At 44.0% G+C, this 243,793-nt stretch overlaps 2 protein-coding genes, 1 long non-coding RNA gene, 1 other non-coding gene and 2 pseudogenes across 16 annotated transcripts; 4 read left to right on the forward strand and 2 right to left on the reverse strand.

Annotated features, from left to right (window-relative positions):
- The first annotated feature begins 30,230 nt into the window (after positions 1-30,230).
- LOC145541604 (metallothionein-2 pseudogene) lies at positions 30,231-30,638 on the forward strand (annotated as a pseudogene).
- A 30,450-nt stretch (positions 30,639-61,088) lies between these two features.
- MYH10 (myosin heavy chain 10) lies at positions 61,089-184,732 on the forward strand. 5 transcript variants are annotated; one of them, XM_081578374.1, is made up of 42 exons: positions 61,089-61,536; positions 68,512-68,887; positions 82,284-82,440; positions 93,536-93,563; positions 104,305-104,407; positions 111,227-111,319; positions 124,422-124,485; positions 126,327-126,425; positions 128,060-128,203; positions 128,453-128,548; positions 131,942-132,060; positions 132,691-132,843; positions 140,092-140,265; positions 142,857-143,030; positions 143,519-143,633; positions 147,676-147,738; positions 155,282-155,475; positions 155,564-155,685; positions 157,391-157,460; positions 157,549-157,709; positions 158,680-158,788; positions 158,882-159,013; positions 159,918-160,124; positions 162,501-162,638; positions 163,119-163,242; positions 164,405-164,576; positions 165,508-165,720; positions 166,060-166,204; positions 166,712-166,918; positions 167,329-167,433; positions 168,192-168,344; positions 168,715-168,963; positions 169,234-169,446; positions 170,974-171,186; positions 172,422-172,583; positions 177,795-177,923; positions 178,276-178,364; positions 179,115-179,238; positions 179,313-179,521; positions 180,923-181,031; positions 182,204-182,376; positions 183,050-184,732. In XM_081578374.1, exons 2-42 carry the CDS (start codon positions 68,543-68,545, stop codon positions 183,192-183,194), a joined length of 5,994 nt encoding a protein of 1,997 aa, XP_081434500.1. In that variant the 5' UTR covers positions 61,089-61,536; positions 68,512-68,542; the 3' UTR covers positions 183,195-184,732. The 5 variants fall into 5 exon arrangements, with proteins under 5 accessions (XP_081434500.1, XP_081434502.1, XP_081434501.1 ...); XM_081578376.1 differs by lacking the exon at positions 147,676-147,738; XM_081578375.1 differs by lacking the exons at positions 61,089-61,536; positions 147,676-147,738 and adding an exon at positions 61,736-61,803.
- LOC145544040 (small nucleolar RNA SNORA79) lies at positions 72,196-72,336 on the forward strand. Its single transcript, XR_014081264.1, has one exon. It is a non-coding gene; the product is annotated as a small nucleolar RNA SNORA79 (small nucleolar RNA).
- On the reverse strand, positions 143,971-146,719 carry LOC145541605 (uncharacterized). The gene is made up of 2 exons (XR_014079146.1): positions 146,323-146,719; positions 143,971-144,650 (listed from the first exon to the last, which is right to left on the reverse strand). It is a non-coding gene; the product is annotated as an uncharacterized LOC145541605 (long non-coding RNA).
- NDEL1 (nudE neurodevelopment protein 1 like 1) lies at positions 168,601-238,054 on the reverse strand. Of its 9 annotated transcripts, XR_014079145.1 has the most exons (11): positions 222,896-223,037; positions 215,447-215,544; positions 214,171-214,324; positions 213,123-213,271; positions 211,054-211,190; positions 207,777-207,950; positions 205,016-205,107; positions 199,378-199,529; positions 184,765-185,136; positions 179,298-179,538; positions 176,963-179,175 (listed from the first exon to the last, which is right to left on the reverse strand). XR_014079145.1 is itself a non-coding variant. In XM_081578398.1 (10 exons), the coding sequence occupies exons 2-10, from the start codon at positions 215,530-215,532 to the stop codon at positions 193,169-193,171; spliced, it is 987 nt and encodes a 328-aa protein (XP_081434524.1). In that variant the 5' UTR covers positions 215,533-215,544; positions 237,966-238,054; the 3' UTR covers positions 191,946-193,168. The 9 variants fall into 9 exon arrangements, 8 of the variants coding, with proteins under 8 accessions (XP_081434525.1, XP_081434526.1, XP_081434519.1 ...); XM_081578398.1 differs by lacking the exons at positions 176,963-179,175; positions 179,298-179,538; positions 184,765-185,136; positions 222,896-223,037 and adding exons at positions 191,946-193,176; positions 196,213-196,247; positions 237,966-238,054; XM_081578392.1 differs by lacking the exons at positions 176,963-179,175; positions 179,298-179,538; positions 184,765-185,136 and adding an exon at positions 191,946-193,176 and having other exon boundaries at positions 222,896-222,950; positions 222,983-223,037.
- A 1,404-nt stretch (positions 238,055-239,458) lies between these two features.
- On the forward strand, positions 239,459-239,855 carry LOC145541603 (ubiquitin-conjugating enzyme E2 B pseudogene; annotated as a pseudogene).
- Positions 239,856-243,793: the final 3,938 nt, after the last annotated feature.

The following is a 243,793-nucleotide window of genomic DNA, read 5'->3' on the forward strand; positions in this document are numbered from 1 at the left end:
ACAATGGGCCTGTCCCCTGGTGGTCCAGTGGCTCAGACTCCACACTCCCAATGCAGGGGGCCTGGGTTCAATCCCTGGTCTGGGAACTAGGTCCCGCCATGCTGCAACTAAGAGTTCTAAAGTTTCAACTTAAGATCCTGCATGCCACAACTAAAGTTCCTGTGTGCCTCAACTAAGACCTAGCGCAGCCAAAATAAAAGAGTTCAGAAGGAATTCCCTGGAAGTCTGGTAAGTGCTAGGACTCCACGCTTCCACTGCCAGGGGCCCAGGCTGGTTGGAGAACTAAGATAGTGCCAGATGCTGGGCAAGGCCAAGAACAAAAAAAATAAAGAGTTAAATAAACTAGGACTTCTCTGGTGGTACAGTGGATAAGATAGAAATCCGCCTGCCAATGCTGGGCACACAGGTTTGATCCTTCTGGTCCGGGAAGATTCCCCATGCAGTGGAGCAACTAAGCCGGTGCGCCACAACTGTTGAAGCCTGAGTGCCTAGAGCCGGTACTCCCCAACAAGAGAAGTCAGAGCAATGAGAAGGCCACACACTGCAACACAGAGTAGCCCCTGTTTGCGGCAACTAGAGAAAGCCCACGGGCTGCAGCGGAGACCTGGCAGAACCAAAAGTAAAATATAAGTAAATATGTAAATAAAAGAAGCTGTGATAAACAACAACAACAAAAATACATAATGAACTAATCATTGCTGGCCTGTCATGTTGAAAGCTTACCATGCACCAGTCATGGTGCCAAATCCTTTAAACCCAGTGTCTCATTTAATCCTCTCAACAATCCTACAAGGCACATATTACCATAAATCTTATTTTCTAGACAAAGATGATTCAGAGGTTTCACTGACTTTTAAAATTAATAATTTGATTTATTGGAATTCACAAACCCTGGTTCTTCCTTAAGCTTCAGCTTACAAATCTTACTCTATTTGTGTTCAATGTATTCTCACAATCACTTTTATAAAGATTTGGAATGTTTGATTCCAGTTATGAAATTAAACTCTCTTAAACATTTTAAATTGCATTTAAACATTTATTGTGTTCAGTTTCCTTTTATGTACTTCAGCGGTCTGACTTAACAGACAGAACCTTTCCAAGTATTTAAATTTAAATTATTCTTCCAATAAATTCAACTTGTAAATATGGTGAACTTTGAGTTCTCTTAAATGTTGCCATACTATAAGTTCAAGGAGTTCTCAGTTTAAAATTGTAAATCTGAATCAATTCCATTCTTACTGAGTTTTCATTGGAATTTCAATATTTTTACTCTAAATAGGCCAAGTGCTGTTGAGTTGTAAGTCCATGAATATCAAATGTGCACAGATTCTTTTACATAAAAACATTAATACCATTATTTGGCTTCCTTAAAGGTCTATACGTTTACATCTATAAAGATGCCCATTCACCAAGGGAACTATAATCATATTAATTTCACATGGGTTGGGGGGTTGCCTTCTTGACTCTTCTGAGATTACAGAACATCTTTTCTGCCCTGTCATTGCTGTGTCCCTGACCCCATCATTCAAAGGAGGTGCCACCTGGCCTAGGACACCTAGTTTTAAGTGATACGTTACACACCTGCCAGGAAAGTCTACTGCCTGGTTTGATTTTGCATCTTTGGCTTTTATGGTTAGTCAGGCCATTTTCTATCTAAAGCATAAGAGGTTCAAACCAGATGGAATCCTGCATTCTTTCATGTTCTGTTATCTCTTTGGACCATGCAAATCTTGTGCTGTGCTAAGTCGCTTTAGTCATGTCCAACTCTTTGCAACCCCATGGACTGTAGCTTGCTAGCTCCTCTGTCCGTGGGGTTCTCCAGACAAGAATACTGGAGTGGGTGGCCATGCCCTCCTCCAGGGGATCTTCTCAACCCAGCAATCAAATCCACGTCCCTCACGTCTCCTGCATTGGCAGATGGGTTCTTTACCACTAGCACCAGCTGGGAAGCCAAAATCTTAAGATTTGGGATACAAATCTTAAGAGATATTAAACTGATGCCTGATTGAATTATGGCTTAAGAATCAGCTATTTTCCATCTAAAAGTGGAACTCCAGGCTTCCGTCAACAATGGGAATGAACTCGAAAGGTCATCAGTTCCTTCCCAGGTCTGCGACATCATACCCTTCACTTCCACACCTGCAAGAGCAGCTGGCGATCAGGGCAGGAAACAGGGAGGCTTCCTCCAGGAGCCCTATGTTGGGTTCTCTCCTGCCATAAAGGTTAAAGTTCACACAGATGGCAGCAGAAGACAGCAGCAGCAGCACTGCAGCTAGACACACTCCTCTGGCAGAAGCTCTGAGGTGCCTGAGTCCTTCTCTACTCATCTCTCTATAAATTCTAGTAAGCCTGGGTAGGCTACTAAGGCAGGCAGCATTCTTCCCATTCCTCATTCGTTCGTTGAACAATTTATTGCTCTTGTATTATGGGCAAGGTCTCTATAAGGGAGACCACCAGTCAGAGCTCAGGGCTTAACAGAATTTACAGTGTGGGAAGTGCAGTGGGGCTCAGGGGAGGGAGGATAATATCCCTCGGGCAGAAGGCCATCACAGAAGGTTTATGACAGAGAGGGCATTTGACATTCATCTGTGCTTACTGGGTAACCGCTGTATGCCAGGCACCATTGTGGGAGGGGTTTGCTGATGAGCAAGGAAAAAGTCTGTCTAGTCAAAGCTATGGTTTTTCCAGTAGTCATGCACGGAAGTGAGAATTGGACCATAAAGAAGGCTGAGTGCCAAAAAACTGATGCTTTCGAATTGTGGTGCTGGAGAAGACTCTTGAGAGTCCATTGGATGGCAAGGAGATCAAACCAGTTAATCCTAAAGGAAATCAATCCTGAATATTCATTGAAAGGACTGATGCTGAAGCTACGATACTATGGCCACCTGATGCGAACAGCCAGCTCATTGGAAAAGACCCTGAAGCTGGGAAAGATTGAAGGTAGGCAGAGAAGGGGATGACAGAGAATGAGATGGTTGGATGGCATCATCGACCCAATGGACATGAGTTTGAGCAAATTCTAGGAGACTGTGAAGGACAGGGAAGCCAAAGAGTCAGCCACAACTTAGCGACAGAATAACAAAGAAAAAAGTAAACGAGGTAATTTCAGGTTGTGGGGAACTGTCATTTGTTGAGTGCTTACAACGTGCTGACACTGAGTGCTTTATACAGATTGACTTGTTTAATTTCCCTGACCCTTCGGTGAGGCAGGAAGCCACCAATATCCCTGTTTGATGAGGAGACTGATTTCTCTATGGCTGCATAGCAATCCGTCCCCAAGTGCAGTGGCTTCAGAGAGCTGTTGTCTTCCTGGGTCACAGGCCTGAGGGTCAGGAGTCCAGGCAGGGATCAGCAGGGGCAGCTCGCTCCTCTCTGCCCCACAGTGTTATTAGCCGGGCTCGTGGCTGCTGCTGGAGGACCCAGATGGCCTTGTCCCGTGAGCGGGGCCTCAGACTGGCCGTTAGCTGTGGCGCTCCAGTGGTCCTCTGTGTGATCCCTCTGTCTGGCAGGGTGGCCGGGACTTCTTTACTCTTCTTCCCAGAGTGCAAACACAGGAGCTGCAAGTGACATTGCATCACACCCACCATGTTCAGTTTGTTCACAGATGTCACAGAGCCAGCCCAGGTTCAAATGGAAGGGGAACTGACATGAGTGGAGTGGCAGAGTCACATTGCAAAGGGCGTGCAGGATGGAAGGACTCGCTATGGCTGTCTTTGGAAACAATCTGACACCGACAGAGGATTTAAATAACTTGCTGAGGGTCATATAGCTAACAAGCTGTGAGGGTTCAGTAGGGTAAAGGTCAGACAGGAGAATGTGGAGGACATTTCAGATAAAATGGGCAAAAGAATAAAAGGAGGGTGGGGTCCTGGTCTTTGGACCTTCATCCATTCGAGCACAGTAGGAGAGTCCGTGGTGCATACCAGAGAAGTTGGGGCTCTGGTGGCTTCTCCTGTGGGGCACGCTGGCATCAGCAACGGATGGGTTGTCGATCGGATGAATTTTCCATTGAGGAGATGATTGAGTTGAGCCAACAGAAAGAGCCCACCCTGGTGGGGGACTCACCCTCTTCCCAGGGCCAGGAGCCCACTCACAGGGAGCGAGGCCTGGGGTCAGATGGGGCTGGTGTGGATGGGGAAATGGGGGCCTGAATTGCCATCTCCGTACACACCATGAGTTGCTTTGAGTGTCTTTTTCTAAGACTATTTTTTTTTTTTTTTTGCCGTGGACAATTTTTTAAAAACTCCTTATTGAATTTATTACAAGATTGCTTGTTTTATGTTGTGGTTTTTTGGCCATAACACATGTGGGATCTTAGCTCCCAGAGTAGGGATTGAACCTGCATCCCCTGCCTTGAAAGGTGAAATGTTAACCACTGGACCACCAGGGAAGCCCCGCTTTGAGGGGCTTTCTGAGTAATACTTTTTAAAAAGAAAAGCAGCAAGATTAGAGAGAAGAGGGGATGCAATATGCAGTTCTTTCAAAGCTCTTAGTTTGAAAAGACAGTGAGGTATTTATATTTTAAAAAAGAGCCTGGTTGATCTCATTCTTAGCGTCTCTGGCTGAAAAGGGGGAGGGTCCTGCCCCCTCTGTGCTAGCTGCTCCCTGGGAGTTGTATCTTTTCTTCTGACACATTTCATGCAGGGAGAACTCATTTTGGCTTCCTCAGAAATTGGACGCTAAATTTAGAACTGGCCTCAAAACTTCTGATCTTTGAGCTCAACTTGTCTGGCTCGGCTGGGCCTGCCACCGCCACCTCTTATCATCCTCATGTTCCTGTTTGGTTCTCCAGTTGTCCTAGAAACGTGAATTGGTATGATCAGTCATGGCCAGGAGATGGAAGCCAGAGCCCACCAGCCTGCCCTGGTGGGACCCTGACTCTGCTCTTCTCTCGTAAACAACGTTCTCTCGGAGCAGAGAATGCTTCCCCCCTATTTTCCAAGAGCCGGGCCCCTTGGGCCCACTCCAAATTCCTCTGGTCTCCCTTCCATCTGTTGCAAGTTCCTTCCCGGCCTTCTCATCCCTGGAACCACCAGAAAGGGGAGGAAGCAGACCTTCGTCTGTGCCTGGGCCCAGCTGCTTGCCATCTGGACTCACGCCTATTAACCCCTGACCTTCAGCCATCATCCCTCCCCTCACATCCTTCATAAATCCACGTTGGGAGAAGGAGCTGAGGGCCGAGGGACCTCCCAGTCCCCACCACATGGCCCTTCACTCACCCAGTTCTATCCAAGGAGACGTCATCTCCCATGGACCCCAGCGGCTGGTCCTGAGCTCTGCCCCTCGCTTCCGTGTGACCTTGGACAAGTCACTTGGCTTCCTCGCCAAGCCTGTTTTCCCATCTACAAAATGAAGAGCGGAATGAGTGGGCCTCTAACCTTAGTGAAGTGTTAGTTGCTCAGTCATGTCCAGCTCTTTGTGACCCCATGGTCTATCCATGGGATTCTCCAGGCAAGAATACTGGAGTGGGTTACCATTCCCTTCTCCAGGGGAATCTTACTGATCCAGGAATTGAACCCAGGTCTCCTGCATTGCAGGCAGATTCTTTACCATCTGAGCTACCAGGGAAGCCCTAAGTGCGACTCAGTTTAAAACATGCCATGCCTCTATGACCATGATGGATTCCTACCAGAGAAAGGGTCCTTTTAGCATTAAAGAGAGGAGCGTCACACAAGGTCACCCACAGCATACCACAGAGCATCCATCTGGAAGGCACTCAAGAATTACAGCATCTCTCGCTGAAGTCCAGACCTGAGCCCCCACAACTCAACTCAGAATGATGCTGCAGGAGGCCACTGCCAGCCAGATGTCCTCTGTGACAGTTCAGAAGTTCCGCAGCAATCTGAAGAGAAAAGCTGAATTCTCTAGAGCAGTGTCCCTTGAACTGCCTTCCGTGGAACACTGGGATCCCACGTGGGCCTGGGCTTTGCCATCCTGTGATCCAATAAATCTGGGGAAAGCTGGGTTTCTTTACCGCAGAGTTTCTCAGAGCCTTGATCTCAGAGCCATCACTGTGGACATTCTGCTTATTCTTGAGAACAGCCTCTGTTTTGCCCTTTTTGCCATTTCCACTTCACAGATGAGGAGGCTCAGAGAGGTTAAGTGATTTGCCCAGAGTCCTGCAGCTTGGATGGTTGGGACCTGAGTCCATAGCTGTGCTCCTAACACGAGGCTGTATTTTCATCCCATGTTATGGACCCTGAGAGGCTGCTCTTGTCTGAGCTGAAGCCCCTCAGAGGAATCAGAGTGAAGGGCAGCTTTCTGCGGCAGGAAATGGGACAGTGAGGGGGTGTGTTGTGAGTATTCGTCCGGTGTATGGACTCATAACTGTTTCCTAGGGACAGTTCCACTGGGGGTAAGGGGTGGGGAGTCGCAGATATCTGTGCTGCTCTTCACAGCTGTGACTGCCTCTGGAGTAAGTCAGTCGAAGGAGCGTCGTGCCCTTCACAAGAAGGATTCATGGGCACTTGTGGCCGTTCAGACCTGCTGGTTTTAGAAGTATTTTTTTTTTTGAATTTTTTCTTTATGTAATTTTTTTGGCTGTGCTGGGTCTTCGTGCCATGCGTGGGCTTTCTCTAGTTGTGGCGGGTGGGATCTACTCTCTAGTTGCTGTGTGTGGGCTTCTCATTGCGGTGGCTTCTCGTTTTGTGAAGCACATGCCCTAGAGCTTGCGATTCAGTAGTTGTGGTGCATGGGCTTAGTTGCTCTGTGGCCAGGAGCAACTTCCAGACCAGGGATCAAATAGGTGTCCCCTGCACTGCAAGGTGGATTCTTAACCACTGGACCACCAGGGAAGCCCTAGAAGTATCCCTTGTTGCAGGCCAATTAGAACCACACAGCTCGCTCGCCCTCATGGCTGATTTCACGCGGGCAGCAGCCGCCCCTAGGTGGGCTGCCTGCTGCCAGGGGGTTCTGAGAAGCTGAGTTAGTTACTAGTCACCCATTCTTTCTTTCCTTTCTCTAACGAGCGCTTACTGAGCACACTGCTGTGTGTGGGAGACGCAGTGGTGAACAAGTTCTGTGTTCCTGCCCTCCAGGGGAGACAGACCTTATGCATGAATAAAGTTTCCAAGGGGTGTAGTTACAACCGAAAGTGAGATCTCCAAAGGGAAGGAACGATGTTCTGTGACAGTAGGTATCAGGGGAGGGTGACCTAGTTCAGGGAGGTGTATGTGGCCATGGAGGGGCACCACTCACAGGTCCCTTCAAGACACCCTCTTCTGAGGAAGGTGGTTGGCTGACAGCCTCCAGCTGCTGCACCTTCAGGTGTTCACACCAAGGCTAGTCCCTCCCCACGCAGCTCGCAGCCAATGGCAGCGCAGCGGGGACACCACAGCTGGGCCATCGCTGCTGACCCAGCCCCATGCTCCTGCAGTGTCCAGAGCTCCTTCTTCCCTCTCCCCTTTCACAGGTCACACCTGAACCCTCTTGCCACCTGTTCCTGCTCCCTTCTTCCCCTTCATGCCATTCTGGCATCTGCTTCTGGTTAAAAAAGCATAACTCAATTGAGTACATTTTAAAGACCTTGTTGGCTTTACTGACTGATTCATGGATCGGGCAGCATCCAATCCAGCTGATAGAAAGGAACTCCGAGGAGCTGTACAAAATGAGAGGCTTTAACAGGCAGAGAGGAGCAGCAGGACCAAGGAAGTCAGACTTGGCACAAAAGCGCGTTGGTTATTGCAAGATCATTTTCCTGGTGGGGGGAGGGGGGTTGTCTGACAGGCAGGTTATCTAACTAATGTCTCTCTGGTGATGCCAGACTGGCTGGTTTAACGTATCATTCCTGGGAGAGCTGAAACTGCAAGTCTCAGTTTGATGACATGGGGCATAGCAACTCCATTTTGGGCCTGTTGCCTTGTTTTTAGTACAGAGAACATTAGAAATTAAATATTTTGAGCTGAATGATCAATGAAAATATAATCTATCAAAATTTGTAATATGCAGGTAGAGGGCTACTTAACAGAAAATATTTAGCTTGTTAGAAAAGAAGAAAGATATAAAATCAACGATCTTAAGATTCCACTTCAAAAACTAGAACAAGAAGAACCAGGTAAACCCAAAGTAAGGAGAAGGAAAGAAGTATTAAGAGCAAATATTTGTGGCATAGAAAACAGACAAACAGAAAATCGACAAAGCCAAAAGTCAGTTCATTGAAAATATAGACAAAATTGGTAAATTCCTAGCTAGATTGATCAAGGAGAGAAATGAAGAAAATGAATTATGAATATAAAGAATAAAAAAGACAGTATCACCACAGAGCCTTCAGATATGAAAAAAATAAGAAAAATAATAAATATTGAAACAAAAGAATAATAAGAAAGTATTATAAACTTCATGCCAATCAGTTTTACAACACAGATGAAATGGACAAACTGCTTGACAGATTACAGTTGACCAAAATGCACACACGATGAAAGTGAAAAGCCAAAGAATTTTATCTATTAAAGAATTTGAATTCATTATCAAAACCTTTCCCAAGGAAATGTCAAGCCCAGATAGTTTCACTGGTGAATTCTATCAAACGTTTAAGGAAGAAATAACACCAAACTCACATTTTCAGAAAATAGAGCAGGAAGCAATTCATTTTATGAGGTCAGCAGTACCCTGATACCAAAACAACAAAGACATTGTAAGTAGATTGAATCCAGATCTCAGCACCGTAATTAACAAGATTTATTTCTTACTAGGCCACAAATCCAAAATGGGTCATCAGGAAGACTGTGCTTGTCACAGGCACTCAGGGACCCAGCTGATGAAACTTCTGTCTCAAAAGAAGCTTCCACTACTATTGAGGCCGAGAAAGGAGATGCAGCGAATTGCATATTGATTCTTAAAGCTCCTGCCCTAAAGTAACATGTGTCACTTAGGCTCATGTCCGTGGCCATGTCCCAAGGGGATGGGGGGTGTCCTAACATGTTTTTGAGAGGAGCGGAAAGTGGAAAGTGATCTTCTCAGGAGTCATAGATGCATATACAGTAACAGTTCAGTTCAGTCGCTCAGTCGTGTCCGACCCTTTGTAACCCCATGGACTCCCTGTCCATCACCAACTCGCAGAGTTTACTCAAACTCATGTCCATTGAGTTGGTGATGCCATCCAACCATCTTATCCTCTGTTGTCCCCTTCTCCTCCCACCTTTAATCTTTCCCAGCATCAGGGTCTTTTCAAATGAGTCAGTTCTTCACATCAGGTGGCCAAAGTATTGGAGTTTCAGCTTCAGCATCAGTCCTTCCAATGCATATTCAGGACTGATTTCCTTTAGGATGGACTGGATGGGTCTCCTTGCTGTCCAAGGGACTCTCAAGAGTCTTCTCCAACACCACAGTTCAAAAGCATCAATTCTTCAGCACTCAGCTGTCTTTATAGTCCAACTCTCACTTCCATACATGACTACTGGAAAAACCATAGCTTTGACTAGATGGACCTTTGTTGGCAAAGTAATGTCTCTGATTTTTAATATGCTGTCTAGGTTGGTCATAACTTTTCTTCCAAGGAGCAAGCGTCTTTTAATTTCATGGCTGAAATCGCCATCTGCAGTGATTTTGGAGCCCCCCAAAATAAAGTCTGTCACTGTTTCCACTCTTTCCCCATCTAGTAACTGGAGAGCCCAAACAACTAACATGAATGACCTGCCCACTGAGAGAGCACAGAGTGGATCAGAGGGCCCTGGGATGTGGCTGTTGCAAATGCCACCAGCCAGAGAGAAGGGGAGAGCCTGCCTGGGAGGTTGAGATGGAACAACCAGAGAGAGGGGAGAAACCAGGTGAGTTCCATGAAGGGACCGGAGAATGGTGTCTCATGTGACTGAGGGATTGCATAAAAGGATTCAGGCAACTAGGATGTCACTGGTACCCAGGCGAGGTGATGTCAATGGAGTGATGGTGGTAGAAGCCAGAATGAAACGAGTAAGAACTGAGTGTGGGGTGAAGGAAAGCAGAATGTGGACACATTTTTAAGAAGTCAGTGGTGAAGGAAGGAAGGCAGTCAGTGGAGGAGGATGTGTTAAGAGAGGATTTGTTTGTTATTTCAGTGGGAGAGCCCAGAGGATTCTTAAATTGTTGATGGGAACAATCTAGTTTAGGAAAAGTGGGGAAATAGGTAAGAGAAGGGAGTCAGGGACAATAAAGTTCCTGGAAGGTGGGACTCAAATGTCGGTGGTGAAAGGCTGTAAGGTGGAGCTGGGGGGCTGTGGCTGAGCTGGTGGGAGAGGAACCAGGCAGCGGGGAAGCCAGAGGCAGAGAAAGGCGAGCGGAGCAAGCACACAGTGAGACCGAGAGGGGGTGGGAAAGGCCTGCAGCAGAGTCCTGATGATCCTTTTACTTTTTCTTTTCTCTTTTTTAAATTGAATTGCAGTTGATTTACAATGTTGTATTAGTTTCTGGTGTACAGCAAAGTGATTCAGTTATACACACACACATATATACATATGTATATATATATATTTTTTTTATCAGATTCTCTTCCCGTATAATTTATTGCAAAATACTGAATATGGTTCCTTGTGCTATACAATAGGTCCTTGTTGGTTATCTGTTTTATACATAATAGTGTGTGTATGTTAATCCCAAACTCCTAAATTACACCTCCCTCCAATTTCTTTTTGGTAACTGTAAGTTTGTTTTTTATGTCTGTTGGTCTATTTCTGTTTCATAAATAACTTCATTTGTATCCTTTTAAAATTTTTAATTTATTTATTTTTGGCTGTGCTGGGTCTTCGTTGCTATGAAGGCTTTTCTCTAGTTGTGGTGAGAGGGGGCTACTCTCTAGTTGCAGTGCGAGGGCTTCTCATTGGGGTTGCTTCTCTTGTTGCAGAGCACAGGCTCTAGGCATGCGGGCTTCAGTAGTTGCAGCTCCTGGACTCCACAGCACAGGCTCAGTAGTTGTGGCACACGGGCTTAGTTGCTCCAGTGCTGTATCATTCTTTTTAGATTCCACATATAAGCAATATCATGTGATATTTTTCTTTCTGTCTGACTTAACTTCACTTAGTATGATAATCTTTAGGTCCATTCATGTTACTGCAAATGGCATTATTTCATTCTTTTTTATGACTGAGTAGTATTCCATTGTATATATGTACTACATCATCTTTATCTATTCATCTGTTGATGGAGCTGGTACTTTTTCTTGAAAAGATTTCATTCATTCAATAAATATTTATGGAGCAACCTCCTATGTGCCAAGCTAAGTTCTGAGCACAGTCAACAGAAGCCATCCTCAGCTTCAGAATCTATCCCTGCCTCCAAAGAAACCAAGTGGCAGTAGCCTCTTTGGCCAGGAAGGTGCCCTCCATTTGGACCGATTTCTTGAATAGCAGCAGATAGATGCAACAGACGTGGCGGTCAAAGGAAAACAGATTTCCTATAATAGGAAGGGGCTTGGATAAGCCTTGTCCTCTGGAAAGTCTTAGGGACTTTGGAGAAGGGAGGTGTATGTGTCCGGGTATGTCTTTGGGGCAGCTTGATGCAGAGAACCCCTCTGAATATGTTGGATGTGGTTGTGGTCAACTCGACTCTCTACGTGTTTGAAGCAAAAGAGCCAGACCATCTGAGTGGCATCCTTCTAGGAAGCTTGCCCATTCTGGTTCTTTGTTGTTGCTTTTTACCCTTTTGTTAGAGAAATTAGGGCTTCCCAGGTGGCGCCAGTGGTAAAGAATCAGCCCGCCAATGCAGGAGACAGAAGAGACTTGAGTTTGATCCCTGGGTTGGGAAGATTCCCCTGGGGAAGGAAATGGAAGCCCACTCCAGTATTCTTGCCTGGGAAATCCCATGTACAGAGGTGCCTGGTGAGCTACAGTCCATGGGGTCACAAAGAGTTGGACATGATTAAGCATGTATGTGCACCTGCATACGAAAATGGAGAAAATAGTGCAGTGAACTTCCATGGCCCATCCTTCTCACCACCACTGACCTTTCCTCCTCTAAACACCTCTGACTTGTCCATGCCTCCCACTTGGCAATTAGTCCTGTACTTTCTCATGATATCTTAGTTTCTGTTCCTGCTGAAACCAGCACTATTTCTGGGCTTTTCTGTTATGTGAACCAATACATTTCTTTCTAGACTTCATTTTTAAAATTTATTTACTTATTTATTTTTGGCTGCACTGGACCTTCTTTGCAGTGCACAGGCTTTCTGTAGTTGCAACAAGTGGAGGTTACTCTTTAGTTGTGGTGGTCAGGCTTCTCATGCAGTGGCTTCTCTTGTTGCAGAGCATGAGCTTTAGGTGTGCAGACTTCAACAGCTGCAGCTTGAGAGCTTAGTTCCACGGCATGTGGGATCTTCCTGGACCAGGGGCTGGCAGATTCTTAACCACTGGACCACCAGGGAAGTTCTCCAGACTTTAGACTTCATTTTGACATGATTTTTTTTTCCTTTTGAAAAGAATCCTATCTAATCTAGAGACCCAACCTTATTTGCCTGGTTCTGTGGGCCCATGTCCCTTTCAAGGGCATCCAATGCTGTATTAGTTATCCATGGTTGTGTAACAAATGACCCCACATTTAGTGAGTATGGCCCAACCTCTAAGAAGGCCCCTAAAGATCCCCGCCTCCTGGTATTTGTGCTCCGTGCGCTCTCCTCCCATATTCTATCCAGGTTACCCTAATAGACAAGCAGAGTGTAACAGAAGTGACTAGACTGCCCGTCTAGGTCATAAGAGACGTTGAACTTGGCACTTGCTTCCACGGGGAGCATCCCACTGCATTGTGATGTCTGAGTGGGCACGCAGGAGGGTCCCTGGCCTAGTCCTGGGGAGTCATCGAGGGCTTCCTAGTGGAAGCAGTGGCGAACTGCATCCTAAAACCTCATCTCCCCTCTGAATGCTCAGTGGACACAGGCCTCTGAAGGCACGTTCAAGGATGACCTCATCCCTTCAGGACAGGCTCTCACGCTGCCTCCCAGGACCTCCAGGGACACATCTGGTCCATATGTGCATGCTGGAGGGAAGAAAGCCAGACAGGGCCCCCAGACCCTATTTCCTAGCCAGGCCACACAGGAGCACTCACTCAGGGACCTCTGCGGGTCCTGTATGCCAGTGCCCCAGGCTCTGTGGTCAGTGCAGCGAAAGGGAAGCCACAATCCCCACCGTCCAGGAGTAGCAGGTGGTGGAGGTGGGAGTCAGAGAGGAGTTATTGACCCCTGTAGACACACAGAGACGCTCGTCCTGAGCTCAAGTGGCTACCAGCTGGTCCTTGGGAGGCCCCCACCCCCTCTACTGACTGCCATCTTCATCCTGGCCTGTGCCCTTCCCCGGGGGCTCCTGGAGCAGACCAGGACACCCCTCCCCTCCACCAGCAGCTCCCTTGTCCCGCCCACGCATTTCCCAGCCCACGAATTTCCCACTCCCAGGAGCCCCTTCCTGGCAGAGTGCCTTGGGCCAGGCCTGTCTGCTCTTCCTTCTTCCAGTCTGTCCTTCATTGTTCTTTGTCTCTTTCCTTTTGCTAAATGTCCTTGCTTACCTGACCTGGCTCTGGGTGGGCATGAGCATGGGTGTGTGTGTGTGTGTGTGTGTGTGTGAGAGAGAGAGAGAGAGAGAGAGCATGTTCACGACTGGATATTGGGTATAAGCCTCACGTGGCACCAGGGAATGTACACATGCTGGGGGTCCCAGGCTCAGATGTGGAGGAGTGGGGAGTCAGGCAGAAGTCGAGATTCTTTAGCACCTCCTGGAAGAGACCCCCACCCCCACTGCCCTGGCCCCTGCCCACCTCTCAGCCTCAGAGCTCACCACTCCCCATGGAACTCACCCAGCCCTTGCCCCCTCTCTCTCCTCAGCCTAGGGTTTCTGTTCCCAATCCCCATCCACTATTGGGCAAACTACTGCTTGTCCTTTAAGGCTCTGCTCAAGTGTCCCCTCCTCCCAGGAGCCTCCAAGAGCCCCTGGGTCTGGGCTGGATGCCCCTACAGCTATGGCCACTGCCTCTTTTCTGCCCAGGGCAGCTCCTAGAAGCCAAGATCTTGCCTGTGCTGGTCACCTTCCCCCAGCATCCTGCCTCCTACCAGGCATCATGTGGGAACTCCCTGCAGAGGGATGGATGAAAATGATAAATATATATATCAAGCCATAGCCATAGAGTGAGAGAGAGAGAAATGTTTTTCACCCAGCTAAGCAATCTAGACTGAACTTTTGTTCTGGTGGCTTAAGTGATGTTCAAGGGAATTGTAGGGGGTGCTGGCGAATGTGGGTTCATTTTATCCTTGGAAATGAGGGTGCCTCTCCGCCCTGCTACCCACACACACACCGGTACCACACCAGGCTGCTTTTCCGAAGAGTATGTTATCACTCAACTTCTAATCTCTCTGGTTTAAGGCCAGGGTCAAACTCCCTAAGTCATCATCCTCCCCACCCCGAAACAAACTTTGAAGTCAGTCTGCGCTTTCGTGGGGGCGGAAGGCTTCTAAGGGAGAGGGCCCCGCCCCCCCCCCGCGCCCCCAGCCAATCACGGAGCCGGAGCAAGGGTTGGGGGCGGGAGGCAGGGAGCGAGCGGGGCTGGAAGGGGTTTCGAGCCCGGCGGGCTGCATGCTCCGGGGGCTGACGCAACTGGAGAATTTGGCTTCTTTTTATCACATATATCATTTTGCCATATATGGTCACCGAGAGCTACTGGCAGCGAGGCTCGGACCCAGATGGTGGGCTCCCAGAGTGAAGTGAGCTACATACCAGCCCAGAACAAACAGACCATCGCTCACCCGCCGGACAGGTGGGTGGGCCAAGAGAGGGGTTATATATAGTTCTGCTCACATTCCTTCACTAATGCGTGTTGGCCCCCAAATGCGCAAACAATCTCCATTTCTGGTTCTTTTTTTACTGAATTTGCTAATTGCTATTCTTCTATAACCAGGGGAACGACAAAAATGCCAGGAGGAATGTGGGGGAAGAGATCTGCAGGGGCCATTTCCCTTCCTTCATCCTCTGACCCTCCCCTTCCCCCTCCCTTCCCCCAGAGGGCCTCCTTTATTGACTTGCCTTGTTTCTCCCCTTACCAGAGTCCCCTCCTTCCCTGCAGCCTTCCAGCCCAGGTGAGGCTGGCCAGGTGCAGATGAGCCCCTGAGGCTGTCGGGAATTCAGAGTAGTGTGGAGTGACAACAGACATGGCTTCCCAGCTCCCAGGACCCGTCTTTTGCCAGATGCTGGAGTTTCGCTCTCCCCAGATGGCCTAACCCAAGCAGGAGACGCTGCCCCTGCCTTCCCAGGGACCCTAAATGGCAGCACAGAACGCCAACCCCTGAGAGTCTACTAAACCCACATAAACACTGGTGATCCCCCAAAGCTGCTGTCTGGACCTCACTTTATACCTCCAGCCTGAGGCAGTCAGATTTCCAAGGTTTAGAGGAATTCCCTGGTGGTCCAGTGTTTTGGACTGCACGCTCTCACTGCTGAAGGGTTCAATCCCTGATCAGGGAATTACAATCCCACAAGCTGCTGCAGCCCAGCCAAAAAAAAAAAAAAAGATTTCCAAGGTTTATACCTTTAGCCCAGAGCTTCAGAATCACAGCTCAGAGGCGGTACTGTCACCCACGGGTGGAGGCTCAGTCCTAAAGCAAAGACGGATGGAGAGAAGTTAGACAGGGCGTGCAGGCTTGAGGGTGTTCATAGGAGCAGCTGCACCTCTGACATCATGGGTGAGGAGGGCAGGTGGCAGCCTCTCTCCCATGGTGTCCAGCAGCATCCTTAGAGAATACACCGGGGGAAATTCGGTTTTGGTGATTCTGTCTTCTAATTCACTCCAAATAACAGGGTCTGGTTCTTCCAGCAGTGCAGCCCTGTGCCTCCAGCACAAGTTGGGAGCTCAAACCTGTTACACACTAGAAACAAGCTACTGGTGTCTGGGCCCGGAACCTTCTGACCTAATGGTCTGGGGTAGGTCTTGGGCATGTGATGTGTTGACCGATCTATTCTCCTTGGCTTCCCTGGTGATCTGATGTGTGCACAGCTGCAGACAGGCTCGCTCTTCCTGGGGTATCTGACCTGAGGCCCCCAGCTCCTGTTCCCCGCGTCTAGGGCAGCCTTGGGTCCCCCAGGCAAAGCCCCTGTCCAGGGAGCTGAGTGGTCCAGCTGGCTGGTGAGGATGAGCCTGGGCCTGGATGTCAGAAGCTGACTCCCACATGGCTCTGCCCTAAATTACCAGAGCTCCCTACTCAGTGCTCTGAATTTCTTTAAATCCCAGTTCCTTCCGCCATAAGATCAGGAGGTAGAGAAGTTCTAGAAGGACCAGTAAGATACTACTAAGAGCCAACTGATGCAGAGAGGCGACTCAGTGGAAAAGGCTCCTGATTGAAGGCAGGAGGAGAAGGGGACAACAGAGGATGAGATGGTTGGATGGCATCACTAAGTTGATGGACATGAGTTTGAGCAAACTCAGGGAGATAGTAAAGGACAAGGCAGCCTGGTGTGCTGCAGGCCATGGGGTTGCAAAGAGTCAGACACGACTGAGTGACTAAACAACAGCAATGCTATTAAACAATTACTGTGTACCCACAACATGCTGGGTGCTGAAGACAGGGTCCTACTACTCTGCCGACTTTTTCTTTAATTATTTATTTATGTATTTGGCTGCGCCAGGTCTTAGTTGTGGCATGTGAACTCTTAGTTGTGACATGTGGGGTCTAGTTCTCTGACCAGGGATCAAACCTGGGCCCCCTGCATTGAGAGTGTGAAGTCTTAGCCACTGGACTGCCAGGGAAGCCCCCAGGCCACTTTTAAGATGAGAGAATTTGAGGCTCAGAGAGGTCGAATCACCTGGCCAAGGTCCCACCACCACTAACGTGTGGGGGAGCTAGAACATGACTCCACAGCCTGCAGGCCTAAGAACCACCACTGGTTTACACACCCAGTGGGTATGGAGGGACTGGTCACTTGCTGTCTCTTCCAGAATGTCAAGGCTAAATCTGGTAAGAAGACTGTGCGGAGACACTTCGGGTTGTGCAGAGAAATGCCCATGGCCAGCTCCCTGATTCTGGCACAAGCAACGTGATACTTCTCCTGCCCTCCATAGTGGCCGCCAAGGGGTGGGGTTTCAAAGCCAGCCTCTTCATTGACTAAAAGCATAAAATAGCAGTTGGCCCAAAGATGCGGTGTTATCAGTCAGCTGAGAGAGAATAGCACCCCCTCTCAGCCCATCAGGAAGGAAAGAAAAAACAAAACAGGAGGAGAGGGACTGAGGGAACAGTGAGCCTGTCTGCAGAAACGTGTAGATTCAGCTGTCTTCCATCCCTCCTCCACCTTCCATCTTCTTTGAGCAGAATCAGAAGGAAGAAGGATTTGAGTTTAAAAGAAGTTTAAAGATGAGGGTAGCGTCATGACAGGTGAAGGCAGAAGCAGCCTGAATCAGGAAACTGGGCTGTGGTGACTGGAACTGGCAAGTCTAGGAAAAGCCAAGTGGCCAAGCGAGAGAGGTCAGAGCAGTGGTTTTGCCCTTGTGTGGTCTTGGTCAACATAACAGAAGTTGGACTTGAGACCCTCGAGTTCAAGAGGTGGTTGACTGCCTCAGAGGTTCTTTGCCTGCTACCGGTGGGACTTTGGTCAAGGTGTTTGAGTCGTGTGAGGGTAGTTAGAGCGAGGGTAGCTAGAGCGAGGGTAGCGGTGCTATTAGCCTCCTTTCCCTCTCATCGTTTTTATTAAAGACACACACATACAACTCTTAAGGTAAAAATCAAGAAAACCAAGTTTGAAGAATAACTTTATAGGACAAAATAAAGAGAAATCTGTTTCCAGGTGCTTCTCAAACTAAGGCTGGACTCCATGGTTCTGGCTTTTCTTCTCAGATGATTTCGGTGAGAAAACCTGGCCTTTTTGTTTCTCTTGCTTGATTGGGTGCCACACACCCCATCCCCTGAGAGGTGTTTGGGGCTCAGCAATGCAGCTGTATCCAGGGCTCTTCCTGCCTCAGGGCTACATAGGCCAGGTTTGAAGGTGGGAGAGGGAAGCCGCCCCCCTGGAGCTCTGATGATGAAACTTCCTGCTCCAGTGCTGATGATAGAAATTGTGGAGTGTCAGAGCATCCCTCCGGATCTAATTTTCCACTTTGCTACGAGGCAGAAGCTACAGGTAAGGGAAACTTGAGGAGAGCTGGGATAATGCTTCTTGTTCCAATCAGGTACATCCAGAGAAAGTCAATTACCAAAGGGAGATGCTCGGGATTCCCAGGGGGTGCAGTGGTAAAGAATCCTCCTACCAATGCAGGAGACCTGGGTTCTATCCCCTGTGGGGAAGATCCCCTGGAGGAGGAGATGGCAACCCACTCGAGTCTTCTTGCATGGAGAATCCCATGGACAGAGGAGCCTGGTGAGCTACAGTCCATGGGGTCACAGAGTCAGACACCACTGAGCAGGCACACACAAAGGGAGATGCTGACAAGGCCCAGGTGAGGCTGTGTCAGGAAAACCAGACTTGGGAGGAGCCCAGGTCTTCAAATCCTCATGGATGGTGTCATTCTTTCAAAGTGTTTGTCTTATCGAAATTCTCACACACATACCAGGGGAGAGCAGATAGTACAAAAAACCCCCTCGTACCCGTCTCCCAGTCCCAACAGTTGGCAACACTCTGCCATTCTTGCTTCATCATTCCCTCCATTTTTTTTCTGGAACGTTTAAAAGCAAATTTCAGATATATTATGTCACCCCAAATAAATCAGTATTTTTATCTCTAACAGTTAAGGACTTGGTTCTTTTTTTTAACACAACCATCATAACAGTATTACATCCAACAAAACTAATAATTACTCCTTAATGTAAAATAATCTGTGTTTCATTTTCTTTAATTGTCTCAGAAATGCCTCTTTTTAGTTTGTTCACATTGGGGATCCGAACAAGGTCGACGCATTGCATTTGGATGACATGTTTCGAGTCTTTTCGTTGATAACACTTTCCACTCTCTCGCTCAGTTTTTCATGTCATTTATTTGTCAAAGAAACTGGGTCATTTGTCCTTTAGAATTAGTCATATTGGCTGACAGAATTCTCTTCGGGTGGTTTAACTGTTCTTTAAGGAGAAAGTCGTATGTTAAGATTCAAGACCTGGGTATTCTCAACCCTGGCCTCACATCAGTATCACCTGGGGAGATCTTAAATGGTTCAGAATTCCTGGCCCCACCCCTGGTGATTCTGATTCAGTGGAATCTAGGGTAGAGCCCAGGAGTCTATTTTTTTTAAGCTGCTTGAGTAACTCTGCTGTGCACCCCCTAGTTGAGAACCACTGACCTGGTAGTTGGTCTTTCCTCAAAAGGGTTACTGATTATCCATGAGGAGGGGAGAGAGGAGGAGGAGGAGTTGTTGACAAATACTTATTGAGTCCCATACTCTTAACTTAAATTGGAGTGGCATTGAAGGAGAAAGAAAAGAGGTTCCACGTACTGGTTTAAAAGTGTAGGCCAAGAGCACATCCCCCGTGGTCCAGTGGTTACAACTCCACGCCTCCCCTGCAGGGGGCAAGGGTTTGATCCCTGGTTGGGGAACTAAGATATATAACATATTTATTGTAGACTAAAAAGATAATATAAACAAAGTCAAAAGCAACAGATTAGGAGAAATAATGGTCATGTGTTTAACAGTTTTCTTTCCCCCAAATAAGCTGACTCATTTGAAAAGACCCTGATGCTGGAAAGATTGAGGGCAGGAGAAGAAGGGGACGACAGAGGATGAGATGGTTGGATGGCATCACCGACTCAATGGACATGGGTTTGGGTGGACTCCGGCAGTTGGTGATGGACAGGGAGGCCTGGCGTGCTGCGTTCATGGGGTCGCAAAGAGTCGGACACGACTGAGTGACTGAACTGACTGAATAGGGAAACATAAGTAACTGTGTATTGATGTGGTAAGTTCTCTAAGACATACATTTGCAAAGTAAAAATAGAACCAAAAAACCCACAAAACCTTGCAATTCAGTATGTAGAATTTAATCCCATTTCTGTAAAAATAAAAGTACCAAATTATACAGAGGTACCTGTATATGTGGAAATGAAAAGGTCTAGAAGATAACGTGGGGCTTTCCTGGTGGGTCAGTCCGTCAAGAATCTGCCTGTGATTCAGGGGACCTGGCTTTGATCCCTGGGTTGGAAAGATGCGCTGGAGAAGGGAATGGCAGCCCATTCCAGTATTCTTGCCTGGAGAATCCCATGGACAGAGGAGCCTGGTGGGCTACACTCCATGGGGTCACAACCACTTCTAGGTAGCAGATTAGGATTTAAGGGAGAGTCAGAGGGAATTTTTGCATTTTCTGTATGGTTTGAATTTTTTACAGTGAGAATGTTTTTCTAAATGCCTCACATATTAAGAGCAACAAAATAACTGTTAACAGAATGTAGAAGATGGAAAGCTTCCCAATTCAATTTATAGAACTGGCATAACCCTGATACTAAAGCCTGACTGTGTTAGCACAAATCAGGAGGACTAGAGATCAATGTCACTTATGAATATGGATGGAAAATTCCAAGGTGGAACATTAGCAAATGGAATCCAGCAGTATATATTAAAAAAACATGACTCAGCAGGGTTTATTCCAGAATCACAAGGATGGATGAATATCAGGAAATCTATAATACAATTTATCAAGACAATCAGTACTGCCCTTGGACCTGGGCAATGGGGCCACCTACCTTGGCCCACCTTCAGCCTGGCTTCTCCCAAAGGATGAAGGGATACCTCTGGGCCAAGAAGGCTTGTCCTGTCTTCCTCCTCCGCATTAGACCACACTGTCAGTACCAGGACTCTCAAATTGCTGCTCAAATAGCCTCAAGTCCATTTCCAGGGCCTACACTGGCCTCTCCCCCGGCTCTAGCCCCTCAAGGGTGGTGGGCTGCAGCCTAGGTAGGGGTTGGTGAGACTGTCTTAAGCTTTCACATTTTAGTGTGATATTCCAAGGAGTGTGAGTATTCTAAATTCAGATCTGGCCTGCCAGGTTGTTTTGAAGGTAAATGTCAAGGTAGGAAACAAGAACATATTTTATTTAACAATTTGACATTTTGGTTTGTAGTTTCTAAATATTTAGAAGTATATCAGGCCAGGCCTCCATCTGTACTCCTGGCCCAGGCCCCACAGTTGTTACGGGCAGCCCAACAATAATAGAACCCGGAAGAAAAAAGCGTGATACCCAAAATAGAAAAGACTGTGGAAAGGTGACTTAGGAGGAAGAGACAGAGTCGAGGGAAGATGGAAATGGAGACAGTCTGAAACTCAACCTCTCGGTCCTTAATATGTGCCTTCCTCTGCTAGGTAGTATAAGGAGTGAAGAAGAGACCCTAGAACCATAAGAGAATATGGTTCATTCTGACTCCTAGAACCATAAGAGAAAAAGAGTATGTGGTTTTAAGCCACTAATTTTTTTTTAAAAAAGAAAACACATTTTTCAACCAAGACCCAATTTTCTAAATACTATCATCAGCATTTCATACCAGTAAATGGGATCTTATTTACTAACAGCTTAACAAAAATATACAAGAAGCTATTATTATGGTATGAAAGGGTATTTCCAAAACGATTAATTCCTGGAAAATATGGAGATGAAATGTATTCCCTACACAGACATAATTGAGGCAAGGCGGTGGGGGGCGGACATTCATATTGTCGAAACTTTGAGGCGGGGTGAGAGAGGGGACTATAATTTAAAAGTTGGGAACAATTTTCTGTCACTAAAGATGGAGTTTTATATTTATCTTTAAGGCCAACTGATTGTTGTTGTTGTTCTAGTTGTTTTGGTTTTTTCTGGCCATGGCAAGTGGGATCTTAGTTCCCCAACCAGGGATCAAAACCACGTCCCCTGCATTGAAAGTGTGGAATCTTAACCACTGGACCACCAGGGAATCCCTAAGGCCAGCTGTTTTTTTTATTGTTGTTTGTTTTGGCAAAGTACACTAGAATTATTGCACAGATATAAATTATTGCACAATAACTCTTTATTGCACAGATATAAAGCTGGTGTCCATCGATTGTTTTTAAACAAACTGTGAAGTCAACACAACCCAAATACTTGCGTTAACTGTAACCATTTCCTCAGGCCAGTTTCAGTGTCCACTGTCTCAGAGTGTATAAGAATATGCCACGACTCCGGCTTTTTCTGTGGAGAGGTAGGTTTTGTGGTTCTTTATTTGTTGTTTGGCTATGCTGGGTCTCTGTGGCAGCCCACAAGTGTTCTCCAGTTGCGGCGTGTGGGGGCTTCTCTTGAGTTGCAGTGCACGGGTCTCCCTTGTTGCAGAGCTCTGGCACGTGGAGGCTTCAGTGGTTGTGGCACGGAGGCTTAGTTGCCTCCATGGCACATGTGACCTTAGTTCTCTCACCAGGGATGGAGTCCGAGTCCCCTGCCATACCCTTGCCAATGTTTGGTATTTATAGACTTTGTAATCATGCAGGCCAATAATCTTACAGAATATCTTTCAGTTCAGGTTTGTCTGATGTTTCCTTGTTTATATTCAGGTTATGAATCGTGAGCGACATATCATAGAAGTGATATATATTTTCACTGCAGTCTATCAGGTAGCACACGATTTTGATTTGTCCCCTTACTGATGACATTAACTTTGATCACTTTTTTTAAGGTAATGTCTGCCAGAATGCTCTCCTGTAAAGTTCTCTTTTCCCCTTTGTCATGAATGAGGACTTTGTACTTTGAGACTATGTATATGCCCTGGGCTGTCTCAAATTTTTTAATGTATTCATTTTTAAATTGGTAGACTCATAGTTTCCTATTTTATTACTACTTCCCTTTATGTGCTTTACTTTTTTTGAAACGATGTGAATGGATATTAAAAACTAATTTTTAAAACTATTTAAAAAACTAATTTTTAAAAAGAAAGAACCTGAAGTCTAAAACCTCCACCGATCACGAACCTTGACTGAAATTCATCATTATCCCTTGACCAAGCTCAGGACATGTACACCTAATTTGCCTGGGGTGTGTGCAATGGAGATAGAGGGGGTGATAGCAACCCCAGTGGAACTCAGAAGTGAGTAGGCAGAGAGCTTCCCCCCACATGGAGGATGGAGAAGCAGGAAGAACGGAAACTGGACAGCAAGGACAGTTGTTCAGTCACTAAGTTGTGTCTGATTCTTTGCAACCCCATGGACTGCAACACACCAGACTCCCCTGTCCTTTACCATCTCCTGGAGTTTGCTCAAATTCATGTCCATTGAGTTGGTGATGCTGTCTAACCATCTCATCCTCTGCCGCCTCCTTCTCCTTATGTCCTCAATCTTTCTCCGTATCAGGGTCTTTTCCCATGAATCAACTCTTTGCATCAGGTGGCCAAAGTACTGGAGCTTCAGCTTTAGCAAAGACGATAGTGGATGTAAAAACAACAAAACTCGGAAAAAAGACTGACTAGAGGGCCTTGGAGTCTTGAGTTGGGAAATAGGGCATGTGTGAGAATGGGAATGGGTACCAACAAGTGAAGGAACAAGGGCCAAGGCCAGAGGGTGATCACAAAGAAATGATGCCCCTGCTCCCTGGCATTGCGAGTTGGAAGCCAGGACACTTTCTGTGAACTTGGGACCCAAGTAGGAAAAATTGGTGGCACCTAAGTGGGGGGTGGGGGGCTATTCAGGACAGAGAATCAGCTCCTAGAAAGGCCTGATGGCGTCTCCAGAAACAGAATGTGTCTTGGTAGGAGGCTTTATATGAAAAAACAGTCCCAGGAATTTGCTAGTTGTTCTTCCCGGAGGCCGACTTGAGCCCAGCATTTGAACTTTGGCAGTGATACCAGGATGGAGAAAGTTGTCGGCAGTCACTGAACTCTTTGTAGACTGACTGTCTTTCGACACAGGAAGGATCCGCCACATTACATGAATGCTTAAGGCCATCATTCTGTGCCTCTCAGCCAGACTTTTCTCTCTCCACCTCTCAGCCACAAACCCATGGAGTCTGCTTATCACTCCTGCATTCACAGGATATTTTAGGAATCTGTTCCTATATTGGCAGCTGTCCTTGGCTTGACCAGAGCACACCTCCGCAGACAGACATATTCTGAAGATTTCTAACAAAGCAAATATGTTGATTCTGGCATAGTTTAGGCCCAATGTATCAGACTAGATCGCTTGGCCGACTAGGAAAAAATATCTAGGGAAAACACATTTTATGATTTTAATTGTTATTATAGGTGCTGTCGAAAAATAATCTGTGACCTGCCATATATTTCAGTGAAAGAGCTCACATATGGTTCCGATTAGCTCTGGAGTCTGTTGGCTGACTTAGCACGGGAGCCTTTTCTGGAAGTCAACTCTGTGTCTCAGGGATTTTTGTTTTCACCCAGAGAGACACAGTGGAGACCTTGTTCCAGCACAAAGGCATTAACTGTTAGCGTGACCCCTCACACACACGGCAACGCTCTCCAAAGCCCTCAGAGTCCCGTCCTGGAGGGCTGGAGGTGGACGAGGCTGAGGCTGAGGGCGAATGGATGGAGAGAGAGCTCCAGGCGAGCTCGACAGACCAGGCTTTAGGTGTTGCCATTTTCACCTCCATTCATAGGGAGGACCAGTAGAAGCTCTGATAAAGGTAGTGTCAACCCTCACTCTTGTTCTGGGAAAGAGGAAAGAATCATAATAATAAATGCTACATATGCTGTGTTCACTGTTATGATGAACGAGACGGTAAAATCTGTAACAGACATCCTGGGATAGTTCACTTTCTCCTTTCAAGATACAAGAGCTATGATCAGCACACATCTCACGCTCTCTATGGGCACGATGACAGAATGAATGGTAAAAATGGGTGGCATGAAGCCAACACAGCCAATAGCTGCACTTGGTCCATAGGAGTCAAGGTGTCCACTGAGCAATGTCAAGGATGAGATGCCTTTGACCTGAACCCATGTGATTTTTTTTTTTTTGGCTGTGCCACATGGCGTGCGGGATCTTAGTCCCCTATCCAGGGGTTGAAACCCCCCCACCCCTTCAGCAGTGGAAGCTTCGAATCTTAACTACTGGATGGCCAGGGGATTCCATGAACCCTGGTGATTTTAAAATCTGAAGGCAGTAGCAGATTGTGGCTCACAGGGTGTCAGAACTCCTCCTGCATCCTTCTCCGTGGGTAGGAAGAACAAGATCGCTTCCACCTCTGATTCCTCCCTCTCCACTCACGTTGTGTCCACGGATGATAGGAGTCACGTGGGAAAATACAGCATCCTGCCCTGGTCCTGGGACACGAGTGCATCTCACTTGGGGTGACCTCCCCTCACTCTCCATCCACATGGTCCTCCCGCCCAATCACACCCTACGCACACCAAGAACTTTTGGCCTCGCTACATGTACACTGCCTCTCAGAGGAAACAGACCAGTTGTTACCAGTTATAGCCATGAGTGGAGAGAGGTAATGATAGCCTTGAACAAACCTGACTTAATGGGAGGAGAGTTTCTTTCCCCAGTGCATACCTGTATCCACGTAATAGACTTTATTCTTCAAAAAGCCTTTGCTGAGTTGCCCCATGTAAGTAAGTTTTCACGAGTCATTGGGTGACTGGTCGCTTTTGTCACAAGGAGGGAGCTACCTTAAGTGCAGGGATAAATGGGTGCTTCTCTGTGTGGAAATGTATTAAGTACTCATCTTCTATATAGCCAATAATTACTAAGCAGTTGCTCTAAGCACATTTGGTGGTTCAGCTGGTAAAGAATCTGCCTGCAATGCAGGAGACCTGGGTTCAATCTCTGGGTTGGGAAGATCCCCCAGAGAAGGGAAAGGCTACCCACTCCAGTATTCTGGCCTAGAGAATTCCACGGACTGTATAGTACGTGGGGTTGCAAAGAGTTGGACACGACTGACTGAGTGACTTTCACATACATACTAAGCACATGCTAAGTATTAACACATGTAATTCTCAGCATGGCCTTCTAAAGGAGGTACCATAACAATATCTATTGTACAGGCAAGGAAACAGTTATAGGGAGGTGTTTGTTTGTTTGGGGTTTTTTGGCTGCTCTGGGTCTTTATTGTGGTACACAGGCTTAGTTGCCCTGTGGCATGTAAGAACTCAGTTTCCAGAGTAGGGATTGTACCCATGTCCCCTGCCTTGGAAGGTGGATTCTTAATTCACTGAACCACCAGGGAGGTCCCAGGTTAAGGGTCTTGACTGAGGCAACTCAGCTAGTGATAGAAAAATCATTGGTTAGATTATAATAATTCATTTCAACTTTATAGTAAATCTCATTATGTCGATGAATGACACAAAACACTTAAGGGTATTGAAAATCCAGCGAGACTAAATTGCAGAAAGATAATGTTAGTTTTAGCTCTGTCTGCCGTCAGTCTCCTGACAGTTCTGACCCTGCGTCATCCTGCTACAATGTCCCGTTCTTTCCAAGCCCCAGTCACCACCCTTACTCAACGCTTTCCTCTGTCTGCCTTGAACTTTATAATGGCCTCTTAACTAGTCTCCTGGCTTTTTGCTGCTTCCCGACTCCAATGCAGTTATCGCTCACTGCCAGATTAAACCAACACAGTACACCTCTGTCTCAGCCCCAGCGAGCTCCAAGCCCATACAGTCTTCCATGGCACGTCATGACCAACTCTACCAACGGTCCTTGAGTTATGCTCTCTGACTCAAGACATGTCTGCTCAGCCTTAAGCCAAAGTACTGTGCTAGGTTGTGGGAATTCAGAGTGGAAAGGTGATAGTCTTTGTCCTCAAATTGTTTTCCATGGTGAGAAGACAGACTTGTAAACAAACGCCAAGTCATAAGTTAGTTGTTCCAAGGTAAGAGTGTACAAAGTACAGAAGGAGAAGAAGCACCTCCATCCGCCCCGGGGGCATCCCCGGATGCCTGTGAGTTGAGAGAGCAAACCAAAGTCCCGAGGGGACCAGAGGAGTGAGATCCAGGAGGAGGACACAGACCATAGGCACGCCGTGGAAGGGCAAGCAGCTGAGGCCAGCGGTGAAACAGAGTTCGATGGGAAGTCGAGGAAGTTGAGAAAACGTGACCAGATAAAGGCTGTTCATGAGCTGAGTTATTGTATAGATATAAATTCAACTCCAAACTGAAAAATGATTTTATAGGAAAAAATAAGTGTGAGAATTGCCAGGATTTTTTAAAAAAGAATAATGAGGAAAGAAAAAAACTATTGCTGTACTAAGTATTGAAATATAAGATCACAGTGGTAGGAACTGTGTGGTCCTGGTGGGGGTTAGAAAGATAAGGAATACAACAGGCAATACAGAAATGGATCCAGGTATATATTACTAGACTTATAAACATATTTTTTTAAATTTTACTTTTTGGCCAGCCTTGCAACATGTGGGAATCTTAGTTCCCTGACCAAGGATCAAACCCCAACCCCTTGCATTGGAAGCATGGAGTCTTAAGTCTCCAGACTTGTAAATATTTTAAATGTGACATGTCAAATTAAGATAAAAAAAAAAAAAAAAAATGGATTATCCAAAAGATGTTTCTGTAACAACTACCTGAACTATTTTGAAAAAAAAGTTGGGTTCCCTACATTTCCCCGTCATTCACAAAATAAATTATAGACCAGTGCTCTCCAACAGAATTCTCTTTGATGATGGACATATCCTATATCTGTACTGTTCAACATGAGAGCCACTGGCCACAAGTGGCTACTGAGCACTTGAAATAGGGCTACTGCATTGAGAAACTGAATTTTTTATTTTAATTGAAATGTAAATAGCTATTTGTGACTGGTGACTGCCATATTGAACAGCACTGTTCTAGAGGGACTAAAGGTAAAATATAGGAAAATCTTGGTGGTAAATAATGTCTTCATTGTCATATCAAAAGCAGAAATTAGAAAAGATGGCTTTTACTACCTAAAAAATGTTAAACTTCAAATACATGGAAACAATACAATAAAAGACAAATTTAGACATTTATATTTTTTATAGGAAATGACTTATAAGTTAATGCATAAGTTGTAAGTTAATACCATAATATAATTAAAAACAAGCCTTAGGAGAAGAAACAAAGAACATGAATAGGAAAAATCACAAAATAAGAAATACAAGTGTCCAATAAATATGAAAAAAACTTCAACCTCACTTATAATCACAGATTCACCAATCAGGACAACCATGAGACAGTTTGTCAATCTGACGATGCCTTAAAATAATGTCGCTATAGGAACTTCCCTGGCAGTCCCCTGGTTAAGCCTCCTTGCTTCCGCTTCGAGAGGCACCACTTCCATCCCTGATCAGGGAACTAAGATCCAGCATGCCGGCCAAAAACAAAAAAAGTGTTGCTGTAGGCATTGTTGAGGAGAGGGTAGCGAAATCGGCATTTTCCTAGGTTGTGTGAGGAGGTGTAAACTGATGCAACCTTCTGGAAAGCAGTTTAGCAAAACAGATCAAATTACGTATTCTTGAGTCAAATTTCAGGTATTCTTATATCCTCTATTTTTATTTTACATGAAAACCCACCACCCAGCCCACCACCCCCACCATATCCATTATTATTATTTTTTTTGTTTGTGTGTGGGGTAAATTTTTATTTAACTGAATCAGTGATTTCTGGATGGCCATTATTTGCTGTATGATGGCTGCAGTCCGGCATAAAGGATACCCATATCCTGTGCTTGCTGGCATCCTTTAGGGCAAAGGGGCACTGTGGAGAGGAGAACCGGTATTGCCAGAGCTCAGGAAATGACTATCACTGCTGTTCACTGAGCGTTCAGTTCTCAGTGAGCCGCACTTGACCTGCAGCCTCTCACCACTACCTGGTGACATAGATACCTAGATACGATCATACACATTTTACAGATAGGGAAATAGTCCCAGAGTGGTTCAGCGTCACGCTGCCAGAAAGCCAGGGTTTGAAGTTGGGTATGTGACTCCAAGCCATGCTCTTGTGACTGGCAAGGACTGTGGGACCACATGGACATTGAGGCCCTTTTGGGGTGAGGCCAAGGTGGGTAAGACCCCTGCACACTGAGACGCCACGACCCCAGGCCTCTAGACGGGGGGCTTCACCAGTGAAGCCAGATGTGTTCCCCAGCATCCCCGGTGATCTCTCCATCTCTTAGTTACCCTCCTCCTGGGACCTGAAGTAAGAAAATTGGTGTCTATGTGGGTGGTGAGGAGCTGGGTTTTAACTCGTTTTGAAAAGAGTCTAACTTGTGGAGGTTGGGACAGGGTAGAGCTCTCAGAAAAGGAATTTGGGGAATGGAGTGTCCTCTGACTTTTCCATCTGCTCTGACAAGGCCCTGCCAGTGACGCCGGAATGCTGTGTGTGTGCCCAGCCTGGTCGCGGCTCATCCATCTCCCGCAACTGATGGGGTGGGGGGCCTCAGGTTCTGCAACAGAGGTGGTGGGTGGGGGTGGGGTGGACTGGGGTGGAGCAGGAGGGGAGTGGGGGCTCTCAGGGAGGGAGAGCCTGGCGGCTGCCAGCTCCCTCTCACAGCATAGCTCAAGCCTGAGATAGTGGTGTGCTCACACGGAAGTGGGTTGAGGGAGCAGAGCCAAACACCATTTGGTCTCCATGCCTGGAGAATTCCATGGACAGAGGAGCCTGGCAGGCTGCAGTCCATGGGGTTGCAGAGTCGGACACGACTGAGCTACTGACACACAGCACACACTGCTCAGAAAGCAACTTGGGTCAAGGCTGCGGGCGGAGTTGGGTCTGTCACAGGGAGCTGGTGGCCGGGACCATTTCCTGGTGGCTGGACCTCTCCAAAGGAAGCAGAGAAGGGTGGTCTCCACTGGGCAGGAAAGGATGGATGGTCAGGTTTGCACGAATGATCCATTTTGATTTAAAAACAAACCAAGGGACGTCTTTCCTGGAGGATTTTGCTTTTGTGTCTGTTTTTAAATGGTTAGAGGTGTAGCTGTGTGAAGTTGGACAATCGGTTGAGTCTCAGCTACAGTATCTGTGGAACAGGGGACCTAGACCAGCAGATGTTCTGTTAAGGTCCCTTTTAGTGTGAAGGTCAAAGATACTCAAGACATTCCTGAGTTCTGCCCCGGACCTACTGAGTTAGAATCTCCCAGGGAGGGAACCTGGACACCTCTGTTTTATTTTATATTTACTTGTCTTTTTAATAGATGAGGAGACTTTTTGGACTTTTTTTCAGATTTATTGAGATATAATTAACATACCACACTGTGTAAGTTCAAGGTGTACAGCGTAATGACTTGATATATATATACACTTGTGATACCACAGTGAAGTTAGTTACCATCTATCACCATGTGTAATTACAAAAATTTTTTCCTTTTGATGAAAACTTTCAGGATCTATTCTCTTAGCAGCTTTTGATTATACCAATACCAATACAGTATTTTTAAATATAATGTTATATCACGCCCCTTCGACATTCTCGCCATCCTTTGCGCAGCCGTCTCCGGATCCCAACCTCTGCTTCAGTTCACCATGGATCCCAACTGCTCCTGCACCGCGGGTGAATCCTGCACGTGTGCCGGCTCCTGCAAATGCAAAGATTGCAAGTGTGCCTCCTGCAAGAAGAGCTGCTGCTCCTGCTGCCCCGTGGGCTGTGCCAAGGTGTGTCCAGGGCTGCGTCTGCAAAAGGGCCTTGGACAAGTGCAGCTGCTGCGCCTGAAGGTGGGGAGAGCCTGCTCCCTGGTGCAAATAGAACAACGTGTACAAACCTGCATTTTTTTTTTTAAATAACAACCTGACCCGTTTGTTACATCCTCTTTTTCTTTTTTTTTGTCCTATAAAATACAAGAATGGTAATAAAAGTGGTTGGCTTTAAAATATATATATATAATGTTACATAGCACATCCCCAGGACTTCTGTATCTTATAACTGGAAGTTTGTACCTTCACCCCATTCCCGCACCCCTAGTCCCTGCCTCTGGCAATCTTAAATCTGATTTTGTTTCCTATGAGTTTGTTTTGCTGTGTTTTTGATTCCTTATACAAGTGAGATCATACCTGTCTTTCTCTGTCCGACTTATTTCATTTGAGTCTGTATTTTAGTGGTACCTAGATGAGTCTTCAAGGGCTTCCCTGGTGGCTCAGCTGGCAAAGAATTCGCCTGCAATCCAGGAGACCTGGGTTTGATCCCTGGGCTCGGAAGATCCCCTGGAGAAGGGACTGGCTGGCTACCCACTCCAGTATTCTGGCCTGGAGAATTCCATGGACTGTATAGTACATGGGGTTGCAAAGAGTTGGACACAACTGCGCGACTTTCACTTACTCACCCAGATGAGTCTTCAAGGGCTTCCCGGGGGCACAAGTGGTAAAGAATCTGCCTGCCAATGCAGGAGACACAGGTTCGATCCCTAGGTTGGGAAGATTCCCTGGAGAAGAAAGTGGCAGCCCACTCCAGTACTCTTGCCTGGGAAATCCTGTGGACAGAGGAGCCTGGTGGACTACAGTCCCTGGAGTCAGAAAAAGTCAGACATGACTGGGTGACTGAGCACGCATGCAGGCAGATGAGTCTTACATCAGGGAAAATCGGGAATTGCTTTAGGGACACCTCTAAACACTCCCAGTCTTATTTTTGAGAAAGGAATAGAGAAGGGAGATGGAAGCTGGGACTCTGTGTGGTCATTAGGTACCCTGTGATGTCAGGAATTAGAGCCTGAATCCCTGAGTCCTTCTGCCCACCTTGGTGTCCCCGCCTGCTGTCTAGGAACCCTGGGGCTCTGAATTTGTAAGGTGAATGTGCTCATACACTGGCACCGAGGAGGGGCAGCAGGAGATCAGCACAGGGTTGGAGGACCCATTCCTGACCATGGAACTGGATGAGGGGGAGCAGGGCATGCGTCTGCCTTCACTCTGCCACTGGTCTTGGCAGAGTAACTCTGTGAGGCCTTGAGCCAGGGTTTGACTTTTCTGGGCCCCAGTTTCTTCATCAGTGCACCAGAGACAATTAATAAGCTCATTGATTGTCCAATAGTTAATAAATCTTACTGAGATCTCACTGTCAGGGACTATCTTTAGGCTGCTGGCTGCATCCAGTGAGGAACTGATAGAAGTGCTTTGAGAGGCACGAAGCTCTTTATCAGCATTTCCCGAGGGTGCACCAAAGATGTGGGCTATTAATAGCGCTCCAGGAAAATAAAAAGGGTCTGTATTCAGTTGAGGAAACGCTTGACTAAATCAAATTAAACCGTCTTTGATTTAGGACTTCTCTGAGTCTTTTATTGAATGTGCACTGACTTGCCGGGGCTGAGGCTGTCTGTGAGTGGGGCTGGAAGGGGCAGAATTCAGACTTCAGTGATAGCACTCATTAGTGGAGCATCTCGTGTGTGTGTGTGTGTGTGTGTGTGTGTGTGTGTGTGTGTGTGTTTTGGTGGTGAAATATGCATACCACAAAATTTACCATGCAGTAGTGGTAAGTTGGTTCACACTGCTGTGCAACCGTCCATCCTAGAACCTTGCCATCTGCTCTCAAATAACTCTGCACCTATTAACCAGTAACTCCCCATTCCCCCCAGCCCCTACCAGCCCCTGGCAACCACCACTCTCCTTTCTGTCTCTGTGAATTTGACGCTCTAGAGACCTTGTATAAATGCAGGCACACAGTATTTGTCCTTTTGTGACTGGCTTAGTCCTTTTGTGACTGACTTGGCGGATGTCCCCCAAGGTTCATCTGTGTTGTAGCAGGTGTCAGAATCTCTGTCCTTTTTTTAAAAAAAATAATTTGTTTGTTTATTTGGCTGTGCCTCACAGGATCTTCATTGTGGCATGTGGGATCTAGTTCCCTGACCAGGGGTCGAACCTGGGCCCCTTGCATTCAGAGCTCAGAGTCTTAAGCCACAGGGCCACCAGGGAGGTGCCAATGTCCCTTTCAAGATGAATAATATTTCGTTGTGTATATTAACTGCCTTTTGTTTTTCCATTCATACATCGGTGGACGCTGGGGTTGAAACAGCATTTGGCTGTCGTGAATGGTGATGCTGTGAACAGGGCTGTGCAAATATCTCTTTGAGTCCTGCTTTCAGTTCTTTGGGGTAGATACCCAGATGTGGAATTGCCAGAGTATCTCTTGGGCTAGTGTTCTCTGGAACACACTTTGGGAACATTAGTCTTTATAGCTCTCAGGGAGCTGTTAAGTGAGAAAATTCCCTAATTTTCCAGGGATATTCCTGCCGTGGCTGATGCGATGGTAAAACCTCCGGAGTTAGGAGTTTGAACTCACATTCCTCCCTGAGGACCTCCGTGGCTCTTAGTTTCTGCGGCGGTTAACTGAGTATGGTGAACTGGGCGAGCTCTTGAAATCTCAGATTCTCTGATCTGACTCGGTCCGCCTCCCACGTGATCTGGGACCAGGCTGGAGGCAGAAGCTGGTGGGGGTTGGGGGAGCGATCCGGAAAAGAAAGAGCCTGCGTCGAGGAACAGTGTCATGTCTTTGTCCTTCAATCTTTGTCCTTCCATTAAAAAATTTTAATTTTTTTAAAAAACCTATTTCCTTTTGTGGAGGAAAAAGATGTTTAGCTCTTTCCTCACCTTCTTGCTTCAGGGTCTCTGTCTCCGACTTGCCCTTTAGTCTCTGGAGCTGGTGACCTTCCTGTGCTCTTTTTCTCTCCTCCTCCATCAGCCAAACTGCTCCAAGGGAAGAGAGGGCTGCCTGTGTGTTCTCCTCACTTTCCTATGGGAAGAGCAGCTTTCCTTTTCTCCTCCCATTAGAAACACAAAAGAGAGAAGGGTCACAGAAGCCTGTCTCTAGGCTTCAATTGATGAGCTTCAGAAGCCTCCCTGTCCCACAAGAGAGGAGCGATTTTCCACTTTCTTTTTCAAAGGCAGAGTCTTTCCTCTCCCATTAGGAATCTCTGGCTGCTCCTTGAATTTTAAATATAATAACCAGGTTTATACATTAAGCAAGCTTTGCCTGGTTCCCTTAGCAACAGCTCTAACTTTTATAGCTCATCCTAAAGGAACTTGCAGATTTCATGATAATAACACCTCACTGATCCAGAAGGGAAGAAATCTTAACCTTTTGGAATGATAAAAATCTAAAATTAATCCACAAAGCAAAATAAACCCCCCACCCCCACCCAGAGCCCCTGGAATAACCTTCACAAAGTCCCACACTAGAGACAAGAGCTCTATTTGTAAGAATAAGAGTCTTTAGACCCGGAAATTCTATTCACTCTTTTTTAGCACATCCTCCTCAACAGCGAGTCAAGACCGGGGAGGGAGCCGCTGCAGACAGACTGTGTTAGCAACAGTGTTAAACCATCTGGTAGCCCGAGGACAAAGGAGACGGAAAACTAAAAAAAGCAGACATAGAACTGTGCTGTGACATTTTTGACAGATTCCAATCAAAACACCTAAAGTCAACAAAGTACTGACTTTCGGAAAGATAAGCTTCAGTTATCTGGAAAACTCATTGGTTTTTTTAAGAATTTGGTGCCAGCAGAGCTACGTAATTGAAGCATCACTGTATTTTTGAACCAAAAAAATAAAAAAAAACTAGCAAGGCATTCAAAGTTTTTTTTAATCTATCTGTTGAATGAGTCACTAGTGGTATGTAGGGAGCTGGGGGAGCTGGTGAGGTCTTGGCTAAGACTGGACTCCTAGATTCTATGAAAGTTTGGTGGTTCTATGGAGGAAAAACCAACATTTAAAATACACAAGCTGTCTTCTTGTTTAAATTGAGGCTGGGATTTTGGCCTTGATTTAGGGGAAAACTTTTAATAGGCTTTCAATGCTATAAAGGTGAAGTAGCCAAGTTATTCTGTTCTGGATGCAGAGGTTCGCTTCTCTGTTGTTGTTTAGTGGCTCAGTCGTGTCCAACTCTTTTGAGACCCCATGGGCTGTAGCCCACCAGGCTCCTCTGTTCCTGGATTTCCCAGGCAAGAATACTGGAGTGGGTTGCCATTTCCTCCTCCAGGGCATCTTCCCTGCCCAGGGATCAAACGCACCTCTCCTGCATTGCAGGCAGATTCTTTACTGTCTGAGCCACGAGGGAAGCCCTTCACTTCTCTGAGTGATAGTGTTAATGCATGTCTTCCCGTGGGCAGAGCCACATCATGGATGTTTCCAGAATGACTGTTTCTTCTGAGAAAGTGTGTGATGTGTCTTGTCCAGGACTGGGAGCTGTTATCAGAACATCCAGGAAAGTGGCCTGAAGCCTTATCTTCACTGAAGGCTGACTGAGGCCCCTAAAGGCAGCTAGATGGCCGGTCCAGGCCTCAGGCAACCTGAACTCTCTCACAGATGTCCTTCCAGGCCGGGTTATTCTAGAACAGCCACGCAACCTAAGACCTTAGGAAATGTCCTGATTCCAGAATATTGTTCTGATGCCCTTTGGGGGCCAAAGGGCAAGAGCGCATTCTTCTGGGAGTGGGTGGGGTTTCCCTTGCCAGGAGTGGTTGTTCTCCTGATCAGTTATCCTGGGACCTAAAATCGGGACTTGGAAGGAACTCTCGACTCTCCTAGGAGAAAACTGCTTCTATTGCTTTAAGCCTCAAGGAAGGAAAAGCCTGGACTCCTGGACTCCCTGGAAAGGAGGGTTTATTTAGGATATCCACACTGTGGGAGGTAACATGTCAAGGGCAACTGAAAGGCATCAGAAGGGGGTGGGGTCTCCAGATAAGATGCTGGACGCCAAAAAAAAAAAGGCTGGATGCCCACTTAAATTTACATTTCAGATAGACAACAAATAATATTTTAGCATAAATATGTTCCGACTGTTGCATGGTTCCTAATATTGCCCAAAACGTAGTGACACTAAAAAATGGTTTGTCTGAAATTCAGTTTAAACTGGGCAACCTAGATTTTTATTTGATAAATTGACAACTCTAAGAAGGGAACCTCTGTGAAGACCCTCCATGCTATCTTCTCTGTTTCCTCCAAGTTTCCTGTATTAAATATGAAATAAGTCAGGCTCAGCGTTGCTGGGGGCACTTGAAGAAGGGGTCTGTGCCCTGCTGGGGTGAGCCATACTGGCTCAGAGAGCTCCCCAAGGCCAGAGGAGTCAGGTTGTAGGTGGAGGAGGGGGTCCTTGGGGAGAGAAGAGTGGTGGAGTCACTCAGGATCTCAGGGCTGATGGTGAAAGTGGAATCAGGACAGATGTCTGGTGGGCATTTCATCTAGAGTTCTAGAAAACTTGCAGAGGATCCTGGTAAAAGTGTGTGGTCAATGCAGCTGGGGCCCTGGCTACTATGATTGTGACAGAGTGACCTCATAAGCTGATGACGTGTGGGATACTCGGGTTACAAATTCAATTTTCAGCCTCAGAGTTGAAGACTGTGATGTTGTGACTCATAATAAAAAATATGTATTTGATCTTTGACCCCATTTCTGGCACGGAGCTCCAAAAACCCTTGGAATTGCCTGGAAATAGCTTGATAAGGTATCTTTCGTTAGGTTAGTGAGGAGACTCTTGGAAAACTCCTATGGCTGGGGCTGGTTGCTGGGAGAACCAAACCATGTGATTAGAGAGTTAGACCATTCAGTCCCCCCCACCTTCCCCCATCCCTGACCTCCAGAGAAGGGTTATTGTTGTTTAGTTGCTAAGTCATGTCCGACTCTTTGTGACCCCATGGCCTGAAGCCCGCTAGACTCCTCTGCCCATGGAATTTTCCAGGCAAGAATACTGGAGTGGTTTGCCATTTCATTCTCCAGAGGGGCTGGTGAATCCATCACCAGTAGCTGGTGATTTAATCAATTGAACTTCTGCAGTGAGGCCTCCAAAAACCCCAAAGGAGGGGCTTTCAGGTTGGTGAATGTATGGAGGGCCTGGGACACTGATGCCTGGATGGGGCGCAGAAGCTCCACCCCCTTCCCACACACCTTGCCTTCTGCATCCTTTCCATCTGGCTGTTCCTGAGTTGTGTCAACTGAAAAAAAGAAAAAGTACAGCCTAAAAGCTGAGAAGTATGTTTTATTCAGCAAACTTCCTGAGAATTTAAGCCAAGGAGTCAGTCTCTCAGATAGCTGTGAGGGACTGCTCCGGAGAGGCAAGGTGTGGGGTGCCAGGATATAGAGGAGTTTTTGCAGCAAAACCCCAAGTAGTTGGAACATCAAAAGATTACTGTTAATTAAAGAAAAGCAGACACCAAGTTAATGCTTTTGGTGCTTTTCTATGCATGGGATGATGCAAGAGTCTGGGCTCCTAGAAATCAGTCCTGTGATAGGCACCTGAACTAGCTAGGGTCAGTACTCTTATAGGGGCATTTCTGTGCATGGTGTCCTCTGACAACCTGTGATTGCACCGGTATTAACATGTAATTTTTTCTGTTGTCTCTGTTTGCTCTGAGGCCCCCACGTTGAGAACAGAGGATGTGAGGGGCCCACATATTCTCCAGAAAGGCTCCAGACCATCTGTGCAGAACTCACTAAAGTCATGCCCCCAAACCTAACAGGGGACTTTCTGAGCATCAGCCACTGGAGGCTGTGCAGGGGGAGCACAAGTGTCCACAACAATATTGGACAGGTTTCCCCGGAATCATCAGGATGGGGTGCCCTTCCCTTTCTCAAGTCCAGGTGGCCTGGCCTGTGTCCCCCTGGAGTGGCCTCACCCTGGAACCTGCCACACCTGGAAAATGAAGGCGGAGCCGCTCGAGGTGGATTCTTGGGATCAGGCCGTCCTCGGGTTCTGTTTCAGGACATGGGTGAGTGGCCTTTCCTATGGGCCTTGTGCACCTGTGGAAGGAGGCCAGGCTTCAGTCCTCTGGAAGAGGAACTCTGTGATGAACCTAAAAAGAATGATGCTGGTTGAGAGCAGCCCAACCAAAAAGAAAAAGAGTACATACGGTATGATGCCATTTATATAAAATTCTAAGAAGTGAAGTGAAGTGAAAGTCGCTCAGTCATGTCTGACTCTTTGAGACCCGTGGACTACACAGTCCACGGAATTCTCCAGGCCAGAATACTAGAGTGGGTAGCCTTTCCCTTCTCCAGGGAAAGGCAAGTTTATCTCTAGTGCCAGAAAGCAGATGAATGGTGCCCGGGGGTTGGGGTGGGTGGGTGGGGTAGGGACAGGAGAGAGGATCACTGAAGGCCCAGAGGAAACTTGTGGGAATGATGGACTGTTTATTTTCTTGATTCTTGGTTCAGTGAGCCTCTTCTAAAGTCAAAACTTATCAGTAGTACACTTTGTGTAAGAATGTATAGGTTATTATAAACCAACTATATCTCAGTAAAGCCATATTCCATGTAAGTGGATCTTCTGCCCCCAGCAGAAAGAGGTTGGATGCAGAAACTGGTCCTAAGTGATCAGCCAGGTAGTATATTACCTTGGTCAGAAAGTGGCGCCGTGGGAGATTGGAGTTTCGGTAAAAAATTTGATCTCAGTTTTTAAATCTCTTATGACGAAATTGTTTGTTAATTCCTGAAAGAGAATGGTATGGAACAAGGTTGCTTCCTGCTTTGCATACCAATGAGTCCAGCTCACTCGGTAACCAGTTATGTTTTATTGTACGTCTGTCTACCTGGTCTCTTCCACCTATTGGGGTCAAATGATCTGCTGCTTATTCTTAATTGCCTTCCTGGAAAATGAAGAAAAACATCACCCATAGTGATGCTGTGTGACAGCAGAGGCAGAGGTTGGAGTGATGGGCCTACAAGCCAAGGAGTGCCGATACTGATTGCAGCCACCAGAAGCTAGGAAGAAGCAAGGAAGCACCCTCCCCTAGAGCCTTCAGAGGGAGCCAGACTGTGCTGCCCTGATGTCAGACGTGTAGCCTCCAGAAATGGAGAGAAGAAACTTCTGTCAGTTTAAGCCACCCCATTTGCAGTAATTTATTATGACAGCCCTAGAAACCAATATAATGGGTAGGACTTTGAAGTGGAGGAAAGGACTTTGTATAGACAGAGTCACTATGAGTGAATGTAACAACTGTGGAAAGCATAAGATGTCCTTGTGGAATAACCAGTAATTTGATTGGCTGGGGCCAAGGAGGTAGAGGAGAAGAGGGAGCCAAATACAGTAGGAGCTGATGGGAATACAGGCTGGCACCTTGAGTGCCTGGCTAAGGAGTCTGGCCCTTGTCTTGGATGGGATGAGAAGCCATTAGCATTTTTGATCAGACCCTGAACTATGCAGAGAACAGATTGGTGGTTGGGAGAGGGGGAGGAAAGAAAAAAAAAAGCAATGTTGGGCATAGTTCGATGGATTTACCACTAAACTTTGCTTTCCATAGTTGATGGGCATGCAATATTTGCTGAATGAATTGAGTGAATTAGCTAATCAATTCTTGGTTTAAAAATAACAACAAACAAAACAAAATAAAAAACCCTTTATTATATACTTTCTATTAAACATGGGGAGTGAGATTGAATGATGCAAAAGTAACATTAAAAAGCTTTTTTTTTTTTTTTTTTTAAGAACAGGGTCTAATTTACCTTGGCATCCTTAGTAGCTAGAATAGGTAACACGTGTTATTCAGGACTTTAGCTGTAAGTAACACTTTTGCTTAAGCAACCAGGGAATTCTTTGGCTCACAAAACAGGACAAAAATGAGAAAGCATATTAGTTTCCTAGGGCTACTGTGATATTGTGATTTATAATAAGAAGTATATATTTGGTCTCCATCCCAGTTCCTGGCACAGAGCTCCTAAAACCCTTGGAATTTCCTAAGTGATGAGAGCCATCAAGGGTGTCTTGTTACATTAATGAGGTGACTTTTGGAAAACCCCCAAGTCATCTGAGGATGAGGCTGGTTGCCGGGGGAACCAACTGTGTGACTAGAAGGTTGGAACTTACAGTCCCACTCTTGGTCTCCAAGGAGGGGACAGGACTGGAGATTGCATTCAAGGATCACAGTGACTTGTGATGTAATCACTCGTGCTTGCGTCGTGAAGCCGCCATAAAGCCCCAGCTTTTGGGTTGGTTATCATGCGAAGATTCTGTTAGTGGGGCTGCTTAGAGAGGGCATGGGAGCTCTGAGCCTTTTACCCTCTTGCCCTCTGCATCTCTTGCATCTGGTTGTTCCTGAGTTGTGTCTTTTTATAATAAACCAGTGATCCACTGAGTAAAATATTGAGTTCTGTGAGCCTTTGTAGCCAGTGAATCCAACTTGAGGAGGGAAGCATTGGAACCTCTGGCCTATAGCCAGTTGGTTAGAAGCTCAGGTGACAGTCTGGACTTGAAATTGGTATCAGAAGTCAGGGTGAGGACAGTCTTAGAGGATTGAGCCTTTAATCTATGGAATCTGATAATTTCTCCAGATAGACAGTGTCAGAACTGAGTTGTGGGACACCCGGTTGGGCTCAGAGGGTGGCTTGGTGTGGGGGAACCCTCACCCATCTGGGTCAGAAGTATCAAGAAGGCTTCCCTGGTAGCTCAGTAGTACTGAGCAGCAGTACTACTGAGCAGCAGGCTCAGTCTGTCTGCTGATACAGGAGACATGGGTTCCATCCCTGGTCTAGGAGGAGCCCACATGCTGAAGGGCAGCTAAGCCTGTGTGCCGCCACTAATGAGTCTATGCTCTAGAGCCCAGAACCACAACTACTGAACCCACACACAGCAACTACTGAAGCCTGAGTGCCTGGAGCCCACGCTCTGCAACAAGAGAAACCACCACAATGAGAAGCCAGAGCCCTGCAACTAGCAAGCAGCCCCTGCTCATTGCAACTACAGAAAAGGCCCAAGCAGCAATGAAGATCCAGCACAGCCAAAAATGAATAAGGAAAATTATGTATTAAATATAGAAGTATCATGAGTTTGGCAGAATTGTGAGAGTAAAGGAGAAATACAGGAATAGCATAACTTTCCTTCTCATCTGCCCTAAGAAATCATCACAAAGTGGGTGGCATAAAACCAGAGAGACATTCCCTCACCCTGCTGGAGGTTAGAAGTCTGAAGTCAAGTTATCAGCAAGGTAGTTCCTTCTGGAAGCTTTCTTCCTCTCTGGAATCTCCAGGGGAGATCTTTCCCATGCTTTTCTCAACTTTGGGTGTCGCCAGCAGTCCTTGGCTTGGAGACACATCTCTCCCATCTCTGCTCCATCATCATATGCCACCCTCCCTACATGTTTGCCTCTGTGTCTCTTATCTTCTTCTTGTAAGGCTCCCACCTTCTGATACAGACACCTGTACAACCTCATCTGAACTTGATTGTATCTGCAAAGACCCTGTGTCCAAATACAGTCACGTTCACAGATGCCATGGGTTGGGACTTCAGCATTTCATTTTGGAGGACACCATTCAACCCACAGCAGTGCTAGCTTCAGGTACGGCTGGCTTCAGGAGCCCAAGCCGTATCATCAGGGCTCTGTCTTCCTGTTGCTCAGATTGGCTTTTCTGTCTGATGGCCAATAGCAGACTAAGGATATAAATACGTGGTGGTGGTACAGGTAGGGTTGGGCAGGGAAGTGGCATTAAACAGCTCTTATATTTTATGCACATGGATGCTAAGGGGGATAGTGAGCCAGGAAAGAGGACATCGGTAAGAAAGGGCAAATCAGAGACAAATGAAAGGTGGTTTGGATAAAGAGCAGAGATGAGGGAAGGGCAGAGCTATCATGGGCCCTGGATACCCTGTTTGGATACCTGGATGGCATAAATCTATTTATTTATTTGCCACACCACACAGCTTGCAGGATCTTAGTTCCCTGACTAGGATTCAAACCCAGTTCCCTGGCAGTGGAGGCAGAGAGTCCTAACACTGGACTGCCAGGGACTTTGCTTTTTTATATAGTCAGGCATATCTTTAAAAAAAAAAAAAATTATTTGGCTGTGTCGGGTCTTAGTTGCAACACACAGGATCTTCTGTTGTGGCATGTGGGCTCCCTAGTTGCGGCCAGTGGATCCAGTGAACCCAGGACCCCATACCCTGTGGCATGGAGGATCTTAGTTCCCTGACCAGGGATCGTTGGATTCTTAACCACTGGACCACCAGGGAATTCCCGGCACAGTTCTCTTTAAAGGGGCCAGTAAAGAGCAGGTACCTAACACTAAGCTTGAGGAAAAGCAGTGTTTTTCTGTAGAGTTCGGTCTCTCCTCCCAGGATGGGTGGGGTGGAATCTGTGGTGTTTCCTATCCAACCTCCATTCCACACTCCTGGTTAACAGCCCATCTTTTTCCATTGGGACAATTCCCTCCACCACCAGCTCCAGCTCCCTTGTTGTTTAGTCACAGAGTCCTGTCCGACTCTTTGCGGCCCCATGGACTGTAGCCGGCCAGGCTCCTTGGTCCATGGGATTTCCCCAGGCAAGGATACTGGAGCAGGTTGCCATTTTCTTCTTCAGGGAATCTTCCCGACCAGGAATCGAACCTGCATCTCCTGCATTGGCAGGCAGATTCTTTACCACTGAGCCACCTGGGAAGCCCATGCGTCCCCTGGAAACTCAGGACTAGACACTCAGGGAAGTCCATTCCTTCACTAGAGTCACAGAGTGATTGGCTCAGGGAAAGGCCTCCTGTGTGTCTAGTGAGTCCTCATTCTTAGACTTTTTCTGAAACTATTGGGAAAAAAGAGGCACCCTTTTTGACCAGGGTGGGGTGGGGGGTGGTGCTAAACTGGTAGAGTGTAAGCGAAAAGCTGCAAGAGACCATCTGTGCTACCACCTGGCAGAGCCTGCCTCTGAAAGAAACCAAGACAGAAGAAAACAGAGCTGAGAAGCGGAGAGAGTCCCCAAGGCCTGGCAGTGTAGTTCCAGCAAATTTGTCTGACCCATTCGCCCTGTTTATCCTGCTGTCAGTCCAGCAAATATTTATTAAGGACCTACCAAGGTCTGGGTTCTTTGCTAGTTTTGGTAATAAGTAAATAAGATGTGAACCCCACCTTCTAGGATTCTCTGGTCTATTAGGAAGTTAGAGACATGGTTTTGTTTTTGTTTTGTTTTGTTTTTTTGCCACACAGCACAGCATGTGGAACTTCCCTGTTCAGGGATCAAACCCATGTCCCCTGCTTTGGACCACCCTATAAGTCCTAAAAACACAGTTTTAAAGTATAATGTTAACAAGGCAGAAAAGGGTACATTTTATGAGAATCTCAGATCAAATGATGTGGAAATTCAGGAGAGAGGGTTTATTTCCATGAGGGAAATTGACATTCTCAGATGTCTTTAGAAGGCAAGCAGGACATGGACATACGCAGATAAGATGAAGGGCATTCCAGAAGGAGGAACTTTATGAACAAAATAAAAATTATAGGGTGCCAAGGGAGTGAACCAAAGATTAAACTTGGCTGGAACATAGGAGAAAATAGGAGAACTTGGAAAGCTGAGTTCAAAGAGTGATCTTAGCAACTTCCCTCGTGGCCCAGTGGCTAAGACTCTGTGCCCCCAATGCAAGGGGCCCATGTGCCATCCCTGGCCAGGGAACTAGATCGCACATGCCACAACTAAGAGTTTGCATGCCACAACTAAAAATTCTGCATGTTGGAACTAAACATCCCGCATGTCGGAACTAAACATCCCGCATGTCACAAAGATCAAAGATCCCACGTGCTGCAACTAACACCTGGCACAGTCAAATAAAAAAATATAAATATATATATATATATATATTTTTTAAAGAGCAATCTTGGAAGGCCAGATGGACCCGGTTAAAGAGATCAGGCTGTATTCTCTTGAAAATACTTTTTTTTTTTTTCCTAAACAGGACTCCCACAACTTTTTCAAGAAAAGGAACTGAGCAGTGTAGAGCGTGGTTGGAATGGCCGGGGGCTAAATGTAGGAGTCAGTTCTCCAGGTAAGAAGTTGTAAGGTCCCAAGCAGGGTAGTGTTTGGTAATTTATTGCTGCATTAACAAATCACCCCAAAACTTAATGGCTTCAAATGACAACAATTTTATTACCTCTTCATCGTGGAGATTGAGAACTTGGATTCAGCTGCAGCTGTGTGGATCAGCCCCAGGTTCAGCTGAATGATTCTTCTGTTCAACAAAACATGCAACTAGAGTCACTCAGTGGTGTTCAGCTGGTAGGTTGAGATGGTCTGGAGAGTCCAAGAGAGCATCACTCTTGTGTCCAGTCCTTGGCTGGAAAGCTGGTCTCGGTCCTTTCTGTCTCTGCATGTTGTCTCTCAGGACCTGCCCAGCTGCCCAGAGCTGGAAGTGTGAGAGTTTGGAGAGACAGGAAGTAGAACTTGCTCGTCTCTCAAATTTTGGGCCTGGAGAGTGGCATTCACTCACTTCTGCCATGTTCTGTAGGTTCAAATAATCACAGAATCCACCCAGCGTCAAGAGTTGGGGACATAGACCCCACATGTCAATGGGAACATTGTCAAGAAATAGTGACTCTCTTTAACAGAGGATTATAGATCAGAGCTAAATTATAGAGGGAGAAGTCACAGGACTTGGCAACTGTTAGATTGATTCACTCCTGACTTATTTATTGAGTATCTACTATGTGTCAGGCAGTGTTACAGACAGGACATGGCAGTGAACAAAACAGAGGAAGATCTCTGCCCCCTTGGAGCTCATATGCTAGGGGTTTGGAGAGTGAGAGTTGGTTTCCAATGTCTGGACCTGGCAGCATGGGGGTGCCATGATCAGACAGAGGGAGCCCAGGAGGCCAGTTTGAATTCAAGTTTGATAATATAATTGAAAAACTAAAAGCTCAATTTCCCCACACTTCAGCTGTAGTCAGAATTGCAGTAACAGCCCTCTGACTCCAAGCTGTAGAGGAAATCCAGGATTTTGCTTCTAACCACAGGCAGCGCCTACGAGATTACAAAGAGAAAGACAGGCCCTTCAACAACCTCAGAGATTTCCTTCCTTCCTTGGGCAGGAAAACCCTCGGAATCGTGCAAATCCACTGCCAATTATCCTCTGGTAACAAGAAAGGCGGTAATGTTGGAATTCACACCCTGACCCACTCAGCTTACTTCCTGCATGAGTTTTTGCTGGAGAACTTTCTCCACTGTCCCATATTTTAAAGAAACAGATATTTCTGGCTTCAGGAAATTATTTGGGGGGCCTTTGCAAACTCATATTGGTTTTATTTTAGAGTAGACTCAAATGCCCACAATACGTTGAGTTAAAAAAAAAAGCAAATTGAATATAATAATATGTATATTTGGAGGAAAACTGTTTTATTGATGCACAGCAAAAAGACTCAGAAGGATATGGTATTCTTCAGGACAGGTGAGGGGTGTGTCCCAGTGATAAATGACTAAAAATCTCAGTGTCTGCCACGACAATGGTTTACTTGTCATGTACACAGGGTGTCGTGGGCAGGTTATGGCTCTGTTGTCTTCACTCTGGGATTGAACTTCATGGAATGTGGTGACAGACAAGAGAACCATATTCTGGTTCTTAAAGAGTCTCTGATCTTTGGTCCAGTGAGTCCCATGACTAAGCCTGAGCACCCAGAGTTGGGGGAATATATCCTCCCCTTAGAGTAGCCTAGTGACAGTGTCTGAGCAGTAACACAACACCTTACCACAGAACTTACCTGGTGGTCCAGTGGCTAAGACTCCATACTCCCCATGCAGGGGGCCTGGGTTCAATCCCTGGTCAGGGAACTAGATCCCATAAGCTGCAACGAAGAACTCATGGACCACAACTGAAGATCCCATGTGCCACTACTAAGACCCAGTGCAGTTAAATAAATAAATAAAAACACATTAAAAAAAAAATCTACTGAACCATTTGTAGTGATTACTACTGAGATCAAGTGTCAAGCATTAAGGGGATTTTACCTTTCACTTTCTATTCTCCTTTATTAATATTTTTCAAGAAAGCATGCACTATTTTTATATAATCTTTCAATCTTATTTACTTTTAACTTTTTATTATGGAAAATTCAAAACTAAGCCAAAGAGAGAATGGTTTGAGGATCATCCCCACCATGACCTGTCACTCAGCTTCCAATAGTTCTTCACTCATAGACAGTCTTGTTTCAATGATAATGTTACCCACTCCTTCTTCTAGATTATTTTGAATAACTCCCAGCATCATTTTGTTTTAAATATGTCGGCATGTACCTCTAGATAGGAAATCTTTTTTAAAAGATAGCTGCAGTATCACTATCACAACAAAAAAATTAACACTGATTACTTTATATTACCAAATATCTAATGAATATTCAAATCCCCCCATTGTTTTACATATATATATATATATATATTTTTTTTACTTTTTCTTTTATTTTTGGCTGCACTGGGTCTTCGTTGCTGTTCAGGCTTTCTCCAGTTGTAGTGAGCAGGGACCGCTTTCTAGTTGCAGTACATGGGCTTCTCATTGCAATGGCTTCTCTTGCTGCAGAGCATGGGCTCTAGGAAGTGCGGGCTCAGTAGTTGTGGCTCACAGGCTTAGTTGCCCCATGGCATGTGGGATCTTCCTGGACCAGGGATCAAACTCATGACCCCTGCATTGGCAGGCAGTTTCTTTATCACTGCGCCATCTGGGAAGCCCCAGTAATTGCAGTGCTTCTATAAAGAGAAAAACTTTTCCCTCATCAGTTCTTTGGTTATCCTGAAGATACAGTTTATATAGGGAAGGCAAGATAAATGCTTGATTTTTTTAAACATCTGTTTACTTGTTTGTGGGATTCCCATGTAGCTCAGTTGATAAAGAATCTACCTGCAATACAGGAGACCCAGGTTCAATTCCTGGATTGGGAAGATCCCCCTTGGGGAAGGAAATGGCAATCCACTCCAATATTCTTGCCTGGGAAATCCCAAAGACAGAGGAACCTGGTGGTCCAAGAGTGGTGGTCTATGGGGTCCAAAGAGTCGGACATGACTGAGCAACTAAGCCCATTACATACTTGTTTTTAAAATCATGAGATTGCTCCCTTGCTTTCTTCAGAGGTAGCCCATGAATTCGATTTTTTGTTTTAATTATTATGAACTCTTGTATTATTTAACATGTTTCAATTCATTGCCATTGTTATATCATTTTGATACTCAAGCTATGCCTCCCATCTTTGACCAGAGGGAACCTCATCAAGTTTGCTCCTGTGTGTTCTTTTGTCACAACTTAGTAGTTTTTGATATTTTGTTTCCTTGCTTTCTGTTATGATAAGATATTTCAGGCTCATCTCATATTTCCTGTCTGGGACCTGGACTCTGCCATTTCCCCAAGGATGATGGCATTTGTAGACCACAATAGGAGTGCTCATTGCTCTAGGGGTGCCCACTGCTTCTAGGCCTTTTCCGTGGGCAGAGCTAGGAAATGCTTTTTTTTTTTTTTTTAGATTTTATGTTTATTTATTTATTTTTGTCTACACTGGGTCTTCATTGCTGCATGTGGGCTACTCTTTGTTGCGGTGCACAGGCTTCTCATTGCAGTGGCTTCTCTTGTTGTGGAGCACAGGCTCTAGGGTGTATGGGCTAAGTAGTTGCAGATGGCAGGCTCGAGAGCACAGGCTCAGTATTTGTGACACATGGCCTTAGTTGTTCCAAGGCCTGTGGGATCTTCTCAGACTATGGATAGAAACCATGTCCCCTGCATTGGCAGGCAGGTTCTTCACCACTTGCACCACCTGGGAAGCCCCAGGACCCTGGATCCTGCTCCAGAATCCGTGTTTTAGAGGGCTCCACATATCACAGACGCAAACAATACACTTACCAAAGGACCCATGGGTGCCTTGGACACTGGTCCACCAGTACTTAGCACTGGTACACTGTGATGCAGGGCCCTAAAGACCCTCTGTCATAACTAACACCATTCAGGCGCCAGGGAAATACTTCTTGTCTCTTGCCCTCTGGCTTTGAGACAACGATGACTGTGTCCAATGCCATGAATGTGTGCAGGTCATGCTGTTGCCAACACTGGAGATGTTTGTCTGTGTCAACCCTGAACACAGCTTTGAAGGATAGGGAGGATTTGAGCATGGAAAGTGTTCTGCTGCTGCTGCTGCTAAGTCGCTTCAGTCGTGTCCGATTCTGTGCGACCCCATAGACGGCAGCCCACCAGGCTCCGCCATCCCTGGGATTCTCCAGGCAAGAATAATGGGGTGGATTGCCATTTCCTTCTCCAGTGCATGAAAGGGAAAAGTGAAAGTGAAGTCGCTCAGTCGTGTCCGACTCTTAGCGACCCCATGGACTGTAGCCTACCAGGCTCCTCCGTCCATGGGATTTTCCAGGCAAGAGTACTGGAGTGGGGTGCCATTGCCTTCTCTGGAAAGTGTTCAGGTTAGAGCAAAGACAAATAAACTGCCTCATCAAATTCTTCCTCCCCATGTACATGCGATAGACTCTTACGTAACGAAGTATGGTTCCCTGGTCACATGGTGTGTGCCTGTTTCTTGCCAAGAGTGTGTTGTAAAACTTTGAGTTTGGGCCAATCTGATAGGTTGGAAATTACATATGTGAGCTTTCATTTTTATCGTCCTTGTTTTGAGCGAGTTTGAGCATTTTTCCATGCAATTAAGAACTGTTTTCATTTCTTTTTCTGTGAATTATCTATTCATATCTCTAGCTGGCTTCCCTGTGGTGTTACTGGTTGTTTTCTTCTCCATTTTTAGAAGCTCCTAATATACCAGGGATGTGTATCTTTTGTCTGTGAACAATCACAATCCTTCTCTGTAGTAGACTCTAGATTAGATTTGGTGGTGTGGTGGGGTGTTCAACAAGATATAAAGCATCATCTATGCCCCCAGAGGAGCTTGAAAGTGATAGTGAAAGTTGTTCAGTCATGTCTGACTCTTTGTGACCCCATGGACTGCACAGGCCATGGAATTCCCCAGGCCAGAATACTGGAGGGGGTAGCCTTTCCCTTCTCCAGGGGATCTTCCCAACCCAGGGATCAAACCCACGTCTCCCACATTGCAGGCGGATTCTTTACCAGCTGAGCCACCAGGGAGGCCCTAAGAAGATTAAATAACAACAAGGGATATAAGTAATTTTATGAAACAGTAAGAAAAGAGTGCTTTCAAAGGAATACAGAGTTCATCGTCAGCTGTAATGGCCCTAGAAGTCCAGAGATAGGGAATGATCAGGCAGTGGTGCCCAAAAGGCTTTATTAAAGTGTAGTTGGATCTAAGCTGGGTCTTGTGGAATAGACTGGAAACAGATGAGAGAAACCTGGAAGGTGAAAATCCAACTCCTAGGGCAGAGAGAGACTTGAAAGCCGGGCTGAGGAGTACAGTCTTCTTGGGGAAGTGGTTGGAGGAGGAGAATGGTGTGCCCAGAGGTCAAATGAGAGGACATGGGGCATTCCTCAGAGACCAGAGGAAAGTAAATCAGCAACTTCCAAACTTACCCTCAACCACAGGATGGAGTGAGTCATATACCCTTCTCCACACACCCCAACACAATTAGGAAGGAAGATGGAGGGAAAGAGAAAGAAAGAGCTGCAGCAGGAACTGGGGAAGCAGGTGGTCTGAGAGACTGAGCATTACCTAAAAGGACTATTTAAATAATCAGATCAGAGGACTTCCCCTGGTGGTCCAGGGTCTCGCACTTCCAATACAGGGGCAGTGAGTTCGATCCCCAGTTGGGAACTAAGATCTCACATGACACAGTGGCATGGCCAAATTAATAATAATAATGAGATCAGATAGAGATTTCAATTGGATGAGCCATTTAGTTCATTCCACCCCTATCACATGTGAGTAGAAGGGGCAGGAGACTCAGAAAGAAGTCCCGCTTCATTATAGCCAACCTTTTACATTTTTCCATACATCTCACTTGTTGTTGACCTACTTGCTCTATAGTAATACTTATTTTATAGGAGTGTTGGAAGGATGACTCGAGATGACACATATCAAGGCACCTGGCACAGTGTCTGGAAGACAATAATTACGGAACAGTTGTTTGCTATTATTATGAGGTGATCATAAAATAGTTGCCGAGGGAGTAGGGGATAACTGAATCAAGGACAAGTGATGACCAATTGGCCGCAGTCCCAGGCAGTAATGACAGACGCCGTGAGGGTCAGAAGAGCCTGGTGCCCTGTGTTCTCCCGATCAACACCGTGAGCATCCCCTGCCCGGACCCACACTTCTCGCAGCAGGAACTGGCGCTGGTCTGGCACACAGATTCCTTGGCTCTGTTTCTTTGACAGTTATAACTGAGGAATTCAGCTTATTTTGGGTGAAATCCCTGGAAGTCCAAGTTCAGATCTCAGTCTGGGCAAGGCAGCCACATTTTCCAATGAGTAACTCCTTCCGATATAACTCCTGGCAGACGACGCTATCAGTCTCTGAGGGAATGTGCCGTCATGCGTGGTAAATAGTAAGACCACTGTGTGGGGCTTGACTCATCTGTCAGAGAAGGGGTATTTTGAAACCTTGACCTCATTTGCAAACATGTGTTTGCACATACCTTTCGTCAGATGCAAATTTTCCATTCCCAATTTAGCTCTTCCAGATTTCCCCCGAAATGAAAGATGTGGCCATGAAGAGAGAAAACCTTTGACTAGGTCTCGACTCCAGGTATGTTCCGGGGAGCTCTCTTGTCTCTAGGCCAACTTCCTGTTGACTCAGCAGCCAGGAGGAGGGAGACCAAGGAGCAAAGGACCAGAATAACAGCTGCCATCTTCTAAGCGGTCACCTGTGTGCCAGGCACCATGCTTATCACTCTGTGTGCAGCGGCTCCAGAACTCAGGTCATGCCTGCCACAAGGAGGGAGGAGAGGGAGACCTGGAGAGCTTCAGTGACTTGTCCAAGATTAAGTCACCACTGAGCCGGGATTTGGACTCAGGCTGTGTCTCCAAAGCATCTCTGTATGATCATCCTGCTGCATATTCCCTGCTGATATCCATGTTATCTAGATAGTACCTGCTTTAGCTTGAGCCTGGAGCCTCTGGCCCTTCATCTGGGGACATGGAAAGAGTTTTAGGTGTTTTCACAGGCTGACAGGCATTGCGGGGTAGAGAAAGTAACTGGATGTCTCCATGACTCGTGAATGGGTGCTTTGGGGGAGGAAAGGCACACCTTTAGTTAAATCTTGCTCAGGTTTCTAGCTTTGTCTCCCCATTATCTTATTTATTTATGTGGCTGGTCTTAGTCACAGTGCACGGATCTTCAGTCTTTATTGTGGGATCTTTAGCTTCAGCATTCAGAATCTTTTAGTTGCAGCTCGTGAACTCTCAGTTCTGTGTGGCATGTGGGATCTAGTTCCCTGACTAGGGATCGAACCTGGGCCCCCTGCCTTGGGAGCATGGAGTCTTAGCCACTGGACCACCAGGGAAGTCCCTGTTATCTTGATGCCCTGGGCCATTCCCTCCCTGCTTCTGTCCAAGCTCAGAATCAGCCTATCTCCATGAGTTCTTTCCCACTCCTCCCCAACCTGTCCCCCTCGCCCCACTAAACATAGTAGCATCTTCTGAATTCCACAACCCTTCCTGAGATGCTCTGTGTTCTTTTCTGCTGCACACAGTAGGTGCACCACAAAATGGCCATGGCTGACAACGATGACACACACAAAGTCCTGGATGGAGCGTGGGCAGGTGACGGAGAGCTGAGTCCTGGCTCTGCACTGATTGGCTCCGTGCTACTGGGCAAGTCCCTGACTCCATATGTCATCTGTGAAACGATGACTGGGTGGCTTCTACAGCCTCTTCATGTGGCCGTGAAGAGAGAGAAATCAGACAAGTGCCAGTTCGTGCCGGGAAAAGTGGGGGTCCGAGCAGAGGATGCTCACTGTGTTGAGCAGAACACAGGGCGCTGGGCTCTTCTGATCCTCGAGGTCTAGATTCTGTGATTCCCACACATCCACCTGAAGGGCATATGCAGGCTCTGGAGCTCCTTTGAGGAAGCGGGCTTCCTGGGTGGTCCTCTGTTTCCTGCCAGCCGACTTTCATATACCTGGTGTGGAGAATGGTGTTATTATCAGCGGGCTCACACCCATCAGTGCTTTCAATAGAAGGAAATTGGGAAATCTCCTCTCATAAGAACATCTAAAGGCAGAGCAGGAACCACCCTTTCTGAATGTGCCAAAAACTGCACGACTGTGAAACTTGAGTCTAAAATTGAAGAGAACGAGGGCCTTTGCTTGAGTTGCTCAGTGGTGTTTCTCACACTGAAGAGCTTCAACAGGGCTCCCTTCCTGGGAGGATTTGTCCAGGGGGATTTGTGGAGAAAGGGCTGTCCAACAGAAAATAGCATAAGCAAAAGGGAGAAGATGGCCAGAAAAAAAAAAAGGCAGATGGAGAAGGCCCAGGAGAGGTGATTATTAGGAGAAACAGCTGTGATGAGGCAGGCAACATGAATTTAAGAAGGTTGGTTGAGATCAGATTATGCAGGATTGTGAAAATCAAAGCCAAATAATTTTTTATTTTCCTCCAGGATCTCATTTCCTTTCCTTAGAATCTAGCCCTTTCAGTAGAAATCATCAACAAAAATAATATTTGAATTTTATGTTGTGGAGAATTTCAAAGATATGCAAAAGTAGAGAGTCTAGTAATGCAATGGAATGAATACACATCTAGAGAAAATAATGGAACACTATAAACATTCTCTGAAAGGCTGTGTATAAGTCTTGTCAAAAGGGTAATGATAGTGCTAATGAATAGCATGATAATAATAAAGAGTAATAGGCTTCCCAGATGGCTCAGTGGGTAAAGAATCCACCGGTAATACAGGAGACACAGGAGACTCAGGTTCAAGGCCTGGGTTGGAAAGATCCCCTGGAGGAGGGCATGGCAACACACTCCAGTATTCTTGCCTGGAGAATCCCATGGACAGAGGAGCCTGGTGGGTTACAGTCCATAGGGTTGCAAAGAGTTGGACATAACTGAAGTGACTGTGCACTCACGCACAATAAAGAGTTAACACTACTGAGGTGTAATTTGTGCCAAAACCTTTACCAGTGTTACCTCACTGTATCTAAGCCTTGTAGCTACCCTACTAAGTAGGTATTGTTTTTCCTGTTTTGCACAAGAGTAAATCAAGGCTTAGAGAGATTAAGGACGTACCCAGTATCAGGCAGGATTTTTTTTTTTTTTGCTGCCCCTCTAGGTTAGTGGGTTCTTAGTTCCCCAACCAGGGATTGAACCAGATTCTCCTGGAGTGGAAATGTAGAGTCTTAACCACTGGACCGCTGTGGAAGTACCCGGTCCTGTGATTTGGATTTTTAAAACAACCTCCGATGAGATGCCCACATGCTTTTTTTTTTTTACCACTAAGAATCATATCCGTTTTCAGCAAATCCAGGGCAATTTCTTGATTTTTCTCTTCACCTGGTAAGTAGGACCAATGCAAACCAGGCCTGGCTGCTTAAGGCAGAGGTGGCAATGATTCTGTGTCATCTAATAGCAATCAGGCTTGATTTCTTATTTATTTACTCATGATGCTGCTGGTTCTTCATTGCTTCTGGGGCTTTTCTCTAGTTGTGGTGAGCAGGGGCTACTCACTAGTTGTGGTGTGCGGGTTTCTCAATGCAGGGGCTTCTCATTTTGGTGGCTTCTCTTGTTGCAGAGCATGGGCTCTAGGGCTCACAGGCTTCAGTAGCTGTGGTCACATGGGCTCAACAGTTGCAGCTCCAGGGCTCTAGAGCACAGGCTCAATAGTTGTGGCGCATGGGCTTAGTAGCTCTGCAGCATGTGGGATCTTCCTGAACCAGGGATCAAACCCGTGTCTCCTGCATTAGCAGGCAGATTCTTTACCAGTGAGCCACGAGGGAAGCCCTGAGGCTTGATTTCAAACTGAGGTTCTCTGTACCAACATGTAACTCCCTCACCTTCCCACCAGGGACCACAGATATTCTTGAGACCAGTGATCCTTTTTTCATCTCTAACCACTCACCAGACTTCAGACTTCTCCAGCTGTTTGCAAACACTCCAGTAACCTGTTCCTCTTTCCATGGAGACAACCTGGATCCTTTAAGAAATTTGCCTATTGTTTGTGATTTGCCAGCGTTCACACCAGCAGTCGTTATCACTTTGCTCTCTCTTCCCTTTCTTTTTCGTTTCCTTGTCTCTTTCCTGCTACCCTGTCCTCTTCCCTCTCTTTTCATTTGCCCCTTAAATATTTACTGATGGAAATTACACTGGCAGCTTGGGAATCCCCAGATGTGTATAGGTTCCAGTGTCAGCTTCCAGGAACCTTCAGGATCACTCCTCACCTTCTTTTCTGCAGCAAGTATTCTGTACTTTAGTCGAATGCTGTTACTTCCCACTGTTTCCTGGTATCACTTTTCCTTGTCCGTGCTTTGGTTCCTTGCATCCTTGCCCTTGCAGTCAGTCCACTATCCTCTACTGTTGCAATCCTGATTGGGATTCAAGTGAAGTGAAGTGAAAGTTGCCCAGTTGTGTCCAACTCTTTGCGGCCCCATTGACTTATACAGTCCATGGAATTCTCCAGGCCAGAATACTGGAGTGGGTAGCCCTTCCCTTTTCCAGGGGATCTTCCCAACCCAGGGATTGAACCCAGGTCTCCCTCATTGCAGGCAGATTCTTTACCAGCTGAGCCAGCTGAGCCACCAGGGAAGCCCTGGGAAGGTGATTGGGATTCAGGCTCAGCTCAAATGACATCTGAAAAGCTGGAAAGGATCTCCCCATTCATCCATCCATCTTTCTATTCAACAAGCATTTACTAAGCATCTGCTCCGTATCAATCACTGAGCTAGTTCCTGGGGATACAGCTGAAAACATCGACCTTGGCTGCAAGTTTACAGTCTATCCCTGGAGGGTCCTCTATGGAAGCCACCAGCCATATGTAGCTCTCCAGCACTTAAAATGTAGTGTTAATCGCTCAGTCGTGTCTGACTCTTTTGCAACCCCATGGACTGTAGCCCTCAGGCTTCTCTGTCCACTGGATTCTCCAGGCAAGATACTGAAGTAAGTTGCCATTTCCTTGTGGCCAGCCTGAAATGAGATGTGCTGTTTGTCCACAAGAGACATCAGATTTTAAGCACTTAGCACAAGAAAAAAAAAGTGCAATATCCTATTAGTGATTTCTTAATCGACATGTTGAAATGTAATATTCTTTCTGTATTGGGTTAATATGTTATTAAAACTAATCAGTTATTTTGCTTTACCTTTAAAATGTAGCCCCTAGAAAGTTTAAACTTATATATGTGCCTTGCACTGGTGGCTCCCATTCTACTTGTGCTGGACAGCACTGGTTTCGAAGGGGGATACAGGGATAGAGATGAAAACATGCAAGAAGGTTTATATAGGTGTTTTTATAAGTGTGTGTACAGGATGCAGTGAGGGCTTGTTTTTAATTCAGGGGGCCATGAGAAAATGGAGGAAGGGAATGAGTTCAAGTGCTAGGCACTTGAATCTCAGTCAATAAAGAATCTGCCTGCAGTGCAGGAGTGAAGTCGCTCAGTCGTGTTCGACTCTTTGCGACCCCATGGACAGTAGCCTACCAGACTCTGCTGTCCATGGGATTTTCCAGGCAAGAATGCTGGAGTGGGCTGCCATTTTCTTCTCCAGGGGATCTTCCCAACCTAGGGATCGAACCCGGGTCTCCTGCATTGCAGACAGACGCTTTGCCGTCTGAGCCACCAGGGAAGCCCGCACGCAGTGCAGGAGACCTGGGTTCAATCCTTGGGTCAGGAAGATCTCCTGGAGAAGGAAATGGCAACCCACTCCAGGATTCTTGCCTGGAAAATCCCATGGACAGAGGAGCCTGGTGGGCCACAGTCCATGGGGTCACAAGAGTTGGACAGGACTGAATGACTAAACCATCACCAGGCACTTGAAGATATCCTCACACACGTTAAAGCACTTTTATATCTTCATGTGTTGGTTTGGCACTTGAAATATCTCCCTTAACCTTTGCAAGAGCAATCACTGTAATCTGACCACATCTTTCCAGGCTGCTTCCACCAAGTCACCATCATCTCTCGGCTGGACTGTTTGTGGCAGCAGCCTCTTAATCGCCACCCCCCCCGCCCCCCACTTTGATCCATTCTCTATGTTATAACCGAAGGAATCCTGGAAGAAACACAAGCTTGGTCATTTTACCCGTCAGATGTAAACTCTCCCGTAGTTCCCCACTGTCCTCCGGATAAAATCTAAATTCCATTTCCTGGTCTACACCTCCCATCTGGCCCCTGCCTACCTCCTCAGCCCTGTATTTCACACTCCTTCACACTTGTTTGCTTTGCTTGTAGCACTACTCTGCTGTGAGCTTTTTTCTGAGCTTGGAAAGCCCTGTACTGTCTCTTCTCTGTGCTATTTTTCTCTGAAAGCATTATCCTCCTCTGTTGGTCTGGTTAGCACCGCCTTCTTCAGATTATAATTTCAAAATTACTGCCTCTAAGAAGACTTTCTGGAACTTCCCTGATGCCCACCCCTGCCACCATTCTGGGTTGAGTGTGCCTCTTATGTGTCCCTAGATCTCACTATACTTGATGTAGTAATTAATTCTATATTGCATTCTTGCAAACTTTTTGGATCAGAGTGTTCTATGAGAATCTACTAAAAACTGTTCATCTTCTCCCTGAGAGGGTGGTGGGGGGAGAACACAATACATTTTCCATGTAATTTTAGAGATTTTATAAAACCCCTAAAACTCTTTAGGTTTCCATGCACTCCAGATAAAAAACCCCTGCTCTCTTACAATCATTTACCAATTTGCTTTATTTCCAGCTGGACTGTGTGCCCCTTCAGGATAGGGACCCTGCCTGTCGATATGGACGTCTCCATAGCACTGGGCATCACCCCCAGACGCAAAAATCATTTGTTACAGGTATGATTGTTCCAAGACATTAGGATGCAAGGACTATCATGCCTTTGTTTTTCTAAAATCAAATGTGAATTAGCCCTATCCTGCGTGGTTGGTGAGATGTCTTAAATTAGTCATTTTCAGCAGACTCTTCTGTTTTTTCCCTCCCCCCAAAACTCCAGCACTTAAGGGGCCCAAGAAAATTCTGGAAAGTTCCTTGTTTCCCAACTTATTAGAGATTTTTTGTTTGTTTGTTTTTAACTATTCCTCCTTCTGTTTCAAGATGCCATAGTTGAGCACCCATCCTTCTTATAAGTCAGGAATTATTGCCCTGAGTGGGCTGTGAGGTGGTCAGTGGAGTAACCTCTGCCTGGAAGTCCTACCTCTTCTAGGAAGCATGTTAAAAGGTGGCCCCTTCTCATGGACGCCACAAATCTCCTATGCCTTCACCTCTTGCAGGGGAACAGCTCTTCAACTCAAAAATACCACCTTTCCTCTTATCTCTCTGGAATAATCTGACATGAAATCCCTTGACAGGCATGATAGGAGCTGAAAACACATAGACACCTAAAAAGACCAAGCAAAGAATGTCAGTGAATAAGGCAGGTCGGCTTTAAGAGACTAGAGGGAGTGGTGGCGGCTGAGGCATGCTCTGGAACACAGGCTTTGTTTCAAAATGAGCAGCAACTCAGGCACCAGCCAATGGGTGCTGAATTTCCAGTTCTTCCATGTTTTCAAGGGAAGCCAGAAATCTGAATTTTCATGAGAGAACTCTTTTTTTCTTAAAACATTACCTGTTAAGGTATATTCTTCAAATCATGTAATTTACAGTATAAAATTCAGTGTGTGCACGTGCTAAGTCATGTCCAACTCTTTGCAACCCCCTGGACTGTAGCCCACCAGGCTCCTCTGTCCATAGAACTTTCCAGGCAGGAGTACTGGCGTGGGTCGCCATTTCCTTTTCCAGGAGATCTTCCTGACCCAGGGACAGAACCTGTGTCTCCTTCGTCTCCTGCATTGGCAGGCAGATTCTTTACCACTGAGCCACTTGGGAATCCCATAAAAGAGACTTTTTGGTAAATTTATCCAGTTGTGTAACCATCACCATAAATCAATTTTATAACACTTTCATCATCACAATAAGATCCCACGTGTATATTTACTGTTAATCCCTGTGCTGTCTTCCCTTCTCCTCACCCCAGCCCTCACCCCGGGCAGCTAATGTTCTACTTTTTGTCTCTAGAGCTTTACCTTTGGGGGACATTTCAATAATCATACAGTATGTGGTTTCCCTGTCTGACTTGTTTCACTGAACATGTTTTCAAGGTTCATCCCTGTTGCTGCATGAATCTGCAGTTTATTCCTTTTTATTGCTGAATAGTATTCCATTGTGTGGGTGTACAACATTTTGTCAACCCATTTACCAGTTGATGGACATTCCATTTTTTTTTTTGCTATCATGGATAATGCTGCTATGAACATTTATGTACAAGTTTTTGTGTCCATATATATTTACTTTTGTTTTTGGTTTTTTTGGTAGATATCTAAGGATAGAATTGTGAGTTACATGGTACATTTCTGTTTTTTTGTTTTGTTTTGTTTTTTGTTATTTATTTATTTTTGGCCGCACTGCTGCCTGCAGGCTTTCTCTAGTTGCAGTGCACGGGCTTCTCATAGTGGTGGCTTCTAGTGCTGCAGAGCATGGGCTCTAGGGTGGATGGGCTTCAGTACTTGTAGTGCACAGACTTAGTTGCCCCTCAGCATGTGGAATCTTCCTGGACCAGGAATTGAACCTGTATCCCCTGCATTGGCAGGTGGATTCTTTACCAGTGAAGTGGTAGTACAGGAAGGAAGTCCAGTACATTCATGTTTAACCTAAAAGAAATTGGCAAACTGTTTTCCAGAGTAGCTACACCATTTTACATTCCTGCCAGAAATCGCAGAGAGTTCCTGTTTCTCTGCATCCTCACCAACATTTGTTATTGTCTACCTTTTTGATTACAGTCATTTCAGTGGGTGTGAAGTGGTATCTCATTGTGGTTTTGATTTGCATTTCCCAAATGGCTAATGATGTTGGATAGCTCTTGATTATTAAGTGTTGGGATTCACTCAAATTTATTTTAAAAATGCTTCATATCAACCTTGTACAGATGGAACAAAACAGCTTAGAACAAACCAGGTTCAGGGGCCGGAACTGTCATCAGTGAATGAGTTTGGACTTGTGGCTTGGACTCTGCAAAACAATGGCCTGTGACCTTTTTCTTTTGGGGGTAAAAGCAGCCTAGACTGCCAGCAAAAATTATTATGTAGAGAGGACAGAGATTTCTCACTCTTTTGTAATGAACTTGTAGACTAGGGGGGAAAAAAGACCATTTTCTTCGATATGTTCATAACACCGTGCTTTTTTCCCCAGTAAATCAACCTGTTACATATGCATTGAATGAGTCCTTTAGGTATATTTGTAGCCTCTTTTGAGAGATGAGGTTAAGGAATTTGTCAAAGATTAAAACTCTGGTAGGGCTTCCCAGGTGGCTCAGTGTCAAAGAATCTGACAGCCAAGCAGAAGACGTAGGTTCCATTCCTGAGTTGGGAAGATGCCCTGGGGAAGGAATTGACAACTCACTCCAGTATGCTTGCCTGGAGAATCCCAAGGACAGAGGAGCCTTGTGGGCTACAGTCCACGGGGTCACAAAAAGTTGGATACAGCTGAGCGACTAAACAACAAGTGGCAGAGACAGATTTAAAGCCAGGTGTATGTGGTCCTAAATCCTGTGTTTTCCTGCTCAAAACAGCAACAGATTCTGGGATGGAGCTACTGGAGTGGGGTGAGACTGGAGTCTGAAGACCCTGGCTGGGTGGATGATCGAGGTGGAGGGGAACACAGTGTGGGAGCAAGGGAGGGGAAAGAATCAAAATGGTTTCAAGGTTGGTTGTATTGAAAGACAAAGGGAAGTTGAGAAGAAAACGAATTTGGGTAAGATGAAGTAGATGTGGAAAGAAGATAAGTTTGGGACTTCCTGCTTTTGCAGTTGTCCTCCAATCCAGGTAGGGACACCTAGCAGACAGTTGAAAATGTAAGGCCCCAAGGCTGGAGAGATGCCATGGCTAGAGATGCTTTTGTGTGCACGAGTGTGTGCTAAGTCACGTCTGACTCTTTGTGACCCTATGGACTATAGCCCACCAGGCTCCTCTGTCCATGGAATTCTCCGGGCAAGAATACTGGAGTGGGCTGCCATTTCCTGCGCTGGGGGATCTTCCTGACCCAGGGATCAAACCTGTGTCTCCTACATTGGCAGGCCGATTCTTTACCAAAGTGCCACCTGGGAAACCCAGAGACAGATTAGGGGACACTGTTTTTGTTTTGGGCTGAGCCATGTAACTTACAGGATCTTAGTTACCTGACTAGGGATCGAACCTGAGCTCTGGCAGTGAATACTCCCAAGTCCTAACCACTGGACTGCCAGGGAATTTCTGGAGACAGTCTTTTTATTATTGATTTCTCATTGAGACTGACATCTTTGTGATGTTGAATTCTGTTGAGCTGAGCTTCCTGGCCTCCTCTTCTGATGGTCCACTGACTTTGTTTTATAATTATGGGAAATCACAGACTTGGTGGCTGATGGGGCGGTTTGTGTGTGAATGCAATGTGCACTTAGAAATGACTTCAGTGGCTGACAAAGCTGAGACTCAGGCATTAGAAATGGAGAGTTTGGTCTTCTGTAAAAAGTTTATTTTTTAATTCAGAAGAGGAATATTTGTCACATACTACGTAGAGTTAACTTGTACTCCATGTGCAGGCTGCATTAAGGACAGACTTCATGGAGCCAAGTCACAAGACACCTGGACAAGGGGCAGCTTACTCCAGCAGGCAGGTGGGGGTGGGGGACCAGATGCACTAGGACAAAGGACAATACAGGACCCGATTCTGACTTCCCCAGGAAGGACTCTACATTCAGCTGCCTTGAAATTGTCTCTGAATTCCACCAACCCCTCCTCATCATTTCCTGCCTTGTTTTTCTGCTTTATTCACCTTTTACCAGATTGGAAGTTTCCTAGGGTTAGCCACTTCCATACATAATGTCGTAAATATTAAAATGCATCCTTATTGAACATGAAAATCTTGCTATAAAAATTTTTTGGAAAAGATTTTGCAAATTTCAATTCTTTTAAGACTAAATCGTTTTATTCTTGTGACTTACCTAAAACTTTATTATATTTATGTATAATTAGGGTCGTGTCGCAGTTGATTAGATATTGCAGACATTTCATTAAATATTAACTCGAATTTTTCTAATTGCCTTTCCTTATTTTGGAACCTTTTTTTATTTTTTTCTTCAGGTCTCAAACGTTTTTTACAAGGCCTTTGAAAAGTTAATAGGCCCTGAGGGATAAGAGAGTCCAGCAGAACGTCCTCATAGCCCCTCTCATGTAGGGAGCTGTATACTAAAAGAAAGAAGGAAGTAACGAAGGAATGAATGACGTGAAGTCCTTTTCCCAAGGTGGGTTCCCTTCTCAATATTCTGGAATCTCAGCCCAGCCAGGCGTCTGGGTAGGGAGGCCCCTCCCCTCGCAAACCCGGCGGCCGGCGCTCAGCGGACCTAGGCAGGGTCAGCCCGGGCCCGAGGTCGCGACAGGGGCCTAAGTGCGGACCGCCGACGGCAGGCGAGGTCTGCCTTCCCCCTGCCCGACTCCCCCAGCTGGTGCGCATGGGCAGAGCCGCAGCCCGAGCCCTGGCTCCCCTCCCCCACTGCAGGTGAGCCGCAGAGCCGTGGCCCTCACTCCCCGCAGCCCCGGGGGTGACGTCAGGCCTCTGGACCGCGCTCCGGCCCCGCCCCTGCAGGCAGCGCCGGGGGCCCGCGACTCGGTGGTGGAAGCCTGTCCCACTGCGGGACACGCCGGCTGCGACAGGCAGAGGGGGCGGCGAGGCTCCGGACTGGGCTGCTGCGGCGGCCCGACGCCAGGGCGTGGAGCGTCCAGGCGGAGCTCGGGGCTCTGGCCGCGGCCCACCTGCCCCGCCGTCCACACAGCCAAAGCCGCTGCGGGGTCCGCACCCACAGCCCCGCGGGATCGCGGGACGCCCTGCCAGTCTCAGCTGTCTATCTCCGCCCTAGCCAGCCAATCACCCACGACTGCCCTGGCCGCACCTCCCGGAATCTCTGATGGACGTGCGGCTCAGCCTATAATATGGGAGCCTCAGCCGCTTTGGCTGGGAGCGGGAGCCAATGAGCATCGTTTCAGGTGGGTGGAGGGAGCGGACCTCGGGAAGGTAGCTTCGTTCGGGTTGCTAACGTCTTCCCTTGGAGATGGGCGCGCAAACGGACCAGTGGGTCTGGGGGCGGTGGTGACGGGCGTGGAGCTGGCCCAATGAGGGTGGGAGTGGGTGGGGCAGCCCGGAGTAGCAGTGCTAAAGGAGCCCGGCGGAGGCAGCGGTGGGTTTGGGACTGAGGCGCCGGTTCTGTGGTCGCGGCTGGGGACGTGCGCCGGCGCCACCATCTTCGGCTGAAGGTGAGAGGTGCAGTTGGCCGGGTCCGAGACCGGCGACCGGAGATTGGGGACGGCTTGTGGTGGGGGGAGGGATCCTCGGCGGCTCTGGAAGGCGAGAACGGAGCCGAAGCGGGAGCTGGGGAAGACAGAAGGGACTCTGGGCGGAGGGTTTGTGCTGCGGGGGCCGTAGATTCCTGCGAGGAAGGACATTGAGGGGTGGTGGCGGGGAACGGGACCCCAGTGGGTGAAGAGACCCCTGGAGGGGCGGGGAATGATGTCCTTGAGAGTGAGAGACTCCTGCGGGCATGAGGGCCTGGGGGTGCCGGAGAACTGCCCCTGGGGGGCTGGGGATGGAGATCTGCGGGTGGGCATGTCGGACCTGGTACTAGGCGTTCGGGATCCGTGCGGCGCGTGGTTGGGGGGATCTCGTGCGCTAGTGGGGGTCCCCGGGGATCCCACGGTCTTTGCCTGTTTCTCAGGAGAGGAGGGAGTCTTGGGGCGGGCTGGAAAGCGCAATCCCGATTGGGGGTGGGGGGAGCGCTGGACGGGAAGGGCCCTTGGGTGGGCTGCTGGGTGGCTTAGGCCGGCTCCGGCACCCAGAGTGCGGTGCGGAGTTCGCCGAGGGGTCGGAAGGCGGGCGGCGCGCCTGGACCTGCGGGGTGGAGGGACGCGAGGGCAGGGCTGCGCACGGCCGGGGCAGCGCGCGGCGGGTGAAGGTCTGATCAGCCGGCCGCGGGCTTGGGGAGGGTCGGGCTCCGCTGGTCCCGGGGGAGCAGGGCGGGAGGGGGGCGTCAGACCAGGCGCTGTGGGGGCAGCGGGGGCTGGGGGTGGACGTCCGGCCAGGCCTTGGCGGCTTGGGGGGGCGAGGCGGGAAATGTGGCGGGGGCGCGCTGCAGCAGGGCGGCTGGGGGGGAGGGTCAGCCCTTGCTTCGGGATCCCTTTATTGTGTAAGAGATCTGGGCATGGCTCGCCGCGGAGTCTCTTCCTGGCCTTCTGCAGTAGGGAGGTCCAACCTTGATCCCATAAAATCGGCCTGGAACGAGGTCGGAGGGAAGTTGAAGGCGCCGAGTCCCGGCGTCCGCGCGGGCTTTGTGGGCCTGCGGTGGGCGGATGCGGCCCGGGGACCGGCGAGGCCCCCATCCCGGCCTGCCTGGGAACCGGGGCCTTGGGAAGGAGGCTGGCGACCTGGCAGGTCTGAGCTCGGCTGGTGAGTTTTGGCTAACGTGGCCTCTGCCTATGACCGTTATCTCCGTTCCTTAGGGCCTCTGCAAGATCACTGCGGTTGATGGAAGGGGGTGGGGTGGGGTGGGGTGGGTAGGGGAAAGCAGGCGGGTAGATCCCTAGTGCAAATGAAACAAAGACGGCTGTTTTCGCTGAATAATATAATAACAAATTTAATACTTCAGTTTTGCCGAGATTTTTGTTTTTTAACATTGAAACTGAGGATTCTTTGAGTCAGGCTTCATTATTCTTGATAGTATCTCACTCTGGAAAACTTTAATCTATTTATTGTTTAATTTCCTTCATCTATCGGCCCTCATTAATTACCCTTTTAGTCCCATGCTTTTGATGTTAAAGTATGCCCTGTCTGTCACGGATCCTGGAAAAGTGGCCATTTTATGCATCTCCTTACTTCTGCATCTTAAATTCAGTTCCTCCCCGCCCTTATCTGGAGAAAGCATATGGTGTAATTGGGCGATATAACACCAGGTTTTGCAGCAAAGAGATGTGACCCAAGAGCTTGCCTTTTTACTTGGGCCCCTTAGGGAAATCATTTCAAGGAAGACAGGCTGGATGGAAGGTGAGACAGGAAATTTTCAAGGGCACGTTGTATGGTGAAAGACTGTAGTCTTCAGCGGTTTCTGTACCTTCTTGTCATGTAGGAAGAATAAAAATTCCTAGTGTCAGTCTCCCCGCTTCAGAAACATTTAACAGTGTAAAGATATTCACAGAGGTGGCTTGGGCCATGAAGAGCGTTAGTGTCCTTTTGAACTTGATTTGCATTTCTGCTCATTTTTGGTTAAACATGATTTTGATAAATGAACAGACTTGCAGGTCTCTGTAACATGAGTGACCTCAGTGGTAGCTTTACACAAATTGTAGACGATTCTGTTTCAGTTTATCTATCGCAGAGAGATGTGCTATCATGGATCATTTATCCATCATTTTTGTTTGGATTTTGGTATGCAAGATAGTCATAAAACTGTTTCCCTGTGCCTCTACCTACCGTAGGTGCTGGGAGGCAGTTGAGAAGCTTAGTGGGTGGTGTTTCTTTGGGAGTAAAAGATGGCCTTGGGGATGGACCCCCAGGGTATGTGTGTGTGTCTAAAAATCAATGAAGGTGATGGGCTTTGACTCTGGGGTGAGGGGTGGCTAATTTGTGCCCTGATAAATGATTTAAGTATAATTAAGCAGTTACTTCAGAGGACACCAAGAACTTTCAGATTCTGTCTGTTACAAAGAAGTTCCTATTTATTCCTTTTTGTTCTAATATAGGGTTTTTTTGTTTTTGTTTTTTTTTATGAAATGTAAAGCTTTTGGCAGATTGTGCTAATGTGTTCATTGGCTGAGCCTGTCCTCATTTTTCTTTTTTTTTTTGGCCACACCATGCAGCTTGTGGGATCTTAGTTCCCCAACCAAGGATCAAACTTGGGCCCCCAGCAGTGGAAGTGCAGAGTCCCAACCATTGGACTGCCAGGGAATTCCCTGAGCATGTACTCTTGAAACCATAATTGATCATTGATCAACAGGCAGTATGTAGTATACTACATGTCAAAATTTTCCCCTGCTCACCTTCCATCCTTGTAGCACTTGTTCTGGAGCTGAACTCTGGGTTTCCTCCCAGCTCTGTTCTTTGTTAGCTCTGTGACTTTGGGCCGGTTTTTGGCTTTCTCTGAACCTTGGGTTCCTCACCTGTAAAATGGAGATATTAAAAGCACCTACCTGGTGAGCCTGTTGTGAGGATTAAGAGTTGATATATATACACATAAACCACTTAAGAATAGTGCCTGGACATCATTAGTGGTATATAACAACAGTATTTGCTGTTTTCAAAATTCTAATGTTACCCTTCCTACAAGGCAAAGCATTTGGAAGTGGTTTCCCTATTAAATACCAGCATTATCAAGACAAGTTGCCAAATGTACAATGGAATGAGAAAAATACAACATATTTGGCAACCGCAAGTGAACAGTTAAAATGAACAAAACATCTTCCCTGGCCTCAGGGACTCTACCATCTAAACAAGGATTTGAGCACCTACTACCTGCTGAGTCCTCTGGTACAAAGACAAGAAGGGTGCCAGAAGAGCAGTACAAAATGTTAGAAGGATAAGGATTAAATTGCCAGGTTGACCTGAAAAGAACTTGTGAAAGGATGGCATTTGGGTCAGGATTTAAAGGAATGGTAGGTTTTTGGTGGTGGAGAAGCCGAAGCTTACTCTTGAGGGTCAGGACCGTTCATGTAATGTTGATAAGTAGGTACATAAATGCCCTCCTGTGGACCAGGGAGTCAGCTCACCATATAGCAAGGACAAAACCATCCTTGCAGCGTTTAGTTAGTTATAGAAAACTCTGGAAAAGTAAAAGGTAAAAGAAGTTTGTAATCCCACTACCCAGTGAAGATCCAGTGACTATTTGTTTCCTTTGAAACAAAAAAAGACGTTTATATGTAATTTTTCCCCACAGAATTGGGAGCGTATTATAATCACACTTTTGTGATCTAGTTTTTTCTTATGTTATATTACAGGTGTTTCCCCACCTAGCAATAGTACATACTAATAAATTTAAAATGTGTTGATTTGATCAAATAATTTTGTAAATCCATCATTTACTTTAAAAAAAAAAAGACCTGCCCTAGAAATGACCTGTTAAGTTATTCTAATTTATAGTCACTTGCTAAATCTCAGCAGATAATTTACATGCCTGTTGTAAAAGGAAAGAAATGCACGCATTTTTCTGAAGTATTGTATCGGGTATACAGTTTATACCTAATATGGATAATGAGAGTAACTTGTTATCCTATTTTGTTCTAGTTGGACATTTTCTCTAAGAGGCTGTTCTTCCTAAGGCAGAATGTGTCCTATTGTCTGTATCCAGACTTATCCAGGGTGATTCCCACTTCAGAGCTATCTTCTTCCTAGCAGTGGGTATTGTATAGGTTGGGAAGACAGAAGACTTGTTATTAATCTTATTAGTGCAGTCTGGAGAGGTGATGTGTTTTTGAAACCATGCTTCAGAATGTACATGTATGCATAAATATTTTTTCTATTGCCTTCTCCCACGTGGATGCCTTTTAGTTAGAAAGCATATTAGTAAATCTGTTGGTAGAAGTCTTAATGTTACGTGTTTTGTGCTTTTTGTTTTATCCGATTGTATACTCCTAAAACTAGTAAGCATATCCTCTAATTCCGTTTATGAATTAGTCTGAAACATTGGTTTTCAACCTTTTTTGCCTCCCCAGCATACCTGGTAGTAGCAGTGGTTCACTATGGCAACCAGCGAACTGTGGAGTGATGGTTCTCAAAGTGTGCTCCCAGGACCAGCATTATCAGCAGCATCTGGGAATTTGTTAGAAATGCAAATGACCAAGGGTCTCCACCCCAGACCTACTGAGAATAAGGCCTGGCAGTCTGTATTTTAATAAACCCTTCAGGTGTTGCTGATGTAAGAGCCAAAGTTTGAGAACCCTGCTCCAGGCCATGAGTGTTGGTAATCCTTTACATTGTAACAACCAGTTTCTGAAGAATCTTAGCTATTTGATTCTAGTACATTCTTACTGGGCCTGAAAGGGCTAGTATTTTGTTTCCTCTATCAGTATTTAATCTTTTAGGACAAAGATAGCTAGATCCCTTTAAGAATCTGAAGAAAGTTATGAGTGTTCTCTTCAGAAAAGCACAGGTCTACAAAAAATTGTACAGTGTATTTAGACCCATTTCAGTGCCTTCATGAAGCCTGAACTTTGTCTATGCACTGGAGGTTAAGAACCTCTTGATGGGACTTCCTTGGCGGTCCATTGGTTAGGACTCCACGCTTCCACTGCAGGGGGCCCAGGTTTGATCCCTGGTTGGGGAACTATGGCCCCAAATACCATGTGTCATGGCCAAAAAAAACAAAGAACCTCTTCACAACCTGGGGTGATTTTGATTTCCCTTGCAGCCTTCCATCTAAGAGGTGGGTAGGTAGGTAGGTAGGCAGGCAAGAGCTTACCAAGAATCCCGCTCATTTGGGGCAGAGGGAGAAGTTGGGAAAGTTGGATGGAGGAGCAAGAACAGCTGCTTCCTTGCCTTTTCACGTTGATCTGAGTGAGGTTTGTGATAACCTGGAATTTGGCTGGAAAACGACTTACTACTCTAAGTTGTAAGGGAAGTGTTTAATGATGGTGTTGGATTCCAGAAAGACATTTGTCAGGCAGGAATGATGAGTCACATCAGAAAGGTGAGTGACGAATGTAAAATCCTGTCACTTGATCTGCAAAGTCAGTCCCACAAGCGTGAGAGGAGAAGTAGCTTCAAGGACGGTTCGTCGGGCTTTGGCTGACAGCTCCATGTTAGCCAGCAGTCAGTGAGCACTCAATAAACCACTGAGGTCTTAGATACATTCATTGTAGAAGTCCCAGAAACACGCTTTGCTTTCCCTGCCAGGGCTGAGGCTGTGAACAGTTCCTTTCTCTTCTGCACCAGTCACACCACGTCTGGAATATTCTGTTTGCTTCCGGCCCCTCTAAAGGGGCATAAACACATGGAGTCTGTTTCAAGGCGAGAGACCAGAGTGGGGGAGTGAGTCCTAGTGCAGGACGGAATGCAGAAGAGGAGCCGGAGGGGAGCAGCTGCAGGCCTGGGAGTGGAGACCTGGACAGCCACCATCACATACTTGAAAGGCTGGGTGTGACACCAAATCGTGCACTCACCCTCTGTGGCCTCATATGATCACACCGAGATCACGTGGGCAGTGGAGAAGTTGCAGGGGGCTGGCTTAGGGGAATTGAAAGAGCATTGAGTCTGTTGTCTGAAGGGCATCTTCCCAGGTGGTGCAGTGGTAAAGAATTTGCCTGCCAACGCAGGAAACAAAGAGACACAGGTTCGATCCCTGGGTTGGGAAGATGCCCTGGAGTAGGAAATGGCAACCCACTCCAGTATTCTTACCTGGAAAATTCCATGGACAGAGGAGCCTGGTGGGCTGCAATCCATGCGGTCACAAAGAGTGGACACGACTGAGTGTGCACACACACACATAGGATGGGAGGAACGTTCTAGACCTAAGGTTCGCTCCACTCATAGTCACCATGCATTTCTGTAGCAACATCCAGGTGGTCACAGTCATTCCAGCACCACTCCCTGGGTCTTTTATCTTGAATCTCTGTTTTCGTTTTCTTAGTTTTCCTTTCCCTTCTTAACTCCCTGTTTAATTTGTAGCGAGGATGAAATAGGAGATGAAGAGAAAAACAGAGTCCAACTGCAACTTTGCTGTTTGCTCCCACTTGTTTTTCAGTCCTCGGTGACTGAGGTACATCTTGAGTGGTCCTCAGAGAACCAGAGTCATCATTTATGGTCACCCCTGAAATTTACCTTGGAAGCCAGTTATTGTGGCCCTGGAGGGGGCTACACCAGCTTCGTCACTCCAAGTTCATGCATTCTGTTTATCAGAGCTTTTGGTTTTAAGTTTATTAGAAGAGTTGTGAAGCACAACTTATTTCTAAATATCTGACTTTGTTTTCCTCCTCTTCTCATAGAGGCGATCGCTCTTGGAGCTTCCTGTTTACAATGGCACAGAGAACTGGACTCGAAGATCCAGAGAGGTATCTCTTTGTAGACAGGGCAGTCATCTACAACCCTGCCACTCAGGCTGATTGGACGGCCAAAAAGCTAGTGTGGATCCCGTCGGAACGCCATGGTTTTGAGGCAGCTAGTATCAAAGAAGAACGAGGAGATGAAGTTATGGTGGAGTTGGCAGAGAATGGAAAGAAAGCAATGGTCAACAAAGATGATATTCAGAAGATGAACCCACCTAAGTTTTCCAAGGTGGAGGATATGGCAGAATTGACATGCTTGAACGAAGCTTCTGTTTTACATAATCTGAAGGATCGTTACTATTCAGGACTTATCTATGTAAGTATGCCCTCTAAATAATCATGTGAATTGGTGCCTGGGAATTCATGAAAATCATACATGCTGCCCTAATCAATGTGGAATACTCTCTCTCTCTGTTTAACATGACTGTTTGTACTAAAGATGGGAAGATTGTCCCAAGTCTTACTTTGCTTTAAATCTTAATTTTAAATAATCCAATCTGGATTAAATACACTAAAACGGCTTTGAGACTTTTGTGTAGGGGTGCTCTGGAGCCTAATAAGATGGAGGAGAGCATGTGGCAGAAAGATCAGGGAGCTTAATATGGTAATGAGAGTTGCATTCACGGTAGGATATACACTGGATTTCTAGTGTATACCCAGGGGTGTAAAGAGGCGGGGCTGCAAGTTTAGAGGTTTCAGTAAAGAGCGAGACCAAGGTCATTGGGTACAGGGAAGTGGGAAAGCTGAATGCTGAGGTTTTTAAGAGGAAACAGTTCAGGGTCAGATTGAAGCTGGGGCTGTCCTGTGGTTAGTAGTTGACACATGTCACAGTCACTGACAATGTTGCTAAGCATATAGAAGTTCCCGAAAATAATAAAGGGTAAGGTTGAGAAGAAATATGCAAGCCAGATACTGAAAGACTCTAGAACACCAAAATATGCTTGAAGGGATGGTAGACACCGGTGGTGGCGTTGATTTAAAGAAGGCAGGGTAGTTAGCAGCAATGTGGGTGGACCTAGAGATGATCATACTAAATGAAGTAAGTCAGATGGAGAAAGACAAACACCATGTGATACCACTCATACATGGAATCTAAAATATGACACGAACATATCTATGAAACAGAAACAGACTCGCAGACCTAGAGAACAGACTTGTGGTTGCCATGGGGGGGGGGGGAGAGGTGGAGGAGGGATGGTTTGGGAGTTTGAGATTAGTAGATGCGAGCTATCATATAGAGAATGGAAGAACAACACATTCCTACTGTATAGCACAGGGAACTGTATTCAGTATCCTTTGATAAACCGTAATGGAAAAGAATATGAAAAAGAGTGTGTGTATGTACACACTGTTGCAAATTCTTTTACATATACATATATGTATATGTGAATCACTTTGCTGTACAGTAGAAATTAACGTATTTTAAAAACTATTCTTTAATAAAATAAATTTAAAAGAATAAAGAAGGCATGGTAGATAGAAGGTAGATTTAGAAAGAAGAGATGTTGAGAGAAAGGTTTGACATTGTAATGGTCTGAATTTGGGAAACCACTTGAATTTTAGGCAGAGGTAGCATTTGTACTACTAATGTTCAGGCATAATTCAGAACTTCAGCAACTCAGAGGTAGTTTTCCCATAGAATTAGTTTATTTAGTGGATATGTACTGAGCACCTACTATGTTCTACCCCAAATATTCACTGGAAGGACATGCTGAAGGCCTAATACTTTGGTCACCTGATGTGAAGAGCTGACTCATTGGAAAAGACCCTGATGCTGGGAAAGATTGAGAGCAAGAGGAGACGGGGGTGGCACAGGATGAGATGGTTGGATGACTGAATGAACATGAGTTTGAGCAAACTCTGGGAAATAGTAAAGGACAGGGAAGCCTGGCGTGCTGCAGTTCATGGAGTCATAAAGAGTCAGACACGGCTTAGCGACTGAACAACAACTGTGTTCCAGGTGCTGGAGAGAGTACAGGGAACAGGCCAGGCCAATCCCTGCCTTCGTGATACTTCCTTATAAGGAAATGAAACAGGACTATGGGGATGGCTTTCCGCCATGAGTATGGGAAGGATTCTGAGAAGGTAGCATTTGAGCTGGAATCTGGCTGGTAGGAAGGAGTTTGCCATGGGAGCATCTGAGAAGGAGTAGTTCATTCATGACTATTGCCAGAGTGGTTTGACTCAAGCCTGATGGTCTCTTTTAATTTATTTTTTCTCTGAGTTAGGATGCAAAGTAAGAGTAAGAGGCACCAGAGTTGGGTAAGTGGCTTGAGGAGAATGGGGATGCCTTGGAAAAGGGAGGAAGCAAAGGATAAGAAAACAGTTGGAGAGCAGCGTTGGGAATCCAGTGGAGACTGAGCAGCAGAGTATGTTTTTGTCTGGAGAGAGGGAGTGAGAAAACTGTGATATGCAGGGACTGTGGTCAGATCATAATGTTGAGACCATTTTGGATGATCCCCTGTGCAGTGAATTGTGAAGGGCTAGAAATGCAGGGACACAACCAAAAAGGTGTGGAGCACTGCCCTGAGAACAGGAGTCTGTCTTCATCTTGACTCCCCCTGGCCCCTGTGGGCGTCTGTACTGAGGACAGAGGAGGGAAACAGAGGGGCAGGAGGCTGTGGGTAAAAATGAAGGATGAAGGGAAAGACAGTTTAGTTTATTGTAGCTATTCCTCATGACAATTCTAAGACTTCGCAAGTATCTTTTATTGAGTTTGATTTATTTCCAGCATTGGGACGACATGAGTGAATTATCTTCAATTTCTTCTCAAAGCGTGGCCCCATGATCTTTACAAAAGGAGAATCTGAGTTTTTTAAGAAGTTCTAGGGTGTCAAGAGAGGTGAGGGTTTGGGAGGATCATACCTTCAGTTAGTGGGGTGGAGAAAAGGTTCCTACGGAAAATTCAGATTAGAGCACTTGACTCTGTAAAGAAACCTGCTAAGGAATGGGGCTGTGGGTGGCCATGATTGCTAAGCATTGAGTGAAAGGTGTGTTGGTCTTTGAAATTTACCAGGCAGTTGAAATTGATCAGTTGAGGTACCATGATACAGACACTATAATAGCTTGGCTGGGACCTTTGGGATATATTTCTATAGATAAGATACAGTGTAAAATTACTTAGGTTACTAACAGGTTTGGTTCTGTTACTTCCTTATATCTTTAGATTAATCTCCCCAACATCCAACTATTCTGGTCATTAATTTTCATTTTCTTTCCTAATAAAATTATTTAAAAACTGCAAATGTCATCTCTAGTGACTTTTTAGCTTTGTTGTTGTTCAGTCGCCAAGTCGTGTCCAACTCTTTTGCAACCCTTTGGACACATGCCTGTCACAGATTTTGATGTGTAGTATTTTTATTGTTCAATTCTAAATATTTTCTAACTTCTCTCTTCTTCAACCTGTGAACCATTTAAAAGCATACTTAAAAGTGTACCTAAGCGTTAGTTTTTAAGTTATCTTTTTTTTGTTACTGATTTTTAAGTTAATTTCATTTTAGTCAAAGTATGTAGTCCACATAGTATTTATCATTCCTTGCTTTTGTTGAGACTTGCTACCTGTAGCACACTGTCAGTTACATTTATAAGTGTTCTATAAGTTTGTAAAGAACGTATATTCTCTTTTGATGGCTGTTCTTCTCATTGTGTGGAGCCTTAAGTAGTGGGATTTTAGTCCATCATATATCTAAACTGACTTGTCTTCACTAGGGCACCATGGGTTAGCTGTCTGTTAGTGCCCTTTGATTTTTGCAGACTCAAACAATTGGAAAAAAAAAAAGAATGTGTATTCTGTTACTGTTGGGTGTGGAGTTCCATATGTGGCCATTAGACTAAGCTTTTTAACTGTGTAAACTTTACTAATTGTTTTTCTTCTTGGTCTATGTGTTATTGAGAAGTGTCTTAAAAACTCACAGTATGTTTGATCAAACTTATGTACATATTCCTTAAAAATATAGTTTAGTTTTGCCTCTTGATGAATTTTTATATGAATGAATGTCTTAATATATTACTTTTTGTGTCTGTTTTTTTTTTTCTTTTGCTCAGCATTATATTTTTCAGATTCACTCATGTTACTTTGTGTTAATGTAACTCAGTAGTTCTCAAAGGGTGCTCTATAGACTCCTAGGGGCTTGTTTAAGACCCTTTTATGACATCCTGGAGGTCAAAACTATTTTCATGATTATCAAAGGCTTTATTTGCCCCTTCACTGTTGACACTGATACTGATGGTGCAAAAGCCATGGTGAGGAAAACTGCTGACACCTTATCACGGATGAAGGCAGTAGCCCCATACTGTCCTGGTAGTTGTGCTGATCTAGTTTTGTTCAAGAACGTCCTCGATAAAGCAGGAGAAATGATGGGTTTTATTAAATCTCAACTCTTGGGAAGGCGTCTTTTAATGTTCTTTGTGATTAAATGATAAGTGTGCATAAAACACTTCTGCATATTGAACTAGGATGGTTGCTTTGAAGAAAAGCACGTATGTAGCGCTATATGAGTTGCAAGCTAAACTTGCCATTTTTTTTTAATAGAATGCCATTTTTATTTGATAGAATGACTGGTAGATAAGCTTTGGTTAATTGACACCAGGGTACTTGGCCAGACATTTTCTTGAAAATGAAGAGGGACTTCCTAGGTGGTCCAGTGGTTAAGACCACCTCAAGTTCAGGGGATGCGGGTTCCAACCCTGAACTTGGGTTGGGAAGCTAAGGTCCCACACACTGTACATGGTGGGGTGAAAAGAAGAAAAGAAAATGAAGAGTGAGCCTGATACTTCAAAGAAAACAATTGAATATATTTGTCAATAATGGTAAAATTTGAGTTTCCACATGAAAATTAAAAGTTGCATTTGCCACTGAACTTAATACCTTGTCAATACATAAAACCTTTCTGATGAGGTAGATGGCAATGTTAATGAATGTGGTTTTTTTTATAATGTCATATAGTGTGAGATGTTATCATTTGGAAGACTTGTATAATTCATTGAGCCAAAGTTTTCCAAATGATGTGTACATGATGTTACAGAATCACGCCTGGGTAAAAGATTCGTTCAGCATACAAGTTCAGCCAGTGACTTTGATGTGACAGAGTATGGAAAGTTCACTGACAGGCTGTCAGATGTTACGTTGCATCTCACTTTTGAGAAATTCTCACTTGTCGAGTTTTGGTGTAGTATCAAATAGAAATATCTATAACTACATGAAAAGACTGCTAAACTACTCCTCCCTTTTCAAATTAAATATCAGTATAAGACTAATTTCATGTATTTCAGTCAAAACAACATCACAAATAGATTGAATGCCTAAACAGAATGTTGAATGTTTTCAATTAAGAAAATTGAGTGTTTTCTATTAAGCCAGACAACAAAAGATTTGCAAATAAAAAACAGTGCCACTCTTCTTGCTTTTGTTTTGGAAAACAAAAGGTTATTTTTTCCTAAAAATATTATTTTTAAATGAATGAATACACATTTAAAAACCCAGTTTATTGGTATTTGTATATTTATATAAAAATATATAATACAGAAGATTTGGGGGATCTTTAACAGTTTCTAAGAGTCGTCAAGTGCCCTGAACTATAAAAGTTCAAGTATTTTGTTCATTTTTGTGGAATGTAATGTTCCAGTGTAAGATTTTTGTCCCAATTTATTTATCCTCTAAACTGATTTTGAACATTCCCCCCGTCTCCCCCCCAGTTTGGGGCTATTGCAAACATTGCTTCAATGAACAGCTTTGGTCATGTCCTGGTGCATATAAGCATGGCTTTCTATAAGGTATATAACCAGGAGCGGAATTTCTGGGTGACACAAGACATGCATATCCTTAACTCATATCTTGAGCATTTCTGCTGCTGCTGCTGCTGCTAAGTCGCTTCAGTTGTGTCCGACTCTGTGCGACCCCCTAGACGGCAGCTCACCAGGCTCCCCCATCCCTGGGATTCTCCAGGCAAGAATACTGGAGTGGGTTGCCATTTCCTTCTCCAATGCATGAGAGTGAAAAGTGAAAGCGAAGTCGCTCAGTCGTCTCCGACTCTGTGCGACCCCATGGACTGCAGCCTACCAGGCTCCTCTGTCCATGGGATTTTCCAGGCAAGAGTACTGGAGTGGGGTGCCATCGCCCTCTCCATGAGCATTTCTAGATAATACCTAAGTTAGATTCCATCAGGAAACACGTGGCCCTCTAAGTAGGTATTCAGCACATTTAATAAGGGGAGGATTTACAAACGTGAATAAAGTTGAGAAAACAGATGCAGAAATGTTGCAGTATCCTGCCACTAGTGATGGCTGAGAGCCCTGGACCCATCTTGATCTTTAAAGAAACAAAGAGCTGGTACCTCGATTAGGAGAGAGGATGCTTTGTGGAGAGGGCTTCCTGGTGGAAATTGTGACCGCCTTCAGAGGGAACCTGACCCACTGGCCTGGGGGGTAAACATCCTGGCTTCATTCTCCCCCTACTGTCAGTCTCAGTTCTATTTGGAAGTGAATTTAGTGTATGGTACAAGGTAGGGGCAAGGTTAATTTTTTTCCCCCAAATGTCTATTCAGTTAGTCCAGTGTCATTTATTGAAACACAACTCTCTCTCCACTGCCCTGAAGTGTCACCTTTATCATAAATCAGGTGCTCACAAATGTGTGCTTGACTTCCTGTTCTGTTTCATGGGCCTAACTGCCCATCCTTGGGCTGATGTCACATTATCTTGATTATTACAGCTTTATACTATGTCTTATGGGCTTCCCAGATGGTGCTAGCGGTAAAAAACCCACCAGCCAATGCAGGAGACATAAGAGATGTGTGTTCGATCCCTAGGTGGGGAAGATCCCCTGGAGGAGGGCATGGCAGCCCACTCCGATACTCTTGCCTATAGAATCCCATGGACAGAGGAGCCTGGCAGGCTACAGTGCATAGGGTCACAAAGAGTCAGACTGAAGCGACTTTGCACACACACAATATGTCTTGGTATCCAGTATGGTAAACCCTCATTTTTGTTCTTTGAGATTGTTTTGGTTGTTAGGTCCTTTGCATTTCAGTATAATTTTAGAACCCTCTTGTCAGTTTTTTCGTACACACAAAACCTGATTGGAATTTTGATTGTATTTTTGCTGATTCTGTAGATCAGCTTAGAGGAGAAATGAGATCTCTATAGTATCTGTTTCTCTAGTTCTTAATCTTTCGCAATATGTTTTAGGTTTTGTACATCCTTTATTGGATTTATGTTTAGGTATTTAATTTTTTATGCTATTTAAGTGGTGTTTTACATGTTGTTTTTAAATTGTTACCATGAGGTAGGAATACAGTTGCCATGTTTTTACAGTTAACTTTTATATATTGACTTTATATTCACCAACCTTACTAAGTTTATTTATTGATTGTAATAGTTTTGTTGAAGATTCTTATGGATATTGAATACACTCATGTTATCTGCAAATGACAGTTTTATTTTTTCCTTTCTAATTCTTATACGTTGCTTTATTGCATTGTCTAAGAAGTTCAGTAAATGTTTGCTGAATAGTAGTGGTTATTGGAGGCATCTTTGTATCAGAAAGTTTTCAACATTTCACTACTAAGAATAATTTGTTTTGTTTTGAATATTCTTTTATCAGATTCAGGGAAGTTTCCTTCTATTGCTAGTTTTTATTCTGCATGGATGAGTTTTTTTAAATACTGTGTACATGCCCAGTCGTGTCCAACTCTTTGTAACACTATGGACTGTAGTCCACTGGGCTCCTCTGTCCATGGAATTTTCCAGGCAAGAATCCTGGAGTGGATTGCCATTTTCTACACCATTTTAATTACTGACTGGGTGTTAATTTATCAAATGTTTTTCCAGCTTCTGATCAGATGATAGTGTGATTTTTCTGGTTATTTGGCTATTGTGGTGAATCATATACTGTATTTTTTAGTGGTAGACTGACTTGGCAAGGACCAATATTCTTTATATATATTACTGGATTCTTAGATTTTGTTTGCTACTATTTTGTGTAAAATTTTTGTATCTATATTCATAAAGGAGATTGACTGAAAATTTTCCTTTCTGATAATGTCCTTGTCATATTTTGCTGTCAAAATTATGCTGGCTTTATAAAATGAATCTGGGAATATTTTATCTTTGTATTTTCTCTGGAAGAGTTTGAATAGTATTGATGTTATTTCATTTAAAAATAATGATATGGTTTCCTTTATGGGGAAGTTTTTCTTTCATAGTTATTGAGTTTTTCAGATTAAAGACTTTGGATAACAATTTTGATAATTGAGTTTTTCTAGGAATTTGTGTATTTCATCTAAATTTTCAAATTAATTTGCCTGATATTGTTCCTAATAACCCTCTTTTCTCCTGTAGGATTTGCCGTGATGTTCTCTTGCATTCCCAATACTGACCATCTGTTCTACCCTTTTTAAAATGAGTCTCACCAGAGGCCTATCAATTTTACTAATTTCAATCGTGTCTTTTAATTACTTGAGCCTATGATTGTCTAGGATACAAGATACAAGGGCAATAAAGTAGACTCATAGGAGAGCCACATATTATCCTGGATTTTAGTTACAACCATCGCCTTTGTGCCAGTTACCGTATATGAGAAGTTGTGGAGGTAATCTGAGGCTCTGGGTGACCTCACGCTCTGGGCAGGCAATTAGATCAAGGGGAACGAGAGTGTGCGTGTAGGTCGCTCAGGGGTTTACCTCCCTCCCTCCCGGGCTTTGGGCTGGTCTATTTCTGGTACCCTCTAACCTCTCAGGATACACCAGTTAGGGTCCCAACTGAAAGCCTGGGATGTTTACCCTCCTCCTGGGTGGCTTTTTTGTTTTCTTTAAAGAAACAATGTCTGTTGTGCTGTAGAGTTTCCCATAGTCTAGATTCTGTTGATTGCACTCCCATGGTGCCTCCTGTAAACTGGATGCAGAGACTTGATCACATTTGGATTCTAGAGGCACAGGATGTCGGCTGTCTCACTTCACGATGCTGAGATGGGTCAGGGAGTCAGTTTGGGCTTTGTCAGCCTGATTCCTGCTTTAGGAGTGTCTGCCCTTCCTGAAGGGTTTTTGCGCCTGTGATGGGCACTGTCCTGATCCATCATTTCATTAGGAAGCCAAATGGTGATAATTTAATGTCATTCCTTCTATGTTTATTAGCTTGATGAATTCTTTATTAACTCACTGTGTATTACCTGCCCGCCTCCCACACACACACAGTTTTCTTCAAGTTTATTTTTGATTATTGTTCTTTTTACAGAATTTTGGTTGTTATCCCCCCTAAGGAGTGATAATGATTAATATTTTAGTAATCCTTTCTGTGCTCTTCATATTCATCTTTAATTTATTCAATTTAACTTTCATATTTGTCAAATTATTTTTATCGCTATACCTCCTTTTTCTTTTATTACCTACCTTTGTTGTGTCTTTCTTTAAGAGTCCACATCATACTCCATTCTGTTGTAGCCATAAATCTATTTCTTCAAATTTTCTTTCAGCTGATTTTGTAGAGAATGTCCAGAGGTCATTTCTCTCTCTGAATATTCTGGATGATGAACTTTCCCTCATTATGTAGGGTTGTTGTTGTTTTTTAAATTGTGTTGTGTCGTAAGTTGGTACGGTTTATGACCCCATGTGCTGTAGCCCTCCAGGATCCTCTGTCCATGGGATTTCCCAGACAAGAGTACTGGAGTAGGTTGCCATTTCCTTCTCCAGGGGATCTTCCTGACCCAGGGATCGAACCCGAGTCTCCACATTGGCAGGCGGGTTCTTTTCCACTAAGCCACATGTGAATTTCATCCAGGTATGGTGTTTGCAGATGGTGTGAGTGAATTGTTCTTTCTTCTCTTCCTTTCCTCTGGGGTAGATGTATGATTTCTTCCGAGGGCTGTGGTTGGGGTGGAGGTTTGTGTGATGCTCCCAGTTCAGTGCCCTGTCTCTAACAGGAGACTGTCGTATCTGCTCCATTACACTGGCATCTCTACCTGCCTTAGTTTTCTGGTTCTCTAATCCTTCAAAGCTGCAAAGTAATAATGTATATGCGTATCCCTGCTTTCTTAAACTGAGGCCCAGCCCTAAAGGATGAGTAACATTTCCCAATACTGGATAGAAGATGGATGTTCTAAGCAGAATGATCAGCATATAAGAAGCCTGGAGGCATAAAAGCAGCATCTGTTCAGCTCAGTCGCTCAGTCATGTCCAACTCTTTGCAACCCCATGGACTGCAGCATGCCAGGCTTCTGTCCATCACCAACTCAGCAGCATAGGGTGCTAAAAAAAATTATGAGTCTTTTTTGTGTGCTAATATTTTTGTATGTCTCTTTTTGGTTTGTTGTTCAGTCAGTAAGTCCTGTCCGACTCTGGGACCCCAAGGACTGCAGCACACCAGGCTTCCCTGTCGTTCACCATCTCCTGGAGTTTGCTCAGATTCGTGTCCATTGAGTCAGTGATGCTATCTAACCATCTCATCCTTAATAACTGTTACTTGCTGTTCTAAAGCCTGTACAAGCTTCTTCAAGCCTTTGCAGTTTTTCAAAATGTTCTCATGACTTTAGGATTTCAGTGTTTCTGACTATTCACTAGGCATTCATTCTCCTGGGCTCCCCTATTGTAATGAATCTCCTTTTAACATGCCACAGTCTTAATATGTTGAAGAGGGATTCATTATCTTTCCCCACAAGTCAAATGATTTTTCCTATCCGCCCATAACTTTTCCATTCTCTGAAGCTTGGTGACCTTGGAGTCAACTTTAACACACGCCTTGAATGGAATTCTCTAGTCAGAGTTCTGAGTGCAATTGAGTTTTTAGTCTGCTTTCTTCATGACTCAATTCTGCTCTTTTTTAAAAAAGTTAATTTATTTTTGACCATGCCATGCGGCATATGGATCTTAGTTTCTCGACCAGGGATCGAACCTGTGCCCCCTGCATTGGGAGTGCTGAGTCTTAATCACTGGACCACCAGGGAAATGTCCCGCTGCTCCGTTTTTGTCTTGCTTTTCTCTCCTGCAGGCCTGTTACTGTGCTTGGAGACACCTCCACCTTCTGCTTCCCACCTCTTGCCTTTTCAGGCTCTCTTCCATGTGGCTGCCTGATTTATACTGTGTGAGGAATGCCTCTTCCCTTCCATCACACTACTCCCCTGAGCCCCAGATACCTAATCACCTGGAGAGGACAGAACCTCAGTGCTCCCATTTGCCTGTCTAGGCTCTTCCCTCTCACCTTCCACAGAACAGACCATTGTCAGCTATACTGCCCTTCACTCTGCCCCAGATGTACCCTCCCAGGCTGTACATTCTTACTGTTTTAATAGGAATTCCTTTATCCTTCGTTTTGACCTAGTTGTCTTTAAAAAGAACGTCAGGGACCCTCTGGGCCTGGACTTTGCACCTGGTTTTACTGTTTCTGACAAGGTGGCCATAGGCTTGTTGTTTGTTCTGCTCCAGAATTTTCTCTACTACAAAGACCTGTGCATCTTTTTCTTTTTTTTTGTATCACTCTCTTTTTAATACCTTATATTGTGTCTTGTTTAGTGTATCTTTATTGTATTCATCCCTAGAGTGTATCGTTCTTAAAGGTGCTTACCATCTTGCGTGTGTATTCAAACAGTAATGAAGCCTACTTTGAACCTGAGGCCTCCAGAGAGATGATTTTAACATCCCCACTGCTCTTCTTCCGTGTGACTTGGGAAAGACCAAAGTGCAGTGATCAGTTAATGCAGGAGCCCAGCTTTTGAGCTAAGTTTGAGATAGAAGTTTAGCTCTTTAAGCACCTCAGTTTAGTGCCTTCACTTAAACCTCTGTCACTGCTCCTCTTTGGCAAGCATAGAATACTGATGATTATTCCATCTTGTTTTTTGATGACTTAATCATATTTGTGAGACTTACTCATCTCTAATCCTAGTTCTCAGAAAAGTCTCCACCACATGGTAGACACACATGCTGGAATGATTTCTGATTACAAATATCATTGTTAGGCTCTATTAGCATACTGTACATGCTATGGGATGTTAAACTGAGTTTGCACATTTTAACTTGGCTTTGAGTTCTTGTTCTCATTTTGGGCTAGTCTGCAGTTATTTGCCTCTTACAAATGAAAGTACAGTGTAACTTCATGATAGAGATAACATCTCACTTTTGAATAAACAAGTAGATGTTTATATATTACAATTCATTGAAGATGTAGTTATGATTTGTCAAATTTACTGTGAGTAAATGAAACTCAATAAAAAAATTTTAATGTTAAGATTGCCTCTTAGTTTTCTCACCATCAATAAAATCTGTTTTTAATCATCTCTTGTTTCCTTTTTGTCCTGTGGGTGGCAGAGAGAGTCTGGGCTAGTCAGACTAGAGACCTGTTGGTAGAAGGTTGGTGGAAGGTTTCAGGGTTCTGGGTGCAAGGGCTGAGAGCCAGCCCCGCACCTCTGAGTGTGATGCTGGACGTGAGAAAGCCAGCGGCTGCAGACCCAGCGGTCAGCTAGGGAGGGGCAGGTAATTACTGTGGCCTCTGGCAAACAGGGAGGGTGTCCATCTGGTCAGTTCAGAAGTCAGGCCAAATCGGTGAGCTCAGGCAGGGCCCTTGCTTGCCTTTGTTTTGTTCCCAAGCACTAATCTAGGTCGGAAGTGCATTCCATCTTCTGCTGGGAGGGAAGCAAAGATAAAGAACAGCTAGAGAGGTAATTCCGATCACTTCAACTTTTTTTTTCCGGCTGCCTTTCCTTTCAGCATCATTAACTGCTTCATTCAGAGCAGCGTGGTCTCGACAGTGCCCCCTGGTGGCCACTGTCAAGGGTTTCAGCCTTTCTAAACAGACAATGGTTAGAAGCCCCTCGGTGCTCCATGAGGGGATGAGCATCATCGATCCTCAGCCTTTTCTATGGTCCTCTCACCTTTAGACTTAGAACCACCCGAAGTAAAGGGTCTGGTTTCCAGTGCAGCTGAGGTGCGTTCAGCCCCTCCAGGACCAGAGAGTCTGGCAGCAGTCCTAACTGCTCTTGTTTTTCCATAATTCCCAGAGTCAGTTCTCAGAAATCATTCTGTGTGAATTAAAAAAAAAAAAATCAAAGGCAAAAATACTCCTACTATTAATTCTGAATAATGATTACCCTACTGATGAGGAGGGTTTTTATCTTCTTAGACTTGTGACTCTTAAAAATTGTTGAGGGCCTCCAAAGAGCTTCTGTTTATGTGGATTATTTTTAATGATATTTACTGTGTTTAGAAATTAAATATTTTAAATGTTTATCACCTAATTTAAAAATAAACCTGTAACAAGTTGCAATAAATTATTTTTATGAAAAAAATCTATATATTTTCCAAAAAATATCATTGATATTATACCCAAATTTGACCATGAGTATTTCCTTAAAGATGAGTTGCAATGTGGAATCTGAAACCACTGTGATGGACTTTTCATACCTTGTACACTTTCGAGAGAATGAATGTGAAAAAGCAAATGACATGCTGTTTGAATAATGACCCTGTAAAGCCATGAAGCATTTATTATTATTTCCATTTGACAGATGAGGGAATTGAATCTAAGGAAGTACCATTTAGCAATCGCATCTGTGGGAGAACTGCTTGTGGTTTGGAATTGCCCATTACGGGCTAGATTTAATTTCAGGGATAGATTAATTATGCAAATGATAAAGATCCCCTGTTCACATTACTGTGTGGTTTGTCTCCTGATTGGACCCTACCTGATACATGCAGTAGTTTTTAACACTATATCTTATTTTTATCTGTTCTAGACCTATTCTGGACTCTTCTGTGTAGTCATAAATCCTTACAAGAACCTTCCAATTTACTCTGAGAATATTATTGAAATGTACAGAGGGAAGAAGCGTCACGAGATGCCTCCACACATCTACGCTATATCAGAATCTGCTTACAGATGCATGCTTCAAGGTAACTGGAAATGTTTACAATGCTGAAAACTCAGAATTTCTTAAATGTAACCTGGGTTTTTGTTTCTGTTTTGTTTTTAATGTCTCAGCCTTGTCTTTTTTTTTTTACCTTTTTTTTTTTCCCCAAGAAGTAGATTTTATTTTTTTTAGTTACACAGACAAGAGCTTTTGCACTAAACATTCCCTGCCTTTAACCATGGTTGGAGAAATATCAGCATTTAAAAAAATTAAAATAATGAACTGAATCAGTTCAATTCAGTCACTTAGTCGTGTCTAACTCTTTGCAACCCCATGAACTGCAGCACGCCAGGCGTTTTTTTTACCTTTTTTTAAAAATTATTTTTTGTTTGTGCTGGGTCTTCGTTGCTGCACAGGCTTTTCTCTAGTTGTGGCAGGTGGGGGCTACTCTACATTGCAATGCATGGGCTTCTTTTTACAGTGGCTTCTCTTGTTGCAGAGCAGAGGCTCTACATATGCGGGCTTCAGTAGCACTCAGGCTCAGTAGTTGCAGTTCCCAAGCTCTAGCGTACAGACTCAGTAGTTGTGGTATGTGGGCTTAGTTGCCCAGCACGTGGGATCTTCCCAGATCAGGGATCGAACCCAGATCTCCTGCATTGGCAGGCAGATTCTTTACCACTGAGCCACCAGGGAAGCCCTGTCTCCGTCTTCTCTAGAGAGGGCTTTAAGTTTTTTTTTTTTTTCTTTTAAAGATTAAAAGAAAAGTAATAGATGTTTATTGTAGAAAAATTGTGAATTCTTAAGGTTAGACTGGGTAATATGGCTGTTTTCTATAGGCAGCCGGTAAGTATGTTTGTTGCTTCATAAATACATCATGTTAGTTTTTATGTTTAAAAGGGTCTAGTTTTCATATACTTTTGAACTCTACCACAGGCCAGTGTAATCAAAACTCTATGGCTCTCAAGAGCCAAGAAAGAAGTGATAGCTTTAAAAAAGTTGACCAGAGCTGAAGAAAGACTTGAGTCTTGAGACTGAGAGGGTTCACTGAGTGCCAGGCAGGGATCCTGAAAGGAGACCTGTGCTGGGTCTCACGTAGCATGGTGTGGACAGGGCAGTCACGTGATCCCTACAGAGTCAATGGGCTCAGACTTCTCACTTGCAGTCCTATGTGTTAGAAGCTGAACCCAGCAATTCTGAGACCTGTGCCTGGTACATAACCATGCGAGGGGCCCAAAGACTACTGACACACTGGGCTCCCTGGGGTGTCACTCTTCCTCCTTGGACCCTGATGCCCCCTCATGGCCGTCCACCCCAGCAAGCTTCCATTCAGCAGCAGCCCTCACTGCTACCGACCTAAAGGCAAGTTCTGCTGTAACAGTAGTTGCAGGAGCCACCACGAATATCTAGGATCTGAGATTCTGCTCTCTCCCTGGAGTCTTAGAATGAAATCCACATCTCCTTGGTCTTCAGTTTCTCAGCCACATCTTTGTTTCCATAAAGCTCTCTTTTCATTTTGCCTTAGGTAACTCCCACTCTGTGATGTGCAAACCTCCCTACCTATTCAGTGTCTGCATCGAATGTTTTCTTTTCCTCCGGGCTTTAACTGAAACCTGGCTTTTCCCTGCAGTGGCTCCTGCACTCAGACCCTATGCACTGGGAGGCGAGGTCACTGTCTTTACTCCAGGGCATCTGCTGGACCGTTAACTACTCTTCACCCCTTGAAAATGCTGCCCCTCCTCTGCCTGCCCTCATCGCTGTAGCATCTTTCTTCTGGGGCCCCCTCCTCCTTCCTCCTCACCTCATTATTTGGTTGGTCTGGCCCCCGACATGTCATTTCTTCTCTGCCTCAAGGCCTGACATAACCCTGTGTTACTTCCTAGTTTCTCGTTAACAGCCAACCCCTTGGTCTCGCAGATCCTTAATCTTCTTCTCTTCTCATTTATGCTGCTGACACCCTAGACTTTGCCACCTTCTGAAATGATCTTATTTTTCAAATAGTATTTCAGAAATTCTATTGCAAAATCCTTCCGTCTTGGCAGTTCAGTCAGCAAGTCTCCTGCCCGTGTTCTTTGACTCTTTAGATCTCAGGGTCCATGTGTTGTTCTGCTTTTCCCCTGTGTATTATCACTACTGCCTTAACTTTCTTCCTCGTATAGTTTGGATTTCATAGTATCATTTCAGCCATCTTTGTCAGTATCCTACACCCTGTCCCTTTGCTCTTTCGTTATACTTTTAAAAAAAAGAATTTTATTTATTTGGCTGCACGAGGTCTTTCAGTTGTGGCATGTGGGTCCAGTTCCCCGACCAGGGAACCCAGGTGCCCTGCATGAGGAGCACGGAGTCTTAGCCACTGGACCACCAGGGAAGTTATACTTGGTTGGCAAAATTCTCACCCCAGATTGATCAAGGCGTTTGTCTTTTTTAAATGCTCTTACTTGGGTTGCTGATGCCTCTGGAGTTCTCTTCATACAACTGAACAAATCAGTACTCCTGTAATTGTGTGACCATGAGCTCAGATTCCACACAGAACACCCTCGTTAATCCTTCCTTGATTGTCTATTAAGGTTATAATCTCACTCTCTCTAATGTCTGCCTCAGGCCTCTGCCCACTGCAGCTTCATGGGCCCCTGCTTTCCTCCCCAGCTGATGGCTGCTTCCCCTGTTCCATGGAGAAGTTAGAAGCCACCAGAGTGGAAGTGCCCCAGTCTCCTGAGCCATATTTACAAACCATCCTCTCTTGTACCCACTCCCTCCTGTCCGAGGCCAGGCTTCCCACCTCCTTCACCTCTGATGCCTGTCACATCTCTCCCAGGATCCATCTCAGGAAGCTCACAGTGTCCATTGTCTTCTGCCTCCCTTTGTACGGGCTCTTGATGTTAGCATTAAACGTGCTGAAGTTTTCTCCATTACTTTAAAAGTTCTCTCTTCTATCCTGTCCTTCCCTTCACAGCCAGATTTCTTGGAAGTATCTGCCAGTCAGTGGGTAGGAATTTGTGAAAACACTTGCTCCTGTGCTCACAGGGAGACATAAAGCAGGGTCTCAGCTGAGAGGGAGGAGGGAGCAGAGATTGGAGATTTAAGTGAGAAAGTGTGATGCAATCCTCTAGGAGAGTCAGGCAATACTTACATTTGCATCATCGATGTTGGGTCACTGTTGGAAATACAAGGGAAATGTGACCCATAATTAAGAGGGGGAGCTTTAATGTGCTCCTCTTAGAATTTGAGATAAGTAGGAGGGAAAAGAACATAAAGAATGTGATCAACACAATTTAGCAAGTTTGAATTGAAAACTATATGCAGGACTATTGCCCATCAACCAGAAAGAAGGTTTACAACTTCAACTTGTAATTTTTGATGCTAAATCACCATTAAAAATCTGAGATCAGGCCACATTCTCCAACCACAGTGCAGTAAGACAAGGTATTTACAGATTTCCACCTGTTTGGTGTGAGTGCTGCTTAATGACTTCTCACTGTTTCTGCTGCTAACCATTCATCCATATGGCTTTTTGGTAAAAGAAGAAATCAAAACTGCTATTATAGATTCTTTAGATGTTAATCACAACAAAATATCATGGGTAAAAAACTGATGGCTTATGGCAAAAACCGCTTTAAGAAATAATTCATAGCTATAAATATTTTAGTAAACAAATTTATACACAAACCTTTTACTCACAAGGTAGATAAAAGGCAACTTTATGATAATTTACTGAGCTTTTCGTCTCATGAGGTTTTCTGTGTTTCATTTCACACACATAAAAAAAAAGTCCTTTAAAAATACAGCCTGGATGTTAACTTAAGACGTAACTGTGGTGATCATTTCACAGTATATACAAATATTGAATCATTGTGTTGTACACCTGAAACTAATATAATGTTATGGATTAGTTATACCTCAATTTAAACAAAATAGTACAGCATGCTGCTAAGTCACTTCAGTCATGTCTGACTCTGTGCGACCCCATAGACGTCAGCCCAACAGGCTCCCCCATCCCTGGGATTCTCCAGGCAAGAACACTGGAGTGGGTTGCCATTTCCTTCTCCTAAATAAGAAGAAAAACATAAAATTAACTAAAACTTGAACTGGTTCCACAAAAAGACCATAAAACAGACAAGTGTTTGGCAAGTGTGATTAAGAAGAGAGAATCACCAGAAAATATAAAGGTTTTATAACACTATAAACAGAGACAAAAATGCCTGGAAATAAGGTGGAAAACTCTGAACAATGCCAGTGGGAGAAATGGTAAAGGTTGTGAGACATTTACCTTTATGTCCCAAAGACATGAGGCCCAAATAATTTCAGCAGTGAAGTCTCTCCAGTCTTGAGGGCTAAATAATTCCTGTATTATCTAAATGGTTTTAGACCATTAGACAATGCAGAATAGTCTGGATAACATCAAGATCAGAAACTGTCAAAGGACTTTGAATGCTTACTTTTTACTTTTTATTAAAAAATAATACATATAGTTAAACAAGGAAACACACAGTACCGCAGGAATTGTTACTGTTGTTTAGTCACTAAGTTGTATCTGACTCTGTGACCCTATGGACTATCGCCCACTGGGCTCCACTGTCCATGGGATTTCCCAGGCAAGAATACTGGAGTGAGTTGCCATCTCCTACTTCCAACCTGCATTGGCAGGCAGATCCTTTACCATTGAGCCACCTGGGAAGCCCACAGCAAGGCTTACGTTATTGATAAAGAAAATAAATACCTCTCATCACCCTGTCCATTCTGGATTTCCTCTTGAGAGGAAGTCATTTTGTCTGTTTTGTCTTGTGTTTGTGTGTATTTATGAGTAACAGGCTTATCATATTCTTTTTTTTTTAACTTCTGTTGTTTTCTGTAGACTTCCAACTATGAAAAAAGTTTTTAACTACATTCCCCCCATCTTCCTGATTGAAGTTAAGTCAACATTTTTTGGCATTTTAGTAGTATTCAACATGCATACTGTTTCTCTTGGGATCACATTTCTCTTCTTACATAATTAGCTGTTTTCCCTGGGGTTAGTAGTAATTTTCTTATTTTGGGGGGAACAAAGTAGTTTTGCAGTGACCAACATTGATTTGGCAGAACTACAGGTTTTCTTTCAGTACAGAGACGTGTGTCAAGTAATTGATCAGTGTCTTTCCTCCCCCAGAGCCATACCTCCTGGGACCCTGTGTCCTCCAATCTGTGCTTAGTGCCCTTCAGACTTGCCTTTGCGTGCACCCTGGAAATCCCTTGCTTCTTTCCTTGTTTGTCTGTCTTTCTTAATTTATGGGTCCCATACGCTGTATTTTGGATGGAGAATAACCTCCAGTAGCTTTCTGACAGGGCTTCCCAGATGGTGCTAGTGGGAAAGAACCTGCCTGCCAGTGCAGGAGACATAAGAGACACAGGTTCAATCCCTGGGCTGGGAAGATCCCCTGAAGGAGGGCATGGCAACCCACTCCTATATTCTTGCCTGGAGAGTCCCATGGACAGAGGAGCTTGATGGGCTACAGTTTATAGGACTCAGAGTCAGACACAGCTTCCTGCGAAACACTAAAAATAACCAGTTGTTCTACCAGTAAGTAACTACTTAATGGATGGTTCATTTCTATGGTGGAATCCTGAGCGGCCATCTTGAAACTGTGTCTGATACACCAAGTGATGTGCTAGTATAATAATAATCATCACATATACCAACCCCTCTCTTCAATAAATATTTTAAGACTAGGATTGATATACATCAAAATGTGAACCTTTACATGTAGATTAGAGACAAAACACTACCCACTCCAGTATGCTGGTCTGGAGAATTCCATGGACTGTACAGTTCATGGGCTTGCAAAGAGTCGGGCATGACTGAGCGACTTTCACTTCTCTTCTGGCGGTTCAGTGGTTGAAGACTTCACCTTCCAATATAAGGTGTGAGGGTTCAATCCCTGGTCGGGGAAGTGGGATCCCACATGCCTTGAAGCCAAAAAAACCCCATTAGGAGAAAAAAAAGCAAGGAAAACAAACCATCTTTTAAAAGGAACATCAAGGAAGGGTTTGAAAGGTCAGAAAACAGGTAACACCAACTACGGCAGTAAATATACTTTTAACCCCCTATAAATAGCAGAGCCTGATACAATCATACGCCGCTTACAGGAGAGACGTCTCCAAGTAGAAAAATAATAACAGTGCAGTGATGAGCATTTCCTCAGCCAAATGAGTCGAAAAAGAAAGCACCAGTTAAACTCACCCCAAGTCTAAAGTAGAAGTTAAAGCAAAAACGGACAATGGGCATTATTTTATGTCAGGTGAAAGAATGTTTTATAATAAATTATGGTTGCCTTGAATCTATGTATTGATTCTTATAATGTGGAAATACAGACAGTGGGAAACAATAATACTCCTTACCCCGAGAAACTGTAAAATGTAGGAAAACCCTTCTAGTGACTTGTGTTAGAGATTTGTTATCTCATTGAGGATACCAAAAAATGAAGACAATATCATAATGTGATAAGGGCTGTGAAGACAACTAAAAGGGTACGAGCATCAGAGGTGATAGGGCTAGTGAGGAGGCAAAACAGTGATTTGACTGGGTGATAAGTTTAAAGATGTGCTTATCCTCTAGCCAAAAATAAATATTGTTGTTGTTCAGTTGCTAAGTCGTGTCTGACTCTTTTCAACCCCATGGACTGCAGCATGCCAGACTTCCCTGGCCTTCACTATCTCCTGGAGTTTGCTCAAATTCACATCCGTTGAGTCTGTGATGCTATCTAACCACCTCATCCTTTGTTGACCCCTTCTCTTTTTGTCTTCAATCTTTCCAAGCATCAGAGTCTTCTCCAATAAAGGTTAGCAGTGAACAAAAATAGGTAGAACCCAAATGTAAGGCAGTATTTCTTATATTTTTATTGCTAAACATTTTTGAAGTCCTAAGTGTAGAGATATATGTAACATGTTGCTGGACGGGAAAACTAAATATATGTAATTTTATTTAAGGTATCATTTACATGCAGTAAAATTCAGCCTTTTTAGTGTCTAGTTCTTTGACTTTTGACAAATCTAGTTAATATAACTACAATCAAGATATAGAATAGTTCTATCTTCCATCCAAATTTCTACACGCTCCTTACAGTCATTCCCTCTCCCCTAGTGCATGACAACCACCGATTTTTTTCCCTTGTCACTGTAGTTTTGCCTTTTCTAGAACGTCATGTAATTAGACACAGGTTAGCCTTTTGAGCCTGGCTTCTTTCACTGACATAGTGCATTTGAGCATCATCTATCTACCAGTAGTTCACTCCTTTTTAGTTTCTAGTAGTATTCCATTGTATGCATGTTCCACAGTTTGTTCATTCACTTATCATCTGAAGGGCATTTAGATAGTTCACGTTCCTTGGCAATTAAGGCACTAGGATCGTTTGTGTACCAGGTTTTTGTGAGTGTAAGTTTTAATTTCATATGACTCAACAATTGGGAGTAGGATTGCTGGGTCCATGGTAGGTGTATGTTTAACTTTGTAAGAAACTACCAAGCTCTTTTCCAAATGGCTTTGCCATTTTTCATCATTACTTTCAGTGGGTGAAAGTTCCAGTTCTGCTTTCTGTCAACACTTGGTGTTGTCGGTTGCTTATTAAATTGTAGTCTGATAAGTGCAGTGGTATTTCATTGTGGCCTTAAATTGCATTTCCCTGGTGACTAAGGATATTAAGCATCTTTTGATGTGCTTATGCCACCTGTATGTCTTCTTTGGTGAAGTGTTCAAATCTTTTAACCATTAAAAAAGTTGGATGGTTTGTTTTATTCACTTTTGAGAACTCTTTGGCTTTTTTAGCTTAAAGTCTTTTATTGGATAAGTGATTTGTGGTTTTTTCCCACTCAATCTGTGATCCATCTTGAGTTAATTTTCATGTATGGTGCAAGGTATGGATTGAAGTTCATTGTTTTGCATGTGACTATCCAGTAGATCTTGGCATCATTTATTGAGAAAACATTTTTTTTCTCCAGTGAATTGCTTTGTCAGGATTCTGTTCCTTTGATCTGTATATTTGTCCTTTTTCATACCATCTTGATTATATTAGTCATATAATAAATCTTAAAATTATTTTCCACCATTGTTCCTTTGTCTTTCAATATAAATTTTAGAAATTAACTTGCCATTTTCTAAAAATGTCCCACTTTTCACATTTTGATTTGGATTGCACTGAATCTATAGAACAAATAGGGCAGAACTGATGAGAGTATTGAGCCTTCCAATCCATGAACATATGGTTTGTCTCTCTGTTAATGTAGGTCTTCTTTTATTTCATTGCTGTTTTACAGTCTTTAGCACATAGATCTTGCACATATTCACTATAAGTGTAGCATATACCTTAGGATAACTAAGCATTTCATGTTTTGAGAGTTAAATGGAACTTTACAATTTTAATTATCAGTTGTTCACTATTAATATATAGAAATATTATTTTAAAAATACATGTATTGACATCTTTTGCAACCTTGCAGAAGTCACTTATTCTGGAAAGTTTTTTGGTAGACTCTTTGGAATTATCTCCAGACAGTCATGTCCTCTGCATGAGGACATGTTATTTCCTCCTTATCAACTGTATGCTTTTTAATTATTTTTATTTGTGATGTTGAATAGGTGTGAGAACAGACATTCTTGTCTTATTCCTGGTCTCTGGGGAACAGCATTCAGTTTTTCACCATTAAGGATGATATTAGCTGCAGGTGTTTTGTAGATGCCCTTTATCAAGTTATTGAAGTTCCCTTGTATTCCTAGTTTTCTGTGTTTTTTATTGTCACTCATGAATGGATGTTGTTTTATTGAATGTCTTTTCTACATCTATTCAGGTTATTGATTCTTCTTGAGTGAACTTTAGTAGTCTGTCCCTTAAGGAAATTATTCTATTCATTTTAGTTGTCAAATTTTTTAGCAGAAAGTGGCTCCTAATATTTCCTTATTATCCTTTTAGTATCGCTGGGATATATAGTGGTTTTCCCTTTCTTGTTCCAGATGTTGGCAATTTGTGTCTTATTTCTGGTCATTTTGTTTAGCGATTTATCTCAACGAACCAGCATTTGGCCACTGTTTTCTTTTCCTGTTTTCCCCATTTCACTGATTTTTGTTCCTTATCATTTTCTTTCTTCTACTCATTTTGGGTTTAATTTGCTCTTTTCTAGTTTTTTAAGATGGGCTGAGGTCACTGATCTAAAGTCATTTTCACTGTTGAAAATACAATTTAATTCAACATGGATTTATTGAGTACCTCCATTTATGGTTTTGGGGAGGTGCTGTGGACAATAACTGAGCTATCAAATGGTTTCTGAACGTAAAGTATTTCCCTTAAATGTCACTATAATATATGCTGAGTCTGGTTACATTGATCGGTTCTTAGAGTATAAAGTTCACTGTAAACGATTGGGGTGCCTAAGCTGATCTTCAAAGGGTGAAGAGAATCCAGTGAAGCAGAAAGAAGGAATGGTTCAGTTATAGAGTATTCTATGGAGGGAATCTTGGAGGTTGCCAAGCCATCACCTAATTGTACTGATAGTGAAACTGAGGCCCAAAGCTCATGCAAGACATGACAAGAACAGATGGGTCCACCTACAAAGAGAGTTCCTTTGTTTTATTGGGGTAGGGTGGGGTGAGGTGAGAAGCATGGGGAGAAGAAATACCGGGCAGATTTGAAGGGTAGATTGTGGTTGTGAAGAGCTCAGATTTCACACAATGAAAACAGCATGCAGGAAGAAAGCTGCTCTGAATAAGTTAGGAGGCCATTTGATTGTGGTAACTTTTTGGTGTATGTTTTGATTTCTCTAATGTGTAAACTAGTTCAGCAAAGCCCTGAAAACTTGGATAAGTGGAGTTCTATAAACATTCTCAGACCAGGAGAATTTGGGGTGCGAGGGTTCATGTTTAGAGTGAATAATATATAAAAACTTAGTAAAATCCTAATTTTATAGGTGAAGAGCCTGAAACCAGCAAGGAATCAATGTCTCATTTGTAGATACATGGGCAGTTTGCAGCAGGGTTGGAACTAGGACAGAAGATTCCAGTTCCCGGTGTCTTGCCAGTGCCCTGCCTGGCTCCTCACACTGGATTCTCTCAGTTGACCTAAGGCTGGCTGTTAAGTCTGGGAGTAAAGAAGCAAGACGGTCTCTGATCTTAGGCAGCACATACTAGTCAGGCAGGCAGTTGGCAGCATTGTTTGTCTAACCCCAAAATATGGTCAAGAGAAGGAAGCAGTGAGGAGCCTGAGGAAGAGGGTCTGGAGGGGACCCACAGAGGAGATATAACTGAGCTGAGCAGGAAGGGCAGGTGGAGATCATCCAAGTGCTTGTGGATCCGGGAAGGACGGGCCCAAGAAAGGCTATTGGTTTGCATTTAACCTTTTTATTTGTGGACCCCAGGGACTATACGGTCCATGGAATTCTCCAGACCCAAGAGTACTGGAGTGGGTAGCTGTTCCCTTCTCCAGGGGATCTTCCCAATCCAGGAATCGAACTGGGGTCTCCTGCTTTTGCAGGTGGATTGTTTACCAGCTGAGTTAACCAGGGAAGCCCTAAATATGAATACTTAAATATCACTTTAAAGTCATGATAGTTTTTTTCCTTATTTTGCTCTATTTAATGTTCTGACTTGAGACAGTGGTTAAACTCTTACAGACGTCTATCCTCCCTTAATCTTCTTTTCCACTCAGTGTTTGATACTTTTTTTTTCTTCTTTAAGGTCCATATTGATAACTGTTTCTCTCTGGTTGTGGGTTTTCTTGAAAGGCAGTGGTTTCCAAACCTGGCTCTGCATCAGAATCACTTGGGGAACCTAATTAAAAAGCGGTTTTCAGTCCCTCCCCCAAAGGTAGAGCTCTGGGAAGTTTGTTTTTATAAAACTTCCTGGTTGACTCTGATGAGCAGCAGGCTTCGAGAATCCAGGTTCATTAGGCATATAAAGTTGTCTGAGCCTGGATTGTTATCTACCGCAGATAATCTGGCGTGAGAATGATGAACTTGACTGAATTTAGGACTGTATAATACATAACAGGATTGGAAAGTGTTAACTTGGCCTAAGAGGGGCAGCGTTCCTAGTATTTTAGAGGCTATCAGGCTATTTACTATTTATCAAATATTTTTTAAAACAGGGAAATATTCACTGTTTTTCTGCTAATTTTGTTTTCTAGATCGTGAGGACCAGTCAATTCTTTGCACGTAAGTAAACATTAAATGTTCAGACTTCTTTTCTATTCTGTTGGAAAGTAAAAGCAATTTTTTTGGTATTTGAGAGAGGAAGGGGTCCCGCTTTGAGACTGCTCCCAGGAGAGCAGTTTAAAAAGATTGATGTAAACCGTGCTGTTAATTGTTTTAAGTCTAAAGTATGCAAGCTCTGCTTAGCTTTGGTGTTACTGCTTGGTTGTCAAACTGGTTGGGCTTTTCACACATTTCATAACATTAATCTGTGAAATTTATATCTTTAGTTGGTTTGTCCAAGTGTTGATCTCCTGGACTTTTCAGGAATTTACCTGTATCACCCAGGAAACATTATCGGTTATCACATGCCTGTGTGTGAAGTACTGGAAATACAACATCCACGGCAGGAAGTGATCATTTTTGCTGGTTAGGACGGTCATGTTAGCTGCAGTGGGGAAGATGGAGGACTGGCAAGTGTTATCGCGAGAAGACCATGTGGAAGGCTGTTGAGTTACCCACGCGAGAGATGGAAGTGCCTTCAGGTGGGGAGGTGCTCGTGGACCCGGATTGAAGTGGGCATGTCTAAGTGGGGCTTAGGTTGCGAGACAGGCCTGAGAAAGAGGAGCTCGGAGAGGGTGGAGTTGTGCGGATTTCAGAGACGCAGGAAGGAAGGTAGAGGAACGGGTTCAGGGCAAAGGGGAAGGAGTTTGGTGGAGGACATTGACTTTGGTGCCTGAGGCACTCCTGGGGGAGCTGTCTCTAGGCCATTGGACGTGGAGTCGGAGCTGTGCCTGGAATGCAGAGCCAGCGGCCTAGGTGACGGAAGCCACGCGGTAAGTGAGGTCTCCTCAGAGTGTGGAAGGAATCCCCAGATGGGGTTCAAGGGTGGGGAGGCGGGTGAGACTCCACAGAGACGCCCAAGCCATAGGCCGCAGACACCGTAGAGACTGAAATACACAGGAACGTGTGCCTGGGGTTTAGTGCTGGCGCAGGAGGCTGGTCGTGGTCCCCTCAGTGCACTGGGGTGGGGAGGGAGTCAGGCCAGACGGCAGTCAAGGAATGACGTGGGTGTATGTGTGTGAGAGAGAAAAAGTTTTAAAAAGCAGCAAAAGGCTAAGTCTGGGCCTACTACTTCCAAATAGCTCTAGAGTGAAAATTGTAGCGTTTGAAAGGCAGTAAGGAATCAATTTTTGTTGTTACTCGTGGTATCTTTAAGGTAGGAGAGGTTAAACTGATGGGGGTGGGGTAGGACGAGAAGGGTGGGAGTCAGGGCCCCTGGAAGGCCAGGGTCAGGGAGGAGACAGGGCCTGGTGTGGGCGGGTGGTGGGGGACCAGAATCAGAGAAAGTTCTCATCTCTTGGCTTTTCTTTCCCATAGAAACTTTGGTGTTTGATAACGAGGAGGAGAGGAGAAGTAGAAAACAACTGACGCTCCTTTCTCCTGTAAATATTCTTCCAGTGATATTTAGCCTCTGAGTTATACAAATCAGCTTTTCTTAAACAACAAACTACCAGACACTTAATCTACTGAAAGCAGTTTTCCCAGCCCTTGGATTGGACTCAGCTGGGCCTGTCTGCTGAGCCGAGCCAGGCCCAGCCATCTCACCTGGGGTTCAGCCCGTGGCTGGGGGCAGCTGAGGGCCAGGGGGGTGGTTGACTGTTGACTGGGGTGCCTTGGTGGGTCCTCTGATTCTCCAGTGGGCAAGCCCTGGCTTTAACATGGTGACAGACTGCCCAGAGCCGCACAGACGCGAGCTCCAGTGTGTAAGGGTGTGCATGCTGGTGCTCTCCGGTTCCCAGGCCAGACATGTGGCCAAGGCCAGGGTCAGTGGGGGAGGGGGAGGGAGTGTGAGACACTTGGGACCTTTGCTGTGGACACTCCCCTATGGGGGTGTCGAAATGGGAAATCAGACTTAATCCACCAAAAGTTTTTATAAGTGGGTTCAGGTGGGGGTCACTGAGATGAGAGAACTGAGGACGTCAGCAAGAAAGACTGTCATGATGGACCGTGGGATATGGCACACGAGGGGGGACTGATAGGAGGGAGATGGGTCAGGAAACTGGAGAGCAGGGCCGCCTGGGGACGCAGGAGCAGGAAGAGCAGGCATTGTGGCCACAGGTGTTGGGAGGGAGCACCTCAAGTGTGGCTGCAGGAGTGGGCAGCTGAGAAAGAGAGGAGGGCAGGAGGGCATGGGGTGGAGGGTGTCAGGGAGTCAAAGGGTTGGGTGTGTTGCTCACACAAGGAGAGGAGGGGCTTTGAGACACACACATACACACAGGGGTGATGGTTTGAGGGCAGTGGCCTCTGGTAAGCCCTTCATAAAGCTAAATTATTTCACTTAGAGGAATGTCCTTTATTCCAAGATAAGACCCTTCCTGTTTTCTTTGGAAATTGCTTTCTTTTTTGAAACAGGAGTGTGGGCAGGGGTGTGGTTTGTTTGTTAAGATCTTACTAAGCAAAATAAATCCAGTGTCAGAACCACTGCTGCTGTGTGTGACCTCAGAGAGGTGAGAGGTAGGGGCTTTTAGAACAAAAGAGTCTGGAAACAGCATTAGGAGGAGTGAGAAGGATGCTCCTTGATGTCTGTACGTGTGTGTGATGACGTACGTGTGTGTATGCGCACAGAGTTGTGTGACGTGAAGTACGGCCAGTGGAGGGGAGTGTTTAGTGAGGAGGCTGAGAATGTGGGTGACTTTGCACACTGTGGAATGGGGATCCCACAGAGTATGGAGGAAAAGAGGGGAGCTGGAGCAGAAAATAATTGGGTTTGGAATCAGGAGAAAGAAAACACAGTATGAGAACAGAGGGTAAGAATGAAAAGTGACCAGAGGAGCTACATTTTAAGCAGTGACCAAGGCTGGTGGGGGTGTGATCTGAAGGCTCCCTGCAGAGTTCATCTCTGGGCCCTGGTGGATCCGGCAGGGGGCAGGGGTGAGGGGATTGGGCCCATGGGAGGTGGCAGTCTAGGCTGGTCCTTACTGGCTTCCAGGGGGTTTTTCGCTCAGGTGGGTGGCCCCACAGCTAGATGAGTTTCTGGACCTTCATCTTCGTCACAATTTCTCTTAGCTTCTTACAGAATCAGTGAACCTTACAGGCACAGGGGACAGAAGGTGAGAAAGGTGTCAGGCAATTACAAGTGTTTGGGTCTTTCTGGAGCACAAGCTGTGAAGTAGGGAATAAATGCCAGTTTAAACTGAACACACTGACAAATTAACCTCTATTCTCACACAAACAAAATGGGTCTCCGAGTATCTTTCTTTCCATCATCAGTGCTTTGTGTTTCCAGACTCAAGGCTTAAAACCTTGCCGTCTGCTTTGATGCCCTGTTCTCTTTCATTTCCCTGTTTCCAGTTGTCGCCTCATTTCATATTTCTCCTGTCTTGCCCTAGCCCTGCCCAGCACCTACTATCTGCCCATCTTCCGGGATCCTGGCTGACTCCCTTACTTTTCTCCTCTCTCTCCCTCCAGAGAGGGCATATGCCCTATGATACAGCTGGTTCCAGCCCACACTGATTTCCTCTCATCAGGCCCTGTTCTTACATACTGCAATCCATTACCTATTTGGGTTGTTGTATCTTGTTTTACAACTAGACAAAAGGGTAGGAACTGTGACTTTCTTTGATTGCTTTTTAATTATCCTCTGAGAACCTGGAGCACTGCTCTTGGATATCCTTAGTAAATGGATAAAAATGGAAACAAAAGAATGAATCTCTTAATTAAGTAGGAACCAAGGAAACAGGCTTAAGATTAGGAAGTTTTAGAAACAATTGAATACTGGCAGTCAGTTCAGTCGCATCCAACTCTTTGCAACCCCATGAATCGCAGCACGCCAGGCCTCCCTGTCCTCCCAGAGTCTACCCAAACCCATGTCCATCGAGTCGGTGATGCCATCCAGCCATCTCATCCTCTGTCGTCCCCTTCTCCTCCTGCCCTCAATCCTTCCCAGCATTAGGGTCTCTTCCAATGAGTCAACTCTTCGCATGAGTTGGCCAAAGTATTGGAGTTTCAGCTGTATGTGTTTTCAAAGAGTAAAACCTTTCTGATACCGTTTTATAAAGGTGTTTTATTTTGAAATTCCAAACCTACACAAAAATAAAATAGTTGGAGACCCCCAGATACCCATCCCCTAACTTCAATGAGTTAAATTTTACCAAATTTTATGTTTTTTCTTTTTTTTAAATCTTGGCATTTCTCCCAAGTTTTTATGTAAAACAAATACAAACCTAAATTTTATTGAAAAGTTGAAAGAGTGATACATTAAGTGCTCATGTGCCCTTTACTTAAATGTGTCCCTTGTCTCTGTACACACATAGGACTGTTTGCAGATAGCCTGACACATGATCCTTGGATACACCACAAGAGATTCCTAAGAGCAAGGGTGTCCCCACATAACACACATTGTCACACTTGAAAAGTGACAATGAAACAGTAATGTTGTCTCATATGAAATCTATATGTGAATTTCTGTAATAGTCTTCAACGTGTTTCTTATGACTTCCAAAAATCCACAATCCTGTCAGGTCTTATTCCTTGCATTCCTTATGTCTCTTCATTTTAATTCTATATTCTAGAATAGTCTGCTCACTTTTTTATTTTATTTCACTGGGCATATTCTTCAGAAAAGTCAGTTATTCAGAATGTGAGCTGCAAACATCTTTTTAAAACTACCTGTGTTGAGGCAGTTTGGACCTTGATTTCCCAAGGCACACCCATCATGTGGGCTGGCTCTGCAGACACCAGCCACAAGCTCAGGGGTTCCCAGGCCACCCATACTTCTGACCAAATAGCTACACATTTGAGGGTGGCCACTACCCACTTAGATTCAATACTTTACTAGAGTGACGAATCAGAGCCAGAGAGGGTGAGAGCTGGAGTTGCCCAAAGGCACGGCTTCCATTTGCTCTGGTCACTTCCCCTCCCAGTGCGTCAGTGTATATTACCAACCAGGAAGCTCACCTTAGCTTCAAAGAGTTTTTATTAGGCTTCAGTATGTAGACATGTTTGATTGAATCCATGTCCATGCCCTCTCCCCTCCCAGGAGGGTCACTTGTATCAAAGGCAGGAACCTCTAATCGCCCATTTGGTTTTTCAGCTTGTCCAGTCCCCATCCTGTAGCTAGCCAAGTGCCCACCATGACTAACAAAAGACATTCCAGGTACGTGGAGGCTCCGGACCTCCCAGGAATCAGGAACAAAGACCAGCCAGGTTCTTCACTATAGAGCATCAATTAGTAGAGGAAAGTTGCTCTGAGAATGTAACTGCTGAAGCTCCATGAAATAGGTATGGTAAGTCAACCCCTTTTCTTCCTCACACATGTTCCCTGGGCCTCCGGATGGCTCAGAGCCCCATGGAGAATGGCAGTGCTTCCGGCATGTGAGCCTGGCCCTTCCTTCCCACCCCCGGGGCCCAGGATGGCTTCTGCTCACAAGTGAGAGAGGAATAGAACTTGTGTCACCTGCCTGCAGTGTCACAGTCATGGTGACCCTGCATGCAGTACACAGGGGATGAGGGACAGGACACATTCCTCTCCTCTTTGGGTGGTTTGTGAGCTTGGATGATCATTTTGGATGAGGACTCTTTGGAATGTTTGGAAGCAGGAAAACTCTTGGGGAGGGAGTGACTGCTGCTTGACAGAACCTGAGGTTAGTGAGCACTGATTTACTCTTGTCACCAAAAGTGACTACTGTAAGCACTAGCACTTATAATTAGATGGTCATTGTCATTTGAAACTGATGTATGCATCAGTGATGAGGTGTGGGTTTATGAGCTATAGCAGCTGGGGTATCTCTTCGTGCGCACAAAGTAGCAGTCATCAGATACCATATTTGCTTTTTTTTTTTTTAGTTTTCTGAACATTTTATTATGAATATTTTCAAACATAAAGCTGAAAGAATTTTTGTAGTCAAGATCTATATATCTACCATCTAGATTCTGCCATTAATATTTTACTATATTTGCTTATTATATATTGATCTGTTCATCCCTCTATCAATCCATTTTATTGTTTGTGTTGGGAAGGAAACTTTTCCAACTTGGGTCCTGCGGTTGGGGATCTATAAATCGACAGTAGCCTAACAGGAGAAAAGACAGGGTTAATATATGCACATGTGTGGGGGTATTCAGTGATGAGTAACTTGCTGAAAACCAGAAATAAAGGCTTCCATACTAAATTTAAGAAACAGGAGGTGGTGTAGGTGGACTGGGGCTTCTAGGGGAAAGTATGGAGGGTTCTATGGGGCTTTGTGATGCCAGTGGACAGCTGAATTTGTACTTGCTGGTGCTCAGGGTCAGACTTCCCCCAGTCCCGGAAACTCCTTGGGCTGGGTTCCATGGGAGCTGCATTTTCAGGAGGCTCTGCTTAAGGTTGGGCTTCCCTGGTGGCTCAGATGGTAGAGAATCTGCCTGCAATGCAGGAGACCTGGGTTCCATCCCTGGGTTGGTTAGATCTCCTGGAGAAGGGAATGGCTACCCACTCCAACATTCTTGCCTGGAGAATCTCATGAATAGAGGAGCCTGGTAGTCTACATTACGTGGGGTTGCGACGAATCTGACACGACTAAGCTACTAACACTTTCACTGCTTAAGGTTGGATGGTATTTCTTTCGGTGACTGCTGATTGTTCAGATGTTTTCAGTTTAAACTGAAAACCACTCTTTGGGCTATTACTCCCTTCATCTGATGCATTTGTAGATCAGTGCGCTTCCCCCTAAATTCTTCAGCATACATAACATTAAATAAAGTTCAGGGTTTACATCTTTATCTTTTTGAGACAAAATTCACATACACTGAAGTCTTCTACATACAAACTTTCAAGTTGTAAACTTTCAAAGATATGAACCTGTATTCCATCAACATCAGATGACAGTGACATTGCAGCTTGCCCTCCATCTCCTATTGCTGACGATCCTTCAGCTCTACCATCTCCCACGTCCTTTCCCTCCTCCAGTTGGTAACACTTCTTGCTTCTTCACTCGATGACAACTCTGTGTGCCAGCTGTTGTACTACTGTATTTTCAAGGTACTATACTGTAAGATTAAAAATGTTTTATTTTTTTATTTGTTTTTATGTATTTGTGTGGAAAGTCTTATGAACCTATTACAGTACAGTACTATATAGCAGATTGTGTTAGGTACTTAGGCTAACTTTGTTGGACTTAGGAAAAAGTTGGACTTCTGAATGTGCTCTCGAAACAGAACTCCTTCATATGTAGGGGACTTATAGTATAACAAAATGCAAAACTCTTTTTAAGTATTTATGTGCTTTAAGTATATTTGGGCTGAGTTATTTGTATAACGTAAACCTCTGTCAAGATAGAGAACATTATCATTATGAACACCCCATAAAGTTCCCTTCTGTACCCAGCAAATTCCTACCCTCACTTCATTTGATTGTGTGCGTGTGTGCTCAGTCATGTCCAACTCTTTGCCTAAATATAAATACAAAACTATAAAACTCCTAGAAGGTAACATAAGAGAAAACCTGGATGACCTTGGGCATGGTAATACCTTTTTAGGTACAAAACCAGAGACATGATCCATCAAAGAAATAACTGATAAACTAGACTTCATTAAAAATTACACTCTGCAAGAGACAGTGTTAAAAGATTGAGAAGATAAACCACATACTAAGAAGAAATATTTGTGGAAGACACAACTGATAAAGGACTGTTATCCAAAATGTAAAAAGAACTCTTAGAAAACTCATCTGGGACAGATGTGCCATTTCATCTTAAAAGAAAAAAAAAACAACTTTTTTCTAAGAATAGTTCTTTGATTCTGCTGTGTCTTTCATATTCAAATCAGAGGTTATCATCTTTCTACTTCTGTCAGTTTATTCATCATCACTGTTGACCATCATAGTTGTTACCATTGCTGCCATTTATTGAGCAACTTCTGGTCAGGTGCCATGCTAGGCTCCTTACAGGCGTGATCTCAGTCTTGCACAGAAACCAGATCTCATTTTAAAGGAGTCTAAACTGAGGTTCAGAGGCCAAAGACTTTGCCCAAAGCCCCATAACTAAGAAATGGTAGGCTGGATTTGAATCTAAGTAGGTCATCAAGAGACCATGGCCCACCTCTTACCCACTTTACCAGCACGATAGATTCATGAAGTAATTTAGAGTTTGGTAATTCAAATGCCCTTCTATATGGTGGATGAACAGCTGAGTGGACAATAATGGGTAATGTTTACTGAATACTAATTGTATGCTTTGTGTGTGCTAAGTCGCTTCAGTCATGTCTGACTCTCTGCGGCCCCAAGGACTGTAGCCCGCCAGCTTCCTTTGTCCATGGGATTCTCCAGGCAAGAATCCTGGAGTGGGTTACCATGCCTTCCTGCAGGGGATCTTCCTAACGCAGGAGTCGAACCTGCGGCTCCTGCGTTACAAGTGGATTCTTTACCACTGAGCCACTGGGAAAGTCCAATTACATGCTTTAGATGGACTGTAGTTTTTTTTCCTTTACAACACAGCCTCATGTGTTAGAAGTTGTTATCCCCCATTTTGAGATGGAGAGTGTAAGGCTGTCTCCCCTCTTGGGACCTCAGCCATAAGGTGTTGGAATAAATCTATCTTTGAAGCAGTATTTTCTGTTAATACTAGCAGAGGTATCTTAGACCTGAAATACAGAAAATTTAGCAGAGTTCATAGGTAGTTGTTGACGGATGGCTCAGTACAGCTGAGTAAGCATGACAGTCGGGGAAAAATATGCTTTCAGGATACACTGAAGTATATCCAGTTGAGAGGGATTAGCCAAGAAACTGCAGAGGCAAACCAAGCTGATGAGTACCAATCATAACTGCTTCAAGTCATCGTCAGTCTACATGAGGCACATTTCTTAGCATCTTGAAAAATTATCTGTTTTAAACCAACAGCCAACATCATGATTAGCTTGAAACACTAGGTTTTTTAAATAAAGTTAAGAATACAACAGAGAAAACCATTGGCATAGCTCTTATGAAATTGCACTTGAATAAAATCCAGATTCTTTCCCATGGCTCCAGGGTACATCCCATCCACGCCTTTCCACCTCGGGGTGAGTCCCTCCTGCTGTGTCTGCCGGCTGGTTATTTCTGTCAAATCCTGCACTCCGGCTGCCAGTTGCTGGAATATACCTACCTTTTTTCTGCTTTGAGGCCTTCACGTTTGTCTTTCCATCTGCCTCCATGCTCTGCCTCAGGCCCTCTCATGCCTGGTCCTGCTCAGCTTTCAGGAGTCGAGTGGCCCCACCCCCCACCCCCACCCCCCCGCCGCCATTAAATCTCCAGGGAGTTGTCCTTTGCTCTTCTGTCTTTTCCCCCTCAGTCACCTTGTTTCCTTCCTCGCCCTCCTCACATCCTACAGAGACCCAATTTGTTTTTCTTGTTTGTTTTAAATCTCTTCTAATCTTGAGCTCCAGGAAGCCTGTATCCACAGCTCAATCTCGAGCACTTAAGGGATGCCTGAGTTGATTTGGAAATGTGTTGAATAAAAGAATGAACGAAACTCATTAGCATGTACCAATGATGACCAAGTAGAAAGTATAATGATGATAAAAGGACATTAATGACAGGACCAAAAATATTAAATAGAGCTTAGAAATACACTTATATAGACTTACATTCTTTTAGTCAACAGAATTTATTGAGTACTTGCTATGCTAGGCACTATGACTTAATAGGTGAATAAGACAAACATGGGTCCTTGCTTGTTTTCAACTTAGAAAAATACAGAATTAAACTGCGAGATGAAGCCATCATTTTTCCTAAAAATAGCATGTATATTATTTAGCTCAAAATTCTGGCTGCCTGTTTTTATAGAGATGGCAGGTGGGAGGAGACAGGAGGGATATAGCAGAACAAAATTACTTGAAATTTATCTGAAAAAAATAAACCTCAGAGACCACTTGTTTCTGAGGTTTTAAAAAACAGTGATGGGTGATGTGGTTAGTCATACTTCAGAACTACTGCGTAGGGTATTGGCTTTGAAATAAAGTCATAAGTGCAAGGTAACGATAATATTTCAAATCACTTGACCAAGATAATCAGTGTCTTGGTCAACCATTGATAATGGGATGTGAGCTGAATCATGTGAGTGGAAAATGAGATTAAATAAAGTTAAAAAAAGCAAAAAAACTTGACCTCAGACCATACATTTTTTTCGATTAATTAATTATAGTTGTAAAAAGTGAAGACATCGAAGTCCTAGGAAAACATAGATGGATTTAACAGTGTAGGTGATAGTAATAGAAAAGCTCTATGAGGTGTGTACAAGATGCTCTGCGGGTCCAGGGGAGTGAACCATCGTCAGCTCTGAGGGATGAGCCTAAAAGGCGTTCAGAGGCCTTGAAGATGCTGTCCCTGATCAGCGGGCATCCCGGGGTTCGTTCAGCTCCTGCAGATTCAGTTACCTTAGTCTAATTGTTCTAGGAATTCTGTCTCTAGTGCTGGATATGTTTCTGGTGCTGAGGAATTTCTTTGTAAACATTCTAATAAACTTCACTTTTCTGGCAGAGCCACTGATTCCTAGCACAGGTGGGGAAGTGTTGTGAACATTTTCCTCTGTCCTCTTACCTGGCATCTACCAAAAAAAATATTTATACCATTTAAAAATAATTTTCCAGCTACTGGTGATAGTGTTGTGTTGTTTTTTTTTTTTCCCCCTACTTACTCTCTTTTTACTTCCTACTAATTCTAGTTTCAAATCAGTTTACTTTTGTTGATTATAGGTTGGGAATGTGCGTGCTGTGCTTTCTGTAAAGCAGCCTGTGTTACTATATCTTCCAGGGGCGAATCAGGTGCCGGGAAGACAGAAAACACTAAGAAAGTCATTCAGTACCTTGCTCATGTTGCTTCTTCACACAAAGGACGAAAGGACCATAATATTCCTGTAAGTGTTTGTTCTGCTCTTGTTTTAAAACCCTTAGATTTATTCTTTAGTAATTTCAGAAACAAGAATAAGGAAGTGAGGGTGCTCAGCGCACTGCCTTTATTGACAGCTTCCTTGTCTCCCCCAGCAAGGAGGGGCTAGGACATCAAGAAATTGCTGGTAACTGGCAATTACAACAGGGCAAACTGGAATTATGGTTGTAGCTCAAAGCCTGATCTCTTGCAGAATTGTGGTAAGGATTAAGTCAGTAAGCAAGGCTCATGAAGATTTCTCAGTTTTTAACCACCAGAAAAATATCCTCAGATATTTTCAGTGGTTCTTTCTGAACTTACAGAGCTACCACCAATAGAAGCCTGAGGGGAGGATAGAAATTTGGGGGAGAATTGATGACAGAAAGGTGTAAGAATATAACACGTCAGTTATCCTTGATTTATAGATATGCAGATGTAGTCGTTAATACCCACTGAGAGATGCCAGCCAAACCCGCTTTCACAGTTCTAACCCTCTAACCACTGACTTGGTGCTTTGGATGTGGCTTTACCGCTAGGAAAAGACCCAAACTTGCTAACGTTTGCATTTGTCTGTTTGTAACGAGCAGCAGGAATCACCTAAACCAGTGAAACACCAGGCAAGTGCTTTTCTTTATGTTTCTTAGTCATGAGTGTTTGCACTAATTTCTGTCTTTAGACTGAGTCGCTACTAGACACAAATACCATTAGCTCTGAGAGAAATCTCTGGGAACAAAATGCTTCTTTTTGAAAATGTGTTGCTTTTAGGCTTACTGTGCTGAGAAGCAGCATGCCCTTTTGCTTTACCTTTGTTTTCTAGAGGAACTTTGATGTTTATTTACCCTTTCATTATGACTTTGAATCATATGTTTGTGAAGCCTGTAAACTTAGGGTTTCATGTGTCAGTGGCCAGGCAGAATCACTTTAATACTTCTTAAGCATGTGGAAACCTAACTTCATGCCATATATTAAATTTTGAATTTAGGGTTGCAGCTGTAAAAATTTCTGATCTGTTAACATTGTGTGGTCTGGTATGTGTAACCTGAAAGTCTCATTGTATTTAATATATAAATTCAGAATTTTTTTGTCCCGGACAAGTTGTAGAGGAGTGTTCTTCTTCCTATCAGATGCCTCGCTTTTAGCCCTGCGGAGTATAGCATCTGGCAGACCATGGACCAGAGCGTGTCCTGATAGGGAGGGAGAGAAAGCAGGGCTGAGCCAGATGCCTTAGATAGACTGGAGTGTCTGCACCTGAACTTGACCCTTTCCCTAGCATTGGAATGGTTTTGGTTTGTATGTCTTTCTGCAAGCATGCTGCTGCAAAGCTAGCATAAAACAATAAATGATAGTGTTATAAGAACAACCTATTAGCATGAAGAAGGGATCAGAGGCATCTAAAGAAATAGAGACACAGATTTTCCGATATCTTTCTTTAGAATTCTTAAGACGGTCTCAGACACCAAAGCTTGTACCACACCTATGAAATCCCATCATGTTCCTTTTCTTTTAGCTGTAGACTACACCAGTGATGTGAATTGGGAAGATGAACGAAATCATCACTATCCTATATGATATTGAAAGGCTCTTTGGCCAGTTAAAGAAGGAATCTAGACCAGCAACCAGGTTGTCTTTGTGCTTTTGAGTACATGCTAAATGACCTTTTAATATGTATCTAGATCACTAGCAAAATAGCGTTAAATAATTAACCTATAGATTTAGGTTTCCTAACACAAATCATCATCATTAATGTTTTGTTTCGATGTCAGAAACAACTACAGAGTGGATCCCTGTTGTGTGTGAGTACCCTGTTTACCCCTAGATTTTGCTTTGGGTCAGATCAAGTCAGGTTCCCTCCAGAAGGTACCAGCTTCTCTGGGCCGTTGTTACTGAGTTACATGTCTTTCTGCATATTCTCCGCACAGACTCTTCTGTGCTGCTTTCCCAAGTTTATTTTAACACTAGTTAAGTAGTAGTTATGTCGTGTCTTTAGAAACATGAGGAGACCACTGGTTCTCCATTAATTTTTTTTCCCCAGCACACTGAGGAATATGAGACACTCCTGAGCCGAGAGACTGGTCACACCCTGGGGAGGGTCATCTCAAGAACTTACTTCTCTCCCTACACCCCCATCTTCTCCCGAATGCCCCTAGGCATGACTTCCTCACCCCATTTTGAGGATGACTGCCATAAAGTAATGGTTTTACTTTGTAATGTCAGTGTTTCTTTTAGTTCCCTGTAACTGGTTTCTGAATTTACGTAGAACCTTATAGGCAAAACTTACTTGAATTCCCAGGAACCATTTGTATAAATCGATAGCATTTTATCACTAAACAGCAGTATAAATTGTAAAAAAAAAAAAACCAAAGGGAAAGGCATTGGTAGCTTCCAGATTTTGTGAATCTTTAATTTATTTGCTCTTGGCTCTTTTTCCCCTCAACAACTTTATTGAGGTTTAAATTCATGTCCCACAAAATTCACCCTTTTAAAGTGTACAGTTCAGTGGGGTTTGTTTATTTTTCAGTCTAGTCACATAGTTACTACTACAATCAATTTTGGAATATTTTCCTCACCCCCAAAAGAAACCCTTTACCCATAGGAATCACCTTCCATGTCCCCCCAGCCCCTGGAAATCACTAATCACTTTCTGTCTCTCTGAATCTACCTATTCTGAGTATTTTATGTGAATGGAATCATATAACATGTGGTTCTCTGTGACTGTTTTTTCACTTTGCATAATGTTTTCAAAGGTTTGTCCTTGTTGGAGCATGTGTAAGTGCTCCATTCATTTTTATGGCCAAATAATAACCTGTTATATTAAATTCGTCATGATTTGTTTATCCATTCATCAGTTGATGGACATTCAGATTGTTTCCACTTTGGGACCATTATGAATAATGCTGCAGTATATCAATTTTCACATGGACATACGTTTTCACTTCTCTTGGGTGTATACCTGGAGTGGAATTGCTGAGTTGTGGTAACTTTCTGTTTAACGTTTTGAGGAACTGCCAGACTTCTCTATAGAGGCTGTACCACGTTACATTCCCAGCAATGTATAAGTGTGCCAATTTCTCCATATCCTAGTCAATACTTGTCATTGTCTTTTTATTGAGGCCCTCCTAACACTGTGAAGTGTTCAGGTTTTTTTTAATGTATTTTATAACTTCATCTTCATTATAGAAATATGAGCAAATATAAGAAATAAATTTTCAAAATTAAGGCCACAGTATTTAAGAAGTGAAACATTTACCTGTAAACTTTTACTTGTTGTAACAAAATGAGTCCTCATTTCGCTTAACGCCCCAGCCAACTGCAAGTCCATCTTCAGTCCAGGTTCTCTGATCGTGTGTCGCTGTTACAGACCCTTGCTGTCTGGCACGGTGTTCAAGGCTGCTCTGAAGCCTGGACAAGGTGCAATTTCAGAGCAGGTTTGAAGACAACTAATTTCTTAAACTTGACCACCCCCCGAGAATGACCTCTTCAGGCCAGCCCACCTCTCTGCTAACTGCTCAGTCAGCCACGTCAGATGGCAGCTTCCAGATGACTTTGTATCTACTGGTCTAAATTCCCTTGAACTGAGACAGAAGGGTAAGAGATAGCAAGTAGCAAGCACAGAAATTATAGCCTATCCTGGAGATTGGTTCTCAACATGTGATTAGTTGCTGCCACCAGCTTCCCTGATCGCTTAGTTGGTAAAGAATCCTCCTGCAATGCTGGAGACCCCAGTTCGATTCCTAGGTTGGGAAGATCCCCTGGAGAAGGGATAGGCTACCCACTCCAGTATTCTTGGGCTTCCCTTGTGGCTCAGCTGGTAAAGAATCTGCCTGTAATGTGAGAGACCTGGGTTTGATCCCTGGGTTGGGAAGATCCCCTGGAGAAGGGAAAGGCTACCCACTCTAGTATTCTGGCCTGGGGAATTCCATGGACTGTATAGACCATTGGGTTGCAGAGTCAGGCACAACTGAGCAACTTTCACTTTCACCAACTTCCAACCCTACTCTGTAGTCAGTGGGAAAGCCACAGCTTTGCCTGTTAGGCCTATGAGGGCAGCAGGAGGCCAGCCCAAGTCCCCTATGAACTGGAATTTTGAAAGGTAGGTGTGTGTGTGTGTTTCACCAATTTCAAACTCATTCTGTTATCTATCATATAGCAAGTATATGTAATACATTATGTAATATACACAGGGGTGTAGTTTTCATCATGATTGGCAAACCTTTAAAGCATTAATGATTTAAATACTTAGAACTTTAAAAAATAATTTCAGTAGTTAATACTAGTTTCTTTTCCCCATGTTCCACTGTGGCATTTCTTATTACCACATAGAATAGAAATAGAGGAACTTTGCCCATGCAGTTCCAGTGGAAAGGTTAGTCACTGCCCCTGGAGGTTTATAAATGGCTTCATAATTTGGTTGGGAGCTGTAAGCACTTTCTATCTTAAGTGTGGAATTATTCAGTGCAGCAGTGATCAAATTTAGTGGTAATTTCTTACCTAAAGATCATTTTTGTGTGTTGTATAGTACTAGCTTTGGGTCAAGCTTTATATGATTCATTCCCGAGTCTTTGAGATCTATAATTGGTCTCAATCATGTCAGAAACCCATTGGAAGAGAAGTACCACCACATCCCTGTTAACGGAGTGGCCTCCATAGCTGGGACCCACATCTCCACACCCACCACAGTGACTATGAGGACACTTAATCCAAATCTTCCTGCCACCTCTGGCTCACCATCATCCCCTCCCCAGATACTGATAGAGTGTGCTTGGACCTGTCATTATCCGTCCATTCAGCAGACATTCATGGAACATTATTTTGACTTGATGTTGACTTGATGCAGAGGATGCAGCCGGTGCCTTGAAGCCAAATGAAAGAAGGGGATCAGATCAGAGGATCACATGCACACTGTGTGTACACAAACACACACACACAACATATACACGCCAGGGAGAAAAAAGACCAATTATCTTGACCCAAACAACTCTTGTGAAGCCGTGTCTAGGGAATATTAAAATGAAGTATACAATACTTGTTTTACCTTCAAGGTAGGAGAACATTTTAAAGATAAATTGTTATTGAAAGTGTTTTTATTATGATTTGGTAGGATAGTGTGTAGTTTTAAGGAATCTGTGTTCTGCTTCCTTGAGCTGACTGTGGCTGTGTCAGATAAATGCAGTGCCCCACCTATCTGTCAGTCAGTATTTTTTCTGACAGTTTCCACACCCTTATCACAAGGGCTGAGTGAGGTTAAGAGATCTTCTGGCCCAAAGCATTGTTGCAGAGCCAGTGCACCTAGGGCTTTGCAAGATGTTGGCCACAGACTCAGTGATGGCTATGACCTCTGACCTCTAAGGAAAAGGCTCTCTGTTGTGTCAGCACAATGGCTGCTGTCCTTAATGATGACCTTCAGCCTTGTTAACATTGGTTCAGGATATTGTGTTTGAGAAACTTTGATAGCATATAGCATTTAGAAAGATTTACATCAGAAATAGTCTGGTGTCCCTTGAAGTCCATAAACAGGAAGATTCCCTGTACAGGGAGCATATTATTTAAAGTTGAGAACGTGAGTTGATGCTGTGTCATGACATTCACGTGGCAGGACTAGTTCCTAACTGGTTTCTGTTGAACACAACTGTAGACTGGTGAAGATGTGGGAAAACCCAGCAGTCCAGATAAATGCTCGAGAGTAGACACTGTCACGGGCCTTAGGCACATTCCCCACCCTTTCCCCGGAGGAGACGGCACCTCCTAACATCTAACCACACTGGCTGAGGCTGCCTTATGGTATATACTTGTTCCTGGCTTTGGATTTGATGATAGTGTCATGCATCACATGGCAACTGGCCATTCATTTAAAAATCTTACCTGAGGTTCCTTATACTCTTTTTTTTTTTTCTTTTGCTTAGAGAAGCACATTAGTATTTTTTATTCCTTTCTTTAGGTCTAGAATAATGGTGGGTATTTTAAAATACACAGGTAAGGTTTGTGTTTGGAAAAGGATTTTAAGTCTTACAATATAATTCTGAAATTATATTCCCCGGGCACAGGGTCATTTTGTAGTGCTTTTCATGACCAGAAATGGCTTCATGCTTTCTCATCCAGCTTTCTGTTGTATTTCATGATTAAAGCACATATTAATATACTTACATCTTTTGTTTGTAAACTGTTTTATAGCTTAATTTGCATGTAAGTAAGGACACTGAATAAAGCATACACTACACCAAATATGATATACTTAGCTTTTTAAATTTGAGCAAGAATTCAGTAGCATTACCATCTTTGTCATCTCTGAATTTGGAGATGAAGGTGTTGCCCTGTCTATGTCATTAAGATATCATGTTAAATCTTTGGAAAAATGGCAAGTCTTATTACCAGTACAGTAGAAATTATTAGAATTAGCTGCCTTAAATCTTTGGAACAAGGCAAAGTAGAAATAAGCAGAACCATAAGTATTAATATGTTCTTAATTGAAGTATCATGCTAAATTTCATTTTATGAAAAGCAGTTTGCTTAATTTTAAAAATTCTCTACTTAATTTGTGTGCCCTGTCCTTATATTTAGCATCTCTGTTCAATGTGACATCCTCTCCTTGTGGTCACGTGATAGAGGCTGATTTTTTTTTTTTTTTTTTTTCCTTTAGCAGAGCCCATAAGACCAAGAATAAGAAGCCAACAACAAAGTTTGTTGGATGGCAAATGAAAAAACTGAGGAAAAGAGACAGTGTTTTGTTTGCTTTGTTTTTGAGGAATGGAGTAGGGAGATTAACATACATTTGCTTTTATTTATGTGTGTGTTTATGTGTGATGTCTTTTAGGGGGAACTTGAACGGCAGCTTTTGCAAGCAAATCCAATCCTGGAATCATTTGGAAACGCAAAGACTGTGAAAAATGATAACTCATCTCGTTTTGTAAGTTTAAATGTGCCAGAAACCTTTCATTCCTCAGACTTCTAGTTAACTGTCGACTATGATTAAGCAAATAAAGTATCTTCCTCCCTAACAGATGTAGTATGGAACAGTGAATAGAAATACAATGCAAGTCACATGTAATTAAAATTTTCCTAGTAGTCACATTTTGAAAAGCAAAAAAAAAAAGAGAGGGAAAAACAAATGGGAAAGTAATTTCAATCGTATGTTTATTATATATAAATATATAGTTATGTATTCTATGGATGTGTAGTTATAACCTCTCTGAACCTATCTCTTCACTTTGGTTAGGGGTGATATAAATAATTCTGGACTTGTCATGGAGATTAAATGAGGTGCATACACAGCACTGGGCACAATTAACACTGAACCAAGTGAAGTTGGAATTTGATGTGGTAAATTATTGTCTTTGTACCTTGCTGTTTCTATGGTATATGGGTCTCAGAATAGTTTATCGCTACTGTTACTTCTCTTTATTTATTTTTAATATTTTAGTTTTATTGGGGTATAGTTGATTTACAGTGTTGTGTTAGTTTCAGGTGTACAGCAGAGTGATTCAGTTATACAGGCACATGTATTCATTCATTTTTTAGGTTCTTTACTCATATAGATTATCACGGAATATTGGGATGGTACTTCTCTAAAATTTTCTTCCCAGCCATTCTACTCTCTGAATTCACTGAAAACTTTACTTTCCCCCTAAGCTCGCACAGCTCGTCTGGGGACATTTTTTTGAATGACAGCAAGATCAGTGTCACAGGACATGGCCTTCCCCTTTCCAGCTTCTCAGGGTCAACACTTTGATAGCAAATCGTTCAACTTCTGCTATTTCTGCTTAAATAGCTGGAGTTGTTTCTATGTGTTTCCTCTCTCCTCTGATATTAAACGTCTTGGTTGAAGTTAGTTCAGTTCAGTTCAGTCGCTCAGTCGTGTCCGACTCTTTGCGACCCCGTGAATCTCAGCACGCCAGGCCTCCCTGTCCATCACCAACTCCCAGAGTTTACCCAAACCCATGTCCATCGAGTTGGTGATGCCATCCAACCATCTCATCCTCTGTCGTCTCCTTCTCCTCCTGCCCCCAATCCTTCCCAGCATTAGGGTCTTTTCCAATGAGTCAGCTCTTTGCATAAGGTGGCCAAAGTATTGGAGTTTCAGCTTCAACATCAGTCCTTCCAATGAACAGCCAGGACTGATTGCCTTTAGGATGGACTGGTTGGATCTTCTTGCAGTCCAAGGGACTCTCAAGAGTCTTCTCCAACACAGTTCAAAAGCATCAATTCTTCAGCACTCAGCTTTCTTCACCTTCCAACTCTCATATCCATACATGACCACTGGAAAAACCATAGCCTTGACTAGACGGACCTTTGTTGGTTAAAAGTTAAGAAGGCCAGAATCAAAGTGACTTTAATTCTAACGATTCCTCAATGGGCAGTTTTTGGAAATCCGAATCACTGTAATCTTTTTTTTTTTCCTGTAGGGATGTAAAGTTGTGGTCCATACAATAGTATGATGATGTGGTTTCTGGGATTAGAAGTCATCAGACCACAGTTCAGTTCATTTCAGTTGCTCAGTCATGTCTGACTCTTTGTGACCCCATGGACTGCAGTGCGCCAGCCCTCCCTGTCCATCACCAACTCCCGGAGCTTGCTCAAACTCATGTCCATCGAGTTGGTGATGCCATCCAACATCTCATCCTCTATCATCCCCTTCTCCTGCCTTCAATCTTTCCCGGCATCAGGGTCTTTACAGTTCTTCGCATCAGGTAGCCAAAGTATTGGAGCTTCAGCTTCAGTGTCAGTCCTTCCAATTAATATTCAGGACTGATTTCCTTTAGGATTGACTGGTTTGATCTCCTTGCAGTCCAAGGGACTCTTAAGAATTTTCTCCAACACCACAGTTCAGAAGCATCAATTCTTAGGCGCTCAGCCTTCCTTATGGTCCAACTCTCACATTCATACATGACCCCTGAAAAAACCATAGCTTTGACTAGACGGACCTTTGTTGGCAAGGTAATATCTCTGCTTTTTAATATGCTGTCTAGGTTGTTCATAGCTTTTCTTCCAAGGAACAAGTGTCTTTTAATTTCATGGCTTCAGTCAGCACCTGCAGTGATTTTGGAGCCCCAAAAATAAAACCTGTCACTGTTTCTGTTGTTTCCCCACCTATTTGCCATGAAGTGGTAGGACCGGATGCTTGGATCTTAGTTTTTTGAATGTTGAATTTTAAGCCGGCTTTTTCACTCTCCTCTTTCACTTTCATCAAGAGGCTCTTGAGTTCCTCTTTGCTTTCTGCTGTAGGGGTGGTGTCATCTGCATATCTGAGGTTATTGATATTTCCCCCAGCAATCTTGATTCCAGCTTGTGCTTCATCCAGCCTGGCATTTCATGTGATATACTCTGCATAGAAGTTAAATAAGCAGGGTGACAATATACAGCCTTGATGTACTCCTTTCCCAATTTGGAACCAGTCCGTTGTTCCATGTCTAGTTCTGTTTCTTCTTGACCTGCATACAGATTTCTCAGGAGGCAGGTAAGGTGGTCTAGTATTCCCATCTCTTTAAGAGTTCTTCACAGTTTGTTGTGATCCATGCAGTCAAAGGCTTTGGTGTAATCAATAAAGCAGAAGTAGATATTTTTCTGGAACTCTTACTTTTTCTGTGATCCAGTGGATGTTGGCAATTTGATCTCTGGTTCCTCTGCCTTTTCTAAATCCAGCTTGAACATCTGGAAGTTCTCAGTTCACGTACTGTTGAAGCCCAGCTTGGAGAATTTTGAGCATTCCTTTGCTAGCATGTGAGATGATTGCAATTGTGCGGTAGTTTGAACATTCTTTGGCATTGCGTTTCTTTGGGATTGGAATGAAAACTGACCTTTTCCGGTCCTGTGGCCGCTGCTGAGTTTTCCAAATTTGCTGGCATATTGAGTGCAGCACTTTAACAGCATCTTTTAGGACTTGAAATAGCTCAGCTAGAATTCTATCACTTCCACTAGCTTTGTTCATGGTGATGCTTCCTAAGGGCCACTTGACTTTGCACCCCAGGATGTCTGACTCTAGGTGAGTGACCAGACCATAGGGGACCCAGTATACAAAGGCAGCCGATAACCCTCTGTATGCTTGTGGTCAGGCTGCTGAAACAGAGCACCACAGACTGGGTGGCTTAAACAATAGATTAAACAATGTGTTTTTTCACAGTGGCGGGTAGAAGTCTGAGATCAATGTGTGGCCAGGGTTGGTGTCTTCCGAGGTCTGTCTCCTTGGCTTGTGGACATCCATCTCGTGGGAATTCATGTGGTCTTCCCTCTGCATGTCTGTGTTGTTCTTCTAAGACCCCAGTCAGGTTGGATTCAGCCCACCATTATGACCTCTTTTTAACTTAATTACATCGGTGAAGACCCTTTCTTTAAATATAGTCATGCTCTGAGCTAGTAGACATTAGGATTTCAGCATATGAATTTGGGGCGGGCAGGAAGGGACAACTCCACCCTAACACCCAGTACCCTCAGGGGAAGTTGAAGTGCAAGAGGCTTTCCAGGTTATCTGAAAAGTAGTAGAGACATTTGCTTGGAATACTGTTTATTCCTAGTAAGATAAAATCTGAAGATCTGCTTAGTCCAAGTTCATTAGGTAATTATTTTAGGTTTTTCTCTACAAAGTGGGATAACAAATGTGCCTGTGTCAGTCAGAAGCATGGCTGTGACTTTCAGATGTGAGGAAATTGAGCTGCGTTTAGAGTTTCTGTCATTCCATGGATCATCAGCATTGAGTCTGAGCCACAATTAAATTCTTTTTGCTGAAAGCCCTGTGTTTAGTGGCTGTGTCATGGGGTGGGAGATAGCTACCAACTTTGGTATGAGAGTCTTGTAAAGATTCTCAAGGACTTTGTAGTGGAAAATGTTTTATTTTACCACATAAATCAAGGTACCGGTCTCTCCTGATTTCTAAACACTCCCCTCCCCTAAACCACACTCCAAATCCAAGAGAAACAGTTTTGTGCCCCTTTATCTCACTTTTGCCTAGAAAAGGTAAACTTCTACTAACCAGTCCTGTCCTTTGGTCTAGAATGTGCTGATCCCATTATTAAAAGGTAAGGACTCAGCTGATGGGGATCTTGTGTTTGGGACAGAGAGACAGGTAACTCTATATTAGAGTCTACTGCTTTGTAACCAGACACCATAAGTCCTTGTGATGTAGAGCAGTTATTGTCTCAGTGTTGCTGGGTGCTGGTTCTGGGTCAGGGTCTGCCAGGAGGTCGTCATTACCGTGTGATTGGCTAGCGCTAAGCATCTGAAGGCTGCTTGAGGCTGGAGCAGCTTAGCTTCCCAGCTAAAATTCATTTGTAAAGTAGTAACTGTACATAGTCCCCTTAATGCTTGTTATTGGCACAGCTTGTCTAAAGGTTGATAAAGATTATTCTGGTGGGAACTTGTTTTACAATCTACTGGTGGGAAGAATTTCTTAGATTGTTTCCAGGAAAATTGATTCTAGCATCACCCATCAATGTAAATTCTCAACAAACCCTGATTCAGCTGAGGTTCTACCTTCTGAAGTGCTTGTGCTACGAAATAATCATCACTAAGTATGCTCCATCTAATATAGTAAAAGCTAATCTTTTTAGAAAAGATTTTTGATTAAGGCAGTGTTGTTAGACACAGCTAATCATTCAACCAAGAAACAAAGATGCCTTTAAATTGTTGACTTTGAGTTTTAATTTTTAGAAAGTCAACTTTATGTTGATATGTATAGTATTTTTTTAAAGAGTTTTGTAACCAGCTACTATTATCATAAGGCGTTAACTGCACAATATCACAAGAAGGTTGATTTTAGCAATATTAGTTCCATTGATCAGCTCTCATTCCACATTCAGTTAAAACATTTTAGCAGTCTTCAGTGGGTGTTGCCAACCCTGGTTCTCAAGGGATTAGAGAGTAGCCAGTGTAGACTCATTTTCAAATTTTACATGATTGGATTTTTTTGTTGTGCATTTCAGTTAATTATTAATTAAGCACCTATTCTTTGCTGGTCACTGTGCTGCTTACTTGTTATCTCCATTTGGATGTCTAATAGATTTCTCAAATTGTCATATTCCAAATGGAATCTTTTTATTTTTCTTTCAGAGTATCTTTTTGTAAGTCTTAGGTAAATAATATAATCAAGTCACTCAGTTGCTTAAGCGTCAAGCAAAATAGAATCAACAAAACCTAGAAAACCAAAATACCTAGGAGTCATCCTTGATTGAGCCTTTTTGTTATGGTTCACGTCCAGGCCAGGAGTGAATTGTGTGGGTTCACTTCCAGAACATTTCCAGTCTGTCCAAGTTTCTCCTTCTTCGTCCCTTATACTCCTCATTTGTCTCAAAACCTAAATCAGATCTGAGGAGGTTTCCCCTGTGTTCTCTCTCCCAGACTCCTGCTGTTTTCCTTCATAGCACTTCCCACTGCCTGTGGTTTGCACTGTGCTCATCTGTGATTTCTTTCCTGCTGGGATATAAGATCCCTGATGGTAGGGGCCCTTCCCATCTTGCTTTCCAGATCCTTAGTTGCTGGCTCTGTGCCTCCTGCGTACATAGTAGGTGTGTGTCTTTGTGGAATCCATTCAGTTACAGTGTGGTTGCCTACTAAATGCTAGACACTCTTTTAGACCCTTGGACTAATCAGTGGACAGAGCTCACCTTCATTTGGGTTTTAACTTTAATGTATTTTTGATAACTTGCCATCACATACATTTGAGCTCAGGTAGCATGTTGCACGTGCCAGGCTCTCTGGGAATATGCATGCCCTATTTTTTTTTATAGTTGATTTGCAACGTTCTGTTAGTTTCAGATATACAGCAAAAATGATTCAGTTATACATTTTTTTTTTCCAGATTCTTTTCTGTTACAGGTTATTACAAGATATTAACCTATATCATTCCCAGTGCTATATAGTAAATCCTAGTGATGTATTTGTTTCATATGTGGTAGTATGTATCTGTTAATCCCATACTCTTAATATATCCCTGTCCTCCCTTCCCCTTTGGTAGCCATAAGTTTGCTTTTTATGTCTGTGAGTCTGATTCTGTTTTGTAAATAAATTCATTTGCATTATTTTTTAGATTCCACATGTAAGCAGTATCATATATGTGTCTTTGTCTAACTTACTTCAGTCTGTATGATAAGCTCTAGGTCTATCCATCTTGTTGCAAATGGCAATTTCATTCTTTTTTATGAAAGAGTTCTATTGTGTATGTGTACATATATGTGTATATATATATATATATATACACACACCACATTTTTATCCATTGTTGATAAACATGTTGATGGACATTTAGGTTGCTTCCATGCCTTGGCTATTATAAATAGTGCTTCTATGAACATTGGGGTGCATATATCTTTTTGAATTAGAGTTTTCATCTTTTCCGGATATATGCCCAGGAACGGGATTGCTGGATCATATGGTAACTATTTTTAGCTTTTTAAGGAACCTCCATACTGTTTTCCATCATGCCTCTGCCCCAGATTTAGAAGTGTAGGGCAGGAGGGAGGCTCTGGCACCATGGCTAGGCCAAGCCTGGGGTTGGTGTTGGACATCAACATGAAAGAGCAGTGTGATGTGAAAAGATGAATTGTGTGTCCAGTGGAATTCCATGTAGTCATGATTTAAAGCCACGTGCTTGCAGTGAAAATATTTGAAACTATAAATTCCATAAACTTTAGAATCCATTTGTTTCCATTTCTTTGATCTGATACAGACGAGTAATTTCCTGAAGAATATCTTTTTTTTTTTTTTTCGAAGATGCTAGCATATGGTTTGTATTAAAGGAGATTCTTTAGGAGAGCATTACCCTTATGAAAATAATTGTTCACAGTTAATCCAGCTCTCTGTTTATGGAGAAGTCAGATACATTCCAGATGGAGAGGTTTATGTAAAATGAATCTCTTGTAATGAAACTTTGAAACAGGGATTTCAATTTCAAAATGATTGTATCGGCAGATACGTCTTCCCTCAGAAAGTTTTAGTGGGGATTACTTTCCATACTTCCTCAAATCTTTTCCCTTTTTGTTCTTTTCTTGTTTTTTCCTTCCTTTGCAAAGATTTAAGCCAGTTTGGCAATTCCTGAGTTATGTACTTTGAGGTATTAATAGCTAATTAGCTTCTAATCATTGGAGCCAGATAAAGGCTCCAGGTGATCTCCCTAACGCTTGGCTACCAAGTTACAATGAAAGTGAGTCGAGTTCTGTACCTTCACCTGTATTAGCCAGCAGGCACCAAAATCAATTTTGTAGGTAAATTGAACACGGTCAGTGCTCTGTTTTTAGTACCCTCACCCAGACTTTCCGTAAAGACTTACTGAGGCCAACATGACAGGATGTGGTCTACACGGGGCATCCCTCGGCCTCCAGGTGAGCTGCTGCCCTCCCAGCCCTTGGGGCTTGCTGCAGCCCTGACACCTGGCCCACACCAGACTGGCTGGCAGACATCCGTGTATTTCCAGTCAGACTGGGGCTCTTAATGTCACTCATTTTCCCCAGGAATTTCAAACATCCATTATACTAAGTAACAAGGCCACTTAATTCATAAGAAAACTCATTTTACTAATTAACAAAGCTTCTGGTGTGGTTCGGAGATGAGAATTGCTGGAGCATTTAAAATAGCCATCTGGCCTTGGGATTGCGTCCTGGCTAATTACTTCCCAAATGGGTTTTCCCGTTTAGGTCAAATAGCTACCTCCAGACTGGAGATTCTTCCTGAAGCAAGCTCACTCACACACAGAGCAGACTGTCTAGGCTACTGTGTTTTCTAGTAAAGTACAGATCTTACAACAACTTTAAATACAAATTAGGAAGAGGGAAAGTATTTTCAGAGCGTGAAGCCTGCACTGTCACTGTTGTAGGGTGCTAACAATGTAGGTTTAATTACTATGGATATGTCATAACCACCCGTCAGATAATGGTCTAGAAAGTCGATGTCAATTCAGAAGGAATAAAATTCTTTAAGATAATTTTCTTATTTTCTTAATAGTATCAAAATATCAATTGCCTCTTTTGAGTGAAATTCTTAACAATTTCAGTTTTACATAACAGAGAGGATGCTAGTTGTCTTTGCTGTTCAGACTCTTTGCAGGTAACGCACTTAGTTGTCCTTGGATCGGAACACAATGTGCATGGCATCAAAATGCATCCTCTATCATTCATATATAACTTAAAATACTTGTCCTGTTTTTGCTTTTTCCTTTGTTTTTTGTCTTTGTTGGCGAAATCCTGGTTGAATATTCTGAGTACCCCAATGTTACCTATATGGGAATCAAATACAGAGCAGACATCTTCCACTATGACTCAATGGACATGGGTTTGAGCATACTCTGGGAGATGGTGACGGACAGGGGAGGCTGGCATGCTGCAGTCCATGGGGTCACAAAGAGTCCTGTCTTAGGACATGATTTAGCGACTGAACAACAACAAAGTCTTCCACAAGTTTCTTCACATCATATTTAAAAGATTAGAGGAACCAACCCACTTAATAGTAAAACTCTTTAACTTGTTTCCCACTCTGGTCTAGATTCATATGTTAACAAAAATGTTAATTCTGAAAGAGTACTGATTCAGTATGTGAGGAGGTACTGGTTTCCTTTGGGGTCAGGGGAGGGCTGGAGGGACACCCCCATCCACTCTGCTCCCTCTCTACATATAGACTTCCTCACTCTCCCCCCTGCTTTCTTCATGATTTTTTGCCTGGCCCTTTTCATTCAGCCTAAAGATATTTCTCTGGCACTAACTGTAATGGTTAGAGCAGCTACAGGTGCTGGTTATGGAAAGGAAAGTGGACCAATGGCTAGGGAGCTGATATGCAAGTTAGATGTTGTACGTTGGTGACTTTGCTTGTTTATCCAAGTAAGTGATCACATGTCTAAAATAATCTGGGACCTTTCTTTTTAGGTTACCTGTTCAGAAGCCCAGAACTTAGGGTGCCTTTTTTTCCCTTCAAATTTCTCCTTTGAATGTAACTTCCTTTTTTTAATTTATATTCTCCCATGAAGTACAGGAAAAATAAGCTCACCAAATATAAAATGGATTATGTTCAGTGTGAGATTTTAAAGTTATTAGAGTTCAACATTGCCAGTATGGTATCTTTGTCCTTTTGCCCAAATAATTTTTTAATGAATTTTGAACTTCTGATGTAGAGGGGTAAAGAAAGGGGAATAGAAAATAGTATAAGAAGTTGAAAGCTTAAACAGCATGTAGATTAATATATAATAAAGAAATTAGACAAGTTATTGAAAGCTGAAAGTTTATAGTACTATACAACAAATTTTTAAGTGAAATATTCAGCAAGAATTAGGTGGTATGATATGATTTTGATTAACTTTTCTGCAGTGTTAAAGAAAAGTTTGAAAAAGTAGCTGAGCAGTGGGTTGGCAGTGTATTCTTTGAAGTTTTGAAGTAATAACATTATCTTGACTACTTTCTTTTAAAATAGCTACTTTTTAGTTCAGTGAAGTATTGTATAAATGATACAGCTGTTCAAAAGTTGTAAAGAATTGTAATCCTCATTATAACCATCAGGACCTGATTTTACTTTAGTTTCTTTTTTGAACAGTTCTAACTATCTGTAAGGACTGTTTGTTTTTAAGCTTTATTCTTCCTTAAGGGTCTTCCACATAACAAGGATGGAATTGACTTACTTTAAAAAATAGAGTAAAACTTATTTCTCTCATAATTACCATATGATTCCTTTGGACCATTACATAAATCTAAGAAAAATTAAGGGTTTTAGTAATCTTATTACTATGATATAGTGATCTTTTCTGTGTTTTGTAACAGTTTGCTATTTCATCATCCTGGGAGTTGATTCATCATTACTCATCAGTTATCCCCAACAATGTTAAAACAAGACCAGAATAATAAAGAGTAATGGAATTGCCTAGTAGGATTCTATCACAGTGACCACTGCATCATCCTTTAGTTTGCTTATCATATTGCCCAAATAATTGGATCATCTAAGGTATGAAAGAGTGCTGCAGAGAGCATTTTTTAGTCTACTTTTAGCTTTCAGTGAACATAGTTGAAAAATCGAAAGTTTTCACCATAATGGCCAAGATAAAAGAGTGACAGAGGAACGCATTTCACAGATATTAGATGAACGAGAAGAGGGATGCAGAGAGAGGCAGCACTGTAGATTCTTAACGGTGATGGTGAACCTGGTTCCATAAGTCTCAGACTGAGTCTCCAAATGGTGTAGCCTTGAATTTTCTCAGATTCAAGAACAGTGTATTTCTAAAGACCAAAAGGAAATATGTCTTTGGCATCCAGTTAGTCATTCAAGAGGAAGACTTTCCTCACTCAGAATGTTGTAGTAAGAATCTGAACCACTGGTGTTCTGAATGACCGACAGTGCTCTTTCATCTTTTGTGATGTTTGTGGATCAGCATTTATCCAGTATGGTTTATAAAAGGACAAATGCTGAAGGCAAAATTGTATATGAAAGTGATTAAAAGGCACTAGATGGTGTTGAAATGAAGAGATTCATTGGATTGACCATTCTAACTGGTACTTGTAAATCTAAAAATGAAAATGTTTTACAGTTATAGATCGAAAAAGATCTTCCTCTCTTCACAGAATTACGGACTGTGAGATGTCTTAGGTATTCTTCTAGTATTGCATTCTGACAATGCAAAGGCAATAATAAGTGAGAACCTGTTGTCAGAAGAGACTGAAGGTGTTTATGGTTGCTACTCTGAATAGCTATGTGCCCAGACTTGAAAATAATGGAGTTTTCCTTACAATTTAGAAGTTGAAATCAGACTGCACCGTTATCATGGACTGCTACTCTCTGTAGTAGTTTTTATTTTAAGAGAACTTGAAACAAGCACAGAACCTCCCTTTAAATTACTGTTCAGCTTGAGGCTAATGAATGTACTTGATAAACTGAAAGACTACTCAGCTCCACTGGACTATCATGGGAACCCTTTCTCTGTTCCCTTAGCTCTGCCTCTCAGTCCCCTGGATGTGCTCGGGCCACGCTCTTCTTCTACCAGTGCTGAAAAAGCACTGCCTTGCTTCTCCTGGAGTTGTGGGGCATTGTATCAGCATCTCTCAGTGCCTCAACCATTTTATTTGTATTAACTGTTATTTGTATAAACTGTTATTATTAAATCCACTTACATAATATCACTAGTCCATCTGAAAAGGAAGAAAAATTTTTTTCTCCTGTTTAAAAAAAAATCCAAACAAAACTTTATCTCCCTTCATGAAATAAGCAAGCATATAAGCAAGCAAATTGTCATTTTTATTTTGTGACTCTAAGTAATTAACAAATTCTCTATGGAGGTAATTGCTAAATGCTCCCCAGCAGCCTCTTAAAGATGGATTTGTGCAGTAGTCGATAGAATTTAAATTGTTACCTCCTTAAGTTCTGTAACACAAAGATCCACTTTTAAGCTTGAGGGTGTTGCTGATATTGGTGTCACCATCCTCTTTTTCAGTTTCGCGTTCTGTTAATGTATTCTGCTGTCCACTTATACTCAGTTACAAATGTTAGACCCATGTCCAGAGTTGTTTCAGTTTAACCAGTGTTTTGATAATTTATAAATGTAGTGAGTGACTTTATACGTAACTGTTTGATAGGTGCTAAGAGGCTGTTTTTCACAAAATGCTTTTGCTTCATCCAAGAATCAGGTTTTTTACCTCCCTCTCAAACACTCTGGGGTTTAGTGGCATCCAAAACAGACCCTTTGGAGAAGGCAATGGCACCCCACTCCAGTACTCTTGCCTGGAAAATCCCATGGATGGAGGAGCCTGGTAGGCTGCAGTCCATGGGGTTGCGAAGAGTCGGACACGACTGAGCGACTTCACTTTCACTTTTCACTTTCATGCCTTGGAGAAGGAACTGGCAACCCACTCCAGTGTTCTTGCCTGGAGAATGCCAGGGACGGAGGAGCCTGGTAGGCTGCCGTCTATGGGGTCGCACAGAGTCGGACACGACTGAAGTGACTTAGCAGCAAAGCAGACCCTTAGTGAAATGTGCATCTGTTACTGTGATGGCATGATACTTTAGCTGTATCAAACTAGCCATGCATATCCTGTGCAGAGCAAGGCTTTCAGTTCCTGGACTGTACACTGCTCCATTGATCTGTATCTCTGTGCATACACCAGTACCACACTGTCTTAATTATCTTATAGCTGTCTTAATTATCCTATAGCTTCTTGAAATCAAGTAGTGCAAGTCCTAGAGCTCTCAAAATCATTGTGACTTCTTTACGTCTTCTTCATTTCCCTTAAATTTTAGAATCTGCTTGTCCACAGCCATCAAGAAAGCCGTCCCATCCCTTGCCTTTTCCTGTGATGAATAGTTGTAGTACGTTTATGGATATCAGTCCTTAGCAGTCCTGGGATTCTCGATCATTGTTGTGTTCCTTGATTTTACAAAGTATATTTAATTTGGCCTTTTATATCTATATTTGCAAGTAAGATATTTGCTTTTATTTTGCTTTCTGACATGTTTTTTATGATATTTTTGCACGCTTGTGTATTCAGTGTTATGATAACTTTTTAAAATGGATTGTGAAAGAATCACTATTTTCTGTTTCCCTGAAACAGTTATGTATGTAGTAAGATAATTCAATATTCCTTAAGGAATTTGCTAAACTATTTAAGACCAATTCATCATTTTTAAAGGAGTAAATTATATTTTATTATTTTCTGTGTTTATGGTCTGTTCAACTTTTCTCTTGTTTTTCTTTGAATGAATTTCTGTTTTCTTAGGAAATCATCTTTATTTTACACTTTTCTCAAATCTAGCATTAGAGAACTGGATACAGTGTTCTTTTAGAGCTATTAAAATCTTTCAGATTATTTAGAAGAGCTTTTAAAAAGTTTTAAATGGTTAGCATTTCATTTTTATTATGTCCAGTAAAGTAACCTACCCCAGCCCTAAGTTTATTGAGGCTTTTTCTTTTCCTTTTATTTGGGATAATCTATTTAAGATTCCATTTTTGTAACCAACTTGTGGATACATGACAGAGTAACTTTGGCTTATTTATTATAGTGTTCAGATCTCCTGTGTCCTTAATTTATTTTCAGCTTTTTTTTTTCGTAATTTATTTTCAGGGCAAGTTTATTCGGATCAACTTTGATGTAACTGGCTATATCGTTGGGGCCAACATTGAAACATGTATCCTTTTTCATAATTGCATTACTCAAAATAGAGCATGTTTTAATCTTCCTGCAGCCTTGTGGCCATCCTCTGTGATGCCTCTTCCATTTGCCAGGTGATAAAACTTAAGCCCAGAGAAATTGTGACTTGGTTAGATACCTTCAACTCCTGAATATGAACTCCAAAGTGATATTTTGTTGTTGTTTGTTTTTGACACTGGGTCATGATCTGGTCACATGGCTGGGGAAGTGGAGGGTCCCACTAAGGTGAGAACACCGGTACATCCGTACAGGCATTTGTACAGGCAAACGGATCTAGGAAGTGTTTGTGTGCTCTTAGCACATTTAGGTGAACGCCTTATGTTAATCTTCAGTTACTGCTGTATTAGCCCATTTTTTCCCCATCTACTTTTGATATTAGTAGAGTGACCATGTCCCATTGAAACAAACCTTATAATCTACAGAGTTGAAGCAGTTTCAGTTAGTGTTAAGTAGAATAAAGTCAGAGGGGGAAAAAAAAGTCAAACACATAGACTAGTCCCAAGAAATGTCACAAGCATAGTATGGCCTTAAGGAATGATGGATATATAGAGAGAATTAATTTGATCAAAAAGAGACTAAATTAGAAATGATTCTGAATGATAATGTCCCAGTTAGGAAATAAACAGGTGACAGTTCTCTATACGTTGTGATAGATATTGTTTCTGTCCCTGGGTGAGGCATGGATCGGACTTTTCCTGTTAATTCAGAACAGGAATTTTACTAACAGGAATAACAAGAATGTTAATTTCATGTCTCTAAATATGCTCAGAGCCAGAAAACAAAAGAAACACTTGAACATGACAGGCAAATAGATCCAGAGCAGGGGTCCCCAGCCTCTGAGATCTAATGCGTGATGATCTGAGGCGGAACTGATGTAATAATAATAGAAATAAAGTGCACAATAAATGTAATGCACTTGAATCATCCTCAAACCATCCCCACTCTGGTCCGTGGAAAAATCATCTCCACGAAACCAGTCCCTGGTGCCAAAAAGGTGGGGACCTCTGAGCTAGAGTCTCTTCATGTTGAAGAGCATCCTTCATGTGCATGCACTCTTCACCGAACGTGGAGGGTGTGTTTGGGATAGTCTGATTTTTAGTTAAAATTAGGCTGTATACACATACACAGTTTGCTTTGGTGGCCCCAGGAAGATTTACTTCAGAAAAGGTAATTTTCTCCCAAAGCAGTGAAACTGAGACTCTTGGGAGTCCAGTGTGACTGTCAACGTAGAGATATTGCAGGAGCATCCAGACTCAGTGGACAGAGAAACCAAACAGGCCCCAGATCCACGCCCCAAATACCCACACGGGGCTGTGGTATTCTGATACACAGGTACTAACTGACTGGGGTGGTACCAGAGTTATGCACATTTTGGAGTCCAGCAAAGTTTTCGTTTCTGATTGTGCTGTTCTTTGTGCCTTGGTTTCCTTCTTTGTAAAACTGCGATAATAAGTCTGCTATTTCAAGGCTTTTCCACCTCAGACAACTTGGCTTCCCTTTTTTTATAGCATCTCATGGCTCCTTGTGTAGAGCTGTGTTCTTTGAACATAATCCAAGTTGGGGTAGTGTGGGTGGAGGAGGGGTGAAGGAAGCGCTCTGATCTTCAAGCTCCGTGCAAGTTCAGAGGTTCTAGGAGATTAGTGAGAAACAGAAATTGCATGTCTTTTCTTTTTCCGCATACAAAATTCAGTCATTTAGAGTGACTCATTGCAGACTAGTTGCTGTATTTCAAAGAAAGAAAAATCTTACAAATTAAATGTGTACAGACACTGAGAGGAGACCATCTTTTTAATGTCACCCTTAACCACCTTTGCTCAGACCTTCTGGAAAAATCTCGTGCTGTTCGTCAGGCAAAAGATGAGCGTACTTTTCATATCTTTTACCAGTTGTTATCTGGAGCAGGAGAACATCTGAAGTGTAAGTTACAGATTTTTTTTTTTTACTGTTTTATGTTCAGTTGAATATCTTTTATAATACATTTTTTTTGAGAAGGAGAACAGTTGTAGAATTATGCACACACACACACCAAAATTCTAGCTGTCTAAATTATGAAAATGAAATTGAACTTCAACCCATGGGATAGGTACTTTAGGTGGCAGGCATATGGGCAGTGTTATATTACCTTTTGTACTTTTCTTTTAAAATAATTTTAAATTTGAAGGCATATGATGTGTTTTATACAAATTTTGAAACAAAATTTGTAAATATAAAAGTAATAAAAAATAAATTTATTTAATAAAGTTAAATTGAATACATGTGTGTATTCCTAGATTTACAACTGAATGTATGTTATGCTTCCAGTAGTACTAGAAAGAGCCTGTGTGGATTTTTATTTATTTTGTGAATCACAAAGACCAGAAATTTAGGGTTGGACAAGGTAAAAAGTAAGTTCTTTCCTGGTTCAGAATTTTTCTGGGTCAGAAGAAGATGCACAACTTTTTGATTTCTTCTGAGTCTCAGAGTAAATGCTGCTTCTCTAGAATTAGTATGTCTGTTATTTAGATATCACAATAGACATATAAAACCCTACAGTCCTTTTCTCACTTCAGATCTAGGCTTTTACTAACCATGGATCATCTGTGGAAACATTTAACCCAGAAATTAGTTAAAGACCTTCAAGGAAAAAAAAAAAAAAAGCAGCAAATAGAGTAATTGCCATTGAGAGACTAAAATTTCAAGGTTATGCAGTAGGTAATGCTGAAGGGAAGAAAACCCTCATTTTCAGCTTGACAGACTGAAAGCAGTAATGAATCAAGAAAATAACTGTTAAGGAATTTTTTTTTTTTTTTTTTTTAAGCAATACCCAGTGGAAGCTCCATGTGATGTAGATAAGAATTAAGGGGTTGGTGTGATCAGGAAAAGTTCTCTGTAGGAGAGCCAGTGACACTGAAAGCCAGAAGCACAGCTAACATCTACTGTAGGAAAAACCATCTGTTTTACTATTTTGCACGCTCCTTATTTTCTTAAGAGCACATTTCTTGAAAAGGAGCATGTTCTCTCTTATTCATGTCCCCTGAAGTAAGTCAGTGGGCATGTCTGTTATAATACCCTGTCAGACTAGTGCTACGTTAGACAGCACTCTCGAAGGCAAATGGACCACTAAGCAGACTTAACTTGGAGAAAGGGTTCCAGGGTGCTCTGTGGGCCCAGGACTTAGCGGGCCCATGTTCTACACCAGGAACATAGAATAGGGGTTCGAAGGCTCCTCCTCAAAAGATGTCTGAAGTATTTAAATCTAAAAGCAATAAAGTTTAGTTATCTAGAAAATTGATATCGTTTCCCAGCTATTTGATTTCAAATATAATACTGTACAAACCACTGTCCCAAAAGCCCCTGTTGAGACTTCTATTGTTTACATCATCATTTTCTTTCATTGTACAGATTATGGAAGACTGTCTGTGTATTTAACGTGAGAATATAAAGGAAGCAAAAGTCTGTGGTAGTGGTGGATTAGATGTTCTTTTGTCCTGTGGGTCTAGTTTGAAGATGGGGCTGTGCTTCAGTCTGTTGATGACTGTTATTATGTTGTATTCCGTTATGTTTTCTTTCAGCTGATTTGCTCCTTGAAGGATTTAATAACTACAGATTTCTCTCCAATGGCTATATTCCTATTCCGGGACAGCAAGACAAAGATAACTTCCAGGAGACGATGGAGGCAATGCATATAATGGGCTTCTCCCATGAAGAGATTCTGTGTATGTATGATTTCTCTAATAAGATTCTGATGCTCAGTTTTCCCAGGACTTATAAATTGGGGGTAAATAACCTAAACTAGAAAATGATTGTGAAATTAATGGGACCTGCCTCTTAATTTTATGACATCCTGAGACTCGTCTTTCTGAAAAGTTTTGTATAGCTAATTTTTAGCACAAAATACATTAGAATATGTCCTCTAAGTTTTGATGTCATATCTTAATTTTTTTTCTTTTTAAATCAACATACAGCAATGCTTAAAGTGGTATCTTCAGTGCTTCAGTTTGGAAATATTTCTTTCAAAAAGGAGCGAAACACTGATCAAGCCTCCATGCCAGAAAATACAGGTAGGCTGATGAACACTGATTTTATTTGTTTCTGTGGCCTGTTGTGTTCTCCAAAAATGTGTTACAACACTGGCATAAAAGCATCCTAAGGTATCTCCCGTGAGGCTCCACGTGCCTACATAAGGGTCAGTCTGATTCCAGAAAGGAGGGAGGAGGATGGAGTGCCAGCTAAGGAGCGTGTGTGGGGACCCTGCCTTAGTGATGGGGGTTAGGACTGGGGGATGGGCTGCAGAGACCACACGGCCCATCCCTAAGGGAGCTGCAGCTGTTGACTTCCAGCCAGTTTTCTCCTTGCTGGAATGCAGGTCCAGGGCTGCCAACCAGAATTGATTTTTCAGAGAAAGGTGGAAACCTAGATTTTAATAAGAAATTTTCAAACTTTTAAATATTGAAAATGGATTGAAATTCATAGCAGTCAAGAGCAAAAATTTGTGAACCATAAAATGTGTTTGCAAGCCTTGTGAGGTCTGCTGCCAACGGTCTGGAGACACAAAGAAGCTGAGGCATCTGTGTGTTGCCTCAGTGCTTGGTCACCAGAACATTCTTCTGCCTCCCAGGAGCATTCTTCTCTCCTCCTTTCCTGATTCATTTATAGAACAACTGTCTTTTAAAAGCCAAAATGGCTCCCATTTCATTGCCTCGCGGCTGTTCATTACATCCCCAGTAATAGAAGTAAAATTAATTGCTTTTCATTGAATAAGAAGCTTTAAAAAATTACAACTCTATAAATTTTCTTGAATTACTACCTATATTAGGTAGTGCTACTGCTAAGTCACTTCAGTCATGTCCGACTCTATGCGACCCCATAGACGGCAGCCCACCAGGCTCCCCTGTCCCTGGGATTCTCCAGGCAAGAACACTGGAGTGGGTTGCCATTTCCTTCTCCAATATATTAGGTAGTAGTGCTGGTTGGCCTTGGAGTACAGAATGAAGCAGGGCAAAGGCTAATAGAGTTTTGCCACGAGAACGCACTGGTAATAGCAAACACCCTATTCCAACAACACAAGAGAAGACTCTACACGTGGACATCACCAGATGGTCAACACCGAAATCAGATTGATCATATTCTTTGCAGCCAAAGATGGAGAAGCTCTATACAGTCAGCAAAAACAAGACCGGGAGCAGACTGTGGCTCAGATCATGAACTGCTTATTGCCAAATTCAGACTTAAATTGAAGAAAGTAGGGAAAACCACTAGACCATTCAGGTATGACCTAGATCAAATCCCTTATGAGTATACAGTTGAAGTGACAAATAGATTTAAGGGACTAGACCTGATAGACAGAGTGCCTGATGAACTATGGACAGAGGTTCGTGACATTGTACAGGAGACAGGGATCAAGAAAATCCCCATGGAAAAGAAATGCAAAAAAGCAAAATGGCTGTCTGAGGAGGCCTTACAGATAGCTGGGAAGAGAAGAGAAGCAAAAAGCAAAGGAGAAAAGGAAAGATATTCCCATCTCAATGCAGAGTTCCAAAGAATAGCAAGGAGAGATAAGAAAGCCTTCCTCAGCGATCAGTGCAAAGAAATAGAGGAAAACAACAGATTGGGAAAGACTAGAGATCTCTTCAAGAAAATTAGAGAAATCAAAGGAACATTTCATGCAAAGATAGGCTCGATAAAGGACAGAAATGGTATGGACCTAACAGAAGCAGAAGATATTAAGAAGAGATGGCAAGAATACACAGAAGAACTGTACAAAAAAGATCTTCACGACCGAGATAATCACGATGGCGTGATCACTCACCTAGAGCCAGACATCCTGGAATGTGAAGTCAAGTGGGCCTTGGAAAGCATCACTACGAACAAAGCTAGTGGAGGTGATGGAATTCCAGTTGAGCTATTTCAAATCCTCAAAGGTGATGCTGTGAAAGTGCTGCACTCGATATGCCAGCAAATTTGGAAAACTCAGCAGTGGCCACAGGACTGGAAAAGGTCAGTTTTCGTTCCAATCCCAAAGAAAGGCAATGCCAAAGAATGCTCAAACTACCCCACAATTGCACTCATCTCACATGCTAGTAAAGTAATGCTCAAAATTCTCCAAGCCAGGCTTCAGCAATATGTGAACCGTGAACTTCCAGATGTTCAAGCTGGTTTTAGAAAAGGCAGAGGAACCAGAGATCAAATTGCCAATATCCGCTGGATCATCGAAAAAGCAAGAGAGTTCCAGAAAAACATCTATTTCTGCTTTATTGACTATGCCAAAGCCTTTGACTGTGTGGATCACAATAAACTGTGGAAAATTCTGAAAGAGATGGGCATACCAGACTACCTGACCTTCCTCTTGAGAAACCTGTATGCAGGTCAGGAAGGAACAGTTAGAACTGGACATGGAACAGCAGACTGGTTCCAAATAGGAAAAGGAAAATGACTATAAAGAAAAACAAAAATGGCAAATGAGAGAGTAATAAGGCTTAGAAGTAGAAAATATAATAAGGGAACATGTTTTCCTTGTGGAGGAGAGTAAGCCAAGATAGAGCCACTCTATAAAGTGTATTTTTTAGCTGCTAAAATGATGTGTATCATCACAAAAAAGAATGTGAGCAATTTGCTTTTTCTACTTCTGTGTGTTTTTCAGCTTCCCACCCAACACATACACACATGCATATGTATGTACATTAACTGAAAGGAGCCAGGACATAGAGGGTGAGGAGGGCAGTTGGTGAGAAGACTCATAAACCAAAGGAAGTGTTCCCTGAGGCATAGCCTCCCTGCCCAGCCAACAGTTCACTTGGATCACGGGGGTGGGATGCAGTGCATCTTTGAGAATGAACTTGGTTATGCCTGTACATGACTCAAATGTGTTTATCCTTAGAGAATTTTATTGTTATTTTAACCCTTAATCAAACATTTATTAGTAATTGGAACACTTGTTGGACCTTAGTGACATTAGACAGTGAACTTCTAGTGAGGAAAGTGCCTTAAATTTGATGAGAATCAACAATAACAAAATTAGCAGCTTTTTAATGTGAGCCATGTAATCAAATAATTGATTTTTAAAATCCCTTAGGTTTCTTGCCTACTAAAGTACTACGATCCCTCTGTAGGCATGACAAGTTATCTTGGTAACATGATGATCTAAACTATTTTGAACACCATTTTTCTCATTCTCTGCATTATCCATGAGTTCTAAGACTTAGTAACTTCTATTAAACTATCCAGAGTAAGTAATTGCTGACTAATCATCTCTTAAGTCCTAAGGATGGGTGTTACTAATATGAAAGGATGAACGTAGTTTTTTATCAGACTTAACACCTGTCTGACCTTAAGACTTATATTTAATTTCTGAATACAATTAGATGATTACTAAGATGTTTCAAGTGTTTATTGAATGTGCTATGATTAGGTCAGTAAGGAGAAGCCTGGTATTTAGGAGACCTTTTACCCTCTAGTTGCACAGAAGCTCTGCCATCTTCTTGGCATGAATGTGATGGAGTTCACTCGGGCCATTCTCACTCCCCGGATCAAGGTCGGCCGAGACTATGTGCAGAAAGCCCAGACCAAAGAACAAGTAAGTTTAACACAGTTATCACACAGTTGCTTGAGTGATTGATGACCATGGTCATGACACCTTCTGATTGGCACGTAGCAAACTGAACCAATAAAAGCTCCATCATCCAGATGTTTCTTGGTACTAGTTGACTGTTTTCTCACAGAGAATTTTTAGAGGTGACTTATAAAAAAGGAAGTTTGAAATATAACCTTGAATTTTCTCCAGGTAGATGGATCATCCAGGAGGAAAAAGCTGTGTACCCTGGCATCCCACCCAGCAGGGGGATGCCCTAATTGATCCCTTGTCCCTGTAAGGGGAGGAGGGCACAGCACTGGGAATGTAGGAATTAGAATCACCTGTTTCATGGCGGACTCTGGGCAGATAATGCTGCACAGAAGCCCAGGGGCGGGGGGAGGAAGTCATTTTTATTGGGCACTTTCATCCATCTCCTACATTGATTATCTCTAGTCTGTATGTAATTGTACTAATACCCTCTGTTGATGTATAAAATTGAGACATGATTAAGCAGTAAGTCCTCTTTTAGGGTTTGGAGGGCACTGTAGGTCATTAAATTCCCTCCATCTAACAGCTTTTAGTGTTTTGCTGGGATTATTTTCAGACTGAAAGGTTGTTGTTGTCTAATTACAGGCAGATTTTGCAGTAGAAGCTTTGGCAAAAGCTACATATGAGCGGCTCTTCCGCTGGCTCGTTCACCGCATCAATAAAGCTCTGGACAGGACCAAACGGCAAGGGGCCTCCTTCATTGGGATCCTGGACATCGCTGGATTTGAGATTTTTGAAGTATGTCACTCTCCCTCCTGCTCTTCTTGCTTTTGTTTATTCTTTCATCAAATAATCCTCCAGGCTCACAGTGTACCAACTGCAGCGCCAGGCACCAGGAATATGATGGCAGATAAGCAGGTACAGTCCTTGCCATTCTAGTAGAGAGTCAAACGTTAAGTGACAGAAAAACCACCAAATTCTCGGGAATTTGAATAATAAAGTGAGAAAGGGGCTGTGATGGAAGGAATTGGGGAGACCCACAGTGCAAAATATGTCTGCAGCTGTAAGAGCTCAGCATGAGAAGCCCCAGCCTCAGGAAGAATCCCCAGCAAAATGAGGGTAGGTCTAGTGGTCCTGCATGGGAGAGAATTTGTTAGATTTTAGAAACTGCGAAAAGCCAGGATGACTAGACGTAGCTGACCAGAGGGGCAGAGGAGCTGGAAACACAGAGTGTGAGATGGAAAAGCAGATGTGGGGACAACGTGGAAGGTGGTGTTGTCATAGCTCAGGGGCCAGATGGTGGTGGTTTGGGCGGGGGTCGGGACCAGCTATGTGAGAGAGAGAAATGAAGAGACGTGATGGTCTCTGTTCTGAAGACACACCCACAGCATTTGTTGATGGGTTTCAGTATATTTCATTATTAATCTGACTAGATTTCTCCAAACACCACCAATCCATCAAAGGTTTGTAGTCACATACCTACTGTGGTTATGCTAAAACCTTGATAAAATTTTGGTCTCCTAAAAATTTAAAACTTTATCTCTCTTTTCATAGACCGATTATATGGTAAGGCATGAATTAAATACTTCTTGGGATCAGTGTAATACTTTGGCCAATTGGATATTGAATTGTCTTGTTTTGAAATGAACCCTTTTGGATTATGTCTATCCTCATAAAATCTGAACTGTTATGGTATAGTAGTTTTATCTACCAAACTGCCATTGACACTATGAGATCGCTTTAATATGTATTGATTTGTGAATAACTGAAAAATCATGAAAGGTGGCTGCATGCAAATTACTTATCTGTTGCCTTCCTGTATGTAAACAATCAGCAGATATAATGAAGAAAAAGATCTCCACTTCCAACTGCAAAAAAAACAGATGAAATACCTAAGAATAAACTTGAGAAAAAATGAGTAAGATTTAGTTGAAGACAACTTTACAGTGCTGCTGTAAAAAACAAAAGACTTGAAGAAATGTAAAAACGTGCCTTATTCTTGGGTGAGAAAATTCAGCATTATAAGGGTGTAAATCTTCCCCAAATTTATCTCGAAATAGAACATACTTGTTTAAAAACTATTCATAGGAATTTTAAAGGGTAGAGGAAGACTAGGTGACCTTCTAAAACTAATTTGAAAAATAAATTAATAAAGCATAGATAGTAAAATTCTGAAAAAGAAATGAAAAGAGGCTACTAAGAGATATAAGAAAGTGAAGAAGAACTAAAGAGCCTCTTGATGAAAGTGAAAGAGAAGAGTGAAAAAATTGGCTTAAAGCTCAACGTTCAGAAAACTAAGATCATGGCATCTGGTCCCATCACTTCATGGGAAATAGATGGGAAAACAGTGGAAACAGTGTCAGACTTTATTTTTTGGGGCTCCAAAATCACTGCTGATGGTGATTGCAGCCATGAAATTAAAAGACACTTACTCCTTGGAAGAAAAGTTATGACCAACTTAGATAGCATATTAAAAAGCAGAGACATTACTTTGCCACCAAAGGTCCGTCTAGTCAAGGCTATGGTTTTTCCAGTGGTCGTGTATGGATGTGAGAGTTGGACCATAAGGAAGGCTGAGCACCTAAGAATTGATGCTTTTGAGCCGTGATGTTGGAGAAGACTCTTGAGAGTCCCTTGGACTGCAAGGACATCCAACCAGTCCATCCTAAAGGAGATCAGTCTGATGTTGAAGCTGAAACTCCAATACTTTGGCCACCTCATGTGAAGAGTTGACTCATTGGAAAAGACTCTAATGCTGAGAAGGATTGGGGGCAGGAGGAGAAGGGGCCAACAGAGGATGAGATGGTTGGATGGCATCACCGACTCGATGGACATGAGTTTGGGTAAACTCCAGGAGTTGGTGATGGACAGGGAGGCCTGGCGATTCATGGGGTCGCAAAGAGTTGGACGCAACTGAGCGACTGAACTGAAACTGAAGAGATATAAAACATAAAGCTGTAGAACTTCAGAAGTATGATTTTGACATGGATATACACAGTAGAAAAATCTTTCAGATACTAAAAATGCAGAATTATTTAGTGAGCATTATTTATCATGGGGAAAGAATGGAAAAAGCCTAACTGTCCACCATTAGGATATTTATGTTCACCATAGAAGGTTGATTTGATTAATTATGACATATATCCATGTAGTAGAGAATTGTGCACCCATTGTAAAGAATGGGGTGGCTTTATAGTACAGACCCCAAGATACTTCGTTAAGCTTAAAAAGTCTAGGTAGCGCACACATTTATGAGTGCACAGACTTTCTGGAAAGATCACAAGAAATAGGTAACGGTGGTTGATTAGACTGATCAAGCGGGTGATCAGAGTGAGACTTAGTGCAACTCTCTGTACATTTCAAATTTTATACCAGGCATTAACCAATTTAAAAACAAATAATTAAAAAATATTTTTAGTAGCTTAAACTTGGGAGGCAAGTAGACCTTTATTTAACAAAAATACCATCATACATGGTAGCTCAGGCTGAGTAGAGCACTAAGTCTCATGATCTTAAGGCAGAGAAAACTCCATTCACATAAATATCACCACCATCAGGCGGTCTGCAAATGCTGATGTGGTTCACCAGAAATACAGCATTGAACAAGGCAGACACTGCCCCACCCTCCTAGCATGACCTCATTCGAAAACACTGAGTGCAGCACCTCCCAGGGAAGATGGGAATGGCTTTTTCAGACCATAAGTCTATTCCTTGGGGATTGATTAAACCTTCTGTAATTGAAGATCACTTTTCATAATGAAAGAGGTTATTTATGGGCCCATGGTACTTGTGTGGACAGCATGGATGCAGAAAAAAAGGCTGAGTACTTCTCACAGAACGCAATTGCTTTAAGAAAATTACCCCTGTTACTTCATCCTTTCATTTTTCATCCCATCAACAGCACAGTGGAGAAATGGGGAGAGTTCACACAGAGGCAAACCGAAATGTCTGTAACAGATGAAAAGTTTGTTTTGTTTTTTTTTTAAAATTTTTTCCTAACTCGCTCTAGAGCCACTGGCCTAAGTAAGGAGCAGAGGGGACAGCACAGCAGCCCATCTGTACTCCAGACCCACAAAGCGCTCGGAGATGCACTTGCCTCCTCAGCCTCTGACCTTCCTCTTTTTTCATTTTTCTCACTTTCTCATTTATTCATTTCTCTTCATTAATCATTCACTAGTAAAAACGGTCTTATTTGTAGATAATCAGTTACAGTAACTGACGTACTCCTTTCCCTATTTGGAACCAGTTTGTAGGGAAAGGAGTACGTCAGCTACTGTAACAACAGACTGGTCCCAAATATAGGGAAAGGAGTACGTCAAGGCTATTTATTGTCACTGTGCTTATTTAACTTATATGCAGAGTACATCATGAGAAATGCTGGGCTGGATGAAGCACAAGCTGGAATTGAGATTGCCGGGAGAAATATCAATAACCTCAGATATGCAGATGACACCACTCTTATGGCAGAAAGCAAAGAAGAACTAAAGAGCCTCTTGATGAAAGTGAAAGAGGAGAGTGAAAAAGTCAGCTTAAAGCTCAACATTCAAAAAACTAAGATCATGGCATCCAGTCCCATCACTTCATGGCAAATAGATGGGGAAACAGTGACAGACTTTATTTTGGGGGGCTCCAAAATCACTGCAGATGGTGACTGCAGCCATGAAATTAAAAGATGCTTGCTCCTTGGAAGAAAAGTCATGATCAACCTAGACAGCATATTAAAAAGCAGAGATATTACTTTGCCAACAAAGGTCCGTCTAGTCAAAGCTGTGGTTTTCCCAGTAGTCATGTATGGATGTGAGAGTTGGACAATAAAGCTGAGCGCTGAAGAATTGATGCTTTTGAACTGTGGTGTTGGAGAGTCTCTTGGACAGCAAGGAGATTCAACCAGTCCATCCTAAAGGAAATCAGTCCTGAATATTCATTGGAAGGACTGATGCTGAAGCTGAAACTCCAATACTTTGGCCACCTGATGCCAAGAACGGACTCATTTGAAAAGGCCCTGATGCTGGGAAAGATTGAAGGTGGGAGGAGAAGGGGACGACAGAGGATGAGATGATTGGATGGCATTACCGACTCAATGGACATGAGTTTGAGTAAACTCCGGGAGTTGGTGATGGACAGGGAGGCCTGGCGTGCTGCAGTCCATGGGGTCGCAGAATTGGACAGGACTGGGCAACTGAACTGAGTTACAGTAGCATACTGAGTTTATCATGTTGTCATTTTAGCTTCTCAGTAACATGATGTGGGGGTTGGGGGGGCAGGGCTTGTGTGTAGATTAAGAAAGATCCTCATCAGTCTAAGGATCCTCATCATTGTAGACCAAAGGACAGGACTGGTTAGTAGAAGTTTACCTTTTCTAGGCAAAAGTGAGATAAATGGGCACAAAACTGTTTCTCTTGGATTTGGAGTGTGGTTTAGGGGAGGGGAGTGTTTAGAAATCAGGAGAGACCGGTACCTTGATTTATGTGGTAAAATAAAACATTTTCCACTACAAAGTCCTTGAGAATCTTTACAAGACTCTCATACCAAAGTTGGTAGCTATCTCCCACCCCATGACACAGCCACTAAACACAGGGCTTTCAGCAAAAAGAATTTAATTGTGGCTCAGACTCAATGCTGATGATCCATGGAATGACAGAAACTCTAAACGCAGCTCAATTTCCTCACATCTGAAAGTCACAGCCATGCTTCTGACTGACACAGGCACATTTATTATCCCACTTTGTAGAGAAAAACCTAAAATAATTACCTAATGAACTTGGACTAAGCAGATCTTCAGATTTTATCTTACTAGGAATAAATAGTATTCCAAGCAAATGTCTCTACTACTTTTCAGATAACCTGGAAAGCCTCTTGCACTTCAACTTCCCCTGAGGGTACTGGGTGTTAGGGTGGAGTTGTCCCTTCCTGCCCGCCCCAAATTCATATGCTGAAATCCTAATGTCTACTAGCTCAGAGCATGACTATATTTAAAGAAAGGGTCTTCACCGATGTAATTAAGTTAAAAAGAGGTCATAATGGTGGGCTGAATCCAACCTGACTGGGGTCTTAGAAGAACAACACAGACATGCAGAGGGAAGACCACATGAATTCCCACGAGATGGATGTCCACAAGCCAAGGAGACAGACCTCGGAAGACACCAACCCTGGCCACACATTGATCTCAGACTTCTACCCGCCACTGTGAAAAAACACATTGTTTAATCTATTGTTTAAGCCACCCAGTCTGTGGTGCTCTGTTTCAGCAGCCTGACCACAAGCATACAGAGGGTTATCGGCTGCCTTTGTATACTGGGTCCCCTATGGTCTGGTCACTCACCTAGAGTCAGACATCCTGGGGTGCAAAGTCAAGTGGCCCTTAGGAAGCATCACCATGAACAAAGCTAGTGGAAGTGATAGAATTCTAGCTGAGCTATTTCAAGTCCTAAAAGATGCTGTTAAAGTGCTGCACTCAATATGCCAGCAAATTTGGAAAACTCAGCAGCGGCCACAGGACCGGAAAAGGTCAGTTTTCATTCCAATCCCAAAGAAACGCAATGCCAAAGAATGTTCAAACTACCGCACAATTGCAATCATCTCACATGCTAGCAAAGGAATGCTCAAAATTCTCCAAGCTGGGCTTCAACAGTACGTGAACTGAGAACTTCCAGATGTTCAAGCTGGATTTAGAAAAGGCAGAGGAACCAGAGATCAAATTGCCAACATCCACTGGATCACAGAAAAAGTAAGAGTTCCAGAAAAATATCTACTTCTGCTTTATTGATTACACCAAAGCCTTTGACTGCATGGATCACAACAAACTGTGAAGAACTCTTAAAGAGATGGGAATACTAGACCACCTTACCTGCCTCCTGAGAAATCTGTATGCAGGTCAAGAAGAAACAGAACTAGACATGGAACAACGGACTGGTTCCAAATTGGGAAAGGAGTACATCAAGGCTGTATATTGTCACCCTGCTTATTTAACTTCTATGCAGAGTATATCACATGAAATACCAGGCTGGATGAAGCACAAGCTGGAATCAAGATTGCTGGGGGAAATATCAATAACCTCAGATATGCAGATGACACCACCCCTACAGCAGAAAGCAAAGAGGAACTCAAGAGCCTCTTGATGAAAGTGAAAGAGGAGAGTGAAAAAGCCGGCTTAAAATTCAACATTCAAAAAACTAAGATCCAAGCATCCGGTCCCACCACTTCATGGCAAATAGGTGGGGAAACAACAGAAACAGTGACAGGTTTTATTTTTGGGGCTCCAAAATCACTGCAGGTGCTGACTGAAGCCATGAAATTAAAAGACACTTGTTCCTTGGAAGAAAAGCTATGAACAACCTAGACAGCATATTAAAAAGCAGAGATATTACCTTGCCAACAAAGGTCCGTCTAGTCAAAGCTATGGTTTTTTCAGGGGTCATGTATGAATGTGAGAGTTGGATCATAAGGAAGGCTGAGCGCCTAAGAATTGATGCTTCTGAACTGTGGTGTTGGAGAAAATTCTTAAGAGTCCCTTGGGCTGCAAGGAGATCAAACCAGTCAATCCTAAAGGAAATCAGTCCTGAATATTAATTGGAAGGACTGACACTGAAGCTGAAGCTCCAATACTTTGGCTACCTGATGCGAAGAACTGTAAAGATCCTGATGCCGGCAAAGATTGAAGGCAGGAGAAGGGGATGACAGAGGATGAGATGGTTGGATGGCATCACCAACTCGATGGACATGAGTTTGAGCAAGCTCCGGGAGTTGGTGATGGATAGGGAGGCCTGGCGTGCTACAGTCCATGGGGTCGCAGAGTCGGACAGAACTGGGTAACTGAACTGAGTTACAGTAGCATACAGAGTTTATAATGTTGTCATTTTAGCTTCTCAGTAACATGATGTGGGGGTTGGGGGGGCGGGGCTTGTGTGTAGATTAAGAAAGATCCTCATTAGTCTAGGGTAGTTGAGACCTGGTTAATAACTCAAGAACATTCTGAGAACAAGCTGTCTGGTCCTCTCTTCCTCCCTCTCTTCTCCTTCCGCACCCACCCCCCCGCCCCCCCCGCAGCTGAACTCGTTCGAGCAACTTTGCATCAACTACACCAACGAGAAGCTGCAGCAGCTCTTCAACCACACCATGTTCATCCTGGAGCAAGAGGAGTACCAGCGCGAGGGCATCGAGTGGAACTTCATTGACTTTGGCCTCGACCTGCAGCCCTGCATTGACCTCATCGAGAGACCCGTAAGACCCTCTCCTGCCAGCCAGCTCTCTGCCTGGGCTCAGGCGGTGCCTTGAGCTTTTCTTCCCATAAACTGAGACGGAAATGTTCCTGTCTCATCAGCGTGAAGATAATTTTCTGATCTCAATTTACTAGGATGCTTTGATGAAATACCCATTTAAAAAGTGAAGAGCCTGCAAGTAAGACCCTTCTCGAGCTGTCCTTTCTCTCAGTCCTGTCCTCTCATGGGTCCATGTGCTTGCAGACGTGGTCCTTTGCTGCCTCAGGCAGGTGGCAGCAGCCACAGTCGCTCCAGCCCTCAGCCCATGTCATGTGTGTGGGGCTCCACCAGGCACATGTCCAAGATGATAAAGGGGTACTGTGTCTAGCTACGAATTAGGTGGGTCATACAGATCCATTTTGGGGATCACGGAAGCTTATCCTCATAAGTACAGAGGTGCTTTTTTAGAATGATTTTAAGAGTTTATAATCATACAACATTTAACAATAGCATATAAAATGATATGGAATTATGATTCCTTTGAGGAGCCTTTCAAAATGTAGAGTGAGGGCAGTATGTTCCAGAAAGAAAATATCAAAAAATGACTCTGGGGGGGCACCTGGCTGTCCTGTTGTCTGTCCTGATCTCTCATAACCCAGCCTCTGGCCAGCTTCTTCCAAAACTCTGACCAGGAGACAAAACATCATCTCCCAAACAACTCTTTAGAGATTCTTAATTAATAGGAAAAGGGATAACAGAGATCTTGACACTAAAGGATGAAATCAGAAAAATAAAAAGACAAAATTATGGATCTTCTGAGTCATGCTGTCATGGAGTCCTTTGGGAAAGATTAAATTACATTTGGGCTCCTCTTTCAGAATTTAGAAATATTTTCATTGAAAAATTAAAAGTGTAAAAATTAAGGCAGAAAGACGTGTGTTTCACTTACCTTAGTCCAGAACTTCATTTCTCAAGGTTGTCGTGATTGGGTAAAATCAGGTTAAATGCCTCTCTGGCCCGTCTCTTCTCTAGGATCACTGCTAAACCTGCTTGCCTTTGATTATAGTGTTCTTTCAGCATCTCCGAACCCTGCAAATTCTTTTAGATGAGCCAGGAACTAGACAGCTCTGGAATGAGGGTCTTAGTCCTGGGTTTTCAGCTGCTTCTACCTGCTCCTGTTCTGTTAACCTTAGCCTTTCTCTGACCACGTTATGACATTTCAATCATGTTTAACTAGGACCTCCAGTTACTTTTTTTTTTTTTTAATGTTTATTTATTTGGCTGTGTCAGGTCTTAGTTGCCGCACAGAGGATCTTTGTTGCGTTGTGCCAGATCTTTCCTTATGGCGCACAGATTCTCTAGCTGTAACACATAGGCTCCAGAGCACACAGGCTTCAGTAGTTGTGGCTTAGATGCTGCACAGCATGTGAGATCTTAGTTCCCTGACCAAGGATCAAACCCATGTGCTCTGCCTTGCAAGGAGTATACATAACCACTGGATCACCAGAGAAGTCCTTCCAGTTACTTTTTAATCATTATTTATACAGAGCCAGCTCTTCTCTAATAAATACAAAGGGCCTGTGAGTTGAGGAAAACTGGTAGGGATTTGTCCCAAATGTTGTGGTACCCTAGAATTGGTCTGTTCAGTCTTAGATCAGAAACTTGCCATATTTGCAGTATGACAGTAAATCATGACCCCAAACCTCTGCAGAATAGGCCATCACTATTGTAATATTTCATTTAGCTTTCAGGTATACACCCACTTTCTTCCCCAAAAAGGAAGTCCTTCCATTGATTTTTGACCTTCCAGAGAATAGCACCCTCCAGACACTTTTTTATTTGAGACAGAGTTCACTACCCTAAAATTCTTTATGAAGTACCAAATTCAGTGAGCTTCAGCATAGAGTTGTACAACCATTACCACTGTCTAATCCCACAACACTTTCATCATACCAGAAAGAAACTTTGTACCTTTGGCAGTCACTCCCATTCCCTTTCCTCAGCACCCCAGACACTAATCTACTTTATGTCTTTGTGTCCCTCAGGCTTTTTTCAGTGAGTTAGTTGAGTGAAATAGAACAGGCTCTCAACACAAACCTAAAAAGTAATTGATAAATTATATCATCACCTTCCATATATTCTACTTAACTATAGTTTTAAATATTTCACTAAGTGTGAAATGCTTATTTAATCATCACTTAAACAAATATTAAATTGACTTGGATAGGATATAAAATATCTGAAGTATTCCAAATTGTGGAGGGTTTATTGAATATAAAGACTAAGTTTTGTCTCTACAACTTCCATTTCCTTTCTGGTGTCTCTTATTTGCTACTTTTTGGCAGTTATCTACTTGGAATTTTTTTTTTAATAAGTTTATGAAATACAGTATTCATCTGTTTTCTTACCAGTACTTAACTGAGCCATTTGAGATTTCATCATTTGCGTTACAGTTATAGTTTGGCAATACCTGCTATCCTAGAAGTTTCCTTTCCATAGATATTCATGAAGCTCTAATTGTTTTGGAAGTTAAACTGCCAAACCTAGTGGAAAACATCCTTATACGTACAGTGATGTGCAAAATATGTCAATTCTTCTTGCCTCTGTTATCAGGCTAACCCTCCTGGTGTGCTGGCCCTTCTGGATGAAGAGTGCTGGTTCCCTAAAGCCACAGATAAGACCTTTGTTGAAAAGCTCGTTCAAGAGCAAGGGTCCCACTCCAAGTTTCAGAAACCACGTCAATTGAAAGACAAAGCTGATTTTTGCATTATCCATTATGCAGGGAAGGTAAGAGTGAAATAATTTCATTAAAAGTACCGTGCTTGAAATTTTGCTGCTTTTGATGAGGGTTGTAACAAATATGCTGGTATACATTTATCAACCCTTAAATACAGTACCTACTACAAATGCAGTGCCTTTGAGACCACCCATTGTTTGGACTGTTCTATGAATTTTTGAGGGGGAGAGATGGGGGCGAAGCGGGGAGACAGGTGATTATTGCATGGCCAAGCAGTGAGAATGGGTGGCTCATGCTTAAAATCCCCAGACTCCCCAGTGCTTTGGGAGGAAGGTTTTTAGAGGTGAAGGCTGCAGGGTATGTGACTTCCTTTTGATTGGTTGCTGGGAAGGGAACAGGGCTGTGCTCCAGGCACCTTGGGTTCAGCCTAAAGTTGCCATCTTCTGCCTGGCGGAGGTTCTATGAATGGGGTTAAGGCTGAAGATGTTTCTTACTTTTGTTTTTTCCCCTCTCGCCGCCTTTGGCTCTGGTCTGGCAGGTGGACTACAAGGCAGACGAGTGGCTGATGAAGAACATGGACCCCCTGAATGACAACGTGGCCACCCTCCTGCACCAGTCCTCTGACAGATTCGTGGCAGAGCTCTGGAAGGATGGTAAGATGTGCTTGTGTTTGTCATCGAGCTTGACTGGAATCTTTTACAATTGAGGCTTATATACGGTTCTTTTACATAGAGATGTGTGTATATTTTCTTACTTTAAAGCTCTTTAATTTCCCTAGAGCAGGGCTGCCATTGTGTCGGATTTTACCCACTTTAAGGAAACTTGAGTAACAAGACATCTGCCTTCTTGGTCAGATGCTATGGGAACATTCTAGTAGCACAGCCATAAGACCTGCACATTTGCCTCAGGCCACCCTGGTCCCCACACAGTCGTAACCCAGGGGTGTTGGGATGTAGAACCCTAGAAGCCTCTGCATTCTCAGACCGTCTGCATATAGGTCAGTTGTCTTTATTTCCACCAGTCCTCAGGTGACAGTTTCCATGGTTTTATCGTAGACTAGAGGTTGTGCTGGTACCAGAGGAGCAAAGCACCTGTGTCCATATTTGTAGTGGGACCAGCATTTTCTGAGCTTAGCTATCTACATGTTTCATCCTGGTTGTTCCCCCCACTTTACTTGGCCTCAGGTCATGAGGACCTTAGCTTCAAGTCTGTCCCTGCCTAGGCTGTGACCCTGGCCCCAGCCAGGCCTGTCAGCTCACTTCTGCTTTTCTGTAGCATCTCAAGACCCCGTCACCTAGGTGTCTCCACACGGGTAGCAAGAAAGAAACCCAGAAGGCGGATCAGAGGGCTTAGGGCCATCAGGGCAAAGAGAAAGAAAAGAATGGCTGCAAAGACAGTGAGCTGGGGATGATGACCATGTCAAAGACAGGTCACTTACGTCAGCTCCAGCAAGTGCAGGGGTGGGCATAAGCGCATGTGTTCCAGCACGTGTCCTGGGGAGAGACTGTGGCTGTGAGACTGTGCACAGGCAGGGACTGGGGGAAAGGTGAGGTTTCCAGCAGGTGAAACAAGCTTTTCAGCACTGTCCCTCTGGGTGGACATCTGCACCTGGCCACTGCTGCTCGCTGTCACTGGCAGTAACTTGGTTCATCAAGGCAGCCTTTTGAGGTCTGAGGAGAGGACAGGACCCCAAGGTGGCGTCCACAGTGCCCATGCAGCAGAGGGACCTTGGCCCTGTACTCTGGGAAGTATGAGAGTGGGTCTGAGATTTGGGTCTAGAGTGGAAAAGGGGACCCTGAGATCTGGTGGCCACCAGGTCCACAGGGCCAGGAAGACCACACAGGTCAGTGGGAAACATCCCAAGAAGAGGAAGCAAGAGTGACTGACACTGCTCGTCAGGAATATAGTGTTCAGTCAGGAATGGATTGTTGTGCTGCCCTGGGCAGTGTGCGGCCCCCACGCCCACCCATGCTCCCAGCTTCGCTCAGAGCATAGGGGGTGAGACGTGTGGATGACTGCTGAGTGTCGGTGACCCCTGAGATGACTGTCACGTGCACAATGGAGGGGGGCTGCCTTGTTCCTGGGGTGCTAAGGTCATATGTCATGAAGGAGGAGGCAGTCTTCCTTGTCCTTGAAAAATAATAATTTGTTGAAAAAACAAAGCCAATGTCTCCTGAACACGTGCTAAAGGCTGGGCAATCTCCCAGCACCACTAGTGAGCATTTACATCCTGATCGGACCTTAACCACAGAGTGTGACAAAGTTTACCTAAACTCATATCGGGGTGGGTGGCGTTTTTAGAAGTGATGTTTGTGTGGGCAAAGGGGGTGTTGAGCTGGTGGAAGGGATGATCACAGTGAGGAAGTGGAAAATCCCAGTTCAGGGTAAGAATCCCATTGAGGCTTTAGGGCAGGGCTGGGACCAGAAGGCCAGAGCAAATTTTGCAGGAGATGAGAATGGTGACAGGAGGTTGGACCACAAGAGAAACCCTCTGGCCAGTATCATGGATTTGCCTTCATGAACTAAATGGCATCAGTAGGCTTGTAAGCCAGGGTAGGAACACAGTGTGAACTTGAAGAAGCAAAGCGGGCAGTGGCTTGTTGGATGAGTTGGGGTGAAAGACCCCAGAATTAGGGAGTTCAGAGCAAGGTGACTGAGGACAAAAGCAGTGGACATGGAAGAAAAGCCTAGGAGAAAGGGAACAGAGGAAACTAGTGGTCTACCGTTAAAGTCTCAAAAATGGGTTTTCTCTCTTCCTTTTGAATGAGAAGAGAAGCAGGTGTTTGGGGAATCATGGCAGGAGGTCCTGGGCTTGACCAAAAGCAGTTTGATGGGAATCACCTGCTGAGTCCCTGACCCGTTCACTCGTCCAGCCCATGCTAAGTACCAGGATCATCCGCAGTCAGGCGGATCCCAGAACCATGAAAGGCTTGTTCTGCGCCCGCCCAGGGCTTTCCCAGGACACACAGAAGCAGGAGCGGGATGGAGGGGCCTCTGCCTTGGCTTCCTCCTTCCCAGCTCTTGCCCATCCAGGTACGGAAGGGCCTTTGTCTGCACCGGGTCAGAAGTTTCAGGAATGAGAGATCTGGTGGGGGAGGTGGGAGGGGAGGCTGCAGTTGCCGTGATGATGTGATGTGTATCCATGTCACAGGTACAGGGAGGACCCTGTCTGGAGAGCCTTTACCTGCCTGCTTATGCTTTCCCAAATGAGCTATACAGAGGTTATTCACTTGATGACAGAACCTCTGAGAGGAAAGGCGTGAGACCTGCAGGGCCCCCTGTCCTGGGCTGAGTTCTGTCCAACTGTCCTCAGCTGTTTGCACTACTTTCCCGGGGCCTCACCTTTCTCCACAGGCAGCTTGGGAGCACGTGTTGCCACTTTGGTCTGAACAGGCCAAGTGGAATCCTACCCTGAGGGTGACCTGGCTGTGCCTGTGTCCGCTCCAGAGTCATCCTGCGTGTTGGCCGCTCTTAGCGGGAAGTCCTGCCATCCATCAGCTCAGGTGCACGGTCTCTTGGTGTAATTGAGTGACAGGTTCTCAGAGGTGACCCACCATGGGTGGGCGGCAAGCAGAGCCAGATGCCAGGCTTCCCCGATGTTGAGGACTGCGTGTTTCATGCGTGAGGTCAGTGGCAGGCCCAGGAGTTTGAAAAGGGTTGTAGGGTGGAGAATTCATCTTGTTCACTCTAGATGTAGGGATGTCTTGGGAGAAGAAGAGCTTCTGGAAAGAAAGTGGTCCTGGAAAAAACATGTAAAAATAGTTGCATATTTTTATAGCCATGTCAGTACAAAAGCAGAAATTGACAAGTTGACTGAATGTTTGAGGATATGACGTGTGAGTGTAGTTTGCCTGCAAAGATGCAATACCTTGAGTATAAAACACTCGTGTTAAAATAGACTTTGTGTCAGAGTTTTCTCCAGGCCAGACCAGGAAAATTCAGATTTATTGGTGGCAGCCCTGCCCTAGAGACTCATAGTGCCCAACTTTTTGCTAGAAGATGTCATGGGATCTCTTAGCAGCTACACATGACTTCTTACTACTTCTAGGGGCTAACATACAGGGGGAAAAGACCTAAAAATTACATTTTCCTGTAAACATGCCTCCTGAGATATTTTCATGAGTAACGGTATGATCCATAAGTATCATCTTAGTTATTATTTGACTGTTACTTTAACATTTTGTACAATAGAATTTTGTTTTCCATAATGGTAGTTACTGTTTGTACTTGAAGTAAATTATATTTCCAAAGTCTGAACTGGAAATAAAATTACACAGCAGTGTATTTTTAATAGTAAATGCCATCTTTTTCAGAGTAATCTAACTTACTATAGTTTTGTCCTGATTTGTTAATAATTTGCAAGATAATACTATGAAAGACAATGCACATGGTACCTTATTGCTCTTAAATTTCATCCTGCATTTACATGGGGGTAACCATTTGCCTTTGATACGTTATATAATGCTCACACCTGGAGCTGGGAGTGATTCAGCTATATTCATTTATTTTGTAAAGAACTTTGTCCAGATGTGCAAATTCTGAAACAGTAATGTTTGCATGGGGTCTGCCCTGGATGAGCTACTTCTGTAGCCCGATTGCAAAGTTGACTTGTGATGTCAAATGTCTCTCACACTAACTGAAGTGTTTGTGTATCTGCCCTTCTGTCCTCCTGTTTTTGCTGTTTCTCTGCTTTAGAGATTCAGAATATTCAGAGAGCTTCTTTCTATGACAGTGTTTCTGGTCTTCATGAGCCACCAGGTGAATGGATAAAGCCTGTAGGTCTTCCAGACACAAAGGGTTTCAACCCAGAGGAAGCACTTGGCGGGGGGCTGGCAGGGGGGCCGGGAGGGCGGGAGGGGGGTGGTTTCTGGGTTTCTGTTTTTGTTTTGCTCATAGACCTGCATGAACCTTCATTTCATGCTCAGTTTTATTATCCTTCAAGGCAACTGTTTGAGTGCATAAACAATTCAATTGCTACTGCCTACACATCGCTTCTTATTTTATGCGTAGCCCAAAGCACCGCATAGCAAAAAGGTCTGTACCCACCTTTTCCAGTAGTGCCATCTGATACCAAGTCCTCTAAGGGAATTGTTAAGACTTGATCTGCCAAATAATATGTCCCTTGTCTTTGAGTTACCTTTAGATTTTCAACTCTAAGGAACTCCAAGGAGGAATTTTTTTCTTTTTCTTTTTCAAGTCATTAACATTTTGTGAACAAATAATTGCATAATTATCTCATGTATGTTGGTCTCATCATTATGCCTTTTAATTGGAATTGATGTGCATATCTGGCTACTTGGCTTTTTCTTTTGAACTGAAACCATGAAACTACCTGTCAATACAAGGCTTGATGCACATTGAGACAAAGAGTGGAGTGTTAGAACCTGTACCTTGAACCTGAAATTGAGCCTTAGACATTTGGGACTAAAGGTTTGAGTCCATAGCCCTGTTTAAAATACAGCCCAACCTATAGATCAACTGTACCTTAAAAATAAATGGAGAGAAAGAATATAGCCTAAACATGGCAAAGGCTAATATAAATGAAGATCATGTAACCTTCTACTTGTTTAGTGAAACTGTCAAGTGAAAATTCAAAGATAAAGTCAAATTCATATTGTAAAATTTCCTTCATGATTTTGGAACATAATGCTGAGATCCAAATCCATCTCAAAAGGTTTTTAAAAATATGTTAAAACAAACATGCCCATTTTAACCCAAGATTCCTGCTGTCAGTTCTAGATCACCTACTGTGAAAAAATAGGTTGCAAGTGAGGGTGTGGGAGGGAGGGATAGATGATGCCAAAGATTGCTCTGTGAGCTGGGATGACTGTTCCACAGGAGACATCTTCACAGTTGGTCGTCTTTGGCCTTTGGGGGGTAGGGGGGGTGGGCTGGTACTGATGGAGCTGAGGAAGTGAAGAGGGAGCCAGGAGGCGGTTTGACACTTGTGGTCTGCCTGGGACTTGTGCTGTGATAAAAGGTCAGCGCTCAAACTTTTGGACTTGCTTCCAAAGCAGAGTGCCCTCTTTAAATTCATTCCGCTACCTCTTGGGTTTATAGTTGTTTAAGAGACTTCAGCCTGCGGGCTCTTGTTGCCCACTGTCACTCCCCTGCTGCTGGCACCAAGCAGGCACACCATGAGGTCACAGAGGGAGGGGCTGGGTGGGCGAGTGGGTGCAGCAGCCTTGCCCAGCCTGCCACCATGGTCTTTCCCTCTCCCGCAGCACAGAGGCTCTTTCCTGTGGGGCTGTGATCTTTGGGGTCTGTGGACCAGGTGCTTTCTGTACCTGCAGGATCGGGTCCGTGGCTACCCTGGATGACAGCATTCCCACAGGGGGCCAGCTCACCCCTCCCCCTCTGCTGGCTTCATAACTGGAAACATGCCTGGTCCGTCTCTCTTGGGACGTGGCCGTTGGTTGAGTCGCTCTGCTGACCTGAGTATCAGGGTCTCAGTCTCTCCTCCTGATGAGCCTTCCATCCACCATGGCTCCATGTGGTCTTGAAGTTGTATGTAGTATTTCTACAGCAAAAATGTTCTTCTCCTCAACATCTGCTTATGGAATCAAAGCCCAAGGAGGGGTAACAGGCTTTCAATGAAAACACAGGCTTTAATATTTTCAGTGATTTCTCAGGAGACGATGGATGAGAAGGGTCCTAGGGATGAAGTCATGATGACCTTTGATGCGCTGAGGTGGTGGGCACCTCTGAATGAGAGAACACATGGCTCACATGGGCCCTGTGCTTCTAAGTACAGTCAGGACATTAGGAAAACTACACGGGAAGAACATGCAGGCCTTTGAGGTTAAGAATGAGAGATGGGTAAAGAGAGGTTTCCAGAACCATCAAAAAACAAGCACAGGGGAGAATGGAACAGAATTTCTGGAGGCAGAATAAAGAGGTCATGCAAGTTTCTGCTATAAACTGAAGATCTGTATTTTCTTCCAAATAATTTGAAAGTCTAGACTCCTGGGATAAACTGGTAATGGAGGATGCAATGAATTAGCTAAGCAGTTTCCTAACCCTCAGAGTTGTAGGTGGGGTTTTTAAACTAAAAGGGCCTGTGATGACAGGAGTGGCTGTCCGTGGCTTTGGTCTTGATCCTAACTGTGTCAGGGGACAGTTGTGTATAGTCTGCTATACATAGTCTGACGCTAGTTGACACCTACCACCTCCTTTACGGGGTAGTAAGGACCATCAGCAGGAGCAGCCATGCAAGAGACACCATGGCAAGGAGAGGGGCTCCCTGTGCCCCGACTGGCTTCTGCAGGGACAGAAAATACAGATGGGACAGTAAAGGAGACAGATTCAAGGGCAGCTTAACACTGGTGCTTGGGAGAAGGTTGAGTACTCCTTAAATCACATGCTCCCTGTCAACCTCCAGGCTTCCTGGAATTCTTCTAAAACTTCCCAAATACTCTAGAACATTTAAGAGATTGGTTCTACAACCCAGTTAGGTAACCATTATAAATTTGTTACTATTATGTAATAGAGGGTACACTGAAGATAAGTCTGTTCAATGTTAAGATTGTTTCTGGAAATGCACAGTACTTAAATGTTTGTTTCAGAACCCTTTTTTGGGGCCGTGCTGCATGGCATGTGGGATCTTATTTCCCCAACCAGGGATTGAACCCGTGCCCCCTGCAGTGGAACCGTGGAGTTTTAATCACTGGACCAGCAGACAAGTCCCTCAGAATCTTAACTTAGTAATACTTTAGTGTACCTTACAGTAGAACTGTCTTAGTCTGTGTGAATGAGCGCTGAAGGCCTCATTTGGGTAGGAGTGTGAGATGTAGTTCCTACTCATCAAGGCTGGGTGTTAAAGTTAACCTTAAGATAGGTATCTACCCCCCTTTTTGATTTCCAGCTCTATTAACTAGAGAGAATTTCTGAAGAACTAGCTTAACTGTGTCAGATGATATTAGATCACTAGTATTTTGTCCCATGCACAGATTTAAAGAACACAAACATCTGTCTCCTGAGACTGTCTGGTAGAAGAAGAGCCAGTTAAGCATTCTGGCCCCACACGATGCCATTCCTTATGTAAAACTGTTGATGGCAGTTTTATGAGATGGGTGATTACAGCTGCATTTCTTTCTCTTAAACTATGTGCGTACCCTTACAGGTTCCAGGTCTGTGGAGCTCATCTCATTTCTGACTGTCTACGTGGAGTTTGTTAATAAATTAAGTGAAATTGATGTGAAATATTTTGAACTCTTTACAGGCTACCGGGCAACCAAATAATGAATTGCAGTGCCCACCAGCACCCTAACCAGCCTTGCCTGACCCCTCAGATAGAAAAGCAGGAGGAGAAACAAAGCCACTCTTTACCCTGAAGCCCTGCGTTGGGGCTGTGAGATGCTTTGAAGTTTTAGTAGCGCTATTAGATCTTAGGAGAAGCAGTGCTGCTCTTCTCGGGGAACTGCTAGGATCTTGTCTGCATTTTCCACCTTTCTCTGATTGCTGCTGTAACCATTTTCAACATGAAAATATTTTTTTAAATAGAGGTTTTTCTTGGTCTCGGTTTTTTGAGTTAAACTGTATGAGTAATGGGGCCCTGATTATTTAATGAAGTTCCCACAGTGTTTCTGTTTTACCTACAAGATAATTTTACTCAGTGGTAGAAACTAACCCCAAGTTTAAGTTTTTCAATTAAAAAAAAAAAAAAACCTGAAAGTCTAAAGCATTAATTTTTTAAAACTGTTGAGTATTTAGCTTGGACTTACCCTTATTAGAGTTAAATTTGAAAATCAGTTTCATTATATATTTTTTTATTATTAAAAAAAAAAGCAGTCCTTCCTTGGGACTGCATCGTGGGTCCCTGCAGACCAGTGCAGCTGAATCCCCAGAGTCCACGTGGTGCTCCTTCTCTTATTATGGGTGTGACTTGTTCCTGTGGATCATTTTGTGTTCATTCAGTGGATATTTGTTTAAAAAAATTACTGTGCACCAGGGACCCTGCTCGGGCCAACATTGGGCAGTGGGGAGGGCAGAAGAAGCTGTCTGAGCTGGTGATCAGAGGGTCCCAGGGACACTGGGGATCAGCTCTTGGGACCCCTTATGTGTTCAGTGCTGGAGAGATGTCCCCAGAAGCTCAGTCCAGTGGAAATATCCACGAAACAGAGTGGAAGGTTTGTCCCAGAGTATGGGGTCTGTGATTGGAAGGTTAGAGGAGGGAGTGGCCTGTTTAGTCTGGAGGCAGGTGGATGTTGGAGCCTAAAAAGAGATGGTGGGAGAGGAATGGAGACTGAAAAGCCATTATGAGTTTGCTGGGAACCCCTGCATGGGGGTGGGGTTCCTTGGCTCCATTGCACAGAGAAACAAACTGAGGCTTGGAGTAGCTGGGTGACTTGACCCAAGATCACACAGCTCATGGCTGGCAGGAGTTTAGGTGGAGTTCTTCATCCTTGCACTCTCCCATTGGGGCTAGTTGGACCGTATTCTACAGGCTATAGGAGAAATAGGATTTTAAGTCTAGGAACAAGTAGCTTGTTTAGTTTTAGAAATATCTGTTAATCATGACACTGGAACTAAAGGTATGAGTGGAAAGCACAGTGTGGCTGCAGGGGTGGGAGGATGAAACGGGAGAGGCGCCGGAGGAAGGTAGCCAGGAAGGGTGTCGTCACACCGACCAGGGCGAAGACTCTGGTAGTCTGTCTTGAGGTTCCAGTAAATCAGAGGCTGGACATGGGAGGGGCATTGACGCTGACTCTTGGGTTTCTGGCTGGAGTCACCAGTGGCCACATCTGCCCAGGAGGAGAGACAGGGAGCATCTGCTTCAGTTCAGGACTTTGACCTCAGCTCCCCTCTTCTGCCAGCCCCTTCTCCTCCCCCTTCACTAGCTCCTCCTCGCCCCGGCCCCTTGGGGCTTGCCCTGCACCTCCATCTCTGTCCATTCACCCTTTAAGGGGCTCATCCAGCCCTGTAACTTTAAACCCTACCTGCAAGTCAGCACCTCCCAAACCTGCCTTCTCTCCCTCAGACCTGCTTGCTTAGCAGCAGACGGCAATGTTCCGCTGTCCACTCAACATCTCTGCCTCAGTGTCTCACGGGCACCCAGACTTACATAGAGCTTGAGTCCGTCTCGCCTCCCACAGAACCCCTTTCTCTCATCATCTTTCTCGTGGTACCACCAGTCACTCACCTGCTCAAGCCCAGATCCCAGGAATTCTTGCCCTGGCCCTCTGCCTTGACATTCTCCATGTCAAGTTCATCCTAAGAGCAAGTCAGTTCTCCCACCAAAGTACATCTGGAATCCTCTTCCTCTTCCATGTCCTCCATGATCTCACAAGTTCAGGCTACCATCATGTCTCTTAGAGCCTGGACTTCAACATGTGTCCCTGTCATCTTGCTGACCCCTCCCCAGTCCGTCCTCTTACTGTGGGCGTGTCCTCACCTCCTCGCTCCTGATGCCTCACTGGCACCAGCTTCTTTCACTTCCTCCTGCCCCTGGTCCTTCACACCTGCTGTTCTCACTGCCTGCAATGATCTCTCCACCGGCTCATCCTTACTCTTCAGGCATTAAACGTAATTTCCTAAGGAGATCTCTAACCGCCCATCCTTTATAGCATCTTGTTCTTTTCTTTTGATGCATTTCTCACTATTTATAGTTCTGAAATCATTTAATTTGTACTGCATTTATTTGCTAACATATGTGTATCAAGCAGGTTATGTGCCAGACATTGTGCTAGGTTAGAGGGAGGCGATACTGAGGAAAAACAGATGTTGAGAGGCACTTTGTGACCTGGTAGACACGAGAGTATAGGTGTTTGGTGACTGGTGCTGAGCAGTCAGGTATAGGAGTTCAAGGCATAAATGAGATGCCCAGGAGACTGAGGCTTGAGGAAGGCAGAAGGTCAAGTGCACTTGTGTCCTGCCTTATTCTAGAAAGGATTTCAGGTGAGCTGAGTTTGGGCCCCTAGTGAGCATCATGAGATACAGAAAAAAGCAGCAGCCAGGTCATCAAGGAGAGTGTAGTAGTTAGGTGGGTAGAGGGCCAAGAAACGGTGGGGTTCACAAAGAAGCCAGGTATGGAGACTTTGTAGAACGCTGCTGTGATGGTCAGCAGGGGTTTTAAATGGACCAGTGTCAAGTGAGATAAGCCCTGGACTGGAGTTGTATCAGGCAGGGAAGGAGGGAGGCCTGGAAGCCAGTTGGCTGCACAGTTGAGAAGAGGAAGGATGAGGAGTGAGTGGCATGTGTGGGAACCGCCCTAGAGAGAGGCTCGGCTCTGAGGAGACGAAGTAGGCAGGTTACACAAGTTCATCATCCTGGCATGTGCAGGCACCATCCACCCTTCCCGCGCCTTCCACAGCAGGCCTGCATGACTTGGGCACACTTCACGTGGTGCCAGGTCCCTGCATGCTCTCTGCCCTGGAGAACACATGAAAGAAACGGGACCGACAGGGTCGAAGAGAGTGATGATGAGGCTAGTGCAACTGATATTTTGATTTTTTTTCAAAATAGTATTTCAGTTGGGTGTTTCATTCTTTCATTAGATGTTTTTAAATGAGAGCATATTAGGCACCAAGCACTTGGCCGGCAGCTGGTCCTCTTGCCGGGCTCTTATGTGTGAGCCTGTCACCTGAAGCATTGGGTCTACATGGACAGTGGACGCTGATGGCTGCTTTCATAAGAGCATCGTGTCCGAGCAACCACCCTCGTTGAACTCAGCTCAGGCACTGATTCTTTCCAGAAGAGCCTTCCGATGTTGCATTCTGGACCTTTCATGCATGTCCTGGTGCTTTGAAGAGAGAGCTGAAGCTTACTCATCCCTGAAAATCTAAGCTGATTTGCTGTAACCTTCCTGCGTTTGTTGGCTTTTCTCATTGGCAATCAAACGACCAATAAGAAATGACTCTGGCCCCTTAATTGGAGCATATTCACTCAGTAGATTTGCTTTGTACAGTCATAAGTTTTAATATACGGTTTTTAGAAGCCATTTCCTATTTTGAGATTTACAGTGTCAGTTTGTATTAGCAATGCCAGCCAATGACCTTTCATTTACCAAAAAATTGTATATGTAACAGGCAAATGTTATCAGAGACAGTGAATTCCTGACACTAGCACAGCGGAAGGCACCTGCTGGTATGTGGTACGAAGCACTACCGTATCCTCCCTGGAAGTGTGTGGCTGTTAGTTCACGGCTTGTGCAGTGTCTAAATATGCTGACTGCCTTACCTCTATGGCATCTCCTATCATTTGTCCCACAAAGCTTGTGCTGCTGCACTTCACTCTGTCTTTTCTTTCCCTGCTAAAGAGTTAGGTCTGACTTATTTTCCCTTGTCTCTCTTATTTCCACCAGTGGACCGGATCGTGGGTCTGGATCAGGTCACGGGGATGACAGAGACGGCATTTGGCTCCGCCTATAAAACCAAAAAGGGCATGTTCCGCACCGTCGGGCAGCTCTACAAAGAATCGCTCACCAAGCTGATGGCGACGCTCCGGAACACCAACCCTAACTTCGTGCGCTGCATCATCCCGAATCACGAGAAGCGGGTATGTTTCAGAGCAGGTGCTGCCACTGGAGACGGATCTGGGCCAGCTCACAGAGATGAGGCTCTGAAACTGTCGTCTGCTTGATTAGGCTGGGAAACTGGACCCACACCTGGTGCTGGATCAGCTCCGCTGCAATGGCGTCCTGGAAGGGATCCGCATCTGCCGCCAGGGGTTCCCCAACCGGATCGTTTTCCAGGAATTCAGACAGAGGTATTGCTCACCTTGACCTGTGCTTACCTGAATATCCAACAGTGTAATGATGAGGAGAGGCTTTTCCTTGTTTCCTGGCGAGTCTGTTTTCTTTTCACAAAGGAAGGGGGTCGTCGTCTTCATTACCTTTCTTATCGGTCAGGAACATCGACTGCCTGCTTTGCAGAGGGGCAGGGTGCCGATGACCTCTGTGGGTGCTGCACAGACAGCCCCCTGTCCTCAGGGTGCTGAGGCAGTTGTGAGGAAACACTGAGAGCTGAGGACGTACAGTTCACTCATTCAGACAGTTCTACCTAGGATTTAAACATAGTGGTTTTTTTTAATATAGGAATAATGCATGTTCCTTTTAGGAAATATTTTAAACATGTAAAAGGTAAATAAGAATTACTCAGGTGTGACTCCTGAAAGCATTTTGGGATGTTTCTTTCTATCTTTCTTCAATGAATTTATCTGTTTATGTGTATGTATGTGTGTAGGTATGTATTTTTCATGCTGTGTGTGCCCATGTGTGTGTACTTACAGTCCTTTTACTAAAATAGAATACGAATAGGAGAGATCAGAAAAGGAGAATTAAGAAAAAGACAACAGGGAGAAGATCAGTGTGCAGTAGAAATGGATGGAAACATATGATGGGCTGCAGTTATTTTAAGAGTCTGTTGTGATTTTGTTAGTCTGGTTTGCCTTTTTTCCTCCTGAAAATCAAGTTTCCAAGTATGACAGCATTTGTTGTTCCATAAAATAAACAGGACTGTAGGTCAAAGAGTAGCCTTTCCTCCCACTGTTGCAGAGAGAAACCAGTTGAAAATCTGTTCTAGTCCTTACAGGTTTTCAGGGAAATCCTTATCATGGCCCCACTGTATGATAAATGGGCTGGTAGAGTTTCACTTTTCATTGATAGGAGAAAAGGAAACATAGTAACTGACTTCCAGAAAACGGTTCATGTAGCCAGGATTCATCTTTTAATACAGCTATTGTCTGAGACTGGGACTTCCCTGGTGGTCCACTGGCTAAGACTCCACGCTGTCAATGCAGAGGACTCGGGTTCGATCCCAGGTCAGGGAACTAGATCCCACATGCTGCAAGAAAGAGAATCCACATGCCGCAACTAAGACCCAGCGCAGCCAAATAAATATTGAAAACATATATATAGTCACTGTCTTTGTGCTAACATTGTCTTGGAGAATAACCCATACACAGTAAATGCATGGGCCTTGAAGTCAGTGAGCATATGTGCTCCCAGCCCAGCACTGTTCTGAGTCACCCTAATACTTCCTCATGTTCTAAACAGAGGCCTCTGAATGTTGCTCTCACAGCCTTTTCTGTTATCTGGTAAGTGCCTACAAGCTGACAGTGACTGAATATGCAGAGAGTCAGATTCTCCTTGCGTCTTAAGGATGTGGACATTTTATAGGAAATGAAAAACAAAAAGTTCTCATCACCATGCTTTTGATTCTTCTCTGCCACAACTACTTAAATATGGTCTCTGACCTGGGAATTCACTGCATTTTTCACTTTGCCACTTCTTTTAAGAAATAGAAACTAGATCTGCAGAAAACCTCCGATCATCAGCTGGTCATATCTTTACTCTTAATTTGACACAATTGCCCATCATATTATTGCCTCTTAGAGAAAGCAGAACTCATCATTAGTAAGTAAACATTTCCACAGATTTTGACAAAAAGCTTTTTGGCTGCTTTTCTTACAGATACGAGATCCTCACTCCAAATGCTATCCCTAAGGGTTTCATGGATGGCAAACAGGCTTGCGAACGAATGGTGAGCTCTCCTGAATTTTTCTGGTTCGAGGACTGTTGATACAGTCTTTCCTATAGCAAAAATAATAAGCAGACACTTTCTCTTTTAGATCCGGGCTTTAGAATTGGACCCAAACTTGTACAGAATTGGACAGAGCAAAATATTTTTCAGAGCTGGAGTCTTGGCACACTTAGAGGAAGAACGAGATTTAAAAATTACCGACATCATTATCTTCTTCCAGGCTGTTTGCAGGGGTTATTTAGCCAGAAAGTGAGTAGAAAATCATGAACTAAATGCTTGAAGTATGTGCTTGTGCTGAGATGTGTTTTGTGCTAGAAATAATACAAAGGCGTGTGAGACATGAGGTCCCTGTCCTCTGGGCCCGAGAGGCAAGTAAGCAGATAACACATTCTAAATAAGGACATAAACAATGGGCTGAGAGAGACAATGCAGGGTCGTGTCCTGCTCAGTCCAGGTCCTCCACAAAGGCTTCTCTGAGCTTTTGCCTGTGAATGAGAGGCCTCAACCTGATGACCTCCAAGAGGGAAGAGAAAGAGTACCTTAGAGAGAGGAATGTTTCTCCTGTGACAGATCCAAAAAGAAAAGAGTAACAGAGGAGTGATGAGCACGGCACAGGGAAGCAGAGTAGAGCCTTGTTCACGCCCACACGGACACACATGTGCATATGGAGGTAGTTGGCAAGGGATGTTTTGGACCGCATCTGTGAACCAAGTGCCAGGTCCTGTGACACATGCTGAGGTCGGCTGAGCAGGCCAGTAATCCAGCGGGGATTGATCGCATCCCTGACCGCCAGCCCAGCCCTCCTGGATTGTTTGCCTCTAGTAAGTCTCCATGACAACAGCTGTCTAACACAGTTCTCTCTTATTTGCCATAGACTGGATATGTCCCTCAAATTCCTAGGTTGGAATATAATCCCCAAATGGATAGTGTTTTGGTTGGGGGGGGGGCCTTTGGGGTGATTAGTGCATGAAGGTAGGGCCTTCATGAATGGGATTAGTGCCCTTGTGAGACCCCAGAGAGCTTCCTTGTCCCTTCACCATGTGAGGTGACAGTGAGAAGATGCCTGTCAGTGAGGAAGTGGGTCCTCACACAGGGAATCTGCCGGGACCACGGCTTGGACTTCAGCCTCCAGAGCTGGATGAGGTGAATGTCATTGTTAATAAGCAAGACAAAAACACAAACAGGGTTTCTTGAACCAGTTTTCCCTCCTCTTCTTCAGGGCCTTCGCCAAGAAGCAGCAGCAGCTGAGTGCCCTGAAGGTGCTACAGCGCAACTGTGCTGCGTACCTGAAGCTGCGGCACTGGCAGTGGTGGCGCGTCTTCACCAAGGTGGGCGCCTGGCTCCCCGGACGGCGGGTGGGGCCAGGAGGAGCCCCAGGGGGGTAGCGGGGATGTGACATTGGGTGTGCAATGTTGTCCTAGGTGAAACCACTCCTACAAGTCACTCGCCAAGAGGAAGAGCTCCAGGCCAAAGATGAAGAGCTGCTGAAGGTGAAGGAGAAGCAGACGAAGGTGGAAGGGGAGCTGGAGGAGATGGAGAGGAAGCACCAACAGGTACGGCTTACCAGCTCCCACACGGCCCTGAGTGAAGATGCTTGTTCCCACTGGTAGGAACCACCCATTGAATTATCAGTAAACAGCATCTTACTTTATGTGTATTTTCCACTCCTTTACAAAGCACAGCCGTTTGAACATAGAGGTAGCAGATACCCTAGGCCAGGCATTGGGATTTCTACACATAGGAATCAGCTTGACCTCCTGTGTGTTTGCCTCCGTCACTCTTTGACACACAGGTGATCACACTTGCTCTCAGGTGTGTGTTTAACACCTGTGAGACTCCTCCGGTATTGTCACCTTCCTGTGGCTCACAAGGGAAACAAAAAAGTAAAAGGATGAGATCGTTCAAGGCCCCCACCTGCCTCTTCTCCAGCCACAGTGGTCATGAGTCCACATCCTGTTCTTAGGAATTGTGCTTCATGGACACAGCAGAGACTTGGGAAGTGTTTGTGGTTGAAATGACAGGACTGATGTGTTCAGGGCCAAAAACTGTAACAGTAGAGGCCAGAATATATGTATATGTGTGTGTGTGTGTGTGTGTGTGTGTGTGTGTAGTGTCACTGTGTTTGTGCTAACTTGATAGCATTTGCATAATATTTCCCTCCAATTCCTTGGCCCTTTTGTGAATTACCTTAATAGTAAGAACAGGAGTTCTTAAAATAGCATGAATTTAATGTGTATTATTCAGGATAACTTGAGACAACAAAAGCAACCCAGAATGTTTTCATTCATCTTATTTTGCTTGCGCTGAAGACATATTTTGAAAGTGTTGTCCGTGTATTATATATGTTTAACGCGGGGTTTCTTTGGTGACGTGCCCTGACCACTGCAGTCCCTCCCAGTGACCGTCCCTCGTGCTAACCAGCCAGTCACAGCAGCGGGCACTTTGTTGTGATTGCAGCTGCTGGAGGAGAAGAATATCCTGGCGGAGCAGTTGCAGGCGGAGACTGAGCTCTTTGCCGAAGCAGAGGAGATGAGGGCCAGGCTTGCTGCTAAGAAGCAGGAATTAGAAGAGATTCTCCATGACTTGGAGTCTAGGGTAGAAGAAGAAGAAGAAAGAAACCAAATCCTCCAAAATGAAAAGAAGAAAATGCAAGCACACATTCAGGTATCAGTGACCGTTCTCATACAGGATTCCAGTCTGGGTTTTCCAAGTGTATCTGTTGAATGAATAGATGCTGTGGGTTTGGATTCTCATGTCCACTGAGGAGCAAGAGGAGCCTAAAGGATAAGTCCCCACCCTTAAAAGATGACCAGCATTTGAACCACAAACGTACTGGGTTCCTTCAAACATAGATTTGTTTTTTTGAATGGGGCTCTTTTTTTTTTTTTCCTTATGTTATTATTAACACCTTACAGGATGCAAAGTGATTCAGAGGAGAAAGATCCCAGGGTTTGTGGGGGCTGAGGTTGTCCTTTATATTACCGTTAATACAGTTAATTCCACTGCTCACTCCAGTCATTAGTGAGGCACCTGTGAGGTGGTTTGGTCATAAGAAATGCTCACTGCTGATGCAGGAGGTGGCCAGGAATCAGAATAAGCCACAGAGTCGCCCTTCCTGATAGCCGCTTTATTTATTTATTTGGCTGCGCTAGGTCTTAGTTGTGGCATGCAGGATCTGGTTCCCTGAGCAGGGATTGAACCCAGGGCCCCTGCATTGGAAGTGTGGAGTCTTAGCCAGTGGACCATCAGGAAGTCCCTGATAGCTGCTTCCTTACTGAGATCGAGCTGCCCTCACATGAAGCACATCTCTGTGACTGAATACCCAGATGACTGATCAAGACAGCAGTGACTGTGCCTGTACCCTGCAGCTCACCCGCTGCTTTTTCTCCTTGAACCTCACCCCAGCCTATCAAGTATGGCCTTGAGTGTCAGTGTGTCTATATCTAACACCACTTTCCATGGGTCTAGGGCCAGACTTGCTTTCTTCTATGTCTCTCCCTTAATTTTTTCCCATCAAATAGGTTATCTTTGCAAAGCACAAACAATTCAGACATTTCTCAAAGCCACAAAAGAGACCATATTGTTTCCTTGGCAAATACCTAGTACAGTAAATTATCCAGACTCTCTCCATTCTTCAACACAGACAGCTTTCAAGCATCCTCTAGTAGGTTGGCAGAGTAACACAAAAACTGTAAACCAGCAATTCTAGTTCTAGGACTTTATTCTAACCACAAATCAATGGAAGCCTACTTATTATCTAACAATGGGGGATTCTTAAACTATGGCAATATACAGTTTTAAATTAAAAAGATGTTTATTTTTACGGGTATTAATAACATTAATAGAGTTGTAAAAGAATATATACAATAAGCTCTAACTAAAAGTATTTATATGTAACTTACAAACTTTATATAAGATTTTATAAGGGACTGTGCAGAAGCTCTAGAATAATATTCACCAACAATGGTGCATTCTGGTGGTATTATCGACTGTTTCCCTCTTCTCTTTGTTGAAGAGTGTGTGCTCATTTCAGTGGTATTATTTTACTCAGTGTGGGCTGATGCATCTGTGTCAAGTTCACCATGCTACTGTCAACTTACTGTGTGCTTGAAGTTTTTCACAGTAGTTACTCTAGTGCAAAGGTTTCATTCCAAAACCAGTCGTGATAAACTCTTCAGCAATTTTGTCGAATCCTATTCTGATACACATGTTGATTAGCTACACTAAGGTAAAGTATGAAATAGAGAGAAGCCATTGCAGTAAAACTGCGTAAATGCTGGAATCCCACCCAGTTTGGTGATGCATTCATGCTGTGAACCTGACATGACCTGAGACAGCCCTTCCTCAGCAGCCTGTACTGTGTCTGTTGTTGTTTCTGAGTTCTCTTTCTCTTCTCTTTTGGCCAAACATACAGAGTAGAATAAATCAACACATTATTGACAGTGATTTTTGCATAAACTAACATTTGTGGCCGGCAATTTGTTATGTAAATGGATATGAGTGAAACACTCTGGTCGGTAATGTTTGGGTACCCAAATACATATAAATACATCTCTGATCAATGAGGTAAGTATGTGTTTGATATAGTTTTACTACATTATTCATATTTCCCTGTGTTAACTATTCTAAAATATGAGTTGTAATTACTATGTTATTCCATTTTATAAATATACCCACTTTTAATTACGAAGACTTTAAGTATGTTCATAGCTCCTCGATATGATAAATAACACTTTGCTACAGGTTTTTAAAAAAGTCACATCTGACTTTTCCTGAAATTGCCTTTTAAAAGAAATGCTCTTTTTCAGAGCAGCTGCTTTTCCCATGCTGGCTTCTAGAAGGACTGATCCACCTTGTACTTAACCTGTAGTGGATACAAGTGTCTGTTTCACATAATTACATTTCACATTTTAAAAAATATCCCTGCTATTTTGAAAATCAAAACTTGGTATTTTGTTGTGACCTGAACTCCTTGATGGTTGCTGTGTACGGAGTCTCGTGGAGGAAGCAGGGAGACTGACCGCATGGCTTCTTTACCAGGACCTGGAGGAGCAGCTAGATGAGGAGGAGGGGGCTCGCCAGAAGCTGCAGCTGGAGAAGGTGACGGCGGAGGCCAAGATCAAGAAGATGGAAGAAGAGATTCTGCTTCTGGAGGACCAGAACTCCAAGTTTATCAAAGTAAGGGAGTATTTCCATTGAAGAGCTGACCTGAGAAAATGGAAAATACTTATGTCAACGCTCTCACCAAAGGTGGCTTCAAACAGGAAATTCTCAGGATTTCGTTGAGTCAGTTTTCTCTCAAGTCTCTCTGGGTTTATAGTCTGTACTATACAGACTATAGATGTCTAAAGGCAGAAACTATTTCACTTTCTCAATTCACCAGACATCTTCATAATCCCTAAGATGGTTTAACCTGCACATGGATCCCTCACCTTGGTCCCCTCTGGGTGGTCACTGATCGAGCACTGGCTGCGGGGCTTTGCAGGCCGAGCTCCGGGGGTTGTCCCCCAACGAGTGGGCCTTCCTTTTCTGCCCTTTCTGGAATATACAGTCTGCTGGGGGAGATAGTGCCCGTATTATAAATACTTGTTTCCTAAGTAACAGCCAAACCCAGTTGTCATTTCTAATGTCTTTTCTGAAGCTGTTTTTCTTGTTCAGGAAAAGAAACTCATGGAAGATCGCATTGCAGAATGTTCCTCTCAGCTGGCTGAAGAGGAAGAAAAGGCAAAAAACTTGGCCAAAATCAGGAATAAGCAAGAAGTGATGATCTCAGATTTAGAAGGTTAGTGTTTGGGGGTTAGAGAAATTGTAGGACTATGACATGTGAGCCTTTAAGATTTTACTTGTATCAGTGAAGTGAAAGGTGCTCAGTGGTGTCTGACTCTTCGCAACCCCATGGACTATACTGTCCATGGAATTCTCCAGGCCAGGATACTGGAGTGGGCAGCCTTTCCCTTCTCCTGGGGATCTTCCCAACCCAAGGATCGAACCCAGGTCTCCTGCATTGCAGGTGGATTCTTTACCAGTGGAGCCACCAGGGAAGCCCAAGAATACTAGAGTGGGTAGCCTATCCCTTCTCCAGATCTTCCCGACACAGGAATCGAACTGGGGTCTCCTACATTGCAGGTGGATTCTTTACCAACTGAGCTATCAGAGAAGCCCAGATAACTTACATCAGAACATGCCGTAATAGTAAATGTACATGAGGATTGCTCATCAGTTTGGGTTTACTAAACTAGGCCTCTTACATGGGATTGTCATTTGCCTGGTCACCAAATACTAATATTTATGATGGAAAGGCACTAAATTATCTTTAAGCTTTCACTTTTTAAAGTCAGTTTCTGTGGTAACACACACTGCCCTTTGGCGGACACAGTTGGGATCTAAATGAAGTTGGAGCCATGCAGGCCGTTGAACTTGTATGTGTTTAAACGCTATGTTAAGGTGCCTGGTTCTCACTTCACAAAGGGACAACTGCTGACACAGAAATGGGCAGAGACAGGAGCGTATGTGGAGACTGGCAGTGTCTCACTCTGATGGCGCAAGTCATGTCAGGAAATGATAGGATTTTTGCAAAATCTGAATCATTGCCTTTTGCAAAAGAAACAACAGGGTGGAAGTTAGAGCACAGAAAACCCTCCCTTTGACCAGCAGCTGCAGACAGGTGTCTGAGGGAGGAAGAGTGTGGCTCCAATCACCCTGCTGTCCCCTGATCTTTTATAACCGGAGGAAATAAGTGGTTTCTAGAAAATATTTGCGATTTTGTTGTCCTCATTGTCAGCATGAGATTCGTCCCATAAACCATTCTTACCTGCAGATGATAAGGCAGCAACAGGCTTTAGAATCCAGTGGCTTGTTTTCTACTTTAACCAGTCTATGTTTTGAATGTGTCCCGATGGAGTGATGTTCAGTGTGTTGAAGAGCTTCTTGTATCTTGCCCTAAGAGCGCTTAAAGAAGGAGGAGAAGACGCGCCAGGAGCTGGAGAAGGCCAAAAGGAAACTGGACGGTGAGACCACAGACCTGCAAGACCAGATCGCTGAGCTCCAGGCGCAGATCGATGAGCTTAAGATCCAGGTGGCGAAGAAAGAGGAGGAGCTGCAGGGCGCCCTGGCCAGGTGTGCACTGGACACATGGCTTCCTGGTTGTTGGGGTGACATAAGGACCTGGGGAACTCGGGGGCCTTTGTGTCAAGGCAGCCAGAAAAGCTCATCAGCCTTTCTTGGTATTTATATTTAAAAATCATTAGTCGTATCATGAAATCCTTGGAAATCCACACCAGATCGAATGGTTTTAACCATATCAAATATTCTGGTTTCTGTACATTATAGCTTCTGTACATTATAACTTGTAAAACAATATGTTTTACAAGTTTCTAGGAAATCACTTTTCAGGAATTAAATCCCTCCCTCCCGCATCTAGCATAGTTTGCTGTTCAGTCCTTAACCATTCAGTTATAGAATGGAAGTCATATAGCGTAAATACAGTTATACCTGTTACTTCATTTCTTTATCAAGATAACTATTAATATTTGGCTGTTTAATTTATAATTTATTAGATCAGAAAAATCTTAGAAGTTCTTCCCTGCAATTGCTGTTGGTCTCTGGCCCCTTAGCAGGTGACTGCTTAGAACCCAGAGCTACAGTTCTCCACCCCCATAATGTGTCAGTGTCCCACCTCCCCCAGTTAGAACTCCACCTACATGAACCGCACACGTGAGCAGAAAGGTGCACCAGAGGAACGAGAAGCATAGGGTGGAGGGAATGAAGGTGGTGGCTCTACTTAATTAGAAGAACATTTTGCTTGAGGGAATTTTTAAATACTATAATCATTAAAGTGAGAAGGTCCTACCTTTTCATGTCCATGAGCCCTTTGGACAGGACCTGAGGCCCATCCCGATAGCAGCTCTGGGCTCCTGAGCCGCTCATGGGTGCAGCCACCCCTGCCCGGGCCGTGACTGAGGGTGGAGGGGTGTGTGATGGGGCCCCTGTGGGAAGAGTCCCCAGGTGCCGGCTCTGAGTGCCTCCCATGCCCGGGTGTCCTGCGCAGGGGTGACGACGAGACGCTGCACAAGAACAACGCGCTGAAAGTCGTGCGAGAACTGCAGGCCCAGATCGCCGAGCTGCAGGAGGACTTTGAATCTGAGAAGGCTTCACGGAACAAGGCGGAGAAGCAGAAGAGGGACTTAAGTGAGGAGCTGGAGGCGCTCAAGACAGAGCTGGAGGACACGCTGGACACCACGGCGGCCCAGCAGGAACTGCGGTGAGTCGGGGGCAGGTCATGTCCTCCGTCCAGCAGCCCCTCTCCCTCCTGGAGACAACGGCAGGTGGAGCAGTAACCCCACCTCGATGGTCAGAATCCATCCAGCCTGTGGTAAGAGCACAGGCGGGCAGGTGGACCACAGAAGGGTGCATGGGGAGGGATGACCAGAAAGCCCCATTTCTAGAGAAAGCTGCTCACAGTGATGGACACAGCAGGCTGCTGGAAAACGTCACGTGAGAGAGCCAAAGGAACCCACTCATTTCAGACAAAAGCAGAACTGTAATTTAATCATTCGACTAACTCTGAGCTAATTTAATGTCTGTCTCCAAATGTCTGTAGTACAAAACGAGAACAAGAAGTGGCGGAGCTGAAGAAGGCTCTCGAGGAGGAAACGAAGAGCCACGAGGCTCAGATCCAGGACATGAGGCAGAGGCATGCGACTGCCCTGGAGGAGCTGTCGGAGCAGCTAGAGCAGGCCAAAAGGGTAGGGGGCTGCGGGGCACGGCAGTGGCTGGGCTCTGAAACCACACTGCTGGCCTGGGAGAGCCAGACACCCCTGAGCTGGATGGGTCAGCTCTGGTCTCCAGTCCTGGTCCTCAGTGTCTCCTCACTGACACCTGCTTCCTCCTCATGACTCAGCGCAAAACCTCGAACAGTTGGTGTCCTGCCCTTGCTCACCTGGTACCTCCCCCAACTCTGATCTGTCCCAGGCACCACATAGGGTGTTGCCTTTGTTCATTGTGCCCGCTTCCATGTCTCATGCTGGCTTCCAGAAGTGCCCCCCCATCCTCCCCCCATATCTGTATCTGCTGTCCTGAGTGGTGTGTTCCTGCAACAGACATCTTCACACTCAGAACAAGTGTTTTCATTCATTCATTCAATAGATGTGGACTGCAGGCTCACCCAGTGTCAGCAGAGTTCTCCAGATACCAGAGCAGCGCCCTCTGTGGCTTTCGTTATAAAACTGCTAGTGAACTGTTTTTCCTTCTAGTTCAAAGCAAATCTGGAAAAGAACAAGCAGGGCCTGGAGACAGACAACAAGGAGCTGGCGTGTGAGGTAAAGGTGCTGCAGCAGGTCAAGGCTGAGTCCGAGCACAAGAGGAAGAAGTTGGACGCCCAGGTCCAGGAGCTCCACGCCAAGGTCTCAGAGGGAGACAGACTCAGGGTGGAGCTGGCTGAGAAGGCCAATAAGTTACAGGTAGGCCTGGGAAACCGTTTGCAGACGTCACCCCCCGCGTCAGGCAGGGACTGACATTCGGGGGCACTCGGGCAGCCCCCAACACACATTAGGCTCCTTGTGTTGGTTCTCCCACTTAAAGCTCACATCACCCCCAGGTGAGTCTGGTAGATGACGACGTGACTAGCTTGACTGCCTCTGGGACTCGGCTGGCAGTTCTTGGGGGTAGAGCTGCAGGCAGGCAGCCCAGAGCCTTCCCCACCCTCTGTGGCCAAGACTGCTGTGTCTTCCATGTGCCATACCTTTGCTCACATGATCGTGGACACACTATTGGTTTGGTTAAAAAGATGCAGTTTTTCCATAACAGAACCACCACTCTTTTCTATCTGCCCACTGTTGAAGGGAGTTTGATCTTTTATTCCTCCTTGCAGAATGAATTGGATAATGTCTCAACTCTTCTAGAAGAAGCAGAGAAGAAGGGTATTAAATTTGCTAAGGATGCAGCTGGGCTGGAGTCTCAGCTCCAAGACACACAGGTATTCTGGGGGTGGGGAGGGTGTTCATCATCACTCTCCTGTTTCAATCATCTGTGAGCTGGTGAAACATGCTTGTCCCAGAACTGGCCTCTTATCACCTCTTTCTCATGTCCTGTTTTATTTTCAACTATCTTGTACCACAAGCCTTGATGCTCAAGAGCCCATGGTTCCTTGTCTGCAGCATGTGTGGGCACCTGGGAGAGGGCTCTGGCTGGCCACTTGGGCGCTGCCTGGGGTGTGATTCACCAGGTGGTGGTCCTGTTGTACGCTCGTGCATTGCTGGCCATGTTAAATAAGATGGTTTTCTTACGGTTTTTGACCCATTCCGCTGACCTGAGAGCAGCAGGAAGGGATTCAAGAAGTGACAAAGCATGTGGGAAAGGGAAGCTTGCAGGTCCCTGGCCCTGGCCTCTGGGGGTGGTGTTGCCATTGCTTGTGAACAGGATTGATTTTGTGGTGGTGTTTTTTTGGCCACACCACTCAGTTTTTGGGATCTTAGTTCCCCAACCAGGGATGGAACCCGTGCCCTAGACAGTGACAAAGCTGAGTCCTAACCACTGGGCCGTCAGGGAATTCCCCAGTGAACAAGTTTAAAGCACTCTTGTATTGAGGGCACTGTTTAAATGATCATGTGTGTTTTAAAAGCACTTTTTTGTTATTATCACTGGGTATTCCTCACACTCAGTTTTTTTAATAAGGACATGGTGGCTTGGGCGATGAGTGTAACCTGAGTACTGACCTTCTCTCAAAATGAACAGGAGCTTCTTCAGGAGGAGACGCGCCAGAAACTGAACCTGAGCAGTCGGATCCGGCAGCTGGAGGAGGAGAGGAGCAGCCTCCAGGAGCAGCAGGAGGAAGAGGAGGAGGCCAGGAGGAGCCTGGAGAAGCAGCTGCAGGCCTTGCAGGCCCAGGTGCATGAGGCCGTGGGGACTGTGGGCCTCCACGTGTGTGTCATGTCCCTGTCCTGCTGGGTGGTTCCAGCTCCATTTGGGACAGTTAAGTGGGTCTTGTCCTAAGTGAAACCCCTTAAGTATGTTTTCTTCAACCTCATCACACACTAACCCTATGCTGGTTACAATGTTGGTAGGTGTAAGATTCCAGTCCATTCATTGTGTGTAGATGATTTGTGAAGAAGTTTATGGTCTAAGATTCATTTGCTCAGAGTCACAGAGGATTGATTTGTTTTATTTCTTCTCACAAGATAATGAAAACAAGTTTTACCTTTTTTCCTCAAATGTGAAATCCAGGTGAGTTCTTTAATGTTGATCTTTTTTCCTTTAGTTGACGGATACCAAGAAGAAAGTAGATGATGACCTGGGGACAATTGAAAGTTTGGAAGAAGCCAAGAAGAAGCTCCTCAAGGATGTGGAGGTGCTGAGCCAGCGCCTAGAGGAGAAGGCCCTGGCCTATGACAAGCTGGAGAAGACCAAGACCCGCCTGCAGCAGGAGCTGGACGACCTGCTGGTAGACCTGGACCATCAGCGCCAGATCGTCTCCAACTTGGAAAAGAAGCAGAAGAAGTTCGATCAGGTGAGGCCCACACTCCCAACCCCAGGCTCCAGGGCCAGCACCCCATGTTTCCTCCTGGCACAGCCCTCACTTTCATCATTTGGGTTTAAAATAGTCCCTTATTTAAAACAAAGTCTATTTGTAGCAAAACTGGAAAAAGTCTAGCATAAAGGAGGAAATAGGAGAACACCCATGATCTCACGGTGGTATTCTCCGCTATAAGTCAGACATGCAGCAAATGAGAGAAGTCCAGCATTGATCTTTACTGTTTCCTGACGCCGTCCTGTGTAGCTGTTAGCGGAAGAGAAGAACATCTCTGCCCGCTACGCAGAAGAGCGCGACCGGGCGGAGGCAGAGGCCCGAGAGAAGGAGACCAAAGCCCTGTCCCTGGCCCGTGCCCTAGAGGAGGCCCTGGAGGCCAGGGAGGAGGCTGAGCGGCAGAACAAGCAGCTGCGGGCGGACATGGAGGACCTCATGAGCTCCAAGGACGATGTGGGCAAGAACGTGAGTGCCAGGGGCCAGGCCGTTGGCGGGGGCAGCGGCTCTGGGAAGGGCCAGCCCAGAGCAACATGGACGAGGTGGTCTCAGCCTATCAGGTCAGGGACTCCCGGGATGAGCTGTCAGGTTTTCTCCTGTCTGTTCCCGGTTACCTGCACCAAAGCCAGGCAGGGCGTTCTCATAGTTTTCACAGACCCTCCCCACCGTAACCTGTATCCTCGCGGGGGCCTTGTGAATGGAGTGGTGGAATGTTTCTTTGTCCCTGGGTCATGGGTGGTTATCAAATCCAAGTATCGGAAGTTGCCTCAGATTGAGGGCAGTGGGGTCTGTCTCCTGCATAGAGTAGGGAACCTGGAGAGGAACCAGGGGGACCCCTTATCCCCCAACTGCACACGCCTTCCCCGATGCTGCCGTGATGTTTGTTCACCCTGCATCCCGCCCTTAGTGTCGGAGATTTGGGGAAAGCGATGGGGACCCAGGCCTGGAGGTCAGAACAGGTTCAGGGCTTGACTCTCCCCCAGCTCCATTCAGCCTCTCCACATTTCCTCTTGTGTCCAGTGGACATGATGCTTGCCTATTTGATGAAGCTGCTACAGATGTGCTCTGAAAAACACAAAGTCCTCTCTAAAAATAAAATCTCATTTTCCTGGGACACGGGCCATCTGGCCATATCATGAGGGTGTGGGACTGCCCTTCCTGCTGATTCTTCTACAGCCCGGTGGACAAGAGCCCCCTAGCAGAGAAATGGCCAGGATTACATAGTAAAGTGCAAAGATAATATTCCAACACTGAGTCCATCTTCTTGTTCCTTGTTGGTTTTCTCTAGAATAAACGATAGTCATACATTCTTTCCAAAAACATTTCCTCTGTGCCTGTGAAGTGCCAGGCACCAAGAGACACAGGCCTCCTCATGTCCTAAAGTGTCTTCTGTCCTCAGGAGAACCGACATAGCCATGCACCCCAAAGGGACACATAATAATAGTGCCTGCACATGCCTGCCTGAGGGTTGTCTCTGAGATCAAAGGGAACATGACGGGGAGCACCCAGCACAGTACTGGGCACAGAGAACTTAGTAAATGTGTGCATGGTGGGGATCTCTGTCCAGAGAAAGGTCAGACCTCTTTCTCACTGCACCCTGCTTCCTAGGACTCGCACACCTTAATATTTAAAAATCTGCACATGTGCATTTTCAATACAAATGATCTTCACCACAGCAAGAGGGAGGTGCTGTGAGACTGCAGGCCAGTGGCCAATCAACAGGCCATTGCCCTGACACCATGCTCTTCTTTTACTGATAATCAGCTTTTAGAGATCTCTCAGCTGCATGATCACATCAGAGTACTTGATCCACGGTAGAGCACGCGTGCATGAAGTCTGGCCTGTCATTCAGATGGTGCACTCTGAGATGAGGACTAGTGCAGCGGCCAGGTCGGGGGTTGGGGGGGATTCCTGGTGGGGGGAGGTGGCTATATAACAGGAACTACTGTCCATGCATGTCCCTCCAAGGGTCATGTGCTTCTTCCTGTGCTCTAGGTTCATGAACTTGAGAAATCCAAACGGGCCCTAGAGCAGCAGGTGGAGGAAATGAGGACCCAACTGGAAGAGCTGGAAGATGAGCTCCAGGCTACAGAAGATGCCAAGCTTCGCCTGGAGGTCAATATGCAAGCCATGAAGGCCCAGTTTGAGAGAGACTTGCAGACCAGGGATGAGCAGAACGAAGAAAAGAAGCGGCTGCTCATTAAACAGGTAGATCTTAGAGGTGTGGCCCCCAGAATGGGCCCTTGTTTGTGCTCAAAGACCAGTTTGGGGCCAGTGATATTCGCATTGGAACGCAGTAGCTGGAGGAAATTTATTGGGTCATATAACTTTATCTTTAAAATGTAATTGATTTTGATTTCCTGTTTCTCAGATTATCATTACTTCTTAAGAGCCACTGGGATGTCCAGGGACATGTAGTCAGGTTCAAGTTCTGAGAGTCTTACAAGTGTCAGTAAAGGGAAGAATCAGTACATACCTGACAAGGTGATTCAGAATATGTTGAAGGTCAGATTTCATGTCCTCGTTAAACCACTCTTTAAAGGGAAAACTCTAGGTTATTTATATTTTTATTATTTGAAAACATTGCTTGGGCACTTACAATTTATATACTTTTCTGAGTGCATTTAAACTTCTAATTTAAAATTTTAAAGTGAAACATTCCCAAGGGCTTCCCTGATAGCTCAGCTGGTAAAGAATCCACCTGCAATGTGGAAGACCTGGATTTGACCCCTGGGTTGGGAAGATCCCCTGAAGAAGGGAAAGGCTGCCCACTCCAGTATTCTGGCCTGGAGAATTCCATGGACTGTATAGTCTATGGGGTTGAAAGTCTCGGACATGACTGAGCGACTTTCACTTTAACATTCCCTTGGTGTTCATGGTATCAGGTCTTGGATCTGGGACACTTTCTTACTTTTGGTCCACTAACATTTTATTAGTCATTTATTGCTAGATAACAGATTACCTCAAGCTTAGTGACTTAAAACAGCACACATTAACTGAGTTTCTGTAAGTTGGGAATTCTGAATCAACTTACTAGCAGGGAGCATCCTTCATCTGAAGGGCTGACTGGGGCTGGCAGGAGTGCGTTCAAGCTGTTTGCCCATGTAGTTGACACATGGGCCCCTCTGCAGGGGCTGGGGTGGCCCTGTGCTGGGGAAGGGGGGAACTTCCCTAGGAGCTTGTCTCGTGCCTTCCAATCTCACTGCATCTCCTGGACTAGGAGCTTGAGATCAGGGATTCTGCCTCCTTACACACTCTCGCCACAGTCAGTGGAAATGATTTGTACCAGGTGGAGATGTTTATAGATCTCTCTGTACAAATTCAGCTGCTAATAACTGCTTGGAGGCAGAGAGCCCCCCTCCTGAGTAAGCCAAGGCCCCATGGGCCTGTTCTCTGTGTGAGGACACTGGGTCTGACGGATGTATCCTGATACTGCCTTTCAGGTGCGGGAGCTCGAGGCAGAGCTGGAGGATGAGCGGAAACAGCGGGCCCTGGCTGTTGCCTCGAAGAAGAAAATGGAAATAGACCTGAAGGACCTAGAGGCTCAAATCGAGGCGGCTAACAAAGCAAGGGATGAAGTGATCAAGCAGCTCCGCAAACTCCAGGTGAGTGCCACCAGCCGTCAGGGTGTGATGGTGGGGTCATCAGGCCCTGCTGAGACCACCAAGCAGAACATGGCCCATGATGCTGGAGAGAAGGCTCTGGGCAGCATCCAGCTGCCATCGTGCTGGCGGGCTCAGTGTTGCCATGTCACTGCTACAGGGCACAGGGCCGCCGTCACCCTCAGCTGTGGGCTGGGGCCACAGGCCATAAAGATGGCATGTGTATAGCTTCAGCGTCTACAGGGTGGGCTTGGCTCCATTTGGATTGAGTGAGGTGGAGTTGCCAGATGGGCACTCACCGAGGGACAAGCTCTTGGGGCTCTGAATAATGTCTCGTGGTCAACTAAACACATAAGCCACCCACTGAGAGTAGGTGGTGTCGATTTTGTCGACCAGGGCCATGAGCCGCTCCTGGGGTTAGGGGGACACGGCAGGCCCACCTGCAGTTGGTCTTGTGGAAGCGGTCATTGAGCAGCTCCATGTTGCTCTGCGCCTCCTCCAGCTGCGCCTTTCTGTCCAGTCAGCATTGCTTTAGCTACTCAGATGCCATGCCGGTTTTCACTGTCACAGTGACAAAGTGATTTCTGTAGTAACTTGCTGTATTGGCAAGATGTGATGGGCTCTCTCGTACAAGGACACACTTCTCTGGAGGGAAAGACAAAAGCTTTAGAAAATTTCCATTCCTTTAGCCTTGGTGATTCTGCATCTTCTTCCATTCTCCGGATTATCCATTCACTCCCTCGGTGGTACTGTTTTACAGTGCAAAAGTTTTTTATTTTGATGGAGTTCAGATTATTTTTTCTTTTGTTTCTTCTGTTTTTACTATTTATGAAACCACTACCTAATCCAGGGTCCTGAAGATTTAGTTCTGTTTTCTCCTAAGAGTGTTATGCAGTCCATGGGGTCACAGAGTCGGACATGACTGAAGAGTTTTATACTTCTGGATCTTTCTAAGTTCATTTTAATTTTTATTATGTAGTTTGATATATGAACCCAATTTCATTCTTTGGGATACGGATATTCAGTTGTCCCAGCACCATTTGTTAAAAAGATTTCCTCCATTGAAATTATCTTGGCCCGCTTGTCAGAAATCAGCTGACCATAGACTTGTGTCTATTTCTGGACTCGTAGTTCTATTCCTTGATGTCTATGTCTGTCCTTCTGCCAGGACAGGACCACACAGTCTTGATTACCATAGCTTTATAGGTTTTGCACTTGGGAAGTATGACTTCTCCAACTTTGTTCTTCTTTTTCATGACTGCTGTTCTGGGCTCCTTGCAATTCCATTTAGGATCAGCTTGTCAGTTTCTGCCCCTGCCTCCCCTAAGCCCGCTTGGATTATTTTATGTTGACTCGGTAGATCAATTTGGAGAGTGTTGCCATCCTCACAAAGGTATTAAGATTTCCACGAACATGGTCCATGAACATGGCTGTCAGTCCATTTAGCTATTTCATTGTTTTCTATGATGTTTTATTTTAGTTTCTGGCATACAAGTCTTATATGTTAACTAAATTTTACCCTTTTGATGCTAAGTGTAGCTGCTTTGTTGGTATTTACAGCGTTTATAGTTAGTGTTTTGAATTTCAATTATTTTTGTACAGTTATCCCTCAGTGTCCGAGAGGGATTGGTTCTAGGACCAACCCCTCCACCCCCATGATACCAAAATCCTCCAATGCTTAAGTCCCTGATATAAAATAGTCTATTACTTGCATATAACCTGTGAACGTCTTCTCATATACTTTAAATCATCTCTAGTTTACTCTAGTTTACTCATAACAACCGGATACAAGGTAATGGTTGCCCACGTGGCAAATTCAAGTTTTGCTTTTTGAAATTTTCTGAGAATGTTTTTCCCCTGAATATTTTTGATCCACTGTTGGTTGAATCCATGGGTGTGGAGCTCAGGTATGGAGAACTAACTGTATTGATTTATCCTATATGCTGCAGCCTCACTGAACTTGTTTATTAGTTCTAACATTTTTTTAGTGGATTCCTTAAGATTTTCTATATATTTTCATCTGCAAATTGAGCTAAGTTTTATTTCTTCTTTTTCAATCTGGATATCTTTTATTTCCCTGTCTTGGCCTAAATGCTTTGACTAGCATCTCCATTACATTGTTATACAGAAATGGCAAGGGCAAACATCCTTGTCTCATTGCTTATCGTAGGGAAAAGCATTAAGTCTTTGACCAGTAAGTATGATATTAGCTGTTAGTTTTTCATTGATTCCCTTTATCAGGCTTGGGGAAGTTGTCTTCAGTTTATTGAGTTGTTTTTTTTTTCTTCCAGTTTTATTTATTTTGTTCTTTCTTTAAAATTTTTCTTAAAATTTATTTTAATTGGAGGCTAACTACTTTACAATATTGTGGTTTTTGCCATACATTCACATGAATCAGACATGGGTGTGTACATGTGTTCCTCATCCTGACCCTCCCTCCCACCTCCCATCCCTCAGGGTCATCCCAGTGCACCAGCCCTGAGCACCCTGTCTCATGCATCGAAGCTGGACTGGCGATCTATTTCACATATGATAATATACATGCTTCAATGCTATTCTTTCAAATCATCCCACCCTCGCCTTCTCCCACAGAGTCCAAAAGTCTGTTCTTTACATCTGTGTCTCTTTTGCTGTCTCGCATATAGGGTCGTCATTACCATCTTTCTAAATTCCATATATATGCGCTAATATACTGTATTGGTGTTTTTCTTTCTGACTTACTTCGCTCTGTATAATAGGCTCCAGTTTCATCCACCTTATTAGAACTGATTCAAATGCATTCTTTTTAATAGCTGAGTACTATTCCATTGTGTATATGTACCACAGCTTTCTTATCCATTCGTCTGCTGATGGACATCTTAGGTTGCTTCCATGTCTTGGCTATTGTAAACAGTGCTGTGATGAACACAGGGGTACACGTGTCTTTTTCAATTCTGATTTCCTCGGTGTGTATGCCCAGCAGTGGGATTGCTGGGTCATATGGCAGTTCTATTTCCAGTGTTTTAAGGAATCTGCACACTGTTCTCCATAGTAGCTGTACTAGTTTGTATTCCCACCAACAGTGTAAGAGGGTTCCTTTTTCTCCGCACCCTCTCCAGCATTTATTGTTTGTAGACTTTTTGATAGCAGCCATTCTGACCAGCATAAGATGGTACCTCATTGTGGTTTTGATTTGCATTTCTCTAATAATGAGTGATGTTGAGCATCTTTTCATGTGTTTGTTAGCCATCTGTATGTCTTCTTTGGAGAAATGTCTGTTTAGTTCTTTGGCCCACTTTTTGATTGGGTCGCTTATTTTTCTGGAATTGAGCTGCAGGAGTTGCTTGTATATTTTTGAGAGGAATTCTTTGTCAGTTGCTTCATTTGCTATTATCTTCTCCCATTCTGAAGGCTATCTTTTCACCTTGCTTATAGTTTCCTTCGTTGTGCAAAAGCTTTTAATTAGGTCCCATTTGTTTATTTTTGCTTTTATTTCCATTACTCTGGGAGGTGGGTCATAGAGGATCCTGCTATGATTTACATCAGAGAGTGTGTTGCCTATGTTTTCTTCTAGGAGTTTTATAGTTTCTGGTCTTACATTTAGATCTTTAATCCATTTTGAGTTTATTTTTGTGTATGGTATTTGAAAGTGTTCTAGTTTCATTTTTTTACAAGTGGTTAACCAGTTTTCCCAGCACCACTTGTTAAAGAAATTATCTTTTCTCCATTGTATATTCTTTTAATTAGTTTATTTATCTATTTTTTAACTACAATATTGTATTTGTTTTGCCATACATTGACATGAATCCACCATGGGTGTACATGTTTTCCCCTTCCAGAACCCCTCTCCCACCTCCCTCCCCATCCCATCCCTCTGGGTCATCCCGGTGCACCAGCCCTGAGCACCCTGTATCATGCATCGAACTCCATTGTATATTCTTGCCTCCTTTGTCAAAGATAAGGTGTCCATAGGTGTGTGGATTTATCTCTGGGCTTTCTGTTTTGTTCCATTGATCTATGTTTCTGTCTTTGTGCCAGTACCATACTGTCTTGATGACTGTTGTTTTGTAGTATAGCCTGAAGTCAGGCAGGTTGATACCTCCAGTTCCATTCTTCTTTCTCAAGATTGCTTTGGCTATTCGAGGTTTTTTGTATTTCCATACAAATTATGAAATTACTTGTTCTAGCTCTCTGGAAAATACTATTGGTAGCTTGATAGGGATTGCATTGAATCTATAGATTGCTTTGGGTAGTATACTCATTTTCACTATATTGATTCTTCCAATCCATGAACATGGTATATTTCTCCATCTATTTGTGTCATCTTTGATTTCTTTCATCAGTGTTTTATAGTTTTCTATATCTAGGTCTTTTGTTTCTTTAGGTAGATTTATTCCTAAGTATTTTATTCTTTTCGTTGCAATGGTGAATGGAATTGTTTCCTTAATTTCTCTGTTTTCTCATTGTTATTGTATAGGAATGCTAGGGATTTCTGTGTATTAATTTTATATCCTGCAACTTTACTATATTCATTGATTAGCTCTAGTGATTTTTCTGGTGGAGTCTTTAGGGTTTTCTATTTAGAGGATCATGTTATTTGCAAACAGTGAGAGTTTTACTTCTTCTTTTCCAGTCTGGATTCCTTTTATTTCTTTTTCTTCTCTGATTGCTGTGGCTAAAACTTCCAAAACTATGTTGAATAGTAGTGGTGAGAGTAGGTGTCCTTGTTTTGTTCTCCTGACTTTAGGGGGAATGCTTTCAATTTTTCACCACTGAGGATAATGTTTGCTGTGGGTTTATCATATATGGCTGTTATTATGTTAAGGTATGTTCCTTCTATGCCTGCTTTCTGGAGGGTTTTTATCATAAATGGATGTTGAATTTTGTCAAAGGCTTATTGAGTGTTTTTATATTGAAAGGTATTAGATTGCTTCTGTGTCAATTGAAGTGATCACACAGTTATGTTAATTCATTTCTGGATGTCAAATCAACCTTGAATTCCTCAGATAAATCCCCCTTGGATGTGTTGATGGATCTTGTTGGTGTCTATTTTGTTGAGGATTTTTGCATCTATATTCATAGGGGATATTGACTTGAATGTTTTCTTTTTCATCACTTCTACATACTTTTATGTTTATAATAAATTCATACTTTATAATCTGGGGAAGAAAGTATGTTTAAAAAACTAAGAATGTTAAAAAACTACCCCAAAACTTTCCTCCTCCTTATGCTTAGGCTCAGATGAAGGACTACCAGCGTGAGTTAGAAGAAGCTCGTGCATCCCGGGATGAGATTTTTGCTCAATCCAAAGAGAGTGAGAAGAAACTGAAAAGCCTGGAAGCAGAAATCCTTCAGTTGCAGGAGGTTTGTGTGTTTATTTATTCATCTTTTTGCTTAACAAATATTTGCCCTTGGGATTTCTCTAAGACCAGATAAATACATTTTAGTGTTTCTGTAGCCAGCGTAATCTCACTGACCATTTTTAATATGGTGCTGGACCATCTTACTGCTTCGCTTGGGCAAAGTGGTCCCATTTTGATATTGTTCTACCTGACTAAAGACAGACAGGTTGAATAGTGTATTTCTCAAATCTGTTTACAATTTGAGGCACACTTGGTGCCTCAAGCAAGGTGGCAGCAGCCTACAGGCACTGTCAGACCTCACATTTGAGGAAACTTAGCAGCCAGAGCTTACATGACAGTCTGAACTCACTCAGGAACTTGCCTCATCTGAGCGAGCCCGCCGACATGCTGAACAGGAGAGAGACGAACTGGCAGATGAGATCGCCAACAGCACCTCCGGCAAGTGAGTCTCCTGAGCAGGTGGGAAGGGGCGGGTGTCTCACCGGTCCTCACAGGCACTGAGTCAGCTACGGGGGTCATCTGGCATCGGGGAGTCAATGGTTAGTTTGCTCATCTGTTCAAAATCTGGAGAGATGAGCACAAGATGCTGGGCCTCAGCCAACAGGCTGCAGCCCTGCCAGGTCACACCTCCCCACACCAGTCACGTCCACACAGGTGTGCAAGAAGGGCCTTCAGGACCCATCTAGCCTCCACAGGCTGCATGGCCTTGCAGTGCAGGGCCTCACTTTCACATTCATTAGGTCTCTTTCCTTCAGTGTATGTTTCACCAGAAGTCAGGTTTTTGGTTTTTTTACAATTAAGAGGTTGCTTTCTCCATTTAATGACTGCCTAAGGATCCATCATGGTAATTTTCTAGTGTGCCATGGTGAGGAGGTGGCTTTGGATCTTGGTGCACTAGAGAAGCTAGGGAACACCAGGACCTTTTTGCACTTTTAAAGCTGACCCTGGCTGTGGAGCAAAGCTGGAGGGCTGCATGGCGATCCAGGCGAGAGATAGCAGGGCCTGGCAGGTGGCAGGCCTGTGGTGGAGAGAAGTGGGCAGCATGTTTGGAAGCAAAACCAGCAGGACCTGGCGGGCTGAGGTGGGAGGAGGGGAAAGAGAAAAACTAAGGATGCTGCTCAGCCTGTGGCAGCACGGTGGGTGGAGGAGCCCAGGGAGTTCTCCATGCTGAGTGTCACCACCTCGGCCGCAGGTCTGCACTGCTCGACGAGAAGCGGCGTCTGGAGGCTAGGATTGCGCAGCTGGAGGAGGAGCTGGAGGAGGAGCAGAGCAACATGGAGCTGCTCAACGACCGCTTCCGCAAGACCACACTGCAGGTGGGCCTGCCATGTCCCCTCACCCCAGGAGGGACTGCGCCATCCCCTGCACAACTGACCCATCTCCCCTTCAGGTGGACACGCTGAACACTGAGCTGGCGGCCGAGCGCAGCGCTGCCCAGAAAAGCGACAATGCGCGCCAGCAGCTGGAGCGACAGAACAAGGAGCTGAAGGCCAAGCTGCAGGAGCTGGAGGGTGCTGTCAAGTCCAAGTTCAAGGCCACCATCTCCGCCCTGGAAGCCAAGATTGGGCAGCTGGAGGAGCAGCTTGAGCAGGAAGCCAAGTAAGAGGTTTTCAGTGCTGTAAGCCAAAGAAAGGTTTTTACAGTATCTCTGCTACAGACCAGGTCCAGGTTTATAGAGATGACACCAGTGCCCCTTGTCCCAGGGGAGCTTTGTTGCTGGGAGAAGAATCACAAGAGCACATATAACCGGAGAAGCTGGTATGAGCCCTCAGGGAACACTGGGCTCGCCTGTCAGTTCTTCCCAGACTCAGCTGAGGGCTCATCATGCTGTGTGTGCCCCATGACTTCCTGGTGCCATAGTTTACATCTCAGCCCAAGGCTGAGCCCAAGTTGACAGCATCATGTGAAATGTTACAGTGTGTTGGCAGAGAAGAAATGCAGTGTAACAAAAAAAGACAAGCTTTTTTTTTTTCCTTTAGGAAGGGATTGCTCAACAGCTTCCATTCTGGTGTCATAAACCATTCTGAAATTTATGAGGAATTGCACAAAGCAGCTTTTTGGCAGGCATTTACATATCTATTAGAATAGAATCTCAGATGGCCAGAGGTGGAGCAGACCTTCAACTTCACCCTCTTGTTAGGAGCTTGGGGGCCCAGAAACACAGGGTCCATGCCCAGAGTCCTCCCCAGCCTAACATCCGGAACTTCCTCCCCCTGCTCTCAAATGTAACTAAGGGTTTGTTTGTTGTTAGTTCTAATTAACATGACTTGGCCCTTTCAGCTGACTCCATCCTATCCATTTTTGCATAATATTTGTGAAGGAACAAAAGACCTTGTTTTCAGTGGAGTTCTCCAAGTAAGTTACCTCTCCTTCCTTCACATGGGACAGTGGAGGCCTGTCTAGAACATGGTGCCTTGACTCCTACCTGAAGTGGGGGGAGTTGTTTCAGTGTTCAGCTGCTCTGGCATCTTGGGTACATGCTAAGTTGCTTCAGTCATGTCCGACTCTTTGCAACCCTATGGACTAGCCTGCCGGGCTCCTGTGTCTGTGGGATTCTCCAGGCAAGAATACTGGAGTGGGTTGCCTTGCCCTCCCTCCAGGGGATCTTAGTCAGTGGGAAGTAATTTTAAATTGAAAACAATCAATAAATTGTTTTGTTTTCCAGGCTAAAATGTTAGGTGATTAGAGTAACCAACTAAGGTTTTTATTTCCAAAAACTCTACACTCGATGTAAGTGACATTTGATCTTCAGAAGATCACCAAGGTGATAAATACCCATGTGTGAGGGAATAATGCAGGTGTTCTACCTATTGTCAGCATTAGACTACGTTAAAGGCTGTCCATGGTTCGACCAGAAGGGAGAAGTTTCTGGGCTATGTTGATCACGATGATACAGGGGTCCTGGAAAGCACTCCAACGTGTGTCATCTTCCAGAGAAAAGGACTTAAAATATCTTCATTGCAAGAACTGTGAAAATGAGCATGTTGATCATTTTCACAGGGAAAGAGCCGCCGCCAACAAACTAGTCCGTCGTACCGAGAAGAAGCTGAAAGAAATCTTCATGCAGGTTGAAGATGAACGCCGCCACGCTGACCAGTATAAAGAACAGGTGAGGAGAGAAGGCACATAAAGGGAACATATCTTCCACCCTGAATGCTGTACAGGAACACAGATACGAGACCACCCATGTTGCTATGGGACTCGCTGACTTAGGGAAGAGCTGTTTGAAACTCTTACTTCTAGTGTTTCAACACACATGCTGTTTCTTGTTCCTGCCGGTCACTCCTGGGTGCTGGGGATACAGAGGTGATTAGGACGCAGCCCTGCCCCACAATACATGTTGAGAAGGGGTGGGTCTTGGGGAAGGCTTGAAGTGGGGAGGCCAGAACTGATCTTAATTACCATGTTTCCTTCACTAGAGTGGACACTGCATGAGTGCAGAGATTTCTGCCTGTTTCACCGTCATCTAAATGCCTAGAAAAGTTGTAGTTGGCAGTCAATGAATGTTGGCTGGGTGCAGGGGCAGATGCAGGAGGTAGTGGAAAGGGAACAAAAAGCGAGTGCACTGCACGTGGGGCCCAAGTGGTTGTCCTCGTCTGTGTCCAGGCATCTGTTTCCTAAGTGTCAGGGCGTGTCAGCTCTGTACTGGCTGCAGCCTGGGAGGCTGTGCTTTCGCTCAGATCCACTGCCTCTAGCCCAGACCCTCCGCTCCCCACCCCCAGGGCCTAGCAACACCGAGAGCAGTTCTGGGTGGGTGTGAACCGGACCAGCAAGGCGTTGGCCAGTTTCTGCCCTGCTGGTCCAGTTTCTGTGGCTCAGGAGTGAGTGGGCCAGCAGCAGGCCGAGTTCTCACTTGGTTTTCCAGAGTGGCTTGGTACTTAGAATATTGACATGCCCATGTTGAAAGGAGGTGTAAAATGATCACACCATCTCCTGGGGGTGGAAACTGTCCGTGTTGCTGGCTGTTCTGTGTTTTGTGGCAATAGCAGTTTCCTTTCACAATTCCATAGATCACTCATGTGAAGATGTCATTTTTCTATAGAAAACTCAGGGATGAAAATTGGTTTTCAATTGTTTAAAAGTTTCCTGTAGCCTAATATGCTGTGTAGACACGGTTGTGCAGAGAATGGCAAGCTGTTCAAAAGGCCTCAGGCCAGGCCCTTGCATGTGCACACACGTGTGGCCAGTGGGGCAGAGGCCTGTGCTGAAACATTCAGGACACAGCAATGCAAATTTGGATTCAGCGGTTTGGTTTGACTCGGTTCCTGTAACTTCCCCAAGATGGAGAAGGCCAACGCTAGGATGAAGCAGCTCAAACGGCAGCTGGAGGAAGCAGAGGAAGAAGCCACACGTGCCAACGCATCTCGGCGCAAACTCCAGCGGGAACTGGATGATGCCACCGAGGCCAACGAGGGCCTGAGCCGCGAGGTCAGCACCCTGAAGAACCGGCTGAGGTGAGTGGCTCCAGACACTGTGGTTTTCTTGGCAGGTCCTTGACACGTACCCGTTCAGGACTCCTGACCATCGGCGATCTGGTGAGCAGGGAAGCAACAGGCCACTCACTCACTGGCTCTGTGTTTACTCAGGGGCTGTGCAAACACACGGCTTGAGGCTTGCGTGCCAGCCTGAGTGTCTGTCCACGTCCCTCAGCGGGGGGGTTGGGGAGGGTCGTCCAGCCTCTCCACGGCAGACTTGATGCACCCCAGGACACAGGAAGCCAAGGCTTCTCCCCAGAATGACAGCTTAGCACTGGTGTGGCCTGTGGGCTGGAACCTGTCTGCCCTGCTCTCGTATGCTAAGAGTGGTGTTGACATTGATAAAGGTTGTAAAAAGACCAGCAGAGACCTAGGAGGCCCACAAAGAGAGCATGTCCTCTCCATCTGCCCTTTGGGGAGCAGCTGGCCGGGGATGAGCTGGTGGTGCTTTCCTCACTGTTGTGTGGAAGGGACAGCAGGGGCCAGCCACCACACCCCCCAGGATGATGCTCAGCGGGTGGCAGTGGTGGCTAAGCCCAGAGTCCTTCTGATCTCCCCACCACCCCAGGGGCTGTCCTGGGTGGGGAGGTTTGAGTCCTCAGGTGGTTGGACGACTTGGCGGCCATGTGCACCTCCTTTCTGTTCCCTCCAGGCGAGGTGGCCCGATCAGCTTCTCCTCCAGCCGATCAGGCCGGCGCCAGCTGCACATTGAGGGCGCGTCCCTGGAGCTGTCCGACGACGACACAGAAAGTAAGACCAGTGACGTCAACGAGACACAGCCGCCACAGTCCGAGTAACTCCAAGGAAGCCGGAGGAGGCGATACCGCGGGACATGCAGGAAGTCACCGGCGCCCCCACCTCGGGGCCTCCTGCAGATCTGGGGAACCGGCGAGCTGCGAGACTCCTTCCTGAGAGATCAACTGTGTCTTAAGGCCTCATGGCCTACACACACGTCTCCTGCTTCAGATTTAGGTACAATTGCTCCCTTTTTTTTATATATATATATATATACACACACACACACACAAAACCTACACATATTAAACAGATCGCCTCATCATTGCATCTATTTTCCATATATCCACCGAGAGACCATTTTATAATACATGTTAAGAGAACCCTTTTTCAAACAAACTCCAGACCCGCTGCCAATCACTGGGTCGTGGGGCTGCCTAGCGGTTGCCGCCCCGTCGCTCTGCATGCTCTGTTGTACGGACAGCTACCTTAGTTGTGTTCACGTGGCCCCTGCCTCCGCAGCCACATCAAGTCCCTTAGAACGTTGTGGAACGTAAACTGCACCTGTAGCTCTCATTTCCTTCAGATAATGATCAACACTATTTCAGTGCGCAAACTGTGAAAGGGGCTTCAGCGAGATGGGGGGTGGGTTGGGGGAAGCAGCATCCGTGGGGCTTGCAGTGCCCCTCTCCCTCAAGTCGTGGGGTCCCCGCATCTCTTCACGTGAACTGTCTTCGGCCAGGGCTGCTCTGTGCCGACAGGACGGTGGCCACAATGCAGCTGAGGCCCAGGGGCAGCCATCACAGTGACTTCTAGATGGCCTGCTCCTCGCAGCCACAGGCCCCCCAGAGCAGAAGCTAGGGGGACACCCTTCCTCGCCAGCCAGGCTCTCATGCTGACCTTGCAAATTCAGCCGCTGCTTTGAGCCCAAAATGGGAAGATTGGTTTTGTGTACGAGACTTGTTCAAGTCTGTCAGTGAGGGGGACAGCACCTCGGGAACAGAGGCCACCCGCCTGAATGTTGACATGCCAGTGGATGACTCCTTTTTCGTTTCTCCCTCCCCGCCCCCCCGGGACAGTGTTACAGTAAACATTTAGCATTCTGTTTTGGGTTGATATTAATCAAACTGACATTACAGAAAGTGCCTTAGACACTACAGTACTAAGACAATGTTAAATATATTATTTGCCTCTGTAACAATTTAATGTATTAAGTTTTGACTGTGCTTCATATCATGTACCTCTCTAGTCAAAGTGGTATTATAAACATTCAGTGACAATGAATCAGTGTTAATTATAAATCCTTGATCCTCTGCAACGTGCTTGAAAACACAAACCTTTTGGGTTAAAAGCTTTAACATCTGTTGGGAAGAATTTGTCATGTGGGTTTGGAATCTTTGATTTTTTTCCCCCTTTATGAATTGTACTGGCTGTTGACCACCAGACACCTGACTGCAAATATCTTTTCTTGTATTCCCATATTTCTAGACAATGATTTTTGTAAGACAATAAATTTATTCATTATAGATATTTACGCCTGCTCTGTTTACTTGGAGGAAAAAGCACCCGTGGAGAATAAACAGACCTCAATAAACAAGAATAATCCTGTGAATGTGCAATCTGTTCTCTCACCTTGTGTTCTCGATCCCCCACCTGTGAGGTGGTTGGAGGTTGGACGCTACGTAAACTTACAACGCTGACACCCAGGCCGCTTGTTCTGAGGGCACCGCACGCCCAGAAACTGTCAGGTAACAGGCGAGTTCTCTGGGCAGGCTGGCGGCTGTCCTGCTCTCCCAATGAGCGGTCCAGGACTGTGGGATGAAGCCTTGAGGACGGTTTCAGTGTCCAACCAATGAAGCCCATTACTGGATGATAGTATTTCAAGAGGCCTGAGAAGTTTCAGACTATTTTCAGGCGGGATGCACATTAAAAATGCTTTGGGGAGGATTCGGTGGTGAGATCCAACGGCAGCTGTGGGCCAGGTAGGATGGGCCGGAGAGAAATCTAGGGGAACACAGTCAGGTAGCCATGGTGGGGTTTTTTTTCACGATACTTGAACCAGCTCAAGTTAGGCTGGTTCCGGTGGTCTGAAGTACATACTGAAGCTGCTTGGCAGTTGTGAGAATGTGAAAAATGGGCTAAAGTGTTCCCTTTCTCAAAACTGTCACTACCGCAGGAGAAAAGATGAGTTGCACTTACCGTCTCTCATGTGCATTCTCACCCTTGCTTTCAGTGTCTCAGTCCAAGGGTTTGTGGAATTCAAAGGCTTTTCTGAAAAAGAATCCTCCCCTGCTAGCTGGTTTAACCAGTGTTCATGTCATACTGTTTCCCAACTACTCAGCCGGTCAGGAGAAACACGACCTACATGAACAGATTCCAATTCCTGATTCCACAAAGACGCTAACTAGACAGGACCGTTCTTCACTAAACAAACCACTGCTTCATAGTCTGAGGTTCATGAAACACTTAACACTAGAGCTGGGAGCTGGGCTTGGGCATGTCAAAGACAAAGCAGCTGGCTGGCACCCACCCATGGGTGTGTGGTCCCATGTGAGGAGGGGTTCTGGAATGCGTGGAGAAGCCTCAGCCTTTTGTGGAATGCAGTCTAGATGCGCTCTCTTAGGATTTTAACTTGGTCACATACACTTTAAATGCTCTGTCTGCCCTTGCCTAGAATGCAGACACTCTAGAAGACGCTCTTACTTTAGTAGGAATAACACCCCTGTTCCCAGCCTGCCTATCCGAGGCATGCTGACATCAGGAAGACGAGCACCCTTTCTGTCACCAACCTTCCCCCTCCCTGGAAACCTCAACTAACATGAAATGAGGTGGAAACCAAATTCTTAACCACCAGCCTTCCCTATGGCTCTGGGTATCAATGACTCATGTCCCTTTCCTCCTGAAACCACCGTTGCTATGACAACAAACATGTTTATCAAGACGGGAAGAGCCCACAGTTCAGGCTCTAGGAACCACCACTTCCTGCCCCACCCCTAAAAAAAAAAATCACAACAGCCTATGGGTTGGAATCTAGAAAGTGGACACGGCTCCTCGCCCCCTAGTTCAGGCAGGCAGGCCTGAGGGAAGCCCATGGCTGAGACCTGAGGGGGGTCCCCATCCACAGAGGTTTCCCAGTCCCGGCCCTGAGAGCTTTCCAAAATTCTGAGCATTTGCTGAAATGCTGCATCTGTGCACCATCAGGACCAACTGGGCAGTCTACTTCCTTGTGTAGCCACCTGTCATTTGGAAATCTAGCAAATCATGGGAAATGTCTCATACAATCCTTTTCAGAAATGTAATACGAAACTTATCGATAAGGGTATATTGACATGATAATACCAGTTTCCAAAGCATGTTAACCCTAATTACAGCACCGTGTACCACATACACAAAGTATGATTACTGTAATTACAGCATCCGTGTACCACACGTACAAAGTATGATCATGTCCCCAAGCCTTAAACCAAGACTACAAATTCACGTTTGATGCATTACAGCAGTGAGGCCTGTTTATTTTTTCAAAGAAGCCCAATAATAGACTCCATGCCCGCTAACTAGATGTCGTGAAGCCTTACTCAAGATGGAAAGTGACATAATCGGACTATCAAACAATGGATCTGACTGGGACATCCGAACAGAGTGCTGCCTCCGTCAAGGACCATACCATACAGAAGCTGAGATGCTCCTGTTCTCACGTGTGTAAACTCAGGCGCTCCACAATCACCTTCAGGAGGTGGCAGCTGTCACGTGTTGTCAATGCCTGACTCGGTGAGGTCATTAAAGCCCAGCATCAGATCTTGTAGTGAGAGTATCAGCAGCTTAGAAGAAAGTTCTGGAGCCAGCAGTGGGGAAGAGCTGCACGGCCAGTGCTCACTGTACCACAGAGGACGACATTGCTCAGGAAAACACGGACAAGGACCACTTGAGTCAAGACACAATTCAGAACGTCGGAATTAAAATGTGAAGTCTAGGAGTATGTCTCACGTTTTCCTTTTTGTACGTGAATTAAAAGCGTGGTATGATGAAAATCTGCATAAATAAGCTTAGAAGGGCTCTTTAAATAAATACAAAGTCTTGGGGCTTTGCCAGCGGCTCAGTGGTAAGAATCCGCCTGCCAATGTAGGAGACAATGGGTTTGATCCCTGATCCAGGAAGATCCCACATGCCATGGAGCAGCAAAGCCCCTACTGAAACCTGAGCTCTAGAGCCCGTGCTCTGCAACAAGAGAAGCCACCGCAATGAGAAGCCCACACTCCACAACTGGAGAAGGCCCATGCAGCAACAAAGCACAGCCAAACATGAATTTAAATACAAAGTCTTAATAATAAGCATTTTCATAGTTACAATTGCAAACTTTTCCTACTGCTTTACAAAATAAAGGTGTGTCTTATAATTGCTGGCACTTCACCATCTATGAAATACAGAACTCTCCTCACTAAGCAGTTCTGGGATGGAACCTGGGGGCATCTGCGTGGTAAAATTTCCCCAAGGAGGCCTCAGCCCAGTCACCTGGCAGGTCCAGGGAGCCCCTGCTTTGTGCTACTTACTCAGATCTCACAACTCTTAGCACATGTCTTCAGTGAAAGAAAATCAGTCTCGTGACTTCCATTTTTAAAAAACTTGGGGCACTTTACAGGAAAATTTAGAATCCACAGAGTAAAACTAGTCCATCTTTTCACTTCTGTTTTAGAAAGCTGCAACTGCACGTTCATCGATTTTGTGTTCTTTTCTCATTGATGCATGGATGAGCACGACTGCAGACTTACAGGTCAGTGACTCCATGGTCACTTGTCCAACTGAGTGGTTATCCTAATCACTCCATTCCCCCACCAGCAGACATTTGTATTAGTGCTACTGAGGCTGACTTTGTTCTTACTAACACAGATGAGAGGTTGTTACAGCTTATCACATTGTTAGATTGATTCAAGACACAGAGGGTAATTCAGGCTCTGAGCCTCACATGACATCACTGCTGATCCAGGCATGTGCCAGAAAACCTGCCCAGGCCTGCCACCCTAGCACCCTTATCCCAGGCCTCTGCCTGCAAACCATGATCTGGGCAGGATCTCCCCTATGTTAACAGGGGCAGCAAACTTGAAAACACCCCACAAGTGAACAAGTGAAACATCTGTTCAGCTTCCCTTGGTGAAGACTTCAGAGCTGACAGGAAACACTAACTCTTGTGGGTGCAGGCGGGCAGCAGAGTAAAGCATTACCCCACGTGGCATAACACCAACACCATAAGCTTTGTCCTGTTTTCAAATTGGCCTCTTCACGTGTGCTATCTTACATGAGAAGCCTGTTACATTAATATTAGTAGAGACTTTTACTCCTTAGAATCAAAAAAAGGGGCTTCCCTTGGTGGCTCAGTGGTAAACACTCTGCCCGCCAATGGAGCAGACACAAGTTCAATCCCTGATCTGGGAGGATCCCACATGCTGCAGAGCAACTAAGCCCATGTACCACAACTACTGAGCCTGTGCTCTAAAGCGTGGGAGCTGCAACTACTGAGCCTGCACGCCCTAGAGCTCGTGCACCGCAATAAAGAGTAGCCCTGTTCACCAACTAGAGAAAAGTTCATGAGCAGCAACAAAGACCCAGCACAGCCAAAAATAAATAAAATTATTAAAAAAAAAAAAAATTTAAGGACTACTGTATTTCTTGCCTGGAGAATCCCATAGACGGAGAAGCCTGGTGGGCTACAGTCCATGGGTCTCAATGAGTACGACACGACTGAGCAACTAACACACACACATCCCCGTATATCATATTTTTAACAGCCACGGGACCAGTTTTCAGATAAGATGCTGTAAGTCACAGGAACATGATTTGCAAAGATGCCTTCTGCCTCTGCTCTCCTTTTTTTAAAAAAAAATCAAGTAACACATTTATATTTTAAAGGCCAAGCTAGTGCTCTCAATTTGCTTCAAATTTTGAGGCAAAATACAGAGAGAAAAACAACCCATGAAGTAAAAGTCAGAACATAGAAAAGACTTATCTCAGCATCTTCTGGGCAAACAATGCAGACAACTGACAGCCTGGGCCCATCTCCCTCGGCCCTGTTCCCACCAGTGGCCAGGCTGGATATCCCTGGCTACAGGCTGTCTCTGAAGCCACTGCTCCACCCAAGGTCACGTCCTCACGTCCCCTTCCCCACAAGTGCCAGCTTCCACCATGGCTCTCAGAAGATGCTAATGGCAGCTCCAAGGCTGCCTGAGAGAAACAAAGCCAACACTGACTGACACATGGAGAGGAGGCGCGTGGATGAGCCATGAGCCACTGTGCTCCTGCTGCCGCCCCCTCGAGCATCATTTCCAAGCATAGAGAATCGGCTCACCTCCTGAGACACAGGTCAGAGTCAAGACCAGCGAAGCCTCCAGTCTGATGAAGCAGTAAACATAGCAGAAAAGGACACTGGCCCCTTTCCAAACCTGGCTTTCCCATGAACCAGCTGTGTGAGCTTAGGCCGGTCACCTAAACCCTGGGCCTGCTTTCCCTTCTGTACACTGAGGAAAAACCAGCTCATCCCGCTCCCAGGTCACAGTATATAGCTTTCCCTCGCCTCACTGGTGACTCCACACCCCAGCTCTGGCACTTAGCAGGACAACGTTTCAGGAGCAAGGGATGGGAATGAGTAGTGAGATGAAAATACCTGGAGGCAAGAAGCTGTCCTTGGCCACCGCGAAGCTCAGCGCCTCCAAGCGGGGGAGACCACCACATGGAACCAGCTCGGGGGAGGGCTTATTCCTGAAGGTTTCAGTGAGAGCCGCACACACCGGCAACCATGCAGCGCTAGGAGGGCGGCCCACTCAGAGGAGATTAAGTAGATAGGCAAACAATACGCAGATCTTTCAGACTAGGAAGCAAAGGCTCTATGTGAGTGTGTACAAAGCAGCATCGTGAGCCAGATACAAACGGTCACTGACTTACAATGGTCTGACTTAAAAGATTTTTTGACTCTACCATGATGCAAAAGCAAAACACTCAAAAGAAACCACACTTTGAATTTTAGATTTTCATCTTCTCCCAGGCTAGCAATACATGGTGTGATCCTCTCGCACAACACTGGCAGGGCAATTCCCAGTCAGCCACATGACAGATACAACGACAACCGTTCTGCACCCAGATGACCACTCCATTTTTCAGTTTCAGTACAATATTCAATCAATTATATACAACAGTCAACACTTTATTATCAAACAGGGTTTGTATTAGATGATTTTGCCCAACTGCAGGCTAATTCAAGTGTCCTGAGCATGTTTAAGGTAGACAGGGCTAAGCTGTGATGGTCAGAGGGTTAGATGTAGTAAATGCATTTTCAATTTACAATGAATGGATTTATCAGAACATTGTCCCACTGTAAGTGGAGGAAGACCTGGAAAGCTGAAAGAAGCCTGGGGAATCAAGCAGCTTCCTCAGGGGGTCATATGCCAACGGTGCTGCAGTTGTAACAAAACCAGAACTTCAAGGGAGTTCCCCCCGACGCCCCCACCGAAGGGACCAAAGTGAGCCAGGCAGCCTACTCCACCATGCTTTCACGGACCTGGCCTGTGCTCTCCCGGACCCAAAGCAAAAGTGGTGACATCAGAGAACAACACACGGGCCGCACTCCCAGCCATCGCCTTAGTAACACCTGACAGAGCCATCTGGTGAGACGATCCCAGGAGTCCGCAGCTGGGGAGGAACTGAGACATCGCTGGGGAGCCAGGGACAAGGATTCAAGCTCCAGGACTCATCCTCGCTTTATCTAGAGCAACTCTGTGTGCTGTGCTTTAGATCTGGGGCTCCTGCATAGAGACAGAGGCCTGACACCTCTGACCTCATCCAGCCCTTCCATGATGGCTGGGAGAGAAGCTGGGAGACCGCCCATCAGTGAGAGGCTTGGAGTTCTCAACTCTCTGCCAGCAGGGCTGGGCCGAGCACACACACACAAGCGCGCGAGCATCTTTCATGGGTCAGCTCATGACAAAATCTCCAGGAACAACTCAGAAAAGCTATTCCTGCCGGCAAACTGACAGATAGAAGAAAACAGTTTTAATGTATCCTACACCTCAGTGTTTATTCACTTAGAAACTAGAATTATTTAGTTTTCATTTACATATAGTTTAAAATGACAAAAACTATTCTGTTTATGCTCTTTGTTATAAGCAGAGCTCAGAATCTGACACAGTCATACAGACCCCCAGAGTTTACTTGTTCCTCAAGTTCCATCAAGGGATGAGGAGAGAAGCCCAGACCCAAGTAATCTCTGATCCCAGAATACCAGCACGTTTCGTGAAAGGCAGCCCAACAAGAGGACCAGTCTCCTGGACCCACTGCAGTTACTCCAGGACTTAGCAAGTCGTCTCCTTCAAAGTCCAGGCCCTTCCTCTCAGAGCCCCGCACGGGGCCGGGGCCACTCTCAGGCTGCTCCCGGACATCACAGCTAAGAGCAGGAACCAGAACCCGGAGTCAGCCTGAGGAATAAATTAGCCACAAGGACGTATTGTACAACACAGGGAATACAGCCTGTATTCTACAGTAACTCTTAATGGAATATAACCTTTAAAAACTGTGAACCACAATACTGTATACCTGTAATTTGTGTAAAATTGGACCATACTTCAATTTAAAAAAAGATAAAAATCAGCATGAAGACGCCCGCTCAGCACATTACACATATCCCGAGGCCACCAGAATTTTCTATGCCCGGTTCCATGGCTGCTGTCCATCCTGTGTCCTGTGTCAGAATGAAAGTGAACTTGGAACCTGGCTTTGCCACTCCAGCTCTTCTCTTGCAGGATGGCAAAAACCCAATAAAGCAACCTCAATCCTTTTTTTTTTCTGTGAAATTTATTGTTTCCACATTAAAAGATTTTTTTGAGGGGAAGTATTTTTTTTTAACCACATGATGACCCTATACAGCTGCCCGAAGAAGGACACCATCATAAGTCTTTAACATGCCATATGAGTTCTGAATAAATAAAAGCTACAAAGCCCAAGTTATATACAAATATCTTAGGCAATAATGTTTACAAACCTATGTACAATAAAACAAATGTAAACAGTAAATGCAGCATGAGAGTAATCAAAGGATGCACAGGGAGGACCACTTATGGTCAGTCTGCCCCCGGGAGCTGGCGCTGGCCAGCCCCTGGAATCAGGCCACGCAACCCTTCCTGACACAACGGGACAGGCCCTCCGGAGACCAAACAATAGCGCTCTGAAGATGTCATTTCACTGAAGGACCAGAGAGCTGTCGAGGGGGCGGCCACCACCCCCTCCCCCAAGTCTGAGGCACATGGAGGAGGAGATGGCAGGGCCCAGCCCTGAGAGCACCCAGGCCCCAAAGATCCTGCTATCTCAGACGGGCCTTTGTGGCTGCTTGGGGAGGCAAGTTTACGGAATGGTAACTGAGAAAGTAAAACCAGAAGGTGCAGAAAATGCTCCCTAGTTCAGTGGCCTTCCTGACTCTTCGCCAGCCACAGGCCCAACCTGGGGGGATGGGGGGGAACACATGATAATCAGCACTGGAGACACTTGGCTGGGAGCTCAGGAGGAGACCACACGTCGACCTGATCTGGGGAAGAACTTCTAGAAGATCCGCAATGTCCTAAACACAACTAAATCCTATCAGTACAGCAGGGCGGGGCTAGGAGATGCTGTGATGAATGGGTACTTCTGCATCCAGTGACCGAGTAATACACGCATGTATCACCTTGTGACCCACAAAAGTGCAATCATGTGAAACCAACGGCACTACGGCGAGAAGAGAAAATAGCCAGTATTGATATCGCGCAGAGTCCTGGGGCCGGACTGGGCCCAGCAGCCGCCACTGCATGCAGCCTGCCCTCTGCCAGCCGTGGGGAGGCGGGCGGAGGGGCACGAGCTGGGCCCAGGCACCGAGGGGTGAGGCGTGGGTGTCCTGGTGCTTGGAGGGGGGCAGGAGCCCCCACCTGGAGGCCGGGCACTCACACACTGAGTGGCAGCATACCCGGTGCTGATGACGGGCGCGAGGAGCCCAGACCAGGAGGAGGAGGAGCCGGGTCAAAGCCGTTTACTGCCCTGTGGGGGTGACCAGAGCGGAGAAGGGGAGGGGAAGAGAAAGAGACTGTCATTTAAAGTCACTCAACACACAGCATAATTCATCTGCTCTCTACAACTATTCCTCTTCCTGGCCCCAAGGAGAATCCTAATGGCCCAAAGGAGAGCGCGGCGTCAAGCACCCCGCAGTCCCACAGCAACAGGATGACTCTCTCTTCTCGGCAACCTCATCACACTGGCCATGGCGGCCGCAGCCCTGACTCACTTCCCAACAGAGCAGGTTAAATGTCTACCAGTAGGGAACCAGCTAAAAAGGGTACAACCAAACAGTGAAATATTACACAGCCCTTAAAATACATTTCAGAGTTCTTAACAGCATGGAAAATATTCTGAATGCAATTAACGCTAGGTGGAAAAAGCAGCAGGTTACCAAACTGGATATGCTCAACAATATGAAGAAAAAAATTATTGACAGCATACATTCTGGGCTAGAACCCCTTATATAGCTAGACATTGCTATCCACAGAGCTAAATCTAGAATGTGTGAGGATGCAGGCACACACATACACACACACTCACGTATATCATAAAAGGAAAATTTAACAGTAGTTACTTTTCTTCCCTCTGAGGTGTGGGTAAATTTTATCTACTACTTTGTTCTTTGTTTTCCAAATCTCCTACAATGTACATGAATATCTTAAAAAAGGGGGAGAAAAATAACTTTTTTAGATGGTTCAGCAAGCAAGCCAGATGGGGAGGCTTCTCTGCAGGCTCAGGAGACACCAGCCCCGCCCACACAAGTGCCCGCAGCCAGGACCCTGCCCCGCCCCCAGGGCCCCCAGCCGCTGGGCAGTGCAGCCGCAGGAAGGAGGGAGGGAGGGAGTGCAAGGCCTGGAACCCCTCTCAGGAAGCCACTGCAGCCCTTCCATACAGAAAAACTTCCTAGGGAAATGGGTCTCATTCACAGCCTGGGAGATGCAGCCGACTGCAAGACAGGCCTACTCATCTGAGGGGCCCAGGGAGTTGAATATAGACTCATGGACAGAGATTCTCTTAAACAAAACACAGACACACCACACATTCCCCACCAAGATGTCGGTTTCATACACTGCGGAGGTGAGGGTAATCTCATGGAGAAACAGGAATGCAAAGAGCTTAGTCACATTTGAAAACTTGAAATCGTTCCTCTCCATCCTCCTAAGACTAAGTGCCTGTACCTCTTTTCTGGGGACAGAGACTCTATATGCCATTGTTGCGCTCGCAGAAGCAGCCATTTGTCTGTCATTTGTCTGCCTGGTCCCTAAGCCCTGCCTTTCCTAGAACCTCAGGGAGAACTAGGCAGCCTCACAAAGAGCTTCAGCCCTGAACACTGACCACCAGATTCCCAGCCTGTCAGAGCACGGCAGCAGGCAGGGCTAGAGACAGCCCCAAAACTCGGCAGGAGGAAGCACTGCTGGGTGCCAAGAACCACCTGACCCCTGTTCCATAGGGTGGGCAAAAGCAGCAAATGTGAGGATGGCTCCATATATAGGTTTAGAACTGAGATTCCTGCATTTTCAAGCGCATTGGACCTTTAAGGGATGTGAAGTTCATCCCCACTGTTATACTGCCAAGGAAATAAAAGCAGAAGATCCACTGTTCACCAAGCTCACCCCGTGAGCCCGTCACTGGGGACCTGGGCCCACAACTTGCCTCCACGTTCCCAGGCCAGCATCCTTTCCCAGCCTCCTCCCGCCCAAGGAGGTCCGAGAATCTCCATGAGCCAACCAACTTGGTGCTCCCAAAGCAGATCAGCTCAATCCAAAATATGAAAAGAAACCAAGAAACTAAGTACCTTCTCTGTGTGGCTGGAAACGGGAATTCTGACTTTGAAAGTTGGGTGGAAGAGAGAACAACAATCCAGCAGGGTCCTCCCTAGCACCTCTCTGAGTCAAGTAGTAGTAAGTAAAAGACCAGAAGGAAGCTGAACCCAGAGGGAGAATTCTCAGTCTGCTGAAGTCCCTTGAGGAAACTGCAAAGTGTGCAATGAGGAAAGGTTTCTGAGAGAAGAAACACCTCCGTACTCACCACATTTGGTCTCAGGGAGCAGCAAAAAGCCGAAGGGAAATGTCCCAGTGGATAACACAGGACCAAACGGAGAAAGAACGGGCAAGGATGGAGATACAGATCTGGGAATCATCTATGTAAAAAGGGTTCTAGAAGCTATGAAATTTCATGATCTTACCAAGAAAATCTAGTTTAAGAGTCTGAAAAACAGAAAATCCAGCTAAGACAAGGAATGAAAGTCAGTTGTAAATGGCAATAGAAGAACTGAAAGAAGGGTTTAGAAGCTGATCGGGAGGACAATAAAATTAACACAATATAGATAAAGCCCGGGGACTAAATCTGCCAGAGCAAGGACCGTTCACCTGAGAGAGCAGGAAATAAAATGATCAGAGGTGCTAGAGCTAGTTTAGGGGAGCAAACAGGCACACTCCAGACCCATCTACCCAGTTAGAAGGAGAAATGGAAGCCCAGTGCAGCTCTAGTCCTCAGCCCAGGCTCTGCAGTCTGAAACGTACATTTCTCAAAAGGAAGGTAGATTTCACACATGTCCCCAGCTACCACTCCACTGTCCTGGGAACACAAGCATGGGCACAGAGGAGAGGCCCCACACAGCAGGAATCCACTATCACCAGTGCTGAGAAAACAGAAGACACGGGGTAACAGGAAGCACCCCAGGCCCACAGAGGCAGTCAAATGTGGTCCCAGAGCCTGGCAGTGACCCTGACCCCCACCCCAGACTGCTGGCGTCCTCTCTACAGCACCCTGTACATCAGCCCATTCACAACCACCCTGGGACCACTACCATTCGTTTGTTTTTGTTTGCACAGCTGAACTAATAACAATGTACACAGTCAAACCAAACAAGAACTTGAAAGTTCACTCATGGGCTGGAAGCTGGTTAAAGCAGAGTCAGCCTCATGCAGTTAGTAAACCCGGTCTGTTAATGTGAATGCATATTCCACCACACACCATGATTAAGAATGAAAGAGCACAGCAAACAAATTCAGTTACCCATGAACAACGTGGGAAATATGACTTTTTCTTGCCTAATAAAAAAAGGAAAAAACATTAAACAGTAATACAATACTATTTTCACACTATGCCCTAAAATTAGTCTATGCTCACCTACACACAGCCTGAAAGAAATCACGCTGGCTTACAAAATTAGGGCATAAGAAACTAAATAAAAGCTATGGAGGAAAAATAACATTTTTTGGGGAAATCAAGTAGCTGTACTACCTGTGAACTAGTGTCTTTATGGATGAGTGATGTGAACAGCTGGTAGAGGTTGGAGGAAGCAGAGCAACACAGGGAGAAGCAGGCCCAGCGACCCACATTTTAGGAACTGGTGACATGAACACAGACTAGATAAAATCCTTGACTCCAAGAAGCCCTCCACTAACCAGAACTTTACACAATATTTTCAGAACCCATAAAGCAATATATAACAAAAAGGCTTTATCTTTATGTGGTCAAGACTCACCCCATCTGAGGATTCTGTGGGAGGCAGGAGGGCACAGTGCATACACGTACACTCACATACTTGCACACGCATGCAAACCAACTCTCCCGAACAACGCTTCCGTGGGCTCCTAGGAGCATCAGGAAAACTACAATAACAGTGCCACAAACAGACTCCTTAGGAGAGGCACGCCAGGCAACTTCTGGAGCCAAAGGCTTTTTCTCCAATGGAAAGCTTCTTCTCAGGCTGAAACTACAAGCTACGCTTCTACCAGAACTGGCACTTTTTCTTTCAACCAGTCAGATGCAATAATGGAGGTTGGAGTGGGGATATTTACCCCTTCCTTTTGCAGCAGGTATAAGCCATCATGGTTTTTAATCTAGTCACTAGGTCAGCAGGAAGGAAGGCCAGAGGTAAAAAGTCAGGCAGGCCAGAAGGAAGCCAGAATCAAAGCAAAGCATCAAGGAAGTAAGAACACTGCAAAACCCACACAAGAGTTATTCTCAGGAAGAGGGCAACTAGATATACACAACTCGAGCAATAATAGGTTCATATGTGAGTGTGCCTATACCATCTGTTTACCATACAAACTCAACACTTAAGGCCAGTCCACAAAAAAATATTTATTCTTAATAGAAAGAGTAAAATTAAAAATCTGTACTATTTAATCAGGTCCTCCACAATCCTAAACATCATCTGTAACTATTTCTATCAAGAAGCATATTTCCAGGTTCAGTTCAGGACATAAAGCCTATCCTACACCGAGGATCTTCTCAAGGGACAGGGCTCTGTCACAGCGCCCAGGGCCCCTCCTGGTTTCAGGTGACCCTGAATCCTCTGCCATCTACCTCAACTGGGCTCCTCTCTGGGCAATCACTGCCCTGGTAAGAAGACAGAATAGTGAGCCTGAACTGATGATATTATGCCTCCTTCATCATGACTGTTCTAAGGACTATTTTTTGTCAAAGGCATCTGCCCGATCAATCTATTTATGGTTTTGCCTGTTCTCACATCACAAGGGGCCCAAGGCCCATTAAGAAACATTCCAGACAGACGAATAACTACTATTTGGAAGTAATTATAAGCTCCAGGAAAAATCATTAGGCACTATTTCCAACACTCATGAAGACTTCCTTAAACTTTCCCTGTATTGTTCTGGGGAAATGCCACCTGTAATGTAAATGTATCTACCTTATTTCACACTTACCATTATAGTATAAAAATGGCACTCCTCAAGGTTGCCTGAAACTCCTAAACCTGAGGAATATTAATTTTATTCCTACCACCACTGGGGAGCCCCAATGTTTAGAATAAACTTCTGATTTATATATTGACATTTTAGAATGGGCTTTTAAAGAAATGTGTATAAAGAAAGCCCTGATTTATATATTATTTGAGAATGTGCTCCCTAATGAAATACACATACTTTGAGGTAGAATTCTTGAGGGAGAGAGAGAAACCAGAATACTCCACTCCACAAGGACAAACAACAAAAAGCTTTATAGAGTGGACTACATATCAAATCAGGTCCTCCACTGGGGGAGAATGGACATATATATATGTATGGTGCAGTCCCTTTGCTGTCCACCTAACACTATCACAACATTGTTAATCGGCTATAGTCCAATATAAAATAAATTTAAAAAAAAAAATCAGGTTCTCTACAAATGTACCACTGTCACTGAGGAAAGCAGAAAATATAAGCTCCTTTAAGTAACTATGAAGATTTCTATATTCCTTTCACAGAACAAGGACCTGTGGCCCCTCTAACTCAAAGCAGAGACACAGAGCACTGGTACCTCAGCTGCTAATTCCACTGCCAGCCACCTTAAGTCACAAGGTCAGCATTCCAGACCACAGGCTCTAACCAGTTACCTAGACTAAAGCCACACCCGTACAACAGTATAACCATGCAGTGTTTTGTGGGTTTTTTTTGTTTATTACTTTAATTGAAGTAGAACAATACGTACTGACATGGAAAGCTACTGGTAGTATCAGTCACCATAGGCATGTTGCGAGCAGTATTTAAGGTATCTCATAAGTTTTTAAAAGCAAAGCAGATGCATAAGATGATGATTTTACATGCTTAACTGTATAGATGAATACATGAATAACTTACAAAAATAGTGTGAAAATAGATGACACATATTTTTACTTTATATATTCGGAACCAAATTTTTTTTGCATTAATGATGTATTGCTGCTTTAATCTTATGACAATTTTTTAATTCTCAATTCCCCCAAAAATATCTTAACATCCTACAAAACTTTTTATGTCCTAAACTGTACTTGATCCAGTGGTCTTATATTTTTCTAAAATCTTCAGACAGAAGGTTTGTTGAAGAGTTCACACATAACCATGTGGATTACCATGTTCTCTTCTACTCTTAGCAAATATTTGCCAAGATAGTCTACCATCCTGCAAGCACCTTCGGCAAACACAAGGACCATATCACATTCATCTTTAATCCCTAGCTGCCTTTCAAGAGTCTGCTTCCCAGGGCAACAGACTCCATGGGGACTAGAAGACAATAACAGACTTCATATCCCCTAAAATGTGAATGACAACACTTCATTCAGGTAGATTTATCTAACTGAGTTTATCTTTTCGAAGTTCAATAAACTCACTTAATAATATGCAACTTCACTAACTCACTTAATAATATGCAACTTCACTAACCCAAAAATTAACACTTAGAATTTCCAAAACTTACCCTTTGTCGAAGAAAGACGTGTGCCCTGATCGAGAGAACTTCGTGCCATTGCTATTCATCACCCCACAGTTAACATTCCCTGAAATATAGGATTTTCGTGATGCTTGGTCCTTTGCAAAATTCCTGCAAGCTGCTAATTTGGATTCTAAAGCCTAAAAAGGAAGAAGGAATGATTAGATTGTCAAAATAGTAGCTGCACATAAAAATTTGCATTTCAAACCATTTCTATTTCAAGACTCAAACCTTATTCTCTCAGTTGGTAATGGTGGCTATTTAAGCCATTATCAATCATCTTTCTAGTAGGAAGAGGGGATATTCACACCGGCTCCCTTTCTAATGAACTCAGAACATTTATCCATCTCAGTATTACTGAGGGATACAGATATAATCCTCACCTTACAACTAAGAGAAATGTGGCACAGTAGATAGAGATGCATCCCAGGTCCCTTGGCCCTAATCCACTGTTTCCCGCTGACCTCTGGACTGTTAGTTGGCTGGTTGGATGTGTGAATATGTTTTGGAAGCAAGCATTACAAAAAATGCAAAAACATCAATTGAGAACTTTTTAAAGTGGCCAATTCTTTCTTTAGGGCTTCATGTTAGTTTTTAGTGTATCAGAATGGATAAGTGCATTTACAACGCCTCATGGGAAGCTAAATTCTATTCTGCTTCTGAGAGCACACTGTAAAATGTCTATACCCTCTGCCTATAATTAAATAATTCATTTGAAAATGACACCAGCCTTTTAGCATTTACCTCTAAATTGAGTGCCTGCTTAGCACCTGTCACCACAACACCTGGCCAGTGCCAGCCTCTACAAGCCAACAGATGACATGAACAGAAGTTTCTCATCAATTTCCATCACACACAAGTATCACCAACTCCCCTTCCCACAAACACTTTGCCAAAGCAAACCCCTCTCCTTGCAAAGAGAGAGAGAGAAGGCAGGGGATTATAATCCATGAGGGAAAAAAAGGGCAAAGAACACTCCAATCCTATTATCCTTGACACTAAGGGATTTGGAATGCACTGGTAAATTAAATCCACAGCTAACATATTTCACTCTGAGAACCTTCCTCCCATAATTTCAATAACACCTATTAAGAAAAAGCAACAAAAACAGACTGAAACTTTTTTCTCTTCTCCTTCCCTAAAGCAATAGCACCGTGACTCAGTAAAATAACAACTAAAGAAGGAAAGGAGGTTGGATAAGTTCTAAATAAGCATTTTTTCAGCATCTTATTAAACAGACACATACACAATAAAAATTGAGAGCCATTAATTTCCTATATTCAAGACATTCATTCAGATATTAGATGAAGATCTACCATATAATAGGTACAAGTTGTATCTGAGGCATCAGTGAGACAACCTAATACAAGTACTGGGCCTGGCACTCAAAAACAGTGGCCTAGAAATCAAATTTAAGACAATATCCACACCAAGTAGGAGATGAAATCATGGCTGTGAAGGAGATAATCAGAAAATTAAGGTAAACTCTGAGTAAAGTCAATACTGAAAGGGCAGGCAGATGAAGACCCAACAAGATGACCAAGAGGAACGGGCAGGAAGGCACGAGGCAGACATAACACAGCCTCAGAAAAGCAGAGGAAAGAAGGCATTTCAAAAAAAAAAAAGTGTTGAACGTTTCAAGTAAAATGAGGACAGAGCAGCATCCACTGGATTTGACAGCGCTGAGATCATCAATGAGCAATTTGAGTGGAGTGAGCAGCAAACAAGAGCCCAGACGAGGCTAGCTGGGGAGCGAGTATGCCGTCACAAATACTAACAATACATGGAGACGGGCTTTCAAAAGCTTGGCTGGGAAGGAAAGAGACAAATTAAAAGTTAAAGAGAGACACAGGGTAGAAGGAAAGAATACCTGCTTTTATTTTTGCTTTTAAGGTTAAAAAATTGTGTAATGTGTAATATATAAATGTTAGATATAAAGTATATATATAAATGTTAGATATACATACTTTATATCTAACAGTCATATATTACGCATTGCACAGAGGAAACAGATCAAATTGCCAACATCCGTTGGATCACAGAAAAAGCAAGCGAGTTCCAGAAAAACATCTACTTCTGCTTTACTGACTACACCAAAGCCTTTGACCGTGTGAATCACAACTGTGAAGAATTCTTAAAGAGATGGGAATACCAGATCACCTTACCTACCTCCTGAGAAATTTATATGCAGGTTAAGAAGTAACAGTTAGAACCGGACATGGAACAACAGACTAGTTCCAAATTGGGAAAGAACTACGTCAAGGCTGTACATTGTCACCCTGCTTATTTAACTTACATGCAGCGTACATCATGTGAAATGCCAGGTGGGATGAAGCACAAGCCATAATCACGACTGTCGGGAGAAATATCAATAACCTCAGATACCCAGATGACAACACCCTTATAGCAGAAAGCAAAGAGGAACTTAAAAGAGCCTCTTGATGAAAGTGAAAGAGGAGAGTGAAAAAGCTGGCTTAAAACTCAACATTTACAAAACTAAGATCATGGCATCTGGGCCCATCACTTCATGGCAAACAGATGGGGAAACAGTGGAAACAGTGACAGACTTTATTTTCTTGGGTTCTAAAATCACTGAAGATGGTGACTACAGCCATGAAATTAAAAGACGCTTGCTCCTTGGAAGAAAAGCTACGACCAACCTAGACAGCATATTAAAAAGCAGAGACATTACTTTGCCAACAAAAGTCCATCTAGTCAAGGCTATGGTTTTTCCAGTAGTCACGTACAGATGTGAGAGCTGGGCTATAAAGAAAGCTGAGTGCCAAAGAAATGATGCTTTTGAACTGTGGTGTCAGAGAAGACTCTTCAGAGTCCCTTGGATTGCCAGGGGATCAAACCAGTCAATCCTAAAGGAAATCAGCCCTGAATATTCATTGGAAGGACTGATGCTGAAGCTGAAGCGCCAATACTTTGGCCACTCGATGCAAAGAACTGACTCATTAGAAAAGACGCCGATGCTGGGAAAGATTGAAGGCAGGAGAAGGGGACGACAGAGGATGAGATGGTTGGATGGCATCACCGACTCAATGGACATGAGTTTGAGTAAGCTCCGGGAGTTGGTGATGGACAGGGAAGCCTGGCATGCTGCAGTCCATGGGGTCGCAAAGAGTTGGACACCACCGAGCAACTGAACTGAACGATATACATACATTACATAATATGGTATACATAAATACTGCATATAAATATTAAAATATCTAGTAAAAGGCTGAAGATACAGGAGATATAAAGATGACAAGACAATGAGATGCAAAGCACAGAGGGACAAAATTAGCCGTGAGCAGGAATGTGATACTTTCACCACCGAGACAAAAAGGAAGAACAGAGGTAATAAGAGGAGAGTACTAAAAGAAGGAAAAGTGAAGAAAACAAAGCATAAATAGACAGCCTTGATTTCTCAGTGGAAGAGGATGTCAGAGGGGGACGGGGCTTCCAGGTGAAGTCAGTGGGAAAATAGGGCAAAGAAGTAGGAGATGAAACATTCATAAAAGTACACAGGGGCTGGTGGAGTATGGCAGAAATTCTAATGACACCTTAAAAGACAAACTGTCTGCTGAAAGGGTAAACGATGCAAGGACTCCGAGTTCAACTTTCATGCACCATTTATGAATAAATTACTTAAGGTACTAAAGCAAAACAGAGAACAAAAGAAAGATGATAACAGAGGTCCAGGAATAAACAGGCAGAACTAACCTACGAGCATAATGAAGAGAAATTCGAGGATGACAGTGTACCCCCACCCTAGAAGCACATCAGAGCACTCAGCAAACAGTGTGAATAAGAAGCCGGAAGATACAACATACAGCAAAGAAAGGGTATGTTTCTTCTCTCCACAGTGAAAAAAAAAAAAAGTAATCAGAAATCCTAAGAACCATGAACAAAAATATCCACTGATACACAAGTTATATATGCATACAAAGGCTGAGCACAGTTTTTTGAAAATGATTTAATCTGTTGAAATGACAGGATTTCAAGAGCTTTTTTCTTTTTATTTATTTTATTGTGATTTAGTAAAAATCCTTTTGCAGTGAAAAGAATATAAAGATGGCCAATTTTAAAAAATGTTAAAAAGGCACACATGTCAGCTATGACACACACACAGGAAAAAAATCTATTGATAATATGCTTCTGAGTTAAATAATAGGTAAAGAACAAAACGTCTGAAACATCTGTTGAGTACTATAAGTAAAATGGCCCTAGAGCTTAGCTCCTCCTCTGATTCTGCAGGAAATAACACACAGGTGGGCATAATATTGTAGGTGCTGTTGACTAATTTTCAGCACTACTAATGGAGAGTTCAAGGGACAGACTTTATTTAAATCAAGTTACAAAAATAACCAAGAAAAATTAAAAAATTAGGAAGAGTAAAGTTAAATTTATCTTTTTGCTTACAGTTGATAAGACACTGAAAAGCAAACATATTATTTCAAATTATAGGTTATAACAAATAGGTTCAACTATTACAACACAATTTTTACAATAGGTTTAAAAAAAGATTATGGTAGGAGTGAAGGAAGATTATTCTAGTGCTGTATGAATGATGTGTGCACATGACTTGTTACAGCAACATTAAAATCCAAAGTTACTGATGGTCAGAAAATAATTTTATGAGCCAGAAAAGGTAAACATAGGATCTCGTATCTTGGCCTCCCATTTCCTCTTTATATAAAGTAGAATACAATTTCTGCTTTCTTCAGAGTCACACACACACACACACACAAGTGAAAGGGCAGTGGAGAATGGGAAGTTTCAGGGGTAGATTACTGATCACAGAAATAAGTCACTGAGGGAACCAAGAAACTGACTAATGCTAGAAATTCTAACTTTATAGTGGCTTAAAAATCTACCAGGTTACATAAATGTTTCCAATGATCTTGATGCAGGAAAGAAGTCCAGTTGCTCGACTAATCCAACCTGCAGGTCTCCCCTATGACCAGAGAAACCAGGAGTCCACAGTGACAGAGAAAGTGACCCATGGATCATGGGTAAGTAGGAACCAAGTGAAAGCAAGAGATGACTAAAAAAAAAAAAAAAAATCACAACAAAGTACTACTCTCAATAAGGTCATAGAGTAGATATACAATGTAAAAACCTAAGTAGAAAACCGAGTGTAATATTCCAAAAGCCGAAATGTTCTGGGACGCAAGGTTAGAGCCAAGGAGATGGCACTGGAGTGGAGATGGCCAGGCAGCAGTAACATGGTGACCAAGAGCAGAAAAGTCATGCCATGAGCCAATGAGAGTCCTCTGAAGAGAAAGCTGGGGGGTGACCAGGAGGACAGCAGGCAAAGCACAGAACAGGATTAGAGGGAGGGATAAGACAGAGCAGGCCTTAAAGAACGTGGGAGGTGTCAATGCTTTAGAGACAGCCAGGGCGAGCATGACGAAGGCCCAGCAGGGACTTGGGAGTTCAGTATGGCGACCTTCTGCAGAGGCACTGGAAAGGCTGAGCCCAGAGGTTTTTATCTGAACCAGTCTCAGGTGGTCAATTGATGCTCTTGCTTCTAAGCTTAATTACAGCCTTTACCTCACCCTCAGTTCAAGGTAAGAAACAATTCAGTATCTTGGCAGCTGAAACACCTAGTGATAAATAATGAAATGCTTACCCCTACTTTCCGTAAGAGATCCCCCACGATGTTCAGTGCTGATATCCTAGCTGAAGGAGTCAGTGGACTGGTACCAAAACCGTTTGGTATAGCTAGAGAAAGGTAAAAGGCGAGTGATTACTCTGGCATCTTCCTTTACATTTGGGTTTTGTTTCAGTTTACAAAGCAGTATACACTCAATGAAAAATCAATATAATATTCTAAACTGTGGATATAGTATAAAGTGGAGATACCACAAACACATTTAACCATTTTCCAAAGGATATTTAGGTTATATCCAATTTTTCATTGTTATAAACAATGCTAAATGGACATATAACCTTAAAATATCTAGACAAGTATTTCTGGAGAAAAGGTTCCTAAAAATAGAACTGCTGAGTCAGAGGATATGCCTAAATTTTCATCTTAATATCCTACTAAATGCTCTCTAGGTTGTGTCAATATTAGCAGTCCAAATGGTAGTGCTCTCAATAATATTTGACATCTTTTTTTTTGCTGCCAACTTGATAGTCACTGTAACTTTTGTCTCCTTAATCCAAGAGTCATTTAAATCTCTTTTTTGGGAAGTCATCTGTTTATCTTCTGCACTTTTTCCTGCTGGGTTGTCTTTTCTTTAATCAACCTGCAAAAGCACCTGTACCCTTGCAGGGTATAGATATATAGATATTCATCCTTTCTCTTATATATGTTATATTTCCCAATGTGACATTTATTTCTTTATTTTTGGCCACACTATGCAGTACATGAAACTTCCCCAACCAGAGATTAAACCTGTCCTTCTGCAGTGGAAGCACAGAGTCTCAGTCACTGGAGTGCCACGGAAGTCCCAAAGGTCACAACTTGGTCTGACTACTCTCCTCCCTGCATCCTGAGTAATACACGGCACATAACAGGTGCCCAAATGTGATACAAAGTGCTATACTTTCCTTCACAGGGATTTCTGGATCTTGTTCTTCCTATTCTACTCGAATTTTATATTTTCAGTATTATTAAATCTGTACTTTTATGGAAAGTTGTTTTAAATGATTTTTGGAAACAGGTATTTTATCAATAAAATGCAATTACAGCCAGTCCACTTCATAGAGATCAGCTCTTCAATCTTGCCACTGATTTCTCTAACCTTCGGCTTCTCACTGTCTGTGTGCCAACTTCCTTGCAATGCAACAGCAACTTTTAGGCCAACGAAAGTTCATGCCATCAGTTCCAATCTAAAAATGTGTCTCTCTGGACACATATTCTTGCCTTAGGCTTGACATATCTTCCTTCTGTGCCAGAGCAAGCTCTGTGTCCTGACACCCCCTTGAGGCTCTTGGTGCTTTGCTGAAGAATTTTCAGAACTTATCTGCATAATTCTAATTAGTAACATTAAAAAAAAAAAAGATCTTAAATGCTAATTCTCATATGCCACTAATTCTAAGACCCTCAAACATACAAGCAGCTATTCTGAAAAATGACAGCTTCTGATGCCTGCTGTAATCTATATACTGCCTACTCTGTATTCTCAGCAGCAAACTCAGCAGATACTGCTACAATCAGCAACAAAACTACATAGTACTATTACATACCTTACCTCACCTCACCCTCATAAAAAGACAAAAAAAGGGTGAATTATCTATTCAAGGGCTTCTGAGCCTTGAAGTATGGCCAACGCAATCAGAAAGTCAATTTAAAATTTTAATTCATTTAAATTAATAAAAATGTAAATAGTCACATTTGAATGGCTACTGTATTGGGTAGCACAAATATGGAGGGCTAACTGCACTAACTGAAATTACTTCATATCACTCTGAAAGATAAAATCCTGTATTTTAAAAAAGGGTAAGGGACTTCCCTTGTGGTCCAGTGGCTAAAGCTCCAGGCTCCCAATGCAGGGAGCCCAGGTTCAATCCCTGGTCAGGGAACTACATCCCACATGCCACAACTAAGACCTGATGCAGCCAAATAAATATTTTTTTTAAATAAAATAAAAGGGTAAGAAGAAAGTACAGGGGAGTGGAAGTAGCTGAAATATGATCTGCAAGCTGCAAAAACTAAATAGATCTCAATTAAGAATTCCAGGGTTCTATCTAGTGGCTACTTAATCGTTTTTCTGCTTACCTGGATTTTAAAAAATACCTTGACTGATGGCAAAAGGAATATTTTTTATGCACTATTCACCTATGAATATGGCAGCTACTGAGGCATGTCATAGAATGGACATGTCCATCCAAGCCAACTTAGATGAGCCTGAATGGTAACTCAATGAGTCTCTGTACTTTCCATGTATAAAGGCTTCTAGTCTCCCATGATATGTTCAGCGGCAGGGGCCAAAAATAAAACTGCATTTAAATATGATCCCAAAACTTGTAACAAAGTGGCATGAACACATAAAAGTACAAAGAAAAAAATTCAGTGTTACTAATAGTTGACTTTAAGCGCAAAGATTGCAGATGAATTTTATTTTCTTTTTTCTCGTTTATATTTTTATATTTTTCTACATGAACATGTGTTACTGCTATAATCAAAACAAATTTCCTTAAAAATCTTCAACTTTTTAAAATTTCAATTTATTAAGCTGTTCTTGTCTTAAATGTAGCTCTCATTTCACTGTTTCCTACATATGAGTGGTCTAGGAGAACAATTTCTTCTGTTTCATGTAAAGACAGACTAAACCAACCTTTAAACTAAAAAGACTGCTTAAACCTTAGCAACCCCTGCTTTATCAGCAAAGCTTCTTAACTGATAATCAGCCATAGGTTCAGAAGGAAAAGACATAACAAACCTTTCGGTGAAGGAAAACTGTTCTCCGTTCCTTTGCCAACAGGGGTAGCTGGCAAAGAAAGTGATGCTTGGACGGCAGAATCCATCTTTTCGCAGTCCAGCGTTGGAGAGCTGGGAGCTGACTTTCTAGTTACTTCCTGTTGTCTTTCCCGAACAGCTAGTTCTTGCCTTAAATCTGTAAAATGTTGCAAAGGTAGCAATATTCACTAGAGGGAGCAAATACATCAAGGGAAGTTACATCTGAGATGCCATAAAGACATTCTTCCTAAATTACTTCTCAAAAATGATTTTCATATTTAATAATTTTTACTTCCAAGGGAATAAAAATGACAACCCTACTATCTAAATGGTCATTTAGAATTTAAAAATGCTATAAATGTTACAACTATTCTGCCTTTATGCAAAAATAAGGCAGAGTCCGAAGCAGAACTCACAGTGAACAGATACGACACAAATATAAATATTCTTTACCAACTTATTTGCATTTATTTTGAAATGATGTAGTTTGGGTATTATTACAAGATCAATGAAGAGCAATTCTTGTCATTTTTAATGGGTTGACATTCTTTTACTCATTTTCCTATGAAATATTTTGTTTTAGAAAGGAAGTAGTCAAGATAGTTGCAAACTGCTTTCTGATTTTCAAATATTGAATTTTTAACCCAAAATTAAAATGTTCTCTTTTCCTGTAATGCAACTGACCAATACTTGCTAACTGTATGATTCCACGTACATAAGGCATCTAAAATGTAGCAGTCCTCCCTTATCTGAGGAGGGTGTGTTCCAAGACCCCCAGTGGATGATCCCCTGAATGAGACAGCAAAAAACATCACCCTGTTACTCAGAATGGTGCACAATTTAAAAGTTATGAATCGCTTATTTCTGGAATTTGCCACTTAATATTTGCAGACTGCAGCTGACCATGGGTTACTGAAACCGTGGAAAGCAAAACCACAGATAAGGGGGGACTACTGTAGTCGTACATAACAACAGAAAGTAGAACTGCAGTTGAAAGGGCTGGGGAAGACAGAAATGGGGATGTGTTGTCCAATAGGCAAAAAGTTTCAATACTATAAGATGAAAAAGTTCAAGGTCTACAAAACAATGTGAATATAGTTAACTTTACTGACTTGTACCCTTAAAAATCATTAAGACGGTAAATTTTATGTTACTTTTAACCAAAATTGTAAATTTTAGAATAGGATAAAGTTACTATTTTATACATCATATAAATTATGAGAAGTTCTTCAAATGAATAAAGCCCCCACAAAAAAGGAAAAGTCATTAAAAAAATTTTTTTGGCTGCACAGTTTGCGAGATCTTAGCTCCCAACCTGGGATCAAACCTAGGCCCCTAGCAGTGAGAGATCTGAGTCCTAACCACTGGACTGCCAAGGAATTCCTGAAAAAACAATTTTTAAAAGACCCAATAAACAGACAAAAAGTTTTCACAAGTACCAACCAAAAAACTACAAATTAAAAGCAAGGTGATATTAGACAAGAAGTTTGAGATGGGCATGTACACACTGCTGTATTTAAAAAGGATGATCAACAATAACCTACAGTAGAGTACATGGAACTTTCCTCAGTGTTATGTGGCAGCCTGGAAGGGAGGAGGGTTTGGGGGAGAAAGGATGTATGTATTGTATGGCTGAGTCCCTTTGCTGTTCATCTGAAACTATCACATTGTTATTTAGCTAAACCTCAATACAAAATAAAAAGTTCAAAAAAATAAATGAAAGTTAAAAAACTTAAAAAAAAAAAATGTGATATTGGGAATTCCCTGATGGTCCAGTTGTTAGGACTCCTCACTTTCACCATCAAGGGCTGGGGTTCAAGCCTTGGTTGGGGAACTAAGACCGCACGACCAAAAAAATTTTTTAACTTAAAAATATATAAAAACAATGTAATATCAATTTTCAAACAGATTTTTAAATAATTTTAAATTTTATTTTTATTATTCACAATACTAGTAAACAGTGTGAGGAGGACTGAGAGGACTTGCAATCACCACCAAAGTGTAAAGGTACCAATTTACCTAAAAAGTAATTTAGCACCATCTGTTACAACCATTAAAGACACTTATATTCTTTGCTATTTCTAAGAATCTAGTCTAAGAAAATCAAAGACACTCCCAAATATTATGTACAAGGACCCTATTTACAGCACTATGTATAGCAAAAATGTAACTTCCAATAACATAGGAGTAAAAAGAAAAAAAAAAAGATAGAAAAAATACATAAAACATGGTTCAATTATATAAAGGAAAAAAAACAAACAGGTATGCTTATATATAGTTATAGGAAGACTAGAAAGACACCAAACTCGTGGTGAATTCTCTCAAGATAAAGAGATTAACAGTGACTTTTAGTTTCTTCTTTACAATGCTCTGCACTCTAACATGCATAAAAGAAAAAAAGAGGGAGGGAAGGAAAATTTTAGAAGAAAGTATATATTCACTATATGTATTATACACATGTATACTGCAATATACACTGAAGAATTGGTGCTTTTGAACTGTGGTGTTAGAGAAGACTCTTGAGAGTCCCTTGGACAGCAAGGAGATCCAACCAGTCCATCCTAAAGGAAATCAGTCCTGAATATTCATTGGAAGGACTGATGCTGAAGCTGAAGCTCCAATACTTTGGCCACCTGATGCGAAGAACTGGCTCATTTGAAAAGACCCTGATGCTGGGAAAGACTGAAGGCGGGAGGAGAAGGGGACGAGAGAGGATGAGATGGTTGGATGGCATCACCGACTCAATGGACATGAGTTTGAGTAAGCTTCAGGAGTTGGTGATAGACAGGGAAGCCTGGAGTGCTCCACTCCACGGCGTCGTGAGGAGGTGGACATCACCGAGCTGAACTGAACTGATACTGCAATACACACACATATATAATGCTATTACGTGCCTAACACAAAATTATTTAGGTACAAGAAAATGAAAAACTCCAAATAAACCAAGCAGTATCTGCATAGTGATGATGATTAAGACTTTGGGAAACAGACCAGGTCTGAACCCAACTGACAAGCTAAAAGACCTTGGACAAAACCCAAACTTGCTGTGCCTCAGTTTTCTAACCTATAAAACGGGTGTAATAATACCTACCTCCTAGAGTTGATGATATAGCTATTAAGTTAACAAACTAAAAGTACTTGGCATAGTGTCTGACCAAAGCATATAAATGAACAGCTTTAAAAAGTTGATCCTGAAGCTAGCTTAGCACTCTGGCTTAGGGACAGTAAGTAATAAATATTCTTTAAGTTATAAATTTTACCTCTTGCTTCATCCTTTAACCTCTGTACAGAGACCAACAAAGATTCCTTTTCATCAAGTTCACTTTCTAAAAATGCATTTCGTTCAATGGCTTGATTTAGCCTTTGTTCAAAGTCTTCCAGTGAAACTATTGTTGCCCTAAAAAAAAAAAATTAGAGTCCATGAATTAAACAAATAATGTGCAACTAGCTACTACAAAAGGAAACTGTCAGTTTATCTCATGCTATTTCCTGACCTAGAAAGCTTGGCCCAGCTGAAAGAAAATGATCTCACCCCATCTGATCTCTGGCGCATTTACTGTCTCTATTATAAGTTGGCCATTCAATATATTCTCTTCTCTTATATTCCTATCTAAATTCCTTCAAGTTTCTTAAAGGCAGGCTATTTATCATACAGGTTATATCTCCCCACTGGATTTTAAACATGTTTCATTGAAAGTTACACATTTTCAGGAAGAAAACTGTTCAGTGGTTTCACAGTATGTAAGAATATGTAAAAATGTTCTAAGAAATTTCTTTAAAACACAGTCCCAGGTCCCCCTCCACTTACTTTCTTCCTATCAACCCTTTTCTTCTCCCTACATTTCTCATTTATTCAGCAAACACTGACAGGTACCTTCTATGTGCCCTCTATCCACTATAGGCTATCTGCTACAGAATTAAAATTCCCTAACCTCAAGTTAGAACTCTCAATGCCATGTCCAATTTTCCCAAGTCCTGTCAACTCTCAGCTCCACTTACTCTCCTCCAATCTTCTACCCCAGGCTTAATTCTTCACCCATTCCTAGTGGCTCAGACAGTAAAGAATTTGCCTGTAATGCAGGAGACCCAGGATTGACCTCTGGGTTGGGAAGATCCCCGAAGAAGGGAATGGCTCCCTACTCCAGTATTCTTGCCTGGAGAATTCCATGGACAGAGGAGCCTGGTGGGCTACACTCCATGGGGTCGCAAACAGTCGGACACAACTGAGCTACTAACAAACCAAAACATCATCTGGCTTACTCCAAAATGGTCTTCACATCTCCTCCCTGCTTCTAATTTCTCAGTAATACCTTTCAAATCTCAATCTGATAACACTCCTTTGTTTAAAAAAATTCTTAGAGTGCCCCTTTGCTTACAGAATGACTTTCAAACATAGCCAAGCACAAGGTTCTTCGCAACCTGGCCCCAAACATCTTCCAGTCATATCTTGTTCAGCCACATCGTCTTTATGCACTTCAGTTAAAGTAAAATATTAACACCTTATGCCCTTTTCCTGCCTCTCTGCCTTCGAATCTCTCTCTTCATCAGTTAACATCTACTCCTTGCAGACCCAGCTTCCCCAGTTACCAAGGGTAGTTGAGCGGCTCCCTTCTCTGTTCCCTGGAACAGCTTGTACATTCTTTGAATTAATACCAGTGCTATCACATGGACTGTCCATATCTATCATGCCCAAGGGCAGTGGCAAGCTTATCTTTGTATCCTCAACTCTAGCATCATGCCAAGCATTTCAGAGTTACTCAAATATTAAGGAAAGAAATCTCAGACAATGATTGTAAAGTAATACAAATTACATTTGGGATGGTTAAGAAACAATGACATATGAAATCTTGGCAAAGTAATGGCAAGCTCTTCTAGGCTGTTCAGCAAAATCGTAATAAAAGCATTATTTCAAGAAAATTCATCGATAAGTATTAAAACAGAAGAGAAAAGGAGTGAAAACTTAAGGACAGATCAGTTAGGAAATAACTGCAGGATTCAGGTATACAACATGAGGACCTTCAAAAAGTGTCGTAGTATTGAGAACATAGAGGGAAGACGGAGGAATGAATGACACCTTTTAAAGAAAAACCAACAGGATCCACAATGGTACATGAAAGAAGGAAAAATGGAAAGAAAAGCCTGGAAGGGCAATATCTAGGGAGATAAGGATTTTTGGTAAGTTTCAATGTGAGGACTTTCAGATGACTTGAAACACCAAAAGGAATTGTTCTGGGACTAAGATTTAGGTAACTGGTTGAATCTAAAATAACTTTTAAATCACAGATTGCCAACTTTGGTTATTCTAACAATATGCACATCATTCACTTACCTTTTTGCTCGCTCCAGGTCATCATTGGCCTGTTCCAGCTCTCTTACATACTTATGTAACTGCTCCTTAATGGCCCGAGTCTGACTTAAATCATCTTCTAACACTGAGACCTGCTTGTAGCTCTGTGCATATTGATGTTCTAGCTTCTCCTGAAGGTGTGGGTATAGGAAGGAAAGAACGTGTCATTAGCATATAGTTTTCTTTAATAAAGGATGTAATCCAAATAAGAGGCAGGTTGGTGAAGGACCCAAAAAATTCACCCACAATCTGATAGTACTCTTTTCTCCTTTTTACAATATTATAATGACAAATTCATTTCCAGTGCTTTAATTCATATAATATTAATCACTTCTCTTAAAGAAATCTAATAATGATCTCTCTGAAAAGAGGTAAAATTGTTGCCTTAAAAACCTCCGGGTTCTCAGGCTGAATGCAGCCCAGGGTAAACACAAAGCAGCTGAGTGACAGAGTTCAAATTTCTTACACCTTGCCTGCCCAATCTCACCTTCTCCAAACCTACCCCCTGCCCAGACACAGGAACACCCCAAACATTTGGCTTAGGCATGTGATGAACAACAGCAAGAGAGGTTAACTTTCTACTCCTGAAAATTCCTTGTTAGAAGGGAATTTTTAAAAATTAAACTCCAAAACTAAAGTGACCAGAAACCATAATGAAATAAATGTATGTGTCATACAAAGATAATTTTAAAGTTATACAGAATGAGGCACTCTATCATAACAAATAATCAGGCAAGCTTTTTTTTCCAGGCAGCTTTTGAAAATTATAGAACTATAACGTATTATTATAGAGCTATAATGCTAAAAAAAATTGCTAAAAAAATTGACAGCTACAGACTTTTGAAGTGAACTTCTGAACTCTAAAACACCTTTGCCTTGGTTCCATGAAAACAGTTTATGTCAAAAATTCACTTTAGGCCTTTTTACATTTTTATGTTGCCTGCTGCTCTTAAGCTCTACCTGTAAGAATGTATTTCTCACTTTAACAAACCCCAGCCAAAGAGACACCAGCTTCAACTGCCACAATTACCTTCAATGCTTCTACTTCATACTTCAGTCTTTGGTTATCAGCTTGCAAGTCTCTATTTCTTTGTTCAGCCTGTACTAATTGTGCCTCCAACTCTGCCTCTAATTCTCTGCTTCCTTCCTGGAATTCAACTAGCTCATCCCGAGCTTCCTGGAAGCTAATCAGAAACAAAGCGGGAAAGATCAGTTATAGTAGAAACCGTAAGGACCATCCTGAAGATGATTATATATCAATTCAAAATTTTTCACCTGAGTGTTATGCTACCATAAAATATACTAAACAATAAAGGCAATCTATTTTGCATCTCTTACTCTATATATTCAGGGTTCAATGAAAGTACATTATAAGCCACAAAAGGATTCAGGTTTTATACACTCACCCCTTTCTTATTTAACATATTGACAAAGAAGCACATATCACTATCCACAAATCAGTTTTAACATTTAGATGTGTTTTTTCCAATATAATTGGTTTCCTCTGTAATTCTATTTAATTTTATACATTAAAAATGTTATTCTGAGAACGGTTCCGTAGATTTTCCCAGCCTATGAAGGTATCTATGGCACAAAAAAAAAAGACTATGAACTCTTGCCATAGACACACCTTCCATATAACTAGCATGATACAATAACTGGCTTCAGCAACAACAATGAAACAACAATAAAAGGTTTAATAAGTCTTAGTAAACTGCTAACCAAAGTAGGAAGATGTATATATACTTCAGAAAGATTTCATTTTAAAAAGCAATTTAAGTTTTACTACTTAAAAGGTTACCTAAAAGTTCTCTCAAGTAACTGAAATAATTGAGATTTTCTAAAATACTCCATATACCCCCAAAGCTCGTCGCTCCCTCAAAGCTTTGTTGGCTCCAGACACTGATAACACCTGCCCAAAGAGAGTCTGCCCTATGGAGTCCCGGAGAGCTTATTAGAATCTCCAAAAGACCAAAATGATGAGGCAGAATCAGTGCACACCCAGCAAGCCAAAGATAGCCAAGAGCAGTAATAAGCTTTCTAAAAGGAGGTAAGCTACCAGAAGAAATCATAAATGACACTTTTCTTACTATTTTAATAATTCAAGTAATGTAAGGTTTTATGGCACTTTATCTTACTTAAATACAAGCAATGTTATTTTGTTATGACTATTTCTAGAATCCCAATTCTATACTGGAAACTCTAAATTTAGCTTTGTTAAAACAAACAAAAGAAAAAAGAGCAAAAAGTTAGAGATTATGTATTCCAAAGCCCTCTTGTATTTCTATGATGCTTTCTGGCATTACCTTTGTTTATACTTCAAGGAAAGTTCCTTCCAATAAGCAGTTTCCTCCTTTAAACTTGAAAAATCTGGTATATCTTCACCATCCATGATCAAGAAAGCCTGAGAAATGTTAAAGAGGAAAATAAGAGAGAACATAGGAATCTTAGTAAAAGGATAAAACATGGGACAACACTCAATCTGCAGCATTTTGGAGGGAGTCAAACATGAAAGACTCTGAGGGGTTAACACTTTACTATAATAGACTCAGGCACATAAATCACTTGGCTGCCCCACTTGCAGGGACCACCACCATCATGGACAGGCTCAGGAGAGGAGATGAACAAAATCACGGAAGCCAGGTGAAGCACTTTTGGTGGCAGCACTAGGTTTTGGGGTTGGCCCCACAGATCCACCTGCAGCTGGTTTATGGCTAACTGATCTGGGAATCAGGTGACAGAAAACAAGCTTATTATCAGAGTTGCTATTACCTGTATGTCCTTCTCTGTTGTACTGATACAACTGCTTCAAAACACCTGCTTGAAACATTTTATTCCAGGTGACCTTGCCAGGAGATCAAGCACATTCCCAACAATTTAAATCATTACATTTCTAAAAGTTAAGTCCCAAGCTTCCTCCATTAAAGTCCACTAATCCTCGAATTTCAATGTTGTTTCATCTCGGTTCCTCTTCCAAGATATTCAGAGTGGGTGAAAAAATATCTGTTTAGTTATTAACCTTGCATTTGGACTGACTACCAATCCCAACTGATTGTCAGGCCCACTAGAATACCAAAGTCGCTGGCCTTGTCCCAGATTTACGCCAAAGTGTTTCAATCTTACTTCCTCTACTTTATATTCCAGCAATACTGTTCAAAACTGTCCTAATGCACCATTCTGCTCCGGCCTGGATATTTCCCCTACCTGGAATGGCTCTCCTTCCTTGTGCATTTGGAAAGCTCCTATTTTTCCTTTAAAACCCAGCTGTCATCTTTTCCAGAAAGCATTTCCTATTCTCACCGATACAGCACCAAAATCTCCCACCATCTTGGCTACCTCTATGCATAAGATTGCATGAATACGCTTAACACTTAGTAACGCATTTGCTTACATCTCTGTGTCCCCTGTTAGGCTGTGTATTAGTCTAATTGATTTCAACCCCAGGACACTCCCTGTACTATAGCTGATACTCAATAATATTTATTAAATTAAACCAAAATTGATTCAACCTAATCCAAACTGGGTAGCGAGAATTCAAGGCCAGCTTTAAAAGTAAATTAATAAAACTTGGGAGTTGTAGAGAATGTAGAATTCATCCAGCACAACCCACTACTCATGAATGTTTAGAAAAGACACAGACAAGAGCACATATACAACTTCAACTTGAGGAGGTATACAAAAGAGAAGAACAGCTTTTAGTTGAATAAAATTAAAATGTAACTATATACATTCAGTGTAATGCCTTTGCAGCCTACTGCAATTTTTTCAAACTGGTTTAAGTCTTTCCTGACCACATTGTCCATTACTACTTTTGGCATGTTGGTCAGTCTTCCAATTAACTTAAATAAAAGACCTTGATGCTGGGAAAGATTGAGGGCAGGAGAAAGGGGCAACAGACAATGAGATGGTTGGATGGCATCACAGATTCAATGGACATGAGTTCGAGCAAACTCCAGGAGACGGTGAAGGACAGGGAAGCCTGGCATGCTGCAGTCCATGGGGTCGCAAAGAGTTTCTGAGAGGGCAGGACCTGTATTTTACTTATAAATCCCTTCTGCATCACCAGAAACATGAAACACAGTAGAAATTCGATATCTGAATCTGACTTACCATCTTTTTAAATTATTCCCTCTTTGCTCCCACAGTACTGCTTTCCTTTATTAATATTGAAATTTCTATTTCAGAAATGTGAGGCTAGTTTACTTCTACCTCACAACACACCATCATGTATTATACCAGGATTATAAAACCTACCATTCTCAGCTAGACAAAATTATCAGTCTGAGGCATGCCAAGCCACACTCACAGCCACTTATAAAGCTCAATACAAGCTCCACATCACAGAATGGGAGCTGATGGAGCTTACTGGAGAGAGCCTTAGAGATACCCTGCACACTAGCTACCTAAAATAATCATTGTCTAGCCCTTAATTCTTTTTTTTTAAATCTTTATTTGTTTGGGTCTTAATTGCAGCCTGCAGGATCTTCAATCTTAGTTGCAGCATGTGAGATCCAGTTCCCAACCCAGGGATCGAAATTTCTGAGCGCCCTGCATTGGGAATGCAGAGTATTAGCCACTGGACCAACAGGGAAGTCCCCAGCCCTAAATTCTTAAGTATATATGGACAACCAAGAACCACCAAACAAATGAGAAAAGCCAGTAGCATAAGGAAGAAAATCCAAGGACCTATGGAACCTAGAGGAAACAGATAATTCAGGAAAGGAGAGAAGTACTTTTTTTCTCATACAAGACCTCAGGAGGGTTAGAGGAGTGTTGAGACAGCTACAAAAGAAGAGAGAAAACCAAGAACTGGATGGCACAAGGTGCAGGAAACAGTGGCTCCAATCCAGGACTGCAAAGAAGAAACCACCCAAGATGAAGCCTAGTCCATCGCACCCAGAGAGTCACTCAGCCCAGAAGTCTTCTTAGCTTTACGTTCACTTGATAGCCATCTCAGTCCCTTTAATATTTTTGCTGTCATGCTTTGGACTTTCTCTGGGTTACATATATGCCTTTCTGAAGGTGAGGAACTGCTGCTACTTTGGCATATCAACATTTTATTCACGGTACACGCGTCTCTTTCAATTCTGGTTTCCTCAGTGTGTATGCCCAGCAGTGGGATTGCTGGGTCATATGGCAGTTCTATTCCCAGTTTTTTAAGGAATCTCCACACTGTTCTCCATAGTGGCTGTACTAGTTTGCATTCCCACCAACAGTGTAAGAGGGTTCCCTTTTCTCCACACCCTCTCCAGCATTTATTGCTTGTAGACTTTTGGATAGCAGCCATTCTGACTGGTGTGAAATGGTACCTCATTGTGGTTTTGATTTGCATTTCTCTAATAATGAGTGATGTTGAGCATCTTTTCATGTGTTTGTTAGCCATCTGTATGTCTTCTTTGGAGAAATGTCTGTTTAGTTCTTTGGCCCATTTTTTCACGGGTAGGATACTTTAAAGTTTCCAGCACTCCCTGTTAATATGCAGCATTTGATTCTGGTGACCATGTGGAAGAGTCCTTATGGAAGTCCCTAAGGACTACTTGATGCCTTCCTTGGCATCTAACATTTGACTGTGTCAGTCGCTCAGTCATGTCTTGACTCTGTGCGACCCCATGAATTGGGGCCCGCCAGGCTCCTCCATCTATGGGATTTTCCAGGCAAGGATACTGGAGTGGGTTGCCATGCCCTTCTCCAAGGGATCTTTCTGACCCAGGGAGTGAACCCGGATCTCCCACATTGCAGGCAGACTCTTTACCATTTGAGCCACCAGGGAAGCCCATCTAGTATTTACTTGAATATACTTGAATGTGGAGCCAACCCTTCTACAAATACGGTAAGAGTTGTTTTTATCTACAAATGTTATCACTCACATGCCCAGTTTCAGACTTTTCTATATGAGGCTTTTTGTTGTTGACCCATTATACAGTATCAGAAGATCTACGGCAGTTACTAAAGACTGTTAAGAATGGTTCCCTGAAAAATCTCACTGTTGACACCTGTGGGTATACTATAAGGTATCCATTTGTCCCTGGTTTTCTGGTTCTCGAATAGGGCCATATTAATACAACTACCAATTTTTCCATCAGTGTCCCCTGGCGACTCAGGTTTTAAATAGCCTTTCCTGTAAAATTTCTTGAGCATCTAGTTCTATTTCTCATATCCTCCTTGTCCAACTACTTAGCTCAAAGCCAAATGACTCTAGCAAAATTATTTTAATGTGTTTTTATTTCACACAGGCTTCTGGGTTTTTTTTGCTGAATCTTATGTGAACTGAATGTTGACTACATTTTTTCTAATTAACAGGCTACTTCTAGAACTCGCTTATTGGTCCCTTCAAACAAGCTACACCCGAAGCCTTTTACTAAAGGACCAGCTTTTCCAGAACAAGCCAATTAAAAACACTTAAGAGGGTAACAGGTGGTAGGAGCAGCTCAGTCTGGGCTCTTAACTGGACTTGCAGTTAGGAAACCAGACCCTGGAGCCAAATTGCCCAGATTCCAATCAGAGTCCTCTACTCAGGACCTTAAGCAAGTTACTTAACCACTCAGTGACCCACTCCCTCACCTGTACAATGGGGATAATAATTAAAATAGGGTTGTAAAGAAGATTAAGTGAGTTAATATTTGCAAGTACTTAGTACAGAGTCTGGTACACAGTAAACACAGCATAAATTTCATTAAATTGTTCTTAAAAACTGGTCGTTCAGTTGCAGGCCTGTGAAGTATAACCACAATGCTTCAGAATTTAAAACAAATGATTCCTTAAAATTAATCACCTCCAGAAGTTCTGTGCATATTTCAGTTACACCACCATTACTGAAAACATCTCTAAAATCTCTTTTGGAGCAGCCATGAAGAGCCAGATTAAAAAATAAACAGAAAACCCTTTCTTTGTGGTCACACCTCATTTCTACTGCTTCCTAATTGGTATTACCCAGCTTTATCACTCTAATTTTATTCATCAGACTTATCCTTTCCAAAAATTGGGTTTTTCACAAACAAAAATTTGCCACCACTGCAGAAAGTCAAAAGACTTTCTCAGGGGCTATAAAGACAATCTGTTTATTTGCTTCAAGTTAGAGCAGGAAGATGTGTTCATTGTGTTATTTGAAACTATGTAACTGGAGATAATAGGCCATAGAAAATTACCCAATACAGAAAAGGACACTGCTACCAAAAAAATGCTTTAATGACACACATCTGTAATCTCCTGAAGCTGAAATGAAGATAGATAACTACATTCTCTTCCCCACTACTCAAATCTTCCCTCAATATCCTGTCTCACAGGGATGGAGTGTGAATCCCAAAATGATGACAACTTTTACATGGGGCATTATCACACTGTGTGTGACCTTCAGATATCTAGCAACCGTGCGTAAAACTGCCTGTCTTAAATGCTATATTTACAAAAAAACTATTCTTTGCACAATGCTAAGAAAATCCATTTTATATGATATCGCCTCCTTGTTAATAGTTATAGAATCAACTAGCGAGACTGGAAGGTCCAGTCAAGGCTATGGTTTTTCCAGTGGTCATGTATGGATATGAGAGTTGGACGGTGAAGAAAGCTGAGTGCCGAAGAATTGATGCTTTTGAACTGTGGTGTTGGAGAAGACTCTTGAGAGTCCCTTGGACTGCAAGGAGATCCAACCAGTCCATCCTAAAGGAGATCAGTCCTGGGTATTCATTGGAAGGACTGATGTTGAAGCTGAAACTCCAATACTTTGGCCACCTCATGCAAAGAGTTGACTCATTGGAAAAGACCCTAATGCTGGGAAGGATTGGGGGCAGGAGGAGAAGGGGACGACAGAGGATGAGATGGTTGCATGGCATCACCGACTCGATGGACATGGATTTGGGTAAACTCCAGGAGTTGGTGATGGACAAGGAGGCCTGGCGTGCTGCGATTCATGGGGTCGCAAAGAGTTGGACACGACTGAGCGACTGAACTGAGTGAGACTGGAAGAGTTATTCTGGAACTCACCATAGATATTCAATACTTTTTTACTAAAATTCTTCTACTCTCAAAGGTGACAATTACAGAATTTTAAACTCTGAAGTCAATCATAAATATGGTCCTCCTTTTGGTCCTGACTATCAAACTTCTTTTTCTACCTCATGAAGTGCTCAGAAACTTATGTCAGAAGTAATTTTAAGCTTCAGTGACCAAATTTATCCCAGCATGACTTAAGATGCAAATAAAAATAAGCTTTGGAGATGTCATGAGAGCAAGCTCTTAAGTTTTTACTGAGGTTTCTACTTATTGTAAGTGTTCCTCATCCAATTTCAATTTAATTTAAAAAGCCAAAACTAAAAAACAAATGCTTCCTAAGATTTCTATCTGGGCCAGGTCAACTTGCAACTAGGACTAGCCAAAGTTTTTTTTTGGTGTTGCTGTTCCTTCTGATCTTTTAAACTTTAATAAAGATTCAGAAGAGGTATCTTAGTTCCTCTTGATTCTCTTCCACATATGACCTAATGCTGCATTTTACTTCACCAACTTCATGATTTAGCAAAGCCAGTGCCCTATTTCATAAACCTATTAAACGCAACACAACTCATCAGACAAAATAATTAGCCAGCAATCATGAACCAGTTCCAGCGTAGAATTTCTCTTATAACTAAGTAGCAGTTCTTACCCTAGGTGGGTCTGCTCAAAAATATTTGAATAAACCTACTAGCTTCTGGACATGGGTTTGGGTAGACTCCGGGAGTTGGTGATGGACAGAGAGGCCTGGCGTGCTGCAATTCATGGGGTCGCAAAGAGTCGGACACGACTGAGCGACTGAACTGAACTGAACTAGCTTCTGGTATATTTTTAGCAAGCCAGATTTTCTACTTTGCTTTCTACCTAAGAAAGGTAGAAAAATCCCACTAAAAGAAACCAGAACTCCAAGCCAGGAATCGTAAATTCTAAACCACGTGAAGCCCCTCACGGGTTGGGAGAGTCCACAGTAGAAATAACTTAAGCCCCCACCCCACCTGTTCTCAATTCCCCCATCCGTCAAATGGCAATATGAGAACCAGGCACAACCACTAATTAGGTGATGAGGTTAAAAAAGGAGAGCAAGAGTGTTCTGTGAAGGCGCTACAGAAACGTAACGAAATTATCAGCACTGAAAGAATCCTCAATTCCTCAGCAAAACTTAAGACTACTTTGTTGTTTACCAACGGGGGGGGGGGGGGGGGCAAGCACAAGCAGTCCGAACCCGTTTGGTGACACTTTTCTGAACTCTAGAGGAGTGATTAGCAGTTAAAGGCGGACAGTCACGGGAATGCCACCGGAGCCCAAGGTGGGCAGCTTCCGCCCTCGCCCCCCGCGGGAGAGAGGCGAGGAGAGTTCAAAATCCAACCCGTCTCCGAACCACCTTCCCAGCTGAAGAGATGGGGGAGGGGGACGGGCTGGGCTCGCCACTGCCACCTTCAACAGAGCCGCTCCTTGCGCCACCAGCGCCCGGGCCCACGGTGCCACGTCCCGGCCTCCGTCCCCGCCACCCCTCACCCGGACGCGGGCACATCCTCCCGAGACCGCCCGGCTCGCTTCCTTCCAGGCGCCCCCGGTGGGCCACACCTTGGACCAGGGCGTGGAAGGGGCAGTTAGAGCGGTTGGAACAGTTACCCCCGGACTGGCCGCCCCGGAACCCAGGCCCAGCCCGGCCTCGGACACAGCCTCCGGGCTGGCAAGCTCCCCGGGGACAGGCCTCGGCGTCGCCGGCTCGGCCCGGCGGCCTCCGGAGCGGCCCCGCACCGCAGGCTCACCTCCAATGTGTCAAAAGCGCATGTTCGCCGCCGCTCGACCGACGTCTCCGCTCTGCTGGCCAGGCCAGGCCCGCCCAGCCGTTCAGCTCCGCTCCCCTCCGCAGCCCTGAGCTCCACTCCGCGTACCTCCACGCCCGGCTCCTCCCCGACACGTCAGGGGCTGCCTGGGTGTCCGAGGCCATTCTGTGACGCACGGGGGCGGGGTTCTGAGCATGCGCGCGAGCGTGGGGGTGGCCTGGGCGGGGCTGTAGGGAGAATGGCGTCACAGGGGGCTGGGCCAGGCCCTACGCGCTGACGTCAAGTAGGCGGCGGCCGTCTGCGCAGGTGAGTTTGCGACCTTCGCGGTACCCCGGAAAGGCCCTGAGTTCCGGAAAGTGGCATCACCGTGGGTAAGAACCTGCTTCCCTGTCTTCAGCCACCAACCGAGTCCTGCAAGTGACTGTTTCAGTGTTCCCATATATAATAAGATTTCACCTCCGAGTCACCTCCACCACCCAGTAGAATACCAGCCGTATCCTAGTCCCCATCACTCTGACAAAGACCTGTGTTGTTTTTACAGCAATCCCGCTAGCTGAAATTTTATACTACTTCTTGTCTTCCTCCAGTAAAACTAAGTTCCATGAGAATCGGAACCTCATTCCTTTTGTCTCTCAGAAGATAGCTTGGTGCCAACCACAACGTGGGCGTTCAAATATTTGTTGACTGATTGGACTCGTTGAGGGCACCAAGGAAATACACATATTTCCACTTGTATATTTTATATACCTAAGCGTATATTTATGTAAGAGTGTGTGTGTGTGTTTTCATTCCCTTAGGACCCCCAACTAATGGAGTCTATTTCATTTATACATATTCCACCCAGGAGACTTGGAGAAGGAAGAGAGGGGAAAGGAACCAGCTCAGAAGGAGAATGATGGGTATCTGCTTAGGGAGGGGAAACTTGAATAGAGCTGTTTTTAAAAACAATTTTTGGAACTTTTTGCTGTGTAATGTACAACATAATTCTCCGTGATGTCAGCGCTCTTGGGATTGGGTATATGAGGTTTTTGGACACAGTGATGTGTAAGACAGATTTCAAGGTGAGAACAAGGTGAGCTTGAGAAGTTCAGTTATATTTTTGAGGGCATGGACATAAACAGGAACAGTGCAAGATAGATTCTAAGAGGTGTCCAAGTCAGTGAAAATCAAAGAAATAATTAATGGGGTTGTGGGAAAGCTGACACCTTGAACTAGATTCTGAAAAGCTCATGATAATAATAAGACTAGTTCCCTTTTGTTGTACCATTTGTATGTACTGGCAATTGTGCTAAATGCTTGGCTTGTATAATTTAATTCTTAACAATGACCCGATGATATAGGCACCATTATTATTCCCAGTTTACCAAGAGGAAATCGAGACTCAGCAAGATGAGTTGCCCAAGGTCACTCAGCTAGATAAAAAGAGGACTCAAGTTTCAAACCCACCTAGTCTGGATTGTTTAACTCTAGAAACCAGACTGTTAACCACTACTGTACTGCCACTAAAGAGAGGGGTTATTGGGACTTCCTGGTGGTCAGTGGGTAAGGCCCTGCCCCTTCCACTGGAGGGGCATGGGTTCAGTCCCTGCTCAGAGAACTAAGATCCCACATGCCATGTGGCACAGCCAAAAAAAAAAAAAAAAAGAAGAGGGCTATTACTAACTACCATTTACTGGGCTAGAGAACTGTGCTGAAAGCTTTACATACATCTCACAAGCAGCTTGTGAGACTGAAATTATTACATCCATTTTATATGTTGGAAAACTGAGGCCGAGGGGAGATGAGGTTTAAACCCAAACAGGTCTCAGTCCATGCCCAGTGACCTGGGACATCTTAGAAGCCTATGATCTCATCGTCCAGAGCACAGCCCCAGCCAGAAAAGCAGAGCCCCAGAGGTGAGTAAGCAGGGAGGCCTTCCTGTGAATCTGGTGCCAAGACCAGTCCCACCCCAAGAGGAAAAAATAAAGGCTGCAACTCTGGTCCCTGGCTGAAGTCCTGGGAAACACACTGAGTCACCTAATGGCAGGCCAGGCCCTGCAGAAAGTGTTGGCATCATCTTCCAGGCCACTGCCCCTCCCCCCCAGCCTGGACAAGGATGGTAAATTTCCCCTTCCAAGATAATGACTGATAACCAGTCCACGTTTGATTCAAAAATGCCCACTTCAGGGCTTCCCTGGTGATCCAGTGGTTAAGAATCCACCTGCCAATGCAGGAGGCACAGGTCTGATCCCTGCGCTACATGCTGCAGGGCAACTTCTGAAGCCCTCATGCCCTAGGGGTGGTGCTCCATAAGAGAAGCCAAGGCAATAAGAAGACCATGCACTGCAACTAGAGAGTAGCCCCTGCTAGCTGCAGCTAGAGAAAGCCCATGTGTAGCAATGAAAACCCAGCACAGCCAAAAAATAATTTTTTTAAATGCCTACTTCTATGCACCCCTATGTTCCTAACAGCACTGTTCACAATAGTCAAGACATGGAAACAACCTAAATGCCTATCAATAGATGAATGGATAAAGAAGGTGTGGTATATAGATATCTAGATATGTAGAGATAGATAGATATATAGAGAGATCTATATATAGATCTGCTGCTGCTAAGTCGCTTTAGTCGTGTCCGACTCTGCGACCCCACAGACGGCAGCCCACCAGGCTCCTTCGTCTCTGGGATTCTCCAGGCAAGCATATTGGAGTGGGTTGCCATTTCCTTCTCCAGTGCATGAAAGTGAAAAGTGAAAGTGAAGTCGCTCAGTCGTGTCTGACTCTTCGCGACCCCATGGGCTGCAGCCTACCAGGCTCCTCCGTCCATGGGGTTTCCCAGGCAAGAGTACTGGAGTGGGGTGCCATTGCCTTCTCTGATATATAGATCTATGCAGGCACAAATACAATGGAATATTAATCAGCCATAAAAAAGAATGAAATAATGCCCTTTGCAGCAACATGGATGGACCTAGAGATTATCATACTAAATGAAGTAAGAAAGAGATATCATTTATATCTGGAATCTGAAATATGACATGAATGAAGTTATCTGCAAAACAGAAACAAACTCAGACGTACAGAATAGACTTGTGGTTGTCAAGGGGGAGGAAAAGTGGGGGCAGGAGTTTGTGATTAGCAGATGCAAACTGTATATATATATACAGAACAGATCAACAACAAGGTCCTATTGTATAACACAGAAAACTATACCCAATATCCTATGATAAGCCATAATGGTTTCATAAAGACTATGAAACAGAATGTATGTATTATATATATATACATATATATATAAATAACAATCACTTTTCTGTACTGCAAAAATTAATACAACATTGTAAATCGACTATACTTCAATAAAATATTTTTTTAGGGACCTCCCTGGTGGTCCAGTGAGTGGATAAGACTCTTTATTCCCAATGCAGCGGGCCTGGGTTTGATCCCTGATCAGGGAACTAGATCCCACATGTCACAACTGAGTTTGAATGCCACAAAAGACCTGATGCAGCCAAATAAATATTTTTTAAAATAACTTTTTTAAATTCCCACTTCTGGTGGGTCCCTAACCCTTGACCCAGCCAGCCATCAACAGCTCAGCCTAGGGTATCCCTGTGCCAAAGGGAAAAGAAAATTCCACTTGTTGCTTTTATTGCATCTTCGGTAGCATCTTGAGCAAACGGTGCTCACCAATTATCCAAAGCAACTCAGGCTCCCAATCAGCGCTTCCATCAGAATTTGGCTGTTAAGTCAACAGAAAGGCAGGACATGGGTATGCTGAGAATTTGCTATGAGGGGTTTAGGTTCCAAACCTCCTTGCTGTTCCTTCCCTTGCGTGATGTGTCTGAAAATGCAGCCTGCTTCTGCCCTAGCCGGGGCAGGGTGAGGGGGAGGCAGGGTCCCCCCTCTGAGGGCCTCCAGGTGTAGCTTGCTGAAAAGGGCTCTTCCAGGTGTCAAAAATGAGGACAGTTTAGGTTGAGCCTGCAAAAGGCCTTCCTGCCAGGGTGCTGCCCCCCGTTACTCGTAGCTGGAAGGAAAGCTACACTTGTCCTCATCCAGGGGGACGAACTGATGTTGCCAGAGTTTCTTTCCCCTGTTGATAGAACCTGAGATCCTGCTGTGCCCCGTGAATTTCTTGGGGCTGCCCCATTTCTTCCCCAGAAGCCGACCTGAATAGCAGACTCCTCCCATTCCAGAACTGTCTGCAGCCTCCTGGGCTTCCTGGCTTCAGAGCCTACACTTCCCCTGAGCTCCAGTCTTCGCTGTCAGCCCCTTCCCCCACCCCAGCCCCTTCATGGTCCCTACCCACACCCCAGAGTGACAGCCGCCTCCACGGAACAGCCTGGCACAACACTGTTAATTGCTAATTGGGTTAACACCTGGTAACGCCAAGGGCTGTTAACATCACACCTACATAAACAGCGTGACTGTCCCCAGACAAAAGCAGTATCTGCTCATACACCTTTGCACAGACAAGGTGGCACCAGTTTTGCCTACTCCCAAACCATTCTAATGGAATGACGGGGCTAGGAAGAAAAATGGAATGTTTCTTACCAGCAACCTGAGCTGATTGTCATCAGGCAATTTCAGCCAAATTCCCATGACCAGTAAACCAATGAGTCAAAGTTACCAGGAATAAAAGATCATTAATTCAACCATTAAATGAATATAATTGAGTGCCTGGCACTGTTCAAGGCCCCAGAGATACAGCAGGCAACAAAACAAGCTTAGGGAAGAGAGAGAATGGAAACCAAAAATTAAAAAACATTAGCATGTCAGGCAGTGATAAGTACTGAGGAAGAAAAAAGGAGTCAGAGCTTTTCAATATTTTATATTTAGGATGGCATTTAAGACAGCACCTGGCGTGTGGTAGGCTCTTAGCATTTGTTGAAGAATAAAAAACTTGCAGTGAATAAGTTATTTTCATTGCTCTCTTCTGCTTTCTCCTTTTTTTTTTTCTTTCATCAGAGCACTTTTATCATTTAGAACTCTTAATTTTAAAAACTCCTCTAATAAAAAATGAGCAATTAGGAACTTCCTGGTGGTCCAGTGGTTAAGACTTCACTCTTCTTCTGCTGTGGGCACAAGTTTGATCCCTGGTCAGAGAACTAAAATCCCACAAGCCATGTGGTGCAGCCAAAAAAAAAGAGTCCTTCTGCTCTGACTCCCTAGTTAGCCCAATCTGAAGTTATTCTCTCCTGTAAACATGTATGTGTTGATTGCACAGGTGTAAAGCTTCCATCCTACAATTTTTTTTTTAAGGAAACTTCTTTTTTTCTTTTTGCTTGCGCTGGGTCTTCATTGCTGCCTATGGGCTTTTCTCTAGTTGCGGTGAGCAGGGGCTACTCTTCGTTGTGGTGCGCAGGCTTCTCATTGCTGTGGTTCTCATTGCTGAGCACAGGGACTAGAGCTCAAGGGCTCAGTAGTTGTGGCTCACAGGCTCGGGAGCACAGGCTCAGTAGTTGTGGCGCATGGGCTTAGTTGCTCCCCAGCATGTGGAATCTTCCTGGATTAGGGATTGAACTTGTGTCCCCTGCACTGACAGGTAGATTCTTATCCACTGTGCCACCAGGGAACCCCCCTACAATCTTTTCGATGTCATATCTTCTGCACATCCTTGAACTGACAGCATAATGACATCTGGGGCTTTGGTAGAACCAGCTGGGATGTCAACCGTAACTAATCTGAAATGTAAGGATTGCTTCTCCAGGGATCGCTTGCCTGTTGACCATTGTCTAATGATAGGGGAATGATACCTTGACCATTTATCATTACAACCTATTATGGTAAAATGACAGCCCATGGGATCTCAGAGGAAATTTCACATTAGTTTTCATCTATTTCTGTGTAACAACACAGGCCTTGATGTCCACTTTGGGGGTTTGTCTTGTTTTTTTTAAAGATCTTTTTTTTTATATGGACCATCTTTAAAGTCTTTGTTGAATGTGTTACAGTGTTGCTTCTGTTTTACTTTTTTTTTTTGGCCTCCGGCCTCAAGGCATGTGGGATGTCTTTCCCCAGCCAGGGATTAAACCCGAACACCCTGCATTGGAAGGTGCAGTCTTAACCACTGGACCTCCAGGGAAATCCCTCCACTTTGAAAATTACAACAAGGGAGCTTGGAGGCCTTTACATGAAAAAATATTTTCTCCTCAAAATTAGAAGAAAAGGCTTTACTCAGGAAAGTCCTGGCCACAGAGGCCAATTTTGATCCATAAATGCTTAAATGCAGAAATAAAACATCCCAGGTTTGCTATTAATCACAGTAGAAGTGTCCCCTCTATGAAAAGCAAATGAGCATCCCTTTGGAGGGGTGCAGGCCAGGCAGAAGAGGAGACGTTAATTAAAGTGCTGGGGGCAGGATAACCAGGGAGCAAGGAAACCCTTTTTTCAAGCATCTTGCTGTTTCAACAACTTTCCAAAGTCTTATGTTGACAGATGGTTATTAAAACCCTGATAAAAAGAGTCTAGAGGAAGTAGTGTGAAAGAGGCCCTAGACACACAGAGGTGATCAAAGGGTGGCAAGATCCACCCTCCACCCCCAGCCAAAGGTGCAGGCCCCACCCCTTCTCAGGCTCCCCACCCTGGTGTGAGAAGCCAGCCCTGCCCCACCTGCGACTCCTCCCTCCCAGCACCTCAGGAATTTAGGTGTTTGTTCTTCTCTGCCAAATCAACCCCATCACAGGTGACTCTGCTTCCCTTCTCTGAGCCTCAGTTTCTTCATCTGTAAAATGTGATGGCTGGACCAGATGACAATGCTGATAGTTCCTGTGAGTCAGAACCCACCCTGTCTTCCAGGTGCCAAGCACCCTCCTGGGGGCGCTCAGACCCTCCCTCTCCTTGGCCAGTTTGCCCAATGTGATGGCAGGGTCAGCCCTGTCCTAGATGGATGGGGTCCAGTGACCAAGGACATTCTCATTCCTGCCAACATCCCTTTGCTGCGCCCGGGGAATCGCTGAACTTGCAGAATAAACCGCCTTCCAGTGCATCTAATGTCTGCTGTATTCGTTTCCTGAAGCTGCTGTAACAAATTACCACAAGCTTAGTGCTTAAAACAACCCACATTGATTCTCTTACGGTCCTGGAGGTCACAGGTCCAAAGTGAGACTTTCGGGGCTAACATCAAGGTGTTGGCAGGCCTGGTCCCTTCTGGAGGCTCCAGGGAGAATCAGTTCCTTGCCATTTCCAGCGTCTAGAAGCCACAGCATTCCTTAGCTTATGGGCGCATCACCCCAGCAGCTGTTTCTGTTATCACAGTGCCTTCTCTGACTCCTTCCACCTCCCTCTTATAAGGACTTTTCTGATTACATTGGGCCCATCCAGATAATCCAGCCCAGCAGGAGGAAGAGGAGGAAGTTTATTCTCTGGGGAAACTAAACCAGAGAAGCTCCAGACCTGGAACACTGGGCATACTATGCTCAGTTGCTCAGTCATGTCTGACTCTTTGCGACCCCATAGACTGTAGCCTGCCAGGCTCCTCTGTCCACAGGATTCTCTAGGCAAGAATACTAGAGTGGGTTGCCATTTCCTTCTCCAGGGGATCTTCCCGATCCAGGGATGACACCTGTGTCTCTTGCATCTTGTGCACTGGCAGGCAGATTCTTTACCACGGAGCCACCTGGGAAGCCCCACTGGGCATGCTACAGCCAGTCTAAATTAGTCCAATATAAAGGGAAGCGAGAGAGAGGGAGGGGGATTCTTCAAAGGCTGAATGTCAAATGATGAGACCCCAGCTTCCTTCCCTGATAGTCTCCCAGAATGCCAGCCTGTACCCTCTAGGCAGGAGATCAGAGACCTTTTATTTATTTATCTGGCTGTGTTGGGTCTTCGTTGTGGCACCCAGATCTTTGTGGTGTCATGCTGGATCTTTCCACTGCGGCTCACAGATTCTCTAGTCATGGTGTAGGTTTAGTTGCCCTGTGGCATGTGGGATCTTAGCTCCCCGACCAGGGGTCACGCCCCGGTCCCCTGCATTGCAAGGAGGATTCCTAACCCTGGATCACCAGGGAAGTCCCCGGAGAACTTTTCATCTCATTTCTAAATCCATAACTTAATCACAACCACAAAGTCTTTTTGCCATAAAAGGTAACATACTCACAGGTTCTGAGGATTAGGACCTGGACATCTTTGGGGGGCTTTTATGCTGCCTACCCCACATCTCATGCTCCAGTTTTACCACCTTCACAATATTTGCCATTTCTGCATATCATCTTTGAATTTTTCTTTGACTCAGACCACTTTCTAAAAAATGACTTAGGGCTTCCCTGGTGGCTCAGCTGGTAAAGAATCTGCCTGCAGTGTGGGAGACCTGGGTTTGATCCCTGGGTTGGGAAGATCCCCTGGAGAAGGGAACAGCTACCCACTCCAGTATTCTGGCCTGGAGAATTCCATGGACTGTATAGTCTATGGGGTCACAAAGAGTCGGACACGACTGAGTGACTTTCACTTACTCTGATACAAAATAAAAATAAATAATGAACTTTATAAAAAATAATATCTAGAAATCCTAGAGTTGATGGCTAGTCATATTTTCCCTACTATTTCATTAATTAATACACAACTATCAAGATGTCAAATGTTTATCTGCGCACCACATAACATTGCTGTGCGTGCCACCAGTAGTACACAGACTGCCCTTTGGGGAACAAAAATCCAGCCTCCTGATTTTACAGAAGAGGGTAATTTGTCCAAGAAGTCACCAGCAGCAAAGGGCAAGGCTACACCCACAACTTCTTCCTCCCGTCTCCGTGGTCATTAATCACAACTTGAAAGGATGTCAGCTTTTTCTTAATAGCATCCCTCCCTTGGTGATTCATATCATTTAGGGCTCAGTTCCCCTTCTGCTACACTCACAGATATTTTATATTTGGAAAGTGGGGTTTCCTATTGCCTCCCCTGTGGACCAACATTCATGCATCCTACTTATCAGTGCTGAGCAGAGGGTGTTTACTTGACCTACATCTGGATGGCATCCAGGTCTCAGGGAAGGATACGCTACAAAGGGAGGTCCGTGCCGGTGGTGGCTTTGTACTGTGCCCCTTGGCTTGTGTCCCAGCTGCTGATTGGACTTGGAAATGGCTTTTAAGAAGACAGAGTTCTGGACTTCCCTGGTGGCCCAGTGGATAAGACCCTGTGCTCATAATGCAGGGGGCACAGGTTCGATCCCTGACTAGGGAACTAGATCCCACATGCCACAACTGACAGCTGGCTCAGCCTAAATAAATAAATAAAATAGCCTAAATAAATAAAATATATGTAAAAGGCTCTCCTCCCTTTAAAAAAAAAAAAAGAAGACAGTTCCTTTCCATCCACAGGGTGTGGGATAATATAATGGCCCTCCTCTTACATAATGATTGACATGCAATAAAAATAGCTTTCATTTATTAGATACTTCATCTGGGACAGGCCCTGTGACAAGTGGGTTACACATATCCATTCACAGCAACCCTATGAAGTAGCTATAAGTGTTCCCACTTTACGGCTGAGAACACCACATCCCAGAGAGGTTAAGCAACTTGTCCAGAGTCACACAGCTAGCATGACAAAGTCTGTATTCATAGAACTTCAGAAGACCCAAGATAACTTAGAAATCAACCTGAGATGAGGCATGCCAATGAGGAAACCGGAGAGGTTGAGCAACCTGCTCAAGGGCACACAGCTAGTGGCAGACTCAGGGACAGAGTTGGCTCCCCAACTCTCAGGCTTGTTTGTTTTTCAGATTCTTTCTTGTAAGCTGTTATTTCTTGCATGATTTTTTTCAGAGGCCTGCCTGATCAGTTTCTTTTTTCTCATCATTGCATATATTTCTCCTCCCTGGTGCTTTTGTCACTAATCATTTTCTAATTGAAAGCTGTAGAGGAATCTAATGAGAAACCGAGGGTGATCCTTCCCCATCTGTCCCTCTGACCTACAGAAAAAAAAAAAAAAAAGTGCTAGAAAATCTCCATGAGTCTGTATTCATTAATTTGGAATGAGTCATAATTTAACCAGAAAAGGATTAAAGTTTACCTTCATCCTTTCCCCACAAATAAAGAGATTGCTAAGCAGATACTCAGTGGAAAACAAGGTTAGGTGGGGTAGTGATCAAAAGAGGAACTTGTTAATGCAAATTTTAACCCAGTAAGACCCCAGATGTCCAAAGGGAACTGACTAAACTCAATGATCATACACAATGAAAGACTGGCAAGCTATGACTATGTTATAGAACATTGTGTAACAATATGAGAACAAATTATGATTAGTAAGTCGACAGCATAAATACAGAATAAAAGGACTGTATTTTTATAAGTACATATCCATAGGGGAAAAAAAAGAGACTAGAAAGATGTATTTAGTAGCTACCTCTGTGTGTGCGTGCATGCATGTGTGCTAAGTCGCTTCAGTCAGGTCCAACTCTTTGTGACCCCGTGAACTGTAGCCTGCCAGGCTCCTCTGTCCATGGGATGCTCCAGGCAAGAATACTGGAGTGAGTTGCCATGCTCCCCTTCAGCGGATCTTCCTGACCCAGAGATCAAACCTGTTTCTCTTAGTCTCCTGCATTGGCAAGTGGGCTCTTTACCACTGGCGCCACCTGGGAAGCCCCAGTAGCTATCTCTAGGTGATTTATATTTTCTTTTTTGTGTTTATCTGTATCTTCCAAATTTTCTACACTGAACACAGATTACTTTCATAATCCAAAGGAGAAAAAAATTCAAATTGCTGACACTGTCATTAAGAACTGTTGTTTTCTGAAGCCTATATTCTGAGATTGCACATACAGAAAAATAAGGAATCAACCACAAGCCTCTTTCCTGAGCTGGCCATATGCTAGCAATTTAACAGTTATCCTACTCCAGAAGAAAGATGAGCAATGAACACAAGTAAGGAGTTCAATGAAGAAATACAAATGGTCAATAAACACATGAGAAGACTCTCAATCATTTCAACAATAACTTTTAAACTGTAAATTAAAATGACAAGGGAGATACTGTTTATTTACTTAGCAGATTAGCAGAGCTTAAAACAAATGACAGGGGAATTCCCTGGTGGTCCAGTGGTTAGGACTACACACTTCCACTGCAGGAGGCATGGGTTTAGTCCCTGATTGGGGAACTAAGATCCTGAAGTCGCAAGGTGCAGCCAAGTAAATAAATAAATGATAATACCCGTGCTGATAACAGTGTGAGGAAGCCAACACTCTTAGACAACGCTGGTCCGAGTGAAAAATGCTATAAACCATAGCAGTTACCATGATGGATTGAATCTAAATATCTCCTCTTCCTCTTGAAATGTCACAAAAAAGGCAGGACAGAAATTTTAAAAGGCAGAAACCCACCAAGACAGAGTACAGGAGAGAAGACTACAAAGGGCAAGATGTCAACAGTATCTTGAAAGAGGGAGAGCAGACTGGTTAGTGGCAGCTGACAGATTGTATCAGAGAAGGCTGGAAACTGAATGCCAACTGGAAGCAAGCGGGGGTCTGTGAACCGCAGAGAGGCCCAGGAATTGGAGGTACCAGCTACGTCAGAAGGCAGAGTGGGGTAAGACTGAAAACAAGAAGGGCTGTTGAAAGCACCAGTGTGTTTACAAAAGCACCTGGACTGCACAGCCCAGGCAGTTGACCAGCCAAAGCACTTAGCTCTCCCCACTGGACCAGCTGGAGGAGGAGCCTTCTTCTCTGGTGAAATTAAACCAGAGAAGCTCCAGACCTGGGACCCTGGGCATAGCAGAGGGCAAGGTTGTCACTACACTACAAAGAGAAGTGGATAGAGGGAGGGAGGATTCTTCAAAAGCTGTGTATCAAATGATGAGACTGCAGCTTCCCTCCCCTACTGACCCTCCAAGAATGCTGGCGGCAGCCTGCCCTCCAGGCAGGAGAACAAAGAATTTTCCTCAACAGAACCACGTGACCTGGCCTGTCCACTTGATCACTCAGAGAGGTCCAACAGTCAACAAGCTCCCAACTCCCCCCATACACACACACACAGGTCCAACAGCCAAAAAGCCCCCAACTCCCCCCATACACACACACACACACACACACACACACACACACACACAGAGGTCTAACAGTCAACAAGCCCCCAACTCCCCCCATACATACACAGACACACACACAGACACACACACACACACACACACAGCTGGCCTCCAATCGGCTTCAAGTTCCCTGATCATAAAAATAAACATTCAAGTAGGAACCACCAAACACTCTCCAATGTAAAATAGCAAAATAACACAAAAGAAATTCAGGAGTAATGAATACAATACTGGGAGCAGAAATAAGCTGGAAAGAGAAAGAACTTTAATAAATATCTTCAGAGAAATAAGGATATTATATGAATGTTAATTTCACCAAATATGTGATTGACCACATCGGGAAGATGGGGGAGCAATAATGTGGATCAGGTAAGAGTGCTATGTCCTTACCTTTCATAATACAAAGTCAATAGATGATAACTAAAACAGAAAAAACTAGTCATACAGGCACTTTATTTGGAAATAGAAACAACTAAAATAATTGGAAATGTTGTGTGTGGTAGGGAGAACTTGGAAGAGTGGAGATGAGGCAAGGAATTGCTATTCTTCAATGTAATCTTTGTAATTGCCTTAATAAAAGTGGATATGAAATTTAAAACAAATGGTATGACATTTATTAGAGGAATCTGGACAAATGAATTAAAACTGTGAATATATGTATAACCTTTTACCCAGCACTCAACTTGTTAAGGATTTATCCTAAGGAAATTATAGAAGTAATATGCAAAGATGTATGTTCAATGGTGTTTACTGCAGCATTGTTTGCCAACAAACTGGAAACAACCTAAACACCTAGGAGACTCATTTAATAAATCATGGTATATCTAAGCACTGGAATACTACACAGCTGTTAGGAAGGACAAGGAAGATTTTATAAATTAACATGAGATGATACTCAAGTGATACTAAGTGAAAAAAAGTTAGAGGGCTTCCCTGATGGCTCAGTGGTAAAGAATCTGCCTGCCAATGTAGGAGACGCAGGTTGAATCCCTGATCCAGAAAGGTCTCACATGTTGCAGAGCAACTAAGTCTGCACACAACAAATATTGAGCCTATGCTCTAGAGCCGGGTAACCACTAACTATTGAACCCACGCACCACAACTACTGAAGCCCATGTGCCCTACAGCCAGTGCTCGCAACAAGAGAAGCCACTGCAATGAGAATCCCCAACACCACAAAGAAGAGTAGCCCCCACTTCCCGAAACTAGAGAAAAGCCCTCAGGCAGAAAAGACCCAGCACAACCAATAAATAAATAAGTTTAAAAATGGTTAGAGGACAGTAAATACAGTTTGACACAAGAAATATTGTTTTAGAAGTCTAGTCAATGTCCAGAATATATAAAGAAAACTACTACTACTACAACTCAATAACAAAAGTACCAAACAACTCGATTTAAAAATGGGCAAAGAACTTGAACAGACATTTCTCCAAAGAAGTATACAGATGGCTAACAAGTACATGAAAAGGAGCTCTACATCACTAATCATCAGGGAAACACAAATCAAAACTACAATGAGACACCACACCCACTGGGAGAAAGACAACAACAACCAGAAAATAAGTGTTGGTAAGGATGTAGAGAAATTAGAACCCTTGTGCATTGCTGGTAGGAATCCAAAATGGTACAGCCACTCTGGAGAACATTCTGAAAGTTCCTCAAAAAAGTAAACACAGATTTACCATATGATCCAGCAAATCCATTTGTGAGTATATACAAAAAAGAATTAAAAGCAAGGACTCAGTAGATATCTGTACACTTGTATTCACAGCAGCATTATTTACAATAACCAAAAGGTGGAGGCAGTCCTGTCCATCAGCAGATGATATAAACAAAATGCAGTGTCTATAGACAATGCAATATTATTCAGCCTTAAAAAAGGAAGGAAATTCTGACACCTGCTATAACATGCATGAACCTTGAAGACATTACACTATGTGAAATAAGCCAGCCATCAAAGGACAAATACTGTATCGTTCCATTCAACAGAGAGTAGAGTGGTAGTTGCCAGAGACTGGCGGTGGGGAAGACTAGGGAGATACTGTTTAATGGGTACAAAGTTTCACTTGGAGAAGAAGAAAAATCTGGAGATGGATCTTGGTGATGGTTGCATGTCAACGTGAATGTACTTAATGCCACTAAACTGTATGTTTAAAAATAGTAATTTTTATTTTATGCATATTTTGTTGTTATTGTTCAGTCACGCAGTTGTGTCCAATTCTTTGTGACCCCATGGACTGCAGCACACCAGACTTCCCTGTCTCTCACCATCTCCCAGAGTTTGCCCACGTTCATGTCCATTGAATCGGTATATTTTACCAAAATAAAAAAAAAATAGCAATTTTTTAAGTAGAAATTTATATACAAGTGTCACTAATAATCTCTGGGGCTGGAATTATGTAAAAAATTTCCCTTTCTCTTTGTTTAGATTTTCACCAATTATCACTATCAGGAAAAAAAGGTATCTGGTTCCATTTAGAAAATGAAATGAAAGTAACCTCATACCCTGAGAATGCCGTCTTACAGTTTACGAAACACCTTCACAATCATCGTCCTGCTTAAGCATCACCAACATCCAACAAAACAGACATTTTTGAACTGTGTAGACCAGAAAGGTTCAGAGGACAGTGAATTGCCCATCAGTAAGACAAGGAGCCAGGACTTAATCACAAGCCCCAACTTGGTCAGCTCAGCAAACTTTCAAGCATCACACCAGCTGTGTCAAAGTCAATCCCAGAGAAGCCTGTCAGAACTCAAGAAGCTCTCTCTACAACCTAGAAAAATGTTACCTGGGCAGCTCAGGTAACACACAACCAAATCAAAGTGATGAGATTTTAGGGGGGTAGGGGTCAAATGATGTGATTTCAGGAAGCCACCCCTGGCACCACCCCTCACAGGGACATAACCAACTTCACAAACTGACCCTAGCCTCTGACAGTCCCCTGAAATGGACAGAAAGGGTCCACCAGGAGCCCCCCACTCTGGTGTGTTGCCAGCTGGCCCTGATCTGGCCCAGACCTTCTCCAAGCTGACACCCCAGGCCCCACCATCCCAACATACCTGGTCCTGTGTCTCAGGCCTTGCAGATCAGGTCAACAGCAGCACAAAGTGGCCGGAGCTGAAGCAGCTGAAACAAAGTGGAAATCAACAGGAAGTGTGAGAAGCACCTTGTGACAAAAAAGGCATGAAGACCGGAAGTGGGTTTGGACCAGGAAGGCTGCGGTCAGCCTTCTAGAAGTGAGACAACCTTGCAGCCCCACTGCTCAGCTGCTATTGAGCAAGACTTCAGGGTTGAGGAAGGAAAAAAAGAAACTCAAGCCCTAACTCTTTAGCCAGAACTTCAAGCTTTCCCTTTTCCACACTCTTCAGGTCTGTCTCCAGCCCTGTATTAGAGGGGAAAGGCAAGAAGGAGAGCTTTCCCACATTAAGGGTAGGAGATGCAGGATCCCTGTTGATTCAGTGGTAAGAATCCACCTGCCAACCTAAGTTCGATCCCTGGTTCACGAACCAAGATCCCACATGCCCTGGAGCAATCAAGCCCATGCTCCACAACTACTGAGCTGAAACACTAGCGCCCTAGAGCCCCTGCTCCATAACAAGAGAAGCCACTGCAAAGAGAAGCACGTGGACCACAAGAGAGTAGCTCCCTGCTCACAGCTAGAGAAAGCCCATGTGCAGCAACAAAGACCCAGCGCAACCAAAAATAATAAATAAAGGGTAGGGCTTCTCCAGTGGCTCACTGGGTAAAGAATCCACCTGCAATGCGGAAGACACAGAAGGCTCAGGTTCAGTCCCTGAGTTGGGAAGGTCCCCTGGAGGAGGGTATGGCAACCCATGTATTCTTGCCTGGAAAATTCCATGAACAGAGGAGCATGGCGGGCTACAGTCCATGGGATCACAAAAGAGTCGGACACGACTGCACAACTGAGCACACAGGAGATGCCAAGAACCTGGCAGAGCGCACATGTGGCACCTCAGAGAGACAACGGGAAGTCAGATAGTGGTAGCCTCCACCTACCACTTTTGGTGGTGAGACCTTGAACAAGTTGCTGTGTGTCTCCCTGTCTCATCTTTGCAAAATGAAATGGAGGTAATACCAATACTGACCTCATGGCGTTGTTTGGGCTTAAATGAGATAATGTGTGTAATTGGCTTCACATACATCCAATTATTCCCTTCAGTGGTTGGTGGCATCCCCCCTCCTTTCTGCCTCTCCAAATCTGACCCACTCCTTAAGTCTTTGGCAGGTCAGGCCACCCTGGTCTGAAGTCACTTCTCGCCTCCACAGTGGCTGCAGGTCAAATGTGTCACTAAGTCCCACCATGTAGGAGAAGCACCACGGTTAAGAACTATGACTGAGGCCCTTCACCGATAATTCTTTCCCATGGAGCTGTTTATCTCCCCAAGGTCACCCAGGGAGGGTAAGGGCTGCGTGGATTTGTCTCTGTTTCCCCAGGAGAATCTACCAGAGCACTGGAAGTTAGTCCATAAATGTTCATGGACTTTTAAGATGCTATGAAGGTTTCAGACTGACCTCAGGGCAGCTCAGGAGCATGTTGACTCCAGCCTACAGGAGGCTTATGCAGGATTTCAGTTGATGGTAAGAGGACTCACCTGTGGGTGTCAGTAGAGCACCATCTGAAAACATCTTGCAGTGCAATGCAGTTATATTTGGATGAGAAGGGACACTCTTTGAAGATGGTACTTTTAAACTAGTAATAGAATTTTCTGAAGAATATCCAAATAAAATGCCAACTGTTAGATGTTTAGATATCCTTCAGAATCGGTGGAGTCTGACCTTCTATCTTAACACCAAATTAGTCTCTGCTGGATGAACTGAATCCAAATAGTCCAGCCAATAATCAGGCAGCACAGCTTTATCAGGAAAACAAATGAGAATAAGAGAAAGGAGTTTTAGCCATTGCTGAATAAGGCTGGAATGATTCATAATACACAAATGGTCAGTTAATCTTTTTCATCATTGTTGTAATTTACCTCTCAGTAGAAAGGCTAACATATTTCAAATGCCACAGGTTTTAAGGATTCTGCAGGGGGAAAGTCCTTCAATTTAGAACATATAAAAGTTTGTGTATCTTGATGAATGTACTTTTTGTTGCATGGTGTGAGCTAAGTTATTGCTTACATAAATTTGTAATATATTCTATTTGTATTTTTTTTCCAGGCATATAATGTTGGTGTGGAGCTTTCATGACAGAATAACATTTTGTACATCTGTACTTTTTTCAAATATTGAATGCCTTATTTTGGAATTCTTTACATTTTTTTAAATTGAAAGCATTTGAAGTTTTTTTATATATGAATATTACATGTAAAGCTGTTAAAATATGTCTCTTCAATGCAAAAGAAAAAAAAATGCTATGGTAACACCAACCTATTTAAAGCATTCTGGTAAACTCCTGCACCTGGGCTGAGGTCGCCATAGCAACAGTTTTGCAGGCTGTGGCAAAGCCTTGCAGGAAGGCAGGACCTGGGTGATCCTTGGCTCCCTTAGCTCCTCTCACAATCCCTGAAAGCACTAAAGATGTGAAGTGGGGGAGGATGCTGAACGCTGTAGCTTGAGCTGCCAGGAAATCCTGCTTCCTGCCCTCATCTCTAGAAGGAAGCCTGGGTAGCTTGCAAAACACTTAAATCTCCCTCAAAAGCAGCCTAAGGTTAGCCACCTGATTAGGAGACCAGCCCTCCTCCTAGCTTTCTGTCCTCAGCTCCCTGGTCCCCTTTTTTCAGATGGCAGATATCTTGATAGCTGAGATGACATCTTAAGGATCGCCCCTCACCTCTTTTTTTAAATTTTTATTCATTTATTTATTTTTGGCTGAATCGGGTCTTAGTTGCGGCACATGGGATCTTTCATTGTGGTGCAATGATTCTCAGTTGTGGTTCACAGGCTTAGTTGCTCCATGACATGTGGGATCTTAGTTCCCTGTTGTTGTTCAGTCACTCAGTCATGTCCGACTCTTTGAGACCCCATGAACTGCCGCATGCCAGGCTTTCTTGTCCTTCACCATCTCCCGGAGCTTGCTCAAACTCATGTCCATTAAGTCAGTGATGCCATCCAACCATCTTGTCCTCTGTCATCCCCTTCTCCTCCTGCCTTCAATCTTTCCCAGCATCCGGGTCTTTTCAAATGAGTCACCTCTTCACATCAGGTGGCCAAACTATTGAAGCTTCAGCTTCAGCATCAGTCCTTCCATTGAAAATTCAGGATTGATTACCTTTAGGATGGACTGGTTGGATCTCCCTGCTGTCCAAGGGACTCTCAAGAGTCTTTTCCAACACCACAGTTCAAAAGCATCATTTCTTCGGCACTCAGCTTTCTATATGGTCCAACTCTCACATCCATACATGACTACAGGAAAAACCATAGCATCGACTAGACGGACCTTTGTTGGCAAAGTAATGTCTGCTTTTTAATATGCTGTCTAGATTTGTCATAGCTTTTCTTCCAAGGAGCAAGCGTCTTTTAGTTTAGTAGCTGCAGTCACCATCTGCAGTGATTTTGGAGCCCAAGAAAATGAAGTCTGTCACTGTTTCCACTGTTTCCCCATCTATTTGCCATGAAGTGATAGTTCTTTGACCAGGGAATCAAACCCTGTTCCCTAGCATCGCAAGGATTCTTAACCACTGGACTAGCAAGGAAGTCCTTGCCCCTCACCTCTTGTTCTCTCCAACTTACCACCTCCACATTTCTCTTAGTATACCCCAGGCCTTGTTGAGGCTTACTGGGTGCCAGGCTCTGTGCTCAGTGTGTTTTGTTTTGGACACAATGCACGGTTCATGGAATCTTATTTCCCCCAACAGGGATCGAACCCACACCCTCTGTAGTGGAATCAGTGTGTCCTAACCATTGGCCAGAGAATTCCTGTGTGCTAAGTGATTTACATATAATATCCTGCTTTAACCCTCACATAACTCTCTAAGTAAAGGCTGTTACTATTCCCATTTTACAGATGAGGAAACTGAGCCCCAAAGTGGTCACACAACTGGCCCAACTTTAACTTCCAGACATTTCAGTGGGATTTTATTCCAGGGAGCTATAAACTCTCCCACCTCCATGTCTCACAGAGAACGGACTTTTGTAGTTAGCCTGTTCAAAGTTTTGGAACTGCTGAGCCTGAGTCATCACCAGAGGCTGATTAGAAATGCAGAGCCTCAGGCCTCACCCCAGTCCCACTGAATTAGAATTTGCATTTTCACAAGAGAACCAGGCGATTGGTTTGCTCATCTAGATTTGAGTCTTACTTTCAGCTTCCCTTGTAGCTCAGTCGGTAAAGAATCTGCCTGCAGTGCAGGAGACTTGGGTTCGATCCCTGAGTTAGGAAGATCTCCTGGAGAAGGAAACGGCAACTCACTCCAGTATCCTTGCCTGGAAAATCTCATGGACAGAGGAGCCTGGTGGGCTGCAAAATCTCATGGACAGAAGAGCCTGGTGGGCTGCAGTCCACCGGGTCGTAAAGAGTCGGGCACGACTGAGCGACTAACACTTACTAAATTGAATTGAATGGGTAGTGCAAGACACGGACCCACAAAAGCAAAGTAAGCATCGACAAAGAACCCCGCAGGACTTTACATCTTGGGGTTTTGCCTCTAAACAAAGAACAGAGCAAAAATTCAGGGCTCTGGGGCTCCCCTCGCCTCAGTTTCCGCTTTCTAGGTCCTCAAGCAAAATCTCAACTCTGGAAGTTCTGAGAGCAATCGGATGTCCTTAGAGCGCCACCTTCTGGTCATGCTTAGCTATGCATCACACATTTCTGCTCCAGGCATCCCCTCCCAGAGCGGCAGCTACTTGTCTGTGGGGGCTAAACCTTCTATTGGGGACTTCTGTAGTTTTTCCCAGCAGTTTATTTCTCTTCCTTCTTTACCCTTCAACACTGACCATTCGTTATTCTTATCACTGATTCAGATAACTCCTTGCTGTCTAAATGACAGCAATGCAGCACTTTATGTTTGCTTAGTCCCTTGACCTCAATTCAGTTCAGCTCATCAAGGGTGCAAAGCCTTGACCATTCTGTTTTCACTTGACCATTCACTTGACCATATCACTTGACCATGTCTGTTTTCACTAACATCAAAGCAAGTGGAGAAACCAAGACCTTAGAGTTACAAACAAGGCATAAAGATTTAAAACTGATCTGTATAAGAAAGAATTCACATGGACATATTCACATGGACATTCACATGGACATATTTCTATTTACCTATGTTTATAGCTGAGTGGTTCAATAAGGGAAGTATGGCCACAGCTGCCTTACCAGAGAGCGGGTCTTTTTTTTTTTTTTTCAAATAAATTTATTTATTTTAGTTGGCGGCTAATTACTTTACTTGACTACTTTAATTGTAGTAGTTCTTGCCATACATTGACATGAATCAAGCCATGGGTTTACATGTGGTCCCCATCTTGAACCCCCCTCCCACCTCCCTCCCCATCCCATCCCTCTGGGTCATCCCATTGCCCCAGCCCTGAGCATTTGTCTCATTCATCAAACATGGAATGGTGTTCTGTTTCACATATGATAATATACATGTTTCAGTGCTATTGTCCCAGAATGTCCCACCCTCACCTTCTCCCTCAGAGTCCATAAGACTGTTCTATGCATCTGTGTCTCTTATTCTGTCTCGCATATAGGGTTATCGTTACCATCTTTCAAATTCCATATATATGCATTAGTATACTGTATTGGTGTTTTTCTTTCTGGCTTACTTCACTCTGTATAATGGGCTCCAGTTTCATTCATCTCAATAGAACCGATTCAAATGTATTTTTTTTAATGGCTGAGTAATATTCCATTGTGTATATGTACCACAGCTTCCTTATCCATTTGTCTGCTGATGGACATCTAGGTTGCTTCCATGTCCTGGCTATTGTAAAC

The sequence above is a fragment of the Giraffa tippelskirchi genome, chromosome 3 (genome assembly GCF_054371585.1).
Source record: "Giraffa tippelskirchi isolate mGirTip1 chromosome 3, T2T-mGirTip1v1.2.pri, whole genome shotgun sequence".
Classification (NCBI taxonomy): domain Eukaryota; kingdom Metazoa; phylum Chordata; class Mammalia; order Artiodactyla; family Giraffidae; genus Giraffa; species Giraffa tippelskirchi.

Excerpts from the sequence above, each read along its gene's own strand:
- MYH10 (XM_081578374.1), top strand. The coding sequence starts at position 68,543 with ATGGCACAGAGAACTGGACTCGAAGATCCAGAGAGGTATCTCTTTGTA. Across the intron at positions 143,634-147,675 it reads GGCAGAGCTCTGGAAGGATG|AGATTCAGAATATTCAGAGA; the intron begins GTAAGATGTGCT and ends TCTCTGCTTTAG. Across the intron at positions 177,924-178,275 it reads AAATCCTTCAGTTGCAGGAG|GAACTTGCCTCATCTGAGCG; the intron begins GTTTGTGTGTTT and ends GAACTCACTCAG.
- NDEL1 (XM_081578393.1), bottom strand. The coding sequence starts at position 215,532 with ATGGATGGTGAAGATATACCAGATTTTTCAAGTTTAAAGGAGGAAACT. Across the intron at positions 214,325-215,446 it reads TCCTTGAAGTATAAACAAAG|CTTCCAGGAAGCTCGGGATG; the intron begins GTAATGCCAGAA and ends GTTTCTGATTAG. Across the intron at positions 213,272-214,170 it reads ATGAAGTAGAAGCATTGAAG|GAGAAGCTAGAACATCAATA; the intron begins GTAATTGTGGCA and ends CCACACCTTCAG.